At 44.3% G+C, this 207,734-nt stretch overlaps 4 protein-coding genes across 7 annotated transcripts in view; 2 read left to right on the top strand and 2 right to left on the bottom strand.

Moving 5' to 3' along the window:
- The window catches only part of LOC141122001 (uncharacterized), a 28,877-nt gene extending 1,023 nt beyond the window's left edge, over positions 1-27,854 (bottom strand). Inside the window, exons 1-8 of the mRNA XM_073611787.1 lie at positions 27,691-27,854; positions 20,222-20,348; positions 20,012-20,135; positions 19,798-19,895; positions 19,481-19,708; positions 19,195-19,401; positions 18,932-19,073; positions 1-2,431 (exon numbers count right to left, since the gene is read on the bottom strand). The exon at positions 1-2,431 is cut by the window's left edge and continues 1,023 nt beyond it. Coding sequence (XP_073467888.1) covers positions 513-2,431; positions 18,932-19,073; positions 19,195-19,401; positions 19,481-19,708; positions 19,798-19,895; positions 20,012-20,096 — 2,679 coding nt within the window. The 5' untranslated portion in view covers positions 20,097-20,135; positions 20,222-20,348; positions 27,691-27,854 and the 3' untranslated portion in view covers positions 1-512. The remainder of the gene's footprint in view (positions 2,432-18,931; positions 19,074-19,194; positions 19,402-19,480; positions 19,709-19,797; positions 19,896-20,011; positions 20,136-20,221; positions 20,349-27,690) is intronic.
- An 8,242-nt stretch (positions 27,855-36,096) lies between these two features.
- LOC141122000 (uncharacterized) lies at positions 36,097-182,980 on the top strand. Of its 3 annotated transcripts, XM_073611783.1 has the most exons (9): positions 141,671-141,965; positions 143,601-143,729; positions 159,423-159,557; positions 159,644-159,767; positions 159,884-159,981; positions 160,071-160,298; positions 160,378-160,590; positions 160,923-161,064; positions 178,870-182,980. In XM_073611783.1, the coding sequence occupies exons 2-9, from the start codon at positions 143,634-143,636 to the stop codon at positions 180,732-180,734; spliced, it is 2,901 nt and encodes a 966-aa protein (XP_073467884.1). In that variant the 5' UTR covers positions 141,671-141,965; positions 143,601-143,633; the 3' UTR covers positions 180,735-182,980. The 3 variants fall into 3 exon arrangements, with proteins under 3 accessions (XP_073467885.1, XP_073467887.1, XP_073467884.1); XM_073611784.1 differs by lacking the exons at positions 141,671-141,965; positions 143,601-143,729; positions 159,423-159,557; positions 159,644-159,767 and adding exons at positions 36,097-36,191; positions 49,658-49,785; positions 49,874-49,997 and having other exon boundaries at positions 178,870-182,979; XM_073611786.1 differs by lacking the exons at positions 141,671-141,965; positions 143,601-143,729; positions 159,423-159,557; ... (2 more) ...; positions 160,071-160,298; positions 160,378-160,590 and adding exons at positions 36,097-36,191; positions 49,658-49,785; positions 49,874-49,997; positions 50,113-50,207; positions 50,288-50,494.
- On the top strand, positions 51,012-118,506 carry LOC141122058 (uncharacterized). The gene is made up of 8 exons (XM_073611854.1): positions 51,012-51,036; positions 51,967-53,612; positions 91,900-92,028; positions 92,168-92,302; positions 92,391-92,594; positions 110,514-110,693; positions 110,780-110,903; positions 116,957-118,506. Exons 1-8 carry the CDS (start codon positions 51,012-51,014, stop codon positions 118,201-118,203), a joined length of 3,690 nt encoding a protein of 1,229 aa, XP_073467955.1. The 3' UTR covers positions 118,204-118,506.
- Positions 121,677-137,646, bottom strand: LOC141122005 (uncharacterized). Of its 2 annotated transcripts, XM_073611795.1 has the most exons (8): positions 137,568-137,646; positions 131,179-131,306; positions 130,969-131,092; positions 130,755-130,852; positions 130,438-130,665; positions 130,151-130,357; positions 129,893-130,034; positions 121,677-129,139 (listed from the first exon to the last, which is right to left on the bottom strand). In XM_073611795.1, the coding sequence occupies exons 1-8, from the start codon at positions 137,626-137,628 to the stop codon at positions 127,791-127,793; spliced, it is 2,337 nt and encodes a 778-aa protein (XP_073467896.1). In that variant the 5' UTR covers positions 137,629-137,646; the 3' UTR covers positions 121,677-127,790. The 2 variants fall into 2 exon arrangements, with proteins under 2 accessions (XP_073467896.1, XP_073467897.1); XM_073611796.1 differs by lacking the exon at positions 130,438-130,665.
- Positions 182,981-207,734: the final 24,754 nt, after the last annotated feature.

Here is a 207,734-nt window from a genome sequence, read left to right as displayed (position 1 = left end):
TCTAGTGGCCATAATCTGATATTTTTCCTAAAATACCTTAGTTAGTGCAATACTGCATTATGGTCATTAGATGGAGTCAAGGAAATCAGAGTATGAAATAAAATACGGCCAATATTCATCACAGCTGGATGAATGCCGGTCATAACCGTTCAACTTTTTTTTTAAACAGACCTCTAAAGTGTTTGTGAAAGCTTACATCACAAAATGTACTCAGCCAATGAAAGGTAATGACTCCATTTTTATTTTTCACCTGCTATCAATGACCAACACGGTACAACACTTCATCCATGTCTTTGGTGATCTCTGATCTCCTTATCAACTGTGATGAAGATCAGCCATGGAGTAAATCTGAGATGTATATCAGGGTGTGCTTCTTCCCCACATGAGAGCTGTGATGTCCAGCAACATTCATATAGAAGACATTTCCCACACTCAAGGCACTAATACACCTCGAGGGTTGTGTGGGTTCCTTGATGTACAGAAAGACAGGACTTCAGTGAGGAACAATTCTCTCACTCAGGACAGGTATACGGCTTCTCCCCTGTGTGAGATCTCTGATGTGTGGAAAGATTGGACTTCTGTGAAAAACATTTCCCGCACTCAGGACAGGAATACGGCTTCTCCCCCGTGTGAGATCTCTGATGTGTGTAAAGAGTGGCCTTCTGTGAAAAACATTTCCCGCACTCAGGACAGGAATGCAGCTTCTCCCCCGTGTGAGATCTCTGATGTCTGTTAAAACTGGAATTGTGTGAAAAACATTTCCCGCACTTGGGACAGGTATACGGCTTCTCCCCCGTGTGAGATCTCTGATGTGTGGAAAGATTGAACTTCTGAGAAAAACATTTCCCGCACTCAGGACAGGAATACGGCTTCTCCCCCGTGTGAGATCTCTGATGTGTATAAAGACTGGACTTCACTGAAAAACATTTCCTGCACTCAGGACAGGAATATGGCTTCTCCTCTATGTGAGATCTCTGATGTGAGTAAAGATAGGACTTCCGTGAGAAACATTTCCCGCACTCAGGACAGGAATACGGCTTCTCCCCTGTGTGAGATCGCTGATGTGTGTAAAGATTGGACTTCTGTGAGAAACATTTCCCACACTCAGAACAGGAATATGGCTTCACCCCCGTGTGAGATCTCTGATGTGTGTAAAGACTGGCCTTCACTGAAAAACATTTCCCACACACAGTACAGGAATACAGCTGCTCCCCTGTGTGAGATCTCTGATGTGTGTAAAGATTGGACTGATCTGAAAAACATTTCCCGCACACAGTACAGGAATACGGCTTCTGCCCCGTGTGTAACCTCTGATGTGTGTAAAGATTGGACTTCCGTGAGAAACATTTCCCGCACTCAGGACAGGAATATGGCTTCTCCCCTGTGTGAGATCTCTGATGTGTGAAAAGATGGGACTTCACTGTAAAACATTTCCCACACTCAGGACAGGAATATGGCTTCTCTCCTGTGTGAGATCTCTGATGTGTGAAAAGATGGGACTTCACTGAAAAACATTTCCCACACTCAGGACAGGAATATGGCTTCTCTCCTGTGTGAGATCTCTGATGTATGTAAACACTGGACTTCTCTGAAAAACATTTCCCACACTCAGGACAGGAATATGGCTTCTCCCCCGTGTGAGATCTTTTATGCACATTAAGATTGGATTTAAATTGGAAACATTTCCCGCACTCAGTACAGGAATACGGCTTCTCCCCCGTGTGAGATTTCTGATGTGTGAAAAGATGGGACTTCACTGAAAAACGTTTCCCACACTCAGGACAGGAATACGGCTTCTCTCCTGTGTGAGATATCTGATGTCTGTAAAGACTCGACTTCACTGAAAAGCATTTCCCACACTCAGGACAGGAATATGGCTTCGCTCCTGTGTGAGATCTCTGATGTGTGGAAAGACTGGACTTGTGTAAATAACATTTCCCACACTCAGGACAGGAATACGGCTTCTCTCCTGTATGAGAACTTATATGCAAATTAAGATCATATTTTGAACGGAAACATTTCCCACACTCAGGACAGGAATACGGCTTCTGCCCAGTGTGAGATCTCTGATGTTTGGAAAGATGGGACTTCTGTGAAAAACATTTCCCGCACTCAGGACAGGAATACGGCTTCTCCCCTGTGTGAGATCTTATATGTCTATTAAGTTTGGATTTAGAACAGAAACACTTCCCGCACTTAGTACAGGAAAAGCTCTTCTCTGTTGGAAGGACGGCACCGTCCCTCACAGTCTGAGGTTCCTCAGGATAAGAGGAATACGATGGTCCATCTACACTGTGTGGTGCCGGATGGACATTTGAGGTAGTCGGGTTTTCTCCTGGACTATACTGTGTGATGTCCTCATCTTCTACTTTACAGTCTGGAGACAAAGTGAGACAATCCTCTGAGGTTTTCCTCATCTCCCGTCCATCTACTAAAATAGAAATACAAAGATTATTACTAGACATGAGCAGATTGGTTCCCCTAAACCAGGACTCCGCCCACATCAGGCAGCTTTGTCTCTGAGGATCTTACAATTCCCCCCTCAAGGTAACTAGTAAATGGGTCCTCTGTAGGGCGGCAACTAATTATTATTTTCAGAATTGATTAGTTGGCCGATTATTGTTTTGATTAATCGACTAAATGGATAAAAACCTCAAAAAAAGGTTGGTGTATAATTGAGTTAATATTCTTGAATATCTATATACAGCGGTAAATATAAATATCCAGATATATAGTTGGATATTTAATCCACTCTGAGAATAACAGACAGATAGATGTATTATTAGAGGGAGAATCTGCTACATATCAGAATCAGAGATCAACATTATTAAATTATAAAAAAAGATGTTAAACTCTGTTTTGCAGATGATCAGACAGGAGTGTAATATAATATGATGGATGACAGACTCCCTTGTCATAGACAGGTAGGTGGGTACAAGCTCCCTGCACCTGATGTCACTTATGCTGGCTGTACACAAACTCATTTTTCTTTCAAAAAAACATTCATCCAATTTTCTAACCATTAGTGGGTCAAATCGGCGCTCATTTTCCACCACAGTGACGAGAAAATTCAAAAGAAGCAGAACAGAAAACTTTTCTCCATCGAACAAATTTCTCACATCGTGTATGTGGTTTGTGCTCAGAAGTTACATTCATTTTATAATTTATTGTTAAAAGCAAGTGGAATTTTCGAACTACACTCGTCCATTCATCGAATGTACAAATATTTGTGCAAATATTCTCATCCAAAAATCGATCCGTGTATGGCCAGCATAGGACATTTAGTAGCAGCAGCATGATTTTTGTTTAATCATCTGTTATGATGGAGTTAAAAGAAAATAGTCTTTTATGGTACAAAAACAGCAGATAATCACTACTATAAGGGATTCATTTATACTGTGAAATAGTGAAAGTAATATATCTTATATCATATATATAATAATAAATATACTCAGACATAGGATATACAGTGGAACCTTGGTTTACGAGTGTTTTGAAAGACGAGCAAATTTTTTTTTTAAATTCTGACTCAGTTTGCGAGTGTTGTCTCGCAAAACGAGCAGCATTCAAGCTAATAGTGTGTGCAGTACTGCATTTGGCCACAGGTGTGGGGGCGCCGTTGACACTCGGAATGGTTCGGAAATACTTGGAAACATTCGGAAATACACAGTTCCTGAGCCTTTCCAAGGCTTTCCGACTTCAGCTGAGCTGTCCCCGAGTATTTCCGAGGCTCTCCGGCGCCCCCCCACCTCTGGCCACATGCGGTATTGCATGCAATAGAAGTCAATGGGGAACAAATTATCTTCATTTCCATTGACTTCTATGGGGAAACTCGCTTTGATATGCGAGTGCTTTGGATTACAAGCATTCTCCTAGAACGAATTATGCTCCTAATCCAGGGTTCCACTGTATGGGGATTTTACCTGGGAGTCACACATGAAGATATATGGATGATAGAGGGGGGGCTTTTATATTAAAGTAATACTGAAATCTGAAACTTTTTTCATGGATATAATAATTTCTTTACCGTACATCACGGGACACAGAGCACCATAGTCATTACTATGTGGGTTATAGGCCACCTATAGGTGAATGGACACTGGTATACCCAAAAGGAAACAGGAAGTCCCCCTCCCTATATAACCCCTCCCATACCGGGAGTACCAGTGTCTAAGGTGGTCACGGTTGGTGAAGTGCTAAGAGAGCTCCGCTAAGCAATCCCAGACGGGATCAAGGAGCTGTGCAAACAGATAGATCCAAGGTACCTGAAAGCCAAAATAGATGGTACCCGGGCCTCGTGGAAGAAACAAGGTTTCTGCCTGTAATGCATTCTCATTTGATATCTGGACCCTGGGATCCGGCACCTTGGTCATGTTTATACAACCAAAGTGTTCTCTGGCAGGGTGCTGTACAGGTTCAAGGGAGTGGACTCCATAAAGGGGGACCCGGTCCTTGAAGGTCTGTCATGACACGGCCTGCCGCGATGGGTGAAGGTCTGTCTGTGATAGTCTCCATCAGTCTTGCGGCCGGACGGATGAATCAGAAAGATCCAAAGGAATGTGTGTGTGTGTGTAATATATATATATATAATTCACTTTTGGTATTTCTTTTATGAGTATGCACTGCCTTGACTGTGTTTTACCACTAGAGGGTGTAAAAACAACATACCTGGCTTCCAACATTCCATGCTTCCCCTGTGTTATGCTCAGTGTCACCAAAGGCTTCTGCGGACAGCATTGCTCTCCTCTGTCAGCCATCAGTGGGGTTTTGGGGGGACCATCCGCCTTTAGCACAGTGGTCAGGTTCCCCCCTGCTGAGACCCTTCACCCCTCCCGTCGATCCATCCCCGCCATGGGACCGGCCTGTCCTCTCGCACATGCGCGAAAAAAGTTTTCTTTTTATAAAAAAAGGGACAGATTGTAAGAGCGTGGGGGCGTGGCTTAGACGCTGCTGGCATGCATGTGGAAACGGCGTGCACGTGATACACGGCACAGGCGCAAGGTTTACCAGCTTTAAAGAGCAGAGCATAAAATTGGCATGTAAGCTATATGGGTGTGTGGATAGACATTTCCAAGGGGCACGTTTACTCAGCATTGAGACTGAGCATGTATAGCGGCATATTGTATAATTGCTAGACTAAAGCTTGGCAATAGATGCGCTGTGTTTAGTACCTCTGCTTTTTTGTGCTTAGGACTTTGTCTTCCTGCAAAAGGGGTAATTCAACAGGGGGGAGCGCAAGGTCGCTGCGGTCAGAGTCTGAGACTCCTAGTCGCACGTCCGCAGTTCAATCCTCCCTTAAAGGACCTGGAGCATCTGGTGAATCTGAGCCATCTTGTCTCACAGGCATTGTGGCTACCTCCAATGTCCCAGCCTCTGCCTACGTCGCTAAGGACGATTTGGCTTTGGCTCTGGCTAGTTTGGAAGGTAAAATAGCTGATATGTTTGCGTCTTCCTCCCAAGAGGTGAGAAAATGTGGCAGGTCCCCCTCCACTGCCCTTGACCTTCCAGTATCGGAACAGCAATGGGCAGAAGATATTGGGGTACCTTTAAGGGAAGGAGGTTCAGGTGACTCCTCTTCTGAGGATTCGGCATCTGAAGAACCTTTCTCAACTTCGCAATCTCAGAAATTGCTAATCCAATCCCTTACGCAGTTGGTCCATTCTGGATATAAGTTGCCTCCTGCAGAGGTGGATGAGGTTTCCTCCTCTTTGGGTTCGCTAAAACCCCCACAGGGTTCTCAGGCTTTCCCTATGCACCCGTTACTGGAGCAACTGATTTATGCTGATTGGGATCACCCAGATAAGCAGTTTTCTCCTCCTAAGAAGTTTTCACTTCTCTACCCCATGGAGAAAAAGTTCACAAAAAGATGGGATTTGCCAGCGTTAGATGTGGCTATCTCCTTTGTGGACAGGAGTTTAACTTGTCCAGTGGACAACGCACAAGTATTTAGAGATCCAGCTGATAAGAAGTTCTTTACTAAAGGCCTCATTTGCTGTAGCTGGTGCAGTGGTACAGCCTGCAGTGGCAGCAATAAGAATTTGTCAATCCCTTGGGGATAAATTCAAGCAGGTTATTAAGAGGGTTCCTGCTCAAGTTGAAGAGGCCCAACGTTTTGCTGATCTACCTAGGGCCCTATACTTTGCAGTGGACGCTATCAAGGATTCTATCCATCAGGCGTCTCGCCTTGCGCTTATGTTGATACATATGCGCAGGATTCTGTGGCTAAAGAACTGTTCAGCTGAGTTACATAGTTAGTCAGGTTGAAAAAAGACACAAGTCCATCCAGTTCAACCTTAAAAACAATAAATAAATAAAATAAAAAATATCATACAATCCCATATACCCAATTTTATACCCTCAGTTGATCCAGAGGAAGGCAAAAAACCCCAGCAGAGCATGGTCCAATTTGCTACAGCAGGGGAAAAATTCCTTCCTGATCCCCCAAGAGGCAATCAGATTTTCCCTGGATCAACTTTACCTATAAATGTTAGTACCCAGTTATATTATGTACATTTAGGAAAATAGCCTTTCTTAAAGCAATCTACTGAGCTGGCCAGAACCACCTCTGGAGGGAGTCTATTCCACATTTTCACAGCTCTTACTGTGAAGAAACCTTTGCGTATTTGGAGATGAAATCTCTTTTCCTCTAGACATAAAGAGTGCCCCCGTGTCCTCTGGGTTGACCGTAAAGAGAATAACTCAGCACTAAGTTCACTATATGGACCCCTTATATATTTGAACATGTTGATCATATCCCCCCTTATTCTCCTCTTCTCAAGAGTGAATAAATTCAGTTCCTCTAATCTTTCCTCATAGCTGAGCTCCTCCATGCCTCTTATCAGTTTGGTTGCCCTTCTCTGCACTTTCTCCAGTTCCCCGATATCCTTTTTGAGAACTGGTGCCCAAAACTGAACTGCATATTCCAGATGAGGTCTTACTAATGATTTGAACAGGGGCAAAATTATATCTCTCTCTCTAGAGTCCATACCTCTCTTAATACAAGAAAGGACTTTGCTCGCTTTGAAAACCGCAGCTTGGCATTGGATGCTATTGAGCTTATGATCTACCAAAACCCCCATGAGTTACTATGCAAAAGGCTCTTGGCTGGGTTTCCCTTTCATGGAGAAAGGTTGTTTGGGGAAGATTTGGATAAATATATCCAAAAGATTTCTAGGGGTAAGAGTACCCTTCTGCCGGTTAAGAAAAAGAATATAGTTACATAGTAGGTGAGGTTGAAAAAAGACACAAGTCCATCAAGTCCAACCTATGTGTGTGATTATGTGTCAGTATTACATTACATATCCCTGTATGTTGCGGTCATTCAGGTGATTATCTAATAGTTTCTTGAAGCTATCACTGCTCCCCGCTGAGACCACCGCCTGTGGAAGGGAATTCCACATCCTTGCCACTCTTACAGTAAAGAACCCTCTACGTAGTTTAAGGTTAAACCTCTTTTCTTCTAATTGTAATGAGTGGCCACGAGTCTTATTAAACTCTCTTCTGCGAAAAAGTTTCAAGACTTCCCCTCTGATGCCTGGGGCAACAGCCTCAAGGCAGTCCCAAGAGCCTCCACTGTCAGGGGCAAAAGGTAAGCCTCATAACCAAACACCGGGCCACAAAAAGCCCTGGGGTCAGAAGTCCACAAAACAGAATCCCAAGGCTTCCTTGTGAATGGACGCCCCCGCTCAATTGAGTGGGGGGAAGACTGCGATGGTTTTCAGAAACTTGGCAAGAGGAGATCCAAGACAAATGATTCCTCTCCGTGGTAGCCCTAGGCTACAAACTAGAGTTCCAAGAGTTTCCACCATCTTGTTTTCTAAGATCAAACGTTCCCAAGGACACAGTAAAGAAAAAGTCTTTATTTCTGGCACTAGACCGATTATTGTCTCAGGGAGTAATAATAGAGGTCCTCTCAGAAGAGAGGGACATGGGGTTTTATTCAAATCTCTTTATGGTACCAAAACCAAATGGAGATGTCAAACCCATTCTAGATCTCAGAGATCTGAATCACTTCCTAAACATCCGCTCCTTCCGAATGGAGTCGATCCGGTCAGTTGCTTCCACCCTATGGGGAGGAGAAGTTGTAGCATCCATAGATATCAAAGATGCGTATCTTTATGTGCCAATATTTCCCACTCACCAGAAGTTTCTGCGGTTTGCGGTAGAGCAGCGCCACTTTCAGTTTGTGGCCTTGACTTTCGGGTTAGCCACCGCTCCCCGACTGTTCACAAAGGTGTTAGCCCCAGTACTAGCATGATTAAGGGGCCAGGGTATAGCAATAATAGCATACCTAGACGACCTGCTACTGGTAGATCAGCCAATGCCACAGCAGTGGCCTATATGAATCACCAAGGGGCACCAGAAGCCATGCAGCCCAAAGGGAGGTGGACCATATTCTGTCCTGGGCAGAGAAACATGTTCCTTGCCTATAGTTTACATTCCAGGAAGGGAAAATTGGCAGGCAGATTTCTTGAGCCGTCAACAGCTGTTGCCGGGAGAATGGTCTCCATTCCCGATGTCTTTTTGGCCATATGCCAAAAATGGGATATGCCAGATGTAGATCTATTGATGTCTAGGTTCAACAGGAAGTTGGACAACTTTGTGGCGAGAACAAGGGATCAGATTAAGGCGCACTCTACCTGGGCAGTCAGTGCTTCATGGGCAGTGCATCACCAAGCCTCTGTGGCTCAGATTTGCTGCTACTTGGTCATCAGTACATACATTCACAAAATTCTATCAAATGGATGTAAGATGGCAGGAGGACACCGCCTTTGGGCGCAGTGTGCTGCAGGCAGCAGTTTAGGTCCTCATGCCTGGCGGCGGCTGTTTGCTTTGTGTCTCCCTCCCCTCAGGTGGCATTGCTTTGGGACATCCCACATAGTAATGACTATGGTGCTCTGTGTCCCGTCATGTACAATAAAGAAAATAAGATTTTTATAACAGCTTACCTGTAAAATCCTATTCTTGGAGTACATCACGGGACACAGAGGTCCCGCCACTCTTATTGGGATATATATATATATATATATATATATATATATATATATATATATATATATATATATATATATATATATATATATATATATATATATATATATATTAGCTTTGCTACAAAAATGGAGGTACTCCCGGTATGGGAAGGGTTGTATAGGGAGGGGAGTTCCTGATTCCTTTTGGGTATACCAGTGTCCATTCAACTATAGGTGGCCTATAACCCACATAGTAATGACTATGGTGCTCTGTGTCCCGTGATGTACTCCAAGAAAAGGGTTTTACAGGTAAGCCGTTATAAAAATCCTATTTTTATATATAATGCACAATACTAGTAAACTTTTACTTTATGTAATAGTAATCCCTTCTATTACCTCCAGTCTATCAGCCTCCACCTTCTCTGGGGTCAGATGCTGATCTTCCCTGCACAGAGACCTTAAAGTCATTGTAAATGTTGGATTTCCTTTTTAAACAAACTTGTCATACTTACCTCTAGGGATGCACAGAAATTTTGGCGGCCGAAAAAAAACTGCTAAAAATTGTGTTTTTAGCACATTGCCAAAAGGAAAATATTGCCGATAATGGAGTGGTAAACGGGGCCACCCATTGCGGGGGTGTCATCCTGATGTGCCCCAGTCCTCCCTTCCCTCCTCCTCACCTCCCTCTTCTCCTTCCTCCCACAGAGCGGAGATCTCTTTGTGTCACAGAGCTGAATTGCCCGGGTCACAGTAAAAATGTCCTGCCTCCTGTGATAGACGGCACACTGATCCAATGGTGGGACATTGAATCTGTGACGTGATCACAGGAGGCGGGGCATTGTTACTGCAACCCGGGCAATTCAGCTCCGTGACACACAGAAATCGCCGCTTTAATCCAGGCACAGGCAGGCTGCATGATGAGAACTGGTGAGGCTGCATGATGGGCACTGGTGAGGCTGCATGACGGGCACTGGTAAAGTTGCATTGATCTCCTGCATCATGTTTGCAGTCTCTGACCATCTCCTGTACTATGTCTGCAGTCTCTGACCATCTCCTGCACTATGTCTGCAGTCTCTGACCATCTCCTGTATGATGCCTGCAGTCTCTGACCATCTCCCGTACCATGTCTGCAGTCTCTGATCATCTCCTGTATCATTTCTGCAGTCTCTGATCATCTCCTGTATTATGTCTGCAGTCTCTGACCATCTCCTGTATCATGTCTGCAGTCTCTGATCATCTCATGCACTATATCTGCAGTCTCTGATCATCTCCTGTATCATTTCTGCAGTCTCTGATCATCTCCTGTATTATGTCTGCAGTCTCTGATCATCTCCTGCACTATATCTGCAGTCTCTGATCATCTCCTGTATCATTTCTGCAGTCTCTGATCATCTCCTGTATCATGTCTGCAATCTCTGATCATCTCCTGTATCATTTCTGCAGTCTCTGATCATCTCCTGTATTATGTCTGCAGTCTCTGACCATCTCCTGTATCATGTCTGAATTCTCTGACCATCTCTTGTATCATGTCTGCTAGAGGTGCACCGAATGGAATTTTTTCTAATACTATAGCAGTGTGTTTAAGTAAGAGATTGCAGACATGATACAAAAGATGGTCAGAGACGACAGACATGATACAAGAGATTGAGGGGGACCCCCGTGCCATTTTTTAAAAATTTTGGCGCGGGGTTACCCTTAATATAATTTAGGGGACCCCCCATGCATTTTTTTTTTATTTTGGTTCGGGGTTCCCAAGTGGGGAAATTCCATGCCGTTTTTATCCATGAACTTTTACGTGTATTGTCGGGACAGACAATTCATTAATAGCTGGCACTAGCGCTAGCATTTTTAAATGACTTTTTTCTTTTAGAAATATCATTTTGCTGTCAGACTGTTCTAAACACAGGAAACATGCGCCCCTTTACAGGCATACTATAGACACCCCCCAGCTACGAAATTTAAAGGGATATTACACTTTTATTGTTTCACTTTAAGCATTATTAAAATCACTGCTCCCGAAAAAACGTCCGTTTTTAAAACTTTTTGTTGCATTGATACATGTCCTCTGGGGCAGGACCCGGGTCCCCAAACACTTTTTATGACAATACCTTGCATAGAAGCCTTTAAAATTAGCACTTTTGATTTCTCCCATAGACTTTTAAAGCGTGTTCCATGGCTTTCGAATTTGCTGCGAACACCCCAAATTGTTTGCTATTCGGCAAACGGGCGAACAGCCAATGTTCAAGTCAAATTCATGTTGGACCCTGAACATATAGCCCATCCCTACTATCTATAGACGCAGAGAAGGCGTTCGACAGAGTCCACTGGACTTAAATGGAAATGGTGCTGACCAAATTGGGCTTCAAAGGTCCAATCCTGGCAGCAATCTTGGCTCTGTACTCATGCCCATCAGCACAAGTGCATACATCGGGATTCCTATTCAAGACATTCAATATTTCTAATGGTACTTGTCAGGGCTGCCCTCTTTCCCCCACAATATTTAATCTTATGATAGAACCCTTAGCTGAAACCATCAGATCACATACTAATATCACGGGCTTTACCTTTGGTTCTAGTAAACACGTCATAAACTTGTTCGCAGATGATGTGATCTTATTACTGCCACACCCACAAACATCCCTTCCACAGGCCCACAAAACCTTAACGGACTTTGGAGACATATCTTACTACAAAGTCAACTTCACCAAATCCATGATACTGGATGTAGGAGTCTCCCAATCTACTAAAAGGTTACTACAAGACACTCTGCCATACTCGAGGAGTACAAAGGGTATTTCGTCTCTAGGTATAACCTTAACCAATATGACCTCGTCCTTATTAGAAGCCAACCTTAAACCGTTCATAGTCAAACTAGAACAACAACTCACAACCATTTCCAAAACAGAATTATCCTGGTTGGGCAAGATAGCGGCATTTAACCCCTTCCCGAGAAGTGCGTACTTGGCTTTAGGGGGTCATACTGGGATGATGTCCGCAGCTGCAGGCATCATCCCGGTACTGTTTTTTTAGAGCCGGCGATCGGCTTTCCAAGTATAACAACTGATGCGGCTAAAAGCCGCTCGGCTGTTATACCGGAGGAGCGGGAGGGGACACCGCCCCCCTCCCGCCACCTCCCGCTGCTCTTACCGGGCCTCCCGATCACCAATCCGCCGCCTCCGGCGGCTACTGACAGTCTGATCGAAGCTGTAATCGGCTTCGTTCCAGGCTCCTAATTGTAAACGCGGAAGCAACGTCATGACGTCACTTCCTGTTTACTCGGCTGCCAATGGCGCCGTTTTTAAAAAAAATATACAGTATTCAGAATTGCCGAAAACGGTGATCTGAATACCGTGAGGTGCAAAAGAGGGATCAGGGGTTTTTTAAACCCCCGATCCCGCCATAAAGAGTACCTGTCACCACCTATTACTGTCACAAGGGATGTTTACATTCCTTGTGAGAGCAATAAAAGTGATCAATTTTTTTTTAACACAATTTATAAAAATAAAAATAAATAAAATAAATAAGAAAAAAAAATTTTGAAAGCGCCCCCGTCCCCGCGAGCTCGCGCAGCAAAGAAAACGCATACGGAAGTCATGCCCGCATATGTAAATGGTGTCCAAATTGCTGCGATCGTCAGAGCGAGAGCAATAATTCTAGCACTAGATCTCCTCTGTAACTCTAACCTGGTAACCGTAAAAAAATGTAAAGCATCGCCTGGAGATTTTTAGGTACCGTAGTTTGTCTCCATTCCACGAGTGTGTGCAATTATAAAGCGTGACATGTTTGGTATCTATTTACTCGCCGTAACATCATCTTTCACATTATCGAAAAAAATTGGGCTAACTTTACTGTTTGTTTTTTTTTTTAAATTCATGAAAGTGTCCCTTTTCCCAAAAAGTTGCGTTTAAAACACTGCTGCACAAATACCGTGTAAAAAAAAAACAACAATCACCATTTTATTCTCTAGATTCTCTGCTAAAAAATATATATAATGTTTGGGGCTCTAAGTAATTTTCTAGCAAAAAATACGGATTTTAACTTGTAAACTCCAAATGTCAAAAATACTCTTAATCATAAAAGGGTTAAAATGTCTATCCTTCCACAGATTCTGCCACTACCCATACCACCTAACTCCCTCCGCAAACCATATGGAAATTTACCTGGGGAGGCAAAAAAGCTAGATGCTCACGCAACAACCTTATCCCACATAAAAGTGTAGGGGGTGTAGGATTTGCAGACATTCAAGACTATCTATGGGCAATAAGACTAGACCAGCTTAAACATTGGTTTCATGACAATAACTGCCCACTCTGGGTAGAAATAGAACGCTCATCACTCCCGATAAGCAACCGTATCACATTCCTAATAAGTGACATATGGGAACCATGGGAAACAGGGGGCCTATCACCATCCATTCAGATTTCCTTACAGACTTGGAGATTCCTCCAAAAACTCAGTGACAGCGACACACATGACTTAGTATATGACCTCCCAATAGATCTCTTGGGAACAAAGATTTCTATGCTCTCAACCACAAAGCATAAAACACATACAAGACCTTTTTACAGGAATAACACCCAAATCTGCAGAACAAATGATGACCGCACACCAACTACCCAACAATTTGCTGTTCTCCTGCGTACACATTTCCCACTTCCTAAGGGCACATCCCATACCCAAATTCAAAATATCATCTACAGCTTGGCGCTTCTACACAAAAACACCTCAGTCTGCTAAAGGTATATCATTATTTTATAACCTCATTCAAAACAAACATACTATTAGTAAAACAGCTGCCATTAGGAAGTGGGAAAAAGAGCTGGGCATTACATTCCCTGATGAAAAATGGAAACACGCTTTCAAGGTAATACAAAAAACTCCCATTGTGTGAATCATTGGGAAATGACGATTAAAATCCGCAACAGATGGCACAATACGCCTTATAGACTTGCCACCTTTTTCCCAGCCACATCTCCCATGTGTGGGAGAAATTGTAGACAAATAGGAAATCTGATACACACATTATGGGAATGCCCGAGCATAACCAGCCTCTGGAACAAAACTTTTAAATTAATCTCGTCATCCACAGGGATTTTAGTAACACCAAACCCTGCATTAGCAATCCTTCACATTGGGATAGAGAGATTTCCACCAGAATACAGATCACCACTAGGGATGAGCTTCGAGTTCGAGTCGAACTCATGTTCGACTCGAACATTGGCTGTTCGCAATTTCGCCGAACAGCAAACAATTTGGGGTGTTCGCGGCAAATTCGAATGCCGCGGAACACCCTTTAAAAGTCTATGGGAGAAATCAAAAGGGCTAATTTTAAAGGCTAATATGCAAGTTATTGTCATAAAAAGTGTTTGGGGACCTGGGTCCTGCCCCAGGGGACATGGATCAATGCAAAAAAAAGTTTTAAAAACGGCCGTTTTTTCAGGAGCAGTGATTTTAATAATGCTTAAAGTCAAACAATAAAAGTGTAATATCCCTTTAAATTTCATACCTAGGGGGTGTCTATAGTATGCCTGTAAAGGGGCGCATGTTTCCTGTGTTTAGAACAGTTTGACAGCAAAATGACATTTTTGAAGGAAAAAACTCATTTAAAACTACCCGCGGCTATTGCATTGCCGACAATACACATAGAAGTTCATTGATAAAAACGGCATGGGAATTCCCAAAAGGGGAACCCCGAACCAAAAAAAAAAAAAAAAAAATGACGTGGGAGTCCCCCTAAATTCCATACCAGGCCCTTCAGGTCTGATATGGATATTAAGGGGAACCCCTAGACCCTTATCCGAGCAAGCAACCTGGCAGGCCGCAGGAAAAGAGGGGGGGGACGAGAGTGCGGCCCCCCCCTCCTGAACCGTACCAGGCAACATGCCCTCAACATTGGGAGGGTGCTTTGGGGTAGCCCCCCAAAACACCTTGTCCCCATGTTGATGAGGACAAGGGCCTCATCCCCACAACCCTGGCCGGTGGTTGTGGGGGTCTGCGGGCGGGGGGCTTATCAGAATCTGGAAGCCCACTTTAACAAGGGGACCCCCAGATCCCGGCCCCTCCCCTGTGTGAAATGGTAAGGGGGTACTTACCCCTACCATTTCACTAAAAAATTGTCAAAAATGTTAAAAATGACAAGAGACAGTTTTTGACAATTCCTTTATTTAAATGCTTCTTCTTTCTTCTATCTTCCTTCATCTTCTGGTTCTTCTGGCTCTTCTGGTTCTTCCTCCGGCGTTCTCGTCCAGCATCTTCTCTGCGGTGTCCTCTATCTTCTTCTCCTCGGGCCGCTCCGCACCCATGGCATGGGGGGGAGGCTCCCGCTCTTCTCTTCTTCTTTTCTTCTCTTCTTCATTTTCTTCTCCGGGCCGCTCCGCACCCATGCTGGCATGGAGGGAGGCTCCCACTGTGTGACGGCGCTCCTCGTCTGACAGTTCTTAAATAATGGGGGGCGGGGCCACCCGGTGACCCCGCCCCCCTCTGACGCACGGTGACTTGACGGGACTTCCCTGTGACGTCACGGGGAATGCCACAGGGAAGTCCCGTCATGTCCCGTGCGTCAGAGGGGGGCGGGGTCACCGGGTGGCCCCGCCCCCCGTTATTTAAGAACTGTCAGACGAGGAGCGCCGTCACACACCGGGAGCCTCCCTCCATGCCAGCATGGATGCTGAGCGGCCCGGAGAAGAAAATGAAGAAGAGAAGAAGAGAAGAAAAGAAGAAGAGAAGAGCGGGAGCCTCCCCCCCATGCCATGGGTGCGGAGCGGCCCGAGGAGAAGAAGATAGAAGACGCCGCGGAGGAGATGCTGGACGAGAACGCCGGAGGAAGAACCAGAAGAGCCAGAAGAACCAGAAGATGAAGGAAGATAGAAGAAAGAAGAAGCATTTAAATAAAGGAATTGTCAAAAACGGTCTCTTGTCATTTTTAACATTTTTGACAGTTTTTTAGTGAAATGGTAGGGGTAAGTACCCCCTTACCATTTCACACAGGGGGGGGCCGGGATCTGGGGGTCCCCTTGTTAAAGGGGGCTTCCAGATTCCGATAAGCCCCCCGCCCGCAGACCCCCACAACCACCGGCCAGGGTTGTGGGGATGAGGCCCTTGTCCTCATCAACATGGGGACAAGGTGTTTTGGGGGCTACCCCAAAGCACCCTCCCAATGTTGAGGGCATGTGGCCTGGTACGGTTCAGGAGGGGGGGGGCCGCACTCTTGTCCCCCCCCTCTTTTCCTGCGGCCTGCCAGGTTGCTTGCTCGGATAAGGGTCTGGTATGGATTTTTGGGGGGACCCCACGCCGTTTTTTTTTTTTTTTTGGTGTGGGGTTCCCCTTAAAATCCATACCAGACCTGAAGGGTCTAGTATGGAATTTAGGGGGAACCCCACGTCATTTTTTTTTTACATTTTGGCCGGGGTTCCCCTTAATATCCATATCAGATCTGAAGGGGCTGGTATGGAATTTAGGGGGACTCCCACGTCATTTTTTTTTAAAATTTTGGTTCGGGGTTCCCCTTTGGGGAATTCCCTTGCCGTTTTTATCAATGAACTTCTATGTGTATTGTCGGCAATGCAATAGCCGCGGGTAGTTTTAAATGTGTTTTTTCCTTCCAAATGTCATTTTGCTGTCAGAGTGTTCTAAACACAGGAAACATGCGCCCCTTTACAGGCATACTATAGACACCCCCTAGGTACAAAATTTAAAGGGATATTACACTTTTATTGTTTGACTTTAAGCATTATTAAAATCACTGCTCCTGAAAAAACGGCCCTTTTTAAAACTTTTTTTTGCATTGATCCATGTCCCCTGGGGCAGGACCCAGGTCCCCAAACACTTTTTATGACAATAACTTGCATATTAGCCTTTAAAATTAGCACTTTTGATTATTCATGTTCGTGTCCCATAGACTTTAAATATTGAAACAGGAAGCCACAAAGTATAGTATAGAGTTCTCCTATAGGAAGGTACAAAGTGTAGTATAGAGTTCTCCTATAGGAAGGTACAAAGTATAGTATAGAGTTCCCCTATAGGAAGGTACAAAGTATAGTATAGAGTTCCCCTAGAGGAAGGTATAAAGTATAGTATAGAGTTCTCTTATCGGAAGGTACAAAGTATAGTATAGAGTTTCTCTAAAGGAAGCCGCAAAGTATAGTATACAGTTCCCCTATAGGAAGCTACAAAGTATAGTAAAGTGTTCTCCTATAGGAAGCTACAAAGTATAGTATAGAGTTTACCTATAGGAAGCTACAAAGTATAGTATAGAGTTTCCCAATAGGAAGGTACAAAGTACAGTATAGAGTTCCCCTATAGGAAGCTACAAAGTATAGTATAGAGTTCCCCTATAGGAAGGTACAAAGTATAGTAAAGAGTTCTCCTATAGCAAGGTACAAAGAATGGTATAGAGTTCTCTTATAGGAAGCCAAAGTATAGTATAGAGTTACCCTATAGGAAGGTATAAAGTATAGTATAGAGTTCCCCTATAGGAAGGTACAAAGTATAGTACAGAGTTCTCCTATAGGAAGATAATAAAAAAAAAACTTCTGTCTTTAGAATCACTTGCTTCCTTCTCTTGCCCAGGACTACATGTCCCATGAGGCATTGCTCCTCACACACTCCTCACACAGTTCTCAGGCATTTACTAACATGTATGGATGGTGTACTGAGCTGTATTTTCTGATGTGTAAATAAATAATACATTCTGTATGCAGGCCAATTAATCAACTGACCAACTAATCGATTATGAATATAGTTGAAAACTATTTTCATAATCGATTAGTTGTTTCAGCCTCATATCTCTGAATCTCCTACCAGTTCATTTCTTGATTCATGGACCTTAGTCAGAAAGTGAGGAAACAACGAGAACTGTCTTTTATAGGAGTGACAGTGATGAGGGGATTATAGGACGAGTGTCCCCACCCCCTCTATCACTCATTGCCATCTTCCCAACACAAGAAGTCCTGCACTTCCTTATTTAGTCCATGATTTAGTCATGAATAACAGCGGGGCTGAGCCCCACCAGAGGTCAGAGAGTGAGGATGGGGGAGAAGAACCAAGATGAAGACTGGACTGATCCTGAAGACCACCATCATTGGGTTATTGACTCCTCCCTCATTATCACTTTCTGTTTAGGGTTCAAAAGTTTGAGGATTTTATCACTTTAATATTAACATGTAAAAGTCTGTGCTCCAATCAAATCATCAGATATAAAATATCCAGCTGGTAGAAAATGGGTGGAGCAAAAGAGAATACATATTATGTGTATATATAGCAGTGGGTAGAGGGGAGAGAGCAGAAGTCAGGACTATGTAATGTACAACATATTGTATAAGATACAACAGATAGGACTATATAGTATCAGAATTATGTAATGTACAACATAGAGTATATAGTGCAGGGGTCAGGAGTATGTAAAGTAGAATTTAAATTAAACAGTGTAAGGGTCAGGACTCATAATATTGGTATTCAGTAATCAGTGGAAGAATAAATGTTTACATGAGACAAGTTGCAGAGGTCCCACACCGCTGCCTCCCATCTCCTGAGACTGCACTCAGTGACTTGGGTCTGAGACTATACAGACATATCCCTCCACCCGGCACAGCCAGCAGATAACAGAACAAGTAATCCTGGGAAAATTGTTCTGTCAGAAATCTTACTAGACTCAGGTATGGGGCAGAAGAACCAAAGCACATACCCCAGGTGCCTAGGTCTAGTAACATCTATGGTGAAAATGAACATTTTTCTGCCAGCTGAACCCCAGAATCTCCATAAATCCAGTCTAGATACATAAATTGTGTCTGCAGCACAGAGAAGGAAGATTATCCGAGAGAAATCCAGGAATACAGGACGGGGAACACAGCTCAGGAAAGTGACCAGTGGATTACAGGCTGATATCAACCAGTCCCCGCCCTACTCTGGACCAATCAGTGAGCAGTATGGGTGGAGGAATGTATTTAGTGTTAATGACCCACCTGTGCTGATCTCTGTAGGAGTGTCCTCCTCTATAAATGTCCCCGTTATTCCATCCTCCTCCATAGACTGCTGATCATCCCTCACATACCTCTCTTCTTCTTCTGATTTAACCTCAAATTCTATATCGATTGGATCTCCACTCTAAATCAAGAAAATGAGAGAGAATATCATCTGTAAGATATCAGCTTTATTATTGTGACATCACATATAAAATCCACACATTGTCTCTATAAGTGTGTTTTATAAGCTCCGTCCCACCAACCTTGTAACAGTGAGGGATGGTGTGACCTTCCTGTGTGGAATCCCGGGAATACAGAGGACGGGGACATCTCTCTGGTGGGTTCCTGGTGTTTGGTGGCTCCATCACATCCTTGTGTCCTTCTGAAAACTCCTCCATCACTCCATACTCCTCATCCTCCTCTTTATACTCTTCTTTAACATCAATATTATCATCCCTGAGATTTCCACTCTGAATACATAATAAAACATTCAGTGTAAGAATCGTGCTGTGTATAAATCAGAACTACCAATAATTGTCAATCATCTACCTGATGATGGTGAGGGATGGTGTGATCTTCCTGTGTGGAATCCCGGGAATACAGAGGACGGGGACATCTCTCTGGTGGGTTTCTGTAGCTGGATGACTCCACCATGGTGTCCTGGTACAGATCTTTGTGTTCTTCTAGAAACTCTGACTCCCCCATCACCCCATCCTCATCATCCTCCTCTTTTATCTCTTCTTTAATCTCAACTTTAGACTCTCTCAGGTTTCCACTCTGAATATATAATAAAAATCACATCAAAGATAACAATGCAGATAATGTACAGATCCTAATGATACTATCAGTGATTGTTCCTCATCTACCTGATGATGGTGAGGGATGGTGTGACCTTCCTGTGTGGAATCCCGGGAATACAGAGGACGGGGACATCTCTCTGGTGGGTTCCCATTACTGGATCCATCTGTAGGAAACACACACACTGACTGAATACATTGTTTCTATGTGTTTATCAGATGATGGGGGATCTAGGTGGACCCTCCGTACTGCTCTCTCCTTTACAATAAAGTCTCCTCTTACCCGGTGATGTGAGGGGCGGCTGATTGTCCATCATGACGTCCTTGTAGAGATCCTTGTGTCCTTCTAAATACTCCCACTCCTCCATGGAGAAATAGACAGTGACATCCTGACACCTTATAGGAACCTGACACACACAATGATACAGTCACCATCCAGACACATCCCTTGTCTGTTACTGGATAATGTCCCAGAATTCCCAGCACTGCTCACCTCTCCTCCATGATCTCTCTGGTGACTTCTAGAATCTTCTTTGTATTTCTCTATTCTATCAGGGAGGGAGGTGGAGGCAATGTGATGGTCATATGATCTCCAGACTTCACATATGGAAAACTCTGATCTGAAAACCAATAGTCAAATCAAAAAAAATTCCCAGAATCCTCCTCACCACTGAGGTATAATTTACCCACACTATGTAGGTTAAATGCTTGTTGCAGGCATTCTGACATTACGTACAATGCAGGACCAACAGTCCTACTTTGTAAGTGAGGATTCTAAGAGTCCGCCCACATCCTAAAAATATCAGAGAAAAATAAAAAAGAGCTGGATGGAGGGACATTGGGAGGAGGAGCTGTGAGGTCAGTGTGATGTCATAGGACATATAGACTCTGGATGGAGGGACATTGGGAGGAGGAGCTGTGAGGTCAGTGTGATGTCATAGGACATATAGACTCTGGATGGAGGGACATTGGGAGGAGGAGCTGTGAGGTCAGTGTGATGTCATAGGACATATAGACTCTGGATTGAGGGACATTGGGAGGAGAAGCTGTGAGGTCAGTGTGATGTCATAGGACATACAGACTCTGGATGGTGGGACATTGGGAGGAGGAGCTGTGAGGTCAGTGTGATGTCATAGGACATATAGACTCTGGATGGAGGGACATTGGGAGGAGGAGCTGTGAGGTCAGTGTGATGTCATAGGACATATAGACTCTGGATGGAGGGACATTGGGAGGAGGAGCTGTGAGGTCAGTGTGATGTCATAGGACATACAGACTCTGGATGGAGGGACATTGGGAGGAGGAGCTGTGAGGTCAGTGTGATGTCATAGGACATATAGGCTCTGGATGCAGGGACATTGGGAGGAGGAGCTGTGAGGTCAGTGTAATGTCATAGGACATATAGACTCTGGATGGAGGGACATTTGGATGGGGAGATTTGAGGGGTCCTCTATATGAGGCTCCTGTGGAAACCAAATCATTGTTCCTGGGTGTGTCCTTTCTCTCCTAACCTGAATAGTGAACTTTGACCTTTACCATACAGAAATCTGTCAGGAATCTGTGAAAGTAAGCTCTCATGTGATCAGGTGACATGCGGAGGAAAGGAGTGTAAATAGCAGACCATTTTCTCCAGAGCTCCTAATGGTGGGGATGGATTTTGCTGGGACATACTAAAAGGAATGACAGAAAGGAATGCCCATAGACTTTAACAGGGAGATGGAATGCTCATAGAGAATAATGGAATAATATGGAATGGCCATAGAAAATAATGAAAACAAATATTATTATTATACAGGATTTATATAGGGCGACCAGTTTACGCAGCACTTTACACTATAAAAGGAGACAATACAGTTATAATTAGGGGTGCAACGGATCGTTGCCGATCCGTGATCCGTACGGATCACCCTCCGCGGATCGGCACACCCGCGATCCGCGGAGCACTTTTCGGCCTCAGCCATAGGAAAGGCCGCGGCTTCGGCCTAGCTCCGGAGCCGGCGGCCATCTTAGTACACCCGGAAGCGGCCGCTGTCTCGACAGGAAGTGACGTTTCGTCGCCGCCATCTTGGTACACCCCACACTCCTGCACAGTACAATAATGATAGAGTGAGAAGGGGGCAAGCGGACATCTTGTTACACCCACCGGAGTTATAGATTTAAAAGCCAGTTTCAACACAAAACTGAGCTTATATGCACAAATACTGTATTTATGAATATAAGCTCGCTTTTGTGTTGAAAATAGCTTTTAAATCTAAAACTCCGGTGGGTGTAACAAGATTTGTGTGGTGTTTTTTTTTTTTTTTGCTGATCCGAAAATGATCCGATCCGTGACTCTGATCCGAGGATCGACCCGATCCGTGAGATTTTTGATCCGTTGCACCCCTAGTTATAATACAATAAAATACAAGAGGATTAAGAGGGCCCTGCTCAGAAGAGCTTACAATCTAATAGGGTGGGGCATGTGGTACAAAAGGTTGTAACTGTGGGGAATGAGCTGATGGAAGTGGTAAAAGATTCATTAGAGGCGTCATAGGCTTCCCTGAAGAGATGAGTTTTCAGGGATCGCCTGACAGGTGGTGGTAGCGAGTTCCAGAGGATGGGAGAGACTCTGGAGAAATCCTGGAGACGAGCATGAGGAGAGAGAGCTTGAGAGTAGGAGGTATTGGGAGGAGCGGAGAGCATGGTTTGGGTGATATTTGGAGACAAGATTGGTGAAGTAGCACGGGGCAGAGAGGGTTGGCAGACACTGAATGGAGACCAGTGTAGGGATTGGAGGAGAGGGTTGGCAGACACTGATTGGGAGACCAGTGTAGGGATTGGAGGAGAGGGTTGGCAGACACTGAATGGGAGACCAGTGTAGGGATTGGAGGAGAGGGTTGGCAGACACTGAATGGAGACCAGTGTAGGGATTGGAGGAGAGGGTTGGCAGACACTGAATGGGAGCCAGTGTAGGGATTGGAGAAGAGGGTTGGCAGACACTGAATGGAGACCAGTGTAGGGATTGGAGGAGAGGGTTGGCAGACACTGAATGGAGACCAGTGTAGGGATTGGAGGAGAGGGTTGGCAGACACTGAATGGAGACCAGTGTAGGGATTGGAGGAGAGGGTTGGCAGACACTGAATGGAGACCAGTGTAGGGATTGGAGGAGAGGGTTGGCAGACACTGATTGGGAGACCAGTGTAGGGATTGGAGGAGAGGGTTGGCAGACACTGAATGGGAGACCAGTGTAGGGATTGGAGGAGAGGGTTGGCAGACACTGAATGGGAGCCAGTGTAGGGATTGGAGGAGAGGGTTGGCAGACACTGAATGGGAGCCAGTGTAGGGATTGGAGGAGAGGGTTGGCAGACACTGAATGGAGACCAGTGTAGGGATTGGAGGAGAGGGTTGGCAGACGCTGAGCGGTTGGTAAGGGGGATAAGCCTGGCAGCAGCATTCATGATAGACTGAAGAGGGGAGGAGCCTATGGAGAGGCAGGCCAATGAGAAGGGAGTTGCAATAGTCAAGGCGAGAGATAACAAGGGAGTGAATGAGGAGCTTGGTGCTTTCATTTGTTAAAAAGGGGCGAACTTTAGAGAGGTGAATTCTACAAACTTTTGACAACGATTGGATTTGAGGCTGAAATGACAAGTCAGTGTCTAGGATTACACCGAGTACCCTGGCGTGAGGGGAGGGACTGATAGTTGCATTGTTGATTTTGATGGAAAAGTCATGGAGGGGGGCACGGGCGGGGGGGGGAATATTAATAGCTCAGTTTTAGAGAGATTTAGTTGAAGGAAGTGGTGTGACATCCATGCTGATATGTCAGTTAGTAAGTTAGTAATGCGAGAGGAGACTGAAGGAGTGAGGTGAAGAGTAGAGAGATTCTGGTGTCATCGCCGGTGGTATTGGAAGTCATGGGCGGTTATAAAGTGACCAAGGGAGGAGGTGTAGATAGAGAGGAGAAGGGGGGTCAAGAACAGAGCCTTGGGGGACCCCCACAGAAAGGGGAAATGGAGAGGAGGAGACAGAGCTGTAGGTAACTGAAGGAGCGCTGTGATAAGTAGGCAGAGAACCAGGATAGAGCAGAATCTTGGAGGCCAAGGGAATGGAGTTTATTGAGAAGGAGCGGGTGGTCAACAGTATCGAAGGCCACAGAGAGGTCGGGTAGTAGAAGTATGGAGTAGTGGCCAATGGTTTTAGCAGTTAGTAAATCGTTAATGAGTTTTAGTAAAGCAGTTTCTGTGGAGTGCTGCGAGTGAACGCCAGACTGTAAGGGGTCAAGAAGGTTATTTTCATTGAGGTAGGAGCTAAGACGGTTGTAGGCTAAGCGTTCTAGAAGTTTAGAGGTGAATGGGAGCAATGAGATGGGTCTTAAGTTGTTTAGGTTGGTAGGGTCCAGTGAGGGCTTTTTAAGTATGGGAGTGATCTGCACATGTTTTAGAGGGGAGGGGAAGGTGCCACTAGAGAGGGAGAGATTGAAGATGTGAGTGAGGGAGCATAGGATAGAAGAAGAGGGTGACCATAGTAGTTGTGAGGGAACAGGATCCAAGGGGACAATTGGTTAGGTGGGAATCTGAGAAAATTTTTGTAACCTCCTCAGTAGTAGCCAGTTCAAAAGAGGAGAGTGTTGATTGTACTGTTAGTCAAGGTATTTTGCGTGGGGAACACGTACGCACAGTGGAGGTGTCCTCACAAATTGCATTAATCTTGTCTTGGAAGTGATTGGCAATCTCTTGGGCAGTGAGTGACTTAGTGGGTAGAGGGGGTGGGGGACGAAGCAAAGAGTTAAAGGTTGAGAAGAGCCGACGGGGACTGGATGACAAGGTATTAATAAGAGACAAAGTAGGCGTGTTTGGTAGCATGGAGGCAGGAATTGTATTTTAGAAGGGCAGATTTATATAGGGTGAAGTCCTGCAGGCATTTGGTTTTACGCCACAGTCGTTCAAGAGCACGGCAATATCTCTGGAGGCTTCTAGTGTTGTCAGGTTGCCAGGGTTGTAACGGTCGGGACCTGATTCTGCGTGTGGTTAGAAGAGCAAGTGCATCTAGCGATGATGAGAGTGAACTATTGTAGACAGAGGGGGCCAGGTCAGGCCAGGACAGGGGAGAGATCATAATATAAAACAGAATCTGTTGCCCTTAATAAAACATATAATGGAAGTTGCTGACACAAAAATTGCTGGATACAATTGAAGAGATATCAATAGGAATGGTGCAGCGCTAAAAATATTAATGTAAAAATGTCCCAATAAGAACCAAAATAAATATGGTCAAACAAAAGTCCTCTCCGTCAGGAAGAAATAATACTCTAATCAGCGAGATCCATATTGAACGGAGACACAGAAGAGAGATGAAAACACCGTCACCAACACCCAAACAAACTGACCCTCAGTGTATGGGTTATACATGTGTGTAGAAAAAGGCAGTCTTCATAGAATAAACCAACCATCTTCTAATGGAGTAGCACCAACATATTTCCCTCTGAACTAAATGGAAGGCTTTAGATCTCCTTTTGGTAGCTGGATATTAAACCAAGTATACTCCAGTATGCATATGCACCTCAAGATCGTGGTACGTAGGGAATGAAAAGAAAACGCTCATTGCGCAATCTCCATAAACAAGGATAATTTATTGAAAAGATAAAAACCACTCACATTTAGTAAGAAGGGGCCCCTGAAGACGCATGTTGATGACGAAACGTTGGGCGATGATAGAGACTGGTGACGCAGGACGCGGTGGGACGGTGACACGGCGGCCATCTTTGTGGTTAGAAGCACTGGACGCTTCACACTGCTGTATACCTTCTTACTAAATGTGAGTGGTTTTTATCTACCAAAAGGAGATCTAAAGCCTTCCATTTAGTTCAGAGGGGAATATGTTGGTGCTACTCCATTAGAAGATCGTTGGTTTATTCTATGAAGACTGCCTTTTTTCTACACACTTGTATAACCCATACACTGATGGTAAGGGTCAGTTTGTTTGGGTGTTGGTGACGGTGTTTTCATCTCTCTTCTGTGTCTCCTTTCAATATGGATCTCGCTGATTAGAGTATTATTTCTTCCTGACGGAGAGGGGAGAGATCATGTCATATAGGTGGTCAGAAGCAGAATAGAGAAGAGAAGGGTTAAAGTGGCGAAGGTTCCTACAAGTAATCGTTTTCTGCTTGGAGGGATGGGTGGTTGGAGGCAATGATACAGTGAAAGTAATGAGGTTGTGATCAGAGAGAGGAAAGGGGGTGTTGGTGAGGTTGCCAGGGTTGCAGAGTTGGGAGAATACAAGGTCAAGGGTATTACCATTGGAGTGAATGGAAGTATGTGTCCATTGGGTTAGGTCAAAAGATGAGGTTAAGTCGAGAAGTTTAGCTGTAGTTGGGCTGTTAACATTGACAGGAATGTTGAAGTCACCAAGAATGATAGTGGGTATTTCAGAGGAGAGAACGTAGGGTAGCCAGGCAGCAAAGTCATCAAGAAAGCGCGATAAATTGCTGCAATCCTCAGCAAAATGGGAGAAAACAGACGAATACAGTGCATCTTGAAACAAGAGAGGGATAGAGAGGAAGGGACAGGAAGGACTTGGGAGGTGCTTTGTGGGGATAGAAGGAAGCCAACTCCACCTCCTTTCTGTCTGTGGGGTCTGAGGGAGTGAGTCCAATGGAGACCACCATGGGAGAGGGCAGCAGGAGAAGCTGAGTGAAAATTTTGAAGCCTGGTTTCTGTTATGGCGAGTATGTTAAAGCCATGAGAGACGAAGAGGTCTTTATCTGACAAGCTGCAGGACCCTTGTATGTTGGAATGAACATTTGTCCTCATCATGCTGTTACCATAGACTGCTGTCTGTTGGGCTGGACCTTGTAGTGCACATTACTGGTGTGTGTTTTTTATTTCAGTGCTGGTAGGAGGACAGCAGGGGGGAGGGGTTTGTTCTCTTGGTCTATTTTGTATCCTGTAACATATTTCTAGAATGGTGAAATGGTGAGGTGAAGGCTTCCTTCACTTGCTGGCAGAAGGTCTTTAAAAGAGAAGTATGATTTTTTTTTTCTTTCAGATTCATACTTACCTAGGTGGATGCAGCATCGGTCCCCCGGCACCTCTTCACTGAGAACCGATCGATCTAACATCTGCGATGGCTCGGTTCTCACAGCTCTGCCCCCCGCACTCACTGGAGATGTGGGGTGGGGAGCTCCCGTCTCAGTCTCTCAGTGGCTCGCTGAGAGGCTGAGATGGCCATCAGTCCAGACACCTGGAAGATCCAGACTTCATTGTGGTGATGATGCGGTGCCTGGACTGATTCCAGTGATGTCACCAGAGAGAGGACTTCATCCCGCTCTCTGCTGAAAACAGGTCACAAGAGTGCAAAACGAATTGTACTCCTGTAACCCATAGGAGAAGCCCAGCCAAGTGATCTCAAGCTGGACTTCTCCTTTAAGGAGGTGAGAAAAGTATGTGCAGGTGGGGTGAGAGGACCATCAGAGACCAACAGCCTGTGTAGTGTAATAATTGTCCTTTGTAGGCCATGTATGGTCAGGATGGTCATTGTCTTGTCTATTTATTGTCAGTGATGTTTGTTTAGAGCAGTGGTTCTCAACTCCAGTCCTCAGGACCCACCAACAGGCCAGGTTTGCAAGATAGCTGAAATACATCACAGGTGATATCACTTGCTGCTCAGTGATTGCAGTATTCTAGTCTGCATCTCCCCCAAGGTAATACTTAAAGTCTGGCCTGTTGGTGGGTCCCGAGGACTGGAGTTGAGAACCACTGGTTTAGAGGAACATATTACTAGAATTTATCTCCAAAATGAAGAGAATGTTCCGGCCCCATAAATGGGGAAATGTTCTGACCCTGAAGGGGTTAATCTAGGTTTCCACACTATATATGTGTGTATCATCATCTGCTGGAGATAAAAGACATCACAGTGACTATGGAGGAAGAGGACGGACATGACGGGGGGGTTACTGGGTGTAAATAGAAAGTAAGCTCTTATTACCTCCTCTACTGCTTCTTCTGTCTCCTCACTACTTCCTCCCAACTCACCTCTCACCCGATACTTCCTGTCTGTACCTGATGTCACTTCCTGTTTTCCATAGAGACTTACAGTAAGATCACCATCTTGTGGAGTTCAGAGGAATTTCAGCCCCAAGAAACATCTCATAATAACCATTCCTGTATAACAGGGCAAAGTTAAAAACATAACTCCCGAAATTGAACTTTTTGGTGAAGAAAATGCAAAAATATATCAATAATCATAAACATATATATCTATATATACACAACTATAAAGATCAGACCAAAATGAGGGACAAATGAGGAGGAAAGAGGGACAGATCCAATCCCTTCTGATGAACAATCCTCAGAAGGGATCATGTAGGATGACAGGAAAGGCTCCTGACTGGTGAGATCCAACAGACATCCCAACTCTCCCACATTTCGGATGTGGCTCCCTGACACCCGCAAGTGCCGTGCAATATCCCGGCTGCAGGGCCGATTCGGGGCGGGTGCGCGGGGTGCACCCAGGGGCGGCGATACCGCTAGGCAAAACTAGGCAGTCGCCTAGGGCACAGCCACAACCGCTGGCTTACCTACTCTCCATTGGGAGGAGAGAGGGCACCTGATGCTTGTGAGTGCCTGTGCAGCTGTGCCTCATCCTCTACCCCTCCCCTACCCGGCGGCTATGTGACCAGTGGCATAGCATGGGGGGAGGCAGGCGGGGCACTGCCCTGGGGCCGGGTGCAGAATGTAAAGGGGCGCTGTTGTACTGTCCCCAGTGTGATGGCCATTTAGCGGGGGGCAAATAGGCGCAATGCTAGTGGCACTATGGCAGCAATCTGCATCGCCCTTGGGGTGCAGGTGGGCATCCTTCACCACACACGGCAGTAATCAGCGATTCAAAGGCAGATAGGTGGGGGGACCTGAGAGAGCCCAGGACTCAGAAGAAGAGCTCCTCTGGCACCGCCTCTTCCTCCTAGACCCCGCCTCCCGAAGAGGCGAGAAGCAGCTCGGCAGGCGCAGCGTACCGTACCCCGTGCTTCCAGAGCAGCATGGATTGCTCCAACTTCCTCCGCTCTCTAACGTCATGTGAGGCCCAGAGTGAGGACTGTCCTCTGAGGACAGGCTGATTTGGGACACAGGGGACAGCCGAGAGCAGCTGACTGGCTGAAAGGATCAAAGCGGATCTTCACAAGAAGACAGACCGGCATGGAATAGAAGGTACCGTACCATCACATCATCATCATACACACACAGGTCTGCAGATTCTAGTACAATGGGACAAAGGAGGGACTGCAGATAAGGACAGGGCTAGGGGTCTCCCAAGAGGGCTCCCCTCTCTCAGCACCCTCTCTCTTTTAGCCCTTCCTCTCTCAGCCCCCCTTTCTCAGTTCTCCTCTCTCTCCATCAGCCCCCCTCTGTCTCTCAGCCAGTCTCTCTCAACCACCCTCTCTGTCAGCCCTCTCTTTCAGCCCCCCTCTCTCTTAACTACCCTGTTAGCCCCCTCTCTCGCTCAGCCCCCCTCTCTGTCCACCACACTCTCTCTGAGCCCCCCATCTCTCTGTCAGTCGCCCCTTCTCCCCCTCCCTCTCTCTCAGCCTTCTTCTCTCTCACCCTGCCCCCTCTGTCTCTCAGCCTCCAACCTCCTGTCAGTCCCTCCCCCCTCTCGGAGCCCCTCCCTCTCTCTCAGCCCCGCTTATCACTCTCTCTCAGCCCTCCTACCTGTTTCAAGCAGAAACACTGCACACCCTGACTCCTACCTCCATGACCACTTCAAATCACTGAAGTTGTCAAGGTGGTTGGAGTTTTCCTTTAATATTTCTCCGAAGAAGTAAACCTCTGTATAGTGATTCCAATTCATTTGATCATCCTCTAGTTGTGTTAAATTGGTGGTGGTGGGGGTTGGGTGCGGAGCGCCACCTCCCTGACATGAGTTTTCCACCTCCCAGAAATGAGTTTGCCTTCTCCCTGAAATGAGTTTTTGCAGGTTGGGATATCTGATCCAAACATAATGATTACATCTGTAGTGCTGTCCCCGTAGGGCTTGCTGTGTGTTGACTTCTTAGGCCTCCCTCTGATTACCTGCAGACCATTGCTGGGGGTTTTCACATATCCCTCCTTACTCCCGTTTTCTCGTTACTCAAAAAACAGTCCAGGGTATTTGTTTTTTTTTATAATTATTGTGGAACTTGGATGGGAGAAGGGATTAGTGGGATACTCCAACTGAACTATTCACAGTAGATAAGGACAACTCTCACTTGGCCTCACCAGATTATTTGTGGAAGCAGACACACTGCTTTATCCATACATCCACAAGTATGGGGGAATAAAGTCTTCTCGCTCTCACTAGCAGCAAACTTGATGTACTACTTTATCTTCAGGATACTCTCTAGCATCCCCTTTACTGACACCCATCCACTGACTCTTTTAGCTGAAGGGGGTGACCCTCACTTGACAGGCCCCAAAGACACAGATCTGTACTCACAGTAGGCAGAATCAGATCCTTGCTGGTGTCTCCCTTACAGTCAGCTCTGCAGGACCTCTGGGTTCAGCTTCTCTCTCTCTAGGCCCTTGGATCGACCACCCAAGGCCACAGGACCCCCTCCACAGAGGAAAGGGCAGCCGTCTGGACTCTATTCCCTGGCTCCACTAACCCTGAGTACATGTGCCCGGGGCTTTTAAACAGTATACTAACATGCAATGCAGCACTTTTCCTCTGCCACTTGGCAGGACTGTAATAAAGTCTGTGCACTCACTTGTCAGGTCCCCTCCCACTGTCCAATATGCCTCCCTATTGGACCAGTGAGGGACAGCCAGACGAGCTGAGCTGCACTTGAGCACAATGAGCAGACCCTACCAATAGATCCTGCTCCATGGTAGGCAGAGAGCACTCTAAGTTTTACCCGACCGTCTTACTGGTAAGCAGAAAAATCAAAAACGATTCTCTCTTCTAGCACCTACCTAGGAGGGTGCTACATCATACAGAAATCTGTCAAGAATCTGTGAAGGTCAGTATGTGATCAGGTGACGTGCGGAGGAACGGAGTGTAAATAGCAGACAATTTTCTCCAGAGATCCTAATGGTGGGGATGGATTTTGCTGAGTGCTGGTGCCAAGTTTCCACCCCCCAGGATCACTGCAGGTGTGGAGAAAAGCTGTGTAAGAGGATATGGAGGAGAGATGAGGAGGAGATCCAGGAATCAGGATAAAGGTCAGGACAAGCAACAGACGAGCGCATCCAAGAGATGAAGCCGGGGTCACTACACAGAAAATCAATCCAAGGAAACAACAGGCAGGACGAGGAATAGCAAGAAGGAGCTCAGAGACAAATGAGAATATTGCTCAGCCAATGGGAGATTATCTCAGCATGACTTACATAATGAAGGAGATGAGGGGGAGGGGAGGAAGTCACTTATGGTGACCATAGATACATGGAAATTCAGCTGGTTCATCAGGGATCGGTCACATTTCCATCCATGTGTGGTCACTGCCGGATAAAAGTCACTCCATCAGCGGCTGCAGCCAATAGCTTCATCACTGATCTGTGTATTCTGAGAGCGGAGGAGCGCCCCCCATTGTCAGAATACAATAGTGCAGCGGGGAGGATTCCCCCATCCCCCTCCAATGTGTGGATGGGGGAATCACTTCAGTTTTTTCCTCTCATCCCGCTGGATGAACGATAAAACTGAACCATGTATGGCCAGATTTGGAAGGAAGATATATTAATCATCAACTGATCCCCCTGAAGGGGTTAATCTGAAGTTTCCACACTATATATGTGTGTATCATCATCTGCTGGAGATAAAAGACATCACAGTGACTATGGAGGAAGAGGACGGACATGACGGGGGGTTACTGGGTGTAAATAGAAAATAAGATCTTATTACCTCCTCTACTGTCACTTCCAGTAATGTGTACTTTGTACCTCATGGATTGTCTTGTCTGCATCTGACATCACTTCCTGTGTGTGCCAACATCACTTCCTGTCTTCCATCGAGACTTCCTGTGGTGTATCTGACATCACTTCCTGTCTTCCATAGAGATTTCCTGGGTAGAAGTGAGATCACCACCTTGTGGAGATCAGAGGAACTGCAGCCCAGGGAAATGTCTGGTAGTGTGAACACGGCCTTGTGCTGTGTGTGTATCAGGGACATGCGGTGAGGTGAGTGGCTGGTGAGGGACTGGATAGTATCAGAGCCAGATACACACAGGTTACATACACCGCGATCGTTAGAGCGAGAACAATAATTCTAGCACTAGATCTCCTCTATAACTCTAAACATGTAACCTGTAAACATCATCTTTCACATTATACAAAAAAATCGGGCAAATTTTAGTGTTCTTTTGTTTTTGTCTTTTTATTCATGAAACAGTTTCTGTTAAAAAAAATTTGTTTGAAAAATTGCTGCGCAAATACTATGTGACATAAAAAGTTGCAATGACCACCATTTTATTCTCTAGGGTGTCTGCTAAAATATATATATAATGTTTGGGGGTTCTGAGTAATTTTCTAGCAAAAAAATGATGACTTTTAGATGTAGGAGAGAAGTGTCAGAATTGGCCTGGGTGGGAAGGGGTTAATTACCAGAAGTAATAGACAAATAATTATTATATATTATTTTTAAGGTAATTTACTATATTTTCAAAATCTGTACTCAAGCAGGTGGATTAACAGACAAATTACTGAAGTTTGAAGTTATAACCAGAAATTTCACAGTAAATAGATAAATAATAAATGATTATCTTATAACATAATAATATATGATTTAGCTCGTACCTTTTCATCAGCAGAAGATTCTCATTCTCCCTCCTAACTGTGAGAAAACACGGGATTGTGGGTAATTCTTATACACATTAACACGTTTTTCCTTGTAGTTAAGAGGCCTGGGCTGGAAGGGCGTGTTTGTCGTTTAGACACACCCCCTTCTATGACACTGCAGTGAGAGGCGTGCCTCCACTGCAGCATTTTTATTGGACAGCTTGGACCAATGCTACTTTACCATTGGTCCAAGACTCCAAGCTGTCCATTGAGCTCAGTGCCTCTGATAAGAAGTGAGGAGAGGCTCTGTGATCTCATCCTCTCAGTCTGCTGCAGAGTGTGCTGGTGTTCTGCAGAGAAAGTTCCGCTCGGCGGATAAGGACCCCCCTCTACTCCGCAGGCACTGCGCCTGCACAGTAGGATCCGGCGTAAATAGCCGAAGTTGAATAGCTGAGAATCAGCTGTACACGGCGCCTGTAAGAGGGCCCCTCGCTTCGCCCGCCACACTTCGGGCACGGCCTCGCTTCCCTCGGCTCTTTTTGATTCCCCCTCTAGGTCCACTTGGATGGTGGGGAAGGAACCTGGACCCAGGGCACAGGCGCCGTGTACAGCTGATTGAAAAGTTTGAGCTTCGGCTATCTCCGGCGGCTGACAGTAGTTCGTACTGCGCAGGCGCTGCGCCTGCGCAGTTCAGGGGGGGAACTTATCCGCCGAGGGAACTTTCTCGGCAAGACACCAGCTTGTATTTAACCCCTTGCCTACCGGGCACTTCCCCCCCTTCCTGCCCAGGCGCCATTTTTCAGCTTTCAGCGCTGCGGCACTTTGAATGACAATTGCGCGGTCGTGCTACACTGTACACAAACACATTTTTTATAATTTTCTTCACACAAATAGAGCTTCTTTTGATGGTATTTAATCACTGCTGGGTTTTTTATTTTTTACAAAAAAAAAAAAGACCAACAATTTTGAAAAAAAAATGTTTTTTACTTTTTTTCTGTCAGTAAATTTTGTAACTAAGTAATTTTTCGCCTTCACTGATGTGCGCTGATGAGGCGGCACTGATGGGCACTGATTAGGTGGCACCGATGAGGAGGCACTAATATTCTGCACTTATGGGCACTGATATGTGGCACTGATATGTGGCACTGATGAGCACTGATAGGCGGCACTATTAGGTGGCACTCATGGGCACTAATAGGCTGCACTGGTGGGCACTGATAGGCGGCACTGATGGGCACTGATAGGAAGCACTGATAGGCACTGATAGGCGGTACTGATGGGCATTGATGGGTGGCACTGATGGGCATTACTAATGGGCATTGATTGACAGCAGTGATGGGCATTGATGGGCAGCACTGATAGGCGGCACTGATTGCCAGCACTGACTGGTCTCGCTAATGGGCACTGATTGGTGGCACTTGTGGGCAGTGGTGGGCACTGATTGCTGCCACTGGTGGGCACTGATAGCTGGCATTGGTGGGCACTGATTTGTGACACTATTTTGATGATCAGTGCCCTGATTACATTCCTAGATGTCCCCCTGTGAGGAGATGCCGTCGATCGGCTCTCCTCTCCACACTCCTTGTCAGTGTGAGGTGAGGAGCGCCGATTACCGGCATTTCCTTGTTTACATGTGTCCTGCTGTGATTGGACACAGCCGATCACATGGGTAAAGAGCCGCGGACACAAGATCAGGGATTGGGGTTGCACCGTGCCCTACCAACACGACGCAGTCGCAGGGGCGCGAAAGCAGCTGTTCTTGGATACCGTCACATGACGTTGTCCCAGAACGAGAGCCGCACCACCTTGCCGTCATTTGACGGTGGGTGGGCTGTAAGGATTTAAACTGGCTGCTCTGTATGTAGCTTCTGACAGGCTGAACAAGGAGCCCCGTATCTCCAGAACCATAGATGATCGGAGCCCCAAATTTCCCAGGAAGCCGAACTACGACCCTCGAAGCTCCATCTTTATTTTTGTTTTCTTTTTTTACCTTCATGGCGGGTGAGGCTCTTCCTCCCCTGACTGCACCTACCTGCAAAGATCCCCAGCCGAGAGTAAAGGGTGGAAATGGCTCCTGATCCCCAGATTTGGACAATGATGTCACCAATATAAATAGAATAAAACCCGCGCTATGTGTAACAACTCAAATACCTACAAAAATAACTTATACCGGACTGCTGCTGTAACAAAGGTAAGTATTCCCTTTATCAACTAGAAGAGCATTATGTGTCACAGCGCTGTCCTATTGTGTGTGCACATAAATCATCACAAATACACTAAAATATGTGGAGACATTCATATATAAAGTGCTAGGGGCTCAAATAATATTCTCTGCAGATCTACTGCTTCCACTTTACACCTACTTCACTGATCTTATGGTGTTTATCAATAAATGAAGTAAACTGATCTATGTGCAAATTCATATACAACATAAAGTGCTTTGTGCTCAAGATGATGTTCCCTGCAGATCCACTGCTTCCACTTTACACCTACTATATAATAAATAAATTAAAAATCTGTGCAAATTCATGTAATCATACAATATTTTGTGCTCAATATAGTGTTCTCTGCAAGTCCACTGCTTCCACTTTACATCTACTTCAACAAAGTTATTTTACTCAAAAAAAATTCTCAAATCAATAAAAATCACCACTAAGGGGGCGCCCTCACCATCACGTGTGTAAGAGGTGGAAGAAGGCGTGGCTACACTACAGCTGGCACAGTTTGGAGCACCGAGAACTTTACATCTTATCAACTTTTCATTGATTGGTGGATTTTTTTTAGCAAAATAAGTTCATTGAAATAGATGTAAAGTGGTGGACATGTAGAGAACACTATATTGAGCACAAAATATTGTATGATTACATGAATTTGCACAGATTTTTAGTTTATTTAATATAGCAGCAAATATTATAAGATGAATGAAGTAGGAGCAAAGTGGAAGCAGTGGATCTGCAGGGAACAGCATCTTGAGCACAAAGCACTTTATGTTGTATATAATTTGCACATGGATCAGTTTACTTCATTTATTGATAAACACCATAAGATCAATGAAGTAGGTGTAAAGTGGAAGCAATAGATCTGCAGAGAATATTATTTGAGCCCCTAGCACTTTATATATGAATGTCTCCACATATTTTAGTGTATTTGTGATGATTTATGTGCACACACAATAGGACAGCGCTGTGACACATAATGCTCTTCTAGTTGATAAAGGGAATACTTACCTTTGTTACAGCAGCAGTCCGGTATAAGTTATTTTTGTAGGTATTTGAGTTGTTACACATAGCGCGGGTTTTATTCTATTTATATTGGTGACATCATTGCCCAAATCTGGGGATCAGGAGCCATTTCCACTCTTTACTCTCGGCTGGGGTTCTTTGTATCCATATAACAGATGTTCTACATGACTAAATCTGCCATCAATTTTACTGCAAAATCAAAGGGGCCAAAATGTCTCCCCCCCGAGCAGTAATATATTTCTATCCCCCTTGGTGGGAGTGGAGATGACCCATCTATAAGGATATACAGTACATACACACACAGCACAAGGCCGTGTTCACACTACCAGACGTTTCTCAGGGCTGCAGTTCCTCTGATCTCCACAAGATGGTGATCTCACTTCTACCCAGACAGGAAGTCTCTATGGAAGACAGGAAGTGATGTCAGGTACAGAGAAGACAAAGGACATTCCATGTGGAAGGACGTAGAGAGAAGACGTTGCAGGATTTGGCGGCAGAGGAGGTAATACATACATTAACCCCTTCAGGGGGATCAGTTGATGATGAATATATCTTCCTTCCAAAGCTGGCCATACATGGTTCAGTTTTATCGTTCATCCAGCGGGATGAGAGGAAAAAACTGAAGTGATTCCCCCATCCACACATTGGAGGGGGATGGGGGAATCCTCCCCGCTGCACTATTGTAGTCTGACAATGGGGGGCGCTCCTCCGCTCTCAGAATACACAGATCAGTGATGAAGCTATTGGCTGCAGCCGCTGATGGAGTGACTTTTATCCGGCAGTGACCACACATGGATGGAAATGTGACCGATCCCTGCTGAACCAGCTGAATTTCCATGTCTCTATGGTCACCATAAGTCAGGGCTCAACAAATCCCAGGTCACCATGGTGACTAGAAATGGTTTCCTGGCCCCTGGGCTCTTGTCATTCTCACTGTTGGTCTGAATAATGTTTCTTCCTGAAACCCGGACACATTATTCAGACAGGAATGTGGCTCGGAGTGGGGTCAGGCGGGAGGGGGAGGGGAGGAGAAGATGATGATGGCACCCGACCTGTGAAGTGAGGGGTGGACTGGACAGGACAGGACATGAGAGGACTCATCTCACTGAGCTCCCGCTGCCCATCTTTCTCCTTTCCGCAGCCGCATTACTGTCACCATCGTCTCCTGCTTCCACCCACAGCTGCCTGTGTCCCTGCAGAGCCCTCCGGCAGAACAGAGAGGAAGGAGCGGGACCGAATCTCCAACATGGCGACACCTCGGCACTGCCACAAAGATCTCCACAAGGTGCTGAGAAACAGGACTACAGAGTCCTCACAGGAGTAACCAGAACAAGCCTGCAAAGCAGCCAGCTAAGAAACCAGCCAGGGAGGGACATGCTGCTTTATGTACACAAGATGTCCTCTCCATCCACTCTGCTCTCACACACTGCTGGGGGAGATGTACAGGACATGCAGGAGGATACAGGGGAGGAGGGATTGTATTACTGTCCTGAATTCTCAACCCCATGTCCTGTGTTCTGCACCCTTCTCCTGCATCCTGAAGATCCTGAGGTGACCTACACCTTTTCTGGTACCCTGTACCCCATGTATTCCATTCTGCACCCTCTACCCTTCCCCTGCCCCCCATGCCCTGCATTCTGCACCCTTCTCCTGCACTCCATGTCCTGCAATGACCTGCTCCCTTCTACGGTACCCTGCACCCCATGGCCTGCATTTTGAGGTGACCTGCACCTATTGTCCTGCGTTCTGCACCACATGTCCTTCACCCTTTTTCAGCACCTTGCTCCCCATGTCCTGTGTAATGCACCCTTCTCCTTCATCCCATGTGCTGTGGTGACCTACACCCTTCTCTGGTATCCTGCACCCCATGTCCTGCACCCTTCTACACCCCATGTCATGCATTTTGCACCCTTCTCCTGCATCCCATGTGCTCCGGTGACCTACTCCCTTCTCTGGTACAGTGCACTCCATGGGGGGAGTCAATAATGGAGAAAGATCTGTGTGTCCTAGTAGAAGACAGACTGAGAAATAGCATACAATGTCAAGCTGCAGCTACCAGCAAAATATTAGCATGCATAAAAAAGGGAATTTTCTCAAGTCATCTTCCAGGACGGCACCCTGAGAGATGACTGGTCCCACCTGACAGGAAACACAATTAAAGAAAAGGTCAAAAACCCCTGCCCCCCTTGTGCTCCTAAGTTTTTTGATTGTTTTTCCCCACAGCGAAACATTTTGTTTTCTAATAGACCCGAAGCAGAGGGCTGGTGGTCTCCCCCTAGGAGCTGGACCGCAGGCTTGTGAAGCCTTTGAGTCTGGTAGGGCTTGCCCTTCCTGGCAGGGTTTCCCCATCTTCCTCAGGGGGGCAGCAGAGCTTGGAAGAGCCCCCCTGAGTGCTGAAGGACCCTGTGTATAGTGGGGGATACAGAACTTCAGGGACCATTGTTTTCCGTCTTTCTCCCCCTTACCTGGCGGGTGTCTGTTTAGCAGATGGAGCTGGCGGTTGGATTTCCCGTGGGGCATGCCATTCCAGCAGGCCTCTGACTCCTGGGCCTTCGGTTTGCATATTGTGGCTTGCAGGGGAGAGGAGATGGCGCAGGCCGGTGCTCGAGTTCCATCTTGCCAGCAGCAGGAAGAGGAATGACGCAGCTTCCTCCCTTGCACCGGAAATGACGCCGCCGTGTGTCCCACGAGGCCAGGTTACTTCCAGGTCTCTGAGACTTTGGCAAAATGGTGGCGGCAGCATCCTAGGACACCAGGAGCGGAGGTCTGGCCCTCAGTGGAGGCAGGCGTCTACAGCCTGCTCTGGCCAGCATCAAGCACCCTCAGCAGGACAAGCTGCGGTGTAGAGATGGAGCGAGAGGATGGGCCAGCAGCGACAATAGCAGTGGAGGAGAACACAGGGGGTGAGTCTACCTAGCTGGCGGGTATAACGAGGGGGAGAGGGTCCCCCTAACTCTTACCCCTGCAGGGTACAGTAGCGGGTGATTTCTTTTTGAAGTAAGCGTGAAAATGTGTCTCTTTCAGGGGAGGATGTTACTGCCCAGGTGGTTGCCAGCCGTCCTAAGTCTAAGACCCCTTCCCATTCCAAGAGGTGTGGATACTGTAACGACAAGTTGTCACAGGACCACACAAAACCCTTTTGCTACAAGTGTATCCACAAGTTAGCTGGGAAGGAGACCTCTCAGGTCATGAGGGACTTTCTCTCCATACAGACAGAGATTTTAATGACCCTCAAGGCTTTCCAGGCAACCCTGAAACCCAGGGAACCCGAGGACCCACTCTAATAGGGCCCAGGCAGGGGAAGTTTCATCCTCACAGGAGGGCCCCCCATTAATAGAGCAGAAACTTGGGATCCAGGTGGCAGATTTAGACACCCTGAACCCCTGCGGTCACTGCCCTCTCAGGACTCTGAGGAGGAGGAGGAGACAGAGGTCTCTGATCAGAGCTTTTCTGATGAGGGGGAGGAAATAGAGGACAGCCAGTGGGAGGAAGAGGACTCCAGACCAGGCAGACACATCTTTTCCGCAGATGATATGGAGGTTCCCCTTAGAGCAGTGTATGCGTCAGAAGAGATCCAAGAGCCTACAGCTCAGTTTTCTGCCCAGGACAGGATGTATAGAGGCCTGCATAAACCCCAATCCAGGGTTCTCCCAATCCTCCAGGCCCTCAAAGACATCGTTCTGAGAGAATGGAAGGAGCCTGGGAGGAAGCTCTTAAAATGTAAGACCTGGAAACACAGGTGCCCTTCAAGGAGGAAGAGGAGAAAAGATTTTTTAAGAATCTGAGTCAGTCCGAGGGCAGACTGATTTTAAATGCTCCCTGGTGGCCCAAGAGGACCTGGTGCCTTACCCTGGGAAAGCCTGCGGCAGAGGGGGTGTTCAGAGAGAGTAGTTGACACCATGTTACAGAGTAGGAAGCCGGTTACCAGGTGTATTTATGCCAAATTCTGGGGAGTCTAATCACGTTGGTGTCAGGCGAGGGGGACTTCCCAGCAGGAGATCCCTGCAATCCTGGATTTCCTCCAGGACGGCATGGATCAGGGTATAGCTACTAAGACGCTCAGGGTCCAGGTGGCAGCCTTGTCTAGTTTTTTGTGTTTAATTATTTTTTATTAAGATATTATACACATAAAAACATTCCACATCATTTCAAAACCATATATATAAGCATATAGAAAACATTCATAATAAACAAACAAAAACACAATCAACACAAACATGGATCTATCTCATAATACACTCCAAGATATTAAAGATATTCCACCGTCTTCCCCCTCTTATTCCCCCCAGAGGAGAGAAAAAAAAATGTTATAGTATACTTTGTGAATAATACCCTGACCCCCCTGCCTATAATGTTGAGTTCTCTTAGTGACTTCCTTCTTATGTAAGTGAATCTGTGACTTTTCCCTACCCTTTTTATTTATTTATGAGGAGGGGAGAGGCTCAACTCCCTACCGCCATTGAAATTCCTCCTTAATAATGTGCATATTTCCGTGTAACAAAAAAAAAAATGCATATGTATTACTTCTTCCATAAACCTGATTTTATCTACCTCCCCAAACCAATCCTTTATCGTCTGGATTTTCTTTGACTTCCAATGTTTCGGAATCAATGCCTTTGCTGCGTTCAGCAGGAATGGAATAATTGCTGCTCTGTATTTCTTCCTTGGCATCCCCGTTACATGGAACAGGCATTGCCAGGGATCAAGTCCAATTTCATTCCCGCTGATCTTCTTTATCCAATCTAATACTTTCACCCAATATGGTTGAATTAGGGGGCACTGCCACCATATATGTGCATAAGTTCCAACCTCCCCACATTCCCTCCAACATAGAGGAGATAGGTCGGGATTAATTAAAAAAGTAAAAAGTACCATTTAATTAATAATTTATAATTCATTTCCTTCGTCCTTGTGTCCGTTGAAGACGAGTCAACATAATCAAAAACTTTACTTCTCATTATTTCTGGCAGTAGCTGATTCAATTCTAATTCCCAACCCTCCAAAGGACACATGGACTCCACATCCAGGGGAATCATCAACATCCTATATATATTGGAAATCTCCTGTCTATTTATTCCCCCTTGATCGACTAATCTTTCCCATAAGTTTAGCCCACTAACCGAGCAGAAAGGTTTTGGGAAAGTTTCAACAAAATGTTGAAGTTGTCTGTATCTCCATACATCCCATGATGTTTCACCACATTTTTCTCGCAATTCCATTAATGAACAGAGGACATTTCCTTTCAGAACATCTTTTAACCTCAGGTGATCCAAAGAAGTCAAATTTAAATACAGTTTGTTATCCTTACCTGGAGAAAAATAATTATTACCTGTCAGAGGCATCAGGGGACTATTTTATTGCCAAGATATGCTTTTGAGAAGCTTATCCCATAATCTCAGTATTTCTATAGTAATTGGAGCCATTTCTCTAGAGAAACCTCTATGTTGCCTTGAATCCAAATAATCTGTCCCAGATCTGATTTACTCAACTCTGCCTCTAGTGACACCCATTTTTTGTACAGAGAGCCATGAACCTAATCCATAACTCTCCGCAGTACCGCCACCGCGTGATATTTTTCAAAATCTGGAAGGAATAGTCCCGTTCTCTCCTTTGGTCTGCTCAGTATTTTATAGGCAATGCGATTGCCTCTATTATTCCATATAAACTTTTGCAGTATCAATTAGAGGTCGACCGATATATCGGCCGATATTTGACGTTTTTTACTTAATCGGCATCGGCCTATTGTGCTGATAAAAATGGCTGATTATAACTTCAGCGCGACTTGCAAATGACTTCTGTAATAGAAGTCAATGCAAGTTGCCTGAAGTTTTCTGTGGAGAGACTTCTCTCCTCCTCTGGGCAGCCAAGTCTGATAAGAAGAAACATTGTATCTCTTCAGGTTCTTTTATCAATGAGCTGAGCTCTCTGTGTAGGAGTTCTCAGTTTAACCATTTAAAGACTAAGGGCTCTTTCATATGGGGCGGGTCAGTGATGATCCGCCCCGTGAACATCCGCTTGCAGGAAGATGACAGGTCCATCGCTGCACACTGTGCAGTGACGGACCTGTCAGAGCGCCGCTCTCCCCTATGGGGGATCGAGTGATGACGGACCGTAGTGTCTGTCGTCACCCGATCCGATCACGGATGGAAAAGTAGGTTTTTCCTCCGTTACACTTTTTCGGAGCGGGTCAGATGTCAGCGGACATGTCACCGCTGACATCCAACGCTCCATAGACCACCATGGAGTGTCCGTTCAGGTCCGCCTAAAAAACTGACAGGCGGACCTGAACGGACAGTCCGTGTGAAAGAGGCCTAAATCCTTTGAGACTTGTTGCTTACAAGTAAAAATCCTTTTTCTGCTAGAAAATCACTTAGAACCCCCAAATATTATATATATATTTTTTAGCAGAGACCCTAGGGAATAAAATAGCGGTTGTTGCAATATTTTATGTCACACGGTATTTGCGCAGCGGTCTTTCAAACGCAATTTTAAAAAAAAAAATACACTAATGAATTTAAAAAAAAACGAAGCAGTAAAGTTAGCCCATTTTTTTTCATCCAAAAGTTTTGATTACCTGTTTTTGTGTATTTAATATTTAAGATATAGTTTTTTTTGTTATCTAAATTATACATACAAGTGAACTGATTGGAGGTTTGTTTTGTTTAATAAATATTTAAATGTAAAAAAATTTCTGTATCACTTATTACTTAAGGCTGCTTTCACACTGGAGCGGGCATGCGTTGACGGTAAAACGCTGCTAGTTTTAGCGGCGCTTTGCCGTCATTTTAGCGGTGTTATTCGGCTGCTAGCGGGGTGCTTATAACACAGCTAGCGGCCGAGGAAGGGGATAAATGCGTCTCTGAAGCGCCGCTGCCGAAATGCTTTGCAGGCGCTCTGACAGTGGTGCGCATTCATTTCAATGGGCAGGAGTGGTGGAGGAGGGGTATACACCGCTCCAAAGATGCTGCTTGCAGGACTTTTTTTTAACATCCTGCCAGCGCATCGCCTCAGTGTGAAAGCACTCGGGATATCACACTGAGACTGCAGGGGAGACGTTTTACAGGCACTTTACAGGCGCTATTTTTAGCCCAAAAGCGCCTGAAAAATGCCCCAGTGTGAAAAGGGTCTAACTGTTAGATTTTATGAGATGAAGGGAAAAAGAAAAAAAATCTGCCTAATATATTGGCCCAAAAAAATCGACATCATATATCGGCCATCGGCCGCCGCGAATTCTAAATATCGTCATCGGCCAGAGAAAAACCCATATCGGTCGACCTCTAGTATCAATCTAAGAGTTTTAAAATAAGTCGCAGGGATGTTTATCGGCAGACACTGAAAGATATACAGGGCTTTCGGGAGAGTCATCATTTTGATCACACTTATCCTGCCAAACCATGACAGTCTATGTGCAGGGTATCCTTTCAAATCTTGTTTAATTTTATTCAGTAGGGGCAGATAGTTGTCCTGATATAGATCTATTGTTGATATTGACAGAAACACTCCCAGATATTTCAAACCCCTCTTCCTCCACTTAAAGGGATACAGATTTCTGAGATCCCTTCCTTCATCTGAGGAAACCGAGATATCTAATATCTCAGTTTTCTCCGTGTTGATCTTAAGGTTCGATACAGCCCCATAGATACTCAATTCTAACAAAATCTCTGGGAGTGTCTGTGTGGGGTTCGTTATATATAACGTAACATCATCCGCAAACGCGGATGTCTTATGTGCTTGTCCTGCAACCTCTATACCTTTTTAATTTTATAACTAAGAAAAGAGGGGTAGGGGTATGTGGCGCTCCCTATGATGGGGTATCCTGTAGGGTGTGTGTGCTCTAAACCCCTAAACAAATATATTAAACCATGTGAAAACCTACACCTCATAATGAAATATACTGTAGCATAATAGGCAAACCTAGTGAACATAATATGTGTCAATATCTGTTTAAAAGCTCATATACCGCTACCATATAAAGTGACTTAAAGGTCTAATTGCAGTGGGAGAAAATGTGACCATCAAAGTCTCCCCTGCTAACCCACAATAGATATACAGGAAGAATATTAAACACTATTGATATCTGAGCGTGTAGTAATAAGTGTCCACTCCAGCAGGTATAAAACATTAATATAGGAAGTGAAAACAAATAAAATGTGAACACCAGTCCCATGAAAAAATAAAATAAAAAATGTATAAAATGAAAAAAAGTGAACAAATGGTAACGGGTACATTGTACTCCTACAATTTCACAAAAAAAGTGTCAAAAATTGTAAAAAACAGACAGACACAGCATGGGACAAGTCCTTTATTAAAAAAGAAAAAAAAATTCCAGCGATGTAATCCTTCCTTGTCCCATGATACGGAGAAAGACACCACCACGACACGATCCGCCTCCATGGGAGAAGCCCGCTGAATGATGCTAGACCTGCCGTGACAGTTCTTAAATAGCTGAGGGCGGGGCCACCCGTGACGTGCGCCGGTGACCCCGGCCCCCTCTGACGCAACGGGGAAACGCAGCGAGGTTACCCAGTGACGGAAACCACCGTTGTGTCAGAGAGGGGCAGATCACCCGTACATGTCACTGGGTAACCCCACGGTGTTTCCCCGTTGCGTCAGAGGGGGCGGGGCCACCCGTGCATGGGGGTGGCCCCTCTCTCAGCTATTTAAGAACTGTCACGGAAGGTCTAGCATCATTCAGCAGGCTCCTCCCATGGAGGTGGATCGTGTCGTGGCGGCGTCTTTCTCTGTATCCTGGGACCAGGAAGGATTACATCGCTGGAATTTTTTTTTCTTTTTTAATAAAGGACTTGTCCCATGCTGTGTCTGTGTGTTTTTTACAATGTTTGACACTTTTTTGTGAAATTGTAGGAGTACAATGTACTCGTTACCATTTCACACAGGGAGATCTGGGTAGTCCCCTTGTTAAAGGGGGCTTCCAGATTCCGATAAGCCCCCCGCCCGCAGACCCCCACAACCACCGGGCAAGGGTTGTGGGGATGAGGCCCTTGTCCCCATCAACATGGGGGCATCCTCCCCATGTTGAGGGCATGTGGCATGGTACAGTTCAGGAGAGGGGGGCGCTCACTGACGGCCTGGTATGGAATTTGGGGGGACCCCCACGCTTTTTTTTTTTTTTTTTTTAATTATGGTTTGGGGTTGCCCTTAATATTCATACCAGACCCAAAGTGCCTGGTAATGATCTTTTAAGTGTATTGTCGGGACCGATAATTCATTAATAGCCGGCACTAGCGCTAGCAATTTTAAATGACTTTTTTTTTCCTTTAGAAATGTCATTTTGCTGTCGGACTGTTGTAAACATGGGAAACATGCGCCCCTTTACAGGCATACTATAGACACCCCCAGGTACGAAATTTAAAGGATTATTTCACTTTTATTGTTTCACTTTAAGCATTATTAAAATCACTGCTCCCGAAAAAAATTTCCGTTTTTAAAACTTTTTTTTGCATTGATACATGTCCTCTGGGGCGGGACCCAGGTCCCCAAACACGTTTTATGACAATAACTTGCATATTAACCCTTAAAATTAGCACTTTTGATTATTCATGTTCGTTTCCCATAGACTTAAACGGTGTTAGCATGTCCGAGCAAATTTTTTGCCTGTTCTCATGTTCTGCTGCGAACCGAACAGGGGGGTGTTCGGCCCATCCCTACTGATGATCTAAAAAAACCATAATCAATTCTCGAGTAGGAGGAATGTACCTGAGAATAATATGTAAAGTCCCTCCCCCTAGGGTGCATAATTCTCCAAGCCTCCACAAGCTGCTGCTGGTGTCGTTTTTGTTTAATTGCTTTGAGATATTTAACCTCTGAACGTAAGGAGAGAGGCTGGCTATCCAGTGTTGGGTCAAGCACAAAATTGAAATCCCCTGTCATAATTACTTTTCCCTCTTTAAAATTTTCTACCTTTCTCAAGAAGGGACATGGAACAAGGCGCCCTTAATGAATAGGTACCTTCCTTCCCGTTTTTTGGACCCACTGATCAAGAGATTTTTGTCGGCCTGGGAGAGGATGTCCCCGGTGAAAATGAACCAATTTCCACCATGGGATCTTACCCTAGTCCTCGGAGCCCTGGCCAAGGCACTGTTCGAGCCCTTGGCTCATATCCTACTTAAATTACTTGCCCTTAAGACAACCTTCCTGCTGGCCATTACAACAGCCAGGAGGATAGGTGATCTCCAGGCTCTGTCTGTAAAAGAGCCCTTTTTCTTATTATTTTAAGACAGGCTTATCCTCAGGCAGGATCCCCTGTACCTTCCGAAGGTGGCCTCATGGTTCCACAGGACGAAGGAGATTGTCCTTCCTTCATTTTGTGCCAATCCTCAGAACGAGAAGGAAAGTTCATTTCATTGTTTAAATGTCAGGCTAAACAGGTTCCTACGGTACAAGAAGTCCGGAAGCACCTTCTGAAGGAGGTGTTTATGGTCACGATAGACCTAAAAGACGCCTTTCTTCACGTCCCCATTTTTCCAGAGCACCAGGAATTTCTATGGTTTGTGGTTCTCTCAGGTTAGTGTGTGGAGCATTGGCAGTTTTGCGCCCAACCCTTTAGGCTGCAAGCCAGCCCGAGAGTTTTCACAAAGATCCTTGCAGAGGTGGTTTTGTACCTCCATCTCCATGGGATAGCGCTGATCCCCTATCTGTGGATGACCTTTTGGTTTTCAACCAGAGTCACGATCTACTACTGTCCGACCTGGACAAAGTGGTAAGTACCTTGGATTCCCTGGGGTGGTTAATCAGCCTTCAAAAAATCCTCTCTGATTCCAGGACAGACCAAGGTTTACCTAGGGTTCAGGTGGGACCAGTTATCTCTCAGGGTGCCATCCTGGAAGACTTCCCAGAAACACCGTTACCGGTAAGTGTAACTGGTCATTTTCTCCAGCGATAAAACTATAATTCTACCACTTTATAAAACTCTGGTCAGGCCACATCTGGAGTATTCCGTCCAGTTTTGGTCACCAGTCCTCAGAAGAGATGTGCTGGAGCTGGAGAGAGTCCAAAGAAGGGCAACTAAATTAGGGCTGAAACAACTAATCGATTAATCGATAACTAATCGATTATGAAATTAATCGATTACTATTTTCATAATCGATTAATCGGCCAGTAACATAATGTGGTTTAAAAAAACTAAAATGAGCCCTTTATAGTACAAAAAGAGCAAATAATCGCTACTGTAAATATTACTTTCACAGTTCTACAGTAAAAAAAATGAACCCCTTGCAGTAGTGATTATTTTCTTTTTTTTGTACTATAAAGGGCTAATATTCGTTTTTTTTAACCCCATTATGTTACTAAACGTCTTACACCTGGATCACATCTATGTGTTTTTTGGTGCTTTTTGCAGAAACGGACTACAGTTCATTTACATGGTTTCCTATGGGACACGTTCACATCGATGCTTTTTCAGCCGCTGCGTATTTGGAAAGCAGCAGTGACTTTTTTTAACGCAAAACAGTGCTTTTTTGGTTCAACATACTTTAATGGAGAAGCTGCAGAAAAGCATGTAATGCGTTTTTGCAGCAATTTGTGTTTTTTAATCTGCCCAACAACAAATTGGCCAAAAAAATGCAAAAACGCAAATCGCAGCAAAATCACGTGCGCAAAAATCAAAACGCACAGCAAAGAGCACTGCAGAAACAAAACAAAAGCAAACTGCATAGATGTGTACAGAGCCTTATGCTGGCCACACAGATCAATTTTCAGATGAGAAAATTCAGACGAAAAATCTTTGTACATTCGATGAATGAAAGAATGTTTGAAATTTTCACTTGTTTTTAACATTCTGTTTTTAAAATAATTGTAATTTCTGAACGAAAACCACATACACTGTCTGATAATTCCTTTCACCAAGAAGTTTTTTTATTATTTCCAAATTTTCCCATTACTGTGGTTGAAAATGAACGTCGATTTGACCCCACTAACGATTAGGAAATCAAACGAACGTTCTTATCTCTCCTCTAATAGTATATACAGTATATCTCTTCTGTCTGTTATTCTCAGAGTGGATTAGATATTTTGCTCCCTAACCATATAGTTGGTTATTTATATTTACCACAGCATAGAGATATTTAAGAATAAATTGCCTTTTTTTAAAACTTTACATATTAACTAAATTGTACACCACACTTTTTTTTTTAAGGTCATTAACCGATTAATCGAAACAGTAATCGGCCAACTAATCGATTATGAAAATAATCGTTAGTTGCAGCCCTAAACTAAATTAATTAGGGGGCTGGAGGACCTCAAATATGAGGAGCGACTACAAGCGCTAAATTTATTCTCGCTGGAGAAAAGACACCTGAAAGGGGATATGATAGCTATTTACAAATATCTCAGTGGTGATCCCAGCATAGGAAAAAAGCTATTCAATCTCAGGGGGTGTTAGAGGACACACAATGAGATTGGAGGAGAATCGGTTTAACCTTAAGCTGTGTAGGGGTTTTTTCACTGTCAGGGTGGTAAGAATGTGGAACTCTCTTCCACAAGTGGTGGTGTCTGCGGGGAGTATTGATATTTTTAAGAGACTCTTGGACGTGCATTTTAAATAACACAACATACAGGGATATCGGAAATGAAATTGACACTGACACACCTGCGCCTACACAGGTCGGGCTGGATGGACTATTGTCTTTATTCAACCTTACCTACTATGTAACTATGTCCTGCATTCTGCACACTGTACCCTTCTCCTGCATCTCATGTCCTGTGGTGACCTACACCCTTCTCTGGTACCCGGCACCCCATGTCCTACATTCTGCACCCTGCACCCCAGGTCCTGCATTCTGCACCCTACACCACATGTCCGGCATTCTGCACACAGCACAACATGTCCTGCACCCTTCTCCTGCACCTTGCACCCCAAGTCTTGTGTTCTGCACCTCACAAATTACTTGCCCTGCCCCAGGCGCTGATAACCCACACTAACTTTTTTAGCTGGCTCCTAGATTCAAAGCAAATTTGTCAAGCCCCACCTTAAGTGACTTTCTCCCCTCCCCCTCATCTCCTTCATTATGTAAGTCATGCTGAGATAATCTCCCATTGGCTGAGCAATATTCTCATTGGTCTCTGAGCTCCTTCTTGCTATTCCTCGTCCTGCCTGTTGTTTCCTTGGATTGATTTTCTGTGTAGTGACCCCGGCTTCATCTCTTGGATGCGCTCGTCTGTCGCTTGTCCTGACCTTTATCCTGATTCCTGGATCTCCTCCTCATCTCTCCTCCATATCCTCTTACACAGCTTTTCTCCACACCTGCAGTGATCCTGGGGGGTGGAAACTTGGCACCAACACTCAGCAAAATCCATCCCCACCATTAGGAGCTCTGGAGAAAATTGTCTGCTATTTACACTCCGTTCCTCCGCACATCACCTAATCACATGAGAGCTTACTTTCACAGATTCCTGACAGATTTCTGTATGGTAAAGGTCAAAGTTCACTCTTCCGTTAAGGAGAGGTGGGACACACCCAGGAACAATGATTTGGTTTACACAGGAGCCTCATATTGAGGACCCCTCAAACCTCCTCTTCCAAATGTCTCTCCATCCAGAGTCTATATGTCCTATGACATCACACTGACCTCACAGCTTCTCCTCCCAATGTCCCTCCATCCAGAGTCTATATGTCCTATGACATCACACTGACCTCACAGCTCCTCCTCCCAATGTCCCTCCATCCAGAGTCTATCTGTCCTAATGTCCATCTATCTGGCTTTTTTTCTGATGATCTTAGGATGTGGGCGGACCCTTGGCATCCTCACTTGCAAACTAGGACTGTTGGTCCTGCATTGTATATAATGACATTAGAATACCTGCTACAAGCTTTTAACCTATTTTAGTTTTTGTCCTTTGTGGGTAAATTTATACCTCAGTCTGAAGTGGGGCTTTAATAAAATGGAAACCTGAATGGTGAGGTGAGGAGGATTCTGGGAATATTGATTGATTTTTGCTATTTGTATTTAGATCTAGAATTTTCCTCCTGTGAAGTCTGGAGATCATATGACCATCACATTGCCTCCACCTCCCTCCCTGAAAGAATAGAGAAATACAAAGAAGATTCTAGAAGTCACCAAAGAGATCATTGAGGAGAGGTGAGCGGTGCTGGGAATTCTGGGACATTATCCAGTAACAGACAAGGGATGTGTCTGGATGGTGACTGTATCATTGTGTGTGTGTCAGGTTCCTATAAGGTGTCAGGATGTCACTGTCTATTTCTCCATGGAGGAGTGGGAGTATTTAGAAGGACACAAGGATCTCTACAAGGACGTCATGATGGACAATCAGCCGCCCCTCACATCACCGGGTAAGAGGAGACTTTATTGTAAAGGAGAGAGCAGTACGGAGGGTCCACCTAGATCCCCATCATCTGATAAACACATAGAAACAATGTATTCAGTCAGTGTGTGTGTTTCCTACAGATGAATCCAGTAATGGGAACCCACCAGAGAGATGTCCCCGTCCTCTGTATTCCCGGGATTCCACACAAGATCACACCATCCCCCACCATCATCAGGTAGATGATTGACAATTATTGGTAGTTCTGATTTATACACAGCATGATTGTTACAGTGAATGTTTTATTTTATCTTTCAGAGTGGAAACCTCGGGGATGATAATATTGATATTAAAGAAGAGTATAAAGAGGAGAATGAGGAGTATGGAGTGATGGAGGAGTTTTCAGAAGGACACAAGGATATGATGGAGCCACCAAATACCAGGAACCCACCAGAGAGATGTCCCCGTCCTCTGTATTCCTGGGATTCCACACAGGAAGATCACACCATCCCTCACTGTTACAAGGTTGGTGGGATGGATCATCTAGAACATTGATTTGTAGAAATAATGTGTGGATTTCTTATGTGATGTCACAATAATAAAGGTTATATGTTACAGATGATATTCTCTCTCATTTTCTTGATTTAGAGTGGAGATCCAATCGATATAGAATTTGAGGTTAAAGCAGAAGAAGAAGAGATGTATTTGAGGGATGATCAGCAGTCTATGGAGGAGGATGGAATAACGGGGACATTTATAGAGGAGGACACTCCTACAGATATCAGCACAGGTGGGTCATTAACACTAAATACATTCCTCCACCCATACTGCTCACTGATTGGTCCAGAGTAGGGCAAGAACTGGATGATATCAGCCTGCAATACCCTGGTCACTTTCCTGAGCTGTGTTCCCCATCCTGTATTCCTGTATTTCTCTTGGATAATCTTCCTTCTCTGTGCTGCAGACACAATTTATGTATCTAGACTGGATTTATGGAGATTCTGGGGTTCAGCTGGCAGAAAAATGTTCATTTTTACCATAGATGTTACTAGACCTAGGCACCTGGGGTATGTGCTTTGGGTCTTCTACCTCATGCCCTGGTCTAGCATGATTTCTGACAGAACAATTCTCCCAGGATTACTTGTTCTGTTGTTTTCTGGCTGTGCCGGGTGGAGGGATATGTCTGTATAGTCTCAGACCCAAGTCACTGAGTGCAGTCTCAGGAGATGGGAGGCAGCGGTGTGGGACCTCTGCAACTTGTCTCATGTAAACATTTAATCTTCCACTGATTACTGAATACCAATATTATGAGTCCTGACCCTTACACTGTATAATTTATATTGTACATTACATACTCCTGACCCCTGCACTATATATTCTATGTTATACATTACATTATTCTGATATTATAAAATCCTTAAAAATTCCTTAAGTCCTTAAATTTCTTAAAATGACATAGTCCTGACTTCTCTTGCACCCATTTTCTACCAGCTGGACATTTTATATTTGATGATTTGATTGGAGCACAGACTTTTACATGTTGATAATAATGTGATAACATCCTCAAACTTTTGAACCTTAAACAGAAAGTGATAATGAGAGAGGAGTCAATACCCATTGATGGTGGTCTTCAGGATCAGTCCAGTCTTCATCTTGGTTGTTCTCCCCCCATCCTCACTCTCTGACCTCTGGTGGGGCTCAGCCCCGCTGCTATTCATGACTAAATCATGGACTAAATAAGGAAGTGCATGACTTCTTGTGTTGGGAAGATGACAATGAGTGATAGAGGGGGTGGGGACACTCGTCCTATAATCCCCTCATCACTGTCACTCCTATAAAAGACAGTTCTCGTTGTTTCCTTACTCTCTGACTAAGGTCCATGAATAAAGAAATGAACTGGAAGGAGATCAGAGGACCCATTTACTAGTTATCTTGAGGGGGGAATTGTAAGATCCTCAGAGACAAAGCTGTCTGATGGGGGCGGAGTCCTGGTTTAGGGGAGAAGCCGTATTCCTGTCCTGAGTGCGGGAAATGTTTTTCACAGAAGTCCAATCTTTACACACATCAGAGATCTCACACAGGTGAGAATCCATATTCCTGTTCCGAGTGTGGGAAATGCTTTGTACTAAAGTCACAACTTTTCACACATCAGAGTTCTCATAACGGGAATAATCCAGGAGAAAACCCGGCTACCTCAAATGTCCATCCAGAACCACACAGTGTAGATGGACCATCGTATTCCTCTTATACTGAGGAACCTCAGACTGTGAGGGACGGTGCCGTCCTTCCAACAGAGAAGAGCTTTTCCTGTACTGAGTGCGGGAAGTGTTTCCCTTTTAAATCCACTCTTGGTGTGCATAAAAGATCTCATACAGGAGAGAAGCCCTATTCCTGTCCTGAGTGCGGAAAATGTTTTTCAGTGAAGTCCAGTCTTGACAAACATCAGAGATCTCACACAGGGGAGAAGCCATATTCCTGTCCTGAGTGCTGTAAATGTTTTTCACAGACATCCCATCTTTACACACATCAGAGATCTCACACAGGAAAGAAGCCATATTCCTGTCCTGAGTGCGGGAAAGGTTTTTCACGGAAGCCCGATCTTAACATACATCAGAGATCTCACACGGGGCAGAAGCCATATTGCTGTCCTGAGTGTGGAAAATGTTTTTCAGTGAAGTCCGATCTTTACAAACATCAGAGATCTCATACAGGTGAAAAGCCGCATTCCTGTCCTGAGTGTGGGAAATGTTTTTCACAGAAGTCCAGTCTTTACACACATCAGAGATCTCACACGGGACGAAAGCCATATTCCTGTCCTGAGTGTGGGAAATGTTTTTCAGTGAAGTCCAATCTTTCCACACATCAGAGATCTCACACGGGGGAAAAGCCGTTTTCCTGTCCTGAGTGTGGGAAATGTTTTTCAGTGAAGTCCAGTCTTGACACACATCAAAGATCTCACACGGAGGAGAAAACGTATTCCTGTCCTGAGTGCGGGAAATGTTTTTCACAGAAGTCTAATCTTTACAAGCATCAGAGATCTCACACGGGGGAGAAGCCGTATTCCTGTCCTGAGTGCGGGAAATGTTTTTCACAGAAGTCCGATCTTAACACACATCAGAGATCTCACACGGGGGAGAAGCCATTTTCCTGTCCTGAGTGCGGGAAATGTTTTTCAGTAAAGTCCAGTCTTTCCACACATCAGAGATCTCACACGGGGCAAAAGCTGTATTCCTGTCCTGAGTGCGGGAAATGCTTTTCAGTGAAGTGCAGTCTTGACACACATCAGAGATCTCACACAGGGGAGAAGCCATATTCCTGTCCTGAGTGCGGAAAATGTTTTTCAGTGAAGTCCAGTCTTGACACACATCAGAGATCTCACACAGGAGAGAAGCCGTTTTCCTGTTCTGAGTGCCGGAAATGTTTTTCAGCGGAGTCCAATCTTTACAGACATCAGAGATCTCACACGGGGGAGAAGCCGTATTCCTGTATGGAGTGTGGAAAATGTTTTTCAGCGAAGTCCAGTCTTTACAGACATCAGAGATCTCACAAGGAGGAGAAGCCGTATTCCTGTATGGAGTGTGGAAAATGTTTTTCAGCGAAGTCCAGTCTTTACAGACATCAGAGATCTCACACGGAGGAGAAGCCGTATTCCTGTCCTGAGTGAGGGAATTGTTCCTCACTGAAGTCCTGTCTTCCTGTATATCAGGAATCCAACACAACCCTCGAGGTGTATTATTGCCTTGAGTGTGGGAAATGTCTTCTATATGAATGTTGCTGGACATCACAGCTCTCATGTGGGGAAGAAGCACACCCTGATATACACCTCAGATATACTCCATGGCTGATCTTCATCATGTAAGAAACAGTTCATAAGGAGATCAGAGATCACCAAAGACATGGATGAAGTTTTGTAAAAATACAATGGATGGGCGGCTCATACAGGTCTGATAATGTGCTTTTATGTCATGGCTTTCTTCCAGGTCCGCACCCATGCACGCACACACCCAGAAACCTCCACTGTCATTGGCTGTAGGACAAGTTTGTCAGCAGGTTCCAGCCAATGATTTTGCCCGGTACCCTGCTGATCACCTGCAGCCAATGACAAATCACTCTTGTGTTTTAATTTATAAACGCGGGGAGCTATCTTGTGATTTCTTCTCTTCCTGAGTCCTTTTCGGTTCAGGAAGAGAAGAGAACACCACACTGTGAGTAGAATCACCACACTTTACACCCACACACCTTAGATTGGCACATTTAACCCCATTGATCGCCCTCATTCACCCTTTGATCACCCCTGTAACCCAACCAGTGCCATTAGTACAGCGTCAGTGTACCGTATTTTTCACCAATCGCGTCACTTGTTACATCAGATAGCGCCAGGATCAGCTAGCATTAGATTGCCTGCACACTATCACACTCATGCTATAGGATCCTGATCACCGCCATTACTAGTATAGTGTCTGTATGATCAATATCCTGATCACCACTATTACTAGTATAGTGTCTGTAAGGATCAATATCCTGATCACCGCCATTACTAGTATAGTGTCTGTATGGCTCAATATCCTGACCATGAACAGAACTATATTAGTGTCCCCCCTTAGTATAGTGTCCCTAATAACGCAGCGTTAGCAGGATCAGCCCTTCTGCCCCCCAACAAGTGCAGTGTCAGTAGATCACCGGCACCTCTGATACATTGCACACATAACCGCAGTGTTAGCAGAAGCAGGCCTGATCTCTTCTAGCACTAGCAGGTAAGCTTTATTTGTGTAGCACCCTGGATTTTAGGCAGGGAGCTCCTCACAAATCTACTTGCCAGGTGTAGTTATCCTGCTTGATTGTTAAAGATCTATTGATTTCTCCCTAAGTTTGGCCTTGGTGCACTTTTCTACCACTAGGTGGTCGGGTACTTGGTGGTACTAGATGAGAAGAGCAACCCAAGGTCGGGTATATGGGGTATCTCAGCCAATGGGCAGAGGTTTTCCTGAATCTCTTGGCCTGCTGGGAGAACCTGTATATTTGGGTGGAGTCAGGTGATCGATGTTCAGTGCCACCTGGACAGCTATCTAGGTGCATGTGTGTCGTATGCCCCGGGCTGCTAGGCTGGAGATTGGGCCTATCCCGGGCACATCTGGCTGCTAGGCTGTCTGAGGTTCTATCCAGAAGTAAGAGAGCAGCGCAGGATTGGCACTGTGGCTTGCAGTCCAACCAAAAGTGATGGTTCTGCTGGCCGGAGAACCTGTCATGGGTGGAGGTAGAGGGGAAGCTGTCGACACTAAGGCACCAACCACCTTATTACCAGGCACCTCAGTGAGTAACTGAAGCAAGTACCAGAGCAGTATTCTCACCAAACAGCACTGTGGAGAATCAGAAAACTTCAGGCGGTGATCAAGCCAGGGACCCAACCAGCAGAGGTGACGCTTGTAGAGCAGCATTGTGTGTCAAGCCAGGGACCAAGCAGGCCAGTGGGGTGAAACCTGAGAAGTATCTGGAGTGCCAAGCTAGGGACCCAGAAAAAAAGGTGACACTTGAGGAAGATACCACCATGAAGATTGGAGAAGCTCAAGGGATTCAAAATCAGTGAATCAGAAGGTCTAGTGAGAGACCAGGAGCGCAGTGGGCTGAAGAACTACAAGGAGAAGTTGTAGTGAAGGTGAAATAACTGTTATGCCCTGTACACACGATAGGATTTTCCGACTACAAAATCCATGTTTTTTTTCAGACGGATGTTGGCTCAAACTTGTCTTGCATACACACGGTCATACAAAGTTGGTCGGAAATTCCGAATGTCAAGAACGCGGTGACATACAACACATACGACGAGCCAAGAAAAATGAAGTTCAATAGCCAGTGCTGTTCTTCTGCTTGATGTGTCACTTTGTGCATCGGAATTGTGTACACACGATCGGAATTTCCAACAACGGATTTTGTTGTCAGAAAATTTAAGAACCAGCTCTCAAATTTTGTGTGACGGAAATTCCTATGGAAAATGTGTGATGGAGCCTACACACGGTCCGAATTTCCGACAACAAGGTCCTATCACATTTTCCGTAGGAAAATCCTATTGTGTGTACGGGGCATTATGCTTTGTGTTAGGACCTGTTAAAGACTGTTGCCATAGGAGACAGCATTCCTGCAGATGCAGATGTGGTGTCTTGCTGGATGCCTTTCCCTGCACGACTGACCTACTATTGAAGTCTCAAAGTCTGCTAATTGAATTTGCAACTATGTAAGGGTGTCCTGGCACTAACCCTCTTTCCCCCAAAAGGTTTGTAAGAGAAATAAACATCTCTTTTGCATTCAAGAAGTCTCTGGCGCCCAATAACTTCCACCTTGCACCCACTATGCCTCACAACCAACCATATACAGAAGGATGTCAGCTATCTCTGGCTCTAGAGGTTCTCATTAGACTGAAGGAGGCCGGAGACCTTGCTACATTTGTAGTAGTAAAAGCAGTCGCTGAGAGCCAGGAGCTCTTTTTCTCGTGAGTCGCACTAGGTACCTGTGAATTTAGTGGCCAAAATGTCCCAACAAAGGTACTCTAGTGAAGAGGAATACAGGATTCTGAGTATGACAGCTGAGAGCGAAGGAGGAGTCCTCACTGACAGAATCAGGCTCCGAATATGAACCTGTAGAGAGCAGCAGCACCCTGACAGGGAGCTCAGAGTGGAGGAGAGGTCCCTGCTAAGGTCAGGTGTACCCGACCCCGGATAGCTGAAGTGCTAGGAACACTTGATTTGTTTTATATGCAGCAGGATTCCAGTACTAGTGCCCCACTACCTTTTGGTGAACTGGCATGTACCAACGACCTAGTACATCCTAGTCTTTTACATACCAGGACAGAAGTATTTCGTGTTTACCTGGCGGGTCCCACAAATGCAGTCCAAGCTGGTGAGGTGGCTAGCACTAGTAGCATCCTGCAGACACCAAGAGTTCGACCATAGAGCCCATAGTGTTCTTCCAGATGTGCTTGTAAATGCTGATTGGCAGCCCACAGATTCTGCAGCGCTCGTACTCCCCTCCCCCCCATTCATTGCCCAACCCTGGAATTCAGGTGGAAACCGCAAATTTATCAACTCCCCTAGATTTTTTTTGCTGTTTTTCACGGAAGATCTGTATCGATTGTGAGCTGAAGGAATTTATACACACAAGTACATTACCACCAGCCCAAATTCAGCTATTGCCAGACAATTCGCATGGAGATCTCTCAAGGTTTATAAATGTAAAACTTTTTTGGGCCTAACCTTCAACATGGGCATTACTAAAAACAATGAGCCACGATCATATGGGTCCAGAGACCCGATTCATCATATGCCCTTGTTCTCTGCTGTAATGGCAAGGCATAGATATTTGAAAAATATTTTTAAATCTTGTGACGTGATGATGATGTATTACAACCCACGTGAAGAATAAAAATGTGGCGCTATTCTAATCACTCTTTCCGTAATATTACCATTACAAGTGAATATCCTAAACTACTAACCCTTTTGTTCAAAGGGTGTGAATCAAACAAATAATAAGTGAAAAATAGTAGTAATACAAATCAGAAAAAAATATAAACAAAAAAACAAAAAACAAAAAACACCAAAACGCAATGAAGTGACTTCAGTGACTCAGTGATATTGCTGAAAAACGCAGATGTGTCAATACTGAGTCACTGAAGTCACTTCATTGCGTTTTGGTGTTTTTTGTTTTTTGTTTTTTTGTTTATATTTTTTTCTGATTTTGTATTACTACTATTTTTCACTTATTATTTGTTTGATTCACACCCTTTGAACAAAAGGGTTAGTAGTTTAGGATATTCACTTGTAATGGTAATATTACGGAAAGAGTGATTAGAATAGCGCCACATTTTTATTCTTCACGTGGGTTGTAATACATCATCATCACGTCACAAGATTTAAAAATATTTTTCAGATACTATTATACACTAAGTGGCAGCTGTAGATAGACTTTACCAATTGATGTTTATCACCATTTAATTGATTTGCTCCGAGGCGCAGTGGTGGTTAATTGTGTGTATGTAGGACGTTACACATAGAAGGACCGTTTATTCAAGGCATAGATATGAGCGGTGAATCCCCTGCAGAGACCACTTTTATTTAAAGAGAAACGCATGCTGTTCCTGAAAATACCGGGGTTATGGCAGCTAGCTGCTGCCATAACAATGGTATTTGGCATCAAAATACCATCATACAGGTGCGGCAATTTGCATGAAGTGGTTAAAGGGTAACTCCACCTTTGTGGGGAAAAAAATAGCAATTAAAGAAAAAATAATATAGCGCATGTAATTGCTACACTAATGTAATTGAATGTTATTAAAAATCACCTTTCCTTTTTAATCTGCAGCCACTGTAATTTTCTGAGAATACATTGCAATATGGCTACCTGGAGTTGTTCTGTACACAGAGTGTGTACTGACCACTCCCTAGAAACATAATTTCCTGCTTGTGTGATTGGCTCACCAATTTTCACAGAAGTCTGCCCTAAAATACAAGTTAGATTTCAGGCATCCCCTGCAACAACAAAAAAAAATTTTTGGAGCGATACTTTCAATAGGAATACGTCTAAAGGGGTGCAGGCCCAGCAGCTTTCCTCATTAGTGCCATGCAGCTGAACACCTGACAGTTAATTATGAAACCACTCCCATTAGACTCACTCAGAACAGAGGCACAAACACAGGGATTTCTTCAAAATAACAAAAGGTAGGAATCCGCAACAAAGGTTGTTATATTCCTTGCAATGTGCATAGATCACCCAGAGGGGGAATGTTTTTTTTCTCAAGAAAAGTGGAGTTACGCTTTAACCGTTGTAGTTTACTTTGCAGGAACATCAGACCTGCTGCAACACTGATCTGTTCATTCTGACAGCAGCAGGGTGTTGATCTCAGAATACATACATTCATGCTTGCAGTGCTGCAGGAGGAGATTTCTCATCCACAGTTTAAAAAAAATGAGTATGCCCAAGCATGAGGGGCCTGTGTAGTCAGTAAATGGATTGCTGCTTTGCTTCAGCATATATATTTTTTTCACTTTTTTGGTATAGATTTCAGTTAAAAAAAAGTTGTTGTTTTATTGAGTTAATCTCATATCATTATTGTGTTTTATTATTAACCATTGTTTGCTTTGCAGGAACTTCAATCCGCTGCACCACTGATCTGTTTATTTTGACAGCAGCAGGGCATTGCTCTCAGAATATATGCATCCGTGCCTGCAGTGCTGCAGGAAGAGATTTCTCATCCACAGTTTAAAAATAATGTGTACGTTCAAGCATGAGGAGCTTAGGGTGTTTAGTGGGCCGATCGCTCCTATGCTTCAGCATATAATTTTTTCACTTTTTTTTCTGGCAGGGATTTCTTCATCCACATTGGTCAATGTGAATGGAGGAATCTTTTTTTTTATATGCTTAAGCATTACAAGCATGGGGTAATCAGTGGGCGGTAGCTCCTTTGCTTCAGCATATACTTTGTTCATTCATGCTGAGAGGCATGTTGAGTGCATGGAAAATATCATTTTTTGCCACAATTTTTTGGAAATGACAAAGTATGGAGATACAACATGTGAGAGACTTTTTGGCAGTCTAGACATGTACAGCAGCCCAAAATCCAATAACCACCTTTAGGGAGTAATTTCCTTATTTCACTTCTTGACTACCTATCACAGTTTGGGGGGCCCTGAAATGCCAGGATAAACACCCCCAAATGACCCCTTTTTGGAAAGAAGACACTCCAAGGTATTTGCTAAGGGGCATAGTGAGTATCTTGTAGCTCTTATTTATTGCCACAAGTTTTTGGAAAATAAAGAAGAAAAAAAGGAAAATTGTTAAATTTTTTTACATTTTCAAAACGTGACAAAAATGCGATCTGCAAAATACTGACCACGCCTTTTATAAAATTCCTTGGGTGTCTACTTTGCAAAAAGAGGTCATTTGGGGGCATGTTTTTACTGTAGAGGAAATGTATAAGTTCTGTATATAATTGTATTCTATTTTGTATGTATTGCACATGGCACTAATAATGTTTTCATTACATGTTTGCATTCTTTCGAGTCCTGATTAGAATTGGCCTGCCTATGTTACGCCCCTTGTTACCATACAAGTACAATTGTAATATTAATGTGATACCTACGTAATCATGTGCATAAAAACCTTCAATTGTGTCATAATAAAGCAGAAAAGTTATTTGGAAAGATGCAGAGTGTATCTTTTGTGTCTGTTCCCTACCGCAGTAGTTGTTAATAATTTGGAACCACTAATCAATATGAGGATAGGAGTTGCCTATCAATAAATTTCCATATCAGATGGTGAGCTTTGCCCAGGAGGTGTTTTACAGGTGACCCTCATAATCCAACATGAGGAGTTTGAGACACTCCGGGAATTTTTGATAATCAGCATTTTTCTTACATTTGAGTTATTGATCGGTAAGACATTTTCGGGACAAAGGGTACCTATTTTACTCCCCTTAATCGAACTGTATTGATTGATGGCTATATGTTATGCTGTCACTGTCTACTGTCCATCGGAGTGTTCACAGGTATATGTATTACACATCTACTAGATAAAGTAGTTTAGAGGCAATAGGGTACAGGCACAAGTAGAGAAGAGAGAAGACTGGCCAGTCATTTTGGGCATTAAATTAGGTAGGGGAATGAAGGGCAAGAGACCCTCAAAAAAAAAAAACAAGTCTCAAGATAGAACCTGTGATGGAACCTGTGATGGACTCCGGACACCCTGACTGGGTATCTCCGGCAAGAAGCTGCTTCCCAAGCTCTGGAACACAAGACCAATGGATCTGGCTATAGTTACTCCAAGAACTAGACAGCACCAGTTTTGGAGTAAATCATAATAAGAACTGTTTATTTGAACAAGAATACAGGCTTTTATACTCTTGAGAAGGAGGTTACTCACCACATTAACAATGACCCCAATATTTACCCAAAACATCACACAATGGTTTCGCTAATGAGGTACAGCTGACTCATGACTAATCCCATCACAGAGGATCCTTAATTAGCCACCTGGATGACTCAGATGTCTGTGTTTAATAAAATTGTTGGGACTTTATATGAGACAACAACTGCTACAGAGTTTGTATGTCTCCATCCCTGAATCATAGAAAAAAGAGGCAAAAGGAGGGGAAAGGGGAATAGTGGGACTATGTATGAAGCACAACACCAAAACCAAATGAATCAATTAGTAAATACTAGGGATGAGCCGAACACCCCCCCGGTTCGGTTCGCACCAGAACCTGCGAACGGACTGAAAACTTGCACGAACGTTAGAACCCCACTGACGTCTATGGGACTCGAACGTTCGAAATCAAAAGTGTTAAATTTAAAGGCTAATTTGCATGGTATTGTCCTATAAAGGGTTTGGGGACCCGGGTCCTGCCCCAGGGGACATATATCAATGCAAAAAAAGTTTTAAAAACGGCCGTTTTTTCAGGAGCAGTGATTTTAATGATGTTTAAAGTAAAAAAAAAGTGAAATATTCCTTTAAATATCATACCTGGGGGGTGTCTATAGTATGCCTGTAAAGTGGTGCGTGTTTCCCGTGCTTAGAACAGTCCCTGCACAAAATGACATTTTTAAAGGAATAAAAGTCATTTAAAACTGCTTGCGGCTTTAATGTAATGTCGGGTCTTGACAATATGGATGAAAATCAGTGAGACAAACGGCATGGGTACCCCCCAGTCCATTACCAGGCCCTTTGGGTCTTGTATGGATATTAAGGGGAACCCCGCACCCAAATTAAAAAAAGGAAAGGTGTGGGGCCACCAGGCCCTATATATTGTGAACAGCAGTATACAGGCGGTGCAAACAAGACAGGGACTGTAGTTTTGTTGTTAAGTAGAATCTGTTTGTAATTTTGAACTGGTACATTTTTAACATGTTTAGCTCCAGCCAAAAAATCTATTTTAAGCTTTTTGGAAAACATAGGGAAGGGTTATCACCCCTGTGACATTTGTTTTGCTGTCTGTGCTCCTCTTCAGATTTCCCCTCACTTTTTGTCCCAATGACAAATGTTTTTTGAAAATTTGGGGTTTTTAGTGAAACAAGGATTGGTGATAAAGCATCAGTGGAGAGGAGACACATTTTTTCCCATATTAACTCTTACAGGAGAGAATTTCCCTTCCTAGGGGTAGATTTTATCTCACTTCCTGATGTCTCCTTCCGTTTGCAAGTAGGAGTCGTTTGTAAGTTGGATGTTTGAAAGTAGGGGCCTGCCCTATATACTCAGCAGAAATTTGGGCCTTAGGTGTTGGTGTTGCCACAACATTGTAATGCCCTGTACACATGATAGGATTTTTCGATGGAAAATGTGTGATAGAACCTTATTGTCGGAAATTCCGACCGTGTGTGGACTCCATCACACATTTTCCATAGGAATTTCCGACACACAAAGTTGGAGAGCAGGCTATAAAATTTTCTGACAACAAAATCTGTCGTCGGAAATTCCAATCGTGTGTAAACAAAACCGATGCACAAAGTGCCACGCATGCTCAGAATAAATTAAGAGATGAAAGCTATTGGCTACTGCCCCATTTAAAGTCCCGATGTACGGGTTTTACGTCACCGCGTTCAGAACGATCAGATTTTCCGACAACTTTGTGTGACCGTGTGTATGCAAGACAAGTTTGAGCCAACATCCGTCGGAAAAAATCCATGGATTTTGTTGTCGGAATGTCTGATCAATGTCCGACCGTGTGTACAGGGCATAAGCCCTCACAGGGCCCTGCTATGAAATATTAGATCAAGAATCTAATGCTCCTGTTGAATAGGCACAGAAAAATTGGGCCTTTGGTGATGGTGGTGGTGGTGCTGATGCCACAACACTGTAATGCCCCGTACACACGGTCGGACATTGATCGGACATTCCGACAACAAAATCCTAGGATTTTTTCCGACGGATGTTGGCTCAAACTTGTCTTGCATACACACGGTCACACAAAGTTGTCTGAAAATCGGACCATTCTGAACGCAGTGACGTAAAACACGTACGTCGGGACTATAAATGGGGCAGTAGCCAATAGCTTTCATCTCTTTATTTATTCTGAGCATGCATGGCACTTTGTGTGTCGGATTTGTGTACACATGATCGGAAATTCCGACAACGGATTTTGTTGTCGGAAAATTTTATAGCCTGCCCTCAAACTTTGTGTGTCGGAAAATCCGATGGAAAATGTGTGATGGAGCCCACACACGGTCGGAATTTCCATTTCCGACAACAAGGTCATATCACACATTTTCCGTCGGAAAATCCGACCGTGTGTACGGAGCATTAGTCCTCACAGTTACTCTTGGTGGGCACTGTAACGGGCCCTGCTGTGAAATATTATATCAAGAATTCTAATTACATGCCCCTGTTGAACAGGGCCAGAAAAATTGGGCCTTTGGTGGTGGTAGTGGTGGTGGTGCTGGTGCCACAACACTGTAAGTCCTCACAGTTACTCTTGGTGGGCGCAGAAACTGGCCTGCTGTGAAATATTAGATCAAGAATTCTAATTACATGTCCCTGTTGAACAGGGGCAGAAAAATTGGGACTTAGGCACTTGTGCTGGTGCCACAACACTGCAACCCCTCACAGATACTCTAGTTGGAGCGCAGGAACTAGCCCTGCTGCAAAGAATTGCATCAAAAATTGTAATTACACATCCCTGTTAAACAGGGGCTAAAAAATTAGGCCTTAGGCACTGGTGGCGACGCCCAGAACCAAAAATGTTCTTACAAGCTATCAGCATGATCATTGAGGAGGAAGAGGATAATTACTCAGCATAACAGGATAGTCACTCAGCATCAGCATAGGTGCAAGCTCTGGCCAGTGATCCATCCTCAAGACCCAGTAACCCAGAGGATTTTCGGTGGGAAAGGTGTCCAAGTCAGATCTTGCCCCTAGGTATTTCTGCACCATGTAAAACAGGCGCTGGCGATGGTTGCTGGAACCGATCATACCTTGGGGCTGCGGACTAAAAAATTGTCTGAACGCATCGGTCAGATGGCCACCTTCTCCACCGCTCCTTCTTTGACTGACCGAAGCCTCAGCAACACGTTGTCCAGGAACAGGAGTTTGTAACCTCCCAGTCTCTGGGGACGCATTGCACAGACGTTTCTGCAAGGCCTCCCAAAGATGTTTCATCCTCTGCTCCCTCTGCAATGGCAAGATAAGGTCCGCAACATTACCCTTGTAACGTGGATCAAGGAGGGTTGCCAGCCAGTATTGATCGCTCTCCTTGATACCATGAATATGAGAATCCTTCCGCAGGCTTTGCAGGATCAGGGAGTCCACGCAGCGTAGGTTTGCTGAGGCATTCGGTCCGGAGTCCTCTGGGTCACTAAGGATGACATGATCCGCAGCCACCTCTTCACAGCCACATAAAAGTCCATGGGTTTCTTGGGACTGTAAATGATCCCTTAAAGACTGCTGCTGATGCTGAGTGCCAGGCTCCACCTCCATGCTGACACAATCCTCCTCCTCCTCGTCCTCTTCCTGTGTGATCGGCGGGCACGCAGGAACACTGTCTGGATAAAGGGGGCCTTGAGAGCTAAGGAAGTCCTCCTCTTCCTGCCTCTGTTCTGCCTCAAGTGCCCTGTCCATTATTCCACGTGGCGTGTGCTCCAACAGGTGGACAAGGGGGACCGTGTCACTGATGCATGCACTGTCACTGCTCACCATCCTCGTGGACTCCTCAAATGGTGTCAGGACAGTGCATGCATCCCTGATAATGGCCCACTGGTGTGGGGGAAAAAAACAAGCTCCCCTGACCCTGTCCTGGTGCCATAGTCGCACAGGTACTCATTAATGGCCCTCTGCTGTGTGTGCAGCCACTGCAGCATGGCCAACGTTGAGTTCCTCTTGGTGGGCATGTCACAGATTAGGCGGTTCTTGGGCAGGTTAAATTCCTTTTGGAGGTCTGCCAGCCGAGCACTGGCATTATATGACTGGCGGAAATGCACACAGACTTTCCTGGCCTGCCTCAGGACATCCTGTAAGCCCAGGTACCTGCCCAAGAACCGCTGCACCACCAAGTTAAGGACGTGAGCCAAACGGGGCACATGGGTCATTTGTCCCCGTCGGAGGGCGGAGAGGAGGTTGGTGCCATTGTCGCAAACCACCATTCCTGCCTTAAGTTGGCGTGGCGTCAACCACCTCTGAACCTGCCCCTGCAGAGCTGACAGAACCTCTGCCCCAGTGTGGCTTCTGTCCCCCAAGCACACCAGCTCAAGCACCGCATGGCGACTTTTGGCCTGCGTACTTGCGTAGCCCCTTGAATGCCTACGGAGCACTGCTGGTTCGGAGGACAAAGCACAGGAAGAGGCCATGAAGGAAGAAGAAGAGGAGGGGGTGGAGGAGAGAGGTGTGTCAGAATCACCATTGTCCTGCATCCTTCCCAGCTGCCAGCAGAGTCACCCAATGTGCCGTGAAACTTAGGCAATGTCCCTGTCCATGCCTGCTGGACCATGAGTCAGCGGTAATATGCACTTTACCACTGACTGCCCTGTCCAGCGAGGCATGGACATTGCCTTTCACATTCCGGTAGAGAGCCGGAATCGCCTTCCATGAGAAAAAGTGGCATTTGGGAACCTGCCACTGAGGAACCGCACATTCCACAAACTCACGGAAGGGGGCAGAGTCTACCAACTGAAAAAGTAGCAGTTGAAGTGCTAGCAATTTTGCCAAGCTAGCATTTAACCGCTGGGCATGTGGATGGCTGGGAGCGAACTTCTTTCTGCGGTGCAGCAGCTGGGGCAGGGAAATTTGCCTGGTACAATCTGACGTCGGTGTACCGATAGCAGATTGCCCGCAAGTACTTGGCTGTGACACACCTAATTCTACACCTTCATTCCTCTCAGTGCAGGTCTCAGAGAGGACTGAAGGTATAGTGGGGTTGGAGATCCCAGCTGATGAGGAGCAAGAAGAGGTCCTCTTTGTTCTTTGGTGTGGGTCTTTTAGGTATGCTTGCCAACAAACTGCATGGCAGGTCAACATATGTCTGGTCAAGCATGTGGTACCCAAGCGGGAGATGTTTTGGCCACGTGAGATACGCTTGAGACATATGTTGCACTCGTCTCAAAAAAGGCCCACACCAAAGAACTTTTGGAATAACGCGCAGAGACAGCAGCGCCCTGCACATGCGGAGCTCTGAGGTGTGTTGCAGTCAGTGTGCTGCCCTTAGGCTGGCCCCTGGAGGGCATCCTGCCTCGTTGGTGATGTGCCTCCTCCTCCTCTCTCCTATCCAGGGGCGGATCCAGGGGGGGCTGCTGCTCCGCTGCCGGCCCGAGTCTCTCACATGTGCCGATCAGCGGCGCCGAGAGAGAGACTTGCGTGTGGTACGGGCGGCGGCGGTCACTGTCTGACACTGAAGGAAGGAGGTGGGTGGAGCCTCTTCCCTGCACTCGTTGCTAGACGCCAGGCGGCCCTGGCGTTAGCAACGAGTGATGTCAGTCACACTGCAGTGTGTGAGTGAGTCACATCGGAGGTCGGACTCGAGTCTCTCAGAGCCGGCCTACCTGGTCCCGACATGACGCCGGTGACAGTGTGACACAGCCTGGAGCAGCGCCTCCTTACAATAATACAGCAGACAGCAGTAACTTACTAACTAACAAGTATGAGTGCACTGCACAGCACACGTCCATGTATATGTGGGTTGACATGTGCAGGGGGGATTCTATATTAATGGGGGCTCTGCACTGAGGGGGATTCTATATTAATGGGGCTCTGCACTGAGGAGGATTCTATACCAATGGGGGGCTCTGTACTGAGGGGGATTCTATACCAATGGGGGGCTCTGCACTGAGGGGGATTCTATACCAATGGGGGGCTCTGCACTGAGGGGGATTCTATACCAATGGGGGGCTCTGCACTGAGGGGGGATGCTATACTAATGGGGGTCTCTGCACTGAGGGGGGATTCTATATTAATGGGGGCTCTGCACTGAGGGGGGATTCTATACTAATGGGGGGCTCTGCACTGAGGGGGATTCTATACCAATGGGGGGCTCTGCACTGAGGGGGGATTCTATACTAATGGGGGGCTCTGCACTGAGGGGGGATTCTATATTAATGGGGGGCTCTGCACTGAGGGGGTATTCTATATTAATGGGGGCTCTGCACTGAGGGGGGATTCTATATTAATGGGGGGCTCTGCACTGAGGGGGGATTCTATATTAATGGGGGCTCTGCACTGAGGGGGGGTTCTATACTAATGGGGGCTCTGCACTGAGGGGGGGATTCTATACTATTGGGGGCTCTGCACTGAGGGGGGATTCTATACTAATGGGTGAGATATATAATGTAGCAGCGCTCAAATCCGTAGGTATAAATGTGAATGATGTTAAAAATAGTATATTTATATATATCTATCCACACGAATGTGTGTATAATAGTCTATAAAGGGATTAAAAATAAATAAAAACAATAATTAATAATCACATGAAGACAGTCCAATGCTAAAAAGCCTATGGTATGTGGATCATCCGTAATGTAGATGGATGTGGGAGCCAGAGGGATCTATGCAGACACAATACCAAGGGCAGCTTCCTGTTGAGTGAAGTCAGCTCTCCATATAGACATAAAAAATTCAAAGAGAAAGCGCCTCTTAAGTATCAGTGTTTTATTCAATTATTAAAAGCATACATGAGCACTTACATTTGGGCTGATGAATGACAGCTTCCATTGAGAACAAAACCCGGTATCGTCAAAACTCCAAGTGTGTAGGGCTAGATGGATGCCGGGCGGATGGCCGCGGACCTCCGCTCGGAGACGCCGGCTGTGTGTGCGGTAAGGTAAAGAAGTCACATGGGTGATGACGTCACTCGGGTAGTTCAGATTCACAGGGATCCACTACGCGTTTCTGAGCATGCGCGAAGCTCGCAACGGGCATGCGCGCTCCTTTATCAAGTGTGTATGGGACGGCAAACAAGGAAGCTTAAATAGCTCTATGTAAGAGACAGATACTGATCTGGACCAATTAAAGAGAGGGGGGGCGTATCTAGGAGAATTGGATAACGATAGGAGGAATGAATTCTCTATGGATTACAAATTTATGTAGTAGTGGTAATATATAAAAATAGTAAACTAATAAGGCTAATAGAATCTATCAAAAAACATGAAAATATAAAAATTAGAAGATTAGAAATAAATGAATAAATACGAGATATATGGAATATTAACAAAAATAATAAAGAAAAATACTGGTAGAAAAATACAGGTAGAAAAATACAGGTAGAAAAATACATGTTAATAGTAATAAATAATGAGTGATGAACGTAGGAATATCATATTCTATAAAAATAATAAAGAAAAATACTGATTGAAAAATGCATGATAATAATAATAAGTAATAAACGTGGGAATATTATGTTCAATAATATATGTTACTTGAAAAAGTAAATATGAGTATGTCATTTGAGACAATAAATTATCTGTAATGGTTAAGAAGAAAAAAAAAAAAAAAAAAAAATTATATATATATATATATATATATATATATATATATATATATATATATATACATACACGAAAAATGGAAAAAATGTATAAAAATATATATATTAATAGGAGTATTATCTTAAATGTCTTATGGTAGGGGGCCCTCAATTAAATTTATGCTATAGCAAAGGCTATCAAGAATGGACTGATACCAAGTATAATAAAAAGCTTTAAAAATGATTAAAATTAATAACAGAAAAAGGGGGGGGGATAAATGTTGGGAAGGGGGAGGGGCCATAAGTTGTATAAAACTGGGTTCACGGTACATATGTGCGACATGTATTGTTATACCATAGCAGTATAGCAAAATCAGGAAATAAAAAACAGACGGTTACACGCTGGGTTGTTGGTGTAATATAATAAATACATTCTATATAATGGTATTAACCTCTAATTCCTCATTTAACCCATTGGGTGCTAAAGTGTCCAAAATGAAAATCCAAAAAGTTTCACACTCACATAGTTTAGAGAAACGCTCGGCCTCGGATAATTTGCGTGGAATGGACTCAATTACCCATACCTGTAGGCCGACAGTGGATTGGTGGTGGTGTTCAAGAAAATGTCTAGGGACGCTGTGTTCGTCACAGCCTTTTTCTATAAACCGGCGATGTTTGCCGAATTGTTGTCGCAGAGGACAGATGGTGCGTCCAACGTACAGTAATTTACAAGGACATGTGAGACAGTACACAACGTAGTCAGTCGAACCGTTATAGAAACCTTCCAACTGGTATGTTTTATCCTTATGTTGAAAGCTGCGTTGGCCATGTCTCACAAAAGCGCAGGTCTTACATAGAGCTTTATTACACCTATACATGCCAGTGAGTAGAATAAGGCAAAGAGTGTTCTCTGGTTTAGTGGTTTTAAATCTACTAGGTGCTAATTTGTTTTTTAATGTTGGGGCCCTTCTGTAAGTGACCTTTGGTTTGTCGCCAAGGTCATTATTGAGAAAGGGATCCTGTTTGAGGATATTCCAATGTTTTTGGAGTATGGATTCCATCCTTCTGTGCTTGTTGTGATATCTGGTGATAAAGCGAACAGTGCCATGGGCAGTCAGTTTGGATGTTTTAGGCTTTTTTCCAGAAAGGTAAATAGCATGTGCTTGATCAACCAATTTTTCAGGAAACCCCTTTTCAAGACATTTATTTTTAAGATGAATGCTCTGGGTGACATAATTGAAATCCCTAGTGCAGTTTTGTCTTAATCTACAATATTGTCCCTTGGGAATATTATTTACCCACTGTGGGTGGTGACAACTATTGTAATGTAGATAAGAGTTTCCCGCCATAGGTTTGGTATAATTACGTGAAAAAATGTAATTCTGATCATGAAATAATTCTAGATCTAAAAAGGGAAGACTCTCCTTATTGTGTTCAGATGTAAATGATAGACCAAGATCATTAGCATTACAGTGGGAAACGAAACTCTCTACTGAAGATGATGGGCCATCCCAGATGACAATAATGTCATCTATATATCTGCCGAAGAAAATAATATGTTGAGCAAAAGGGTTATTGTTCCATATGTATTTGTCTTCCCACAGACCCATGGTCAGGTTAGCATAGGAAGGGGCAAAATTAGTGCCCATAGCTGTACCATGGGTCTGTAGGTAGAAGTCATCATTAAAATGAAAATAATTATGATTTAGGCAAAATAAAGTAGCTTCAGAGATAAAAACGGCCTGTTTGCCATTAATAAGGGGGTCAAGGGACAGAAAGTGTTGTACCGCCATTAGGCCTGTCTGGTAAGGGATGGACGTATACAGGGAATTTACGTCCAAGGAAAGCCAAGAACTCAGTAAAGGGCTCACCTTTTTACCCACCATACCACCCAATTCCTTTCTTCTGTTCAAAGACCTCAATAAATTTATCAGGAATCTTACCCTTAAAAGATTTTTCAATATTCAATCCACTAAGAATAAACCTGTTGAGAGTACCTCCAATATGACTTTACTCGCAGTCACTCCTGGTGAGACTACTAGTGAGACATCCGATAGCTCCATCAGTATTTATGAATCTGACTTAGAATTAGATCCCCTGGCCATTGATATAGACCTGGAATTACTAGCTCAACACCTTGATCATTCACCTCCAGTTAAACATACCAACTTTAAACCAAAATCAGTATTTTATCCCACAAGATCCAAGGGACCCTATGTTGAGACATTTTATAGGGTAGTATATTCTGAACTTCAGAAATTGTGTGAACACACAGACAACACACACAAATATCATCCCCACAATCTCACCCCTGGAGAAAAGGCCGCACTCCATTCTCTTTCTAACAACTCTGAGATCATCATCAAATCAGCGGACAAGGGGGGTGGAATTGTTATTATAGACCGAACATCCTACATTATGGAAGCATCTCGACTATTGTCGGATCGCATAACATACAAGAAACTCTCCTCTGACCCTCTGCCCCAATTTAAAGTTGAAGCAGAAACCCTGATTAACTCTGCTTTACTAGATGGTGTTATCACTAAAAATGAGGCCTCCTTTTTACAGAAAGAATTTTATAACACACCTTATTTTTATTATCTGCCCAAGATACATAAAAATTCTTCTCACCCTCCTGGTAGACCTATCGTGGCTTCTATGAATAGCATACGTAGCGGTTTCTCCCAATATGTAGACTCATTTTTACAGCCCCTTGCAAAGAATCTTCCATCCTATATCCGAGACTCGATACACCTCATGGAACTTCTGGCACCCTATAGATGGCAAGACAGCTATTCTTGGCTTTCCTTGGACGTAAATTCCCTGTATACGTCCATCCCTCACCAGACAGGCCTAATGGCGGTACAACACTTTCTGTCCCTTGACCCCCTTATTAATGGCAAACAGGCCGTTTTTATCTCTGAAGCTACTTTATTTTGCCTAAATCATAATTATTTTCATTTTAATGATGACTTCTACCTACAGACCCATGGTACAGCTATGGGCACTAATTTTGCCCCTTCCTATGCTAACCTGACCATGGGTCTGTGGGAAGACAAATACATATGGAACAATAACCCTTTTGCTCAACATATTATTTTCTTCGGCAGATATATAGATGACATTATTGTCATCTGGGATGGCCCATCATCTTCAGTAGAGAGTTTCGTTTCCCACTGTAATGCTAATGATCTTGGTCTATCATTTACATCTGAACACAATAAGGAGAGTCTTCCCTTTTTAGATCTAGAATTATTTCATGATCAGAATTACATTTTTTCACGTAATTATACCAAACCTACGGCGGGAAACTCTTATCTACATTACAATAGTTGTCACCACCCACAGTGGGTAAATAATATTCCCAAGGGACAATATTGTAGATTAAGACAAAACTGCACTAGGGATTCCGATTATATCACCCAGAGCATTCATCTTAAAAATAAATGTCTTGAAAAGGGGTTTCCTGAAAAATTGGTTGATCAAGCACATGCTATTTACCTTTCTGGAAAAAAGCCTAAAACATCCAAACTGACTGCCCATGGCACTGTTCGCTTTATCACCAGATATCACAACAAGCACAGAAGGATGGAATCCATACTCCAAAAACATTGGAATATCCTCAAACAGGATCCCTTTCTCAATAATGACCTTGGCGACAAACCAAAGGTCACTTACAGAAGGGCCCCAACATTAAAAAACAAATTAGCACCTAGTAGATTTAAAACCACTAAACCAGAGAACACTCTTTGCCTTATTCCACTCACTGGCATGTATAGGTGTAATAAAGCTCTATGTAAGACCTGCGCTTTTGTGAGACATGGCCAACACAGCTTTCAACATAAGGATAAAACATACCAGTTGGAAGGTTTCTATAACGGTTCGACTGACTACGTTGTGTACTGTCTCACATGTCCTTGTAAATTACTGTACGTTGGACGCACCATCTGTCCTCTGCGACAACAATTCGGCAAACATCGCCGGTTTATAGAAAAAGGCTGTGATGAACACAGCGTCCCTAGACATTTTCTTGAACACCACCACCAATCCACTGCCGGCCTACAGGTATGGGTAATTGAGTCCATTCCACGCAAATTATCCGAGGCCGAGCGTTTCTCTAAACTATGTGAGTGTGAAACTTTTTGGATTTTCATTTTGGACACTTTAGCACCCAATGGGTTAAATGAGGAATTAGAGGTTAATACCATTATATAGAATGTATTTATTATATTACACCAACAACCCAGCGTGTAACCGTCTGTTTTTTATTTCCTGATTTTGCTATACTGCTATGGTATAACAATACATGTCGCACATATGTACTGTGAACCCAGTTTTATACAACTTATGGCCCCTACCCCTTCCCAACTTTTATTCCCCCCCCCCTTTTTCTGTTATTAATTTTAATCATTTTTAAAGCTTTTTATTATACTTGGTATCAGTCCATTCTTGATAGCCTTTGCTATAGCATAAATTTAATTGTGGGCCCCCTACCATAAGACATTTAAGATAATACTCCTATTAATATATATATTTTTATACATTTTTTCCATTTTTCGTATATATATATATATATATATATATATATATATATATATATATATATATATATATATATATGTTTTTTTTTTTTTTTTCTTAACCATTACAGATAATTTATTGTCTCAAATGATATACTCGTATTTACTTTTTCAAGTAACATTTATTATTGAACATAATATTCCCACGTTTATTACTTATTATTATTATCATGCATATTTCAATCAGTATTTTTCTTTATTATTTTTATAGAATATGATATTCCTACGTTCATCACTCATTATTTATTACTATTAACATGTATTTTTCTACCTGTATTTTTCTACCAGTATTTTTATACCAGTATTTTTCTTTATTATTTTTGTTAATATTCCATATATCTCGTATTTATTCATTTATTTCTAATCTTCTCATTTTTATATTTTCATGTTTTTTGATAAATTCTATTAGCCTTATTAGTTTACTATTTTTATATATTACCACTACTACATCAATTTGTAATCCATAGAGAATTTATTCCTCCTATTGTTATCCAATTCTCCCAAATACGCCCCCCCCCCCCTCTCTTTAATTGGTCCAGATCAGTATCTGTCTCTTACATAGAGCTATTTAAGCTTCCTTGTTTGCCATCCCATACACACTTGATAAAGGAGCGCGCATGCCCGTTGCGAGCTTCGCGCATGCTCAGAAACGCGTAGTGGATCCCTGTGAATCTGAACTACCCGAGTGACGTCATCACCCATGTGACCTGTTGGAACGCGGAAGTGACTTCTTTACCTTACCGCACACACAGCCAGCGTCTCTGAGCGGAGGTCCGCGGCCATCCGCCCGGCATCCATCTAGCCCTACACACTTGGAGTTTTGACGATACCGGGTTTTGTTCTCAATGGAAGCTGTCATTCATCAGCCCAAATGTAAGTGCTCATGTATGCTTTTAATAATTGAATAAAACACTGATACTTAAGAGGCGCTTTCTCTTGGGGGGGGGGAGGGGGATTCTATACTAATGGGGATTACAACATCTCTCTGCTGCCTGTCTCTGGGACACAAGAGACCACCTTAGCAGGTGGCAAGTGACAATCTTCATCTGGTGACAGGCAACGTGGCAAGAGACAATCCGCAACATGTGGCAGGCGACGTGGCAAGTGACAATCTGCATCTGGTGACAGGTGACGTGGCAAGTGACACACTTGGGGCTTCCACTGATTCTGCATTATGGTGAGTTAAACTATTTAATTTTTTACAACAATGTAATAATAGTAATAATGCGCTTCAATCATCCTGACACCATAACAACCATGGTGCCATGATGATTGAAGCGCCTACACCAGCCTTTTCCCCGATAGATGTACCCCAAAAAAATATATTTTCTGGCAGTGCCCCTCCCGAGACTAGACTCTGGATCCGCCCCTGCTCCTATCAAGCACCCACGTTGAGTCAGTGACCTCATCATCCCCTCCCTCCTCATCACTGGAGCAAACCTGGCAGTATGCTGCAGCAGAGGGAACATGACTGCCAGATTGCTGTCCTTCTTGGGCACCCCCCTCTGTCCGTGCTCACGTTACTGCCTTCATCTAGCTCAGTATCATCATCAGAGCCTTCAAAACGCTGGGCATCCTCCTGGAGCATGTACCCAACACTGTGGTCAAACAGTTCGAGGGACTCCTCAGGAGGACATGGTGGGGCTAGGGAAGGAGTCACTGATGCCATTGAGCTGAGGGAAGAGGCTGCGTTGGCAGCTGCTTTGCCAGAAAAAGTACCCTGAGCCTGGGTGAGAGAGGATGAGGACGGCTTGGTCATCCACTTGACCAAGTCTTCCACATGTTGCGGCTCAACACGGCCAGCTGCCGAAAAAAAGGCCAAGCGTGTCCCACAGCCACGTGCTGATGAGGATGCACCGTGTCCACGACCAGCACTGTTGCCTCTAGACACAGAGCCTGCTTGCCCTCTTTTATTGGCTTGTGACTGTCTGCCTCTCCTTGTTGGCCTTCCAGACATACTTTTGGCCTGCAGTGAGCTGCACAAAACTGTGATATATATATATATATATATATATATATATATATATATATATATATATATATATATATATATATATATATATACTGATTATACTGCAGCTAGCAGAATCAACTGCCTGCCTGTAGTATTATTAGTATGATAACCCCTGCACTTGTCTCCAGGTAGCTATACTGTAGGTGCAACTGTGAAGGGTACACAGTACAGTAATTGGAAATAGGTCAAGAGCTTGCACAAGCACATGGCTGCAGGTAGCTATACTGTAGGTGAGACTGTGTGGGGTACACAATACAGTAACTGTAAATACTTCAATGAGCCTACACAAGCACCTGGCTGCAGGTAGCTATACTGTAGGTGAGACTGTGTGGGGTAGACAGTACAGTAACTGAAAATACTTCAATGAGCCTACACAAGCACCTGGCTGCAGGTAGCTATACTGTAGGTGAGACTGTGCGGGGTACACAGTACAGTAACTGGAAATACTTCTATGAGCCTACACAAGCACCTGGCTGCAGGTAGCTATACTGTAGGTGAGACTGTGCGGGGTACACAGTACAGTAACTGGAAATACTTCAATGAGCCTACACAAGCACCTGGCTGCAGGTTGCTATACTGTAGGTGAGACTGTGCGGGGTACACAGTACAGTAACTGGAAATACTTCAATGAGCCTACACAAGCACCTGGCTGCAGGTTGCTATACTGTAAGTCAGACTGTGCAGGGTACACAGTAAAGTAGCTGGAAATACTTCAATGAGCCCACACAAGCACCTGACTGCAGGTTGCTATACTGTAGGTCAGACTGTGCAGGGTACACAGTACAGTAGCTGGAAATACTTCAATGAGCCTACACAAGCACCTGGCTGCAGGTTGCTATACTGTAGGTCAGACTGTGTTGGGTACACAGTAAAGAAGCTGGAAATACTTCAATGAGCCTACACAAGCACCTGGCTGCAGGTTGCTATACTGTAGGTCAGACTGTGCAGGGTACACAGTAAAGTAGTTGGAAATACTTCAATGAGCCTACACAAGCACCTGGCTGCAGGTTGCTACACTGTAGGTCAGACTGCGCAGGGTACACAGTAAAGTAGCTGGAAATACTTCAATGAGCCTACACAAGCCACTGGCTGTAGGTTGCTTTACTGTAGGTCAGACTGTGCAGGGTACACAGTAAAGTAGCTGGAAATACTTCAATGAGCCTACACAAGCACCTGGCTGCAGGTTGCTATACTGTAGGTCAGACTGTGCAGGGTACACAGTACAGTAGCTGTAAATACTTCAATGAGCCTACATAAGCACCTGGCTGCAGGTTGTTTTACTGTAGGTCAGACTGTGCAGGGTACACAGTACAGTAGCTGGAAATACTTCAATGAGCCTACACAAGCACCTGGCTGCAGGTTGCTATACTGTAGGTCAGACTGTGCAGGGTACACAGTACAGTAGCTGGAAATACTTTAATGAGCCTACACAAGCACCTGGCTGCAGGTTGCTATACTGTAGGTCAGACTGTGCAGGGTACACAGTAAAGTAGCTGGAAATACTTCAATGAGCCTACACAAGCACCTGGCTGCAGGTTTCTATACTGTAGGTCAGACTGTGCAGGGTACACAGTACAGTAGCTTGAAATACTTCAATGAGCCTACACAAGCACCTGGCTGCAGGTTGCTATACTGTAGGTCAGACTGTGCAGGGTACACAGTACAGTAGCTGGAAATACTGTAAAAACACCTGCCTGCCTGTCAGTAGGAAGAGAAGAACAGGACATGGGTTCGATTCGAACACGAAGCTCATCCCTAGTAAATACTATTTAATATTTAATGGTGCACATGGATGCATGTGGGACAGTAAATAACATAATAATATAGTAATATAATAAATACATAGAAATGCACACACACACACATAAGTGTTAGAAATGTATACATATACATAAATGTTCCTACATAGTAAATAGTATATATTTTAAAATGTATTAAATGTAGCCCAAACTTGCATATAAACATGATTGATTGCACAAATGATAATATAAAATAATAAACGCATGGTAACTATGACAATACATTGGTATATATAGCTCTATGCACATTTCGTGGACAATCCTCCCTCAATTTGCATGCAGATGGATATACAACGTTGGCCCAAGGCGTCATATTGACATCACAGGCATGGCGTGTGGGCGTGGCGTTGACACGCAGTGAGTGTCCGCCCATCCCCCCAAGTCTGAAAAACGGGAGAGGAGGGGAGGGGCTAGAAGTAGGTTTGTGGAAACAGCAGGTAAATTTAGGCAGGCCTAGCTGGAGGCTTGGCTTGTTTGTTTTGATCTGTGTGGTCTGGGAGTGGCCTAGAGCAGAGCTGGTGACTCACAGGCAGCATCACTGCACTGGTGGGCACTGATGGGTGTCACTGAAGGGCACTGATAGGTGGCACTCATAGGCACTGATAGGTGGCACTGATGATAAGGCACTGATTAGCAGCACTGATGGGTACTGATAGGTGGCACTGGTGGGCACTGGCAGGTGGCACTGGTCTCATTAGACTGAATGAGGCCTAGGACTTGCTACACACAATTGTATGGAAAATTAAGAATACTTTTTTTTTTTTTTTACATCACCAGAGCAGTACAGCACCATCATATGACTGGTGTGGTGGTGACTAGTGATGCTGACTGGTGGCAGTATGTAAAAATAATAATAATAATAATAACTTATTTTCAAATTGTATCTTTTTTTTTACATATTATCCCTTTACTACTTTGGGGAGGTGATCAGGATTTTATTTTGTATTTATTTTTTGATGATCACATTTATAAGCAATCATTTTTATGAATGACACAGGGTGTACTACTGTGATAGCAGTAATTGGTCACAGCTTTCACATACAGATACATACAGTACAGATGTGATAGGACCTGTCTGTACCATGTGATCACTGACCAACCACAGAGATCATCACAATAGTACCCAATGAATGACAATGAATGATAGCCATTAGTTGTGTAGAACTGTCATGTGATCGCTGTGATTGGTGACAGAGATCACATAGTACTGGGACCAGCCCGGTACAATGATCTGTCATCTGGTGGAGCTGCAGTGTGACCACTAGACTTGGAAGACTTCATATGATGTCCAAAGGACAGGAGAGCTCTCACTTGGCCGTCATTCTACTATAGGTCTGACAGGAAGCAGTTAATTACAGTCTAAATCTACCTGGAGGCCTAGGGACACTGTACAAGTTATATATGTAGTCTTGGTGGTCCCTATGGAAATCCACACATGGAGTGTGCTGAGTTCTTGGATAACATCTACACAGTGTTTACAGATTGTCTTTATCACCCCAACGAGCTCCAGTTCATGGATGTAATCATTATGTTTGGATGATCTCACCAGTCAGAAGACTTTCCTGTCATCCTACATCAGGCATGTCCAAAGTCCGGCCCGCAGGCCAATCGCAGCCCGCGGTCCGGTGTTGAATGGCCCGCCTGGTTATCTAAGCATGTATATCTTTTGTGGCCCCCGACGATCTCCCAGCGCCAGGGCCACAAAAGATATATAGGCTGGCTGCCTCGGAGGGAGCAGGCGGGACGAGCTTCATGCACACAGGATTGGTATTTCCTGTTTACACGGCAGCCTCTGTAATAGGAAGTCCCGTCTCCGGCGCTGGCATTGGACGACTGTTCTGTCCATCAAAGGAGGCGGGACTTTCTCTTAAAGAGGCCGCTGTGTAAACAGGAGATTCTCCTGTAGGATATCTTTGGCGCTCGTCCTGCCACCTCCATATGCCCTCCAAGGCTGCACTGATGGTAATGGTGAGTGCATTCCTGGCAATGGTCAGAGCTGCATTCCTGGCAATGGTGAGTGAATTCCTGGTAAGGGTGGGTGCATTCCTGGCAAGGGTGGGTGCATTCCTAGCAATGGTGGGTGCGTTCCTGGCAATGGTGAGTGCATTCCTGGCAATGGTGAGTGAATTCCTGGTAATGGTGAGTGCATTCCTGGCAATGGTGGGTGCATTCCTGGCAATGGTGAGTGCATTCCTGGCAATGGTGAGTGAATTCCTGGTAATGGTGAGTGAATTCCTGGTAATGGTGGGTGCATTCCTGGCAATGGTGGGTGCATTCCTGGCAATGGTGGGTGCATTCCTGGCAACGGTGAGTGAATTCCTGGTAATGGTGGGTGCATTCCTGGCAATGGTGGGTGCATTCCTGGCAATGGTGAGTGAATTCCTGGCAATGGTGAGTGAATTCCTGGTAATGGTGGGTGCATTCCTGGCAATGGTGGGTGCATTCCTGGCAATGGTGAGTGAATTCCTGGTAATGGTGGGTGCATTCCTGGCAATGGTCGGTGCTGCATTCCTGGCAATGGTGGGTGCATTCCTGGCAATGGTGAGTGCATTCCTGGTAATGGAGGGTGCATTCCTGGTAATGGTGGGTGCATTCCTGGCAATGGTGAGTGCATTCCTGGTAATGGAGGGTGCATTCATGGTAATGGTGGGTGCATTCCTGGCAATGGTGGGTGCATTCCTGGCAATGGTGGGTGCATTCCTGGCAATGGTGAGTGCATTCATGGTAATGGTGAGTGCATTCATGGTAATGGTGGGTGCATTCCTAGCAATGGTGGGTGCTGCCTTCCTGGCAATGGTGGGTGCTGCCTTCCTGGCAATGGTGGGTGCATTCCTAGCAATGGTGGGTGCATTCCTGGCAGTGATGGGTGCTGCCTTCCTGGCAATGGTGGGTGCTGCCTTCCTGGCAATGGTGGGTGCATTCCTGGCAATGGTGTGTGCTGCATTCATGGTAATTGAGGGTCTGCAGATGGGCACTGACCCTTATTTTGCTTCACAGTTCTTTTATTTAAAATTTTAAGTTTTTTTTTCCTGAAACTTCCCTCTTAAAGTGAAGGTGTGTGTTATACGCCGATAAATACAGTATATCCAAATAATACGCCTGAGCTCTTCTCTTCACCACACACAGCCACAAAGGCAGGAGAATTCTTGTTGGGCATGGACCGAATTTTAATGGTTCAAAGAATGTCAGGCAAAATGGTCGGCCCTCACGCATGTTAACTTCATCAAATCTGGCCCTCTTTGAAAAAAGTTTGGACACCCCTGTCCTACATGATCCCTTCTGAGGATTCTTCTATCCTTCCAAACAAACGTATGAAATCTTCGATGAGTCCTCCTTCTATGTGATCTAGAAGATCTGGAATCACAATGTCTTTATGGATGAAGTGGATGACCCAGTTTATATATTATTTATTGCTTTACAGCTTTTTTCACTCCAGGATTAATTATTTTATTTATATAAACATTGAAGGAAGTGTTCTTTCTTTGAGAGATCTCCACAACCTTTCCTATATGAACATTACATACTTGAAATTTATGTTTAACATCTTCATTATGAGTGGATTGATATTTATATATTTATGCTTTTGGATATATTTTTGTATTTTCTTCACCAAAAGGATCAGTTTTGGGGGTATCTGTTTTATTAGCTATAAATTTGTTGTGACCTTGTGTTCTGTGTCTTTAACCACTTGCCGACCGCCTCACGCATATATACGTGAACAGAGCGTCACGGGCAGGCAAAATCACGTACCTGGTACGTGATTGCCTTCCCGCGGGCGGGGGGTCCGATCGGACCCCCCCCGGTGCCAGCGGCGGTCGGCATTTGTCTAGGAGCGATCAGAGATGAGGGGGAGGCCATCCGATCGTGGCCCCCCCCTCGCGATCGCTCCCAGCCAATGAGAAACATCCCCTGCCTGTGTATAGTACACACAGGCAGAGGATGTGATGTCATCTCTCCTCGGCTTGGCAGTTTCCGTTCCGACGCAGAGGAGAGAAGACATCTGAGTAAGTGTAAAACACTACACAACACAGTAGAACATGCCAGGCACACTAAACACCCCCGATCCCCCCCCCGATCGCCCCCCGATCCCCCCCCAATCACCCCCCCCCCCGTCACAAACTGACACCAAGCTGTTTTTTTTTTGTTTTTTTTGTTTTTTTTTCCTGATTACTGCATGGTGTCAGTTTGTGACAGTTACTGTGGTAGGGCAGTTAGTATTAGCCCCCTGTAGGTCTAGGATACCCCCCTAACCCCCCCTAATAAAGTTTTAACCCCTTGATCACCCCCCGTCACCAGTGTCGCTAAGCGATCATTTTTCTGATCGCTGTATTAGTGTCGCTGGTGACGATAGTTAGGGAGGTAAATATTTAGCTATAAATACCACAACAATGAGATGTGTCTGTGATTCTGCGCAAAAAACTATTCACTGGTAAAAAGTGAACAATAAATATTGTAAATAAGTGCATCTATAAGAGATATGCTCTATAGAAAACAAACAAACATCTAAAGTGACTTCAGTGCTAATATATACAGTGAAGTGACTAATGCATCAATATAAAGTGACTGAACAAAGTGCACGTGCGTTGATAGGAGATCTGGTGACTTTCGTGGTGTTTGGTCCCCACTCGGGGCTCCCAGAACTCTCACCTTGATGACACAATAAAAGTGCCTATTAGAATCCCTTGGATGTAGAACTCCTTCCACTTGAATCAGTGCTGGCGTTCTGGAGTGCCTGTAGATAGGCCATCAGCGATGTTCCCTCCAGTAAATGGGTTCCACATAGGGAGTAATTAAAAAAGGGGGACTCCAATAGTGTAATAAAGTATGACCAAAAGTTTTATTAAAACGTATAAACTGCTTACATTAAAAACAGCGCTGGGCAGCAGTGAAAAACAGCGGTTTCAATCCCCGCTACGTCACTTCCGGTCCGCGTGTGTTGTGTTTCCGGTCACGTCCTACGCGTTACGTCATGTGACTTCCTCAGGGCACCGGATTGGCTGTTATCATTGTATATTTATATTGTTGGGGCCGGAAGTAAACAGATCGCCATTTTGTTGTGGACAGGATGTATGTTAGTACCGCGGCCATTTTGCGGAGGGTGATCGCGCTGGTGATGTCTAAATAAAGTTTCTTTGTATACATACAAAGAAATAAAAAAAGAGGAGCTTGGATGTTTGAATTGCAGGGAGATGTGCTAAATAAATACTAAGGCACGGCTCAACGATCGCTCAACCTGCACTTGTGATATACGTACAAATAAATAATAATAATAAATAGCTATGGTAGTCCCTATGGTGAAACATTACATATATAATTGGATACCTACAACCAAACCATAATATAAAACCCCGAGCTGGGATGACATCAAAATAAAAATAAAAATATTAATAAAAATAGTATAAAATGACCACTAATGGTTCAAAATTAGGTAAGTTAAAACACTGAATAGTTAAATCAGATAAAAATCAAATCCTGTATCAAGGTGAACATGCGTGTGCTTATAACTGCATGGACATCCTATGGGTGTGTATAAAAATATTAATTAAAAAATATATAATATATAATATAAAATATACATTAATTTTTATTCAAAACCCCCTATTGAAGTAGAATAGGAAAAATTGTGACAGCAACTGAAGGCACACCGGAAATGACATAATGGGTTAACAAGAATCAGTATAACGTTAAAAATCACTTATAAAACAGTTTAAATCAAATTCTATATTTAACCCTTCGGGCGCCAATGTCCTAATTCTATGGATCCACTTAGATTCATTCTGGCTGAGTGTTCTAATTTTGTGATCCCCTCTCCATGATCTATTATATTTCTCTATACCCCAAAACAACAATCCCGTGGGGTCTTTATCATGCTTTAATGCAAAGTGTTTAGATACGTTATGCTTCGAACATCCTTTTATAATATTTTCTATATGCTCTTTGATTCTGGTTTTTAGTGCTCTCTTAGTTCTCCCTACATACTGTAAATTACAGGCACATTGTAGGATGTACACTACTCCTTCTGTATGACAATTGATAAAATCTTTTATAGGATAAGTGTTTCCTGTACTAGTTGCTTTAAACTCTCGTTTTTTACCCTGGAATTTTTTTGCATGTGTACATGCAAAACAGTACTTGCAAGGATAGAATCCTTTGCCATCAAAAAATGTAAATTTGTTTTTGGGGGGAGGTTCAACCACATTTTTAGCAATCATGTCCCTTAGAGTGGGTGCTCTTTTATAAGTAATCGATGGTTTCTCCGGTAGTATTCTTTGTAAGTGCTTATCTTCCTTTAGGATGTGCCAGTGTCTTCGAATTATCCTTTCTATGTCTTTGAATTGGACATTATAGTCTAAAATTAGACTTGGTGCTTCTGGAAATAATTGTGGCTTCTTGGGTGCGTGTATCATCTGTTCTCTGTTCATTATTTGGATCGATAGGATCTCTCTTTTAATCTGAGCTTCTTCATATCCTTTGTTCACAAATCTTTGTCCAATCAAGTTAGCCTGGGTCTTGAAATCTCTATCCGTGGTGCAGTTGCGCCTAATTCTCACAAGTTGACCCCTCGGAATGTTGTAACTTGATTGGACAAAGATTTGTGAACAAAGGATATGAAGAAGCTCAGATTAAAAGAGAGATCCTATGGATCCAAATAATGAACAGAGAACAGATGATACACGCACCCAAGAAGCCACAATTATTTCCAGAAGCACCAAGTCTAATTTTAGACTATAATGTCCAATTCAAAGACATAGAAAGGATAATTCGAAGACACTGGCACATCCTAAAGGAAGATAAGCACTTACAAAGAATACTACCGGAGAAACCATCGATTACTTATAAAAGAGCACCCACTCTAAGGGACATGATTGCTAAAAATGTGGTTGAACCTCCCCCCAAAAACAAATTTACATTTTTTGATGGCAAAGGATTCTATCCTTGCAAGTACTGTTTTGCATGTACACATGCAAAAAAATTCCAGGGTAAAAAACGAGAGTTTAAAGCAACTAGTACAGGAAACACTTATCCTATAAAAGATTTTATCAATTGTCATACAGAAGGAGTAGTGTACATCCTACAATGTGCCTGTAATTTACAGTATGTAGGGAGAACTAAGAGAGCACTAAAAACCAGAATCAAAGAGCATATAGAAAATATTATAAAAGGATGTCCGAAGCATAACGTATCTAAACACTTTGCATTAAAGCATGATAAAGACCCCACGGGATTGTTGTTTTGGGGTATAGAGAAATATAATAGATCATGGAGAGGGGATCACAAAATTAGAACACTCAGCCAGAATGAATCTAAGTGGATCCATAGAATTAGGACATTGGCGCCCGAAGGGTTAAATATAGAATTTGATTTAAACTGTTTTATAAGTGATTTTTAACGTTATACTGATTCTTGTTAACCCATTATGTCATTTCCGGTGTGCCTTCAGTTGCTGTCACAATTTTTCCTATTCTACTTCAATAGGGGGTTTTGAATAAAAATTAATGTATATTTTATATTATATATTATATATTTTTTAATTAATATTTTTATACACACCCATAGGATGTCCATGCAGTTATAAGCACACGCATGTTCACCTTGATACAGGATTTGATTTTTATCTGATTTAACTATTCAGTGTTTTAACTTACCTAATTTTGAACCATTAGTGGTCATTTTATACTATTTTTATTAATATTTTTATTTTTATTTTGATGTCATCCCAGCTCGGGGTTTTATATTATGGTTTGGTTGTAGGTATCCAATTATATATGTAATGTTTCACCATAGGGACTACCATAGCTATTTATTATTATTATTTGTTTGTACGTATATCACAAGTGCAGGTTGAGCGATCGTTGAGCCGTGCCTTAGTATTTATTTAGCACATCTCCCTGCAATTCAAACATCCAAGCTCCTCTTTTTTTATTTCTTTGTATGTATACAAAGAAACTTTATTTAGACATCACCAGCGCGATCACCCTCCGCAAAATGGCCGCGGTACTAACATACATCCTGTCCACAACAAAATGGCGATCTGTTTACTTCCGGCCCCAACAATATAAATATACAATGATAACAGCCAATCCGGTGCCCTGAGGAAGTCACATGACGTAACGCGTAGGACGTGACCGGAAACACAACACACGCGGACCGGAAGTGACGTAGCGGGGATTGAAACCGCTGTTTTTCACTGCTGCCCAGCGCTGTTTTTAATGTAAGCAGTTTATACGTTTTAATAAAACTTTTGGTCATACTTTATTACACTATTGGAGTCCCCCTTTTTTAATTACTCCCTATGTGGAACCCATTTACTGGAGGGAACATCGCTGATGGCCTATCTACAGGCACTCCAGAACGCCAGCACTGATTCAAGTGGAAGGAGTTCTACATCCAAGGGATTCTAATAGGCACTTTTATTGTGTCATCAAGGTGAGAGTTCTGGGAGCCCCGAGTGGGGACCAAACACCACGAAAGTCACCAGATCTCCTATCAACGCACGTGCACTTTGTTCAGTCACTTTATATTGATGCATTAGTCACTTCACTGTATATATTAGCACTGAAGTCACTTTAGATGTTTGTTTGTTTTCTATAGAGCATATCTCTTATAGATGCACTTATTTACAATATTTATTGTTCACTTTTTACCAGTGAATAGTTTTTTGCGCAGAATCACAGACACATCTCATTGTTGTGGTATTTATAGATTAGTAGGTAGTGGAGCGGTGTTCACTATTAGATTTTGCAGCATTACACAAAACGTTCCTATATCACTTGAGTAGCGCAGAAGTCTATCGCAAGATAACACACATTCAGGTAAATATTTAGGTTCGCCGTCAGCGTTTTATAGCGACAGGGACCCCCATATACTATCTAATAAATGTTTTAACCCCTTGATTGCCCCCTAGTTAACCCTTTCACCACTGATCACTGTATAACCGTTACGGGTGACGCTGGTTAGTTTGTTTATTTTTTATAGTGTCAGGGCACCCGCCGTTTATTACCGAATAAAGGTTTAGCCCCTTGATCGCCCGGTGGTGATATGCGTCGCCCCAGGCAGCGTCAGATTAGCGCCAGTACCGCTAACACCCACGCACGCAGCATACGCCTCCCTTAGTGGTATAGTATCTGATCTGATCAATATCTGATCCGATCAGATCTATACTAGCATCCCCAGCAGTTTAGGGTTCCCAAAAACGCAGTGTTAGCGGGATCAGCCCAGATACCTGCTAGCACCTGCGTTTTGCCCCTCCGCCCAGCCCACCCAAGTGCAGTATCGATCGATCACTGTCACTTACAAAACATTAAACGCATAACTGCAGCCTTTGCAGAGTCAGGCCTGATCCCTGCGATCGCTATCAGTTTTTTTGGTAGAGTTTTGGTGAAATGGCAAGCACCAGCCCCAGGCAGCGTCAGGTTAGTGCCAGTAGCGCTAACACCCACGCACGCACCATACACCTCCCTTAGTGGTATTGTATCTGAACGGATCAATATCTGATCCGATCAGATCTATACTAGCGTCCCCAGCAGTTTAGGATTCCCAAAAACGCAGTGTTAGCGGGATCAGCCCAGATACCTGCTAGTACCTGCGTTTTGCCCCTCCGCCCGGCCCAGCCCAGCCGATCCAAGTGCAGTATCGATCGATCACTGTCACTTACAAAACACTAAACGCATAACTGCAGCGTTCGCAGAGTCAGGCCTGATCCCTGCGATCGCAAACAATTTTTTTTGTAGCGTTTTGGTGAACTGGCAAGCGCCAGCGGCCTAGTACACCCCGGTCGTAGTCAAACCAGCACTGCAGTAACACTTGGTGACGTGGCGAGTCCCATAAGTGCAGTTCAAGCTGGTGAGGTGGCAAGCACAAGTAGTGTCCCGCTGCCACCAAGAAGAAGACAAACACAGGCCCGTCGTGCCCATAATGCCCTTCCTGCTGCATTCGCCAATCCTAATTGGGAACCCACCGCTTCTGCAGCGCCCGTACTTCCCCCATTCACATCCCCAACCAAATGCAGTCGGCTGCATGAGAGGCATTTTCTTTATGTCCTCCCGAGTACCCCTACCCAACGACCCCCCCCAAAAAAGATGTCGTGTCTGCAGCAAGCGCGGATATAGGCGTGACACCCGCTATTATTGTCCCTCCTGTCCTGACAATCCTGGTCTTTGCATTGGTGAATGTTTTGAACGCTACCATTCACTAGTTGAGTATTAGCGTAGGGTACAGCATTGCACAGACTAGGCACACTTTCACAGGGTCTCCCAAGAAGCCATCGCATTTTGAGAGACCCGAACCTGGAACCGGTTACCGTTATAAAAGTTAGTTACAAAAAAAAGTGTAAAAAAAAAAAAAAAAACACAAACAAAAATAAAAAAAATAGTTGTCGTTTTATTATTCTCTCTCTCTCTATTCTCTCTCTCTATTGTTCTGCTCTTTTTTACTGTATTCTATTCTGCAATGTTTTATTGTTGTTATGTTTTATCATGTTTGCTTTTCAGGTATGCAATTTTTTATACTTTACCATTTACTGTGCTTTATTGTTAACCATTTTTTTGTCTTCAGGTACGCCATTCACAACTTTGAGTGGTTATACCAGAATGATGCCTGCAGGTTTAGGTATCATCTTGGTATCATTCTTTTCAGCCAGCGGTCGGCTTTCATGTAAAAGCAATCCTAGCAGCTAATTAGCCTCTAGACTGCTTTTACAAGCAGTGGGAGGGAATGCCCCCCCCACCATCTTCCGTGTTTTTCTCTGGCTCTCCTGTCTCAACAGGGAACCTGAGAATGCAGCCGGTGATTCAGCCAGCTGACCATAGAGCTGATCAGAGACCAGAGTGGCTCCAAACATCTCTATGGCCTAAGAAACCGGAAGCTACGAGCATTTTATGACTTAGATTTCGCCGGATGTAAACAGCGCCATTGGGAAATTGGGGAAGCATTTTTTCACACCGATCTTGGTGTGGTCAGATGCTTTGAGAGCAGAGGAGAGATCTAGGGTCTAATAGACCCCATTTTTTTCAAAAAAGAGTACCTGTCACTACCTATTGCTATCATAGGGGATATTTACATTCCCTGAGATAACAATAAAAATGATTAAAAAAAAAAAATGAAAGGAACAGTTTAAAAATAAAATAAAAAGCAAGCATCGGTCTGGCGTCAAATGTAAACAGCAATTGCACCATGCATGTGAGGTGTCACCGCGAACGTCAGATCGAGGGCAGTAATTTTAGCAGTAGACCTCCTCTGTAAATCTAAAGTGGTAACCTGTAAAGGCTTTTAAAGGCTTTTAAAAATGTATTAATTTTGTTGTCACTGCACGTTTGTGCGAAATTTTAAAGCATGTCATGTTTGGTATCCATGTACTCGGCCTAAGATCATCTTTTTTATTTCATCAAACATTTGGGCAATATAGTGTGTTTTAGTGCATTAAAATTTAAAAAAGTGTGTTTTTTCCACAAAAAATGCGTTTGAAAAATCGCTGCGCAAATACTGTGTGAAAAAAAAAATGAAACACCCACCATTTTAATCTGTAGGGCATTTGCTTTAAAAAAATATATAATGTGTGGGGGTTCAAAGTAATTTTCTTGCAAAAAAAAATTATTTTTTCATGTAAACAATAAGAGTCAGAAAGGGCTTTGTCTTCAAGTGGTTAGAAGAGTGGGTGATGTGTGACATAAGCTTCTAAATGTTGTGCATAAAATGCCAGGACAGTTCAAAACCCCCCCAAATGACCCCATTTTGGAAAGTAGACACCCCAAGCTATTTGCTGAGAGGCATGTCGAGTCCATGGAATATTTTATATTGTGACACAAGTTGCAGGAAAGAGACAAATTTTTTTTTTTTTTTTTTTGCACAAAGTTGTCACTAAATGATATATTGCTCAAACTTGCCATGGGAATATGTAAAATTACACCCCAAAATACATTCTGTTGCTTCTCCTGAGTATGGGGATACCACATGTGTGGGACTTTTTGGGAGCCTAGCCGCGCACGGGACCACGAAAACCAAGCACCGCCTTCAGGCTTTCTAAGGGCGTAAATTTTTTATTTCACTCTTCACTGCCTATCACAGTTTCGGAGGCCATGGAATGCCCAGGTGGCACAAAACCCCCCCAAATGACCCCATTTTGGAAAGTAGACACCCAAAGCTATTTGCTGAGAGGTATAGTGAGTATTTTGCAGACCTCACTTTTTGTCACAAAGTTTTGAAAATTGAAAAAAGAAAAAAAAAAAATTTTTTTTCTGGTCTTTCTTCATTTTCAAAAACAAATGAGAGCTGCAAAATACTCAGCATGCCTCTTAGCAAATAGCTTGGGGTGTCTACTTTCCAAAATGGGGTCATTTGGGGGGGTTTTGTGCCACCTGGGCATTCCATGGCCTCCGAAACTGTGATAGGCAGTGAAGAGTGAAATCAAAAATTTACACCCTTAGAAATCCTGAAGGCAGTGATTGGTTTTCGGGGCCCCGTACGCGGCTAGGCTCCCAAAAAGTCCCACACATGTGGTATCCCCGTACTCAGGAGAAGTAGCTGAATGTATTTTGGGGTGTAATTCCACATAGGCCCATGGCCTGTGTGAGCAATATATCATTTAGTGACAACTTTTTGTAATTTTTTTTTTTTTTTTGTCATTATTCAATCACTTGGGACAAAAAAAATAAATATTCAATGGGCTCAACATGCCTCTCAGCAATTTCCTTGGGGATTCTACTTTCCAAAATGGGGTCATTTGGGGGGGTTTTGTACTGCCCTGCTATTTTAGCACCTCAAGAAATGACATAGGCAGTCATAAATTAAAAGGTGTGCAAATTCCAGAAAATGTACCCTAGTTTGTAGACACTATAACTTTTGCGCAAACCAATAAATATATGCTTATTGACATTTTTTTTACCAAAGACATGTGGCCGAATACATGTTAAAGCGACGCAGTGTTGAATTGTAAAAAGTGCTCTGGTCAGGAAGGGGGTAAAACCTTCTGGGGCTGAAGTGGTTAAGACTTTTCTATATGTAATAAAATTATCTTTGTTAAACAATTGGTTACATAAGAGCTGTATCTATTTTTTCTTACTTTTTTGTTATATTTGAACTTCTCTGGTAGCTCTGTAAGATATTTTACAGGAGTGGTTACTATGAGACATTTCTTGGGGCTGCAGTTCTGCTGATTTCCACAAGGTGGTGATCTCACTCATATTAAGACAGGAAGTTTCTATGGAATAAAGACAGGAAGTGATGTCAGTTACAGACAGGAAGTAATCTGGACTAAAGAATAGACGTTCCATGTGGCAGGGAAGAGAAGACATTGCTGGAAGTAACAGCAGAGGAGGTAATAAGATCTTATTTTCTATTTACACACACCGGGGTCACCTCCACCGATCACTTCCAGCAGCCCCCAGTGAGGCTCTTTGTTCTCGGTGACCCCAAACATGGCACATTGCAGACACTGAGATTCCCAAGTGATGACAAAGGCTGAGATGAGGTGTATGAATGGGGGGAGGGGGTCTGTACTGGGATGCCAGTCAGAGGGGGTTATGGGCAGGGGTGGCAGAGAGATGAGATGAGGAGGATGGATAGGAATGGGTGGGACAGATGAAGGGGCAATAATATGGGCAGTCCTGGAAGGTGTTGGGGAGAGATGGGGGGGGCAGAGGGCTGGACAGAAACTCCAGAGAGCAGCTGGCAGAGGTAGGAGAGGAGTTGGAGATGTGCAGAGAGCTGATCCTGCCCCCCTCACACATCTCAGGGGCCCCACACACACACCGAGGACCCCCACACCACATACAGGCACTCACCAGGCTCCGGCGCTGCAGCTGGCATCAGTGAAGGGTTCCTCAGAGCCAGCAGAGTCTGGCCAGTATGGAGAACTTGGAGCTTGTGTCTGGGGGAGGAGGAGCGGGGAGAGGAGTTGGCTGATGTTGGAGGGCGCTGTGCCCGTGTTGGGAGCAGATCAGAGACAGCAAGGGGGCTCTGCAAAGACTGAATGTGCTGCACACTCTGTTCTCAGCAATCCTAATTGGCGATCACCAGGGGAGCCTCCCCTGATCCTGGGACCCTTTACTCTGGTAGCAAGACCCTTTCCTGCTGTCTTGGTGCCCCCCTCCCTGCATTGGCAGAATGCCAGGGTCGCAGGTGTGACCTTTGTGACCATAATAGTTCTGCCACTGGTTCTGAGCAAACGAAATGAGCTGAGGGGTCTCTGAGGTGGTAGTGGAATCAAAGGATTCTGGGAGCCTCTGAGAGTTGACTTCATCTGAAGGTCTCTGGGACCCCTGAGGAGGAAGTGTAGATGAAGGACTTTGGGGGCCTCCTAGGAAGTAATAGGACTGAACAACTCTGAGGGGTTAGTGGGGCTGAAGGGCTGTCAGGCTGCAAGGCTCTGATGTAAGAGGGGGTTTCAGGACTCATAGGGGCTCTTGGTCTCTGATGGTTTTCCCACCCCACCCTACTTTTCTGACCTTCTTAAAGAACTCCTGCCAACAAATGAAGGGGGCCTTCACCTCACCATATCACTGGTCAAGAAAAATGTTCCAGAAAAAAATGTTCCACACAATAGACCAAAACTAAGAGAACAAACCCCTCCCCCTGTTGTCCTCCTTCTAACCACACTGAGTTGCTATTCAAAAGGACAGAACTGACTCCTCCCCCACAGTTCTGTACTCCACCAGCAGCATCCTCCTGCTATCCAATCCGATCCCTTCTCTTACTGCAGAGAGTGACAGTGACATCACTCCGATCAGTCAGCAGGCTGCCGGAGATTGGAGCCTTGCAGCCAGAGTTCTGGCAATTATGCTGATTAGCCGGCAACTCCGGCCAAAAGTTCCCCTTCCTGGACATCATGATGACCCGACATTGTCCTCACAGCACTGCCTCAGAGCAAACAAGTCAAAGGAAGGATCGTATTTATCATTCCTTGTCTGCAGATCTAAAACCAATCAAATCCAGTTCAGAAACTAAACAAACTCAAGGAGCCAAAAAACATAATCAGACGCTAAGCAGTCCAAGCTCAATGTGTTCCCATGGTGGGAGTAGTTATTATATGTATAGAAACCCTCGTATTACCCCCTCACATCCATATCATATTATTGTGTGACCAACACCATCCAAATAATTCTTACTTTCATTTCCCAAAGTTATCCGTCTACAAGGAGACCTGTATAGATCAAATGACGGGACCAATGAGGATGGAGGAGGACTGGAGTCACATGACTGAGAAGATACTAAACCTCACCCTGGAGATCATCTACCTGCTGACCGGAGAGGTGAGGAGGATTCTGGGAGGTCACATGACATCACTCCTATCTATATTTTTTTAAAACACAGACCTGACCGGAGAGGTGAGGAGGATTCTGGGAGGTCATATGATATTAACATGATATTCCTATTGGTTCCTCAATACAGAGATTTCCTCTTGTGAAGTCAGGTGATCATATGACCATCACAGTGCCTCCATGTGACTCCCTAAAACCTGAGAGACACAACATGCAGAAGATTCTAGAAGTCACCAAGAAGATGATGGAGCTGCTGACAGGAGAGGTGAGGAGGATTCTGGGAATTCTGGGACATTATCCAGTAACAGACAAGGGATGTGTCTGGATGGTGACTGTATCATTGTGTGTGTCAGGTTCCTATAAGGTGTCAGGATGTCACTGTCTATTTCTCCATGGAGGAGTGGGAGTATTTAGAAGGACATAAGGATCTCTACAAGGACGTTGTGATGGACAATCAGCAGAATTTGAGTTTTGTGAAGATGGTAAGGAAGGAATTTCCCTGGAATGAGACGATATTGAACCTCACCCTGGAGATCCTCAGCCTGCTGACTGGAGAGGTGAGTGTAATGAAGGGGTTAAATCTGACTCCGCTGTATACTGGGATGTATTCAGAGTCACTTTAGGTCTTCTGATGTTCTTCTAATCCAATATTTCTCAACTTTTTTACCTTCAAGGAACCCTTGGCAAAAAAATCTTGGGAAACCCCTAAAATAATTTTCAGATCAACAGGTCATGGAACATTGGTGTGACCAGTGAGCTGTTGGTATAACAATAATTCTTTTTAGAAACAGCATTAAATAATATAATAAATATTAACACTCACAGTGCCTTGAAAAAGTATTCATACCGCTTGAAATGTTTTCATGTTACAACCAAAAACATAAATGTATTTTATTGGGATTTTATGTGATAAACCAACACAAAGTGGCACATAATTGTGAAGTGGAAAGAAAATGATAAATGGGTTTCAAACTTTTTTACAAATTTGTGAAAAGTGTGGGGGGATTTGTATTCAGCCCCCTTTACTCTGATACCAATAACTAAAATCTAGTGGAACCAATTGGCTTCAGAAGTCACCTAATTAGTAAATAGAGTTCACCTGTGTGTCATTTAATCTCAGTATAAATACAGCTGTTCTGTGAAGCCCTCAGAGGTTTGTTAGAGAATCTTAGTGAACAAACAGCATCATGAAGGCCAAGGAACACACCAGACAGGTCAGGGATAAAGTTGTGGAGAAGTATAAAGCAGGGTTAGGATATAAAAAATCTCCCAAGCTTTGAACATCTCACGGAGCTCTGTTCAATACATCATCGGAAAATGGAAAGAGTATGGCACAACTGCAAACCTACCAAGACATGGCCGTCCGCCTAAACTGACCGGCCGGGCAAGGAGAGCATTCATCAGAGAAGAGCCAAGAGGTCCATGGTAACTCTGGAGGAGCTGCAGAGATCCACAGCTCAGGTGGGAGAATCTGTCCACAGGACAACTATTAGTCGTGTTCTCCACAAATCTGCCCTTTATGGAAGAGTGACAAGAAGAAAGACATTGGTGAAAGAAAGTCATAAGAAGTCCTGTTAGTAGTTTGTGAGAAGCCATGTGGGGGACACAGCAAACATGTGGAAGAAGGTGCTCTGGTCAGAGGAGACCAAAATTTACCTTTTTTGGCCTAAAACCACAAACCTTAACACTGCACATCACCCTGAACACACTATTACCACCGTGAAACGTGGTGGCAGCATCATGTGATGGGGATGCTTTTCTTCAGCAGGGACATGGAAGTTGGTCAGAGTTGATGGGAAGATGGATGGAACCAAAAGACAGGGCACTCTTGGAAGAAAACATGTTAGGGTCTGGAAAAGACTTGAGACTGAGGCGGAGGTTCACCTTCCAGCAGGACAACGACCCGAAACATACAGTCAGAGCTACATAGTAGGTGAGGTTGAAAAAAAACACAAGTCCATCAAGTCCAACCTATGTGTGTGATTATGTGTCAGTATTGCATTGTATATCCCTGTATGTTGCGGTCATTCAGGTGATTATCTAATAGTTTCTTGAAGCTATCAATGCTCCCCGCTGAGACCACCGCCTGTGGAAGGGAATTCCACATCCTTGCCGCTCTTACAGTAAAGAACCCTCTACGTAGTTTAAGATTAAACCTCTTTTCTTCTAATTTTAATGAGTGGCCACGAGTCTTGGTAAACTCTCTTCTGCAAAAAGTTTTATCCCTATTGAGGGGTCACCAGTCCGGTATTTGTAAATTGAAATCATATCCCCTCTCAAGCGTCTCTTCTCCAGAGAGAATAAGTTCAGTGCTCGCAACCTTTCCTCATAACTAATATCCTCCAGACCCTTTATTAGCTTTGTTGCCCTTCTTTGTACTCGCTCCATTTCCAGTACATCCTTCCTGAGGACTGGTGCCCAGAACTGGACCGCATACTCTAGGTGCGGCCGGACCAGAGTCTTGTAGAGCGGGAGAATTATCGTTTTATCTCTGTTGAGTTGATCCCCCTTTTAATGCCAATATTCTGTTTGCTTTGTTAGCAGCAGCTTGGCATTGCCTGCCATTGCTGAGCCTATCATCTACTAGGACCCCCAGGTCCTTTTCCATCCTAGATTCCCCCAGAGGTTCTCCCCCCAGTGTATAGATTGCATTCATATTTTTGCCACCCAAATGCATTATTTTACATTTTTCTACATTGAACCTCAATTGCCATGTAGTCGCCCACCCCATTAATTTGTTAATAGGTCTTTTTGCAAGGTTTCCACGTCGTGCGGAGAAGTTATTGCCCTGCTTAGCTTAGTATCGTCTGCAAATACAGAGATTGAACTGTTTATCCCATCCTCCAGGTCATATATGAACAAATTAAATAGGATTGGTCCCAGCACAGAACCTTGGGGAACCCCACTACCCACCCCTGACCATTCCGAGTACTCCCCATTTATCACCACCCTCTGAACTCGCCCTTGTAGCCAGTTTTCAATCCATGTACTCACCCTATGGTCCATGCCAACCGACCTTATTTTGAACAGTAAACATTTATGGGGAACTGTGTCAAATGCTTTTGCAAAATCCAGATACACCACATCTACAGGCCTTCCTTTATCTAGATGGCAACTCACCTCCTCATAGAAGGTTAATAGATTGGTTTGGCAAGAACGATTCTTCATGAATCCATGCTGATTACTGCTAATGATATCGTTTGTATTACTGAAATCCTGTATATAGTCCCTTATCATCCCCTCCAAGAGTTTACATACTATCGATGTTAGGCTAACTGGTCTGTAATTCCCAGGGATGTATTTTGGGCCCTTTTTAAGTATAGGAGCTACATTGGCTTTTCTCCAGTCAGCTGGTACCATTCCAGTCAGTAGACTATCTGTAAAAATTAGGAACAACGGTCTGGCAATCACTTGACTGAGTTCCCTAAGTACCCTCGGATGCAAGCCATCTGGTCCCGGTGATTTATTAATGTTAAGTTTCTCAAGTCTAATTTTAATTCCGTCCTCTGTTAACCATGGAGGTGCTTCCTGTGTTGTGTTATGAGGATAAACACTGCAGTTTTGGTTACTGAAGCCCCCCGATTCACTCATGAAGACTGAGGAGAAGAATAAATTCAATACCTTCGCCATCTCCCCATCCTTTGTAACCAGATGTCCTTCCTCATTCTTTATGGGGCCAATATGGTCTGTCCTCCCTTTTTTACTGTTTACATACTTAAAGAATTTCTTGGGATTTTTTTTGCTCTCCTCCGCTATGTGTCTTTCATGTTCTATCTTAGCTGTCCTAATTGCACCTTTACATATCCTGTTGCATTCTTTATAAAGTCTGAATGCTGAGGATGATCCCTCAACCCTGTATTTTTTGAAGGCCTTCTCCTTTGCTTTTATATGCATTTTTACATTGGAGTTAAGCCATCCAGGACTTTTGTTCGCTCTTTTAAATTTATTACCCAATGGGATACATTGGCTAATGCCCTTATTTAATATGCTCTTAAAGCAAACCCATCTTTCCTCTTCCGTATTCTTTGTTCCTAATATTTTATCCCAATTTATGCCTTTTAGCAAGGTTTGTAGTTTAGGGAAGTTGGCTCTTTTGAAATTCAGTGTCTTTGTATTCCCTTTATGTTTCCTATTTGTGTGATTTATACTGAAACTAATTGACCTGTGATCGCTGTTACCTAAATTGCCCCGTATTTCCACATCCGTGATCAGGTCTGTATTGTTGTTAATCAGTAGATCCAGTAATGTTTTATTTCTAGTTGGTGTGTCTACCATCTGACCCATAAAATTGTCCTGCAAGACATTAAGGAACTGGTGAGCCTTAAATGAATGCGCGGTTCCCTCCGCCCAATCTATGTCTGGATAATTAAAATCCCCCATTATGATAACACTTCCCATCCTTGCTGCTACTCCAATTTGTGATAGGAGATCCGTCTCCACTTCCTCCCTCAAGTTTGGGGGCCTATAGCATACTCCTAGTATTATTTTCCCCTTAGCTTCATCCCTTTGGAGCTCTACCCATAAAGATTCCACCTCCTCCCTAGCCCCCTCAGTGATGTCATCTCTCACATTCACTTGTACATTATTCTTGATATATAGGCATACCCCTCCCCCTTTTTTACCCTCTCTATCCTTGCGGTATAGGGTATACCCTTAAATGTTTGCCAGCCAATTATGAGAGCTGTTGAACCAGATCTCTGAAATTCCCACAAAATCCAAATCCTCCTTGTACAACAGTATCTCTAGTTCACCCATCTTGTCCGCCATGCTCCTGGCATTGGTGAACATGCCACATAGTTTAGACCGGTCGCATATTGTCCTCGTATTGGGTGTTTTGAGATTTTAACTAGGACTTGCTACTATACTCACCTTGTGTTTTTGTGCTTTGGTTAACCTACCACTAATGCCCCCAATACTATCCTCTGGAATATCTTCCACGCTGGCTATCTCTGCCTCTGGACCCTCCCCCCCATCGCCTAGTTTAAAAACCCCTCTAACTTTTTGGCCATCTTCCTTCCCAGCAGATCTGCACCCTCCTCATTTAGGTGCAGTCCGTCCCTTCTATAGTACCGGTTACCAACTGAGAAGTCGGCCCAGTCCTCCAGGAACCCAAACCCCTCCTTACTACACCAGCTCTTCAGCCACTTGTTTACTTCCCTAATCTCCCTCTGCCTTTCTGGTGTGGCTCGATGTACTGGTAGTATTCCTGAGAACACTACCTTGGAGGTCCTTTTCCTCAATTTAGCACCTAAGTCCCTAAAATCGTTCTTTAGGACACTCCATCTGCCTCTGACTTTGTCATTGGTGCCAACGTGCACCATGACAGCCGGGTCTTCCCCAGCCCCTCCCAGTAATCTGTCCACAAGATCCGTGATGTGCCGAACCCGAGCGCCCGGTAGACAACATACTGTTCGGCGCTTCAGGTCTTGGTTACAGATTGCCCTCTCTGTCCTTCTAAGAATTGAGTCCCCTACCACCACAATCTGTCTTTCCTTTCCCTTTGCTGCCCCCCCACTCTCACTGGAGGAGTTCTTCCCCCGGCAGCTAGGAGAGTCCCTCATCTCCAGCAGTGCTGGTCCCTGACTGGTTACACCAATGTCACTCAATGGAGCGTACTTATTGGGATGCTCCAGTCCTGGATCGGCCTCCCTGGCACTTCCCCCTCTACCCCTCCTGACTGTCACCCATCTACTCTTTGCTAGTGCCTGCACCTCTTTGTCTCCACCCGCCTCTGTGCTGGCCCCTGCCGGCACCTGCCGTGTACGTTCCTGGCTCACCTTTAGTATGGAGGGACTTCTCAGTGCTGACAGTTGCTTCTCCAGATTCAGAACCTGGGCTTCCAGGGAAACAATGTGCTTACATTTTGCACAGCAGTATTCGCCCTCGATCGGATGATCAAGGAACGTATACATGCGGCAAGATGTACAAAGAGTCGCCTCTCCACACCCGCCGGGCATCGTACCTATTAAATTTAGTGAGGATTTGGGGATTTTACCCTGTCCAAATTACCTAACAGCTAGCTTCCTGGCACTAATACTCAAGACAATACACAAGTACACAACAAGACAATACACAGGTACTCACAGACCTACGTGCAATCGCAGAACAGTCGCAGACCTATGTACACTCGCAATACTCAAGTATACAATACACAATACACAAGTACTAACGATCCACACACACTACTCAGACAACACTCAGGTACTCACACTACACAGGTACTATGACCCCTGTTATAATCTCCTGTTTTAAACTCTGGTTTTAACTCACCACTTAGAAAAGTTCCACTTGGTTTAAGTTCCTACAGCTTCACAATGAGCCACAATGGAATAGTTTAGATCAGGGATCAGCAACCTGTAGATCGCGATCCACCAGTAGATTGCGGACAGGTGACTGATAGAGCTCGGTCTGGGCTTGCTGACCTGCCATTTCAGTGCAATGCGGAGGGATTACTTGTAAAGTTGGAGCTGTAGTAGGGAGCAAGAGCTGCATAAGCCAATGCCTCCTCTGTAGTGCCGGCTCCTGTCCCATGCGGAATGAACTGCACTTCACCTATTATCCCGGCTAGTGGTCTCCAGAGTGGTAGCAGCAGGAAAGAAGAGATCTTCAGGTCAGTGTAAACAATACACTGGGCATAATAGTATAGGGCTGTTTTCACACTGATGTGCTGCAGTTTACCCACACCGGAGGTGCAGTACGGTGTACCTGCGGGTTTGCTGTGCTTAGCCATAGACTTCTTTAATATCCTGTTTTTCCACCCCCATTGTTATGTGTGAACAAGCCTTAAGTGTGTTGCTGCCGAATGCAACTAAGGGCTCATTCACAAGTGCAGCAGGCACTGCTGCTCCTCTGAAAAGTGATCTATGTGAGGAGGAGAAAAGTTGACTCCTCACCACCTTATTTAAACCCATGATTTCCGCGCAATGCTCACGATTGTGACACGGTAGTACGACAATTAGAGGTTTAAATCGGGTGTGAGGAGGCAACACTGGACGACACTGTGCCCGGTGATCTTTGACTTCTCCCGTGTTGTTCAGGTATATCTCCACTTCTTTAAAGCAGAGTTCCACTCAAAAATAGAACTTCCACTTTTCGGAATCCCCCCCCCCCCCTCCGGTGTCACATTTGGCAACTTTTCAGGGGGAGGGGGTGCAGATATCTGTCTAATACAGGTATTTGCTCCCACTTCCGGGCATAGATTGCCACAGTATCCACGACGATCTATGCCATGTCTGTCCCCCCCTGCTGTCTTCTGGGAGACACACAGGTCCCAGAAGACAGCAGGGGCCAGTGAGATGGCACAGCACAACTCGCGCATGCGCAGTAGGGAACCAGGAAGTGAAACCACAAGGCTTCACTTCCTGATTCCCTTTACCGAAAATGGAGGCGACAGCACCCGAGAGCCGAGGGACAGATCGGCTTTGGGTGCTGACATTGTGGACGCCCTGGGCAGGTAAGTGTCCTTATTTTAAAAGTCAGCAGCTGCAGTATTTGTAGCTGCTGACTTTTTTTTTTTTTTCGGCGGAACTCCGCTTTAAGGTTGCCTACCCCTGGTTTAGATCAAAGTATATTCATGTGTTCGAATGGCCCAGTCACAGTCCAGACCTAAATCACATTGAGAATCTGTGGCAAGACTTGAAAATTGCTGATCACAGACGCTCTCCATCCAATCTGACAGAACTTGAGATATTTTACAAAGAAGAATGGGCAAAAATATAACTCTCTAGATGTGTAAAGCTGGTAGAGACATCCCCAAAAAGACTTGCAGCTGTAATTGCAGAGAAAGGCGGTTCTACAAAGTACTGACTCAGGGGGGCGCCATACAAATGTACTCCCCACACTTTTCACATATTTTATTTGTAAAAAAGTTTAAGAAACATTTATCATGTTCCTTCCACTTCACAATAAAGTGCCACTTTGTGTTGGTCTATCACACAAAATCCCAATAAAATACATTTACATTTTTGGTTGTAACATGACAAAATGTGGAAAATTTCAAGGGGTATGAATACTTTTTCAAGACACTGTACTTCCTTAATGTCAAACTTAGGCTGGCTTTTTTCTGCAAAGAAGCTAAATTCTGGGCGAACTTGGGATATGCACACAAATGTAATCTTCAACTGAAATTAGACAAGGTTGTCACCAGGTCAGGGCACAAGGAGGTCACCATGTCAATTCACAGAGGAGTCACTTCACCAGGGCAATGCACTGAACTGCACAGTGCATTCTGTGTCAGTGTAAGCTAGCTGTGAATGAACTGGGCCGGGGTGTCCTTAACAACCGAAGAGTCAACAACTGTCAATGGGTGTCCCCGCTGACAGCTGAATAAAAAAAGTGCCGGTAAAAAAAAAGAAAAAAAAAAAACAGCATTATATACAAGTGATTTGCCTTAAAAGGAGTATGGTGGCCTGGGTACTGCCCTGGGGGACATTTATCAATAAACAATAATAACAAAAATGTTTTTTATCAGGAGCAGTGATTTTAATGATGCTTAAAGTGCAACAATGAATTATTCCTTTAAATATCGTGCCTGGGGGGCCCCTTAATGTGCCTGTAAAGTGACGCATTTGCAGCATATACAGAACATGCTACAGCAAAACTGACATTTCTAAAGAAAAAAATCCCATTTAAAATGACTCGCGGCTACAATTGCCGACACCCGTCTATTAAAAAATAAAGAAAAAGACGGTGTGGGGAAACCCACACAAAAATTTAAAAAACTGCATGGGGTCCCCCTAAAATCCATACCAGACCCTTAGCCGAGCATGCAGCCTGGCAAGTCAGGATAGGGGAGGGACGAGCTAGCGCCCCCCCCTCCTGAACCATACCAGGCCACATGCCTTCAACATGGGGGGGTGGGTGCTTCGGGGCAGGGGACTTATCAGAATCTGGAAGCCCCCTTTAACAAGGGGGCCCCAGATCTCGCACCCCCTACGTGAATGGGTATCACACCCATTTACCAAAAAAAGTGTCAAAAAGTAAAAACCACAAGAGACCGTTTTTAACAAATACTTTATTAAAAAAATAAAAAAAAGTGTCCCCCAATGTAATCCACAGTCATTCATGACGCCTGAAGGCAGCCTGACCATCACCGGGTGGCCCCGCCCTCGCCTATATAAGAGCTGTCAAAGGGAAGAGAGCATACGGCAGGCAACTTCCATTGGAGGTGGAGCCTTTTCATTCTTTCCTATTTTTCTGCTCCATCTGGGGCCCTGCACTGACAGGCACTTATAAGGCAGCACCGATGAGGTGACACTGATGGGCACTGATATGCAGCCCTGATGGGCATTGATAGGCAGTGAAAGGCTGCGCTGATGGGCACTGATAGGCGGCACTGATAGGCGGCACTGATGGCACTGGCAGGCATTTCAGATAGGCACTGATTGGCATCCATCTGCCTGGGCACTGATTGGCATATCCCTGGTGGTCCAGGGTGGCATACCTGGTGGGCATCCCTGGTGGTCCTGGGGGGCTGCGCTGATTATGAATCAGCGCAGACTCCCCTGTCAGGAGAGCCGCCGATCAGCTCTCCTCTACTTGCGTCTGTCAGACTCAAGTGAGGAAAAGCCAATAAATGGCTCTTCTTGTTTACACTGCAATCAACCGTGATTGGACACGGCTGATCCGTCAGAGGCTCTTTACCGAGATCGGTGTTGCAGTGTCAGACTGACACACCGTAACACCGATCGCCACGCTGTGCACCCCCTAGGGCGCATGATCGCGGCTTTTCCTGCTGGACATCACATGATGCTCAGTCGGGATACCTGAACCAAAAAAGCAGTGATTTTAACTACTTCCCGCTTGGCCTATACCACAATGACGGCTGGGCAGGAAGTGGTTAAAATCATTGCTCCTTTAAAAACAATCGTTTTAAAAACTTTTTTTGCATTGATACATGTCTCCGGGACTTTTTACGACAAATAACTTGTATATAAGCCTTTAAAATGAGGACTTTTGATTTTTCATGTCTTGTAGACTTTAATAGAGTTTGCGTGTTGGCTAGAACTCTTTGCCTGTTCGAGATGTTCTGGTGCAAACCGAACCGGGGGGTGTTCGGCTCATTCCTACAGCTGACTGTGTTGCTTTCTACTCCACAGCCGCCTGCCCACTGTGCATGCGCAAGGAGGAGAACTTTTTAGGCAGTCTGAGTGGAAGTGGGAGTGGGTACCTGTCAAAACCAGGTACCTACTCCCCTCCCCCAAGAAAATGACATGCCAAATGTGGCAGAGGAGGGGGAGGACTTAAACCGGAACTTCCCCTTTTAGGGAAAGTTCTGCTTTAACTAGATCAGTTAGTGAACAGTTAAAAACAGCTGTAAAACCCCACCCCCCCACAAGCTTGGTTTTATCAGCTTCTAATTGAATAATTTTGAATCCCCCCCCCACACACACCTTCCCACTATAAATTTAGTTCATTTCTTGGGATGGCTGGAGAGGGTTTAGGCTGGTCACTCCTTGCACAAAGTGTCACGCCGGCAACAAGTGTTTGGCACTTGGACACGGGCACTTCTTCTAAGGCACTGCTACAAAAAAGTAAGTACAGACATTATTGTTCCACTTCATTCTCTAACTTTCCTCAGCCTTCCTTCTATTAGCCTGTCCCCACCCTCTAAAATGCTCACACTAATCTTTGTTATAACGTCCTCTCTCCTCAAACTCTCATGTCTTTATCCCCCCTTCTCCAGCCCCCAACCTTTACATATCTCCCTCTCTTCTGCCCACTCAATATTACTTCACTTACCACCTCCTTCTCATTCTAAGCCCACACAGTATCACCACGTCCATTCCACCACAGCATCTGCCCTCCTATAAATCCCCTTCCCGCCGACCGTACGCACATATGCGTACTCGGCTTTCCGGAGTTATACGGGGATGATGCCCGCAGCTGCAGGCATCATCCCTGTACCGTTGTTTTCAGCGGGCGATCGGCTACCCGAGTATAACAACCGATGCGGCTAAAAGCCGCTCGGCTGTTATACCGGAGGAGCGGGAGGGGACATCCCCCCCTCCCGCCGCCTCCCGCCGCTGTTACCGGGCCTCCCGTGCGATCGGGAGGCCCGGTGTCCAATCGGGAATCTTCGGCGGCTGGGGGCGGGCTGGAACGAAGCTGTGAGCGGCTTCGTTCCATCCTCCTTGTTGTAAACGCGGAAGCGACGTCATGACGTCACTTCCCGTTTACTCGGCTGCCAATGGCGCCGAATTTAAAAAAGTACACAGTATTCAGAATCGCCATTTTCGGCGATCTGAATACTTTGAAGTGTAAAGGAGGGATGGGGGGTCTTTTAGACCCCCCATCCCTCCATAAAGAGTACCTGTCACCACCTATTACTGTCACAAGGGATGTTTACATTGCTTGTGACAGCAATAAAAGTAAAAAAAAAAAAAAAAAAAAATTTAAACACAATTTATAAAAGTACAAAAATAAATAAAATAAATAAAAAAAAAAAAATTTTTTTTAAAGTGCCCCTGTCCCCGCGAGCTCGCGCAGCGAAGAAAACGCATACGGAAGTCGCGCCCGCATATGTAAACGGTGTTCAAACCACACATGTGAGGTATCGCCGCGATCGTCAGAGCGAGAGCAATAATTCTAGCTCTAGACCTCCTCTGTAGCTCAAACCTGGTAACCGTAAAAAAATGTTAAAGCGTCGCCTATGGAAATTCATAGGTACCATAGTTTGTCGCCATTCCGCGAGTGCGTGCAATTATAAAGTGTGACATGTTTGGTATCTATTTACTCGGCGTAACATCATCTTTCACATTATACAAAAAAATTGGGGTAACTTTACTGTTTGGATTTTTTAAAATTCATGAAAGTGTCACTTTTCCAAAAATTTGCGTTTAAAACACCGCTGCACAAATACCGTGTGATAAAAAATGTTTCAACAATCGCCATTTTATTCTCTAGATTCTCTTCTAAAAAAATATATATAATGTTTGGGGTTCTAAGTAATTTTCTAGCAAAAAATACGGATTTTAACTTGTAAACACCAAATTTCAAAAATAGGCTTAGTCATGAAAGGGATAAATCCCACTCCCGCCTTACCACCCTCACCCTCCTACTACTCCTAATGTCTGGGGACATCGCACCAAACCCCGGCCCTCCCACACCCAATTCCCAACGCCAAGATCGGCCATCTACCTCCTCCAACAGTAGTCGTAACTTCAACCTTCTCATCCCAATTCCCCTGATTCCACAAGTCAGCCCCCCTCTTTCATGTGCCCTCTGGAATGCCCACTCAGTCTTCAACAAACTAGTCTCTGTCAATGACCTTTTCCTCTCCAAATCCCTTGATCTATTTGCTATAACTGAAACCTGGCTCCAGGAATTTGATACTACCTCTCCAGCTGCACTGTCCCACAGTGGCCTTCTCTGGACTCACTCCACCAGACCCAGTGGACGAAAAGGAGGTGGTGTCGGACTTCTCCTCTCCCCACAATGCACCTTCCAGGTACTTCCCACACCCCCATCTCTTTCCCCCTGCTCTTTCGAAATGTACTGCATTTGTCTTTTCTCTCCAGCTTGTCTGAGGGTCTCAGTCATTTATCGGCCTCCTGGACCAGTGTCACGCTTTCTGGATAACTTCTCTGCATGGCTACCCTATTTTCTCTCATCCGAAGTGCCTGCCATAATCCTAGGTGACTTTAACATTCCAATCAATGTTAATAATGCTACCACTTCTAAACTACTCAACCTAACCTCCTCTTTTAACCTAACACAATGGACACAAACCACCACTCACTCCAACAGCAATACTCTCAACCTCGTATTCTCCCATCACTGCACTCCCTGCAACCTCTCTAACACCCCCTTTCCTCTCTCTGATCACAATCTTATCCGTTTCACACTCTCCTTGTCTCCTACATCCCATGCTGCCAACCCACAAACCACTACCCGCAGGAACCTTCGCAACCTCAAACCTTCCCTTCTTCACTCTGCTACTGATGGCCTTTATGACAAAATCGCACCCCTGTCCTGCCCAGACCTAACCACTTCTATCTACAACACCACGTTGTCATCCTCCCTAGACTTATTTGCTCCTCTTTCTACACGCAGAACCAGGCCCCATCTGCCACAACCCTGGCAAACAGATGACACCAGAAGTCTCAAGAGACACAGCCATGCTCTTGAGCGAGCATGGCGTAAATCTAAATCCCTGCAAGATTTTACCCTCTACAAATCTCCCCTTCTCAAATACAACTCTTGCCTCCACACCGCTAAACAAACCTATTACAACCCTCTCAACAAAACCCTCTCATCCAAGCCTCGTCAACTCTTTTCTACCCTTTATTCCTTACTTCACCCCCCACTGCCCCCACCCACCAACATATTGCCAACCATTTCAGTAGCAAAATCAACACAATTCGCAAGGAGATATCCAGCATTCAAATTCCTCCCCTACCCAACATATCAGGTCCAACACCACACTCAATACTCTCCTCCTTTTGCCCAGTTTCCATAAAAAAAGTTGATAAACTCCTCTCCATGGCCCACCTCACTACATGTCCCCTGGACCCTGTCCCCTCTCAATTACTGCGACCACCTTCCCACTCTATCCTCAACTCCCTAACCCACATCTTCTACCTCTCCCTCTCCTCCGGCACCTTTCCTTCCCCGCTCAAACATGCACTGGTTACCCTCATACTCAAAAAACCCTCACTAGACCCCACCTGTTTGAATAACTTAAGACCCATCTCCCTTCTCCCATTTGCCTCCAAGCTCATCGAACGCCTTGTCCATGACCAAATGAGTCGCTACCTCACGGACAACAACCTTCTCGACCCCCTACAGTTTGGCTTCCGCCTACAACATTCCACTGAAACTGCCCTACTAAAACTCACCTATGACCTAATAACTGCTAAAACCAATGGCCATTACTCCATACTCATACTTTTAGACCTCTCTGCTGCCTTTGACACAGTTGACCACCTGCTGTTCCTCAGCAAATTACACTCCCTTGGCCTCCGTGATTCTGCATTATCCTGGTTCTCCTCCTACCTATCTCAGCGCACTTTCAGTGTCACTTACAACTCTATCTCCTCTGCTCCCCTTCCTCTTTCTGTTGGGGTACCCCAAGGCTCCGTCCTTGGGGCTCTCCTTTTCTCACTCTATACCTCTTCCCTGGGCCAGTTGATCACCTCCCATGGCTTCCAATACCATCTCTATGCCGATGACACCCAGATCTATCTCTCCACTCCTCAACTCATCCCCACTATCTCCTCACGGATCTCAAACTTGCTGAATGACATATCGGTATGGATGTCACACCACTTCCTCAAACTTAATCTTTCTAAAACTGAGCTTGTTATATTTCCTCCTTCACGGTCCCCCTCCTGTGACTTCACCATTAATATCAACAACACAACCATTGGTCCCTCCACACATGCCAGGGTCCTGGGTGTAATCCTTGACTCTGACCTCTCCTTCAGCCCCCACATCCAATCACTGGCTAAATCCTGCCGCCTTAACCTCCGCAACATCTCCAGAATTCGACCCTTCCTGACTAATGACACCACAAAGCAACTTATTCACTCCTTGATTATTTCCCGCCTCGACTACTGCAACTTTCTCCTTAATGGCCTACCCCTTACACAGGCTCCTCCCCCCCTTCAGTCTATTATGAATGCTGCTGCTAGACTAATACACCTCACTAATCGATCTGTGACTGCTGCCCCTCTCTGCCAATCCCTTCACTGGCTTCCCCTCCCCCACCGTGTAAAATTCAAAATGCTAACCATAACATACAAGGCCATTCACAACATCGCCCCCATCTACATCACCAACCTCATCTGCAGATATCGCCCAAATCGTCCCCTCCGCTCCTCCCAGGACCTCCTGCTGTCTAGCTCCCTTGTTACCTCCTCCCATGCTCGCCTTCAGGACTTCTCCAGAGCCTCTCCCATCCTCTGGAACTCCCTGCCCCAGTATGTCCGATCAGCCCCTAACCTGTCCACCTTTAGGAGATCCCTGAAAACTCATTTATTCAGGGAAGCCTATCCCACACCCACATAACTGTCCCTGAGCCACCCCCATCAAATCATTCTTTGCAGCTATTACCTTTTGTACCACCACCCCCTCTCTTTAGAATGTAAGCTCTACGAGCCGGGCCCTCCTGTACCTTTTGTATTGAACTGTAATTGTGTTGTCCCCCTTATACATTGTAAAGCACTGAGTAAACTGTTGGCGCTATATAAATCTCGTATAATAATAAATCTCGTATAAATAGAGTTGATCAGTGAGATATAGACTTGGTAATGACAGTGTATGGAAGGGAGAGAAGAGTTGTATAGAATAGAGGAAGTGAACTGAAGGGAACCAGACCGGGAGAGAGGAGTGGGAAGTCCAGCTACATATAGTGGGAGAGGAGTGGGAAGTCCAGCTACATATAGTGGGAGAGGAGTGGGAAGTCCAGCTACATATAGTGGGAGAGGAGTGGGAAGTCCAGCTACATATAGTGGGAGAGGAGTGGGAAGTCCAGCTACATATAGTGGGAGAGGAGTGGGAAGCCCAGCTACATATAGTGGGAGAGGAGTGGGAAGCCCAGCTACATATAGTGGGAGAGGAGTGGGAAGCCCAGCTACATATAGTGGGAGAGGAGTGGGAAGCCCAGCTACATATAGTGGGAGAGGAGAGGGAAGACCAGCTACATATAGTGGGAGAGGAGAGGGAAGACCAGCTACATATAGTGGGAGAGGAGTGGGAAGACCAGCTACATATAGTGGGAGAGGAGTGGGAAGACCAGCTACATATAGTGGGAGAGGAGTGGGAAGACCAGCTACATATAGTGGGAGAGGAGTGGGAAGACCAGCTACATATAGTGGGAGAGGAGTGGGAAGTCCAGCTACATATAGTGGGAGAGGAGTGGGAAGTCCAGCTACATATAGTGGGAGAGGAGTGGGAAGCCCAGCTACATATAGTGGGAGAGGAGTGAGCAGCCCAGCTACATATAGTGTGAGAGGAGTGGGAAGCCCAGCTACATATAGTGGGAGAGGAGAGGGAAGACCAGCTACATATAGTGGGAGAGGAGTGGGAAGACCAGCTACATATAGTGGGAGAGGAGTGGGAAGACCAGCTACATATAGTGGGAGAGGAGTGGGAAGACCAGCTACATATAGTGGGAGAGGAGTGGGAAGCCCAACTATATATAGTGGGAGAGGAGTGGGAAGCCCAGCTACATATAGTGGGAGAGGAGTGGGAAGTCCAGCTACATATAGTGGGAGAGGAGTGGGAAGCCCAGCTACTTATAGTGGGAGAGGAGTGGGAAGTCCAGCTACTTATAGTGGGAGAGGAGTGGGAAGCCCAGCTACATATAGTGGGAGAGGAGTGGAAAGCCCAGCTGCTTATAGTGTGAGAGGAGTTGAAAGCCCAGCTACTTATAGTGGGAGAGGAGTGGGAAGCCCAGCTACATATAGTGGGAGAGGAGTGGGAAGCCCAGCTACATATAGTGGGAGAGGAGTGGGAAGCCCAGCTACATATAGTGGGAGAGGAGTGGGAAGCCCAGCTACATATAGTGGGAGAGGAGTGGGAAGCCCAGCTACATATAGTGGGAGAGGAGTGGGAAGCCCAGCTACATATAGTGGGAGAGGAGTGGGAAGCCCAGCTACATATAGTGGGAGAGGAGTGGGAAGCCCAGCTACATATAGTGGGAGAGGAGTGGGAAGCCCAGCTACATATAGTGGGAGAGGAGTGGGAAGCCCAGCTACATATAGTGGGAGAGGAGTGGGAAGCCCAGCTACATATAGTGGGAGAGGAGTGGGAAGCCCAGCTACATATAGTGGGAGAGGAGTGGGAAGCCCAGCTACATATAGTGGGAGAGGAGTGGGAAGCCCAGCTACATATAGTGGGAGAGGAGTGGGAAGCCCAGCTACATATAGTGGGAGAGGAGTGGGAAGCCCAGCTAGATATAGTGGGAGAGGAGTGGGAAGCCCAGCTAGATATAGTGGGAGAGGAGTGGGAAGCCCAGCTAGATATAGTGGGAGAGGAGTGGGAAGCCCAGCTAGATATAGTGGGAGAGGAGTGGGAAGCCCAGCTAGATATAGTGGGAGAGGAGTGGGAAGCCCAGCTAGATATAGTGGGAGAGGAGTGGGAAGCCCAGCTAGATATAGTGGGAGAGGAGTGGGAAGCCCAGCTAGATATAGTGGGAGAGGAGTGGGAAGCCCAGCTAGATATAGTGGGAGAGGAGTGGGAAGCCCAGCTAGATATAGTGGGAGAGGAGTGGGAAGCCCAGCTAGATATAGTGGGAGAGGAGTGGGAAGCCCAGCTAGATATAGTGGGAGAGGAGTGGGAAGCCCAGCTAGATATAGTGGGAGAGGAGTGGGAAGCCCAGCTAGATATAGTGGGAGAGGAGTGGGAAGCCCAGCTAGATATAGTGGGAGAGGAGTGGGAAGCCCAGCTAGATATAGTGGGAGAGGAGTGGGAAGCCCAGCTAGATATAGTGGGAGAGGAGTGGGAAGCCCAGCTAGATATAGTGGGAGAGGAGTGGGAAGCCCAGCTAGATATAGTGGGAGAGGAGTGGGAAGCCCAGCTGCATATAGTGGGAGAGGAGTGGGAAGCCCAGCTGCATATAGTGGGAGAGGAGTGGGAAGCTCAGCTGCATATAGTGGGAGAGGAGTGGGAAGCTCAGCTGCATATAGTACACTAAGCTGTGGTGGGAGAAGATAAAGGCAGAACGGAATACAGCTGTTCGGGAGAGCGATGAGGAGACAACAGGGAAGATATATAGTCTGTGCAGACAGGAGACTGGATAGATCAGACAGAACAAGGAGTACAGGAGTGAAGGACTGCAGGGAGACACCGGGACACAATCAGAGATATCAGGGAGAAGGATCAGAGCTTTATTGTAGGAAAGGGGGATGGGGGGGCATATCTGAGAAGCAGAGTGAGAATGGAAAGAATCTGGAGGAAGGAAGTGAAGAGAAAGAAAGTTACAATCAGAAGGGAATATGAACAAGTCACACTGAGAGAGAAGAGAGGGAGTTCAGCTAACATTCAGAGCACTGATGAGCCGCTCAGTCATAGAATGACAGGAAGCCAACAGAATGTAACTTAGCCGCTTCAGCTGGACATGTTAGCTTCCTGGGCCCCTCAGGAACTGATAGGGCCCGGGCCCCATACAGCAGAACCGGTGGTACCCCTTATCGGGGGCCATGCACACAAGTACTATGAATACATAAAGTGTACATACTCTAATATTTGGTTATAGCACAAGATGGCGGCATTGGGTATAGAAAATAACTAAATGGGTAACATTTCCTGGTGGGTCAGTGAGCCTTACTAGTAAAAAATGTGTGACTCTATTATACAGTTTGACTTCTAGAATAAGCTATAAATCTGACCACAATGTAATCATATCATTGAAAGGAGATGTCTGTCCTTTGCTGAATCAAGAACATTGTGGCCAATCCCTGGAGAATAAATATAGATCTGACCATAGAGATGAGGGATTATGGGAGAGTGATATTTATCTTTGTATAACACAGAACTGTACAGTAATAATGAAGAAATCTACAAGAAGGAGATCTCATAATATGACCAGAAGATCCTTGAGAATCCAGAATCCCATCACCATCCCTCCACCTCCATCCCCGATCCCTACAAGACACAACATGGAGAAGATTCTAGAAGTCACCAAGAAGATGATGGAGCTGCTGACAGGAGAGGTGAGCGGTGCTGGGAATTCTGGGACATTATCCAGTAACAGACAAGGGATGTGTCTGGATGGTGACTGTATCATTGTGTGTGTCAGGTTCCTATAAGGTGTCAGGATGTCACTGTCTATTTCTCCATGGAGGAGTGGGAGTATTTAGAAGGACACAAGGATCTCTACAAGGACATCATGATGGACAATCGGCTGCCCCTCACATCACCGGGTAAGAGGAGACTTTATTGTAAAGGAGAGAGCAGTACGGAGGGTCCACCTAGATCCCCCATCATCTCATAAACACATAGAAACAATGGGGGTTATTTACTAAAGGCAAATCCACTTTGCACTACAAGTGCACTTGAAATTGTACTGAAAGTGCACTTAGAAGTGCAGTCGCTGTAGATCCAAGGGGGACATGCAAGGAAAATAAAAAACAGCATTTTAGCTTGTACATGATTGGATAATAAAATCAGCAGAGCTTCCCCTCATTTCAGATCTATCCCTCAGATTTACAGCGACTGCACTTCCAAGTGCACTTTCAGTGAAATTTCAAGTGCCCTTTGCACTTGTAGTGCAAAGTGGATTTGCCTTTCATAAATAACCCCCTATGTATTCAGTCTCAGGAGATGGGAGGCAGCGGTGTGGGACCTCTGCAAATTGTCTCATGTGAACATTTAATCTTCTACTGATTACTGAATACCAATATTATGAGTCCTGACCCTTACACTATATAATTTATTTCCTGGACCTCCCCATGTCAGCCTACTATGGGTCAGCTGCGCCCCCTCTGACCCCTCCAGGACCACCTTTTTCTTAGCCCATAAATGGCGGCTGTCTGCCCACACCAATGTTCTTTTTTTCATCCTCGCTCCAGACGCCTTTTAAAGTTTTTGTTTTTGTTTTTTTTTTGTTTTTTTCTTCTGTATTTATTTTTTTTTTCTTCATCCACCATCCATCCTGTTCGGGTTCAGCCTCTCCCAGTTCAGAAGACTCCCTCCATATAGGCTGTAAATCTCCTGAGGAGGTGGGTTCCCATGGTGCTGGGATTGTATGATACAGTATACTGGCAAAGGTCACTGGCAGTATAAATGACTGTATATACCTTCGTTAGGCAGGTGCTGGCACTCTCTCTTTCCATGTTTTTGTGTGTTCAGGCAGTGGTTTGGCTCACTGGGACTTGTAGTTCATCGCCTCCACGTGTATTCCTTTCAAGAAGCTCAGAGTTTAGCAGGTGAGGTCTGGGGCAGCTTCCTCTTTGGGTTGCCTAGCAAACACCAGAATGCTCACTGCTGATTTGCAGCAGGCTCTGTCCTCTAGGCCAGTGTTTCTCAACGCCAGTCCTCAAGGCGACCCAACAGGTCATGTTTTCAGGATTTCCACTATTTTGCACAGGTGATTCGATCAGCTTCACTGCCTTAGTAATTACCACAGCCGTTTCGTCTAAGGGAAATCCTGAAAACCTGACCTGTTTGGGCGCCTTGAGGACTGGAGTTGAGAAACACTGCTCTAGGCTAATCTCAGCCTCCAGCTGATCAATCTGCTGCTCTGCTCTGCTCTGGTAAGCCTCCTTCCAGGACTCTCATTACTTACTGCTGTGTTACTTGTCTGTCAGTGTTTTTATTATCCTGTGCCTTAAAGGTCTGGGGAATGTTGCCTGTCTGCCTAGCTGCCTTAGCACTGAAGATTCGGATGGAGAAGTTTATTTTAATTGTATTTATTTTATTTATTTTTTGTTTTAAAAAGAGAGCACATCCTCTGTGTTTTACAGAGAGAAGGGCCCAGTGCGGGATAAACGCCCGCAAAGAGGTTCCAAATCAGCATTCCAGCCTCAAAGGAGTAAAAAAGGGATCTCCCTTACCTCACTTTAGTCGCTCGGAACCGAGCCAAGAGAGGTCAAGACATCAGAAAGCCTCTAGAAAGAGCTAATCTGGGCGCAGACACAGAAGAAGATCCTCTCCTTCGGTTTCATCGCCAGCCCTGGCAGAAGAAAGATCCTGTTGGGCCTGCTCAACTGAGGTCCTCAGAGGAAAGCAGGTATGTGCATCTTGCTTCAAGGAGGCGGCTCAGGACAATGCTGCTAAAGCACACCAGGTTAAATCCTACATTAAGCACGCAGTCAAGGAAGGGTAAAAGAGTGTTTCAAGGAATCCTGCTCATCCTACTGTATCTTCAGCATCTGCAGATTCAGGTCATGTGTTTTCAGTGCGTTTTAACTCTGAAGTCGATAGCGATTCGGATCCATCTGAGGCTGAGATCTGCGGGGCCTGAGAAGAAGCTCAATGTGCATAATAGAGTATCGAAGCTGTACCCCTTGGGACACTACGCCTAAGGTGGATGCTTCATTACGTAGATTCACCCGCCACATTGCGCTTCCACTGGAGGATTAGGTCTCTTTTAGGGATCCTATGGATCGCAGAATAAATGCAGACCTAAAAGGTTGTATAGTTTGGCAGCCTGCAGACCAGCGGTAGCACTCACTTCTGTGGCATCAGCACTTGGGCTGGATTCGCACCTGTGCGTTTTTGGTGCTTTTTCCGTTTTGCGGATTTTCACTACTGTCCATTTACCATGGTCTCCTATGGAGCACGTTCTGTGGTGCGGGTCTGTGGGGAGCGCTGGGAGTGCATGGGTGTGAATCCAGCGTTAGAGTGTGGGTAGCAGAGCTGGTGGATAGATGTTCGGATGAAAGTCTGGGTATTGACAGTTCTTCTCCTTTGCAGTTTTCAAGACTGCTGTAGAGTTTATGGCTGTTGACTAGGTCAAGATAACAGCAAAGACAATGGCTCATTCCATCACAGCCCGCAGAGCCTTATGGTTGAAGCATTGGTCGGCCCATAAGACTTCCAAGCACAGTCTGTTTGGTTCCATTCAACGGGAAGCTACTCTTTGGGAAGACTTGGAATCAGCAATTCAGCGGGTTTCCAGCAGCAGATCTTAGATGACATGCTACTTCTGGGTCCATCAAATGAGCTCCTTATAGTTCATGTGAATTTCACCTGCAAAACATTAGCTCGTTTCGGTTGGTTGATCAACTTTCGGAAGAGCCAGATGCATCCAACCCAAATGGTGGAGTATTTAGGAGTACAATTTGACAAGGATCGGAGTCGTGTTTCTCTTCCTCAGAGGAAGATCCAGGAGATCCAGTCTCAGACAAAAGCAGTGATGGCCAGGCCTTCTATGATGGTGAAGGAATGCATGCAGTATCTGGGGGTTCTATCAGCCACAGTTCCAGTAGTCCCGTGGGTCAGGTGGTGCAGAAGGAGGTTTCAATGCAACTTTCTTCTTCAGTGGGATCGTCACTCCTTGTTCCAGAAAATCTATCTGCTAATTCTGATTATCTGGTCCCTGGTTTGGTGGTCAGTAGCTCGCAATCTTTCCCGCGGAGTTCCGTTGAAGGCCTCAGAACCAATAGTGGTGACAACCAATGCCAGTCTGGCAGGCTGCGGGGCACACTGCCTGGGACAGCAGGTTCAAGGCTAATGGAACCTTTGTGGGGCGAAGAGTTCAAATTTCCTGGGACTGGATGCTGTCAGATGCACTCTCTTAGCATTCCAACCTATGTTGCGAGGTCAAGCTGTCAAGATCCTTTTGGACAACAAAACTACGGTGGCTTATGTGTCTCATCAAGGGGGCACAAGACATTGCCCGCTCCTTCAGGTGCCATGTCAATCTTCCTATGGGCAGAGAAGAATCTCAGCTCTTTTACAGCATCTTATCTCCCAGGGCCTGGGAATGTTTTAGCAGATCGCTTGAGTCGATGCTTTGGGGATCACAACAAATGAGGCCTCAACTCCAAGTACCTATGCAGGATCTTCAGGGTCTGGGGGACGCCTTCAATAGATCTTATGGCATTGGAGAAGAATTGTCAACTGCCTTGCTTCTTCTCCCGGACCTGGCATCCACAGGCGTTGGGTCAGGGTGCTCTGTCCAGGTCTTGGAACTTCCCCTTGGTGTATGTGTTCCCGCCGCTTCCCTTGGCTCTCAAAATCCTGCTGCAGATTCAGCGAGAAAGGGTCGCAGCAATAGTAGTCCTACCTTACTGGCTCAGGGAGCTGTGGTTCCCTCTGGCTTGGAGGATAAAGTTGGGCTCACCAATCCCACTGCCTCCTTGTCAAAATCTCCTTGTGCAGAGTGGGGCCTCATATCCGAACCGCAGGAGGATGAATTTAATGACTTGAAAGTGAGAGGGGGCTTTGACTGGCTGGGGTCTCTCGGGCGGTGTAGTGGAGACATTATTACAGGCTCGTAAGAGGTCTACGAATGTAACCTATCACCGGATCTGGAATACTACAGAAAGGGGTTGTGACCTTGGATCTCCTTCAGTATCTAACATTTTGAAGTTTCTGCAGAGTGGTCTCTAAGGGTTAGATTATAATTCCCTGAAAGGTCAAATCCCCGCCTTGTCGGCTATGTTGTGTACAAGATATGCTCTACATCCATTGGTGATCTGATTTTTAGGGGCAGCCATAGAAATCAGACCTCCATTGAAATCGTTTTTTCCAAAAGAGGACTTAACACTAGTCTTGGGAACATTGCTGGTTCCTCCGTTTGATCAAGTTTTCTCTTGTTTATTATTTCTTTTAACAGTTTTTTGTTTTTTACTAGCTGTTGTCTCGGCCAGAAGAGTCTCCGAGTTGTGCGCCTTCTCATCTAAAGAGCCATATTGTTTGGTGCTCCCAAACAAGATAGTCCTTAGGCCGGTACCAAGCTTTCTACCTAAGGTGGCCACATAATTTCGTATGAACTGGGAGGTAATTCTCCCAGCCTTTCCAGCGGATACAGCTGATGATGAGTGGAGTATGTTAGACCTGGTCTCTGCAGTTTCAACCTCCCTGAAATGGACTAAAAGCTTTTGAAAACAAGATCAGCTGTAGGTTTTCCCAATGGGGCCTAAAAAGGGTATGCCAGCAACATCCAGAGCTGTGTCTTCCTGGTTTGTCAAGACCATACATATTTCATACAAACCCTGGGCCTTCCTCCTTCAGAGATCAAAGCACATTCGACAAGGGGTATGGCAGCATACGCAAAGTTCGCCCCTGAGGTAGTTTGCAGAGCAGCAAGCTGGAGTGCGCCCAACACCTTTTATTAGGCATTACAGGCTTAATATGGCTTGTCCGCCTGAGGAAACATTTGGCTCTATGGTTATTACAGCGGCTGTTGCCCATTAAAAATTTGAGTAGTATTGCATTGAGGGTTTGGCTTATTTTTTGTCTTCCCTCCCTTCTTAATATTGCTTGGTACATCCCATAGTAGGCTGATATGGGGAGGTCCGGGAATAAGGAAAATTGTTATCCACACTTACCGTAATTTTCCTTTCCTGGATCCTCCCCATGTCAGCCAGGGATTCCCACCCAGTTTATCCATTGCGAGGAGGGTATTTTTGAACACTGGTGTGGGCAGACAGCCACCATTTATGGGCTAAGAAAGAGGTGGTCCTGGAGGGGGCGGAGCTGACCCATAGTAGGCTGACATGGGGAGGATCCAGGAAAGGCAAATTACGGTAAAGTATGGATAACAATTTTCCTTAATTGTACATTGCATACTCCTGACCCCTGCACTATATACTCTGTCTTGTACATTACATCATTCTGATACTATATAGTCCTATCTGTTGTATCTTATACAATATGTTGTACATTACATAGTCCTGACTTCTGCTCTCTCCCCTCTACCCACTGCTATATATACACATAATATGTATTCTTTTTTGTTACACCCATTTTCTACCAGCTGGACATTTTATATCTGGTTGGAGCACAGACGTTTACATGTTGATAATAATGTGATAACATCCTCAAATTTTGGAACCTTAAACAGAAAGTGATAATGAGGGAGGAGTCAATAACCCAATGATGGTGGTCTTCAGGATCAGTCCAGTCTTCATCTTGGTTGTTCTCCCCCCATCCTCACTCTCTGACCTCTGGTGGGGCTCAGCCCCGCTGTTATTCATGACTAAATCATGGACTAAATAAGGAAGTGCAGGACTTCTTGTGTTGGGAAGATGGCAATGAGTGATAGAGGGGGTGGGGACACTCATCCTATAATCCCCTCATCACTGTCACTCCTATAAAAGACAGTTCTCATTGTTTCCTCACTCTCTGACTAAGGTCCATGAATAAATAAATGAACTGGTAGGAGATCAGAGGAGCCATTTACTAGTTACCTTGAGGGTGGAATTGTAAGACCCTCAAAGACAAAGCTGCCTGATGTGGGCGGAGTCCTGGTTTAGGGGAACCAATCTGCTCATGTCTAGTAATAATCTTTTTATTTCTATTTTAGTAGATGGACGGGAGATGAGGAAAACCTCAGAGGATTGTCTCACTTTGTCTCCAGACTGTAAAGTAGAAGATGAGGACATCACACAGTATAGTCCAGGAGAAAACCCGACTACCTCAAATGTCCATCCGGCACCACACAGTGTAGATGGACCATCGTATTCCTCTTATCCTGAGGAACCTCAGACTGTGAGGGACGGTGACGTCCTTCCAACAGATAAGAGCTTTTCCTGTCCTGAGTGCGGGAAGTGTTTCCATTCTAAATACAAACTTAATAGGCATAACAGATCTCACACAGCAGAGAAGCCACATTCCTGTCCTAAGTGCGGGAAGTGTTTCCGTTTTAAATCCCAACTTAATGTGCATAAAAGGTCTCACAAGGAGGAGAAGCCGTATTCCTGTCCTGAGTGCGGGAAGTGTTTTCCTTCTAAATCAAAACTTAACGACCATAAAATATCTCATACAGGAGAAAAACCGTATTCTTGTTCTGAGTGTGGAAAATCTTATTCACGAACCTCGCATCTTTACACACATCAAAAAGTGCACACGGGTGAGAAGCCATATTCCTGTCCTGAGTGTGGGAAATGTTTTGTACTAAAATCACAACTTTTAATACATCAGAGGTCTCACACGGGGGAAAAGCCGTATTCCTGTTCTGAGTGCAGGAAATGTTTTTCACAATCCTCGCATTTATCCACACATCAGAGATCTCACGCGGGGGAAAAGCCGTATTCCTGTTCTGAGTGTGGTAAATGTTTTTCAATTCAGTCCAATCTTGAAAAACATAAGAGGTTGCACACCGAGGAGAAGCCATATTTCTGCTCTGAGTGTGGGAAGTGTTATATACTGAAGTTCAATCTTTACAAACATCTAAGATCTCACACGGGGGAGAAGCCATATTCCTGTCCTGATTGTGGGAAATGTTTTTCCACTAAATCCGCTCTTTCTATGCATCAGAATTCTCACACAGGGGAAAAGCCATATTCCTGTCCTGAGTGTGGGAAATGTTTTTCAGAGCAGTCCAATCTTTACAGACATAAGAGGTCTCACACAGGGGAGAAGCCATATTCCTGTCCTGTTTGCAGGAAATGTTTTTCAATGAAGCCCAATCTTTCCAGACATCAGAGATCTCACACGGGGGAGAAGCCGTATTCCTGTCCTGAGTGTGGAAAATGTTTTACACAGAAGTCCAGTCTTTACAAACATCAGAGACTGCACATGGGGGAGAAGCCACTTTCCTGTCCTGAGTGAGGGAATTGTTCCTCACTAAAGTCATGTCTGCCGGTACATCAGGGATCCCACACAACCCTCGAGGTGTATTAGTCCCTTGAGTGTGGGAAATGTTTTCTATATGAATGTTGCTGGACATCACAGCTCTCATGTGGGGAAGAAGCACACCCTGATATACACCTCAGATATACTCCATGGCTGATCTTCATCATGTAAGAAACAGTTGATAAGGAGATCAGAGATCACCAAAGACATGGATGAAGTGTTGTACCGTGTTGGCCATTGATAGCAGGAGAAAAATAAAAATGGAGTCATTACCTCTCATTGGCTGAGTACATTTTGTGGTGTGAGCTCTCACAAACACTTAGAGGTCTATTTTAAAATAAATTAGTTGAACGAATGTGACAAGTTTTGGTCACATATTTTTCATATGATCATTGGCTCCATCTAGTGGCCATAATGGTGTTTTGCACTAAATTTACTGATGGAGATGTTACACTGAACACAGCAGACTGATCCCATCTAGCTCACATTAACCCTTTTACTGTCAGAGCTGTTTTTGTATTTTTTTGCACACATGTTAAAATGTACATTTTTGTCCTGAAGATTTGTGTAAAACCCCCAAACATATATTTTCTGAAAGCAGAGTCCCTGAAGAATAAAAGGGTGATAGTTCATGTGACATGATATTAGCTCAGTGGTTTATCAAGTGTAAGTTTCAGTAAGAAATACATCAAGTGTAATTTTAGAACACAATTGCAATATTTTACCCACTTTTTGGTAAAATATAAAAGATGACATTGTGCTGAGTAAATAGATACCCAACATGTCCAGCCCTAAAATTGTGTGTGCTGATGAAATGATGACAAACTTTGGTACTCAATATTGGCCCATAGGTGACGCTTTAAAAGCCTTTCCAGGTCCTCTGTGTAGAGGTAACCCAGAATAATGGATGTAGAATGATTTCTTTCACTCTGGCATGTATGGTGTTGTGTAGTAAATGTAATGCAATCATTGTTTTTTTATTATATAGACACCAGCAAAATGTTATTTATGTTGTAAGTAAGAAGGAACTGAAAGTTTTGGGTGGGATTTTAAGTGCTTGGGTGTAACTTTCATTTTCTAACATAACTTTACTACTATCACTTAAGGGACTGATAAACCCCAATATGATAGCATTTTGTTGTGATAGGTTCTCTTTAATGAGACATCAGGAGTCTATCAGACCCCTCATGTCTCTCCTGCCTTCCACTGAAGATAATGGAGAGCAGATCATGCTCCATTCTTACCCCCTCAATCTCCTCACATATCACCAACGTACTGTGTGACATATCAGTATGGATATCACATCATTTCCTGAAACTTATTCTTTCTAAAACTGAGCTTGTAATATTTCCTCCTCCCCTATCTGCTCCCTAGGACTTTATCATCAAGATCAATGGCACAACTATTGGTCCCTCCACACATGCCAGGGTGCTGGGTGGAATCCTAGACTCTGACCTCTCCTACAGTCCCCACATCCAATCACCGGCTACATCTTGCCCCCCTAACCTCTGCAATATTTTTAGAATTTGCCCCCTCCTGACTAACAACACCACAAAACAACTTATTCACTCCTTGGTTATTTACCACCTCGACTACTGCAACTCCCTCCTCACTGGCTGACCTTTTCACAGGCTATCCCCCTTCATTCTATTATGAATGCTGCTGGTAGACTAATACACCTTACTAACCGATCCGTGACTGCTGCTCCTCTCTGCCAATCCCTTCACTGGCTTCCCCTATCCCACCGTATAAAATTCAAAATACTAACTGTGACTGACATAGCTAAGGACTGGGGCTTTTGGAGAGGACTGGGAGCAATTATCTTACCCACTGACTATGGGCCCTGGCATTTAAGGGAACACTACTTTTTGGAAAGTGTATGGAGTATCCGTGGAGTGGTATTATATTGGATTCAAGTCCATGTCTCCCCAAGACACACAGACTCTGGGACTCTAAGCCTAGGGACCATGTTAAGGGCCTAGATGCCACATTTCCAGCAAGGACTGTTCCACACCATGGGAGTCATAGCAGATGTTGATGTCATCAGCAAGCCACCTGTCTGGGGTTGCCTGCTATAATGTGTTTATTGCAAGTAGGTCTAGTGTGCCTCCTAGGCGTCTTTCAACCATTGTTATTTGTACTAAACTCGCCTTTTGTCTGTCTGCTAAGCAAACCATTGTGGGTTGTGTTTATACTTGTAATAATGTGTATTGTCCAGTACACTGCATTCAGTATTATACAAGTCGGCAAGTCTGACCTGGAATGAAACCTCTCAGTCATTCAGGTAGCGAATTAACATAGAGTTTATAGTATATGTCTGTTCTAATTATATTCCTGTGTGCAGTTTGTATTGTTAGGGTAATATGATCAGGAGGGGGTGTCCTCCTATGGTCTATATATTCTGTGTTAGTTTGTTCAAATAAATGTGTTCCAGCTTTGCTGCCAAAAGTGTGCTGCTGCCTAGTTTTTGGTTGTAATATGGGGCTAGAATATCTGATATCTATCTTCAGACTGGAGGAAGCGATATATGATGGAAGCACTCAAGCGGAGTGGGAAGCGATTCCTTTACACTAACCACAACATACAAAGCCATCCACAGCATCACCCCCAACCTCATCTGCAGATATCTCCCAAATCATCCTCTCCACTCTTCCCAATGCCTCCTGCTCTCTAGCTCCCTAGTTACCTCCTCCCATACTCACCTCCAGGACTTAAACATGCTGCGCAAACTGTTGGCGCTATATAAATCCTGTAAATTAATATTAATAATTCACAGCTTCTCCGGCCACAGTGGTCAGGAATGATAGCAATGAACTCAAAAGTCACCTAATACATATCACTTCTGGGTTCATTCTAGCTACAGGGAGCAGTGAGCGGATGTTCTCTGGTCTATCTCTCTCTTCTACTCAGTGGCATCCACCATGCTAGGCCCATAGGTGGGATAAGTGGAGCCCAACAAACATAGTGGGCATATGTGGAAACCATCCAGCATCAGTTTGGAAAGCTTGCCCTGTGAGGATAACTGAGAGCGTTTAGTCTTCACCTGAATGTTCCAGAAGGGTACTGCTGGTCTCTGTGACAAATGATTCCACCATTGTAGGTAGGTTTTGTAATGTTTCCCTGAACATCGTAATTTGGCGATTTCCACCATTGGCAATGCCTGTAAAATATCTCATCTTTGTGTTTGTCGACACTCTGATATCAGACTGGTAATATTATAGATTTCCATTACCAGGAATCAGATGAGGAAGGATCCATATCATGTCCAATCATGAAGCAGATTTCTGGCCTCACTCATGTAAGGGTTAAATTATTATAGACCGGGGTCTGACATCACTCCTAGTCTTATCACCGACAGGCGGCCTGGAGAAATACTCTTCAGAAACAATGACACAGATACAGTGCTGTAGTTTTCTCCAAGTAATTCTGATGAGCTTTTGTCTCTCGTTTATAAAAGAAAAATAATGATGATACAACATTATAGCTACACCCCATGTGCATCATGGGACCTTTTAGTTATGCAAACAATTATGTTCCAGACATACAATACATAACAAACTTAGCTTATTTACAGTACAACAGTATCTATTCCTCAGAAATCACTGAATAAACGGGAACAAGCTAATTTCTGAGAGATAGCTTCATGGGAACCCGCGTAGGAGAATTCCTAAGGCAAAGAACAAGTTATGTGACATTTAAACAAGTTATTGACAACTTAGCATGATATACTAAAATGGATACTAATCCTAAGATGGAGTCATAGTGGTTTAAGACGAACTCTACATATTCCTTCAATCCCCTCTTAAAACATTAATCTATATGTTTTCTCTAACTTTGCATAATAAGAACAAAAAGGGAGAGGCAAAATACCTTACATGTCTAATCTGGGGTTAAGCCCCTTACTTGTCCTATAAGTTTTCATATACATGATGTATTGCAATATGTCATTACGTGGTTGATGTACCCTCTCCATTAGACACATACAGCATTCATAACACAGATCTAATATCAGGATGAGAATCATAATCATCACTATAATTAGTACAAAATCCTTGAGCCATGAGAAGATTCCAACAAAACCAAAACTTTCTCCTCCAAAGGGGCTCCAGGATTTTGTAATGTTCCTAGCTTGTGTCATTGTAATATTCTGTGTATGTGTGTTCCCACAGATACTTTTAATTGCACCCAAATCTTCCGGGTGATAGATACAGTTCGTTATGACCCAGTCAGGGACAAAAATAATGACTACGGTTGTCAAGAGCAACAGCCAGAGTCTGCCAGAGTCCTTGGCTATGAGCACAGTCATTTTGATGATTCAGAGTCTAAAACACCTGCTTCACTCGCTCTTCGAGGGCTAAAACCACCTGCTGCGCCTCCTTTTTCCTTGTATTTTATCTCTGGGTCAGCTCGTGTTCTAGCAGCTTGCTTCATACTCTCCTTGTGTAAGGGTTTTACATGGCTGGCATGGATCCAGGCTTGTTGGTTTTCTACCAGGACTGCAGTACACATCATGGCCACCACCTTGGTTTCTGGTCCGAACGGGTATCCTCCTTTTCTGGTCTGTGCCAGTTGTTTCACCACGACCCAGTCACCGGGCTGGAAAGGATGTGTAGGCAGATCCTGTGGAGTAAGAGGAGAGGTGCAAGCAACATTTCTTTCTACTTGATCTAAAGTTTCAATTAGTTTTCAGACATACCCTTCCCTAACCTGGTCTAAATCTCCTGTTTCCAAAACTAAAGGTGTCCCAGCTCAAGGTGTAGGGAACAGTCTACACATTAGGACCTCAAATGGAGAGTAACCTGTAGTCCTGCTGGGAGTCATTCTGATCTCAGCCAGGATTACAGGCAACATCTTTTCCCACTTGTGGAAAGTACCTCCTGTAGCTTTCCTGAGTTTATCCTTAATGGTCCTATTCATCCTCTCTACTATCCCTGAGCTCTGTGGATGGTAAGGGATGTGAAACTTCCATTGCATTTTTAATGCTTTAACTAATTCTTGGCATAGTTTTTGATATGAAAGCTGGGCCATTGTCTGAGTTTATCTGTAGTGGGCATCCCCATCTAGGAATCACTTTCTCTGTGAGTATGCAGACCAATGTTTGGGTGTCTTCTCTTGTGGTTATGAAGGCCTCTGCTCATCGTGAGAATACGCCCACGATGACCAACAGATATTCCTCTTTGGTGCCTTTCTTGAGCATGTGAGTAAAATCAATCTGTAGATGTGTGAAGGGGGTGGTGGGATATGGAAGATGTTCATGTTTTGCCTTGTGAGGAGTATTTGGATTGTTTCTAATGCATGTGATGCAGCGTGCTACATAGTCTTTTGTTAGTTTGGTCAAACCTGAAATGTAAAAATCCTTTAGTAATACTTCACATGTGGTTTTCCACCCTCTATGGCTTACTCCATGGTACTGAGCTATGAACAACGGTGCACTGGCTGCAGGGATACATGGTTTCCCCTCTTTGAGGAAAAGACCGCTTGTGGACTTTTCCCATTTTTCATCTTCTTGTTATAAATCCTCATCCTCCCCTTCTGAATGTTCTTCTTTCCCCCAGTCTTTTAGATCCTCATCTGTGGCATGTTTTTGGAGTTCTATCAGTGCATGGTCCAGGAGACTAATTTCCTGTGTCAACATTGGCATAGCAATCTGTGCTTCTTGTGTGGTGGCTGCAGTTTTAGCCACTTTGTCAGCAAGAGGACCATCTAGGGGACCATCGGACCACACCTTAGGATTCACTGGTATTTCCTGGACATCTGCTAGGATTTCTTTTGCTAAGTATATAGGGTTTTCAGGGCAAAAGATGTTCATTTTTGATGACTCTACCCTTAGTCCCCCTTCAGGAGTGGCTCTCACTGAAATTTGCAATATCCCCATAAGGCCTCTACCCAATAAACTGACTGGACACTTGGGTATAATTCTGAAACTGTGGACTATTGTAGGACCCATTTCTCCCAGGTCTACCTCTATTGGAGGGGTTTGGAAGGTTTAAGTGGGGAGGCCGTTAATTCCCATAGAAGGTTCAGCTTGGATCATCTCTCCATTCTAAAATTCTTGGGACAGTGTGCTGCAAGTAGCACCACTATCTCCAAGAAATGGTATATCCCTACCATTTACACAGAGGGATATCATGGGTTCTTCCCTGTAGTGGAGAGAAATCAAAGGAAAAGCTGGTTCCCCACCTTCCGAGCAACTTCATTGTGGGACCTGAGTCCCCCAGTCGACCTGAAACCTCGGAGGTCTTTCTGTGGAACCTGGCATCTGTTTGGATTCAAATTTGGAACCCCCACTTATCTGTGGCTGCCTCACCTCGTGAGGGCAGTTCCTTTTCCAATGATTAGGGTCCCCACAATTGAAACACCCCATCTTTTGTGGCTGTGTATTCATATTAGGATATGGTGACCTTGAATAAGGTCCTCGACCCCTAAATCTGCCTCTTCCTCTGCCCCTACCTCTCTGGTACATGGCTGTTTGGAAGTGGGTACTTATTGGTTTCTCTCTGGGCACCTCGAAATACCCTGCTGCATCCTTTTCTGTTAAAGCCTTTTTAAATGCATCATGTGTTTGTCCTGGCCAATCTGAAATTTGTTGTTTAACCATTAATTGCTGCTGTGGTTTTAAGTTGTTAATGAAAGTCTGTATCATTAGTGTATGTCAAACATGTGTTAATTTTAAACCTGCATCATGAGTCCAGACTGAACTGAAACATGTCCAGAACTTGAGTACTGATTCCCCTGATTTATGCCTGCAAGCTACTGCAGTGGGCAGTGAGGATTTATTTTTAAATGCTCTACTAAGTTCCTTTTCTATCTCCTCCCACATTATCTTCCTTCCAGATTCTTTGTTTAAGGGATAATCAGTAGCTGGTGTATTAAGAGCAATAGGGATATTAATACTAGGGACCTGTGCCCAATCCCATTTGGATGTAGTCCCCACTATACCATCTATGATTAATCACATGTCTTGGGTGAAATTCCTGCCTCTGCAAGCTTTTTTAGGTAACTCAATGTACCCCCAGGGGCTGTAGTGGGCTTGGGACAATTTTTGACCAAATCATTCATCTCATGTAATTCTAATACCTTGATTACTAAAGTGTCTTCTACGGTTAAGAAGGGATACTGTTGTACTGCTGAGATGGCGAGATTTCCACTTCTTAATGTTTTTACTATTGGGCTGATGGGATGGAAGGATCTTGGCAAGCTCTTGAAGAGGGGATTGCTACCACTAGCTTCCCCTTGTCCCTCCTTTGCACCCCCTAGTTCTGAGTCTGAATCTTCTTTACCCTGGATTGGTGGGGAAACAGTCCTATCACTCCCCTCCTGGGTCTTGGGGGACCCTTGTTCCTCCTCTATCCGTACTGGTGTTGTGCCTCTGGCTGGTCTGGCTGGCCCGGCTTGGTAAACCGCTGCAGCCAAGAAATCTATTTCATCTTTAGTAAATGACTGATGGTGTGAGGGTTGTGGGTCATAAACCTTGAGCGAGGGATACAGTTTTGTTTCTGAATAATAAGAGGGGAGTGGGATAGGGAGCGGGGGAGCTGTAGGAGGACACATCATTCTCCTTTGCTCCATGGCATGCAGTCCTGGTGCCTCTTTGTTTCTGGGATTCCTTCTCACCTTTTTATCTGACCTATCATACCAATAGGGCGCATAAGTCAACCAATTCTCTCCCGCTTTTTTTCATATAATCCATGTCCCAGGTGGGATCACCTGAGAAATATGGAAAGGCTTTCTTGTCTCCCAGACATAAGCCCTTTATCATATCCATATGGAAGGTATTGTTCTGTCCTTCCCTGGTGAAGGGGTCACAGCTACCCATGGCTCCGGTCCAACCGGACAAATTATCTACCCATGGATTAATGTACACATAATCTGTCCCACAGACTCGGGCTACATAACATTTGCATGTCTCTCCCTGTTCGGGGGGAGGAATTGGTTTAGTCATTCTGGAATCCATTATTTTTTTTTTCTTGGCAAAATGCCAATAAGCACTCCTTATGGCTAGAGGTTCCCCTGATCATAAGCAAGTTTTGTTCGTTATTACTTTTCTTATTTTTATAACCAAACAATTTTTATTTATATTTCAAATTTTTTGGCAGAGTGCCAACAGGTTCAAACAGTGCCTTCAATTGCGGTAGTACTAATGCTGCAAACAGTTCCACTATCTATTACGGTTAGTGAGATATTAGCACTTGAACCCTGTTGGCAAAAAGCCAAATGTCCAAATTTTGCACATGGCTTCCCCTTCGCAAGAGATGTCAGTAGCAAAAAGATTTATTCAAATAACATGTGTTGATCAAAAGTTAGCCTCATCAATTTATGTATTACCTTAAGAAAGTGTTATTAACGCTCTACCCATATTTTAATTGGTAAAAACGTCCCTAATGTCACAATACTTCAAAGACCTGGGACAGACTTGATAAGTCTCCCCTGCTCTTCGAATAAGTGATATTACTCCCTTCACTGTCAACCCTTCTTGAAACACAAATTTGTAAATTAAACCTTAAAACTTGAACCCGTGGTTTGCCTTCTCTAAATAAGGGTCCCTTTCCTAGTTTAGAATGATAACCTCCCGGGACACTGGCTACAAGATATGTCCGAGGACCAATATAACAGAATAACAAACCAGTAATACAATCGGGACACTTTTGAGACATTTGTTAGTACATAAAAAGAAATTAACCTGGATCTTATTATTCAACTGTATACAGATAAATAAATCAGCAGAAGCTAAACACTAATAAGCCTTAAAGCAATAATTTCAGTATAAGACATAGTTCTGTCAGACCACCCAATATTTTATTTCTCTTTTTATAGTAGGTATACCTTTTAATTATAGTGATCTTCCCAAGACCCCTTTTTCCTGAGTCCTTCCCAAGGATTCTCTTTATAAGTTCTCTAAGAACTTTTTGTCATAAGTCTATACTTATAATATTCCTTTTTAATTCTTTCCCTAAGATGACACTGAACTTCTGATTACGGCAAGGAAAAGAAAATATTTCTACTCACCGAATCAATGCCATTGAGTCATCCTGCTGACTACGCCAGTTTGTAAGGGTTGAATTATTATAGACCGGGGTCTGACATCACTCCGTCCTATCCCAACAGGCCTGGAGATTACTCTTAAGAACTTGACACAGATAAACAGTGCTGCGGTTGCTCAGAATGATCTGATAGCTTTAATTCTTGCTTATATAGACAAAAAATGGTTATACAACATTATAGCTACATCCCATGTACATCATGGGACCTTCTACAGTTATGCAAACAATTATTGTTCCAGACATATGATACATAACAAGCTTATCTTATTTACAGTACAACAGTATCTATTCCTCAGAAATCACAGAACAAACGGGAACAAGCTAATCTCTGAGAGATAGCTTCATGGGAACCCGTGTAGGCGAATTCCTAAGGTAAAGAACAAGTTATGTGACATTTAAACAAGTAGAACAAAATGGATACTAATCCCTAAGATGGAGTCATAGTGGTTTAAGACAAACACCACATATTCCTTCACACCTCAAGGGTTGTGTGGGATCCCTGATGTACAGGAAGACAGGACTTCAGTGAGGAACAATTCCCTCACTCAGGACAGGAATACGGCTTCTCCCCGTGTGAGATCTCTGATGTCTGTAAAGATTGAATTTCAGTGAAAAACATTTCCCGCACTCAGGGCAGGAATACGGCTTCTCCCCCGTGTGAGATCTCTGATGTGAGTAAAGATTGGACTTCACTGAAAAACATTTCCCGCACTCAGGACAGGAATACGGCTTTTCCTCCGTGTGAGATCTCTGATGTTTGTAAAGATTGGTCTTCTGTGAAAAACAATTCCCGCACTCAGGACAGGAATACGGCTTCTGCCCTGTGTGAGATCTCTGATGTCTGTAAAGATGCGACTTCACTGAAAAACATTTCCCACACTCAGGACAGGAATACGGCTTCTGCCCCGTGTGAGATCTCTGATGTGTGTTAAGATAAGACTTCACTGAAAAACATTTCCCGCACTCAGGACAGGAATATGGCTTCTCTCCTGTGTGAGATCTCTGATGTGTGGAAAGACTGGACTTCTGTGAAAAACATTTTCCGCACTCAGGACAGGAATAAGGCTTCTCTCCTGTGTGAGATCTCTTATGTGTGGAAAGACTGGACTTCCCTGAAAAACATTTACCGCACTCAGGACAGGAATAGGTTTTCTCCCCCGTGTGAGATCTTTGATGTGTGTTAAGATCGGACTTCACCGAAAAACATTTCCCGCACTCAGGACAGGAATACGGCTTCTCTCCTGTGTGAGATCTCTGATGTGTATAAAGATTAGACTTCTGTGAAAAACATTTCTCGCACGCAGGACAGGAATACGGCTTCTCCCCCGTATGAAATCTCTGATGTTTGGAAAGATTGCACTTCAGTGAAAAACATTTCCCGCACTCAGGACAGGAATACGGCTTCTCCCCCGTGTGAGATGTCTGATGTTTGTAAAGACTGGACTTCTGTGAAAAACATTTCTCGCACTCAGGACAGGAATATGGCTTCTCCCCAGTGTGAGATCTCTGATGTGTGTAAAGATTGGCCTCCTGTGAAAAACATTTCCCGCACTCAGGACAGGAATACGGCTTCTCTCCTGTGTGAGATCTTATATGCACAATAAGATGGGATTTAGAAGGGAAACACTTCCCGCACTCAGTACAGGAAAAGCTCTTCTCTGTTGGAAGGACAGCACCCTCCCTCACAGTCTGAGGTTCCTCAGGATAAGAGGAATACGATGGTCCATCTACACTGTGTGGTGCCGGATGGACATTTGAGGTAGTCGGGTTTTCTCCTGGACTATACTGTGTGATGTCCTCATCTTCTACTTTACAGTCTGGAGACAAAGTGAGACAATCCTCTGAGGTTTTCCTCATCTCCCGTCCATCTACTAAAATAGAAATAAAAAGATTATTACTAGACATGAGCAGATTGGTTCCTGCTGTGCTCCAATCAAATCATCAGATATAAAACATCCAGCTGGTAAGAAATGGGTGTAACTAAAGAGAATACATATTATGTGTATATATAGCAGTGGGTAGAGGGGAGATAGCAGAAGTCAGGACTATGTAATGTACAACATAGATTATATAGTGCATGGGTCAGGAGTATGTAATCTACAACATAGAGTATATAGTGCAGGGGTCAGGAGTATGTAATGTACAATATAAATGATATAGTGTAAGGGTCAGGACTCATAATATTGGTATTCAGTAATCAGTAGAAGCCTAAATGTTTACATGCGACGAGTTGCAGAGGTCCCACACTGCTGCCTCCCATCTCCTGAGACTGCACTCAGTGACTTGGGTCTGAAACTATACAGACATATCCCTCCACCTGGCACAACCATCAAACAATAAATCAAGTAACCCTGGGAGAATCGTTCTGTCAGAGGTCATGCTAGTCCTGGGCATGAGGTAGAAGACCCAAAGCACATACCCAAGGTGCCTAGGTAGAGCAACATTTATGGTGAAAATCAACCCTTTGCTATCAGCTGAACCCCAGAATTTCCATAAATGTAGTCTAGATCCATCAATTGTGTCTGCAGCACAGAGAAGGAAGATTATCACCCAGTCCTTGCCCTACTCTGGACCAATCAGTGAGCAGTATGGGTGGAGGAATGTATTTAGTGTTAATGACCCACCTGTGCTGATCTCTGTAGGAGTGTCCTCCTCTATAAATGTCCCCATTATTCCATCCTCCTCCATAGACTGCTGATCATCCCTCACATACCTCTCTTCTTCTTCTGATTTAACCTCAAATTCTATATCGATTGGATCTCCACTCTAAATCAAGAAAATGAAAGTGAATATCATCCGTAAACAATAGGATTTATTATTGTGACATAAAATCCACACATCATCTCTAGGAGTCCATGTTCTAGATGCTCCATCCCACCAACCTTGTAACAGTGATGGATGGTGTGACCTTCCTGTGTGGAATCCCGGGAATACAGAGGACAGGGACATCTCTCTGGTGGGTTCCTGGTATTAGGTGGCTCCATCATATCCTTGTGTCCTTCTGAAAATTCCTCCATCACTCCATACTCCTCATCCTCCTCTTTATACTCTTCTTTAACATCAATATTATCATCCCCGAGGTTTCCACTCTGAAAGATACAATAAACCATTCATTGTAACAAACATGCTGTGTATAAATCAGAACTACCAATAATTGTCAATCATCTACCTGATGATGGTGAAGGATGGTGTGACCTTCCTGTGTGGAATCCCGGGAATACAGAGGATGGGGACATCTCTCTGGTGGGTTTCTGTAGCTGGATGACTCCACCATGGTGTCCTGGTACAGATCTTTGTGCTCTTTTAGAAACTCTGACTCCTCCATCACCCCATCCTCATCACCCTTCTCTTTTATCTCTTCTTTAACCCCAACTTTAGAATCTCTCAGGTTTCCACTCTGAATATATAAAAAAAATGACATCAATTGTAACAATGCAGATAATCTACAGATCCTAATAATACAATAAGTGACTGTTCCTCATCTACCTGATGATGGTGAGGGATGGTGTGACCTTCCTGTGTGGAATCCCGGGAATACAGAGGACGGGGACATCTCTCTGGTGGGTTCCCATTACTGGATCCATCTGTAGGAAACACACACACTGACTGAATACATTGTTTCTATGTGTTTATCAGATGATGGGGGATCTAGGTGGAGCCTCCGTACTGCTCTCTCCTTTACAATAAAGTCTCCTCTTACCCGGTGATGTGAGGGGAGGCTGATTGTCCATCATGATGTCCTTGTAGAGATCCTTGTGTCCTTCTAAATACTCCCACTCCTCCATGGAGAAATAGACAGTGACATCCTGACACCTTATAGGAACCTGACACACACAATGATACAGTCACCATCCAGACACATCCCTTGTCTGTTACTGGATAATGTCCCAGAATTCCCAGCACCGCTCACCTCTCCTCCATGATCTCTCTGGTGACTTCTAGAATCTTCTTTGTATTTCTCTATTCTATCAGGGAGGGAGGTGGAGGCAATGTGATGGTCATATGATCTCCAGACTTCACAGGAGGAAAACTCTAGATCTGAAAATAAATAGCAAAATCAAATATATTCCTTGAATCCTCCTCACCTCACCATTCAGTTTTCCGTTTTATTAAAGCCCCACTTCAGACTGAAGTATAATTTACCCACACAGAACCTCAACACTATGCAGGATAAAAGCTTGTAGCAGGCAGTCTGATGTCATCACATACAATGCAGGACCAACAGTCCCACTTTGCTAGTGAGGATGCCAAGGGTCCGCCCACATCCTAAGAGCATCAGAAAACAAAAAAGAAAGCCAGATGGAGGGAGGGACATTTAGGGGGGCTGTGAGGTCATTGTGATGTCATAGGACATGTAGACTCTGGATGGAGGGACATTTGGATGGGGAGATTTGAGGGGTCCTCTATATGAGGCTCCTGTGAAAACCAAATCATTCCTTCTGGGTGTGTCTTTCCTCTCCTAAACTGAAGAGAGAACTTTGACCTTTACCATACAGAAATCTGTCAGGAATCTGTGAAAGTAAGCTCTCATGTGATCAGGTGACATGTGGAGGAACGGAGTGTAAATAGCAGACAATTTTCTCCGGAGCTCCTAATGGTGGGGATGGATTTTGCTGAGTGCTGGTGCCAAGTTTCCACCCCCCAGGATCACTGCAGGTGTGGAGAAAAGCTGTGTAAGAGGATATGGAGGAGAGATGAGGAGGAGATCCAGGAATCAGGATAAAGGTCAGGACAAGTAACAGACGAGCGCATCCAAGAGATGAAGCCGGGGTCACTACACAGAAAATCAATCCAAGGAAACAACAGGCAGGACGAGGAATAGCAAGAAGGAGCTCAGAGACAAATGAGAATATTGCTCAGCCAATGGGAGATTATCTCAGCATGACTTACATAATGAAGGAGATGAGGGGGAAGGGGGGAGTCACTTAAGGTGGGGCTTGACAAATTTGCTTTCAATCCAGGAGCCAGCTACAAAAGTTAGGAGAGTTTTGAGAGGAAATGTGGGTTATTGGCACCTGGGGCAGGGCAAGTAATTTGTGAGGTGCAGAACACAGGATTTGGGGTGCAAGGTGCAGGAGAAGGGTGCAGGACATGGGGTGTAGGGTGCAGAATGCAGGACATGGGGTACCAGAGAAGGGTGTAGGTCACCACAGGACATAAGATGCAGGAGAAGGGTCCAGAGTGCAGAATGGAGGACATAGTTACATAGTAGGTAAGGTTGAATAAAGACAATAGTCCATCCAGTCCGACCTGTGTAGGTGCACTTGTGTCAGTGTGAATAATCAATTCCCATATCCCTGTATGTTGTGTTCTTTAAGATGCATGTCCAAGAGTCTCTTTAAAATATCAATACACCCCGCAGCCACCACCACTTGTGGAAGAAAGTTCCACATTCTTACCACCCTGACAGTGAAAAAACCCCTACGCAGCTTAAGGTTAAACTGATTCTCCTCCAATCTCATTGTGTATCCCGGTGTCCTCTCACACCCCCTGAGATTGAATAGCTTTTTTCCTATCCTGGGATCACCACTGAGATATTTGTAAATAGCTATCATATCTCCTCTCAAGTGTCTTTTCTCCAGCGAGAATAAATTTAGCGCTTGTAGTCGTTCCTCGTATTTGAGGTCCTCCAGCCCCCTAATTAATTTAGTTGCCCTCCTTTGAACTCTCTCCAGCACATTCCTTCTGAGGACTGGTGGCCAAAACTGGACGGAATACTCCAGATGTGGCCTGACCAGAGTTTTATAAAGAGGAAGAATTGTGGTTTTATCTCTGGAGAAAATGACCAGTTACACTTACTGGTAACGGTGTCTCTTGGAAGTCTTCCAGGACGGCACCCTGAGAGATAACTGGTCCCACCTGACAAGAAACACAATCAAAGAAAAGGTCAAAAAACCCCGCTCCTCCCTGTGCTCCTCAGTTGTGAAAAAGTATTGACCCATACCAGTGCACGAGAGTGAGAACCACCTCAAATGTTCATACAACACCAACACACAAAAAACGGGTGGGAAGTAGGCCTGCCATTCTGGAAGACTTCCCAGAAACACCGTTACCGGTAAGTGTAACTGGTCATTTTCTCAAGTCATCCTCCAGGATGGCACCCTGAGAGAAGAACAAGTAGCTCAGGCCTACCTTTGGACGGGACAACAGCCTGTAGAAACTTTCTACCGAATGCCAAATCCTGAGGTGACAGCAGTTCCATCCTGTAGTGCTTCCAGAAAGTGTTCTGGTTTCTCCACTTAGCTGCTCTGCAGATCTGTTCTACCGATGCTCCAGCCCTTTCTGCCCAAGAGGTCGCCAGAGACCGTGTAGAGTGTGCCTTAGGACTAGTGGGAACCGCTTTACCAGCCTGCTCATAGGCTACAGAAATGGTCTGCCTAATCCACCTTGCTTTGGTTGCTTTTGATGCTTGCTGACCCTTCTTCTGGCTGCAAAAACCAACTAATAAGTGACTGGACCTTCTAAAAATCCTTCACTCTCTCTAAATAAACTAACAGACACTGTCAGACATCTAAACAATGAAATTAACTTTCCTTCTCGTTCTGAGGATTGGCACAAAATGAAAGAAGGACGATCTCCTGCATCCTGTGGAACCGTGAGGCCACATTCGGAAGGTACAGGGGATCCTGCCTAAGGATAATCCTGTCTTCAAATAATAAGAAAAGGGGCTCTTTTACAGACAGAGCCTGGAGATCACCTATCCTCCTGGCCGTTGTAATGGCCAGCAGGAAGGTTGTCTTAATGGCAAGTAATTTAAGCGGGATATGAGCCAAGGGCTCGAACGGTGCCTTGGTCGGGGCTCTGAGGACTAGGGTAAGATCCCATGGTGGAAATTGGTTAATTTGCACCGGGGATATCCTCTCCCAAACTGACAAAAATCTCTTCATCAGTGGGTTCAGAGCCAGTCTCCTGTCCAAAAAACTGGACAAGGCTGCCACCTGGACCCTGAGTGTCTTAGTAGCTATATCCTAATCTGCGCCATCCTGGAGGAAATCCAGGATTGCAGGGATCTTCTGCTGGGAAGTCCCCCTTGCCTTACACCAATGCAAGAAGACTCCCCAGAATTTGGCGTAAATACGCCTTGTAACCGGTGTCAATTATTCTCTCTGAACACCCCCTCTGCCGCAGGCTCTCCCTTTCAAGAGACAGGCCACTAGCTTGAAGAAACTGGGGTTTGGGTGGCAGACTGGACCCTGTAGGAGAAGGTCCAGGGTAGGGAACCAGGTCCTCTTGGGCCACCAGGGAGCGATTAAAATCAGTCTGCCCTCGGACTGACTCAGCTTCTGCAATATTTTTGGGATCAGAGCCAAGGGGGGAAAGGCATAGGCCAAGTGGAAGTCCCAGTCTTGGGTAAACACGTCCACCCCCTCGGATCCTTTCTCCCTGAACAGTGAAAATAACCTCTTCACCTTCCTGTTCCCTCTGTGCATGAAGAGATCGATCTCCAGTCTGTTGAAGCATCGACACACGAGGGAGTACACTTCGGGGTTCAATTCCCACTCTCCCTGGTTAATCGCTGTCGGCTGAGGTAGTCCACTTCGACATTGCAGACCCCCTTTATATGCACTGCTGAAATTGAGGGGATCCTTTGTTCAGCCCACTCCAGGAGTTCCTGAGTCAGGCCCAGCGCAGGACCTTGTGCCCCCCCCCTCCCCGGTGTTTCAGGAAGACCACCATGCTTGAATTGTCGTCAAGGATCTGAACCTCTTTCCCCCAGATTCTTTCTTTTAAAGCTTCTCTGACCATCAAGAGCTCCCGGAAGTTGGAGGAAGAGCCCCTCTGAACTTGGTTCCAGACATCCTGGGCCCGAAGTTCTTCCAGATGGCCCCCCCTACCCCAGGCATCAGTCGTCATCCTGAGGGATTGGAGCTGAGTCTAGAGGTGACCCTCCCCCAACCTCTGAGGGTTGAGCCACCACTGCAAAGACTCCTTTACCCCTCCTGGAATGGAGACCTTTTCATCTAAGGTTCCCCTTTTCCTGTCCCAGTAGGATATGAGGAACTGCTGGAGAGTCCTGGAGTGGAGCCCACGGCACCGCAGGAATTCAAGCTGTCATTAACCCGAGGAATCTCATAACTCCTCTGAAGGAGACTTCCTCTGCCTCTAGGAGGAATGAGACTGCAGCTATCAGGCCCTCTACTTTCCCCGGGGGCAACACAAACTTCTGTGCTGCAAATCTACCAGGAACCCTAGGTAAACCTTGGTCTGCGCCAGAATCAGAGACGATTTTTCCTGGCTGATTAACCACCCCAGGGACTCCAAGGTACTTACTACTTTGTCCAGGTCGGACAGTAGTAGATCGTGACTCTGGTTGTAAACCAAAAGGTCGTCCAGATAGGGGATCAGCTCTATCCCTTGGAGATGGAGGTACAAAACCACCTCTGCAAGGATCTTTGTGAAAACTCTTGGGCTGGCTGACAGTCCAAAGGGTAGGGTGCAAAATTGCCAATGCTCCATGCCCTATCGCAAACAATAGAAATTCCTGGTGCCCTGGAAGAATGGAGACATAAAGATAGGCGTCTTTTAGGTCTATCGTGACCATAAACACCTCCTTCAGAAGATGCTTTCCGACTTCTTGTACCATAGAAACCTGTTTAGCCTTCTTGAATGTATTATAAGGCGGTACTTTCCCGAGGACTTTGGGACCACAAAGATGTGAGAATAAAACCCTCAACCGTGTTGCTCTACTAGGACAGGTACTATAACACCCTGCTCTGCCTAAAGCTCTGAAGAAAACCCACCGCTTTCAGCGGAACCCTGGGTGGGTGGGTTAGAAGGAAGCTTAGGGGAGGTGAGGAGAGTAGTTCGAACCTGTAGCCCTCTCTTATTATCTGTAGGATGTGGGGGCTTTGAGTGATCCTTTTTCACTGAGTGAGAAAGTGAGAGAGCCTCCCCTCCACCCTGACGTCACTTGGTATCTTTGTCAGTGGATTTTGGGCCGGAAAAGAGACCTCCTTTTTGCTTGCCCTTACCAACTCCCCATTTCTTGCCTTTCTTCTTATCCCTGAACAGGTTCTTAACCTGGGGGCCTCAAAAAAAATCTTCCCCTATCTTTCTTAGGCTTTACCGAAAACTTCTCTGTAGACCTAGAAAGGGCCTGGTCCAACCCAGAACCAAAGAGTAGGGAACCCTCAAAAATGTAGACCTCACAAATGTGTCTTGGATGTGTTGTCCCAATCCCAGGTCTTAACCCACAAGGCCCTCCTTGCAGAATTCAGAAGAGCCACGGGCTTAGCAGTTGCACGTACTGTTTCGACCACTGCTTCCTCCAAGTAGGCCACGGCTCTACCAATCACCTCCAAGGAGTCCAAGACCTGTTTGTACTTGGAAGTTCGCGACACATGGTCCATCAACTTTGTGACCCACATGTCTGCGTTCCTGGCCACACTGGCCTATGCCAAGGCTGGACTAATGGCCGCAGCATCGGCCTCCCAGGCCCTGCGCAGAAGGGTCTTGGACCGTTCCATTTGGTCCCTGATATTGTCCTGGTTACTCCTGTAAGTCCTGTTTCTCAGCACCTTGTGGGGATCTTTGTGGCAGTGCAGAGGTGGCGCCATGTTGGAGATTCGGTCCCGCTCCTTCCTCTCTGTTCTGCCGGAGGGCTCTGCAGGGACACAGGCAGCTGTGGGTGGAAGCAGGAGCCGATGGTGACAGTAATGCAGCCGTGGAAAGGAGAAAGATCGGCAGCGGGAGCTCAGTGAGATGAGTCCTCTCATGCCGCTGTCCTGTCCAGTCCACCCCTCACTTCACAGGTCGGGTGCCATCGTCTCCTCCTCCCCTCCCCCTCCCGCCTGGCCCCGCTCCGAGCCACATTCCTGTCTGAATAATGTGTCCGGGTTTCAGGCAGAAACATTATTCAGACCAACAGTGAGAATGACAAGAGCCCAGGGGCCAGGACACCATTTCTAGTCACCATGGTGACCTGGGATTTGTTGAGCCCTGACTTATGGTGACCATAGAGACATGGAAATTCAGCTGGTTCAGCAGGGATCGGTCACATTTCCATCCATGTGTGGTCACTGCCGGATAAAAGTCACTCCATCAGCGGCTGCAGCCAATAGCTTCATCACTGATCTGTGTATTCTGAGAGCGGAGGAGCGCCCCCCATTGTCAGAATACAATAGTGCAGCGGGGAGGATTCCCCCATCCCCCTCCAATGTGTGGATGGGGGAATCACTTCAGTTTTTTACTCTCATCCCGCTGGATGAATGATAAAACGGAACCATGTATGGCCAGCTTTGGAAGGAAGATATATTAATCATCAACTGATCCCCCTGAAGGGGTTAATCTACATATTACCTCCTCTGCCGCCAGATCCTGCAATATGCACGCCCTTCCAAATGGAATGTCCTGTGTACATGACATCACTTCCTGTCTGTTTTCCATAGAAACTTCCTGTCTGGGTATAAGTGAGATCACCACCTTGTGGAGCTCAGAGGAACTGCAGCCTCGAGAAACTTCTTGTAGTGTGAACACGGCCTTGTGCTGTGTGTATGTACTGTATATCCTTATAGATGGGTCATCTCCACTCCCACCAAGGGGGATAGAAATATATTACTGCTCGGGGGGGAGACATTTTGGCCCCTTTGATTTTGCAGTAAAATTGATTGCAGATTTAGTCATGTAGAACATCTGTTATATGGATACAAAGAACCCCAGCCGAGAGTAAAGGGTGGAAATGGCTCCTGATCCCCAGATTTGGGCAATTATGTCACCAATATAAATAGAATAAAACCGGCGCTATGTGTAACAACTCAAATACCTACAAAAATAACTTATACCGGACTGCTGCTGTAACAAAGGTAAGTGGTGTAGTGGGTAGCACTCTCACCTAGCAGTAAGAAGGGTCACTGGTTCGAATCCCAACCATGACACTACCTGCCTGAAGTTTGTATGTTCTCCCTGTGCCTGCGTGGGTTTCCTCCGGGTACTCCGGTTTCCTCCCACACTCCAAAGACATGCTGGTAGGTTAATTGGATCCTGTCTAAATTGTCCCTAGTATGTATGAATGTGAGTTAGGGACCTTAGATTGTAAGCTCCTTGAGGGTAGGGACTGATGTGAATGTACAATGTATATGTAAAGCGCTGCGTAAATTGACGGCACTATATAAGTACCTGAAATAAAATAATAATAAATAAGTATTCCCTTTATCAACTAGAAGAGCATTATGTGTCACAGCGCTGTCCTATTGTGTGTGCACATAAATCATCACAAATACACTAAAATATGTGGTGTGCGGGGCACCGAGGAGAAGGATAACCCGGAGCATTGAAGGGTACATCGTATTTGGAGCGGAAGCCCCCAGGGACAACTTCATTGGAATCCTAGACGCCACCGAGTGCCGGACACTACATGCCGATTACCCCTGTAGGGGTGTAGGGAGCTGGTGAGTGGGGATCCTTGAGGGGGAGCACCGGAGTCACTGGATATCAACTGTCGCTGTCACTAAAGTCACTTTACACAGAAACTTTGAATTTGGTGGAACTATATGGAATTTTTTCAAGCTGGGACTTTCACAATTAATTTTTCATATTACATTTTTTATATTTAATCTGGTTCAAAATGTTTCACAAGTTTTCACATTTTTTCTTATTACTATTGTATTTCTTTTAACGCTGATGAACTGTGTTAGGACTGTATTCAGCTGCCCGATTGTCTGTTGGGGAGATAATGTGGTAACACGTATATCAGATGTTATATTAATAGTTGTAAATTGATTAATGGTCAATGATTACCTAATACACTAGTTGGGAGGAGGATTTTAATTACATCTATTTAATCCCCTCCACGCACTTAGGGGGGACGTTTACTAGATTATTTATACATCTTGGATTAACTGTCACTGATGTGGATGCATTCACACCTTTTTATACAATAAGGATCCATTTGTTTGAACACACTAGCACGGGACATTAATCCCAATGAGCACATATTCACTTTACAATTTTATTTTGAGTTGAGTGCACATTTGCTCATCCAGACGAGATTATATATCTAACTAGGTATCCAACACAGGTAGCGCCACTTGCCCCTATCTATAAACTCGCTTTTACATTCATATATAAAGTGCCAGGAGCTCAAATCATATTCTCTGCAGATCTACTGCTTCCACTTTACACCTACTTCATTGATCTTATGGTGTTTATCAATAAATGAAGTAAACTGATCCATGTGCAAATTTATATACAACATAAAGTGCTTTGTGCTCAAGATGATGTTCCCTGCAGATCCACTGCTTCCACTTTACACCTACTTCATTCATCTTATAATATTTGCTGCTTTATTAAATAAACTAAAAATCTGTGCAAATTCATGTAATCATACAATATTTTGTGCTCAATATAGTGTTCTCTGCAAGTCCACTGCTTCCACTTTGCATTTACTTCAATGAACATATTTTGCTCAATAAAATCCACCAATCAGTGAAAAGTTGATAAGGTGTAAAGTTCTCGGTGCTCCAAACTGTACCAGCTGTAGTGTAGCCACGCCTTCTTCCACCTCTTACACACGTGATGGTGAGGGCGCCCCCTTAGTGGTGATTTTTATTGATTTGAGAAATGTTTTTGAGCAAAATAAGTTTGTTGAAGTAGATGTAAAGTGGAAGCAGTGGACACTATATCGAGCACAAAATATTGTATGATCACATAAATTTGCACAGGTTTTTAGTTTATTCTATATAGCAACAAATATTATAAAATTAATGAAGTAGGTGTAAAGTGGAAGCAGTGGATCTGCAGGGAACAGCATCTTGTGCACAAAGCACTTTATGTTGTATATGAATTTATACATGGTGTGGTGGACAGAGAGGGGGGTCTGATAGAGAGGGGGTGGTTAAGATAGAGGGGGGCTGACAGAGAAATAGAGAGGGAGGGAGGCTGAGAGAGGTTGTTAGAGAGAGAGATAGAGGGGGGACTGACAGAGAGGGGGGCTGAGAGAGGAAGGGCTAAAAGAGAGGGAGTTGAGGGGGAAGATGAGTGAGACCCCTAGCCCTGTCCCTATCTGCAGTCCCTCCTTTGTCCCATTGTACTAGAATCTGTCTGCAGACCTGTGTGTATGATGATGATGTGATGGTAAAGGTACCTTCTATTCCATGCCAGTCTGTCTTCTTGTGAAGATCCGCTTTGATCCTTTCAGCCAGTCAGCAGTGCCAAAGGAGCTTTTCTTCTGAGTCCTGGGCTCTCTCAGATCCCCCCACCTATCTGCCCTTGGATCACTGATTACTGCCATGTGTGGCAATGGATGCCCACCTGCACCCCAAGGGCGATGTGGATTGCTGCCGTAGTGCCACTAGCGCTGCGCCTATTAGCCCCTGCTAAATGACCATCACACTGGGGACAGTAAAACAGCGCCCCTTTACATTCTGCACCCAGCCCCAGGGCGGTGCCCCGCCTGCCTCCCCCAATCCTATGCCACTGGTCACATAGCCGCCGGGTAGGGGAGGGGTAGGGGAGGGGTAGCGGATGAGGCACAGCTGCACAGGCACTCACAAGCATCAGGTGCCCTCTCTCCTCCCAATGGAGAGTAGGTAAGCCAGCGGTTGTGGCTGTGCCCTAGGCGACTGCCTAGTTTTGCCTAGCGGTATCGCCGCCCCTGGGTGCACCCCGCGCACCCGCCCAGAATCGGCCCTGCAGCCAGGATATTGCGCAGCACTTGCGAGTGTCAGGGAGCCACAGCCGAAATGTGGGAGAGTTGGGATGTCTGTTGGATCCCACCAGTCAGGAGCCTTTCCTGTCATCCTACATGATCCCTTCTGAGGATTGTTCTATCCTTCCAAACAAATGTATGAAATCACCAATGCATAGCTCCCAACTGTTCCTGATTTCCAGGGACTGTCCCTGATTTGGAACAATGTCCCTCTGTCTCTCTTTCCTCCTCATTTGTCTCTCGTTTTGGTCTGATCTATATAGTTGTATATAAAATGAACTTTTTATCTTTCAAAAATTGTTTCCCAGTGCTAAACCTTTCATCCAATTTCTAAATTGCTGCGTTTGTAAATTGTAACAGCCAGTGTAAAGGAAAAGTAGTGGTAAAAAAGCACTTGTGGGTTTAACCAATATTTTTTATTTGTATGATTCTCCTTTAAGGGGGCGTGGCAGGGGGTGTGTCCAGTGCCTACATACTTTTGCTAATAGGTGTCCCGCATTCCCATCTCAAAAAGTTGGGACGTATGTCGATGAGTCCTCCTTCTATGTGAACTAGAAGATCTTGAATCACAATGCCTTTATGGCTGAAGAGGATGACTCAGTCTATATATTTTTTTTAATTGTTTTACAGCTTTTTTCACATTAATTATTTTATCTATATATAAGGAAATGTTCTTACTTTGAGAGATCTCCGCCACCATTCCTATGTAAACATTACATCCTTGCAATTTATGTTTAACATATTCATTATGAGTGGACTGATATGTATATTTTTATGCTTTTTGATATATTTTTGAATTTTCTTCACCAAAAAGTTCAATTTCGGGAGTTATGTTTTTAACTTTGCCCTGTTATACAGGAATGGTTATTATGAGACGTTTCTTGGGGCTGCAGTTCCTCTGAACTCCACAAGATGGTGATCTTACTTCTACCCAGACAGGAAGTCTCTATGGAAAACAGGAAGTGATGTCAGGTACAGACAGGAAGTTCCGGGTGAGAGGTGAGTCGGGAGGAAGTAGCGAGAAGACGTAGCTGGAAAGGGCAGCAGACGAGGTAATAAGATCTTATTTTCTATTTACACCCAGTAACCCCCCGTCATGTCCGTCCTCTTCCTCCATAGTCACTGTGATGTCTTTTATCTCCAGCAGATGATGATACACACATATATAGTGTGGAAACCTCGATTAACCCCTTCGGGGTCAGGACATTTCTCCACTTATGGGGCCGGAACATTCTCTTCATTTTGGAGATAAATTCTAGTAATATGTTCCTCTAAACAAACAGCACTGACAATAAATAGACAAGACAATGACCATCCTGACCATACATGGCCTACAAAGGACAATTATTACACTACACAGGCTGTTGGTCTCTGATGGTCCTCTCACCCCACCTGCACATACTTTTCTCACCTCCTTAAAGGAGAAGTCCATCCTGAGATCACTTGGCTGGGCTTCTCCTATGGGTTACAGGAGTACAATTCGTTTTGCACTCTTGTGATCACTGGAATCAGTCCAGGCACCGCATCATCACCACAATGAAGTCTGGATCTTCCAGGTGTCTGGACTGATGGCCATCTCAGCCTCTCAGCGAGGCACTGAGAGACTGAGACGGGCACTCCCCGCCCCTCTCAGTGAAGAGGTGCCGGGGGACCGATGCTGCATCCACCTAGGTAAGTATGAATCTGAAAGAAAAAAAAATCATACTTCTCTTTTAAAGACCTTCTGCCAGCAAGTGAAGGAAGCCTTCACCTCACCATTTCACCGTTCTAGAAATATGTTACAGGATACAAAATAGACCAAGAGAACAAACCCCTCCCCCCTGCTGTCCTCCTACCAGCACTGAAATAAAAATCACACACCAGTAATGTGCACTACAAGGTCCAGCCCAACAGACAGCAGTCTATGGTAACAGCATGATGAGGACAAATGTTCATTCCAACATACAAGGGTCCTGCAGCTTGTCAGATAAAGATCCGGGAAGATCCAAGGAGATTAAACAACAAAGAAATGACAGCGCGAGATCCTCATTAGAATGATGAAGTCATTTATTCCATAAAAACAAATAGTACACTTACATGTTATAATCTTCATAATCAGCATAGATGGCAGATGGGTTGCTATTGGAGAGAACAAAACTGACTCCTCCCCCACAGTTCTGTACTCCACCAGCAGCATCCTCCTGCTATCCAATCCGATCCCTTCTCTTACTGCAGAGAGTGACAGTGACATCACTCCGATCAGTCAGCAGGCTGCCGGAGATTGGAGCCTTGCAGCCGGAGTTCTGGCAATTATCCTGATTAGCCGACAACTCCGACCAAAAGTCAGCAAGTTCCCCTTCCTGGACATCATGATGACCCGACATTGTCCTCACATCACTGCCTCAGAGCAAACAAGTCAAAGGAAGGATCGTATTTATCATTCCTTGTCTGCAGATCTAAAACTAATCAAATCCAGTTCAGAAACTAAACAAACCCAACATAGAAAGGGGAATATCTGATCCGGCAGGACAAGAGGGTCCCAGGAGCCCACAAAAAAATCAGACGCTAAATAGTCTACCTAAATGTGTTCCCATGGGGGGGAGTAGTTGTTAAATGTACAGCAACCCTCCTATTACCCCCCTCACATTCACATCCTATTATTGTGTGACCAACACCATCCAAATAATTCTTACTTTCATTTCCCAAAGTTATCCGTCTACAAGGAGACCTGTATAGATCAAATGACGGGACCAATGAGGATGGAGGAGGACTGGAGTCACATGACTGAGAAGATACTAAACCTCACCCTGGAGATCATCTACCTGCTGACCGGAGAGGTGAGAAGCTGTGACCATTTCATTGGTAACTAGGAAAAAATGCAGCGCTAAGAAATATTGAGAAGTTAGGGTGTAGTGAAACAATTAAATAAGAGATGCTGTACTGAACAGTAAAGCATATGTGCAAAGACCATAAGTGAAGTGAAATGAACAAACACAGTATAAAGTGTACACATATGGTAAATGGATGATTCCAAACTCAAATTAATGAGAGGAACTGGTATGAACCAATAAAAATGATGTGAGACTGGAAATTAAAGTCAATGGTGCACAGTGTGGATCTGTGACTGTGAGTCAACAACGGGGTACAGAACTTCCGTAGCTGTAAACCAACATCACGATATGGGGCATCAGAATGAAAACATCAGGAAGTAAGATAAGATGGGCACTCTTACCAGATGACGTGGACTCCGCTGTCGTATGACATGGAGTCAATGGTGCATGGAGCCAAACCTAGGCTGGAAAACGATATCCGGAACGGTGGAACCTCTGTCTCACTTCTCGACTTCTCTGGTGGGGTGAAGAAACATCAGGAAGGGCCGCCAACTGGATATCGCCAATAGACCTCAAGGATGTGTTCCAAGGAGAAGCCGGGGACAGATTTGATCCAGACCCCGTGATGGAAGTAGGGCTACTGGAAGGCAGTTTCTTACATAGTTACATAGTAGGTGAGGTTGAAAAAAGACACAAGTCCATCAAGTCCAACCTATTCTTGCATCGGGATAATATGCAAATAAAAAATAAAAAGCTTCTGTATAGTGCAGGTAAACCAGGGATTTTTATTTCTAAAAGTAACATACAGAAAATGGATAAAAGTGATCACAATTAAAATAAAATCTAAGCAGCGTAAGGAAGGGGAGATAGCCCGACGCGTTTCGACCAAGAGGGTCTTCAACAGGGTTGCATCGATGGTTTTTGCACATATGCTTTACTGTTCAGTACAGCATCTCTTATTTAATTGTTTCACTACACCCCAACTTCCCAATATTTCTTAGCGCTGCATTTTTTCCTAGTTACCAGTTATTGTTTGTCACAATGTATGCAGCTGCTGGCTCACATATATTTTATTTTTGCTATTAGAGCGCAGTGTTTTCATATTCTCTTGCATCTCATTGGTAGGAAGCGCTGGTCGCTTTCCTCAATTTGCTTTTACTTTTTTGCTTGAATGTGAGTATTTATTTGCAACTGGTGCTTAATAAATTTGCCATTATTTGTAATGTCTGTGCAATGAGTACATCCTTTCGCGTTAACATGTATACACAATGTTCGCTGCAAATGTGCAGTTCTTTTGCTGGTTAAACTCTATTGCACCATTGGAGTGAGGAGCCTGGGGTAAAGAAACGCCAGTCTCCTGTGGTTACCATCCTATATCGACAATTGGTACAAAATGGTATTCCTGCGCTATCAGATATGGAATTGGCTATAGATGGGACAGCTGCATGCACCTAATAGGTAACACTTGGCCTAGGTAAATATTATATAGATGGATGGTGCCGCGCTAATCCTAATTAAATAAGTTCCTACTATTTAGATTAAAAATCCAAGTGATAAAACCCACTGTGCCGACTGAAATAAATAAATAAAAATTGAAAAATTACGTGGGTCTAAACAATATGCAGTCTACAAGCTGAGAAAAATATAAATCGATCTTGACTGACCAAAGATATAAATATTGTGATAGTGTGGCAAAAAATCAGTATATTAAAGTGGCATAAAATTAAAATACATCAGTTGGCAAACTCAAACCAACAAAGTGCCTAGTGCCAACGCTGTGCAACCTAACTATCTGGATCATAAAATATCATATAAACATAGTGATATTGTGGCAAAATTCAGTGTATTAAAGTGACATATATTTAAAATAATAGGCAAACACAAACCAACAAAGTGCCTAGTGTTAACACTGTGCAGCCTAAATATCTAAATCGTAGAGTAACTAGATGCTGTGAATCAATAAATTGTCCATAGAGTGCAACGTGCAATTAAGCAAAAAATAAATAAATAAATAAATAAATAAACGTGTAAAGTCCAAATTAAATAGTAATATAAATTGAATGTCCCAACAAGTTGAGTAAACCAAAGTAAATCACACCAAAAAGCACGTCCTTATTAGTAAAAAAATCTTGTGACATATAGTGCTGGCATGCGCATGTAGCTGTTAAAGTGCCTGGTGACTTTGAGTTTCATGCAGCTTCGTGTGCAAAAACACTCCAGTGAGCAGTGGCCCCTTACCTCATGGGAATGGGGCAACAGCATGTAACTAGTTCTTTGACCTTTTCCACCTGGCGGCTCCTACATTTTTCTCACCGTCCTGGGGTGGGATATCCTCAGATATGGTCCAGGGGTTATTTAAAGACAAGGATAAAGGAACCCAATAGTATAATTCCGTATTACCGATAACCAAGTTTATTTAGACAAAAAGCAGCAAGTACTCACATTTAACAATGAATAAAAGATGTTTGTATCCGACGAGCGGCGAGCTCGTAGCTTTCCTTCAGTGTATTCAGCCTATCCTGTCCCTACGCGTGACGTCACACCACACGTGACTTCATCAGGGGATAAGTATAGGCTGTAATAGTGTCCTTAAATACTATAGCATTGGCCGGCAATGGGCGGCCATTTTCCCGGAGTTCGATATATTTAAGTTACGGCGGCCATTTTCCTAGAGATTTTTCCGATCTAATTCCACTTAGAGTATGTGTCAGCTGATGGTTAGTGGCCAATAGGGGCTAATGGCTGATTCGATGCCGCTTGTACTGTCAGCAAAGGGGGGGCATTATTATTTTCAATGATAAAAGCCCAGCGGACAGAGAGGGTGAATTGTTGTTAAGGGCGGATTTGCCTATAAGATATTGTTGATGGTATAATATCCTGCAAAAGCGCAGGGTAGGCTAAGTTTATAATTAGATGGTATATATGGTGATTAGATCTATGGAAAGGCGGCAGACACTGACAGAATGCTAAATATACAAGACAGTGAATATACATAAATAATCTGAACAATATAGGTATAAAAGCGCTACATTAGCATCAAATAAATAAAAACAAAATAAGTTATTTGGCAACACCCTACCATTTAAAAGTGAGAGAATTATGAGGGAATGTATATCTTTCATAGTTATAGACAAATATTAAATGTGTATGATTAAAAACTAATTAAATTACAATCCCTAATAGGCTAATGGATTGTATGTAGTGTACACTAAAAAGTAGACTTGCATAGATAAGCTTTACTTCTCTAGCATAAAGGGCAAATTGCTAAAATAAATATATATGACCTCTTAATAAAATTTGGGGAAATCAGTGGTCTAAGATCAATTTTTAAAAAAACTTTTTTATGTACCTTCATATAGTCTAAAAACATTTTAAGATTAATTTTAAAATCATTTTGGAATTCATTTAAAAATCACTCAGGAAACAGTTTAGATCAAACTCGATGTTTAAGCCACGGGGCCAGAAGGTGTCCAAGGTATAAATCCACTTGGATTCCAATTTACTTAAGGTTCTTACTTTATGGCCCCCCCGCCAATGTTTTGTATATGGGGTAATCCCCCAGAATGTCAAGTTAGTAGGGTCTCTGTTATGACAGGTCAGAAAATGTTTTGATACACAGTGTTTGTCATAGCCGTTGATGATGTTTTTGACGTGCTCCTTAATACGGACTCTAAGGGGTCTTTTGGTGCGCCCCACGTACTGAAGGCCGCAACTACATTCGAGCACGTATACTGCCCCTTCCGTATTACAGCAAACAAAGTCATTGATTTCATGGTTTTCTCCTGTGCTGGTTGACGTAAAGTTAAAGACTTTCTTGTTGGGGCGTTTGGTCCTGAGGCATGCAAAACACCTCTTGCATGGAAAAAATCCTTTTCCGGAAAAGAAAGTGAAAGGTTTCTTGGGTGGGTCCACAACGTTTTTCACTAGTATATCTCTGATTGTTGGGGCTTTCTTGTATATGAATTTTGGATTCTCCGAGAGAATATTTTGTAATTGTCTATCTGCCCGCAGTATGTGCCAATGGCGCTTTATTATCTTTTCTATTTTTTTATATTGTGCATTGAAGTCTAAGATGAGTGGTATCCCTTCCATTGTGTTTTCTTGTTGAGTAGTTTTTTCTTTAATCAATTGGTTTCGATCTAGTTTAGCCACTTCTTCTATTTTTGTCTTGATAAATTTTCGGTCATAGCCTTTTGTGGTGAATCTCTCGCCCATCTTTTCCGCTTGTTCAAAATATGTCTCGATTTTTGTGCAGTTTCTTTTTATACGCATTAGTTGTCCTTTTGGGATGTTAAAAATCCAGTTTTTATGATGGCAGCTTGTAGTTGGGAGGTAACTATTTCTATCAACTCCCTTAAAGTGCGTTTTAGTATTAAAAATGTAATTATCAAGCGAAATCTCTAGGTCTAAAAAGTTTATTTTTTCTGAGCTAATATCCCAAGTTAGTTTGATGTTTCTGTCATTGTCATTGAGCTTCATGAGGAATTCCGTTAGGTGTCCTTCTTCTCCATCCCATAATATAAAAATATCATCAATGTACCTTTTATATATGACGAGTTGGCTTGGGCGTTCGCTAAAAACATTATACTCTTCCCACTGTGCCATAAAAAGGCCGGCTATGCTTGGGGCAAATCTGGCTCCCATGGCCACCCCAGTCTGTTGGTGATAATAAGAATGGTTATACCAAAAGTAATTATTTTTAAGACTGAATTCCAGACATTTAATTAGGAACTTCCGCTGCATGCAAGGGAGTTCAGTATATCTTCTTAGACCCCATTTGGCTGCTTCACAGGCCCTATGATGAGGGATAATTGTGTATAACGCCGATACATCTGCGGTGGCCATGATCCATGGTTTATTCTCTCCCTGGATGTTATCTATAACCCGTAACATTTCTTTGCTATCTTTCAGATAGGCTTTGGTTTTCTGGACCGCCGGCTGCAAAAAAGTGTCTATATACTGACCCATCCTCGCTGTTATTGACTCGATGCCATTCACTATCGGCCTAGGGGGTGGGTTAGTTTTGTTTTTATGTAGTTTTGGAACTGAATAGATGATTGGCGTGCGACAGGATTCTGGGATAAGGAATTTTGCTTCCTTTTTATTCAGTATTGTCTTTTTGACTCCCAAGTAGACCACTTGTTCAAGTGCCTTGCGGCATGCAAAGACTGGATTTTTTAATAGTTTTGTGTATGTACTACTATCCTCCAACATAAGGGTCATAGTATTGTGGTATTGTTCTTTAGAAACAATCACAATCCCTCCTCCCTTGTCAGCTGGTCGAATGACAATGTCTTGCCTTTTGGATAGTTTGCGGATCCCACTCTTAATGTAATTCGGTTCTTCTTTTTTCTTAATTTTTACATCTTTTAATTCATCTAAAACAATTTTCTTAAAAACATCAATATGCTTATTATCTTTCGCTGGCGGGTTAAAAACTGATCTGTTCCTGAGTGAGCTATGTAAAACCCCATTGTCTTGTGGTTGTAGGGTACTAGTTGTTGGGGGGTTTCCTACCATGTATTTTTTTATATTTAATTTTCGTATGAATTTTTGAATGCCTATGTAGGTCTCGAATTTATTAAGATTTTTTGTGGGTGCATATTTCAACCCTTTATCGAGTACCCCAACTTCTTCTTGTGACAATTCCAAACCACTGAGGTTAAAGATCCCCTCTCCTTTTATCGTCTCCTTCTTTTGTTTTCTCTTACCGGATCTTCGTCCTCTCCTCTTTCCGGACTTCTTCTGGAGCCGCGTGTTTCTTCTGGGTTTCTCACCGGGTGATTTTCTCTGCTCCGATCTAAAAAAGGCTTATTGGAGTCTTGTTCTCCATATGGTGGAGGGTAGGGTCTAGCTGCTCTTTCATCTCCTTCCCTGTTTGCCAAGGGGGCATAATAGTTGTAAGTGGGGATTGGGCTACGTGTCTCCGGTCGGTAGTCCCTATGGACTGGTCCTCTTCTATCATCATATCTATAATCTTGCATGGGACTTCTTTCTCTTGGTCTATAGTATTCCGCCTCTCTATTTTCTCTATAGTCTTGCATGGGTCTCCTTTGATCCCTATATTCATAAGGTGGGCCTCTATAGTCGCGTTCTTCATATGGCGGTCTGTACCAATTGTTTCGATTATAGGGTTTTTTGAAGTTCCTCCCATAGAATGGTTTTCTACCTCCATTACGTGGTGTCCGGTTGTTTTGTTGAGGCCTTGTTTCATTTCGGTATGGTGTGTAGTTCTGATATTCGTTGTATCTTCTATCATCCTCTCTTTGTCTAGCGGTCTCTGTTCTAGTCTCTTCCCTTGGGTCTTGGTAATTTCTAGTTTCCGTAACTGGCCTAAATGGTTCATTCTGAGTTTGGGAATAAAGCTTTACCGTTTTTTCGGGTGTAGAGTATGTGGATGCACATTCTATTTTGCCTACTTGGCTTTGCCATTTGAAGACTTGGTTATTGCGAAAATCATTGGTGTCCCTCGTATGTTTCTTGCTTTTTCTTAGTTGGACTTCTTTATCTTTTTTGGCAAGATCCTTGTTCAATTGAGTCATTAGAGTTTTGTATTCGGCCGTATCTTTATATTGTTCAATGCTTCCTCTAAGGTCTACAATATTCTGATCAATTATTTTTTCCTTCCTCTTTTTTCTATCTAACAGGAAGCCAATAAGTTCTAGGCCTTTTTCATTGAAGAATTTGTACCACTCTTCATTGGATTCTTGATCTGTGAGTCCATCATTTGGGGGGACATCCCACCTCAACCTCCTGGGGACAATACTTTCTTTCAAGTATGTTTCGAAGGTGCAGATGTCCCACCAGAGGCTCACTTTCTTTTCCATATTGTGTCCTAACTTACGCATGAGGCTTTCGAGGTCTAGGTTACTGGTAGTTTTAATTTTATTGATGTTAAATACTTCTTCTAAATTAACTTGCCTTTTTTCCATATATGAAAAAACATCCATGATTGCTGCAAGAATGAAGAGTGTGGTATATAGACAATTGGTACAAAATGGTATTCCTGCGCTATCAGATATGGAATTGGCTATAGATGGGACAGCTGCATGCACCTAATAGGTAACACTTGGCCTAGGTAAATATTATATAGATGGATGGTGCCGCGCTAATCCTAATTAAATAAGTTCCTACTATTTAGATTAAAAATCCAAGTGATAAAACCCACTGTGCCGACTGAAATAAATAAATAAAAATTGAAAAATTACGTGGGTCTAAACAATATGCAGTCTACAAGCTGAGAAAAATATAAATCGATCTTGACTGACCAAAGATATAAATATTGTGATAGTGTGGCAAAAAATCAGTATATTAAAGTGGCATAAAATTAAAATACATCAGTTGGCAAACTCAAACCAACAAAGTGCCTAGTGCCAACGCTGTGCAACCTAACTATCTGGATCATAAAATATCATATAAACATAGTGATATTGTGGCAAAATTCAGTGTATTAAAGTGACATATATTTAAAATAATAGGCAAACACAAACCAACAAAGTGCCTAGTGTTAACACTGTGCAGCCTAAATATCTAAATCGTAGAGTAACTAGATGCTGTGAATCAATAAATTGTCCATAGAGTGCAACGTGCAATTAAGCAAAAAATAAATAAATAAATAAATAAATAAACGTGTAAAGTCCAAATTAAATAGTAATATAAATTGAATGTCCCAACAAGTTGAGTAAACCAAAGTAAATCACACCAAAAAGCACGTCCTTATTAGTAAAAAAATCTTGTGACATATAGTGCTGGCATGCGCATGTAGCTGTTAAAGTGCCTGGTGACTTTGAGTTTCATGCAGCTTCGTGTGCAAAAACACTCCAGTGAGCAGTGGCCCCTTACCTCATCCGACGAGCGGCGAGCTCGTAGCTTTCCTATTTTGTTTTTATTTATTTGATGCTAATGTAGCGCTTTTATACCTATATTGTTCAGATTATTTATGTATATTCACTGTCTTGTATATTTAGCATTCTGTCAGTGTCTGCCGCCTTTCCATAGATCTAATCACCATATATACCATCTAATTATAAACTTAGCCTACCCTGCGCTTTTGCAGGATATTATACCATCAACAATATCTTATAGGCAAATCCGCCCTTAACAACAATTCACCCTCTCTGTCCGCTGGGCTTTTATCATTGAAAATAATAATGCCCCCCCTTTGCTGACAGTACAAGCGGCATCGAATCAGCCATTAGCCCCTATTGGCCACTAACCATCAGCTGACACATACTCTAAGTGGAATTAGATCGGAAAAATCTCTAGGAAAATGGCCGCCGTAACTTAAATATATCGAACTCCGGGAAAATGGCCGCCCATTGCCGGCCAATGCTATAGTATTTAAGGACACTATTACAGCCTATACTTATCCCCTGATGAAGTCACGTGTGGTGTGACGTCACGCGTAGGGACAGGATAGGCTGAATACACTGAAGGAAAGCTACGAGCTCGCCGCTCGTCGGATACAAACATCTTTTATTCATTGTTAAATGTGAGTACTTGCTGCTTTTTGTCTAAATAAACTTGGTTATCGGTAATACGGAATTATACTATTGGGTTCCTTTATCCTTGTCTTTAAATAACCCCTGGACCATATCTGAGGATATCCCACCCCAGGACGGTGAGAAAAATGTAGGAGCCGCCAGGTGGAAAAGGTCAAAGAACTAGTTACATGCTGTTGCCCCATTCCCATGAGGTAAGGGGCCACTGCTCACTGGAGTGTTTTTGCACACGAAGCTGCATGAAACTCAAAGTCACCAGGCACTTTAACAGCTACATGCGCATGCCAGCACTATATGTCACAAGATTTTTTTACTAATAAGGACGTGCTTTTTGGTGTGATTTACTTTGGTTTACTCAACTTGTTGGGACATTCAATTTATATTACTATTTAATTTGGACTTTACACGTTTATTTATTTATTTATTTATTTATTTTTTGCTTAATTGCACGTTGTACTCTATGGACAATTTATTGATTCACAGCATCTAGTTACTCTACGATTTAGATATTTAGACTGCACAGTGTTAACACTAGGCACTTTGTTGGTTTGTGTTTGCCTATTATTTTAAATATATGTCACTTTAATACACTGAATTTTGCCACAATATCACTATGTTTATATGATATTTTATGATCCAGATAGTTAGGTTGCACAGCGTTGGCACTAGGCACTTTGTTGGTTTGAGTTTGCCAACTGATGTATTTTAATTTTATGCCACTTTAATATACTGATTTTTTGCCACACTATCACAATATTTATATCTTTGGTCAGTCAAGATCGATTTATATTTTTCTCAGCTTGTAGACTGCATATTGTTTAGACCCACGTAATTTTTCAATTTTTATTTATTTATTTCAGTCGGCACAGTGGGTTTTATCACTTGGATTTTTAATCTAAATAGTAGGAACTTATTTAATTAGGATTAGCGCGGCACCATCCATCTATATAATATTTACCTAGGCCAAGTGTTACCTATTAGGTGCATGCAGCTGTCCCATCTATAGCCAATTCCATATCTGATAGCGCAGGAATACCATTTTGTACCAATTGTCTATATACCACACTCTTCATTCTTGCAGCAATCATGGATGTTTTTTCATATATGGAAAAAAGGCAAGTTAATTTAGAAGAAGTATTTAACATCAATAAAATTAAAACTACCAGTAACCTAGACCTCGAAAGCCTCATGCGTAAGTTAGGACACAATATGGAAAAGAAAGTGAGCCTCTGGTGGGACATCTGCACCTTCGAAACATACTTGAAAGAAAGTATTGTCCCCAGGAGGTTGAGGTGGGATGTCCCCCCAAATGATGGACTCACAGATCAAGAATCCAATGAAGAGTGGTACAAATTCTTCAATGAAAAAGGCCTAGAACTTATTGGCTTCCTGTTAGATAGAAAAAAGAGGAAGGAAAAAATAATTGATCAGAATATTGTAGACCTTAGAGGAAGCATTGAACAATATAAAGATACGGCCGAATACAAAACTCTAATGACTCAATTGAACAAGGATCTTGCCAAAAAAGATAAAGAAGTCCAACTAAGAAAAAGCAAGAAACATACGAGGGACACCAATGATTTTCGCAATAACCAAGTCTTCAAATGGCAAAGCCAAGTAGGCAAAATAGAATGTGCATCCACATACTCTACACCCGAAAAAACGGTAAAGCTTTATTCCCAAACTCAGAATGAACCATTTAGGCCAGTTACGGAAACTAGAAATTACCAAGACCCAAGGGAAGAGACTAGAACAGAGACCGCTAGACAAAGAGAGGATGATAGAAGATACAACGAATATCAGAACTACACACCATACCGAAATGAAACAAGGCCTCAACAAAACAACCGGACACCACGTAATGGAGGTAGAAAACCATTCTATGGGAGGAACTTCAAAAAACCCTATAATCGAAACAATTGGTACAGACCGCCATATGAAGAACGCGACTATAGAGGCCCACCTTATGAATATAGGGATCAAAGGAGACCCATGCAAGACTATAGAGAAAATAGAGAGGCGGAATACTATAGACCAAGAGAAAGAAGTCCCATGCAAGATTATAGATATGATGATAGAAGAGGACCAGTCCATAGGGACTACCGACCGGAGACACGTAGCCCAATCCCCACTTACAACTATTATGCCCCCTTGGCAAACAGGGAAGGAGATGAAAGAGCAGCTAGACCCTACCCTCCACCATATGGAGAACAAGACTCCAATAAGCCTTTTTTAGATCGGAGCAGAGAAAATCACCCGGTGAGAAACCCAGAAGAAACACGCGGCTCCAGAAGAAGTCCGGAAAGAGGAGAGGACGAAGATCCGGTAAGAGAAAACAAAAGAAGGAGACGATAAAAGGAGAGGGGATCTTTAACCTCAGTGGTTTGGAATTGTCACAAGAAGAAGTTGGGGTACTCGATAAAGGGTTGAAATATGCACCCACAAAAAATCTTAATAAATTCGAGACCTACATAGGCATTCAAAAATTCATACGAAAATTAAATATAAAAAAATACATGGTAGGAAACCCCCCAACAACTAGTACCCTACAACCACAAGACAATGGGGTTTTACATAGCTCACTCAGGAACAGATCAGTTTTTAACCCGCCAGCGAAAGATAATAAGCATATTGATGTTTTTAAGAAAATTGTTTTAGATGAATTAAAAGATGTAAAAATTAAGAAAAAAGAAGAACCGAATTACATTAAGAGTGGGATCCGCAAACTATCCAAAAGGCAAGACATTGTCATTCGACCAGCTGACAAGGGAGGAGGGATTGTGATTGTTTCTAAAGAACAATACCACAATACTATGACCCTTATGTTGGAGGATAGTAGTACATACACAAAACTATTAAAAAATCCAGTCTTTGCATGCCGCAAGGCACTTGAACAAGTGGTCTACTTGGGAGTCAAAAAGACAATACTGAATAAAAAGGAAGCAAAATTCCTTATCCCAGAATCCTGTCGCACGCCAATCATCTATTCAGTTCCAAAACTACATAAAAACAAAACTAACCCACCCCCTAGGCCGATAGTGAATGGCATCGAGTCAATAACAGCGAGGATGGGTCAGTATATAGACACTTTTTTGCAGCCGGCGGTCCAGAAAACCAAAGCCTATCTGAAAGATAGCAAAGAAATGTTACGGGTTATAGATAACATCCAGGGAGAGAATAAACCATGGATCATGGCCACCGCAGATGTATCGGCGTTATACACAATTATCCCTCATCATAGGGCCTGTGAAGCAGCCAAATGGGGTCTAAGAAGATATACTGAACTCCCTTGCATGCAGCGGAAGTTCCTAATTAAATGTCTGGAATTCAGTCTTAAAAATAATTACTTTTGGTATAACCATTCTTATTATCACCAACAGACTGGGGTGGCCATGGGAGCCAGATTTGCCCCAAGCATAGCCGGCCTTTTTATGGCACAGTGGGAAGAGTATAATGTTTTTAGCGAACGCCCAAGCCAACTCGTCATATATAAAAGGTACATTGATGATATTTTTATATTATGGGATGGAGAAGAAGGACACCTAACGGAATTCCTCATGAAGCTCAATGACAATGACAGAAACATCAAACTAACTTGGGATATTAGCTCAGAAAAAATAAACTTTTTAGACCTAGAGATTTCGCTTGATAATTACATTTTTAATACTAAAACGCACTTTAAGGGAGTTGATAGAAATAGTTACCTCCCAACTACAAGCTGCCATCATAAAAACTGGATTTTTAACATCCCAAAAGGACAACTAATGCGTATAAAAAGAAACTGCACAAAAATCGAGACATATTTTGAACAAGCGGAAAAGATGGGCGAGAGATTCACCACAAAAGGCTATGACCGAAAATTTATCAAGACAAAAATAGAAGAAGTGGCTAAACTAGATCGAAACCAATTGATTAAAGAAAAAACTACTCAACAAGAAAACACAATGGAAGGGATACCACTCATCTTAGACTTCAATGCACAATATAAAAAAATAGAAAAGATAATAAAGCGCCATTGGCACATACTGCGGGCAGATAGACAATTACAAAATATTCTCTCGGAGAATCCAAAATTCATATACAAGAAAGCCCCAACAATCAGAGATATACTAGTGAAAAACGTTGTGGACCCACCCAAGAAACCTTTCACTTTCTTTTCCGGAAAAGGATTTTTTCCATGCAAGAGGTGTTTTGCATGCCTCAGGACCAAACGCCCCAACAAGAAAGTCTTTAACTTTACGTCAACCAGCACAGGAGAAAACCATGAAATCAATGACTTTGTTTGCTGTAATACGGAAGGGGCAGTATACGTGCTCGAATGTAGTTGCGGCCTTCAGTACGTGGGGCGCACCAAAAGACCCCTTAGAGTCCGTATTAAGGAGCACGTCAAAAACATCATCAACGGCTATGACAAACACTGTGTATCAAAACATTTTCTGACCTGTCATAACAGAGACCCTACTAACTTGACATTCTGGGGGATTACCCCATATACAAAACATTGGCGGGGGGGCCATAAAGTAAGAACCTTAAGTAAATTGGAATCCAAGTGGATTTATACCTTGGACACCTTCTGGCCCCGTGGCTTAAACATCGAGTTTGATCTAAACTGTTTCCTGAGTGATTTTTAAATGAATTCCAAAATGATTTTAAAATTAATCTTAAAATGTTTTTAGACTATATGAAGGTACATAAAAAAGTTTTTTTAAAAATTGATCTTAGACCACTGATTTCCCCAAATTTTATTAAGAGGTCATATATATTTATTTTAGCAATTTGCCCTTTATGCTAGAGAAGTAAAGCTTATCTATGCAAGTCTACTTTTTAGTGTACACTACATACAATCCATTAGCCTATTAGGGATTGTAATTTAATTAGTTTTTAATCATACACATTTAATATTTGTCTATAACTATGAAAGATATACATTCCCTCATAATTCTCTCACTTTTAAATGGTAGGGTGTTGCCAAATAACTTATTTTGTTTTTATTTATTTGATGCTAATGTAGCGCTTTTATACCTATATTGTTCAGATTATTTATGTATATTCACTGTCTTGTATATTTAGCATTCTGTCAGTGTCTGCCGCCTTTCCATAGATCTAATCACCATATATACCATCTAATTATAAACTTAGCCTACCCTGCGCTTTTGCAGGATATTATACCATCAACAATATCTTATAGGCAAATCCGCCCTTAACAACAATTCACCCTCTCTGTCCGCTGGGCTTTTATCATTGAAAATAATAATGCCCCCCCTTTGCTGACAGTACAAGCGGCATCGAATCAGCCATTAGCCCCTATTGGCCACTAACCATCAGCTGACACATACTCTAAGTGGAATTAGATCGGAAAAATCTCTAGGAAAATGGCCGCCGTAACTTAAATATATCGAACTCCGGGAAAATGGCCGCCCATTGCCGGCCAATGCTATAGTATTTAAGGACACTATTACAGCCTATACTTATCCCCTGATGAAGTCACGTGTGGTGTGACGTCACGCGTAGGGACAGGATAGGCTGAATACACTGAAGGAAAGCTACGAGCTCGCCGCTCGTCGGATACAAACATCTTTTATTCATTGTTAAATGTGAGTACTTGCTGCTTTTTGTCTAAATAAACTTGGTTATCGGTAATACGGAATTATACTATTGGGTTCCTTTATCCTTGTCTTTAAATAACCCCTGGACCATATCTGAGGATATCCCACCCCAGGACGGTGAGAAAAATGTAGGAGCCGCCAGGTGGAAAAGGTCAAAGAACTAGTTACATGCTGTTGCCCCATTCCCATGAGGTAAGGGGCCACTGCTCACTGGAGTGTTTTTGCACACGAAGCTGCATGAAACTCAAAGTCACCAGGCACTTTAACAGCTACATGCGCATGCCAGCACTATATGTCACAAGATTTTTTTACTAATAAGGACGTGCTTTTTGGTGTGATTTACTTTGGTTTACTCAACTTGTTGGGACATTCAATTTATATTACTATTTAATTTGGACTTTACACGTTTATTTATTTATTTATTTATTTATTTTTTGCTTAATTGCACGTTGCACTCTATGGACAATTTATTGATTCACAGCATCTAGTTACTCTACGATTTAGATATTTAGGCTGCACAGTGTTAACACTAGGCACTTTGTTGGTTTGTGTTTGCCTATTATTTTAAATATATGTCACTTTAATACACTGAATTTTGCCACAATATCACTATGTTTATATGATATTTTATGATCCAGATAGTTAGGTTGCACAGCGTTGGCACTAGGCACTTTGTTGGTTTGAGTTTGCCAACTGATGTATTTTAATTTTATGCCACTTTAATATACTGATTTTTTGCCACACTATCACAATATTTATATCTTTGGTCAGTCAAGATCGATTTATATTTTTCTCAGCTTGTAGACTGCATATTGTTTAGACCCACGTAATTTTTCAATTTTTATTTATTTATTTCAGTCGGCACAGTGGGTTTTATCACTTGGATTTTTAATCTAAATAGTAGGAACTTATTTAATTAGGATTAGCGCGGCACCATCCATCTATATAATACCATCCTATATCGTTTTGCTATATAACCCACCTGCTGACGGTAAGGGTCAGTGTGTATGGGTGATGGTGATGGGCTTCCTTTCCTTTTATGCCTGCAGAGATCTGCTGTGAATTGCTCTTGATTGCTTCAGACAACCGACTTATTAATATCTTATAAGGACTTTTCAATCATGTTCTTGCTATAGCGCTACACCTATATCCCACAATAAAACACAGACCTGACCAGAGAGGTGAGGAGGATTCTGGGAGGTCACATGAAATCACTCTTATCTCTATTAATAAAACACAGACCTGACCGGAGAGGTGAGGAGGATTCTGGGAGGTCACATGAAATCGCTCTTATCTCTATTAATAAAACACAGACCTGACCGGAGAGGTGAGGAGGATTCTGGGAGGTCACATGACATCACTCTTATCTCTATTAATAAAACACAGACCTGACTGGAGAGGTGAGGAGGATTCTGGGAGGTCACATGACATCACTCTTATCTCTATTAATAAAACACAGACCTGACCGGAGAGGTGAGGAGGATTCTGGGAGGTCACATGACATCACTCTTATCTCTATTAATAAAACACAGACCTGACCGGAGAGGTGAGGAGGATTCTAACATGATATTCCTATTGGTTCCTCATTACAGAGATTTCCTCTTGTGAAGTCAGGTGATCATATGACCATCACAGTGCCTCCATGTGACTCCCTAAAACCTGAGAGACACAACATGGAGAAGATTCTAGAAGTCACCAAGAAGATGATGGAGCTGCTGACAGGAGAGGTGAGCGGTGCTGGGAATTCTGGGACATTATCCAGTAACAGACAAGGGATGTGTCTGGATGGTGACTGTATCATTGTGTGTGTCAGGTTCCTATAAGGTGTCAGGATGTCACTGTCTATTTCTCCATGGAGGAGTGGGAGTATTTAGAAGGACACAAGGATCTCTACAAGGACATCATGATGGACAATCAGCCGCCCCTCACATCACCGGGTAAGAGGAGACTTTATTGTAAAGGAGAGAGCAGTACGGAGGGTCCACCTAGATCCCCCATCATCTGATAAACACATAGAAACAATGTATTCAGTCAGTGTGTGTGTTTCCTACAGATGGATCCAGTAATGGGAACCCACCAGAGAGATGTCCCCGTCCTCTGTATTCCCGGGATTCCACACAGGAAGATCACACCATCCATCACCATCATCAGGTAGATGAGGAACAATCACTGATAGTATCATTAGGATCTGTACATTATCTGCATTGTTACCATTGATGTCATTTTTATTATATATTCAGAGTGGAAACCTAAGAGATTCTAAAATTGAAGTCAAAGAAGAGATAAAAGAGGAGGATGATGAGGATGGGGTGATGGAGGAGTCAGAGTCTCTAAAAGAACACAAAGATATGTACCAGGACGCCATGGTGGAGTCATCCAGCTACAGAAACCCACCAGAGAGATGTCCCCGTCCTCTGTATTCCCGGGATTCCACACAGGAAGGTCACACCATCCCTCACCATCATCAGGTAGATGATTGACAATTATTGGTAGTTCTGATTTATACACAGCATGTTTATTACAATTAATGTTTTATTATATATTCAGAGTGGAGACCTCGGGGATTATAATATTGTTGTTAAAGAAGAGTATAAAGAGGAGGATGAGGATGAGGAGTATGGAGTGATGGAGGAGTTTTCAGAAGGACACAAGGATATGATGGAGCCACCAAATACCAGGAACCCACCAGAGAGATGTCCCCGTCCTCTGTATTCCCGGGATTCCACACAGGAAGATCACACCATCCCTCACTGTTACATGGTTGGTGGGACGGATCATCTAGAACATGAACTTGAGGAGACAGGGGGGTTTATTTACTGAAGGCAAATCCACTGTGCACTTGGAAGTGCAGTTGTTGTAGATCTGAGGGGAACATAAAAAACAGCTTTTCTGCTTGCACATGATTGAATGATAGAAATCAGCAGAGCTTCCCCTCATTTCAGATCTTCCCCTCAGAGCTACAGCACTTGAACTTCCATGTGCACTTGTAGTGCGTGGTGGATTTGCCTTTAATAAATCAACGCCAATGTGTGGATTTTTTATGTGATGTCACAATAATAAAGATGATATTCTCTCTCATTTTCTTGATTTAGAGTGGAGATCCAATCGATATAGAATTTGAGGTTAAATCAGAAGAAGAAGAGAGGTATGTGAGGGATGATCAGCAGTCTATGGAGGAGGATGGAATAACGGGGACATTTATAGAGGAGGACACTCCTACAGAGATCAGTACAGGTGGGTCATTAACACTAAATACATTCCTCCACCCATACTGCTCACTGATTGGTCCAGAGTAGGGCAGGACTGGGTGATATCAGCCTGTAATCCCCTGGTCACTTTCCTGAGCTGTGTTCCCCGTCCTGTATTCCTGTATTTCTCTCGGATAATCTTCCTTCTCTGTGCTGCAGACACAATTTATGTATCTAGACTGGATTTATGGAGATTCTGGGGTTCAACTGGCAGCAAAAATGTTCATTTTCACCATAGATGTTACTAGATCTAGGCACCTGGGGTATGTGGTTTGTGTCGTCTGCCCCATACCCGAGTATGGCAAGATGTCTGACAGAACAATTCTCCGGAGATTACTTGTTCTGTTGTCTGCTGGCTGTGCCGGGTGGAGGGATATGTCTGTATAGTCTCAGACCCAAGTCACTGAGTGCAGTCTCAGGAGATGGGAGGCAGCGGTGTGGAACCTCTGCAACTTGTCTCATGTAAACATTTCATCTTCCACTGATTACTGAATACCAATATTATGAGTCCTGACCCTTACACTGTATAATTTATATTGTACATTACATACTCCTGACCCCTGCACTGTATACTCTATGTAGTACATTACATCATTCTGATACTATATAGTCCTATCTGTTGTATCTTATACAATAAGTTGTACATTACATAGTCCTGACTTCTGCTGTCTGCCCTCTGCCCACTGCTATATATACACATAATATGTATTCTCTTTTGTTACACCCGTTTTCTACCAGCTGGACATTTTATATCTGATGATGTGATTGGAGCACAGACCTTTACATGTTGATAATAATGTGATAACATCCTCAAACTTTGGAACCTTAAACAGAAAGTGATAACGAGGGAGGAGTCACTAACTCAATGATGGTGGTCTTCAGGATCAGTCCAGTTTTCATCTTGGTTGTTCTCCCCCCATCCTCTCTCTCTGACCTCTGGTGGGGCTCAGCCCCGCTGTTATTCATGACTAAATCATGGACTAAATAAGGAAGTGCAGGACTTCTTGTGTTGGGAAGATGGCAATGAGTGATAAAGAGGGTGGGGACACTCGTCCTATAATCCCCTCATCACTGTCACTCCTATAAAAGACAGTTCTTGTTGTTTCCTCACTCTCTGACTAAGGTCCATGAATAAAGAAATGATCTGGTAGGAGATTCTGAGATGAGATGTGGGGCTGAAACAACTAATCGATTATGAAAATAGTTGTCAACTATTTTCATAATCGATTAGTTGGTCAGTCAATTAATTGGCCTGCATACAGAAAATACAGCTCAGTACACCATCCATACATGTCAGTAAATGCCTGAGAACTTGAATGTGTGAGGAGCAATGCCTCATTTTATCTTCCTATAAGGGAACACTATACTATACTTTGTACCTTTCTATAAGAGAACTCTATTCCTGTCAGGGCTGGGCTCAGCCCTTCCTTCTCTGAGCTGGCTACTCAGCTGTCGGCTAATTGCCAGCTCCTTTCTCTCCACAGTGACTCAGCTGTTGATGATCTGCTCATCAGTCCTGCCTACTTAAAGCCGTCCAGCTCACTTCATCTCTGCTTTCGCCTTTGGTCACATCTCAGAGACCTTCTCCTGCATTCCTGTTGAAGACTTGCTCGGCTGACGTCACTTTTGGCTCCAGATCCTGCTTGCTGTACTACTACGTTGATCTCTGGCTCTCTGATATTGGCATTGGCTGACTACCAGATCTGGTTACTGAACTCTGGCTATGTATTGAGTACACTTACTCTGTTTACCTTTTTATTATTATTAAACAAGTGTGATTAACTGTACTTCTGTCTCAGTCTGATTCATGGTTTTTGACAGTAGGCGAAGGCCACGAATTCAGAAGATGCAGTCAGTCCACTTGTTGGTAATATTTTTTCCAGATTGGTTGACCAGGATCACTGCATGGATCAGTTTGCCATTTGCCATTACAAATGCTCCTGAGTCGCACGGCTCACCTGGAATCTTCCACTATGGCTGCTCCGGTACAACCCGTGTTGCAGGCCGCTGCTGCTCCAGTCTCTGTGCAGGCACCCGCCTCGAGTATTACCTCTATAAGAGGCATGTCTGATTTCACTCCGCTTCCCCAGCGATTTGGGGGAAATATAGTTCAATGCAAAGGATTTCTCAACCAGGTTTAGATATATACTTTGAGATGTTGCCCCAGGCGTTTCCCACAGACAGAAGCAAAGTAGGTTTCGTGATATCTTTGCTTTCTGAGAGAGCCTTGGCCTGGGCAAACCCTCTATGGGAGACGCAAAAACCCGTGGTCCTGAGTTACCCAGAATTTGTAGCTTCCTTCAAAAGGGTATTTGATGTTCCCGCACGCTTCGCTTCTGCTGCCAAGAGCCTCATGTCATCAAACAGAGTACAAGAACTGTTTCTGATTAGGCCATTGAATTTCGTACTCTGGCAGCAGAGGTTGCTTGGAACAATGAGGCCCTCGTGGCTGCTTAATCTCATGGTCTCTTGGATAACATCAAGGATGAGATAGCAGCCCGAGATATACCCACTGAGGTGGAGAGGTTGATCACATTCGCCATCCTCATTGACTCCAGACTTAAAGAAAAACTCTCTTTTAACCACTTGCCTACAGGGCACTTTCACCCCCTTCCTGCCCAGACCAATTTTCAGCTTTCAGCGCTCTCACACTTTCAATGACAATTGCTCAGTCATGCAACACTGTACCCATATGAAATTTGCGTCCTTTTTTCACACAAATAGAGCTTTTTTTTTGGTGGTATTTAATCACTAGTGGGTTTTTTATATTTTGTGCTATAAATAAAAAAGACTGAAAATTTGGTGAAAAAATGCCTTTTTCTTTGTTTCTGTCATAAAATTTTGCAAATTAGTAATATCTCTTCATAAATTTTGGCAAAAATTTATACGACTACATATCTTTGGTAAAAATAACCCTAATTAGTGTATATTATTTGGTTTTTGTGAAAGTTATAGAGTCTACATGCTATGGTGCAAATCATTGAAAATTGATCACACCTAATCACACCTGATGTACTGAAGACCTATCTCATTTCTTGAGACACTAACAAGCCAGCAAAGTACAAATACCCACAAAATGACCCCATTTTGGAAAGCAGACACCCCAACGTATAATCTATGAGGCATAATGAGTCTTTTGAACTGTTCATTTTTTCCCAGAAGTTTTTGGAAAATGTGGAAAAAAAATGAAAACGCATTTTTTTTCCCACAAAGTTGTCAATTTTTAAGAAATTTCCAACACATAGCATGTACATAGCAAAAATGACACCCCAAAATACATTCTGTTACTCCTCCTGAGTATGGCGATACCACATGTGTGAGACTTTTACACAGCCTGGCCACATACAGAGGCCCAACATGCGGGGAGCACCTTCAGACCATCTACAAGCATAAACTACACATCTTATTTCTCAACCACCTATTACAGCTTTGAAGGCCCTGGAGCCCCAGGACAAAGGAAACGCCCACAAAATGACCCCATTTTGGAAATTAGACACCCCAACGTATAATCTATGAGGCATAATGAGTCTTTTGAACTGTTCATTTTTTTTCCAGAAGTTTTTGGAAAATGTGGAAAAAAAATGAAAACGCATTTTTTTTCCACAAAGTTGTCCATTTTTAAGATATTTCCAACACATAGCATGTACATAGAAAAAATGACACCCCAAAATGTATTCTGCTACTCCTCCTCCTGAGTATGGCGATACCACATGTGTGAGACTTTTACACAGCCTGACCACATACAGAGGCCCAACATTCAAGTAGCACCATCAGGCGTTCTACAAGCATAAATTACACATCTAATTTCCTGACAACCTACTATTTTTGAAGGGCCTTATATTTCTAACACATAGCATTTACATACCAAAAATTACACTCCAAAATAAATTCTATTGAGGAAAGGGTAAAAAAAAAAAGTATTACCTGTGCTTTTAGTAGTGTCCACAGAAGAGAGCACTGGTCCAGGCAGCAGTCAGGGATGTGCTTAGCGACAGCAATAGTAATCCAGGCAGCAGGCAGGAATATTGTCTATAGTCAGCACAAGGATATCATCAGCACAGCCAAAGCATTTGTCCATAGAAATTGTCCAGGTAGAGACAGCCAACACAGCCATAATATTGGTCCTGGTACACCGTTACCTCCTTGCACTCATTTTTGTACCGCTCTCCAGCCCTTCGTAAACATACTGCCTCTTGCTACAGCTAATTATTTCCATAGTCCAGGTAGCAGGCAGAGGTGTGGTCAGTTTATGCTGCAGGCAGGGGGATGGCAGCAGTAAGTCAGCAGCAGACTGAGGGCCGCAATCAGGTAATACCTGTGCACAGGGGTAGAGGCTTCGACCCACCCAAATCTCTATGAAGCCTCCGGACTCCAGACCCTAAATTACGAAACCCGGAGACAACAAAAAAAATTGTTTTCTCCATCCGGAAAAACATTTCTGGAGCCGCTCACATGTGAGACCCTTGTGTCCTACAGTAGCTGGGCAACAGATCAGTCCAAGCAGTAGGCAAAAGCATAGTCCATAAAACAGGCCAGGGTCAGATAACGTGCAAGCAGTCCAAGTGGTAGGCAGAAGCGTAGTTGGTAAAACAGGCCAGGGTCAGTTCACGTGGAAGCAGTCCAAACGGTAGGCAGAGGCATAGTCAAAAAACAGGCCAGGGTCAGTTCACGTGGAAGGCAGTGGCATGGTTATTTGAGGAAGCATGGGAAATGGTCAGCACAGATGATGAAAATGGGGAAATGGTTAAGAATATGGGCTAATATTTTAGGGATGTGTGATATAGTCGGAATCATTCATCAATGCAAAGGCCGGGTTCAAGGGGACACTGGGGACAATGGTAGCTGGTAGCTCTTCGAAATCCTTTACTGCTGCATACTCGACATCTTTTTTAGCATCTTCGGCCTGCTTCAGATGGGGAATGTGGTCCGGGAAGTGGCGTTCATGAAGTCGGCTAACAGCATCAGAGCAAATGTTTTCTGGGGGGGGTCTTTGATGGTAGATGAGGGATGTGACAACTTCTTCAATGAATTTTAGGAAGTGGGCAGGGCTTTCGGTGGATTTGGTGTAAATTATGTAGGCATTATAAATGGCCAAATTAATTAGAGTGCTACTTTCTTGTACCAAAAACGGGACCTCCTTATTGCTAAATAAGGTGAAGCATTTGGTCGTTGAAATCACCCCCCCATGTACAGATTGTAATCTTGTACACATTTTGGCTTTACAATGGGACCTCATCTTCTCTAAACTTCAACTGTAGTGTCGTCATGGATGGTGGACATCATGTACACATTTCTGGTATCCTTCCACCTCAAGGCCAGCACTTTGTTGCATCTCAAAGTTGCTCTTTCTCCCCTTCGCAATTTCTTATTTACTATGGCTGTGGAGCCTTTCTGGAGGTTCCACAGGCCAGGGTTTGTGTGAGGTATAGGTGTTTGAAAAGGGGCAGGCTGGTATAAAAGTTATCCAGGTATATGTGGTAACCTTTCTTCAGCAGTGGGTATGCCAGGTCCCATACAATTTTACCAGTTGTGCCCATGTAGGCCGAGCACTCAGGGGGCTGGAGCTGGGAATCTCTTCCTTCATTTATGCGGAACGCATACAGATATCCCGTGACTCTCTCACAAAGCTTATAAAATTTCACTCCGTATTTGGCCCTTTTGCTAGGAGTGTATTGTTTTATTCTTAGCCGGCCTGAAAAGGGTACCAGGGACTCATCTACACATATATGTTTATTGGGGACATAGAGTTCTGCAAATCGTTGGGAAAAGAAATTAATGAGTGGGCGAAGTTTATATAATTTATCGTAATTTGGATGATTGTGGGGAGGGCACTGGGTGTTGTCACTGAAATGAAGAAAGCGCATTATCATCTCGTATCGGGACCTGGACATTACAGAAGAATAAATGGGCGTGTGGTGAATGGGGTGGGTGGACCAATAGGCATGTCTTTCATTTTTTTTTTGTAAGCCCCATGTTTATGGTGACGCCCATAAACATTTTGAACTCCTCCAGAGTCAAATCCTTCCACTTGAATGGATGGGCGTATGAAGATTGGGGATTGTTGGCAATATGCTGCTGGGCATATGAATTGGTCTGGTCCACGATGAGTTGCAGCAAAGTGTTGGGCAAAAATAAATTAAAACAATCAATTTCAGAAAAATTTTGGGTATTGGCCTGCACACCTGGCTGTGCGTGAAAGGGGGTATTCTTGCTGATCCTGAGTCAGAAGGCAGCCATGTTGGATTGGCAAGACCATCTGGGAGATATGTAGCGGCATGGCACATAGCACTCCAGTGCTGGTAGTTGGAGTTCCTGTGCTGGCATTTGGGCATGATGCTGCAGCAGTGCTGGTACTGGGCATTTCTTGTGGCCTTTCGCTGGTGGCAGCTCTGGTACTGGACCTTTGGTTTTGGGGTCTAGTGCTGGCAGCAGCGCTGGTACTGGGCCTGGGAATTTGATCCTGGGGTATATTGCTGGTGGCTGCCTGGTTTCCAAAGCACCGTGCTCTTTTAGGAGGGATCCATTCTTCCTCTGATTCATTTGCCGATCCACTACTATCGATCAGTTCAACTGCTGAATTTGATTCACAATCGGAATTGGCATTTGAATCTGATGAGAACCTCCCACTGCTCTCCTCAGTCATGGAGAGGATGTGGAACGCCTCCTCACTAGTATAGAATCTTTTGGACATTTTTTCTGATGGGCTGTGCGACGGGTGACAAATGATGGTCACTGATGGGTGATGGGTGACAGGTGACAGTCACTGATGGGCAACAGGTGATGGGTGACGTGCGACGGTCACTGGTGGGTGACAGGTGACGTGCGACGGTCACTGGTGGGTGACAGGTGACGTGTGACGGTCACTGGTGGGTAGCAGGTGACTTGCGATGGTCACTGATGGGTGACAGGTGACGTGTGACAGTCACTGGTGGGTAGCAGGTGACGTGTGACGGTCACTGGTGGGTGACAGGTGATGGGTGACAGTCACTGATGGCAGTCTCTGATGGTGACTGGTGCACTTTATGGGACTGATAGGTGACAGATGAGGCTCACTGATGGGTAACTGATGATGGTCACTGATGACAGTCACTGGCGATGGTCACTGATGGGTGACAGGTGCACCGCTGACGGCAGCCTCTGACGGTGGCAGGTGCACTTTGTGGGCACTGATGTGGTGACTGATGTGACTGTTGGGTGACAGCTGTAATGGGGGGCGGGCGATGTGACAGGTTCTCTTTTATTTGTTGTGTTGGTGCAATACAGTACAAACACAGATCGGTAACTCACTGCTCCTGGCTCTTCTCTCCTCACACTGGAAACGGTGTGTGAGGAGAGAAGAGCCGGTAACAGCTAGTAACCAGTCTTTGTTTACATTTAGTGATCACGTGTGAATGGATCACAGCCGATCAGGTGGTAAACAGCCGCCAGTCATAGGCTGTTTACCCTTGTCGGTGACGAGCAGTGTTCCTGGAAACACGCCGCCACCGACGTGACCGCGCTGCGCACTCCTGATCGTGCGCATGCGCGGTCTAAAGCAGGGAATCCCCATTTCTGATCGGCTATGACGTAATCGCGGCCGATCACATGGTGAACAGCCATGCCCAATGGCTGTTCACCTCTGTCGGTGACGTGCTGTGTCCCAGGGACACGGCAACACCAACAGAGCAGGGCTGCGCACCCGCGATCGCGCACATGCCCTGTGTGAACCAGCCGCCGTCATATGACGGCGGCCTAGAACAAGAGCCGCACCGCTCCGCTGTCATATGAAGGTGGGCGGGCGGCAACAGGTTAAGGAGCGCTGGCGCAAACCTCCTGTACACTTGTCTCCGAGCTTTGCAGTCCCACCCTTGCCTCCCTCACCTCCCATGCCTCCTGGTACCGAGTTGGTCAGTGAAGATGAACCCATGCACTTGGGCTTCACGCGTCTCTCTGCGGATGAGAGAGCCCTTAGGAGGAGGGAGAGATTATGCCTTTATTGAGGCCAGGCTGGTCACTTTTTGAAGTCTTGTCCTACCTGTCCAGGGAACACCCGAACCTTGAGGTCCTGTCACGGACAGACCTTAGGTAGCGTTATTTCGTCTCCAGTTTCCCAGAAAGATAAGCCCCTGGTTTTGGTTACCCTGTCTTGGGCTGAGTCATCCGTCGAGATACAGGCTCTAATCGACTCTGGGGCTGCAGGCCTGTTCATTGATGCTGCCTTTGTATCACAGCACTCGATTTTGCTACAGCTGCGTGACACTCCACTTGCCATTGAGGCTCTTGACGGGAGACCTCTACAGCCTGCCCATGTGACTCATGAGACATTTCCGTTGTTCATGGCCATTGGGACCCTTCACCATGAGATAATCCACTTCCAAGTTATTTCCTCACCTAAGTTTCTGCTGGTTATTGATTATCCTTGGTTACAGAGGCACAACCCTTCTTTTGATTGGCTCCGAGCTGAGGTTCTGTCCTGGTCGCCAGAGTGCAGTGAGAGATGCTTCCAGAAGGTAGCCAAGGTCCTGTGCACCTCTTCACTCTCCTCCCTGCCAAGGGAGTACTGCGATTTTAGCGATGTCTTTGACAAAGGTCAAGTCGGTACTTTGCCTCCACACCAGACCTATGATTGTGCAATTGACCTTCAACCTGGTGCCATATCCCCTCGTGGCCGTGTTTACCCTTTGTCGGTCTTGGAGGATAAGGCCATGGAAGAGTATGTTGCAGACGCACTTTCTGATGGTTTCATCATACAAGGATCTCTTGTATCATGTCCTCAGTCTTTAGCCATCTCTTGTATCATGTCCTCAGTCTCCAACCATCTCTTGTATCATGTCCCCAGTCTCTAACCATCTCTTGTATCATTTCCTCAGTCTCTAACCATCTCTTGTATCATGTCCTCAGTCTCTGACCATCTCTTGTATCATGTCCTCAGTCTCTGACCATCTCTTGTATCATGTCCTCAGTCTCTGACCATCTCTTGTATCATGTCCTCAGTCTCTGACCATCTCTTGTATCATGTCCTCAGTCTCTGACCATCTCTTGTATCATGTCCCCATTCTCTGACCATCTCTTGTATCATGTCTTCAGTCTCTAACCATCTCTTCTATTATGTCTGCCATCTCTTTCTTAAACACACTGCTATTGTATCAGAAAAATTTCCATTCAGTACACCTCTAGCAGACATGATACAGGAGATGGTCAGAGACTGCAGACATGATACAGGAGATGGTCAGAGACTGCAGACATAGTACAAGAGACGGTCAAAGACTGCATACATGATACAGGAGATGGTCAGAGACTGCAGACATATTACAGGAGATGATCAGAGACTGCATACATAGTACAGGAGATGGTCAGAGACTGTGAACATGATACAGGAGATGGTCAGAGACTGCAGACATATTACAGGAGATGGTCATAGACTGCATACATAGTACAGGAGATGGTCAGAGACTGTGAACATGATACAGGAGATGGTCAGAGACTGCAAACATGATGCAGCAGCTCAATGCAACCTCACCAGTGCCTGTCATGCGGCCTGCCTGTGCCCAGATTAAAGCAGCGATCTCCGTGTGTCACGGAGCTGTATTTGAATTGCCCGGGTCGCAGTAACAATGTCCCGCCTCCTGTGATCACGTCACAGATTCAATGTCCTGCCTTTGGATCAGTGTGCCATCTATCACAGGAGGCTCGACATTGTCACTGAGACCTGGGCAATTCAGCTCCGTGACACACGGAGATCGCCACTCTGTAGGAGGGAGGTTAGGAGGAGGGAAGGGAGGACTGGGGCACTCCAGGATGACACCCCCGCAATGGGTGGCTCCATTTTCCACTCCATTATCGGCAATATTTTCCTTTTGGCAATGTGCTGAAAACACAATTTTCTCTTAGTCATCTTCCAGGACGGCACACCTGAGATGAGAGGCTCCTCCCTACAGGAGACATAATCAATCGACAGCTGTTTTAAGTCCCCACCCTTCCCCTTGATCCTCAGTTTTTGATTGTGTTTCTCCCTACACAGCGAAACCGTTTGTTTTTTTTCCAAATGAACCGAAGCCTGGGGCTGGTGGTCTCCCCCTGGGAGCCGGACCAAATGCCTGGGAAGGCCTACGGCCACATCACCCTGAAAGCGCCCGATCTCGTCTGATCTCGGAGGCTAAGCAGGTTCGGGCCTGGTTAGTACCTGAATGGGCCTCTGGGTCTGGCCGGATATATTTATCCTTCCTGGGGGGTTCCCCTATCCTTTCCTCAGGGGGGGCAGCAGAAACTGGAAGAGCCCCCCTGAGAGCTGAAGGCCCCTGGGTACAGTGGTGTCCCCAGAACTTCACGGGCCTTTTTCCTGTCTCCCCCCTTACCTGTCCAGGCGTCCATTCAGACAGCGGTGCTGGCCGTCGGTTCTTTCCAGGGGGAACCTGTCTCCCGACTCCTGGGCCCCTGGTAGCTCGCGTGGGCTGCTGGGGAGGGCGCCGCCTGAACGACCCGCGTTCTTACCCAGGAGGGAAGGCTGGGAGTCAGCAGGAGCAGGCACCCACATGCTCCTTTCGAGGAGGCACCAGTTCACTACGATGGATGTCTGTCTAAACCACCTCAGATGGGAATAAGGAACGTACGGCATTGCCCCCCCCAGGTGTATATACTGACTGGCAGGACACAGCCTAACCTTGCAGCTCCCTATGGGGACAGCAGTTGGGGGGGCACTTTGGCGGCTATCCTCCTTGCGTGTGGACCATAAGGATGGAAAAGCAAGCCCGGTGGCTGTGGCAAAAGGGGAAGATGACAATGGTGAGTATTTCCCTTTACCTTGGGAATTTAGCTGCAAAATCCCCAATCCCAGCCAGATGGTTTCTGGGCATTTGAGATAATCTCCCCTGGGGTCTGGATTCAAATAACCCAGAAGCTTTTGCTAAAAACACCAGCTACAGCTCCCTCTTACATCAGAGATGCTGTATGGTGGACAAGTGGTGCAGAGGAGCGAGTGTGCCTAAACCACCTCAGATGGGAAAGAGGTAGGTAAGGCATTTCTTCCCCTTCCCCCTGTATTTACTGAGTGGTGCAGTGCAGGACCTGGGGTCTGCATAACAAAATAGCCCAGAAGCTACTGCTAAAAACCACCAGCCACAGCTCCCTCTTACAGCAGAGACACTGTGGTTATCACAACAGTAGGTTTCCAGCCTCTCCCTACATGTCCGGTTGTGGGACATTAGTAGGGATGAATAGAGCGAAGGGGGGGACCTGGTAGATACAAAGAGTTCCTTACAGGCCAGGTATACCACTGAACAATTTATAGATTGTGCAATGGTTGAAGGATTCAGAAGTAAGCTCTCCTGGTCAGCAGGTGCACTAAGGTATATGGCCCTATTAGCCCAGCTGCTAGCAATCTGAAGTTGTTCCAAAATGCTTAAAAGCTGACCTAACTTTCAACGATGTGGCAGGGACCAAGCTTCTGTGTGGCACAGTAGGGGTTCCCTTGTGACAGATCCTCCTTTTAGGGGTTGCTTGCTATGGGTAACTTTTCATAAGCTCCAACCTTCCACTCCACCTTTACACTGTGGTTATATTATAGTGTTGGTTTGGGCTACAGTCCACTCAGTGACAGATCTAAAGGCGATTTACCATAAATCACTTCCTACATCCTTTAATAAGGGATTTTCTGTGCAAACATATGCAAGAGCTAAATATATACATGATTGCTTGTTTAAGGCATGCAGATAGCTATTTACCTCCAGGTTAAATTAGTGACCACCTCTTCTAGAGGCTGTCTTAAATTTGTCTCTAGGGCTGGGCACATTGAGACTTTAGTTTCTGATCAGCCCCACCTGTGTATGAGCTGGCTAGCGTTTGCTCAGTCTACGGAGGTAAGGTAGGACAACAGCTACTATAGTAAGGTGTCCAACCATTTTAGGATTTGTTCCTTCACTGGTGGTGAAGGGTTAGTATCTACAGCCCAGGCTATGCCTATGGAATAATTTGCCCCTGTTGGTTATTTCATAAAGGGATACACCATGACTCCTTCTTGGCTGCACACCAGCAGGCCTCAGTAGTGAAGGTTTGTCCTTGCTGGGATGTTTTGTGGCACAGCAGAAATACACATTGAGATTGGTGACATCTCTGCTCATAAGGGGTATATTGCTGTACATCAGAAATGCACTGCACTGAAGCTTGTTTGGTGTCCTTTATATCCTAAAGGTACTGCTTTATTTGGCTACAGATCAGAAAAATACAACAGTGAAGGTGGTCTGTAGTTTCTGGTTTTGTGCCGCACGGCAGAAACGCACATCATTGAGTCTGGTGACCTCTCTGCTCATAATTGTTATATTGCTGCACATCAGAGATTGAGGTCTGTCTGTGGGGTTTTGTGTCCTGTATTACTGCCTTATTGGTTGCTTATCAGAAAGGCAGCAGTGAAGATTGATGGTCCTGATTTGTTGGGCTACATAGCAGAAATACAAATTGAACCTGGGCTAGGGGTAGTACATATACTGTCTTTGGTAATTGGTGCAGCACCACAAAGTGGCGTCGTGCTGATTCAGACGGTGCTATTAACGACAATGGCTGCCAATTTTAGGCATGCGATTTTTACATGTTGAGTCGCATGCCAAATCACTTCAATATGGATGTGCTATCTCTATTGTGAATTGTTATATTGTTGCACATTAGACATATACAAGATTGAAGGTTGTCTGTCCTTTATGTCTTACATATACTGCCTTATTGGCTGCATATCAGAAAGGACACAGCAGTGAAGGTTGATTGTCCTTTTCTGATTGGTTCTTGCTGCTCAGCAGGGAGACACATTGAGGATGGTGACATCTCTGCTCAGTATTGGTATATTACTACACATCAGACATACAAAGATTGAAGATTGTTTGTGTCCTGTATGTTCTATATTTACTGCCTTATTGGCTGCATATCAGAAAGGCACAGCAGTGAGCGATGTCTTTTCTGTTTCTCATTGGTCTACCTTGCTGCTTCTTAGGGATACACAGCAGGTGGTTGTTGGCTGTTCTCCTCCAGGGAGTCACAGCATTGGGGACCCTTCGCTTGTTCAACTTGAAAATTGCAAGTTCCCTGCGACCTGTGTAATCTTGAGGTCTGTGGATCCAGGAAGCAGGGTCTGCTTGGTGGCGCTGTGACCTGGAGTCGCACAGACACGAATGGTACCTATCGGAAGCCATAATGCATGACTTTTCTCTTGCGTTTTTGCGGTTGCAGGTTGGGTCGCACAGGTGTGGGAGCCCTAAGTTTTATATGTCCCTTCTGGGTGAGGTTTTGCTACACAACAAGAATAGACATCATGGAGTTATTGCCTTACTTTGCAGTACACCAGAAAGATCGCAGCTAGGAAGGCTGTCTGTTTTTATGTTGCTGCACAGCAGAAATACTCAACATTGAAGCTTGTTGGTGCTTTCTGTTTCATATTGCCTTACCTTACTGCACTTCAGTAAAACACAATGCTGCAGGTTGCTTGTGTCCTTTCTCAGTGTTGGTTCTATCTGACTGCACTACAGAACTGCATAACAGAAAAGATATTGTCTTGTGTGCCATATTGATCTCATAACTGTATTTGGTGGTTTGTCAGAAATACACAACATAGAAGTATTGGGTCTTTCTGTCTTATATTTATGGCCTTGTTTTGCTGTACATTAGTAAAACTCCACAGTAAAGGGGGTTCCCGTCCTTTCTGTATATATATCAGTTATGACCTAGCTAGCTGCACTTCAGAAACACGCAGCATTTAGGGTCGGTTCACACTGAGGCAGCACGACTTACAGCGCGACTGCCTCAGGCGACCCAGGACACGACTCAGCGGCGACGTGCGAAACGACTTCTGTATAGAAGTCAATGCAAGTCACCCCCAAAGTTGTACAGTAACCTTTTTCTAAGTCGGAGCGACTTGCGTCACTCTGATTAGAACGGTTCCATTGCACAGAACGGGACGCTACTTGTCAGGTGACTAGGTTGCCTGACAAGTCGTCCCAGTGTGAACTGAGGCTGGGGGTTTGCGTGTGTCTTAATGTTTTTACATATTGGCTGCACATCAGAAAACCAGACTGTGAGGACTGTTTGTCTACATTGAAGTTCAGATTTGGGTCTCTCCCATATTTGATATGTTGGTTTAGCTAGCCACACTCGGATACACATTATTGTCTATGCTTGTGTCCTTTCTGTCTAAATCTATTGTGCTGGGTCCACAATCTATGATCTTTTTTAATTTGTGATATTAATAATGCAGGTATCACCTTTTGTATTTCAGCCCTCTTTTCCGTGGAGGGGCCAGGAGTTCTGGCTGCAGACGTCACATGTCAGAAAGCCTCAGCCCCTTACATTCAGGAATGCTGGAACCATTTTCTAGGGTTGAAGCCCAGTAGGGTTATAGGACACTGGAGGAAGGTGATAAAGAATCACCCTGCTTAGTAAGAACTTGGGAAGTTCTGTTCAGAGGAGTATTATGACCTAAAGATGAAGTATAAAGATGTATACCTGACTGAATAGGTTACGGCTCGGTGCATGGCCTTCATCTCACCCTTCTAGCAGAACTAGAGGTAGCAGTATAAGTGTTCTACTCCTGCTATGGACTTTATTCTCCTGAAGTAGGCTCTCAGGCGTAAGTAAAGCCACAGAGTGGGCATGCCTTAAACCCAGGGATCAAGCCTCGGTTAATCTATTACCCTTAAGTAGGCTTCCCTTTAGTCTTTGCTGACGTAAAGATAAAAATGAACAAAAAAGGTTGTCTGTTAGGGGCCCACCTTTTTTTGCAGTTTTAATTCCCTGAACAGGGTAGTGTTAAGACAGGCCCTCTTAGTGATCAATGTAGTGTCCTTGTCTTACAACACAGGTCTCTGATTAATCTTTAGGGGTTCTAAGTAGCACCTACAGGCACAATAGGCCATGGTTGTTAGATGTGTGAGACAGGCAACATTGCTAACCTACAAGTTTAACATGTTTTCTGATTCAATCTTTAAGAGCCCACTCCACCTAGATCCTGCATCCGAAGCGGAGAAGGCAGGGACATCGGTGGAGTAGACCTGCGGATCAGGCGCATGATCCAGCTATAATACCTTCATCAAGCATATGGAGTGGAGGTAAAACTCACTGCAGAACCAAGGTCCGCCAAGAGGGTCTTGCAGTGGTCCCACCCTAAGGTAGGCCTGAGGTACTTGATTATCCTCTCAGGTGTGCCGTCCTGGAAGATGACTAAGAGAAAATTGACAGTTACTTACCGATAACTGTTTTTCTAGGATATCTTCCAGGACGGCAGGCCTACTTCCCGCCCGTTGGAGGAGGGAAAATGGTAGAACCCTAGAAAGTGAGTACCTATGAGGAATGATTTCCCTTGTGAACTAGGTTCAGGAGTTACTTCTCTACAAACTGAGGATCAAGGGGAAGGGTGGGGACTTAAAACAGCTGTTGATTGATTGTGTTTCCTGTAGGGAGGAGCCTCTCATCTCTCAGGTGTGCCATCCTGGAAGATATCCTAGAAAAACAGTTACCGGTAAGTAACTGTCAATTTTCGGCAGTTTCTTTTGGCCTCCAAAATTTCTGTGCATCTCTAGAGGTAAGTATGACAAGTTTATTTAACCACTTCAATACCGGGGGGCACTTAGACACCTTCCCGCCCAGGCCAATTTTCAGCTTTCAGCGCTGTAGCAATTTGAATGACAATTGCGCGGTCATACAACACTGTACCCAAACACATTTTTTTATCATTTTGTTCCCACAAATAAAGCTTTATTTTGATGGTATTTGATCACCTCTGCGGTTTTTATTTTTTGCACAACAAATAAAAAAAGACCGAAAATTTTGAAAAAAAAACAAGTTTTTCTTTGTTTCTGTTAAAATTTTTTGTAAATAAGTACGTTTTCTTCTTCAATGACGGGCACTGATATGGCTGCACTGACGGGCACTGATGAGGTGGCACCAATGGGGTGGCACTGATGGACACTGATAGGCGGCACTGATGGGCACTGATAGGTGGCACTGCTATGCGGCACTGATGGGCACTTATAGGTGGCATTGAATGGTACTTATGGGTGGCACTGATGGGTACTTATGGGTGGCACTGATGACACTGATTGGTTGCACTGAAAAAAAATGGTGGCATTGCTGGGCAGAACTGAAACATAATGGTGCCAATCAGTGCCCATTTGTGGGCACTGATTGGCACAGATTGGGCACATGTGGATGGCCATGGGGTACATACCTGGCCATCCACATGTTGCCCCTTCCCTGGTGGTCCTAGTGTCGATCCCTGGTGGTCCAGTGTGGTCATCTGAGGGGGGGCTGCGCTGATAAACAATCAGCGCAGACCCCCCCTGTCAGGAGAGCCGCCGATCGTCTCTCCTCTACTCGCGTCTGTCAGACGCGAGTGAGGAAAAGCCGATCAACGGCTATTCCTATTGACATCGTGATCAGCCGTGATCCGGAGGCTCTTTACCAAGATCAGTGGCGCGGTGTGTCAAGCTGACACACCGCTCCACCGATCGCCGAGATGCGCGATATGACGCCCAGTCAGGATAACGGAACCACCACCCGGCCGTCATCTGCTATGGACCAGGCGGGAAGTGGTTAAAAAAAGAAATCCAACATTTACAATGACTTTAAGGTCTCTGTGCAGGGAAGATCAGCATCTGACCCCAGAGAAGGTGGAGGCTGATAGACTGGAGGTGATAGAAGGCATTACTATTACATAAAGTAAAAGTTTACTAGTATTGTGCATTATATATAAAATTATTATATCCATTAAAAATAGTCTCAGCTTTCAGGATTACTTTAATATAAAAGTCCCCCCTCCCCCCTCTAACCTCCATATATCTTCATGTGTGACTCCCAGGCAAAATCCCCATATATCCTACTTCTGGGTATATTTATTATTATATATATCATATAAGATATATTACTTTCACTATTTCACAGTATAAATGAATCCCTTATAGTAGTGATTATCTGCTGTTTTTGTACTATAAAGAAATATTTTTTTAACCCCATCATAACAGATGATTAAAAAAAAATCATGCTGCTGCTACTAAATGTCCTATGCTGGCCATACACGGATCGATATTTGGACGAGAATATTCACACAAATATTTGTATGAAAATTATTTGTACATTCGATGAATGGATGAGTGTAGTTCAAAAATTCACTTGCCTTTTACCATTCAAGTTTTCTGTTCTGCTCCTTCGAATTTTCCCATCACTGTGGTGGAAAATGAACGCCGATTTGACCCACTAATGGTTAGAAAATTGGATGAATGTTTTTTTGAAAGAAAAATAAGTTTGTGTTCGGCCAGCATAAGTGACATCAGGTGCAGGGAGCTTGAACCCACCTACCTGTCTATGACAAGGGAGTCTGTCATCCATCATATTATATTACACTCCTGTCTGATCTTCTGCAAAACAGCGTTTTACATCTTTTTTATATTTTAATAATGTTGATCTCTAATTCTGATATGTAGCAGATTCTCCCTCTAATAATACATCTATCTTTCTGTTATTCTCAGAGTGGATTAAATATCCAACTATATATCTGGATATTTATATTTACCGCTCTATATAGATATTCAAGAATATTAACTAAATTATACACCAACCTTTTTATGAGGGTTTTATCTAATTAATCGAAACAATAATCGGCCAACTAATCAATTCTGAAAATAATCATTAGTTGCCGCCCTACAGAGGACCCATTTACTAGTTACCTTGAGGAGGGAATTGTAAGATCCTCAGAGACAAAGCTGCCTGATGTGGGCGGAGTCCTGGTTTAGGGGAACCAATCTGCTCATGTCTAGTAATAATCTTTTTATTTCTATTTTAGTAGATGGACGGGAGATGAGGAAAACCTCAGAGGATTGTCTCACTTTGTCTCCAGACTGTAAAGTAGAAGATGAGGACATCACACAGTATAGTCCAGGAGAAAACCCGACTACCTCAAATGTCCATCCGGCACTACACAGTGTAGATGGACCATCGTATTCCTCTTATCCTGAGGAACCTCAGACTGTGCGGGACGGTGCCGTCCTTCCAACAGAGAAGAGGCTTTCCTGTACTGAGTGCGGGAAGTGTTTCCCTTCTAAATACCATCTCAATGTGCATCATAGATCTCATACAGGAGAGAAGCCGTATTCCTGTCCTGAGTGCGGGAAATGTTTCCGTTATAAATTCAATCTTAATGTGCATAAAAGATCTCACACAGGGGAGAAGCCGTATTCCTGTCCTGAGTGCGGGAAATGTTTCCCTTCTAAATCCGGTCTTAATAGGCATAAAAGATCTCACACGGGGGAGAAGCCGTATTCCTGTCCTGAGTGCAGGAAATGTTTTTCATTGAAGTCCAGTCTTTCCAAACATCAGAGATCTCACACAGGAGAAAACCCGACTACCTCAAATGTCCATCCGGCACCACACAGTGTAGATGGACCATCATATTCCTCTTATCCTGAGGAACCTCAGACTGTGAGGGACGGTGCCGTCCTTCCAACAGATAAGAGGGTTTCCTGTACTGAGTGCGGGAAGTGTTTCCGTTATAAATATGATCTCAATTTGCATATAAGATCTCACACAGGAGAGAAGCCGTATTCCTGTACTGAGTGCGGGAAGTGTTTCCATTTTAAATTCAGTCTTAATAGGCATAAAAGATCTCACACGGGGGAGAAGCCGTATTCCTGTGTTAAGTGCAGGAAATGTTTTTCAGTGAAGTCCGATCTTTACAAACATCAGAGATCTCAAACAGGAGAGAAGCCATATTCCTGTCCTGAGTGCGGGAAATGTTTTTCACAGAAGTCTGATCTTTCCACACATCAGAGATCTCACACGGGGGTGAAGCCGTTTTCCTGTCCTGAGTGCGGGAAATGTTTTTCAGTGAAGTCCAATCTTTACAAACATCAGAGATCTCACACAGGAGAGAAGCCATATTCCTGTCCTGAGTGCGGAAAATGTTTTTCAGTGAAGTCCAATCTTTCCACACATCAGAGATCTCACAAAGAGGAGAAGCCGTATTCCTGTACTGAGTGTGGGAAATGTTTCCGTTTTAAATCCAATCTTAATGTGCATATAAGATCTCACACAGGTGAGAAGCCGTTTTCCTGTCCTGAGTGTAGGAAATGTTTTTCACATAAGTCCCATCTTTCCACACATCAGAGATCTCACACGGGGGAGAGGCCGTTTTCCTGTCCTGAGTGCGGGAAATGTTTTTCAGATAAGTCCTATCTTTCCACACATCAGAGATCTCACAAAGGGGAGAAGCCGTATTCCTGTACTGAGTGTGGGAAATGTTTCTATTTTAAATCCAATCTTAATGTGCATATAAGATCTCACACAGGAGAGAAGCCATATTCCTGTCCTGAGTGCGGGAAATGTTTTTCACATAAGTCCTATCTTTCCACACATCAGGGATCACATACGGGGGAGAAGCTGTATTCCTGTCTTGAGTGCGGGAAATGTCTCCCTTCTAAATCCAATCTTACTGTGCATAAAAGATCTCACACGGGGAAGAAGCCGTATTCCTGTCCTGGGTGCGGGAAATGTTTTTCACGGAAGTTCAATCTTTACACACATCAGAGATCTCACACAGGGGAGAAGCCGTACTCCTGTCCTGAGTGCGGGAAATGTTTTTCAGTGAAGTTTAGTCTTTCCAGACATCAGAGATCTCACACCGGGGAGAAGCCATATTCCTGTCCTGAGTGATGGAATTGTTTCTCACTGAAGTCCTGTCTTCCTGTACATCAGGGATCCCACACAACCCTCGAGGTGTATTAATGCCTTAAGTGCGGGAAATTTCTTCTATATGAATGTTGCTGGACATCACAGCTCTCATGTGGGGAAGAAGCACACCCTGATATACACCTCAGATATACTCCATGGCTGATCATCATGTAAGAAACAGTTTCAGGGGGGGTGGACATTTTTTGAAAAAAAACAACTTGTTCGAGGAACTAAATCGGGGGCACAATCTCCTCGTCCCTTTTGACAATCTCCTCCTCCCTTATGACAATCTTCTTCTTGTTCCTCATCTACCAGAGAGCTCAGCAGCGGTGTGGGAGTTCATTGAAAACTACAAGCCGACATCGGTAAAGGACAGAACTCTGTGAATGAATGACACGGCCGCGCTCTTTTCATAAAGTGACAGCCGGTACGGGGAACATCTCCCCACACTGCTGTCACACAGAGGACTAGGATCACTGAGCCGCTGCAGGAACAGGAACATGTAACATCTTCCCAAAGGTGAACGGTTCCTTTAACCCTTTCACTGCCAGAGCCGGTTTTGTGGGTTTTTTGCCCACATGTTTAACCCCTTCAATACCGGACGCTTTTACCCCCTTCCTGCCCAGGCCAATTTTCATCTGTCAGTGCTCTCACACTTTGAATGACAATTGCGCAGTCATCTAACACTGTACACATATGGCTTTTTTTCCTACAAATAGAGCTTTCTTTTGGTGGTATTTGGTCATCACTGGGATTTTTTATAATTTGTGCTACAAATAAAAAAAAGAAAATTCTGAAAAAAAAAAGTTTTTCTTTGTTTCTGTTATAAAATTTTGTAAATAAATAAGTTTTCTCCTTCACTGATGGGCACTGATGAGGAGGCACTAATATGCAGCACTGATGGGTGACACTGATGAGGAGGCACTGATTGGCATCACTGGTGATCATCACTGATGGGCCTGTACTGATAATCAATGCTGAATATTAGTGCAGATTCCCCCTGTCAGGAGATCCACTGATCGGCTCTCCTCTACTTGCGCCTTGTCGGCATGAATAAAGGAAAGCCGATAACCGTCACTTCCTGGTTACCATGTGATTAGCTTTGATTGGACACAGCTTATCACATGGTAAAGAGCCTACGTCATAGGCTATTTACCAAGATTGGAGATGCGGTGTGTCAGAGTGACACAACGTACCACTGATCGCTGCCCGCCCGAGCGGCTTATTCTTCTGGACTTCTTATGATGTCAAGTCAGGATAATGGAACCCCCGCCTAGTTGAAAAATCATTTTAGGCCTGAAGATTATATAAAACCCCCAAATCATGATATATTTTCTGAAAGCAGACACCCTAGAGCAGTGATGGTTAACCTTGGCACCCCAGATGTTTTGGAACTACATTTCCTATGATGCTCATGCACTCGGCACTGTTGTGGAGCATCATGGGAAATGTAGTTCCAAAACATCACTGTCTAGGAAACACAAAATTTCTGTAAAAAACACACTAAAGTTCATTTTAGGGGGCTGTTTTGCTTGCGTCTATCTAGCAAGGTTACTCTGTGGTATAAACAAGGAAGCTGAGATTTCTACAGTGTGCAAATGTGCTTTTTACTATACAAAGATGCTGTACATACAAAACTATTACAATCTTAGGAATACAATACAAGACTGACAGATATCTATAACAAGCAAAATGCCTAGCAAACTGAACAGCCTATGGTCTATAATAGTACAAATACACTTAAAGGTTACTTATCTTCTGTTACTCTATGTTCCTGATCTCCATTGGCAAAGATTTTTCGGGAGCATCAGGCACTGTTCTTCTATCATGGATGGTTTCTGATGTTACAGTATGATGGTGTGTGTGTGTCCCTACTCACCCCTTTTATGTGTCAGGCTGTTTACCATAGTTACCCAACAACGGAAAACACCTGTTTACTGTAGCTGTAGAAACAATGGACTGTTGCAAACTGTCAATTGAATACAAAAATGGTATCTACGTACCATTGTCTAATCACCTGACAGTAATCTAACAGTCATTCTTTCAGTTTGAGAGCTGAAAGAACATCAGACAAGTCTTGTTTACTGTAGCTAGAGACAATAGCCTGTTAATTGAACTGTCAATTGAATACAACAATGATATTTACCCCCATTGTATAAAACAGCATTTGTCTGAGAAATCTACTCAAGCCAAAAACTGACAATATCTCTATGACCAACCACTATGGTGTAATGTTATGTCCCATGTATCATAAGTCTGATTAATTAAAAAAATCATATTGTATCAAACGCAACACATTCCGCCCTAGATTTTTTTTTTCTCAGACTACACACAAAATCTCTTCATTACTAAACTCATTCTAAACATTAATTTTCCTTGAATGCAACACCTCCAATTTCTGTTACTGAGAAGGTGTTTCAGTCTTTAACTAAAAAGTTCATTAACAAGTCCATTCTAAAGTTCTTTAGAAACAAGTCCAGGCTTGTAATACATCAAAGGCCTTGCTCTCCACAGCTCTTGCGATCTTCCATCATTCTTTCCATCATGTAACCACTTTTCTCTGGTCTTCCTATAGATCAAATCGGAGACAGCCTGTGGAGTGGAAAACAAATCGGATTATCTGTTCCTTCTAATAATACATAAACAGTAGATCCAGGCCCTTCAGCTAAAATCTCTCCTCTAAGTGGCTTCTTGCCTGGATATCTGACTAACACTTTGCCCCCTGCCTGTACCCACTTCTGACCCTCCCAAAGAACATCAATAGGGAGGAGAGGAAATATACTGATATTTCCCAGAAGATCACTGCTATTTATTTTGTAAGGTTTGCTGTTATGTAGCCTCACTTTCCACTCTTGCTGAGAGGTATGCACTAACCAGTCAGAGTCCCAGCCACTGTCTTGAAGCTCATCTGTCAATGCAAATGTAACTTAAAACCTTCCTGCCAGATTCCCTCTCATTCCTAGATAGGCTTCAGCTTCAGATACATCACTCTTGGTTTCTATGTCATGGGAAGCAGTAACATGGTATCTGTTAAGCCCTGTTCTTTCAGGAACCTTACATAAATACTGAACTCTGCACTCCAGCTGTGGAATCTGTGTCCCAGCTCCTACCATCCTCCATATGGTGTGCTTTTGGCTATTGGCCTAGAATTTAACAACATGACTGCCTGTGTGAGGACCCGATCCCACCCCCTTAGTGTGTGTGTGGGTGTAAGTTTGCGCATCTGGTCCTTCAATAGCCTGTTGTATCTTTCAATCAAACCAGCTGCCTGTGGATGGTATGGGATGTGGCACAACCAGTACACTCCAGAATCTTTGGCCCACTGCTGTACTGTTGATCTGGTGAAGTGTGAGCCGTTATCACTTTGCACTTGTTTGGGACAACCATAAGCAACGACAAGTTTCTGGAGCAGTTGAAGTGTTGCGGCTTGATCTGCACATTTGCAAGGATGAACAAGTCCTGAATAGGTGTCCACTGCAGTGCAACAATATCTCAGTCCATTGTTCATCGTGGCAGGGGACCGATGAAGTCAATCTGCCAGATCTCTGCAGGCCTCTCACCCCTCTTAATCGACCCGGTGGAGTACTTTTGCAATGGCCATTGTCGCACTTCTCCACACACTGTACAGTTCCCTATTACAGTCTTTATCATGTCCATGGATATAGGCAATCCTTTCTGCTGTGCCCATTCATATGTTGCTTTCTGCCCCAAATGTCCATATTGCTTGTGGGCCAGTTGGCCAAGTTCAACAAGACAGGATCAATTGGCACAACTGCCTTCACTTTGGCGATTTCATCTGCATTTCTGTTATAATTCTCAAAGTCTGGGACTAGGGGCACATGTGCATCAACATGCCCCACTTTTATGGTGCGGGAGTGAGCTTCCTTCCAGATGTAGTCCCAGACTTCCTTGCCTCCCCACACCACCTTTCCATGAATCATCCATTCATTGGACTTCCACGTGGGCATCCAAGTTGTCAGTCCTTTAAAAACTGCCCAGCTGTCAGTGTAGATAGTGACATGAAAAGAAGGATCCTCCTGAAGAGTCATCCCCACAGCTTTCAACTCTGCATACTGACTGGACCCTCCAATTCGGTCTCCTGCAGGACTGTGTCTGTACTTGGGTTGTAGGCTGCTGCTGTCCATTTACGTCCAGACGAGGTGACTATGGCTGAACCATCAGTGAACCACGCTGACTCCTTCATGTCTTCTGACAGAGACTCAAAGGGTGGAGCCTCTTAAATGGGGGATGACTGCAGCACAGGAATTTCTTCTTCTGGCCGGGTGCTGGTAAAAGTGACAAGCCCAGCCAACTGTTTTGAAATGTCTCTAACATCCCCAGCTGCAATACCCTTTCTTTCTTGAAGGTACCACTTCCATTTCATCAGTGTCTGGTTCTGGTGACTGTGTCCTTTCCTGTAATGGTCTCTACATGTTGAAGTGCTGTGTAGGCCCCAAACAGGTACATCTCTAGGGGCGTGTATCTCTTCTGTGCCCCTGTCAGTTGTTTGGACCAAAATCCAATGGGTATTGCTCTCAGTCCTTTCTTTTCATTTGGCTGCCACAGACTCCAAGATATGGTATCATTCTGCTCCACTACATCCAGCTGAAATGGTACTCCTTGTCTCACGGTCCTAATCCCTGATGCTGCAAAATAGCTTCTTTAGCAGCCAGGAATGCAGTCCGCTGCTCTGAACCCCATGAGAACTCAGTCTTTTTTCTGGTGACATATATAGGCCTCAGAATCAGTCCAAGATGTGGGATGAACGATCTCCAGAACCCCACAACTCCAATGAACTTCTGTGCCTCCTTTTTGGTAGTAGGGGGTGACAGCTCCTGGATAGTTTGCACAACTGTCTCTGGAATTTTCCTCTGCGGCCCAGTCCACATCATTCCCAGGAATTTCACTTCTGTGGCAGGTCCTTGGACTTTGTCTCTGTTGATAGCCCACCCTCTGTTCTCCAAGTGCTCTATCAGCAGGTGCAGTGCTTCAGTTACATCTTCTTTTGTCCCAGATGTCATCAATGTAGTGAAACACAGTGACTTTCAAATTCAGGGTACTTAAATCTCGGGCAATCAGTCCATGACAAATCATTGGAGAATGAACATAGTCTTCAGGAAGCACAGTGAAAGTGTACTGGTGGCCGTCCCACACCATAGCAAACTGGTCTTGACACTCTGGGTCTATCAAAATTGAAAAGAAAGCATTAGCCAGGTCTATCATAGCATGATATTCTCCTGCATCTTTAGCAATTTTTTGAACAATTGAGATCATATCTGGTACAACTGACTTCAATGGAGGTGCCACTTTGTTTAGACCTCTGTAATCCACAGTCATTCTATATTTCCCATCAGTTTGCTTTACTGAGAACACCAGAGACGAGAAAGGACTTACAGCAGGTCTAAGGATCCCTACTCTCAAATATTCTTGAATGGTCTCCCCAATTTCTTTGTGGCCTCCAGGAAGTCTGTACTGCTTGAGACAGAATGGCTTTTCTGGTGGAGGAATGTAGACAGGGGTCCATTTCGCATGACTTCTGACCACAGCCTTCAACGCCCTTACCAGATACGCTTTATCAGGATACCCGAATGTGAATGTACCTCTTTCGGTCTGAATTGACTGACCTTGAAGTACATCCATCCCAAGAATATTTTCGGGTAACTCTGATACCAAAACATTTGTCATGAATCCTGATCCCTTGCCAATAGCCAATTTCACCCGTATCCTAACTGCTGGTGTGGTTTGCCCTCCGAAACCTTCTACGCAAATCAATTCTCCTTTGTGATGGGAAGGATTACCTTGTAAAAGTGTAACTTCAGCTCCACTATCAACTAAAGCCATTACATGTGTAGGAGAAGATGACTTCCCCCACCATACAGTGACAGGTGCATATGGGCGTCGGTCTCCTGCTGTCACTGCCCTCACGGCTATTACAGGAGACTCACCTTCCCTTCATAAAGGATAAGGAACCTCCCAATCCCCTTTTCTGATTCTCTCTAACTCCTCCCCAGGATAAAGGGATTTGGGTTCATGTTCAGTTTTGGGACTTGGTTTGGGGCTAACAGGAGGGGTCTGTTCTGTTTTCTCTAAGTCCAGGCTGATGTTATCTTAACTAGGAGTAGTGTTTCTAACCCTGACAGTTTTCCCTATTAAATGTTTCCACCTCTTCAGCATTTCTGCAGTAGAAATGCCATCTATCTCATCTTTAGGTACTCCTTCCTTTAATAGGTCCACCCACATTTGTTTCCTAGAAATAACTAGCCTGGTTTTCTCTTCACCTCCTTTCTTCTCTACCCCATTCCCTTTCTTCTCTGTTCTTTTCTGCTTGTATTTTTCCTGTCTGGCCTTGACTTTATCTACTGCCCTGACAGATTTTGTTTTAGTCTCCTCTAGCTCCCCCAACTGGCTTAAAAGGGTTGTGGCTTTATGAATCTTACTGTTTAATCCCAGGCCTCCCAACAAGGACAATAATGGAGCCCTGAGATTAAATGGCGCAGACTTCATCAGCTTAGAGCGCAGAGCAGACGTAAAGGGTTCCATATCTGGACCCATCCATTCTGGAAATATATTTAATCTGGTTATACAACCCATCTCACGTAACCTGGAAATACCCTCTCCTATTGCTCTCCATGAGTAGGTATTTTCCAGGTCAGTAGGACTAGAGTATACTCGGACTATTCCATCTCTCACGAGGTCTAACAGTGAAAAATTCACTCTAAACTATCGGGCTTTTCGCATTGCCTGACGCAATTGTGGATCATGGGTGAACAATCCCATAGTCACTGCTTCCTCTCCTGACAAAACAACACTGTCCGCCCCTTCATCCCATAAACATAGGAGCCAACTCACTAGGGGTTCCCCAGACCTTTGTTTGTATTGTTTTGCCAGCTCATGGAGTTCAGTTTGTGTAAACTCCCGTACTTCTTCAAATTCAACATCTCTGGGGTTGCAATAATGCACCTCCCCATCTGTCATATCCTCTCTATCATGTTGCCGTTTCCTATGCTTAGTAATGAGAGGTCTGGCATACTTTTTCTTTCGCACTAGCAGATCATCATGCAAAATATCAAACTCTATCCCCCCATCCTCACTATCATTTGAGGAGAGCACATCCTCACAATCCCAATTTTGGGATTTGACCATGGCACGTACCCTGGCTTTACTAACAGTTTTACGGCCCTTCCTTTTCCTTAAGGCATTATTTGATTTGGTCATGAGGGCTGGACACCGCTCTTGTAAATCATCAGCCCGAATAGCAGTTGAACGCATACACTCTGAAGCAACTGCTAGCTGTTTTTTTAATACCTTAACTTCTGCCTCTACCTTCTTCCTTCTCTGTGATTCAGTGTAAATAGCATTAAGGAAATACCAGCCCACTGTGGACACTGTCCTCTTCTCTTTTTTACTTAAATCCAACCCCTTAAGGCTAAAATCTACAAAATGATCTGAGACTTTATCACCCCAAGTCAGCTTCAAGGGAGAAGCATACTTCACAAATTCTTTAGCAAGAGGCTCCCACTCATTGTCTCTGGCCCAGATAGGTAAGTTGCACACTTCCTTCTGGCCACCAGAACCCTCTGCAGCCTTGCTTTTCCTAAACAGCTTATGCAGCATTTTACCTAGCACAAGCTACACAACACACTACAGAAAAACAGGCCTGCTTCATCTGAACTATAGCACAGACCGCGGCACGAGCCCCCAAATGTTTTGCTTGCGTCTATCTGTTAAGGATAAGATTAAGAGCTTCAATCGAGCTCAAAGGTTATCTGCTGCTGTCTCTAATTGGAAAGTGTGGATATGCATGCATATTAAAGTAAGACTCCCTGAGACACGCTCACAGCAGAATTACTTGTTACACTTCTGATTTATTCAAGGCGGTGCTAATGTTTTATACACAAAAATACGTCATTGCTATGTTAGTCTAATAGGTACATCTCATTGGTTAGGATAGAAAAGAAGATGGAGAATATTCATGTCGAGGTTTGGCTGTCCTTGGTTTTATCTTCAGTTCCGCGTTCTTCTGATGTGTGGGATGTAGGGGGTACCTGCCATCTTGAGAAAATATAGGAACAGAGCAAACCTGTATACTTATATAATGAGTAAGGAGAAAAATATGTATACACATAAGAAACTAGACATTTTCAGATTATTATTATTATCTACATCACATTCCTTCACAGTCCCCCCTAAAATGGCTTTTTTCTCTTTCCTGTCCCTAATACTAAAGGTCCTACTTTCACCTGGCCCATTCTCCTCAGCAACTCTTTTAGGCTGTATATAGAATTGGGCAGCAACTTGTTCACTACCCTCCTCGATACAGCTGGAGAGGTGCAGTCAGGCGCTATCTATCCCTATAACCCTATAGGATTGTGAGATTTTGGACAGGGAATGACTGTAGAGGAGTGAAGGGTTTGTCATCTTCCATCATAAGGAGGTCCTCCTCTTCTTGGTGGAGAAAAGTAGGTGTGTTATTGTCGACAGCCTTGCTCATTAACTTTTTACGAAAGGTAGAATACAGCATACAATCAGGGCTAAAAGAACCAGGATTATTAATACCGTTACCCCTATTTGGGCGAGCACCTTCTGCCACCCACTCATCCAGCTAAAGTATTGATCCCATGGGTCTGTGACACCTGAGTTCTTCTTCAACTCCAATGACAGATCTTCTAATTTCTTTATAGCTAGAGTAACCTTACCATTTTGGCCTGTATTATCAGGAATGTAGGTGCAGCAGGTTCCCGTTTTTTCCTATGATTTTACAAACGCCTCCTTTCCCAGCTAACACCATGTCTAAGGCCATCCGGTTCTGTAATGTCATGTAGGAAGTGGGGGCTAACTGGTCAGCAATTCCCTGGAGGGCATCTTTAGTGTAATTTATGAATCTCTGTTGGTTATAATATATGTAGTTAATCCAATCTACATTCTTATTGACAGTTATTATGGGGATTAAAGACTCAAAACCAGCTTTTACCTGGTCCCTGGCTTTAAACTCATCAGGGACCCCCCTTGTAACCCCTATGGCATCTATGTATACATGAGGGTCAAAGCTTCTGGAGAGAACTGCCTGCTTCCTCCTCTGACTGTGTGCTGGGTCAGTGTATGTATCAGGGGTATCTTCGGTTAGGATATGGGGCTTTCTATTTTCATCTTTTTTTGTCTAATGCACTCTGTGGTCACCCAGTCTGGCCCTGTGTTCCAACCCACTGGTCCCCCCCCCCCCGGAACCACAACTCTGTCCCCAGTAACTGTCTGTGTGGCACACATATATATCCTTACTGTCAGGGATGTCACTGTACCGATGACATTGCCATGAAGGGTCAAACGGACAAGGTACTATGTCACAGTAATCTAAGGTAAAGGTGGTCACATGAGTACCTGAAGAGTTAAACCAAAACGTAATTATGTTATCATTTTTGTGATGGCCTACTCCTGGGCCCCTCCCCCCCTAGATCAAACAGAAAAAGGATATGCAGCACCCGAAAACACGCTCTCCTGCAGTGGTAAGCGTGTGCGTTTAGGTGTTCTTCCTGGCCAACTTGACTGAGGTGGCTGTGGTCAGCAAAACTTGGAATGGACCATCATATCTTGGCTCAAGGATCTCCAGACAGTAGTTGGTGTGTTCCTGTATCTAATTCAGGATTTGGAATGGAAGAAAACACCTGGACATGCATTCGGGTTAATTCTCGTGATAATGTGGTTACATAATTAGTCAACACATCAGACTGCAACTCTAATGCCCCGTACACACGGTCGGATTTTCCGATGGAAAATGTCCGATCGGAGCGTGTTGTTGGAAATTCCGACCGTGTGTGGGCTCCATCGGACATTTTCCATCGGATTTTCCGACACACAAAGTTGGAGAGCAGGAGATAAAATTTTCCGACAACAAAATCCGTTGTCGGAAATTCCGATCGTGTGTACACAAATCCGACGAACAAAGTTCCACGCATGCTCAGAATAAATAAAGAGATGAAAGCTATTGGCCACTGCCTCCTTTATAGTCTCGACGTACGTGTTTTACGTCACCGCGTTTAGAATGATCGGATTTTCCGACAACTTTGTGTGACCGTGTGTATGCAAGACAAGTTTGAGCCAACATCCGTCGGAAAAAATCCTAGGATTTTGTTGTCGGAATGTCCGAACAAAGTCTGACCGTGTGTACGCCCTATCACTGTTGTGGAAAGTAACAACCAAGTCTGGGAGCTGAACCAAACAAAATTTCATAAGGGGATAGGGCATGTTTCCCCCGGTGGTGTGTCTGACACTGAACAGGGCAATGGGCAAACTGTCTGGCCAACTCATGTTAGTCTCTTGGGCCATCTTTAATATCCTGTTTTTCTTTTTTTGTGTCCCATTCATACTTTCTACCTTCCCGCTACTTTGATATGGTATGGGATGTGTAGTGCCAACTGAACCCCCAGTGCTGCCCAAATCTCTTTTGTAAGGTTTGCTGTTAAGGCTGGGCCCTGATCTCTCAATATCACCTCTGGGACCCCAAATCTATATACTCACTCAGTAGTTTCTTAGCTGTGGTCCCGGCAGTCATGACCACTTCCACTAGGGCGTATTCGAATCTGCCACTTCTTGGCACTTGAGAATGATCAATTTGCATCCTCTGGAATGGGGTATAGGGCTTTTGCCAGGTGCTTCTTTTGTGCCTTTTCTGTGCATCCTGGGTTACATTTGGTGCTGATAATGCATGATCTGCAGAAGTTGTCAGTCAGTGGAGTAACTCTTGGTGCAACACTTGTTGATCAGAGAGAGTTCATGAAAGTCTTTGTCAAGTAGGCAGCTCCATGTGCCCATTGCACCACGGCTGGGTACATACTCCTGGGTAGACAAGGCTTCTTGTTGCACTCGAATATTCCATCTCTGAGAGTTGCTCCTCTCCGTTTCCAGCTTTCCTTCTCATCTGGATTTACTGTTTCCTGTAGTTCTTTTAGATAAACTCTGTCCACTGGGAGAGACTGTAAGGTAAGCACGGGGTGGTCTTCTTCTACCACCCTGTTGTCCACTTCCCGTGGACCACTAGCTGTCTGTTTGGCAGCTGAATTGGCTAGATGATTGCCTCGAGCTTCCTTTGAGTTCAGTTTGTCGTGTACTTTTACTCAGAATAGTCACTTGGGTTAGGAGAAGCAAGGCATCCATCACTTGGGTTAGGAGAAGCAAGGCATCCATCAAGTTTTCACAGGTGTTCCTGCAGCCGTCAGGAATCCTCTGTCCTTCCAGATAACACCATAATCATGGGCAATACTGAAAGCATATCTTGAGTCCATATGAATGTTGGCTCTTTTTCCCTCTGCCCATTTACATGCTGTAGTGAGTGCTTGCAGCTCTGCCTCCTGTGCAGATATCACCAGTGGTAAGGCTTCAGCTTGTAGAACAGTGTTTTCAGTGGTGACCGCGTGTCCTGTGTGGTATTTGCCTCGTTCATCAGCAAACAAAAATTGTTGTGTCTGAATTCTGCAGGGGTATTTCACTCACAGGGGGGAGATGCGTGGTTTCCAGCCGTATTAGTTTGATGCAGTCATGGGGTGACAAGTCAAGACTCTACTCCTCCTCCTCCTTTCCCCCCTCGAGAAGTGGAAGAAGGGTGATAGGGTTCAGTGTTTGACAACTTAATAGAGTAATGCTGTCCAGTAGGAGGGAACACAGGAGTCTTAAGTGTCTGGTAGTGGACAAGTGTTTCGGCTGGATCTTGGTTGAATATGGCAGCAACGTCATGGGGAGCAAACAGAACGAGGCAGTGCCCGAGGACCAAGTTCAACGTTTTGTCAAGCAAGGTTTGTGCAGCAAAGCCAGCTCGCAGACACAATAGGCCTCCTCTCTCAGTAAATTCAAAACGTACATTAGCTTGCAAAAATTTGTTAGATCTTTAAATATTAAGAGATATTTTCTCTCTAAACCCGGGGAAAGGTCCACCTGTGGTCCCTCTACAATTAATGCAGGTATACATTCTAATTTAGCTAACAAGTCTGTTTTTAATCCCCCAAAAAATGATCACAGACACATAGAGGTCTTTAAAAAAATGGTCTCTAGTGATCTAGAGGATCTGAAAGTGAGAAAAGTGGGTGACCCTTCGTTTATTAAAAAAGGTATTGGCTTATTGGAAAAAAATTTTAAAAAATGTTGTCATTCGACCAGCTGATAAGGGGGGGGGGGCTGGTAGTCATGAGTAAAATGTATTACCAGGGAGAAATGGATCGTTTGTTGTCAGACAGGAATACTTACCAGATTCTTGGTAAAGACCCAGTTCTCCAATTCAAAAATGAGTTGGAAGCATTAGTCACCTCAGGAAAATCAAGCGGGGTGCTAAATAAAAAGGAAGCCTCTTATCTGAACCCAAGCGCGTGCAGAAGACCAATTATCTATTTTCTACCGAAAATTCACAAGGATCTCCAGGCACCGCCAGGGAGACCCATTGTGAACGGTATAGACTCGGTCTCTGCACGCTTGGCTCAATATATTGATTATTTTCTGAAACCTTTGGTCACTACAACTACTGCTTTTTTGAAAGACACAAAGCACATTATCAATATTGTGGAACGTTTACCTTTTAATGAAAACAGTTTATTAGTCACAGCCGATGTAGGCTCACTCTATACTATCACTGGACACTCTGATGCCATCTGCTCTGTGCATTGGGCCTTGGAGAAATCCACCTTACCCCCACAACTCAGACAATTTATTTTGAAAGCATTGGAATTTTGCCTAGCCAGGAATTACTTCTGGTATGGAGGCAAATTCTTCTTGCAAGTTCTCGGTGTTGCCATGGGCGCTCGGTTCGAGCGTCGCTAATTTATTCATGGCACACTGGGAAGAGACTTGTGTCTTTGGTAACAGACCACCACAGTTGGTCTGCTACCAAAGATATATAGCTGACCTGTTCATGATCTGGGAGGGAGACTTAATCAGCCTCCGGCTATTCATGTCCAGGTTGAATGGCAATACCAAAAACATCCATCTTTCTTGGAACTCTGATGCTACTAGCATAGCGTTCCTTGATTTTGGAGATTTTCAAGCACGAAGGTGCATACCGAACACGTAATAACTGTAAGCCCACTGATAGGAATGGTTACATTCCTTTGGATAGTTGCCATCACAACACATGGCTAATGAACATTCCTAGGGGACAGTTCATTCGCTTGCGCCGTAACTGTTTCCTGGACAGTGATTACTTTTCGCAAGCCAATATCCTAGCCGAGAAGTTCGTGCAGAAGGGCTACACAGAAACACAGATTAATGATGAATTAATGAGAGTAGGATCTCTGGATAGATCCTCTCTAGTAGCAGTATCCAATAGGAATAACAATATGTCCCAGGATGGTTCTCAATACAGGATAATCCTGGATTACAATATCCAATATAAAAAAATAGAAAAAATAATTTTAAAACATTGGGACATCCTTAACCACCTCAATACAGTGCATTTTCGCCCCCTTCCTGCCCAAGCCATTTTTCAGCTTTCAGCGCTGTCGCATTTTGAATGACAATTGCGCGGTCATACAACACTGTACCCAAATGAAATTCTTATCATTTTTTCCCCACAAATGGAGCTTTCTTTTAGTGGTATTTGATCACCTCTGCGGTTTTTATTTTTTGCGCTATAAACAAAAGAATTGTGACAAGTTTTAAAAAAAACACAATAATTTTTATCTTTTGCGATAATAAATATCCAATTTTTTTTTCTTTAAAACAAATTTTTTCTCAGTTTAGGCCGATATGTGTTCTTGTACATATTTTTGGTAAAAAAAATCACAATAAGCGTATATAGATTGGTTTGCGCAAAAGTTATAGCGTCTACAAAATAGGGGATAGATTTATAACATTTTTATTTATTTTTTTATTTTTTTACTAGTAATGCCGGTGATCTGCGATTTTTATTGTGACTGCGATATTGCGGCGGACACATCGGACACTTTTGACACATATTTGGGACCATTCACATTTATACAGCGATCCGTGCTATAAAAATGCATTGATTACTGTATAAATGTGACAGGCAGGGAAGGGGTTAACACTAGGTGGTGATCGAGGGGTTAACTGTGTTGCTAGGGAGTGAGTCTAACTGTAGGGGGAGGGGACTCACTAGGGGAGGAGACCGATCGGTGTTTCTCTGTACTGGGAAGACACCATCGGTCTCCTCTCTTCTGACAGGACTGTGGATCTGTGTGTTTACACACACAGATCCACGGTCCTGCTGTGTTACCGGTAATCGCGGGTGCCCGGCGGACATCGCAGCCGCCAGCATGCGCACTGGGTGCCTAGTGACACGGCGGGCGTGCGCGATCGCCGGCGGCAGCGCGCGCGCGCCCCCTGGTGGCCTAGGAATGCGAGGCCGTCATATGACGCCCGCCCGCCACGAGAGCTGTGCCGCCTGGCCGTCAATTGACAGCCGGTGGTCAGCAAGCGGTTAAAAAAGACAATATCATAGGCCCCACTCTCCCAGCACGTCCACGTTTTATTTACAGACGCCCACCTACCTTACGAGACCTGCTAGCCCCAGGTGTAGTGGACCCTCCTGTTATTAGAGAAAACCGGATTTTTAATTTCATGTCTGGTTTCTATGTGTGCGGAAAATGTCCAGCATGCAGGCAGTGCAAATTTAACAACAAAAAGAAAAAAGATTTTTCTGCTAATGTCACTGGCAAGTCATATCAAATAAAGAATCTAATTACATGCGATACTGTAGGCGTGGTGTACATGCTCCAGTGTGAATGCGGCCTCCACTATGTGGGCCGGACCTCGAGACTCTTGGGGGTCCGCATTTCAGAGCATGTAAGTAACATTAAGCGTGGTCTTAAATCTCACTCGGTATCTAAACATTTTAGACTATGCCACAACAGAGACCCTAGAAAATTGTTTTTCTGGGGTATAGAGAAAGTCACTAAACATTGGCGTGGGGGGAATTTTATCAGACAGCTCAGTCAGAGAGAATCTTTCTGGATACATGAAGCCAGAGTGGCAGTCCCTAGAGGACTGAACGTTGAATTCAATCTCAACTGCTTTATTTCTAACAAATGATGTAATAGACTCTGTATTTATAGCTATCATGTATCCCTGTTTATTTATGCATTTATTTTGAGCAGTGTTATCTGCTTATTTTTATATGCTGGATTTTTATAAGTTGTGATATAATTTTTAAATATGACCTTGGTTCGAGATGGCCGCGGGTGTCAGGTTTAATTTTTACACTCATTTTTACATTATTTTTTGAGAGATTTCAATTGTGTCATATATTTTCAGTATGTTGCAATGTTTTGCATGTCAAGTGTTGGCACTTTATATATATTTAATGAGGATCCTATCCTTGTAATCCGCCTTATCTCCATGCCTTGATTGAGCAGTTTTCCTTCTCAGTGGCTCTCAAGGAATCTCCAGCAGGTTTTTGGATTGTTGTCCCCATAAGGTTTTGGCAGGGTTTTCCCTGGTTGGAACAGTCACTTCCGCACCTTAGACACTCCCATCGGCTCCCTAATTAGTACTTATATCTCTCCGGGTGGCGGGTGTACTCTACCCTCGCTGACAAAGTCCATAGTGATGTAACGCCGCGTACGGGGGCGGAGCTACAGTACTGACGTCACCCGCTGCCATCTCTTGCCGACAGCTGTTCGGACGCGAACAGCCTGTCTCCTGTCGTAGCCGGCCTGATTTGTGATCTATCACTTGGCACTGTGAGATGCCTTTTAACCACTTTTTATATACCTATGCATTAACTTTTAATAAAGTTTGAAAGTATTTAATGACGGATCGCTCTTAGATTCCTTTTACTTTCACTTTCTCCATGTGAAATCACCGCTGAGCACTCTGCTAGTTCACATACGGATCTACCTTTTGCCTGATGGAATTCCCCGCCTTTTGGATGAGTATCCCCGGCAGATGACTACTAGCCCAGCTGTTCCTCCTTGGGTTCATTCATGCTGTCTCTGACCCCCTGTAATTAAGGGGTCCACCGGAGCTGGTAAGCACAAACATATACATTGAATTACTTCTCCTTATCCATCGGGTGGAAAGAGCTATCTGTCTGTTTCCAGAAGAAGTTTGTTTGCAGTTTTTATGGACTTCAGTTTATAATTGTAATAATTCTAATACTGTTCCATGTTCATTGGACTCTGCATACATTTAAGCTTTGACACATTTTGCGCTGCACTTATTTTAATTTAAGACCTTTACGTGCCCGTTGTCTTCCGGTCCTGTGGACCATAGGCACGCAGGGATTCTGTCAAGTACTTCCTGTATTGAACTTTAAGTTTTTGCTTCATGAAGTGTCATCAGGAGAGGCAGAGAACACAAAGCAGATAAGTCTTCTAAAGATAGGGGAGTATGTAACTTCATCCCCCCTTCAGGCGTGTACAAGGGACATGTAGAGGACACCACAAATCTGGCAAGAAAATCAAGAAATGTCCCCCTTGGGGTGGCTCAACAAATGGACTGGAGCGGGGCACCCCATCCACTCCCACGCAGGAAATGTGTGTGTCTCTTTTCATAGTGGGAGAAACTCAGATCATCAAAGGCCTGTACGAGTCTAGCATGATACTTCTTCAGACTCCCCTTTATCTTGGGTAATATCTTGGATTGTGGTGGTCTGATCCATCAATTTCTCCTTTGCCCAGTCGTGGAGTTGTGCACAGAACTCCACGCCTAAGGTGTAAAAAGTGGCACTTGTCAGGCAGGCATCATTGAAGGCCGTCTGCATGACTGGCCAAAAGACATGTCCTGCTTTGATTTGGCATAGGCTGATCAAGTCTCTCCAGGCAGCTGAGTAAGTTTCTTGTATCTGCACTATCCTGTGGTAGAAGGGCATTGGCTGCTTCTCTGGGTCAGGCAGACTTGTCACTAAGGCCACTGCTTGTGATGGAGTAAAAGTGACATACATCACTGGTGCCCCTTCTGGTAACCAAGACTGTTGTTGGGGCGGGGGCTGGCAAGGGGCACTGTTCTTTAGTTTCTTAGCTGTGGTCCTGGCAGTCATGACCACTTCCACTAGGGCGTATTCGAATCTGCCACTTCTTGGCACTTGAGAATGATCAATTTGCATCCTCTGGAATGGGGTATAGGGCTTTTGCCAGGTGCTTCTTCTGTGCCTTTTCTGTGCATCCTGGGTTACATTTGGTGCTGATAATGCATGATCTGCAGAAGTTGTCAGTCAGTGGAGTAACTCTTGGTGCAACACTTGTTGATAGGAGAGTTCATAAAAGTCTTTGTCAAGTAGGCAGCTCCATGTGCCATTGCACCACGGCTGGGTACATACTCCTGGGTAGACAAGGCTTCTTGTTGCACTCGAATAATCCATTTCTGAGAGTTGCTCCTCTCCGGTTTCCAGCTTTCCTTCTCATCTGGACTTGCTGTTTCCTGTAGTTCTTTTAGATAAACTCTGTCCACTGGGAGAGTCTGTAAGGTAAGCATAGGGTGGTCTTCTTCTACCACCCTGTTGTCCACTTCCCGTGGACCACTAGCTGTCTGTTTGGCAGCTGAATTGGCTAGATGATTGCCTCGAGCTTCCTTTGAGTTCAGTTTGTCGTGTACTTTTACTCAGAATAGTCACTTGGGTTAGGAGAAGCAAGGCATCCATCAAGTTTTCACAGGTGTTCCTGCAGCCGTCAGGAATCCTCTGTCCTTCCAGATAACACCATAATCATGGGCAATACTGAAAGCATATCTTGAGTCCATATGAATGTTGGCTCTTTTTCCCTCTGCCCATTTACATGCTGTAGTGAGTGCTTACAGCTCTGCCTCCTGTGCAGACATCACCGGTGGTAAGGCTTCAGCTTGTAGAACAGTATTTTCAGTGGTGACCGCGTGTCCTATGTGGTATTTGCCTCGTTCATCAGCAAACAAAAATTGTTGTGTCTGAATTCTGCAGGGGTATTTCACTCACAGGGGGAGATGCGTGGTTTCCAGTCGTATTAGTTCGATGCAGCCATGGGGTGACAAGTCAAGACTCTACTCCTCCTCCTCCTTTCCCCCCTCGAGAAGTGGAAGAAGGGTGGTAGGGTTCAGTGTTTGACAACTTAATAGAGTAATGCTGTCCAGTAGGAGGGAACACAGGAGTCTTAAGTGTCTGGTAGTGGACAAGTGTTTCGACTGGATCTTGGTTGAATATGGCAGCAACGTCATGGGGAGCAAGCAGAACGAGGCAGTTTCCGAGGACCAAGTTCAAAGTTTTTTCAAGCAAGGCTTGTGCAGCAAAGCCAGCTCGCAGACACAATAGGCCTCCTCTTGCTATCACATCCAGCAGACAGGAATTATATCCTATGGGGCGTAGGCGGATGTTGGTTGATTGGGTGAGTATACCTGCAGCATGTCCCAGACATTCGGATACAAAGAGCTTGGGCGTTTTGTCGTAGTCTGGGAGCCCTAGCGCTGGGGATGGCGCACATGATGAGGGCCTCAAAGTTAGATATTTTTTCAGGAGACATCTGGAAGGGGTCTGATTGCAGAGCATCAGTAGGAAGGCTTCTGGAATCCATGCTGTGCACTAGGAAATTAGTCCAAGGAAGGCATGAAGGGATTTCTGGCCTTGTGGCAGTGGGATATCAGAGATTACTTGCACCCTGTCTTCAGTGGGGTGTCTTGTCCCATGGGACAGACAGTGTTCAAGGAAAATGACAGGTGTTGAGCACCACTGCAATTTGGGCTTTGAGGCTCTGCACCCCTGGTTGGCAAGATAGCACAAGAGGCTTTCTGAGGTGACTTCAACAGTCACTTCAGAAGTCAGCTGCACAAAGGAGAAGGTCATCAACATGTTGGAAGAGAATCACTTCCGGGTGTTCCTCTTGTCATGCGTCAAGGATGATAGCCATAGCTTTTGCAAACTTGCTTGGAAAGTTCTGTGCCCCTTGTGGCACAACTGTTTAGGTATGTTGCCGTTTCTTTCTGTGGATAAATGCAAAAAGGTACCATCAGGAGGGGTGACGGTGGACACTGAAGAAAGCGTTTGTAAGGTCCACCTCTGTGAGGTACTTTGCAGTCAAAGGCATCCACCGCAGGTACCTGGTTCTCCTTTAGGGGTTCTCTTCTTGGGGTTATTGTGGTTTCCGAGGCAATTTTAGCTTGACTGAAACTGGTGGCACCTTTAAGTGCCCGTTGTCTTCCGGTCCTGTGGACCATAGGCACGCAGGGATTTTGTCAAGTACTTCCTGCAGTATTGAACTTTAAGTTTTTGCTTCATGAAGTGTCATCAGGAGAGGCAGAGAACACAAAACAGATAAGTCTTCTAAAGATAGGGGAGTATGTAACTTCATCCCCACTTCAGGCGTGTACATGATTGAGGCCTTTAGTCTGGACAACACATCAGCTCCTAGTAGATTCAAGGGACATGTAGAGGACACCACAAATCTGGCAAGCAAATCAGGAAATGTCCCCCTTGGGGTGGCTCAACAAATGGACTGGAGCGGGGCACCCCATCCACTCCCACGCAGGAAACGTGTGTGTCTCTTTTCATAGTGGGAGAAACTAAGATCATCAAAGGCCTGTACGAGTCTAGCATGATACTTCTTCAGACTCCCCTTTATCTTGGGTAATATCTTGGATTGTGGTGGTCTGATCCATCAATTTCTCCTTTGCCCAGTCGTGGAGTTGTGCACAGAACTCCACGCCTGAGGTGTAAGAAGTGGCACTTGTCAGGCAGGCATCATTGAAGGCCGTCTGCATGACTGGCCAAAAGACATGTCCTGCTTTGATTTGGCATAGGCTGATCAAGTCTTTCCAGGCAGCTGAGTAAGTTTCTTGTATCTGCACTATTCTGTGGTGGAAGGGAATCGGCTGCTTCTCTGGGTCAGGCAGACTTGTCACTAAGGCCACTGCTTGTGATGGAGTAAAAGTGACATACATCACTGGTGCCCCTTCTGGTAACCGAGACTGTTGTTGGGGCGGGGGCTGGCAAGGGGCACTGTTCTTTACGGTTGCCAGCATGTGTTTGAGATCCTCTCTAAACTGTGAGTCCAGAGCCGGATTGGGGGTTAAATCAGCGGGTGGCCTTGCTGCCTGCTGTTGGGCTTCCCACTCAGATGCTTCTTCATCATTAACATATCCGGCCTGGGAATGTGATGCTTCTGTATTGGGGAAGACAGGTGTGTGGTGTGAACCATCCTGGTTTAAAACAGGGAGGGCTGTGTACAGGCTGTGTTTAAGCTTACTGGGTGTACCAAGATGGCCGCCGGCAGGAAGTGCACTGGGCTGGGTAGAAAGTGAAGGCATGGGTGCACTAAGATGGCCACCAGGCTGAGTCATCACAGTGGGTTGTGCTTGGGCAGTGAGAAGGGAGTGGTTGTTAGGCGGAGTGCTGTCCCTCCCCTCCTTTTGTTTCAAGTTCCAACATAGCGCGGTGGTTCACATATCATCAACTCTGTGATACACATACATAATACAATTGCCATCTTTCTTAACTTCCTTTATCCAATTTTCTTTATCACACAGGATTTTTCTCCCTGTTTCTTTAGCAACATAACTTTCGCCACTTCCTTCAACTTTGTTAACTATTTCAACATCTTCTCTCCTCTTCACAATATCACATTCTTCACAATATCACATTCTTCACAATATCACATTCCTTTCTCTCTCTGTTTCTCGGCTAACGGCTTGAGAGGAGAATACGTACAACTAATGGGTTAATATTCTTTCTCACTGCTCCTTATCAACAAATTCCTTGGGTGGGGGCACATAAGGCTGCACTCCTAGCTGCTACTGTCTGCTATAACCATGTAATGTACCGTTAATCTCAGAACAAGAACAAACACGTCAGGGGTAATGGGGAGCAACGGCCCGCGACCCAACAGATCCCCCGGGCAGCCCCCCCTCTCCCGACCTTCACCAGTCCCCAACCCCTCTCGTGTATAGCAAACAGTAAACCACAAATACACTTAGGACAGGACATTACACCTGCCACTCTTCGAGCTGCAAAATTTCAGCAAGCTAAGATAAACCACAGGGGCAGACAACTCCCCTTTTAACCCAGTTTATAGACATTGTTACACCTACCCCCAGAGGCCGACAGCTCGTCTGGGGGTGAGACTTCTGTAACACTTTCAGACTGCAAAGCCAGCAGCCGAGTACCCTTGGAGGTCCTGCAAACCTCGAGCCTGTCTATAACCGTCTGCTACAAGGAAACACCTCATCCCAGAGGCCGACAGCTCGTCTGGAGATGAGAACACACATACACACATGTAGCACTTTTAGACTGCTGAGTTTCGTAGCCCAAAGAATGGCAGACAGTGAACAAAAAATACAGTCAGCAGAAACCCATCGGCAGGTTCGTTAAAACGGCCTCAGGTGAGGAAATACCTGTACAAATAATAGGCTGCGCTGCTAATAAATGAACGTGATCATGATTAATACAACCAACTTAGTGACAATCAAGCGTGTGCAAAATATTAAAAAATATTCAATAACTGAAAAATATATAAATCACATGCATGATGGTGAATAAGAATTCAGTGATCAAAATAATGAAATTGAGTCCATATAATCAAGGAAATACCTGCCTCAAAAACAGTCTCAGCATACCGTCAGAATCCAGCGGTCAACCAAAAGATAAGAAAGTCATACAGTGGTAAGAATATAATAAACTTACTGTACTGTAATGCCCTGAACACACGGTCGGGTTTTCCGACGAAAAATGTGTGATAGGACCTTGTTGTCGGAAATTCCGACCATGTGTAGGCTCCATCACACATTTTCCATCGGATTTTCCGACACACAAAGTTTGAGAGCAGGCTATAAAATTTTCCGACAACAAAATCCGTTGTCGGAATTTCCGATCGTGTGTACACAAATCCGACGCACAAAGTGCCATGCATGCTCAGAATAAATAAAGAGATGAAAGCTATTGGCTACTGCCCCATTTATAGTCCCGACGTACGTGTTTTACGTCACCGCGTTCAGAATGATCGGATTTTCCGACAACTTTGTTCGACCATGTGTATGCAAGACAAGTTTGAGCCAACATCCGTTGGAAAAAATCCTAGGATTTTGTTGTCAGAATGTCCGATCAATGTCCGACCGTGTGTACGGGGCATTAGGGCTGCGCAAACCCCTCTTATCTATCAGTTTAGCCGCTCGAATCCTTATCGCGGTATGGCTTCGACTGTAGCCTGAAGCTCCTGGGTTTTGGCACCAGCTGTTAAGGATAAGATTAAGAGCTTCAATCGAGCTCAAAGTTATCTGCTGCTGTCTCTAATTGGAAAGTGTGGATATGCATGCATATTAAAGTAAGACTCTCTGAGACACGCTCACAGCAGAATTACTTGTTACACTTCTGATTTATTCAAGGCGGTGCTAATGTTTTATACACAAAAATATGTCATTGCTATGTTAGTCTAATAGGTACATCTCATTGGTTACGATAGAAAAGAAGATGGAGAATCTTCATAACGAGGTTTGGCTGTCCTTGGTTTTATCTTCAGTTCCGCATTCTTCTGATGTGTGGGATGTAGGGGGTACCCGCCATCTTGAGAAAATATAGGAACAGAGCAAACCTGTATACTTATATAATGAGTAAGGAGAAAAATATGTATACACATAAGAAAATAGACATTTTCAGATTATTATTATTATTATCTACATCACATTCCTTCACATATCTAGCAAGGTTACTCTGTGGTATAAGCAAGGAAGCTGAGATTTCTGTAGTGTGTAAATTGTGCTTTTACTATACAAAGATGCTGTACATACAAAACTATTACAATATTATGAATACAATACAAGACTGACAGATATCTATAACAAGCAAAATGCCTAGCAAACTGAACAGCCTATGGTCTATAATAGTACAAATACACTTAAAGGTTACTTATCTTCTTGTTACTGTATGTCCTGATCTTCATTGGCAATGATTTTTCGGGAGCATCAGGCACTGTTCTTCTATCATGGATGGTTTCTGATGTTACAGTATGATGGTGTGTGTGTGTCCCTACTCACCCCTTTTATGTGTCAGGCTGTTTACCATAGTTACCAAACAACAGAAAACATACCTGTTTACTGTAGCTGTAGAAACAATGGACTGTTGCAAACTGTCAATTGAATACAAAAATGGTATCTACGTACCATTGTCTAATCACCTGACAGTAATCTAACAGTCATTCTTTCAGTTTGAGAGCTGAAAGAACATCAGACAAGTCTTGTTTACTGTAGCTAGAGACAATAGCCTGTTAATTGAACTGTCAATTGAATACAACAATGATATTTACCCCCATTGTATAAAACAGCATTTGTTTGAGAAATCTACTCAAGCCAAAAACTGACAATATCTCTATGACCAACCACTATTGTGTAATGTTATGTCCCATGTATCATAAGTCTGATTAATAAAAAAAATCATATTGTAGCAAACGCAACACAGGGGCACAAAAACACAATAAATTACCCAATTTTTTGGTAAAATATAAAAGTCAAGGTTGCACAGAGTAAATAGATACCCAACACGCCAAAGATTAAATTTGTTTGTGCCTGTGAAATGGTGACAACCGTCAGTACCCTATATTTTCTAAAGGCGAGGCTTTAAAAGCCCCCCATAGGTCATCAGTTTAGTGTTATGGAGGAGGTCTGGTGATAGAATTATTGCTCTCATTCCGGTGTGCGGCGATATGTAACATGTGTATTGCAATCAACGTTTTCAGGCGTAGGCACCCCAATGTGTGAGTTTATGTTTGTACAAAGGGGGGGCGGGGCCTCAGAGTTTTTTTTGGTGGGGAGGGGTTATGTGCCTGGGTTTAAATGTAATTTTGTACAATTACAAAAACATTTTTTCATCACATAGAGCAGCCTTTTTCAACCAGGGTGCCTTGAGGTTTCTTCAGGGCTGCCTTGGCAAAATGCTGAACATTTGCAAAATTGTATACAAGCTGCAGGGTGGATGAAGCCTTTTAGTTACACAAAGCCTCAGGTTTTCATTGTACACCATTACAACCTTCTAGCTGCCAACCTCCTAACGACCAATGACATCATGAGCTGATAAGGAGGATGTCAGTTGCCTGAATATCATCCTTGTGTGACCCTCCCCCACCTCTCTCCATCAGCTTTGGGGTCTCATTAGCTGAGTCATGGAGAAAAACTGAGGGAGAAGAAAAACATTGGAATACTAGTCAGTACCAGTTTGGGAAAGTGTATTTGCTTTTGAAGAATAAATCACTTATAACGTTGGGTGTCCTACGTGTGTGGATGTTGTTGCATTATGTAGAACTATTAGAATAGTTTTTACATTTTAGATTGAGGCGCCTCAAGACTGCAAAACAATAATCTCCTGCGCTCCGGTGTTTTGCTATACACGGGTGGTGTGATCCACTCTTTGGTTTAAGGCAAAGTCTAGAATCTTGCAGCCCTCCTCAGAACAATGGGTATTCATACAACTAGAAAGAAAAAAGAAAAGAAGGAGGGCGCACTGACCTAGTGCATTACCGATATAAAAGTTTTATTAAAAGTATATAAAAGCAATGGTACTACTCACAAACAAGCATATATAAAGGCTTTTCTTATCAGTCGAACTGCATCCCTCAGCACCTGCAGACAGGACCTGATGACAAGAGGATCAGATGCATAGCTGTGCACACCCTAATCACCCCGTGCACATTAGTGTTATCGCTCTGTGTAGCAGCAATAACAGGGGAAAGATCTCCCTCTTACCAGCTCTGCCATAAGAGAAGTGTTTATGCTCTTCTCTTTTACTGTGCCAGTAGGCAGATTAATGTGCCATGGTCATATATATGTAGACACCCGCACACACATGTGTGTTTGAGCTTAAGGGTGCACACCCTAATGCAATAGGCTGCACACACCTATGATTTCAGATGGTACCCCAGACGGCTGACGCGTTTCAGGGGCGTACCCTTTTCTTCAGAGTCTAGACAATCAGATCTGATCCTCCCGTCATCAGGTCCTGTCTGCAGGTGTTAAGGGATGCAGTGGTTGTGGGGGTCTGCGGGTGGGGGCTTATCAGAATCTGGAAGCCCCTTTTAACAAAGGGGACACCCAGATCCCGCCCCCCCATGTGAATTGGTAAGGGGTACCCCTACCATTTCACAAAAAGAAAGTGTCAAAATGTTAAAAAAAACACAGGAGACGGCTTGGGACAAGTCCTTTAATAAAAATAAAGAGATTCCAGCGATGTAATCCAATAAATCCAAGCTCCTACTCCAGTGATGTAATACAATTCTCGATCTCCAGCGATGGATGATCTCCAACGACTCCAGCGAGGAACACGCACAGGATCCTGCCTCCACCGGAGGCACCCAGCCAATGAAGCAGCGCTAGCTTGACAGCTCTTATGTTGCTGAGGGCGGGGCCACCCGTCACGTGACCCCGTCCCCTTCTGACAAGGGGAAACACCGGGGTTTCCCAGTGACTTGTACAGGTGACCCTGCCCCCCTCTGATGCAACGGGAATCCTGCGTTGCATCAGAGGGCGGCGGGGTCACCCGTACATGTCACTGGAAAACCCCGGCGTTTCCCCTTGTCAGAGGGGGACAGGGTCATGTGACAGGCGGCCCTGACCTCAGCTACATAAGAGCTGTCAAGCTAGCGCTGTTTCATTGGCTGGGTGCCTCCGGTGGAGGCAGGATCCTGTGCGTGATAGATCTTTTTCTGTTCTCATTTTTATATGTGGCCAATAGATGGGAGGAGAGACAGATATACCCCCATCTCTTGATACCAGGTGGTGTTGGTGAGTAGACCTTGGATTTACATGTCCTTTATACAGCCTGGAGCCTTATATTGAATGTAGGAGGAGATTATAACCCTCATATTGTCTATATGTATATATCAAGAGAAGTTTCACTATTTAAACTTTTGTAGATGTTAATATTACCACATAGAGATAAAACGTTGATTCATATAGAATGGAACTGACCTGATCCTATAGGTATACCTGATATGGTCATTTACATACCTTTTATGATTTACAATAAAGGTTAAGCTTTGGTTAAATGGCCTTTTGGTGTGCAAGGAAACACACCCTCACCTAGATCTAGACCATTATTATTTACAGAAATTGTTTATTGCTCAAGTAACCCCAAGAAACATTTGGAGGAACCCTGACTGAGAGAGGCTGGACTAGGCAATAATATCTCTCTCCCCCTTGGTGGGAGTGGAGATAACCCATCTATAACCACATGCCGACTGCTCGCCATTGTTTGACTCCGGCAGAATGGCTCCCCTGCGTGAATCGCCGTAGCTGTATGGTGGCCGCTTTAAGGGGTACAGGGGGTGCACCCGCCGCATCACTGGGGAGCCGATGCGCTTGCCCGGTGGCCACGATGTCTGCTGGGCACCCGCAATCGCTCGTGACAGAGCAGGAACATGAATCTGCGTGTAAACACACAAATACACGTCCTGTCAGGGGAGAGGAGACAGATCGTGTGTTCTTAGTATATAGGAACAATGATCAGTCTCCTCCTCCAGTCAGTCCCATCCCCCCATAGTTAGAACACACAGTGAGGGAACACATTTACCCCTTGATCGCCCCCTAGTGTTAACCCCTTCCCTGCCAGTGACATTTATTCAGTAATCAGTGGCTATTTGTAGCACTGGTCACTGTATAAATGTCAATGGTTTCAAAAAAGTGTCAAAAGTGTCAATCTGTCCGCCTCAATGTCGCAGTCACAATAAAAATCTCAGCTCGCCGCCATTACTAGTAAAAAAAAAAATAATAATAACAATGTCATAAATCTATAACCTATTTTGTAGGCGCTATAACTTTTGCGCAAACCAATCAATATACGCTTAGTGCGATTTTTTTTTTTTTACCAAAAATATGTAGAAGATTACATATCGGCCTAAACTGAGGAAAAATGTGTTTAAAAAAAAATTGGGATATTTGTTAAAGCAAAAAGTAAAAAATATTGTGGCTTTTTTTTCAAAATTGTCGCTCTTTTTTTTTTTTGGTTATAGCGCAAAAAATAAAAATCGCAGGGGTGGTGATCAAATATGACCAAAAGAAAGCTCTATTTGTGGGAATAAATTTTGTTTGAGTACAACATCACACGACATTTAA

This window comes from Aquarana catesbeiana, unplaced genomic scaffold (assembly GCF_042186555.1).
Source record: "Aquarana catesbeiana isolate 2022-GZ unplaced genomic scaffold, ASM4218655v1 unanchor237, whole genome shotgun sequence".
NCBI classification, from domain to species: Eukaryota; Metazoa; Chordata; class Amphibia; order Anura; family Ranidae; genus Aquarana; species Aquarana catesbeiana.
The sequence above is the reverse complement of the archived record's forward strand: the minus strand, read 5'-3'. Positions and strand labels throughout refer to the sequence as shown.

What these genes read in the sequence shown, in the direction of transcription:
- LOC141122058 (XM_073611854.1), top strand. Translation starts at nt 51,012, where the DNA reads ATGTTACTAGACCTAGGCACCTGGG. An exon ending in ACTAGACCTAGGCACCTGGG is followed by an intron (nt 51,037 to 51,966) that starts GTATGTGCTTTG and finishes GTCCTGGTTTAG; the next exon opens with GGGAGAAGCCGTATTCCTGT. An exon ending in GATCTCACACGGAGGAGAAG is followed by an intron (nt 53,613 to 91,899) that starts CCGTATTCCTGT and finishes CATTTCCCAAAG; the next exon opens with TTATCCGTCTACAAGGAGAC.
- LOC141122005 (XM_073611795.1), bottom strand. Translation starts at nt 137,628, where the DNA reads ATGTACACAGGACATTCCATTTGGAAGGGCGTGCATATTGCAGGATCT. An exon ending in CCATCCCTCACCATCATCAG is followed by an intron (nt 130,666 to 130,754) that starts GTAGATGAGGAA and finishes TTATATATTCAG; the next exon opens with AGTGGAAACCTGAGAGATTC. An exon ending in CCATCCTTCACCATCATCAG is followed by an intron (nt 130,358 to 130,437) that starts GTAGATGATTGA and finishes TGTATCTTTCAG; the next exon opens with AGTGGAAACCTCGGGGATGA.
- LOC141122000 (XM_073611783.1), top strand. Translation starts at nt 143,634, where the DNA reads ATGACGGGACCAATGAGGATGGAGGAGGACTGGAGTCACATGACTGAG. An exon ending in GCCGCCCCTCACATCACCGG is followed by an intron (nt 159,768 to 159,883) that starts GTAAGAGGAGAC and finishes TGTTTCCTACAG; the next exon opens with ATGGATCCAGTAATGGGAAC. An exon ending in TCCTACAGAGATCAGTACAG is followed by an intron (nt 161,065 to 178,869) that starts GTGGGTCATTAA and finishes TTTCTATTTTAG; the next exon opens with TAGATGGACGGGAGATGAGG.